Genomic DNA, 288,358 nt, shown 5'->3' on the forward strand with positions numbered 1-288,358 from the left:
AGTGATCAGAAAAGAGCTCCTGAAACAAAGGACAGAGACATGCTTTCAAGGAAGCACAGAGCTCTTGCCCTGACCTGGAAGCCCTGAGGCAGAGGGCTGGTCAACCAATTAGTGAGACTTGTAAAGGGGCTTGTTGTACAGAGAGACTGATCCTGCTGATCCTAATAGGCCCTGCACAGCAGGCAAGCAGCTTATAGTGCCCAGGGCATACGGAGAACTGATTTCTACAAATTGCACATGACATCAGGGGGTGATATGCACACACACAAGGGCCCAGATGATCCAAAGCCCTGTGCTGTTCCGAACAGCGCTCTAAAAATAATGCTGGGACAGCGCAGGGCTTTTCTGCATCGATGATCAAAGATAATGCATGCAAATCTAAGCAGCGCTATTATCTTTGATTATCATGTAGAAGTGCGGGAGAATTGTGCCTGAGCATGTGCTCAGGCACAATTCTCCCGCACTTGTTTGACAGGTCTGGGCTGTCAAAGGCCCAAACCTGTCTGCCAAGGCCCAAACAACGAGGGCTGGAGCTCCGGTGTGTCTCCAGCCCCCCCCCCAAACCCCCAGAAAACATGATTCCCTTACATGGTCTTTAGCCCCGCCCAGCGCATCCCAGGATGCAATGGGCAGGGCTGGGCACCGCCATTTTTCAGCGGCATCGACTGGAAGAGGAGGGAGGCAGGCAGGCTGCGTCCCTCCTCCAATGAAAGGGAGGGGGGTTGTCACCACGGACCACCAGGTATTCAAAGGAGAACGCTGGGGGGGAGGAGTTGGTGTGGGCCCCCCCCCCATCGATGGATGGGAGGGATTTCTGGGAGTTTGGGGGGCTGGAGACCCACCGGATCTCCAGCCCTCCCTGAACATGGGGGGGGAGTGGGATTGTCGGGGGGACCGGAGGGCCACCGGACCTCCAGCCCCCTGTTCGTGTTTGCTTTGGGGGGGAACGGGGGCCTGCCAGCATGCAACTGCATGCTGGACAGGGCTCACCATTCCTCCCCAATGATCCGCAAAGTCTAACGCCAGCTTGGAGCTGGCGTTGATTTTGCCGCAGCCAGCAACCCAATCTTTGGCGCGCTGGACGCTGATCATTGGGGATGAATGCGTTAAGCGCTGATTAGCATGCATTTGCAAGCTAATTGAGCTAGAAGCCCTGTTTAGCATGCATTTGCATGCTACTTGCGCTAAGAGCCCTCGAGTGCGTTGTTTCAGGCGCTCGAGGGCTCTGATCATGGGTCGGCAGCAAACTCCGGCGCTAGTATGGCGTTAACGGCCTCTAGCGCCGGAGTTTGCTTTTGATCATGAGGGCCTAGAATGACACAGAACTTCTGTTGGTCAGGAGTATCTCGAGCCGTAGCTGACTACTGTCGAACCTGTAATGCGTTCCAAAGAGTGGGTAAGACCCAAGGTCACCCCCAAGCCCCCCTGAAACCTTTATCCATTATCAGTGAGCCCTTTGAGAGAATAGCTGTGAATATAGTGGGGCCTCTAGCTGTCCCTAGTCGGACTGTATTGACAGTGGTGGACTTTGCTACCAGATATGCTGAAGTGGTAGCCTAATCCTCCATAGAATTACAGAAAATTGCCACTGCCCTGCTAGAAATATTTTCCCGGGTAGGATATCCATGAGAAATGCTCTCAGACCAAGGGACACAATTTATGTCTGAGCTGATCCAGAATCTGGAGGCACACTGTGGAGTGATATCTGTACATACCACCCCATATCACCATGAAACTAATGGGTTGGTGGAGAGATTTAATGGAACATTAAAGCACATGTTAAAGACTTTCATAGAAACAGGAGACCATGATTAAAAGAAATACTTGCCCTACTTTCTGTCTGCATACAGAGAAGTACCTCAGGAGACTACAGGGTTCTCCCCATTTGAATTGCTTTATGGCCGGAGGGTGAGAGGACCCCTTGACCTACTACAAGAGCATTGGAAGGGGAAAGTTGATACCTCTGACTCCCCTGCAATTGAATATGTAGTTAATATGCGGCAGAGATTAGAAGAACTTGTGGGCTTTTGTCAGAGATAACTTGCAGGCAGCCCAGACTAAGCAAAAGACCTGGTATGATCAGAAGGCCCGATTTTATGAGGTCCAGCAGGTACTGGTTTTAGTCTCAGTTCATCAAAATAAACTTCAGGGTCATAAGGTGCCTGAATGATACAAACTATATCTATGGACTCTCAAGACAGAAGGCAGCGTACTTTTCATGTAAATGTGTTAAAGGCCTATGCAAGTCACACAGCTATGGTGCTAGCTGTGTGCAGCCTACCAGAAGAGTGTCAGGATAGTGAGCCTATACCCGACCTCCTAGCAGAGACATTATCAGAGGGATTGGACACTGAAGAGAGACTATTTAAATGTACAGACTGTGAAAAATCACTTAAAATGAGGAAATAGAACAACAGGAAACATGTATAAAAGAGACACATGTTACATGCTCTAAGTATGAGAAAGATTTCAGTATGAAAAAGGAGTTAATGCAGCACCTGAAAATAATAAACTCAAATATGTACACCTATAGAATATGGGAAAAGTTGTATCAGTAAAGCAAACATTACAGAACATCAGAAAAACACTGATAATAGAATATCTTTATGTCCTGGTTATGACAGTAGCTTCAACCAGGAAGAGAGCTCCATAAGAAATGCAAATTTTCACCCAGAAGAGAGACCAGTTTCATGTACTGAGTGTAAAAAAGTTTCAGTTGCTGGAAATTACTGTCAAAGCAGCATAGAATCCCATTTAGGGAAGAAACTGTTTACATGCACTAAATGTAGAAAAGAACTTTTCATAAATCCCAGCCAACAAGGAACCAGAGAATACACATAGGAGTAAAACCATTCACATGTGCTGAGTGTGGTATCATTTCTGTCAGAAGATACTCCTCACTATTCAGAAATTGAAGCATACAGGATTAAAACTGTTATCATGTACTGAGTGTGGTAAAAGCTTCTGTTATAAGCACCGGAAGGGCAATGAACATGGCAAAGCTGATGGCTTCTCCAGAAAGGATGAGCCAGAATCACCCTGACACTGGACTATTGAGACCTGATCAGTGGACTGTGGAGGCTGCAGTGCGGGGTCTCTCTCATGGGGAGAGGTGTGAAGAAACAGTGTGTTTTAAGCCTGTAAAATGTATTGGATATTTTCCTGTCTTAAATATATCTGAAGTGTATTTCTTCTGTTTGGCCAGCAGGTGGTGCATGTTTATGCTTAAAGCTGTTACAGAGGACTGACTTCTTCTTTCTTTTACCTGGCACACAGATAATAGGAAGTGCCTTGCAGTGACATAATCAGTTTTTATTTGACACTTGACTGTTCTGGGTTCTGATTGGCCTGGAGTTTGAAATTACCAGGCAGATGTTGGCTGTTGCTTCAGTTTCAGCCCGGGAGAAGGAGAGATCTCTTTGCTGAAGCTCTGTGAACAGATATATGTCCTGATCTCCCCAGGTACATTCTTGGAAATATGCAAGTGTTTAGTTCATGTTATAATTGATCCATATTTCAGTTACCTGTTATTGTTTGCCAGTTGCATTATTTTGTTCAATATTTTTTAAGAGAGTAAACATAATTGTTTGTTTGCCCTGTTTGGACTGATAAAGAATCTTGGTGGTTTGTGTGTTAGGTGTGTGAGTGCTTTCTGGGAACTTTGGGACTACTGGGAGTGTGGCTTCAGTAACCTAGATATTACTGGCAGTGGGAGGAGGGTGGTAGTGTGGAGCACAAGCGGGGTAACCCCAGGCGAGTGGCTAGGTGTTTCGTGACACTAACGTATTTGATTTCCTGTGTATTCTTACTTCAAAGCTAATATCAAATTTGATCATATTATGATCACTGTTATCAAGCGGCCCCAGCACCATTACCTCCTACCCCAGATCTTGTGCTCCACTTAAGACTAGGTCTACAATTTTTCCTTCTCTCGTCGGCTCCTGTACCAGCTGCTCCATAAAGCAGTCCTTGATTTCGTCAAGGAATTTTACCCAGTCAATATCGGGGTAATTGAAATGTGCTACTGCTGCCTCTCCCTCTCTCCCCTTTCCCCCCCCAAAGATTATGTCGCTGGCCTTTGGCAACAGTGCCTGGGGTCCAGTGACAGAGAATCCAATTCTTGGGTGCTTCATCTCCCTGTTGCCCTGATCTGTGGGCCACCTCCCAAAAGCATCTGGCCCTTTCTTGGGTAGTGATTATCTGTTTTATTTCTCCAAGAAGATTGTATTCTTTCCCCCCCCCCTCTTTACCTCTATTCCTGTTATCCACCTTCATGACACTTTAACTTCCACCACCCTTTATTTTCTTTACTCTCATCCCTTGCCCTGGTCCTTGCTCTCTGTATCCTGCATTGGGAAGGAAACGGGGGTCAGACAGAAGGGAACGCAGGGTAAAGGGGTGGAAGATAGAGAGCAGGACAGGAAAATGGGTAAAAGCAAGATCCAGCAGATCTTTTAAGATAGAATATATCGGCTCCAACTTTTATCCAATCTTAACAAGATCTGCAGGATCCGGCTTTTACTATCCTCGTAGAGCTGGAAATTGCTACTGGATCTGCAGTTTGCAGGTGAACTGGAGGATCTGGCTTTTACCCATCTTAGTGGATGTGGGTCCCCTGGATCCAATTTATTCCACATTAAAGGAGCTGCCTTAAGAGGGGTAAAAACCATATCCTCCTTGTTTCTGCAGTACATTTGACAAGGGTAAAAACACCTAATCATCCTACACTGCCCTCTTTCTGCCCACCACCCCATCACTTGGAATCTCCAACCTCTAGAAACACATGGGAACAGGGTAAGGCAGAGGTGAGAAGGTAGGGACATGAGATGAAAGTCCAGGGTGGAAGGCAGAGAACAGGGTACAGGGCAGGGGCACAAGAGAACAGGGAAGCTACTGGGCAAAATTGTTATGGTCCTTATCATCCACCATTTTCTAATAACCTTAATTGCTTGGCTTCTGTTGGTTTTTTGTTTTCTATCACTCCCAACTTCCTTGTTAGAAGTTCTGAGGATGAGCTTCTCCCCCCAAACTCCTGTTCTTGAGTCAGGGGGGGCGGGATGCCGGGGGGTGTTATCCCCTCGCCTCAGGCAGCAGCAGGTTAATTCCCTAACTATTCTACTGTTAATTCTCTAATACTGTGTTAACCTTTAATTCAGTTTCATCGGTTCCCCTCTTGTTCAGTATGAGCTGCCTATTAAAGGGAAAGTGTTAGGCTTGTTTAGATCTTTTTTGACTGATAAAATGTTTTGTGCAGAGGGGAACAGGGATATATCCCACAGGGGTCATCGCTCTCTCTGGTATTTTTATTTACATGCTTTCTCTATGCAAGCTTTTATCTAAGTACATAAGTAATGCCACACTGGGAAAAGACCAAGGGTCCATCGAGCCCAGCATCCTGTCCACGACAGCGGCCGATCCAGGCCAAGGGCACCTGGCAAGCTTCCCAAACGTATACACATTCTATATATGTTATTCCCGGAATTGTGGATTTTTCCCAAGTCCATTTAGTAGCAGTTTATGGACTTGTCCTTTAGGAAACCGTCCAACCCCTTTTTAAACTCTGCCAAGCTAACTGCCTTCACCACTTTCTCCGCCAACGAATTCCAGAGTTTAATTATGCGTTGGGTGAAGAAAAACTTTCTCTGATTTGTTTTAAATTTACTACACTGGAGGGGGCGGAGCAAGATGGCGGCTCTGACAAAGCTCCACGAGTAGCTCCGGAGAAATGAGCGGTTCAACCCTTCTCTTCGAGGGTTTTCTTTTCCTCCAAACATTTGTTTTTTGAAATTAATATGCCGCATACGAAGAGGAAGGGTTTGGTTAGAGCCAAGACCCAACCGGCACTAACTTCGACACCGAACCAGCCCACTCTGGAGACCTACCTCGTGCACTCCTCACTTACAGCGGCAGGAGGTCCCGTTGAGTTTTTGGAACAGGAAGAGTCCGAACTCTTGGGACAGGACGTTTCATTGTCCCCTCCACCGCATTACCCTCCGCCGCAGCCAGCAGAACCAGACAGCGGGGGTGCTTCTAATCCTCGCGAGAGCGAAGGAAGAAACGCACGTGTGGGGCCTGCAGTCGGGACTTCAGCTGAGGTCCCTTTTTCATCTGGGACTCTTTATTCAACAATGCAGAATCCATGCAAGGGTTCCACTGCGTCGGTTACCCTTGAGGCAATTTGGGAGACGCTACAGTCTGTCCAGGCATCGACGGGCAAGATTGAAGGTTTGGTGAGCAATGTTCAGGACTTAACTGTTTCATTTGTATCGATGAAAGGCGAATTAACTGATAAGATTAACCATTTAACAGCAGAAAATGCAAAATTGAAAGAAATTTCTACTAAGCTGATAAAAGATACAAATGCTATAAATAATAAATTGGAGAACTTTGAAAATTATAATAGGAGGTTAAACCTTCGTTTACTGAATTTTCCCTATACACCAGTGTACTCTCCATTGGAGATATTTAAGAAATACTTGGTGGAAAACTTGAAATTTTCTTCTGATAATATACCTCCTGTGAAGAAAATCTATTACCTACCTACAAAAAAAGAATACTGATATTCAACCACAAGGAGATCTGAATGTAACAAGATTTGGACTTGGTGAGAAAGATGGCCTTAAGAAACTTACAGACTCCCTTTTATGGAGGGAAAATCTGGGTATTCCCAGACGTAACAAAACAAACACAGGCCAGAAGAAAGGACTTTCTTGCAATGAGAGCTGATGTTTTGGCATTAGGCACTGTCTTTAATTTAAACTACCCATGCAAATGTAATATAAAATATTTGGGTGTAAAATATGTTTTCTTTTTTCCTGAGCATCTAAAACAATTTATAGATCAAAAAAAGATATTGTAATGCCGGTTTATGTCAAACAGACTGAGCACTTCTGAATGGGTAATTTATAGAATAGGCAAGTATGGAGTATAATTAGCTAAGTCTTTCTTTAAATAATGTGTAAGAATCTTATCTTCCAAGTTAATAACGGCTCATGTCCCCCTAATTTGGTGGTCTAATTTAAGTCATTTATTTTACCTTTAAACTATTCTACTTTAAGAATTTCTGACTGTTTTTTAACTTATTCAAGTAGTAATTGCTTGTAAATTTTTGAAAATTGATAAAGTATTAAAAAAAAAAAAAATTTACTACACTGTAGTTTCATTGCATGCCCCCTAGTCCTAGTATTTTTGGAAAGCGTGAACAGACGCTTCACATCCACCTGTTCTACTCCACTCATTATTTTATATACCTCTATCATGTCTCCCCTCAGCCGTCTCTTCTCCAAGCTGAAAACCCCTAGCCTCCTTAGTCTTTCTTCATAGGGATGTCGTCCCATCCCCACTATCATTTTAGTCGTCATTCGCTGCACCTTTTCCAATTCCACTATATCTTTCTTGAGATGCGGCGACCAGAATTGAACACAATACTCAAGGTGCGGTTGCACCATGGAGCGATATAACGGCATTATAACATCATCACACCTGTTTTCAATACCTTTCCTAATAATACCCAACATTCTATTTGCTTTCCGAGCCGCAGCAGCACACTGAGCAGAAGGTTTGAGTGTATTATCGACGACACCCAGGTCCCTTTCTTGGTCCGTAGCTCCTATCGTGGAACCTTGCATGACATAGCTATAATTTGGGTTCTTTTTCCCCACGTGCATCACCTTGCACTTGGCTCACATTAAATGTCATCTGCCATTTAGCCGCCCAGTCTCCCAGCTAAATGGCTTAGGTCTTACAAGTTTATTTATTTATTTACTTACTTCTTGCATTTGTATCCCACATTTTCCCACCTATTTGCAGGCTCAATGTGGCTTACATGGTACCGTAGAGGCGTTCGCCAACTCTGGTGGAGAGACAAATACAAAGTGATGATATGGTCGAATAAGGTTCATGTGTTACAGACACATTGGGGAATCAGAGAAGAAGGGTTATGTAAGGTTCAAGTATGGGCTATGGTTTCGTTGTGTTGCAGGGTTCAGGCACTTAAGTTAGGTTGGTAGGGTATGCCTTTTCGAACAGGTAGGTCTTTAGTGATTTCCGGAAGTTGAGGTGGTTGTACGTTGTTTTTATACATTTCTTCTTCCCAATTAGAGGATCAATTGACAGTGGAGGAGTAGCCTAGTGGTTAGAGCACCAGTCGACATCCAGTTCAAATCCCACTGCTGCTCCTTGTGACCTTGGGCAAGCCACTTAGGGGCCCTTTCATAAAGGTACGCAAGGTCCTACTCCAAATTGGCATTACCACCCAGCTACTGGATGCCCCAGGCGGTAATTCTGAATTTGGCGTGCACTGCAAACATGCAGAATAAATATTTTCTACAGCGGGGCGTTCCTTGCAGTGATTGGCTAGACGCTTACCATGGGCGGGTAACGCACGAGCCCTTACTGCTAAGTCAGTGGGTGGTGTAAAGGGCTCAGGCCATAAATAGACTCGTACTGGTTTTCATTTACCACACGTCTATTTCCCGGTCCCCCTCCCCCAAAAAACCTTTTTTCCCAGATGCAGTGGAAAATGGTCCAGCATGTGTCCAATACATTCACCCACGCTACTGCTGGCCACTTTTTGATGCACCTTTGTAACAGGGCCTCCTTACCTTCCATTGCCTCAGGCACAAAGACTGTGAGCCCTCCGGGGACAGAGACATACCCAGTGTACCTGAATGTAACTCACCTTGAGCTACTACTGAAAATTTGTAAGCAAAATCCAAGTAAAAAATAACCGTTTAGATTTTTTTTTGAAGCTCTGGTTATCAACCATAAATTGCTGGATGTTATCAAATAGACTAAAACTCAATGTATCGAAAACCCAGTTTTTAATTCTCTGACCATCTGAATGTGAGGAATGTTCTTGGAATTTCAGATGGGAAATGATTATTCCTATCTTACGAGTGATCAAACATCTTGGAATAAGATTCTTCTTTGTCTTTTGGGTCTCATATTAGATCTTTAGGGGTTGTTTACTAAGGTGCGCTGAAAATTGGCCTGCGGTAGCGTAGGTGTGGGTTTTGGGCGCGTGCACTGCAGATCCGTTTTCAGCACCCCTGTAAAAAAGGCTTTTTAAAATATTTTTGCTGAAAATGGATGTGCGGCAAAATTTAAATTGGTGCACGTCCATTTTGGGTCTGAGACCTTACCGCCAGCCATTGAATTAGTGGTCAGGTTTCACGTGGTAACTGGGTAGTAATGACCTATGCGCGTCAGAAAAAAAATAGAATTTTTCAGACATGCGTAGCGGATGAGCACCAAAAATGAAATTACCGCAAGGGCCACGCGGTAGCTGGGCGGTAACTCCAAATTGGCGTGCGTTGGGCACACATAGGTGCCTACGCGGCTTAATTACTACTACTACTATTTAACATTTCTAGAGCGCTACAAAGTGTACGCAGCGCTGTACAAACACAGAAGAAAGACAGTCCCTGCTCAAAGAGCTTACAATCTAATAGACAAAAAGTAAAGCTTAATCTAAGAAAAGCAGATTTTCTTTACACTGAAAACATTACGTAGGCTGAGAGGCCTTTTATCTGAAGAACATTTTAGCCTTTGAATCTGTTGTACCCTTTGCAAATGGCACAAAATGTCACAGCCCATAGTGTTACGGGTGCTTTAAAGTTCAATCATATTGCTCCCGAGCTTCAAAAACCACACTGGCAACCTATTAAATGGCAAGTTTTTGGATATTCAAAATTTTAACAGAGGATGCACTCCCCTCTCTAGCCACTACGTTATGACTGTATTGCTCACCACGCGCACTGAGGTCTGCAGACAAATTCATATCGAATGTACCATAATTCTGGAAAATTAGATTGGACAATTGTAGATCAAGAATTTTTAAGTAGAAGGTGCACGTTTGTGGGAAGCCCTCCAGTAGGACTAAGTTCTGTCAAAAATGACTCAGGCTTCTTTTTCCCTTAAATTCAACAAGGTCTTTTATTAATAAAAAGCAGAGTGATACAAAACGAAACCGAAGTTCTACATGTTAATAACAAACTATCCCCCCTGTTTACTCAGCCATGCTAGCAGCTGCCATGTGCTAATGCCGACGCAGCTTATTCACTTTGAATGGGCTGTGTCGGCGTTGCCACGAGGCTTAGTAAACAGGGGTAGGAATCAACAAACACAGCTATAGGAATAATTCCCAAGACAACAAGGTGAATAAATACACTCTGCCAAGGCAAATTATAGGACAAAGCACAACCTTACTTTTTTTGAACTTTTCAAACAGGTAACCGACCTCCCTTCCCCCCCCTCCAACCTCCCCCCCCCTTTCTGTACCCAAAGAAGGAAGGTTAAAAACAATAGAATATGAAGAGTATGAACATATCAAAAAGCCCAAGGAAGCAAGAGGGACAACTTTTCCCACCAACCAAGAGCTTTTGAATGCACAACCCGCAATTTACCCATAACAAAAATATAACAAAGCCGAGTTGTCCAGGCCTGCTGTGAAGGAGGATCAGGCTTCTGCCACAACTGGGCTGAGGTTAACCAAGCAGCAATAAGGCATTGTTGAACTCGAAAGATTTTCACAATGGTAAATCCTGGGATCGGTCTGCTTAGCAAAAAAAATAATACCAGGATCCCAGGGAACATGATATCCCAAAAGCAACAAGAGAAAATAATAGTGTTTTTAGTATGTTTTAATTTTATTGGGTTGTCTTTTAAGTGCTGTTTTATTATGTACTAGTGGAACCATGTCCATTTCCTCAACAATGAAACGGACCCGAGGAAGGCTGTCATGTAAGCTTTTTTTTCTCTCTCCCCTGCCCTCCCCTCCATGTCCAGCGATTCTTCCCTCCCCTCCCCGTCCAGCGATTCTCCTCTTCCCTGCCCTCCCATCCATGTCCAGCAATTCTCTCCTCTACTGTCCTCTCATCCCATCCATCAATTCTCCTCTGCCCTGCCCTTCCTCCCTCCCTCCCTCCCCTCGATGTCCCGCGATTCTCTCCTCCCCTCGATTTGTACCTGAACGTTCTCTGGCTGGCTGGCGCTGGCTTCCATTCTGTTCGTAACAACCCTCCTAACGTCAGCTCGCCTCCAGCGTTCCCTTCCCCCTCACTGTTCCATCTTCTGATGTCATTACGTCTTGACGTGAGGGCGGGACAGTGAGGGGGAACGGAATGCTGGAGGCTGGCTGACATACTACTACTACTACTACTACTTAACATTTCTAGAGCGCTACTAGGGTTACGCAGCGCTGTACAATTTAACAAAGAGAGACAGTCCCTGCTCAAAGAGCTTACAATCTAATAGACAAGTGAACGGTCGGTCCGATAGGGGCAGTCTGGATTCACTGAACGGTAAGGGTTAGGTGCCGAACGCAGCATTGAAGAGGTGGGCTTTAAGCAAAGACTTGAAGACATCAGGAGATATTACGAACCCAGACATCCAGACATGGAACGTTGGAGGTGCAAATTATTATATACGATGTGAACTTGTAAACCACTTAGCACCATAGATAGTGCGGTATATAAACTCTTCAATAAATAAATAAATAAACCAAATTAAATATAAGAGCTTGGAGTGCTGACAGACTCCTATCAACATCCCGATTAATCTTGCTCAATCTTACACAGCCCCCGTGCTTTGGAACACACTCCCTGACAGGCTGCGCTTAACACAAGATTATCTCTATTTCAGGAACAGGTGAAAGTTTGGCTCTTCAACCAGGCCTTTAATGGAAGAAGTAACTAACGTGTTAGTCACATACGGGCGTAACACCGGCTACATAATCCACTCTTACCCTAGCTGATATTATAGTCATGCACTTTTCTGACTTCATGTGCAACTTTCTTTAAATGAGTCCCCTTATTTTCTAACTCTTTTTACTCTATCTTATTTAGCTATATGGGACCCGTTGAATGAAAAGGTACCAAAAGTGGGGTCCAGAAGTGGGGTATGCAAAATTCCTTGATGAAATCAAGGACTGCTTTATGGAGCAGCTGGTACAGGAGCCGACAAGAGAAGGAAAAATTCTAGACCTAGTCCTTAGTGGAGCGCATGTTCCTTGTCATCAAGCAGATGAAGCCATTACGTATGGGTTGTGTCCATCAACCAGCAGGGGGAGATAGAGAGCACTCAACTTTTCACAGTACCTCATGGCCAGCCAGCTCCACTGCCTCTTCAGTATTCTCTATCTCCCCAAGCAGGGTGGCTGCAGCTTCTTCGAGCTCCATCAAAAATCTGCCTGGGGGTGGCTCCTGCCTTGCCAGTTGTTAGCCAGGGTGTTAGAGGCTATAGCAGCTTCACTTTGAAGGCACATACAGTGGGGGAAATAAGTATTTGATCCCTTGCTGATTTTGTAAGTTTGCCCACTGACAAAGACATGAGCAGCCCATAATTGAAGGGTAGGTTATTGGTAACAGTGAGAGATAGCACATCACAAATTAAATCCAGAAAATCACATTGTGGAAAGTATATGAATTTATTTGCATTCTGCAGAGGGAAATAAGTATTTAATCCCTCTGGCAAACAAGACCTAATACTTGGTGGCAAAACCCTTGTTGGCAAGCACAGCGGTCAGACGTCTTCTGTAGTTGATGATGAGGTTTGCACACATGTCAGGAGGAATTTTGGTCCACTCCTCTTTGCAGATCATCTCTAAATCATTAAGAGTTCTGGGCTGTCGCTTGGCAACTCGCAGCTTCAGCTCCCTCCATAAGTTTTCAATGGGATTAAGGTCTGGTGACTGGCTAGGCCACTCCATGACCCTAATGTGCTTCTTCCTGAGCCACTCCTTTGTTGCCTTGGCTGTATGTTTTGGGTCATTGTCGTGCTGGAAGACCCAGCCACGACCCATTTTAAGGCCCTGGCGGAGGGAAGGAGGTTGTCACTCAGAATTGTACGGTACATGGCCCCATCCATTCTCCCATTGATGCGGTGAATTAGTCCTGTGCCCTTAGCAGAGAAACACCCCCAAAACATAACATTTCCACCTCCATGCTTGACAGTGGGGACGGTGTTCTTTGGGTCATAGGCAGCATTTCTCTTCCTCCAAACACGGCGAGTTGAGTTCATGCCAAAGAGCTCAATTTTTGTCTCATCTGACCACAGCACCTTCTCCCAATCACTCTCGGCATCATCCAGGTGTTCACTGGCAAACTTCAGACGGGCCGTCACATGTGCCTTCCGGAGCAGGGGGACCTTGTGGGCACTGCAGGATTGCAATCCGTTATGTCGTAATGTGTTACCAATGGTTTTCGTGGTGACAGTGGTCCCAGCTGCCTTGAGATCATTGACAAGTTCCCCCCTTGTAGTTGTAGGCTGATTTCTAACCTTCCTCATGATCAAGGATACCCCACGAGGTGAGATTTTGCGTGGAGCCCCAGATCTTTGTCGATTGACAGTCATTTTGTACTTCTTCCATTTTCTTACTATGGCACCAACAGTTGTCTCCTTCTCGCCCAGCGTCTTACTGATGGTTTTGTAGCCCATTCCAGCCTTGTGCAGGTGTATGATCTTGTCCCTGACATCCTTAGACAGCTCCTTGCTCTTGGCCATTTTGTAGAGGTTAGAGTCTGACTGATTCACTGAGTCTGTGGACAGGTGTCTTTCATACAGGTGACCATTGCCGACAGCTGTCTGTCATGCAGGTAACGAGTTGATTTGGAGCATCTACCTGGTCTGTAGGGGCCAGATCTCTTACTGGTTGGTGGGGGATCAAATACTTATTTCCCTCTGCAGAATGCAAATAAATTCATATACTTTCCACAATGTGATTTTCCGGATTTAATTTGTGATGTGCTATCTCTCACTGTTACCAATAACCTACCCTTCAATTATGGGCTGCTCATGTCTTTGTCAGTGGGCAAACTTACAAAATCAGCAAGGGATCAAATACTTATTTCCCCCACTGTAGGTTAGCCCTTTCCCTGCCTTACCCATGCCCCCGTGGATGTGGACATATTAGCTTGCTTTTCCCTGTTCTTTCCCACTCAGTGGATGCAGGCACATTGGTTCGCCTTTCCCTGCCTTTCCCACTCATCTGAGCCTCCAGAGTTCTTATTACCTCTGCTTTCCTCACAGCGTTAAAAAAAAATGGATCAGAGGTTTTCCTTTGATTCTTCTATGGGACCGGAGCTCTGATACTCGGTCCGGTGAGGTAAGAGTGTTTTCTAATTCCTCCGGGGTGGGCCCGCGATCAGGGCGTTTTTGTTGAATTTTTCCGATGTTTTCGGCGATGGCTGCAGAGAATGTAAAGCGCTGTTCCCGGTGTGGCAAGCGCAAATCAGCAGTGGGGCTCTGTAAATCGTGCTGTACAGGTGTAAGAGCCGACCTGAGCATGGCGAGCGATGATTCTTCCCGCTCAGAGCTGGCAGCGGATGCCATTTTGAATTCTACGCATGGCGCGGAGCCCGGGGGGGGAGGGGGACCTCGAATTGAGGCTATTCAGGGAGCGGCTAGCCCCGGACGGGATCTGGGTGCCCAGGGCGAGTTTTTCTCCCCTGATTTTGTGTTATTATTGCATAAAGCATACATGCTGAAAAGAGCTCTCCCTCAAGGGTCATCTGAGGCCCCTTCTATTGTCTCCCCCGGTGGATTCTGGCCTGGGACTGCCCACTGAGGCTATTTTCCCTGATAATTGGCATAAAGAAAAGCGTAGAAGGGCTAATTCCCCTTCAGATTGTGGTGCACCTCCTCCCCCCCCCCCCCCCCCCCCCCGTGGTCGGGCTGGTAATGGTGATGGGGGCCGCTTCATAACAGTAATCATAATATGATCGGATTTGATATTAGCTTTGAAGTAAGTATACATAGGAAATCAAATACGTTAGCATTTAACTTTAAAAAAGGAGACTATGATAAAATGAGAAGAACGGTGAAAAATAAACTTAGAGGAGTGGCTGCGAGGGTCAAAAGTTTACATCAGGCGTGGATGCTGTTCAAAAACACCATCCTGGAAGCCCAGACCAAATATATTCCATGTATTAAAAAAGGAGGATGGAAGACCAAACGACAGCCGGCATGGTTAAAAAGTGAGGTGAAGGATTCTATTAGAGCTGAAAGAAAATCCTTCAGAAAATGGAAGAAGGAACCGACTGAAAATAATAAGAAACAGCATAAGGAATGTCAAGTCAAATGCAAAACGCTGATAAGGAAGGCTAAGAGGGACTTTGAAAATAAGATTGTGTTGGACGAAAAATACATAGTAAAAATTTTTTTTAGGTATATTAAAAGCAGGAAGCCGGCAAAAGAATCGGTTGGACCTCTAGATGACTGAGGGGTAAAAGGGGTGATCAGGGAAAACAATATGTTAACAATACTATGTAAGCCACATTGAGCCTGCAAATAGGTGGGAAAATGTGGGATACAAATGCAATAAATAAATAAAACAAAGCCGTAGCGAAGAGATTAAATGAATTCTTTGCTTCAGTCTTCATCGAGGAAGATTTGGGAGAGATACCGGTGCCAGAAATGGTATTCGAAGCTGACGAGTCGGAGAAACTGAATGAAATCTCTATAGACCTAGAAGATGTAATGGGGCAATTTGAGAAGTTGAGGAGTAGCAAATCTCCTGGACCGGATGGTATTCATCCCAGAGTACTGATAAAACTGAAAAATGAACTTGCAGAACTATTGTTAGTAATATGTAATTTATCCTTAAAATCGAGTGTGGTACCGGAAGATTGGAGGGTGGCAAATATAACGCCGATTTTTTAAAAAGGTTCCACGGGAGATCCGGGAAATTATAGACCAGTGAGTCTTATGGTGGTGCCAGCCAAAATGGTAGAGACTATTATTAAGAACAAAATTACAGAACATATTCAAAAGCATGGATTAATGAGACAAAGCCAACATGGATTTAGTGAAGGGAAATCTTGCCTCACCAATCTATTACATTTCTTTGAAGGGGTGAACAAACATGTGGATAAAGGTGAGCCGGTTGATATTGTGTATCTGGATTTTCAGAAGGCGTTTGACAAAGTACCTCATGAAAGACTCCAGAGGAAATTGGAGAGTCATGGGATAGGAGGTAGTGTCCTATTGTGGATTAAAAACTGGTTAAAAGATAGAAAACAGAGAGTAGGGTAGTTAGTGGGGTTCCCCAGGGGTCTGTGCTGGGACCGCTGCTTTTTAACATATTTATAAATGACCTAGAGATGGGGGTAACTAGTGAGATAATTAAATTTGCTGACAACACAAAGTTATTCAAAGTAGTTAAATCGCGGGAAGACTGTGAAAAATTACAAGAGGACCTTACAAGACTGGGAGACTGGGCATCTAAATGGCAGATGACGTTTAATGTGAGCAAGTGCAAAGTGATGCATGTGGGAAAGAGGAACCTGAACTATAGCTACGCTATGCAAGGTTCCACGTTAGGAGTCACCGACCAAGAAAGGGATCTAGGTGTTGTCGTTGATGATACGTTGAAACCTTCTGCTCAATATGCAGCGGTGGCTAAGAAAGCAAATAGAATGTTAGGTATTATTAGGAAAGGAATGGAAAACAAAAATGAGGACGTTATAATGCCTTTGTATTGCTCCATGGTACGACCGCACTTCGAATATTGTGTTCAATTCTGGTCGCCGCATCTCAAAAAAGATATAGTGGAATTAGAAAAGGTGCAGAGAAAGGCAACAAAAATGATAAAGGATGGGACGACTTCCCTATGAGGAAAGGCTAAAGCAGCTGGGGCTCTTCAGCTTGGAGAAAAGACTGCTGAGGGGAGATACGATAGAGGTCTATAAAATAATGAGTGCAGTGGAACGGGTAGACGTGAAGCATCTGTTTATGCTTTCCAAAAATACTAGGACTAGGGGGCATGAAGCTACAAAGTAGTAAATTTAAAACGAATCGGAGAAAATGTTTCTTCACTCAACGTGTAATTCAACTCTGGAATTTGTTGCCAGAAAATGTGGTAAAGGCGGTTAGCTTAGCAGAGTTTTTAAAAGGTTTGGACGGCTTCTTAAAGGAAAAGTCCATAGACCATTATTAAATTGGACTTGAGGAAAATCCACTATTTCTGGGATAAGCAGCATGAAATGTTTTGTACTTTTTTTGGGATCTTGCTAGGTATTTGTGACCTGGATTGGCCACTGTTGGAAACAGGATGCTGGGCTTGATGGACCTTTGGACTGTGCAAAATTTCAGCTTCAGATATGGACTACTGACGTCTTTAAAAAATGAAACGTTTATCAATAAAAAATTAATTAACCCCAGAAATGGCTAAGGGGTACTTTTACCAAACGATAGTAAAAGTGGCCTTGCGGTCGGCACGTGGGTTTGCCGCACGCTGAGGCCCCTGCCAGCAAAGGTACCCGATGGTGGGCGGGAGGGGGGGGGTCAAAATTGTTGTTGTTGGTGGTGGTGGCAGCAGCCAAAAATGGCGGGGGGGGGGGGGGGGTCGGTGGCGCCGAGGGGGGCTAAAATGTACCCCCTCACCACGGGCTCTGGACCTCCCTCCCACCGAAGTCTGGCTACGCCTCTGGTTAAACAGATCAATACCTAAGTGCTTTAGTTTAGCAGGAGTCCCTACTAAATCATATGGTCAAATAGACTTGGATGTAGCGTGTACATTTAAGGAAAGAGCGTCCGTTTTGGTCTGATTTATTTTATAGCCTGAGAATAGGGAAAAAAGTGTTAATCGGAGTAAACAGCTAAAGGAGAGAGACTGAGGGCTTGGAAGTGCATAATAGAATATTTATTTATTTACTGCATTCGTATCCCACATTTTCCCACCTATTTGCAGGCTCAATGTGGCTTACATTGTTCCGTCATGGCGATCGCCATTCCGGAGTGAGAAATATAAGAGCTATTACATAAAGATCATGAATAACAAAGTAGATTAAGCAATCAGGTAGAAAGAGTTCATGTTCGGAATAAGAGGTAGAGTGGTATTCCAATAAGAGTTCATAGGATGGATCGTTGGAGCATGCCTTGATGAGGACATAGTAGATTCAAATTCGGAATGGGAGATAAAGCGGTATTGCGTTATCGTTCGTAGAATATCATCAGCACTATCCCTCTTTAAGATGAAGCTTCCATATATGACGCTGCAATTAGTGCCATCCGTATTCTATAACTGGCGCCTAGATTTACACCAATGAAAACCTGGCATAAATCCCAGTGCGTAGATTTAGGCGCACTGGGCCATTATTATTATTAACGTTTGTATAGCGCTACCAGCCGCATGCAGCGCTGAACACCTGACACAGAGAGACAGTCCCTGCTCAAGAGAGCTTATAATCTAAAAATACAGGGGTTTAGGGGCCATATTCTATAACTATGCTCGGAAATTTTGGAACGCCCACAAAATGACCATTTCCCCTGCCCGTAACTGCGCCCCGTTTAGCCCGCGTTAGAAGTTCGGCACACTTTGTTACGGAACGCGCTTAGTGAGTTGTGCACGTAAATTCTAATCAGTGCCAATTAGTGCTCATAATTGCTCGTTAAGTGCAGTTATCAGTGCTCATTAGCTTGTTAAGTTACGTGCATTGTTATAGAATCCGCGCCAATTTTGGTGCACACCTCTAGGTGTGCTATATAGAATCTGGGTGTTAATGTGTAACTGGTCTACGGCCTCTCAATTTTTTTTAGCCTCTATGGCATCCACCACAGGGGGCCTGTCTGAAATATAAGTGCAACACTCATTTCCAATTAAAGCACAAATTCCTCCCTTGGCTGCAAGCACATAATCGAAAGCTGCTCTATTCTGCAGAGCAACTAGCCACAGCTGCCTTGTCCCTTCAGACAATTGCTGAAGGCTTTTTCCAAAACGATAGACAACCTTCTCACCATCTGAATAGTTTTAGCTACCCCATGCACAGGAAATAAGATCATCTCTACCCTCTTCTTTTTTTATTTATTTATTTTTTTTAATTTGTACCCTGCGCTTTCCCACTCATGGCAGGCTCAATGCGGCTTAGGTACTTATTTGTACCTGGGGCAATGGAGGGTTAAGTGACTTGCCCAGAGTCAAAAGGAGATGCAGTGGGAATCAAACCCAGTTCCCCAGGACCAAAGTCCACCACACTAACCACTAGGCCACTCCTCCACTCCTTCTATCACATCCCAATAACCAGCTTCCTCTGTCTTTCCTGAAGCGACAGTCCTTTTCCAAATTCTAACGTGTCCTTGGGGTATAGTGTGGGTGATTCGGACTTGCAATACCAGGGTGCAAAGGGTAACCACTTATATGCATACTCTCCTAGTAAAGAAGGAAATACTTCCCCATTTTCCCCCCAAATAATATGGCTATAATTCCTCTCAGCTGTATTTTGACAAGCACTTGTACCATAGTCTGGGCCACTCGTGTGCACCCGTTTCTGGGTTAAGTTAAAACATGCAGACTGCAGTTGGGCAGACTGGATGGACCGTACAGGTCTTTATCTGCCATCACGTACTATGTTACTATGCACAGATGAGCAAATCTGCCTGTCCATTCCATTCAACCTGAATCCACTGTTTGCGACTATAATTCACTAGCTAGAAAAATGTAGGGTCCCATCTCAATACAGCTGGCCAAGGAGATTCAGTGAAACCAACCTCTGAAAATAAGAAGGGCAGGGCATATAAAGGTACCCCTTCTCCAACATTATGGGGAATTTTACCACTCTCCCAACAAGAAGTTGTGTTATACATTTCAGCAGTGGCCCTCAGTATCCCATAGATGAAATCATTATTCATCTATGGTGGTGGAGATGAAAAAGTTAGTGGAATTCAAACATGCGTGGGATAAACACAAAGGAATCCTGTTTAGAAGGAATGGTTCCGTGGAATCTTAGTGGAGATTGGGTGGTGACGCCGGTAATTGGAAACAAAACAGGAGCTGGGCAGACTTCTACAGTCTACGCCCTGATCGTGACTTAATAGATACGGGTGGGCTGGAGTGTAAATTGTAAGGGGCTTTGATGTGAGCTTCAGAACTTAGTACAAGAACAGTGGCTGGGCTGACTTCTACGGTCTGTGCCTTGAGAATGGCAAGGACAAATCAAACTCGGGTAACACAGTAGATGACGGCAGAAAAAGACCTGCATGGTCCATCCAGTCTGCCCAAGACAAACTCATATGTGTATACCTTACCTTGAATTTGTACCTGTCCTTTTCAGGGCACAGACCATATAAGTCTGCCCAGCAGTATTTCCCGCCTCCCAACCACCAGTCCCGCCTCCCATCACCGGCTCTGGTACAGACCGTATAAGTCTGCCCTCCCCTATCCTCGCCTCCCAACCACCACCCCCTCTTTCCCCCACCTGCTCCGCCACCCAATTTCAGCTAAGCTTCTGAGGATCCATTCCTTCTGCACAGGATTCCTCTATGCATATCCCACACATGTTTGAACTCCGTTATATACATATAAAGTAACACATACCATGTAAAATGAGTTTATCTTGTTGGGCAGACTGGACGGACCATTCAGGTCTTTATCTGCCATCATTTACTATGTTACCTCCTAGACTAGCAACAACTAATAAGGATAGAAAGCAAAATCAAGTAAAGGGTATGATACATACCTGTAGCAGTTGTTCTCCGAGGACAGCAGGCTGATTGTTCTCACGACTGGGTTGACGTCCGCGGCAGCCCCCACCAACCGGAAGAAGCTTCGCGGGACGGTCGGCACGCAGGCCACGCCCACCGCGCATGCGCGGCCGCCTTCCCGCCCGTGCGCGACCGCTCCCGCCAGTTGAATGACAAGCAATAAAATATGAAACACACAACTCCAAAGGGGAGGAGGGAGGGTAGGTGAGAACAATCAGCCTGCTGTCCTCGGAGAACAACTGCTACAGGTATGTATCATACCCTTTCTCCGAGGACAAGCAGGCTGCTTGTTCTCACGACTGGGGTATCCCTAGCTCTCAGGCTCACTCAAAACAATAACCCAGGTCAATTGAACCTCGCAACGGCGAGGGTACAACAGAAATTGACCTACGAAGAACAACTAACTGAGAGTGCAGCCTGACCAGAATAAATTCGGGTCCTGGAGGGTGGAGTTGGATTTACACCCCAAACAGATTCTGCAACACCGACTGCCCGAACCGACTGTCGCGTCGGGTATCCTGCTGGAGGCAGTAATGAGATGTGAATGTGTGGACAGATGACCACGTCGCAGCCTTGCAGATCTCTTCAATAGTGGCTGACTTCAAGTGGGCCACCGACGCTGCCATGGCTCTGACACTATGAGCCGTGACATGACCCTCAAGAGCCAGCCCAGCCTGGGCGTAAGTGAAGGAAATGCAATCTGCTAGCCAATTGGAGATGGTGCGTTTCCCGACAGCGACCCCTAGCCTGTTAGGGTCGAAAGAAATAAACAATTGGGCGGACTGTCTGTTGGGCTGTGTCCGCTCCAAGTAGAAGGCCAATGCTCTCTTGCAGTCCAATGTGTGCAACTGACGTTCAGCAGAGCGGGTATGCGGCCTGGGGAAGAATGTTGGCAAGACAATTGACTGGTTAAGATGGAACTCCGACACCACCTTCGGCAGGAACTTTGGGTGAGTGCGGAGCACTACTCTGTTGTGATGAAATTTAGTATATGGAGCATGAGCTACTAGGGCTTGAAGCTCACTGACCCTACGAGCTGAAGTAACTGCCACCAAGAAAATGACCTTCCAGGTCAAGTACTTCAGATGGCAGGTATTCAGTGGCTCAAAAGGAGGTTTCATCAGCTGGGTGAGGACGACGTTGAGATCCCATGACACAGTAGGAGGCTTGATAGGGGGCTTTGACAAAAGCAAGCCTCTCATGAATCGAACGACTAAAGGCTCTCCAGAGATGGCTTTACCTTCCACACGATAATGGTAAGCACTAATCGCACTAAGGTGATTCCTTACTGAGTTGGTCTTGAGGCCAGACTCTGATAAGTGCAGAAGGTATTCAAGCAGGTTCTGTGCAGGGCAAGAACGAGGTTCTAGGGCCTTGCTCTCACACCAAACGACAAACCTCCTCCACTTGAAAAAGTAACTCTTTTTAGTGGAATCCTTCCTAGAGGCAAGCAAGACCCGGGAGACACCCTCAGACAGACCCAACGCAGCGAAGTCTACGCCCTCAACATCCAGGCCGTGAGAGCCAGGGATTGAAGGTTGGGGTGCAGCAACGCTCCGTCGTTCTGCGAAATGAGAGTCGGAAAACACTCCAATCTCCACGGTTCTTCGGAGGACAACTCCAGAAGAAGAGGGAACCAGATCTGACAGGGCCAAAAGGGCGCTATCAGAATCATGGTGCCGCGGTCTTGCTTGAGCTTCAGTAAGGTCTTCCCCACCAAAGGTATGGGAGGATAAGCATACAGGAGGCCGGTCCCCCAATGAAGGAGAAAGGCATCTGACGCTAGCCTGCCGTGTGTCTGAAGTCTGGAACAGAACAGAGGCAGCTTGTGGTTGGTCTGAGAGGCGAAAAGATCCATCGAGGGGGTGCCCCACTCTCGGAAGATCTTGCGTACCACTCTGGAATGGAGCGACCACTCGTGCGGTTGCATGACTCTGCTCAGTCTGTCGGCCAGACTGTTGTTTACGCCTGCCAGGTACGTGGCTTGGAGAAGCATGCCGAACCGACACGCCCAACGCCACATACCGACGGCTTCCTGACACAGGGGGCGAGATCCGGTGCCCCCCTGCTTGTTGACGTAATACATTGCAACCTGATTGTCTGTCCGAATTTGGATAATTTGGCAGGACAGCCGATCTCTGAAAGCCTTCAGTGCGTTCCAGATCGCTCGGAGCTCCAGGAGGTTGATCTGCAGATCCTTTTCCTGGAGGGACCACAGACCCTGGGTGTGAAGCCCATCGACATGGGCTCCCCACCCCAGGCGAGATGCATCCGTCGTCAGCACTTTCGTGGGCTGCGGAATTTGGAATGGACATCCCAGGGTCAAATTGGTCCGTATGGTCCACCAGAGCAGTGAAGTGCGGCAACTGGTGGAGAGGCGGATGACATCCTCTAGATTCCCGGTGGCTTGGAACCACTGGGAAGCTAGGGTCCATTGAGCAGATCTCATGTGAAGACGAGCCATGGGAGTCACATGAACTGTGGAGGCCATATGACCCAGAAGTCTCAACATCTGCCGAGCTGTGATCTGCTGAGACGCTCTGGTCTGCGAAGCCAGGGCCAAGAGATTGGTGGCCCTCGCTTCGGGAAGGTAGGCCTGAGCCGTCTGGGAATTCAGCAGCGCTCCTATGAATTCCAGAGACTGAGTTGGCTGGAGATGGGACTTTGGGTAATTTATCACAAACCCCAGCAGCTCCAGAAGTTGAATAGTGCACTGCATGGACCGGAGGGCTCCGGCCTCCGAGGTGTTCTTGACCAGCCAATCGTCGAGATATGGGAACACGTGCACTCCCAGCTTGCGTAGGTAGGCCGCTACCACCACGAGGCACTTTGTAAACACTCGTGGGGCAGAGGCGAGCCCAAAGGGCAGCACACAATACTGAAAGTGCCGTGCGCCCAGGCGGAATCTGAGATACTGTCTGTGAGCTGGCAGTATCGGGATGTGAGTGTATGCGTCCTTTAAATCCAGGGAACATAGCCAATCGTTTTTCTGAATCATTGGCAGAAGGGTGCCCAAGGAAAGCATCCTGAACTTTTCTTTGACCAGGAATTTGTTCAGGCCTCTCAGGTCTAGGATGGGACGCATCCCCCCTGTTTTCTTTTCCACAAGGAAGTACCTGGAATAGAATCCCTGCCCTTCCTGCCCGGGTGGTACGGGCTCGACCGCATTGGCGCTGAGAAGGGCGGAGAGTTCCTCTGCAAGTACCTGCTTGTGATGGGAGCTGAAAGACTGAGCTCCCGGAGGACAATTTGGAGGCAGGGAGGCCAAATTCAGGGCGTATCCGTACCGCACTATTTGGAGAACCCACTGGTCGGAGGTTATGAGAGGCCACCTTTGGTGAAAGAATTTTAACCTCCCTCCGACCGGCAGGTCGTCCGGTACGGACACTTGTAGGGCGGCTATGTTCCCATGGATCCAGTCAAAAGCCCGTCCCCGGCTTTTGCTGTGGAGGCGCAGGGGGCTGCTTAGGCGCACGCTGTTGACGGGAACGAGCGCGCTGGGGCTGTCCCTGTGCCTGACGAGGCCTTCGGGCCGGCTGGTTGTACCTACGCTTCGCAAAAGAATAGGGTGCAGCCTGCCGAGCCCGGGAAAAACGCCCGCCCGCGGGGGCGGGTGCTGAAGGCGCCCGGTGGGAGAGCTTGTCGAGAGCGGTTTCCCGCTGATGCAGTTGGTCAACCATCTGCTCGACCTTCTCGCCAAAAATATTATCCCCCCGGCAAGGGACGTCAGCCAGTCTCTGCTGGGTGCGGTTGTCCAGGTCAGAGGCACGCAGCCATGAGAGCCTGCGCATCACTATACCTTGGGCCGCAGCACGAGATGCCACGTCACAGGTGTCAAAAATCCCCCTGGACAGGAACTTTCTGCACGCCTTCAGCTGCCTGACCACCTCCTGATAAGGCCTGGACTGCTCCGGCGGGAGCTTATCGACCAGGTCCGCCAGCTGTTGCACATTGGTCCGCATGTGGATGCTCATATAGAGCAGGTAAGATTGGATGCGGGTCACGAGCATGGAGGATTGGTAGGCCTTCCTCCCAAATGAGTCCAGAGTGCGAGACTCCCGCCCCGGGGGCGCCGAGGCGGTATCCCTTGAACTCCGTGCCCTCTTGAGAGCAGAATCCACGACCGCTGAGTCATGGGGCAACTGGGGCCGCATGAGCTCTGGGTCAGAGTGGATCCTGTACTGGGACTCTGCTTTCTTGGGAATGGTGGGGTTAGTTAGTGGTCGCACCCAGTTCCGAAGCAGCGTCTCCTTCAGGACATTGTGCAGCGGTACCGTGGAGGACTCTCTAGGTGGTGATGGATAGTCGAGGACCTCGAGCATCTCGGCCCTCGGCTCTTCCACAGAGACCACGGGAAAGGGAATGCTTATAGACATATCCCGCACAAAGGAGGCAAAGGAGAGACTCTCAGGAGGTGAGAGCTTCCTCTCCGGTGACGGCGTGGGGTCCGAGGGAAGGCCCGTAGACTCCTCTGAGGAGAAATATCTCGGGTCCTCCTCTTCCCCCCACGAGTCCTCATCCTCGGTATCGGACATTAGCTCATGTAGCTGAGTCCGGTACCGGGCCCGGCTCGACGTCGAGGCACCAAGGTCTCGGTGTCGTCGAGCGGTGGACTCCCGCGCCGGCGGGGACGGAGCTCCCTCCATCGACGTCGACGGGGACTCCACCTGCGTGGCGGTCGAGACCGGCACCGCAAGCGGCGGCGGTGTCGACAGCCCCGGCGCCGGGCTAGAGCTCGCCGGCGCCACAGTCATCGGCGCCGGGGCGGCACAGCCTGGCGCATCAGCCCTTCCAGGATCCCCGGAAGGATGGCTCTGAGGCACTCGTCCAGGCCCGCTGCCGGGAAAGGCGGTGGGGCCGGTAAGGGTGTCGGTGCCAGAAGCTGCTGGGGGCCAGGAGACGGCACCGAGGTGCCGGAACCCCGACGCGTCGGTACCACCACCACCGACGGAGATCTCTCCTCTCTGCGATGACGCTTCGGCGTCGACTCCTCTTCAGGGTGCACCGAGGGCTCCCGGTGACGGCGCTTCTTATCTTTTTTCCGGTGCACGTCACCGGCGCCGGAGGGCATGGAGGAGGAGGAGGTCGATCCCCCTCGGTCTCGAGGTATCGGGTCCGACAGGGTTCGGTCCCGTGGCTCACGAGTTGAGGGAGTGACCGGGGCCGACTGCCCACGCGGCCTCTCAACCCCACTCTCACCGGCGGACCGGCGGGCCAACGGGACCTGTTCTCCTGGGGTCGCTGCCATCGGTGCCGATGTCTCGGGCATCGATACCGGTACAGAAGAACCGGCCTTCGATACCGATGCCGTCGAGGTCGACGTCGAGGGGCCGGCGCAAGTTCCAAAAAGACGGTCCCGCAGAACTTGCCTCGCAACCTGAGTCCGTTTCTGGAGACCGAGACACAAAGCGCACGACTTGAGATTGTGCTCCGGCCCGAGGCACTGGAGGCACCAAGCGTGGGTGTCGGTCTGCGAGATCGGCCGGCCGCAGCGACCACACTTCTTAAATCCACTCGGGACCTTCGAGGACATCGACGGAAAAATCGCGTCGGCGAAGTCAAAGTCGGCAATGGTGGCTAAAATCACACCACGAAAAAATCAACCGACCGAGCGGCCACTAGGCCGCAACGTGGCGTCCCCGCTAGAAAGCGAGGGAAAAAGGGGAGCGCGTGCTCCACACGCGCAAAAAATTTCTTTTTTTTTTTTTTTTTCTTTAAAACAATACAAACAAAAACAGAGGGAACCGAACGGTCCAAGCGACGATCCGCGTAAACGCGGTCGAAAATCCGGCGGCTGAACAGAGAGAGAGGCAAACGCACCACTCTCTCAGTCGCGGAAAAAAAGTAACTGGCGGGAGCGGTCGCGCACGGGCGGGAAGGCGGCCGCGCATGCGCGGTGGGCGTGGCCTGCGTGCCGACCGTCCCGCGAAGCTTCTTCCGGTTGGTGGGGGCTGCCGCGGACGTCAACCCAGTCGTGAGAACAAGCAGCCTGCTTGTCCTCGGAGAACATAAGATATTTTTGAGTAATATGATAGTGGTTCTGTGCAGTTCTGTAAATACTAGACCTTCAATTCTCCGAATGAATGCCCAGTGACAGCTGACACAGTTCAGTCACTTATTAGTAAACTGGAGATGCAAATCTCCGGTGGGGGTCACTGTCCAATAGAGCCTGACTGAAACCAAGATCTTCATTTTCTGCCATAACTGAATCTGCGACCATAACTGACCGCTTGGTTTTGGCAGAAAACAAACCTAGCCCCACTCCCTAATACACCCTCAGTGGCAACCCTCTTCTGGTACTTAGTAAGGACTACCTTGTGACTGATGCTTTTCTACACTCAGTACTTGTAAATGGTTTCACTCCCATGTGTATTCTCTGGTGCATCGTGCTTGCCTTCAGACTGAAGCTTCTATCATACACAGTACATACACATAGTTTCACTCTCAGGGGCCATTTCTCCAAATGTGTTAGTTCTGCACATACCATGATAGGAATGAACATCACTCCTAAGCTAGGGTATGTGGAGTATGACCTCAAGTCTCTCAAATTTACTGCTAGCGCTCATTGTAGGACTTGCATCGTTCCGAAGAGAATGTCCTTCTGGAGTTCTTTCCTCTTTCCTCCGTTTTCAGCTCCCTTTGTTTACCCTCCAATTATAGCATATTAATATCAGCTCCTTATCACCTTTTAATCTTCAAAGGTCCACCCAACAGACTTTCGTCCTTTTAACTTTTTCATTAGTTTCTGTGGTTTATCTCCTGGTGCATTGGATCTACTATGGCTGCATCAGGATGTTTTTCGTCTCCTGAAGGTTTTGTGCTACCGTTACCACCATCATTAGGTCTAGTGCAAAATCCTTTTTATCCTGGGCAATATGAGGCCTGTTCTTTTTCCTTCCCACCATATTTATCCAGCAGTATTGCCTTACTGTGATTTGGTATAGACATTATACAACAGGGTTACCATTTGAAATTATCAGCAAGACTTGGAGGAAAAACATATTCCATCCCCATCAGACACACACAGCAATTTACCAGTTTATCTGCTGGATTGTTTTTATTGTGATCTCCTTTGACCTTTGATCACTTTTGACTTCTGTGTGGATTCTCTGATGCACTCTGAGGCTTGCCTCCTGACTGAAGTTTTTACCACACTCAGAACATATAAATGGTTTCACTTTTGTATGGATGCTCTTGTGCCTGTTGAGAGATGATTTTTGACTAAAATTTTTGCCACACTCAACACATGTAAACGGTTTCACTCCAGTGTGAATTCTCTGGTGCATTGTGAGGCCTGCCTTCAGACTAAAGCTTCTACCACACTCAGTACACGTATATGGTTTCAGCCCCGTGTGGATGCTCTGGTGTGCGCTGAGATATGTCTTTCCATTGAAGCTCTTACCACACTCACTACATGTAAATCGTCTCACTCCTGTGTGGATGCTCTGGTGTGCGTGGAGATGTGTCTTCTGAACAAAGCTTTTACCACAGTCACTACATGTAAATGGTTTCATGCCTGTGTGGATGCTCTGGTGCTTTATAAGTACATCCTTACGGCTGAAGCTTTTGCCACACTCAAGACATGTAAACAGTTTTATACCTGTGTGAGTGCTCTGGTGCATAGTTAAGCTTGCCTTCCGACTGAAGCTTCTACCACACTCAGAACACGCAAATGGTTTCACTCCTGTGTGGATACTCTGATGCTTCATAAGGCCTTCCTTATGGCTGAAGTTTTGGCCACAATCAGAACATGTAAATGGCTTCATGCCTGTGTGGATGCTATAATGTGTTCTGAGGCATGTCTTTCGACTGAAGCTTTTACCACACTCACTACATCTAAATGGTTTCACTCCTGTGTGTACATATTGGTGCATTGTAAGACTTGTCTTCAGCCTGAAACTTTTACCACACTCACTACATGTATATGGTTTCAGTCCTGTATGGATTCTCTGATGTACTGTGTGCCTTGCCTTCAGACTGAAACTTCTACCACAGTCAGCACATGTATACGGTTTCACTCCAGTGTGGCTTCTCTGGTGCATGGTGTGGCTTGCCTTCCAAATGAAGCTTTTACCACACTCACTACATGTAAATGGTTTCACTCCTGTGTGGGTGCTCTGGTGTATGTGGAGGTATGTCTTCCGACTGAAGCTTTTACCACACTCACTACATATAAATGGTTTTAGTCTGGTGTCGATTCTCTGGTGTATTAAGTTGTTTTTGTTACATGTAAATGATTTCACTCCTAGGTGGCTTCCATTGTGAACGCCGAGGCTGTCATCAGTGAGGTTTTTCCCATACTCGTTGGCTGTAGATGGTTTCATTCCTGATTGAATGCTAGTGTCCACTGTGAGTTTTCCTTTCTGCATTTTCCGGAATTTTGAGGAGTTTGCCTTCCCGCAAAAGATTTTTTCACAGTTATTCGAAGTGACTGAACCCACACCAGTGTGAGTTTTTTTACGTTTTGTCAGTGCTTTCCTGTGACCAAAGCTTTTCTTACATTGTGTACCTGAAACTGACCTCTCTTCTTGGTGGAATTTTGTATTTCTTGTAAAGCTTTCTTCCTGATTGCAGCTTTTGTCACAACCAGGATATGAAGATATTCTGTCATCTGTATTTTTCTTCTGGTATTTTGTAAAGTTTGCATTACTAATAAAGCTTTTCCCATATTCGGTACTTGAACACATTCTAGTGTCTGTCTTATTTTTCTGATGTTGCAATAGCTCTTTCTTCTTACTGAAACTTTGCCTACACTGAGAACATGTAAAACATCTCTTTTTTGGCCACGTTTTCTGTCTGTCTTGTAGTTCTCCCTTTTGATTGAAGATTTTTCCAGAGTCAGTTCTTGTGGATGGTCTCTCTTCAGTGTCAGATCGCTGCTGTGATTTCGAAGTTACAAGATCACTGAGGATTATTTCGCAAACATCACATAAACATCTTTGATCTCTCATCTGGCTTTTCTGCTCTTCTGCGTGTACGACATTACTAGGACTGTTCTTACACAAAGCTAAGCCTCCCGTTGAATTTTGTAGTTTATTTTCTGAGATCCATTGATGTTTTCCCATTTCTTCCCAGTCAGAACAGGAAGAGATTTCTTCTTTTTCTCTTTCTGATAACATCATTTGCCCTTCAGGCTTCTTACTGAGCTTCCAGTGATGTGTCTCTGTATTCTTGTTTCCGGGATTATCTTTTTCTAGTTAAAAAAAAGAACGTTGAGCATTATTGTAGAACAGTAGTTTAACCCATTCAGTAATAACACACCCCTTTGTAAATTCCTCTGATGGGAATACATTACCAAGCTGATCACTACAAGAAATACTGATAGAATATATGATCACAATCAAGTTGATATTTAAAACCACCTTTTCAGTCTTTTTCTTCGTCTACCTAAAATGTATTGTATTTTCAAAAATACGAACAAGCATAAAACGGCAAGCACACATTGGTTCTTCAATTCACCCACCAAAAGCACAGTTCAAATTCTACTTACTAACTTACAAGTGCATTTATTCTGGAGCTTCTCGGTATCTTTCTTCTTTTATCTTTCCCTACACTCTTTCCTGGGAACTCTGTACCTTTTTTCCTCCACCGTCCACTCAAGAGTTTTTCTTCTATCGTGCTACACCACATGCCTTGGAATAGATTTCCTGAGTTGGTGTGTCATGCTGTGTTTCTGGCCCTATCCAAATCCAAGGTAAAAGCCCATATTTATCAGGCTGCTTTTAATTCTTAATCACTTATCCACCTGTTTAATACACGCTTTAATAATTCCCATAATAAATCCCTTATTTGCCCTGTTTGTCTGTCTTGAATAGACAGCAAATTTTGTTGAGCAGGCCACCGAGGGTCTGGATTCTTATGACCAGCTCAGGCATTCACCTGGGACAAAATTAGCTATAACAAACCTGTCCCCCCCCCCCCCCATGCTTCAATAAGGATAGGGCTGCAGTACAGGTCCAGTGCATGTCAATTCTACGTGCCCAGACTAGCACAGCTTAGTAAAAGGGCCCCTTAAAGTGTCATGGGAGAGATAAGAACAGAGGCTCAAAATCCAAGTGAAGACGGCATATCAGAGTATGTGGCAATCAACAGCATCAAAAGCAGCAGATAAACTGAGAAGGAAAAGGATCAAGTAGAGGCCCTTGGATCTGGCCAGGAACAGGTCAATGGAGGCTTAAGCAAGGGCTGTTTCTGTTGAACGTAGCGGGCAAAAGCCAGATTGTAGAGGATCAAGAACAGCTTGAGATGAAAGTCAAGACAACGGCGGTAAACAGCACGTTCAAGTAGCTTGGGTAAGAAAGGGAGGAGGGAGATGGGGTGATAGTTGGAAGGGGAGGTAGGGTCCAGCGAAGGCTTTTTGAGGAATGGTGAAGCTACAGCATGCTTGAAGGCATCAGGAACAGTTGCAGCGGAAAGTGAAAGCTTGAGGATATGACAGGTAGAAGGGATGACAATAGAGAGTAGATGGGTGGGAATGGGATCAGAGAAACAGGCAGTGAGTTTGGAGGAGGAGGAGGAGAAATGATGTGTAGTTTTCTTTTCAGTGATTTTAGAAAAGGAAGAAAAAGTGGCAGGGGTTGAAAGAAGTTTAAGAGAACAAAGTAGATGATTTGGTGGGGAGGGATGGGAACTCAAGGCTAATCTTGTGAACCTTGTCATGGAAGACTCAGCCATAACAACAACATAAGTATTGCCATACTGGGACAGACTGAATGACCATCAAGCCCAGTATCCTGTTTCCAACAATGGCCAATCCAGGTTACAAGTACCTGGCAAGATCCCAAAAGTGTACAATACACTTTACGCTGCTTATCCTAGAAATAAGCAGTGGATTTTCCCCAAGTCCATCTTAATAATGGTTTATGGACTTTTTTTTTTAGAAAGGTAGCCAAACTTTTTAAAAACCCTGCTAAGCTAACTGCTTTTACCACATTCCCTGGCAACGAATTCCAGAGTTTAATTACATCCGATTTGTTTTAAATTTACTACTTACTAGCTCCATGTATGTTTTTGTTCTCATTTTTCTTTTCCTCCAGTATTCCGTTTTCAATAAAATTTATTTACAAAAAAAAAAAATTTGGAAAGATTAAATAAGCAATTCACGTTCACCCATTCCATTGCACTCAGTATTTTATATCTTATCAGATCTCCCCTCAGTCATCTTTTCTCCAAGCTAAAGAGCCCTAGCCGCTTTAACCTTTCCTCATAAAAAAGTCATCACATTCCCTTCATCATTTCTGTCACCCTTCTCTGTACCATTTCTAATACCACTATATCTTTTTTGAGATGTGGTGACCAGAATTGCACACAGTATTCGAGGTGCAGTCGCACCATAGAGCGATACAAAGGCATTATAACGTCCTCGTTTTTGTTTGCCATTCCTTTCCTAATAATACCCAACATTCTATTTGCTTTCTTAGCCACCACTGCACATGAGAAGAGGGTTTCAAACTTTCAATGTATCATCAACGATGACACCTGGATCTTTTTCCTGGAACCTTGTATCAAATAGCTATAATTCGGGTTCCTCTTTCCCACATGCATCACTTGGCACTTGCTCACATTAAACATCATCTGCCATTTAGACGCCCAGTCTCCCAGTCTTGTAAGTTCCTCTTGCAATTTTTCCACAATCCTCTTGCGATTTAACAACTTTGAATAACTATGGGGCTCATTTTCAAAGCACTTAGATTTACATAGTTCCACAGTAAGCTATAGATCTTTGTAAGACTGCGTGCTTTGAAAATACGCCTCTTTGGGCCAGATGCACTAAACCTAACGAGCACAAGGGAGAGTCCAAAGTCTCCCGCAAAAAGACAAATAAAAACAAAAAAGGGCGGAAGCTGTCCAGAAAGACCAGACTGAATCCACAAGTGTAAAAGCCAAAATGGTTTATTGTGACCCACAATGGTTTATTGTGACCCAACACGGTCCATGTTTCGGCCAAAAGGCCTTCCTCAGGGGTCTAAAACAAAGATACAACATGTATAGTAATAACATAGTGATATAATAAAACAAATGAAAATTTATTACATACCATAAAATTAACTTAGGACAACATTTATATTTAAAAAAGGGGTTATGATATATATATATATATATATATATAATCGCAGGTGAGTTTGGTTAGATAGAATTAAATAAAATCTATTGCATGTTTAAGTAAGATGCATAGTCAAAATATATGGTGTATATGATAAATATGTAAAAGAATTGAAGAAATTGTAATAATGTATGATAGAACCTGTAAAAATTAAAACAAAGTATATGTAATGTATATAATTAAATGCATGTAGAGATACAGACACAATTATAAATGTATATAATAAATTTATATAATAACTGCTGTGTAACTATACGGACATCAATTTTTTTAAAAAATTTAAATATAATTAGATATGAATTAAAAGCAGACACAATTATGAATGTATATAGTAAATTTATATAATAACTGCTGTGTAGCTATACAGACATCAATTTTTTACAAAATAAATTTAAATATAATTAGATATGAATTAAAAGCAGATAAATGGTCATACCTTCAAGCTGGCTTATGCTGGTATTCATATAAAAAAGGCTCACAAAAAAGAGTGAAGTAATCTAGGCAAAGAAATGTGGATAAAATTAAATAATAAAGTTCAAAATGTAATTTTTTAACGCTTATACAAGGTGTTTTTGAATACACCAATCTAATACGAATTTTAAAATATATGTAGTAATGTTCTTGAGAATAATGGTCGCAATAAAGCGCTAATAATACTGACTTAGTGCTCTTCAGATGACGGTTAATAGGATCATGTGTAAAGGGTTCCTTTGTCTCTAGCGATGTAAGCAATGGTCTTAACTTAAAGGTTGGATAATAATTTAAACAGTAAAATCCAGACAACATTTTTTAATTAAATGCAAAGAAATGTATCTGGAGAACGAGCCTGTAGGGGTGATACTTATGTAAGAGGTTGTCAGAAGTGGAGATGTAAATTTAAATTTTATCTACATAGGCTGACTTATACATTAAGGTCCAGCCGTGGTCAACGTTAAACTTTATCTACATAGGCTTATTTGTCCATTAAAATCCAGCAGTGGCAAACGTTAAAGGCAAGATAGAATCTTATTAAAGGAGTGTCTTAAAAAAAGAAGAAAAATCTTCCGAAACATTGAGACCTTACCGCTGAACACAATCACAGTGAGTTGGTTAGTCCTGTCTATATAGGCATTAGAAAGTCAGCAGTGGTGAGTCGGCTATTATTTATATTGAATGGGCAGACGTCACTGGTGATGTAAGCTACACATGGGAACCTATGATTGCCTAGATGCCCAATATTCGAAAGAAAACACAATGACGTTTCAAACCGTCTCACTCAATTAATGATTCATTGTCTTAAAACGTACATGTATTGACGAAAATGTGACCAAACTTTTCAAAAGGAAGGGTCCAATACAAATGAACGAGTCTATAGAAAATAGCGAAGTGTCTGAGAAATGTATGTCCAAACTGAAACTAAAAACGAAAGTGATAGACATAACCCTGAAGGCGAACGATCATCGATTCTGTCTATTTATATATCCCGTAATTACCTTGCAAAATCAGACAAGTTAAAAGTTTTAACAAATGCTGGATATAAATTATATAGTAACGTTTTAAATGCCAAATCGAGACTAGCCAGAACTATTAGGTTGTGTATGGATTAAAGAAATCCGACAGTAAGCAGTGTCAAGTATTAAATGGGTTTGAAGGGTAATATGGAAAAAAATTTTTCTTTTATATGAATATGAAAATGTGTATTGACATTTTGAAAATATGATTGATGGGAAAAAGTTAATCGTATCAGAAATGGGTTATGTAGTGTTTTACTATAAATTGGCCATAAATAATTTTGTTTGAAAGAATTCAGTATATAGAAAGATTTGTAAGAATGACCGAAACGAAATCTAACCGTTCTATTATATATATATATGCATATTATTGTTTTATATGTATGAATTTATATTTAACGAAAATTTTAGACCAATTAAAGAAAAATAGTAGATTGAGAGAAGTAAGGATTTAAAAGAAAGAAAGTGATAAATTAAAAGAATTTAAGCAATACTATTAGGAGTGAAACAGAATTATTATATGGATGTATATTATGAAATTATATACCAATAAGGATATTGCCCAGATGAAAAAAGAAATTTAGAAAAAGGTGATCAATTGTATTGAAAATAAGTTGAATTTAAGCCAGGTTCAAGGTATGCATATATATTCAGTCAAAAAAATAAATAAAAATGATACTATTATATGAATGTATATTACAAAAAATGTATGAGTTCTAATTCTTTGTTTAAACCTTTCGGAATTACTGAATCTAATTCATAAATGGCACGTTGTTCTGCTTTGAGAAGTATGTTATCTAAATTCCCGCCTCTCCAGCCACTTTTGAAGGTCTTGAAGATGAAAAATTTTATATCTTCATATTTATGTTCGGCCTGTATCCAATGGTCAACCAGAGGCGCTGTCTTCACTGATCTCTTGATGCAGCTGCGGTGTTCTATAATTCTAGCCTTAATCATCCTACTTGTCTTACCAACATATATCAAGTTACATGGACATAGAATGATATATACTACATTTGATGTTTGACAGTTGCTATTGAAATTGCGAGGAGAAGGGAATCGGGGACATGCGAGTCGATCCGGAGTTCGGGACGTCCCTTTCCATTATGCTCCTCTTCCAGGTCTCTTCAGCCAATCAGAGTGCGTTTAGCTGACACCAGCAAGCTAGACGCGCTTGATTGGCTGAAGAGACCTGGAAGAGGAGCATAACCGAATGGGACATCCCGAATGTCCGACTGGCTACCGAGGTAATGGTGAATGCAACGGAGCTACAACGAGTAGCTCATTTGAATTCCCTTTCCTTAGTGAATTCTCGTTCCCTACCAATTCACTATGGAATCGGTAGGGAACGGGAATTACCGACGACTTTAATGCATCTGGGCCTTTGTGTCATCAGCAAATTTAATCACCTCACTAATTATTCCCATCACTAAATCATTTTTATGTTAAAAAGCAGAAGTCCCAGATACCCTACTAACTACCCTTCTCCATTGAGAATACTAACCAATTAACCCTACTCTCTGTTTTCTATCTTTTAACCAGTTTTTAATCCACAATAGGACACTACCTCCTATCCCATGACTCTCCAATTTCCTCTGGAGCAGAGGCAAAGCCAGTCTTCGGCGGGAGGGGGGTCCAGAGCCTGAGGTGAGGAGGCACATTTCCGTGCAGGATGTCAGACTCACAGAAACAGAACGAAGTCTTGCGTCGGAAGAAGAGGACCTTGGCTGGGGGGGGGGGGGGGGGGGTTGGGGTCCTACGCCAGCAAACGTAGGCAACAGTGGCAGCGGGGGAGGGTTGGCGGTGGGAGGGGGGCCAGAGGTTTGTCGGCAGGGGGTCCAGGGCCAAATCTACGGGGGCCCAGGCCCCCGTGGCTCCACGTAGCTACGCCACTGCTCTGGAGTCTTTCATTAGACAGACATGGGGAAGCAACTGCTTGCCTTGGGATTGGTAGCATGGAATGATGCTGATTGGGTTTCTGCCAGGTACTTGTGACCTGGCTTGGCCACTGTCTGGAAAACAGGATACTGGGCTAGATGGACCATTGGTCTGACCCAGTATGGCTACTCTTATGTTCCTATGTTCTTATGAGGTACTTTGTCAAATGCCTTTTGAAAATCCAGATACACAATATCAACCGGCTCACCTTTATCCACATGTTTGTTCACCCCTTCAAAGAAATGTAATAGATTGGTGAGGCAAGATTTCCCTTCACTAAATCCATGTTAGCTTTGTCTAATTAATCCATGCTTATGTATTTGTTCTGTAATTTTGTTCTTCATAATAGTCTCTACCATTTTGCCCGCAGCGACATCAGTCTCACAGGTCTATACTTTCCCAGATCACCTCTGGAGCCCTATTTATGGTTCAACAATTTTTATTGATATTATACGGATAACAGTACCCAGAAAAACATAATGTAGACTCTGATAATGAACACATTCACAGCTCAAGAAAAAACCTCACATAGAGCATTATCATCAATGTTTTGGTATAGAACCCCCCTCCCCCCCTGCCAGCACTCTAAAACAGTCTACTTTGAACTCATATGTTCCCCCAACCCATATCAAACTTCCACCACTCTCGAAATTTAGTAAGGCACAAAAATGTTATCAAAAATTAGAACAGTAAAACAAACAGTAAAATCCTTCCCTCCCCCCCCCCCCCCCACCTTGCTGAGAGATATCCAGACTTCCAACTTCTTACCACAAAGGATGGCCCCACCTCAATATGTATCTAAAGCGAGTTCACCACTAAACTCCGCTGGAGCCCTTTTTAAAAATTGGCATTACATTGGCCAACCTCCAATTTTCTGGTACCATACTTGATTTTAAAGATAAATTGTATATTACTAACAATAGCTCTGCAAGTTCATTTTTCAATTCTATCAGTACTCTAAGATGTATACCATCTGGTCCAGGCGATTTGCTACTCTTCAATTTGTCAAATTGCCCTATTACATCTTCCAGGTTTATAGAGATTTGATTCAGTTTCTCTGACTAGTCAGCACTGAATACCATTTCTGGCATTGGTATCTCTCCCACATCTTCCTCGGTGAAGACTGAAGCAAAGAATTCATTTAATCTCTCCACTATGGCCTTGTCTTCTCCAGTCCAACTGAATCTTTTGCCAGCTTCTTGCTTCTAATATACCTAAAAAAGTTTTACTATGTTTTTTGCCTGCAACGCAATCTTTTTTCGAAGTCTCTCTTTGCCATCCTTATCAGATCTTTGCATTTAACTTGCTATTCCTTATGCTGTTTCTTTATTATTTTCAGTTGGATCCTTCTTCCATTTTCTGAAGGATTTTCTTTTAGCTCTATTAACTTCCTTCACCTCACTTTTTTTTTAACCATGCCGGCTGTAGTTTGGCCTTCCTTCCTCCTTCTTTAAAACATGGAATATATTTGGCCTGGGATTCCAGGATGGTATTTTTGAACAGCATCCACGCTTGATGTAAATTTATGACCTTCGCAACTGCTCCTCTAAGGTTTTTTTTTCACCATTCTTCTCATTTTATCATAATCTCTTTTTTGAAAGTTAAATGCTAACATATTGGATTTCCTGTGTGTACTTACTCCAGAGCCAATATTAAATCTTATTATATTATTTATTTTTTTGTTACATTTGTACCCCACGCTTTCCCACTCATGGCAGGCTCAATGCGGCTTACATGGGGCAAATGGAGGGTTAAGTGACTTGCCCAGAGTCACAAGGAGCTGCCTGTGCCTGAAGTGGGAATTGAACTCAGTTCCTCATGACCAAAGTCCACCACCCTAACCTCTAGGCCACTCCTCCACTGTTGCTACTATTTGCGATTCTACATGGAATGTTGCTATTCCACTAGCAACATTCCATGTAGAAGTTGGCCCTTGCAGATCACCAATGTGGCCGCGCAGGCTTCTGCTTCTGTGAGTCTGACGTCCTGCACATACGTGCAGGACGTCAGACTCACAGAAACAGAAGCCTGCGCAGCCTTCTACATGGAATGTTGCTAGTGGAATAGCAACATTCCATGTAGAATCTCCAATAGTAGCAACATTCCATGTAGAATTTCCAATAGTAGCAACATTCCATGTAGAATCTCCAATAGTATCAATGCGGCTTACATGGGGCAATGGAGGGTTAAGTGACTTACCCAGAGTCACAAGGAGCTGCCTGTGCCTGAAGTGGGAATCGAACTCAGTTCCTCAGTTCCCCAGGACCAAAGTCCAGCACCCTAACCACTAGGCCGCTCCTCCACTCCCATTATGGTCACTGTTATCAAGCGACCCCAGCACCATTATCTCCTGCACCACATCATGCGCTCCACTAAGGAGAATTATTCCCCCTCTCATTCATCAGCCTCCTGTGGGGTTTGCTTGGAGACACCAGGTTTTTTTTTCTATACAAGACATTATAGTGGCATAATGTAACAGTCATGGCAGAGCAGAATTGGCTGATCGCAAGATGTTAACTTTGAAGGTAGACGGCATATACTTCCCTTTTAAACGCACTAAACTGCTTACCCACTTGAAAAGGAAGGGCACAGATGGGGCTTTTACAAGAAACTCACCTAAATGCAGTGAACCACAGGGGAGCTTGCCTTTTCATCTTTCAGTGGTAGGCAACGTGGTGTAGTGATTCTGATTCACAAGAGGGTGCTCTTTGAAACACACAAGGTACTCCAAGATCACCAGGAGAGGTGTGATCTTAATGGGGACATTACAGGGGAGAAAAGTGGCCCTATGTAACGTGTACACACCCAATGTATATAATTACTCCTTTTTTTCTGATCCATTAGCTAAGGGGCCCTTTTACTAAGGCACGTAGAATGTGCGTCAAATTGGAACTAGCGCCCGGCAACTGCGTGCCCTGGGCGGTAATTCTATTTTTGACGCGCGTTCAAAACACACAGTAGAAATGTTCTACCGCATGGCACTTACCCGGCAGCAATCAGCAGTGTACGTGCACTGACGATTACCGTCCAGTTAACGCGAGACCTTACCACTAAGTCAATGGGTAACGGTAAGGTCTCACGCCGAAAATGGACGCATGCTGGTTTTAATTTTACTGCACGTCCATTTTCGCCCCTTCCCAAAAAAGGCCTTATTTGCAGGCACGCTGAAAAATGGACCTGAGCGCATCCAAAAGCTGGAGGGTTTCAATATCGCAAGCGATTCCCAGATGGACTGCAAACTGCCAAAACCTAGATGGAGGGGGATCAAAGGAGACTTGTAGACGGGTGGTCCATTTTACATCCTGGGGCCCCTGACTTTACTTTTTACTCCTGACCCTATAACTCCTATTCTCGTATAGATTACTACTACTACTACTACTTAACATTTCTAGAGCGCTACTAGGGTTACGCAGCGCTGTACAAAATAAACAAAGAAGGACGGTCCCTGCTCAAAGGAGCTTACAATCTAAAGAACGAAATGTCAAGTTGGGGCAGTCTAGATTTCCTGGGTAGAGGTGTAGAGGTTAGGTGCCGAAGGCGACATTGAAGAGGTGGGCTTTAAGCAGAGATTTGAAGATGGGCAGGGAGGGGGCCTGACGTATGGGCTCAGGGAGTTTGTTCCACGCGTGGGGTGAGGCGAGGCAGAACGGGCGGAGCCTGGAGTTGGCGGTGGTGGAGAAGGGTACTGAAAGGAGGGATCTGTCTTGAGAGCGGAGGTTACGGGTAGGAACGTAAGGGGAGATGAGGGTTGAGAGGTAAGGAGGGGCTGCAGATCGAGTACATTTGTAGGTTAGTAGCAGAAGCTTGAATTGAATGCGGTACCTGATCACTTCCTAGTACCGAAGTCAGTCTTCTCAATCACTAATGATGCACAGATAGCTGATGCTGTGTTTTCAGTAACATGGGTCTAAGCGGGTTGGCACTTGGGGCAGCGAGATAATATTTGGAAAATGAACCCAATATTTTATCTAGATAAAGGCTTTCAAAGAGTATCTGTAAAACACAGGGCAGTAAGTCACAGATGATGTCACAGTGGAGTGTGAAATACTACTTACTCGAAGGCCATAAAAGTGGTCCTGAGGGACAAAATTATTGCTTATGTGACAGGGAAGAGGAAACGACAGGACAAGGTACTATTGTGGCTTACGAAAGAATTACAGCAGAGTAGGTAAACCCATATAGGACAGGCAGAGTTAGGGAAAATAATATATTGCAGTCTATACAATTAAAGTCATGATCAACTAAATCAAAAGCAGCTGATAAGTCTAGCTCCATCATTATAGAAGGAAAATCTTATCTAGTAATGACCTTAATTCTAATCTAATGCTTCACCTCAGAGGCTCTAAGCGGGTAACAAAGAAATGTTTCTGATCTATTTTGGCAAGTTGTTCCATAGCTCTGGGCCTCTTCCAATTAAAGATCTATGCCTTGCAGTCGCCTTTCGGCATGCCACAACAGAAGGAAACCTTCAGCCTTATCTTACAATTAGTCCTGGCATGAAAGCCTATCCTCCAATACCGGGCGGGGAAAGACCCTCCGACCTTAAATAAATAAATAAGTGGAAGTAAAGGAAGAGAAGCCATACTGGGTCAGACCAATAGTCCATCTAGCCCAGTATCCTGTTTTCCAAACAGTGGCCAAGCCAGGTCACAAGTACCTGGCAGAAACCCAAATTGTGGCAACATTCCATGTAGAACCCTGAAGAACAGCAAGATTCTGGAATCCTAAAGAGTGACAAGATTCCAAGCAGAATCTCAAAAGAGAGCAACATTCCATGAAGAACCCTAAAGAATAGCAAGATTCTGGGATCCTAGAGTGACAAGATTCCATGCAGAATCTAAGAGTAGCAACATTCCATGCTACAAATCCCAGGGCAAGCAGTTGCTTCCCATGTCTGTCTCGATAGCAGACTATGGACTTTTCCTCCAGGAACTTGTCCAAAACCCAGATACGCTAACCACTGTTACTACATCCTCTGGCAAAAAGATCCAGAGCTTAACTAACACGGCCCTGTGTCGGGTCTCTTCTGGTGCCTAATAAAGACCGCTCTTGACCACTCTCCCCATTTGGAAGTTCTTGTGTTATCCTCTACTTCTTGGATTTGGCTTTGGATTTTCAAGGAGGATACCTTCCTGTTTCTTTTTGGACTTTTGAGTACTGATAATTACTCACCTGTACTGTGCTTTGTAGACATCTCTGGGAGCAATTTCTCCAAATGGGTTAGTTTTGCGCATAACAGGACAGGAATGAATCTCGCTCCTAAGCCAGGGAATGTGGGATATGCTGTGTAACATCAACTATTACTCTGCACAGCATTTGCTATTATTACTCACCTGGGTATGAGTGATTAACTTCTCTATCTTCTGACTTCCGCATATCCCACACCTGTGGCTCTTTCTCTTGTTTAATCCTTGATAATACTTTAGGATTGATGCTTTCATGGTCTGTACCTAGGAAGTACAAAGGAAATTGAGGGTTATTAGCTTTATATTCACAGAAAAATACACAGCGCAGGATGCAGCATATGGTGGGGGAGGGGAAGGCTTTACTACCGTTATCCATCTTAAAGTTGAGGAATCGGGGGGGGGGGGGGGGGGGGGGGGGGGAAATCGTTGCAACAATGATCCTGAAGTGATCAAACATTATTACGAAAAACAGAGCACAAAGAAAGAGATGAAAATCTCTCTACAAATCAGACCTCATTAGCAGTAATCCCACAATACTGATTATGAGGCCAGTCCGGTGATTTACTGGGAGGCTGTGAAAGTAGTTCTTAGGGGAGAGATTATTAGTTACTAGTAAAAAAGGCCCGTTTCAGTATGAAATGAAACGGGCGCTAGCAAGGTTCCCCCCCTCCGCCAGTCTGTCCCTGTGTCCGCTGCGAGTTGGATGTGGTCCTCCCTTCCCTCTGTTTCTAGAGTGTAGTGGACGTAAGGCAATGTAGAGCATTGTAAGCAAGGAAGGCAACCTGGGGAATCTGTGTTTCCCCTGCCCCGTGCAGCCTGCGGTCCCCCTATGGTGGCCTCTTGTTCCCCCTGCTGTCAGCGGCCCCTTCATCCTGCAAGTTGCAGGCCACCCTCCCCCCCCTCAGAGTGATTGTATGTGTTTGAAAGTGTGTGTGTCTGTTTGTGTGTATGTGTGAGTGTTTCAAGGAGGGGTTGCATTCCCCTTTCAGTTCTGTGCGCCTCCTCGTCCCCCTCCCCTCACCACCCCACTCAGCAGCCCACCCTCCCCCTTGCCCCCCTCCTTCCTCTGTGTTCTGTGCTGGCAGTGCATGCAGCAGCATTCAGGCATTGATTGTCTGCTGTGCTGCTGCAGCTGCTGTCTCCTGTTTCTGTCCCCGTAGCAGCAAGAGGAAGTTGTGAACTGACAAGCAAGGGCTGAAGGCAGCGTGTGGGTTTTTTTTTCTTTGTTTTGCTGATAAGCGGTGATCCTCGAGGGAGGAGGGTAGAGATGGGAAGCGGCGACCTCAGGGGTGGGTTTGAGAGGGGAAGTGGGGAACGTGGGGGGGGGTGGAATTTGAAAGAGGCGACCTTGGGGGGGGTGCAGAGGGGAAGCTGCGACCTCGCAGGCGGAGGGAGGGGGGAAGCATGGAAGTGGGGAGGGGCGTGGAGAATGGAAAAGGTGACCTGGGGGGGGGTGGAGAGGAGAAGCGTCGATCTCGTGGGTGGCTGTAGAGGGGAAGCGGCGACGGTGGCGGCGGGTGGAGAGGGGACGGTGCGTCCTTGGGTGGGGGTGGAGAGAGGAGGTGGCGTGTCACCTTACTGCTCCGTTGCCGTCCCGTTCTTTCATTGTTGTAGTGTAGCTCCACCGTCGACGTAATCGTTGCTCCGTGGACGTAATGACGTTGGACGCGAGGGCGTGACTGACAGAGATGGACAGATGCTCAGGCGAGAGGCTTCACCACCACGAACCCTTCACGGAAGTCGATGGAGCTGGAGTGGCTTCATTAGAACGTTGGGGTCGCGAATTATGTCCGTAAGGGGCGTGGCTGAGGGCGGGTGTATGAGTGAGAGTGAGAGTGAGTGGTGCTGACAGGCTACAACACTACAGGGCTTCACTGTTTCCCTGCCACACTGTGAGCTTCAGTGAGCTTCAGAATTGGAGGTGAGTTTTATTATAATAGATTTTAGCCACACTAAAAAAGCTAAAAACATAAGAATAACCATACTGGATCAGACCAGTGGTCCATGTAGCCCAGTATCCTGTTTCCAACAGTGGCCAAGCCAGGTCACAAGTACCTGGCAGAAACCCAAATCTTGGCAACATTCCATGCAACCAGTTCCCAAGTCTGTCTCAACAGCAGACTATGGACTTTTCCTCCAGGAACTTGTCCAACCTTTTTCCTTAAACCCAGATATGCTAACCACTGTCACTAAATCCTCTGGCAAAGAGATCCAGAGATTATTTATTTAGTTACCGCCTTTTTGAACTATTCGTTGAGTGAAAAAAATATCTCCTCCTATTTGTTTTACTACTAGACATACGCAGCATCCGTGTGAAGCAACTCTTCCCGAGGGAAACATTTCGCAACCTGGTACAATCAATGGTACTAAGCCACGCAGGCTACTGCAATGGGATCTATGCGGGATGTAAAGAACAAACCTTAAAGAAACTTCAGACCGCTCAAAACACAGCAGCTAGGCTTATCTTCGGAAAAACGCGATTTGAAAGCGCAAAACCCCTCCGCGAAAACCTACACTGGCTCCCAATCAAAGAACACACTGCTTTCAAAATCTGCACTCTGGTTCACAAAATTATCCACGGTGAAGCCCTGGGATACATGACAGACTCGATTGACCTACCAACTAGAAACACATCCGAATCAACACAAACATACCTAAATCTGCACTACCCAAACTGCAAAGGACTCAAATATAAATCAACCTACGCATCCAGTTTTTCCTACATTAGCACACAACTGTGGAACGCATTACCAAAAGCCTTGAAAACTATGCACGATCACCTAAACTTCTGGAAAACACTAAAAACTAACCTGTTTAAAAAGGCATACCCGGCCGATCCAACATAAATGCCTGATCTCTGCAACACAACAAAACTAAAGTACTTAATGGACATACCACAACTGTTCCGTTATACGATGCCCTAATGTGGCTGGGCCACATGAACTTTATCTTACCACAACATCACTTTGTATTTGTTCACACCGGAGTCTCCAAACGCCTCTCCGGTACTATGTAAGCCACATTAAGCCTACAAATAGGTGGGAAAATGTGGGATGCAAATGTGCCAGAGCCGGTGGTGGGAGGCGGGGCTGGTGGTTGGGAGGCGGGGATAGTGCTGGGCAGACTTATACGGTCTGTGCCAGAGCCGGTGGTGGGAGGCGGGGCTGGTGGTTGGGAGGCAGGGATAGTGCTGGGCAGACTTATACGGTCTGTGCCAGAGCCGGTGGTTGGGAAGCGGGGCTGGTGGTTGGGAGGCAGGGATAGTGCTGGGCAGACTTATACGGTCTGTGCCCTGAAGAGCACAGGTACAAATCAAAGTAGGGTATACACAAAAAGTAGCACATATGAGTTATCTTGTTGGGCAGACTGGATGGACCGTGCAGGTCTTTTTCTGCCGTCATCTACTATATATGTTACTATAAATAAGTATTAGGTGTGATGCACTGTTAAATGGTGAGTGGATGCTCCAGCTTGGAATAAGTCACCCAGAACTGAGGTTTCTTCCTGTTAACAACCTGGATCCTTAGTCTGTAGGTTAACTTGGCACATCTTAAGCTTTCTAAGGCACACCCAGGGCAAAATTTAATGAAAATACTGGATTGTACTGAAATTCTGGATTTTGATTTCTTTTTTGGCACAGGATTCCAGAGGGAGTAGGTCGATCTCGCAACATAGATTAGTTATTCCCTCTATTTCTCAGGCAATTTGGACATTTCTTTTGCCTGGCACCCACATTATGGAATCAGTTGAGAAATAGAGTCCTTGTCTAACAATTTAATTTTCCAGAAAGGACAGGAGTTTAGGTGATAGAGAGGGGCATAATCGAACGGGGGCGCCCATCTCTAAGGGCACCCATCTCTAAGGACAGCCCAGTAAAGGGGCGTCCCCGACCGTATTATTGAAACGAAAGATGGACGCCCATCTTGTTTCGATAATACAGTCGGGGATGCCCATCTTGTTTCGATAATACGGTCGGAAACGCCCAAATCTCGACATTTGGGTCGACCTTAGAGATGGCCGACCTTGGTTTTCGCCGATAATGGAAACTAAGGATGCCCATCTCAAAAATGGCCAAATCCAAGCCATTTGGTCATGGAAGGAGCCAGCATTCGTAGTGCACTGGTCCCCCTCACATGCCAGGACACCAACCGGGCACCCTAGGGGGCACTGCAGTGGACTTCAGAAATTGCTCCCAGGTGCATAGCTCCCTTACCTAGCTTTTAAAAAAAGGTCTTCGAGTGCAAAACTCACTCTACTGCACATGAGCAAGTGCCTTCCTGCCCGCCGTGAGAGCGCAGGACTAGCAGTACAATATCAAGCATAATAAAAAGGAGACAAGGGGAGGTGAGAGAGAATGTGAGAATAAAAGGCCTGCTGCCCTCAGAGAATACCTGCTACAGGTAAGTATCTTCATTTTCTCCAAGGACAGGCAGGCCTATAATTTCACAGATGGGAACCCCTAGCTACCAGATTCACCAAAACAACAATGAATTTGCATACCAGGGAGGTAGGGTATGCAGATCTAGCTCACGCATAGTCATTTTGGGTATCCTGAAAACCTGACTGGCTAGGTGTGTCCTGATGACTGGATTGAGAATCCATGCTTTAGAAGCAGTGCACAACACCACCGACACGAAGCTTGTCAAGAGGAGTGGTTTCCTACCATTGCTAGGCCTCATATGAAGTACTCTACAACCCACTGCACAAGCCAAAGGAGCTCAGATTGCAACAGGAAGTTGGAAAAGTCTGAACGATACCAACAGATGAGACCATGACAGGATGAAGAGGAAGCCTGATGCCCATTATCAGAAGAGAGCCAACAAGAAACAGAAGGAGCCTGAGTGATCCTGCCAGAAGAATGAGGGGGGAAAGCCCTGGCACAGCAACGGTGTGAATGTTGAGGGTGAGAGGTTTACAGATTTATTTCTTTATAGGTAATTTGGGGCTTGAGTAGCTGTTAGGGAAAGACGATGGTTAATAATGGTTAACAATGGTTAGATAATTCTAAATTATTGTCCATGAATAAATACATTATCCCAGGGGAAAAAACAGTGTCTGTGTGGTATACACATATAGAAAAGAACCCCAAAAATATAAAGAAAGCTTTCATCCTTCACAATCTCTTGTTGCCAAGTCCTGATTATCCGTGCCCTGGTTCATGAAATGGATCTAATGGTTTCTCAGTTCTTGCTCTCACAGTGCCCTCTTAAGACAAGAGCAGGATCGACATAGATCCTCTTCACAGACTGGAAAAATGTCTGAAATTACTTGTATCAAATCAGCCCGTGTCTGCTAAAAATACAGATAGCACAATCCTTACCCAGTGAGATCAGGGTCTCACAATTCTCCTTCATCACCTCCCTGTAAAGCTCCTTCTGACCTTCATCCAAATAGTCCCACTGCTCCTGAGAGAAGTGGACAGTGATATCCTCAAACGTCACTGGCACCTGAAACACAAACCAAAAACAAACTCAGTGAGTGAGTATATTTCATATGTATCAGTTTGTCTTGTTATAGTATAATGCATTTTATTTTTTTTTTATTAGTTAGCTTGTTCGCCACCAAGCACTTTTGGATTGTTCGGGCTAGAAATAGTTTAAATAAATAATTGTATTGATTGATTAAAAAAATAACTAAAAGAAAGACAAACATCCAGGGGAACAAAAGACCATTTTTTTTTATCTAGACCTTTTTCAATCATGCCCAGAGTAGAGTACAATAAGGTGCTCTGAGCAGCTGACCACTGGAGAGATTAAGGCATAACCTCTCTTTAATCTCCCAGTGGTCACTGACCCCCTCCCCTGAGAGTGAAACTGGAAAGGGATTAACTAGGCTCTATGACAACATCAGGTATTATGAGCATACTTAACAGAGAACGTAACATAAAAATAGTCATACTGGGTCAGACCAATGGTCCATCTAACCCAGTATCCGGTTTCCAATAGTGGCCAATCCAGGTCACAAGTACCTGGCAGAAACCAAAGTAGTAGCAAGATTCATAGTACCAATCCCAGGGCAAGCAGTGGCTTCCCTCATGTCTATCTCAATAGCAGACTATGCACTTTTCCTCCAGGAACTTGTCCAAACCTAGAAACACTAACCGCTGTTACCACACCCTCCAGCAATGAGTTCCAGAACTTAACTATTCTTTGAGTGAAAACAAATATTTTTTTCCTATTTGTTTTAAAAGTATATCCATGTAATTTCATTGAGTGTCCCCTGGTCTTTGTACTTTTTGAAAGAGTGAAACATCGATTCACTTTTACCCATTTTACACCACTCAGGATTTGATAGACCTCAACTATGTCTGCCCTCATCTGTCTCTTTTCCAAGCTGAAGAGCCCTAACCTCTTTAGCCTTTCGTCTTATCAGAGGCGTTCCATCTCCTTTATCATTTTGGTGCTTCTTCTGATCTCTTCAGATTCACTTTTCTTCCTCCTCCCTTTCTCTTACTTCCCTTCTCCCTGCTCTATGTCCAGCCTCATATTTGGATTTCAGATCACAACATATATTTATTTATTTATTTATTTTTAGTACACTTATACCCCGACATTTTCCCACAATGCGGCTTACAAAAATTACATATCAATAAAGGTAATAGTGGAGGAGTGGCCTAGTGGTTAGGGTGGTGGACTTTAGTTTGATTCCCACTTCAGACACAGGAGGCTCCTTGTGACTCTGGGCAAGTCACTTAACCCTCCATTGCCCCATGTAAGCCGCATTGGTACTATTGGAGATTCTACATGGATTGTTGCTATTCCACTAGCAACATTCCATGTAGAAGGCTGCGCAGGCTTCTGTTTCTATGAGTCTGACGTCAGACTTACAGAAGCAGAAGCCTGCGCGGCCACATTGGTGATCTGCAAGGGCCGACTTCTACATGGAATGTTGCTAGTAGAATAGCAACATTCCATGTAGAATCTCAAATAGTAGCAACAGTGGAGGAGTGGCCTAGTGGTTAGAGTGGTGGACTTTGGTCCTGGGGAACTGAGGTCGATTCCCACTTGAGGCACAGGCAGCTCCTTGTGACTCTGGGCAAGTCACTTAACCCTCCATTGCCCCATGTAAGCCACATTGAGCCTGCCATGAGTGGGAAAGCATGGGGTACAAATGTAACAAAAAAAAATGTTTGAAACAGGTACAGTCAAGAGGAAGAAGGTGTGGGCTGAGAGATATAGTTGGGATATGCCTTCTCAAACAGAAATATTTTTAAGGATCCCTTGAAAATTTGATGGTCGTCAATCTCCTTTAAGGACCTAGGTAGACTGTTCCAAGTCTTTGGGCTGACATGGGTGAAGGATGAGGAAAGGAGCATTTTATATCGAACAGATTTATAGCTAGGAAAGCGAAGGTTGAGGTAAGCTTGAGCGGTCGAGGAAGCATCTATCAAATCTTCCATGTAGTCAGGGGCCTCCCCATAGATAATCTTGTGAGTTAACGTGCTGATTTTGAAGGTGAGACGAGCAAAAATGGGGAGCCAATGCAGGCTGAAACGAAGAGGTTCAGCATGTTCAAAGCGTGATTTGCCAAAAACAAGTCTAGCAGCTGTGTTTTGGGCAGTCTGTAGTTTTGTCAGGAGAAATTTTCGGCTACCAGCATAAATACCATAAACATATGTCTTGAGAGGTTTTTTTCTCTCCATAATTGGAAAAGGTAGTTGTTGTTTTTTCTGTTTCTAACCAGCCACCATCCAACAGAAAAAGTGCAAGGTGATGAGAAAGAGTTGCTATTAACTATCCAATTGATATTGTGACAAGGCTACAGCCCAGAGGTACAAAATGAAACAACAAAATCCTGAACTACGTCTCCCAGAATGCATTGCCCGTCCCAGCACGGGGAGCCCCAGGGATAGACAAGATGGATCTATACCAACTCTGACCACAAGAGGGAGGGAGAAGGAAGAAGCCCAGTTCCCCTGGCTCCGTAATCAATACATCATGCCTCCCACCAGTGTTGCCAGGTGGGCGGTTTTACCGCCCAATTGAGCGGTTTTCCGCGACCCGCCGCGGGAAATTTTTGCCCGCGGCGGGTTGCGGTTTTTTGGGCTGTTTTTGGGCTTCAGGGCGGTTTTTTCGGCCGCGGGGGGGCGGGGTTAGTGACGTTTTTTGGGCGGGGTTAGTGACGTTTTGGGCGGGGTTAGTGACGTGGGAGGCGGGGCCGATGACGGGGAGGCGGGGCCGGTGACGTGGGAGGCGGGGCCGATGACGGGGAGGCGGGGCCGGTGACGGCGGGGGCGGGGTTGATGACGGCGGGGGCGGGGTGATGACGCGGGGGTGGGGGTGTTAGGGGCGGGGTTTGTGTTTGGGCGGGTTTTGGGCTGGTTTTGGGGCTGGATTGGGCTGGCAAAAAATTTTCCACCTGGCAACCCTGCCTCCCACCTGTAGAGGGAAGGGTGGGGTGAGAAGCAGGAGGAGGAGGGGGGGGCTAAGGAGGCTGAGCAAGAAGCAGAAGGGAGGATGGAATGGGAGCTGGAGAGCCCTGAGGAAGGTAGCACCTGAAGGTGGAAAGCTAGGTGTTTAAAAGCTTTTTTTTAAATTTAAAACCTGTTGTAAGGAAGAAGCCTGTTTTGATTAGAACTGTTTGGGGGGGCAGAGGGCTGGAAGAGTTATAAGCCTGGTTCCCCAGCTGCTCCTGATTGTTGTGTAAGGACTGTGGGAGCTGGAAACCCTGGTTGGACAGGAGGGAACAATCCTGCTGAAAGGCCAGCACTGCTTGTGATACGTACTTTGAAAAGGAAGTATTTCCAAAGGGGACTATTGCAGCCCTCAAGAAAGGGCAGAGACTTTGGATTGCTGGGTGAGGGGCAGCACTACCCTGCCTGGGGCAGCCCTAACCCAGGGGCTGGACTGAAGCTTTTGTTGGTAACTTGGAAACAAAAAATAAAAAGACAAGAATATTTGAAAGTATCTGCTGGTGGCAATTTGTGGGGCTTGGATTAATCCTGGGGAGGAGACTTCCTTCCTCCCCCTACTGGCGCAGCGGTCCTGTTTACAATATTCAACCCATGGCAGTCAACATAAATTAAAGTTCTACTGGCAATTGGAGCTTAAGCAGGTCCTGGATGATATTCAGCCGGGACCCACAGCTTGCGAAAGAGACGGCTGAGGGGGGGATCTGATTGAGGTCTACAAAATCCTGAGTGGTGTAGAATGGGTAAATGTGAATCAATTTTTCAATCTTTCAAAAAGAACAAAGACCTGGGGGACAATCAATGAAATTACATGGAAATACTTTTGAAATATTTTTTCAAAGAATAGTTAAGCTCTGGCACTTGTTGCTGGAGGATGTCGTAACAGCAGTTTGAATATATCTGGGTTTGAACAAGTTCCTGGAGGAAAAGTTCACAGGCTGTTATTGAGATGGGCATGGGGGAAGCCACTGCTTGTCCTGGGATTTTGGTAGCATGGAACGTTGCTACTAATTGTGTTTCTGCCAGGTACTTGTGCCCTGGACTGGCCACTGCTGGAAGCAGGATACTGAGCTAGATGGACTATTGGTGTGACCCAGTATGGCTATTCTTTTGTAGGAAGCTGAGGGGCTGCAGGGAATAAAGAGAAGAACTTTGTTTCCTGGAGCCCCAGGAAGGGATTGAGCAGTGTGAGGCTTTCTTCTTCTGCTTGTGTATCAGAGGTTGCATGGCATTGCCTGGCACTGCATCCCCTGCTGCCCACCTCCTGCCAGTCTCCTACCTGCTCAGCACAAAGCCCTGCAGCCATTCTCCTGCCCTGGCTCCCTCTTTGCTGGCTGAGGAGCAGCAGCCCTGTGAAGGGAGGGGAACCAGGAAGAAGAACTTTCTTTTGTGTATCAGAGGTTGCATGACATTGCCTGGCACTGCATCCCCTGCTGCCCACCTCCTGCCAGTCTCCTACCTGCTGAGCACAAAGCCCTGCAGCCATTCTCCTGCCCTCCTCCACAGCACCATTTCCAGCCCCTGTGAAGGGAGGGGAACCAGGAAGAAGAACTTTCCATGCACCATGTGTGTATCAGAGGTTGCATGACATTGCCTGGCACTGCATCCCCTGCTGCCCACCTCCTGCCAGTCTCCTACCTGCTGAGCACAAAGCCCTGCAGCCATTCTCCTGCCCTTCTCCGCAGCACCATTTCCAGCCCCTGTGAAGGGAGGGGAACCAGGAAGAAGAACTTTCTTTTTCGTCTGCTTGCTCCATGCACCATGTGTGTATCAGAGGTTGCATGACATTGCCTGGCACTGCATCCCCTGCTGCCCACCTCCTGCCAGTCTCCTACCTGCTGAGCACAAAGCCCTGCAGCCATTCTCCTGCCCTTCTCCACAGCACCATTTCCAGCCCCTGTGAAGGGAGGGGAACCAGGAAGAAGAACTTTCTTTTTCGTCTGCTTGCTCCATGCACCATGTGTGTATCAGAGGTTGCATGACATTGCCTGGCACTGCATCCCCTGCTGCCCACCTCCTGCCAGTCTCCTACCTGCTGAGCACAAAGCCCTGCAGCCATTCTCCTGTCCTTCTCCGCAGCACCATTTCCAGCCCCTGTGAAGGGAGGGGAACCAGGAAGAAGAACTTTCTTTTTCGTCTGCTTGCTCCATGCACCATGTGTGTATCAGAGGTTGCATGACATTGCCTGGCACTGCATCCCCTGCTGCCCACCTCCTGCCAGTCTCCTACCTGCTCAGCACAAAGCCCTGCAGCCATTCTCCTGCCCTTCTCCACAGCACCATTTCCAGCCCCGGCTCAGGAGCAGCAGCCCTGTGAAGGGAGGGGAACCAGGAAGAAGAACTTTCTTTTTGCATCTGCTTGCTCCATGCACCATGTGTGTATCAGAGGTTGCATGACATTGCCTGGCACTGCATCCCCTGCTGCCCACCTCCTGCCAGTCTCCTACCTGCTGAGCACAAAGCCCGGCTGCCATTCTCCTGCCCTTCTCCACAGCACCATTTCCAGCCCCGGCTCAGGAGCAGCAGCCCTATGAAGGGAGGGGAACCAGGAAGAAGAACTTTCTTTTTCCTCTGCTTGCTCCATGCACCATGTGTGTATCAGAGGTTGCATGACATTGCCTGGCACTGCATCCCCTGCTGCCCACCTCCTGCCAGTCTCCTACCTGCTCAGCACAAAGCCCTGCAGCCATTCTCCTGCCCTTCTCCACAGCACCATTTCCAGCCCCGGCTCAGGAGCAGCAGCCCTGTGAAGGGAGGGGAACCAGGAAGAAGAACTTTCTTTTTGCATCTGCTTGCTCCATGCACCATGTGTGTATCAGAGGTTGCATGACATTGCCTGGCACTGCATCCCCTGCTGCCCACCTCCTGCCAGTCTCCTACCTGCTGAGCACAAAGCCCAAGAGCCATTCTCCTGCCCTTCTCCACAGCACCATTTCCAGCCATGACTCCCTCTTTGCTGATCAGGAGCTCAGCTTCTCTACTAGTTTTAAGGCTTCAGACGAGACAGAGAGACAGGGAGGGACTCAAGGGGAGGTGAAGGCAGGGGGGGAAAGTCTGTGTACAGATCAATCAGAGAGAAGGGAAGCAGGAGAGAGGGAGGAGGGAGGGAGGTCAGACAGAGCCGCCTCTGAGTGCTGCCATCTGCTGCACCCTCCCAGTACTGACGCCAGAGGAGCTGATCATGTACAAGTGGAATTTGAAGCCTATCTGGGTAAGAAATCAAAGATGCACAAATTTAAGGACAAATCGTCAGCTATGCCTTCTTTTGTACATGGTACTACCTAATAATTATACGTATTACATTATCAAGGCTTTCTGTTGTTGTTCTATATGGACCTTTGTTGTTTTTGTAACCTGTGGTTTGTTTGGGAACATGATGGAGTGAGTCCCGGGGTAGCAGGTCACTAGGGGAGTGACTGGAGGACCCGGGACTCCCACTCAATATACTCCTGCTGAGTGTGTTGCAAGTCCAAAGAGAAATCCTCCAATTCTAAAACATAGTAACATAGTAGATGATGGCAGATAAAGACCTGCACGGTCCATCCAGTCTGCCCAACAAGATAAAATCATATGTGTTACTTTTTGTGTATACCTTACCTTGATTTATATCTACCATTGTCAGGGCACAGACCGTATAAGTCTGCCCAGCACTAGCCCCACCTCCCCCCACCAGCTCTGCCACCCAATCTCGGCTAAGCTCCTGAGGATCCATTCTTTCTGAACAGGATTCCTTTATGTTTATCCCACACATTTTTAAATTCCATTACCGTTTTCATCTCCACCACCTCCCGTGGGAGGGCATTCCAATTATCCACCACTCTCTCCGTGAAAAAATACTTCCTGACATTTTTCCTGAGTCTGCCCCCCTTCAATCTCATTTCATGTCCTCTCGTTCTACCGCCTTCCCCTCTCCGGAAAAGGTTCGTTTGCGGATTAATACTTTTCAAATATTTGAACATCTGTATCATATCATCCCTGTTTCTCCTTTCCTCCAGGGTATACATGTTCAGGTCAGCAAGTCTCTCCTCATATGTCTTGTAACGCAAATCCCATACCATTCTCGTAGCTTTTCTTTGCACCGCTTCTATTCTTTTTACATCCTTAGCAAGATACGGCCTCCAAAACTGAACACAATACTCCAGGTGGGGCCTCACCAACGACTTAAACCCCGGAGATCACTCTGCGTAGCCTCCAAAGCTGAGAGATAATCTGAGATGAACCGTTTCCAACAGCCCAATCTCCTCCTGCAGTCCCATGCCCTATAGGACCCCTTATCTATGCATCTACCTTAGGGATGAGCAGACAACGCTCTTGCCCACCACTCCCCACAAATCTCCCAATTCCTGGGGAACACAGCCCCAAACCCACCACTCCCTCTGAATCCTTTGTCATCTATATTATTGCCAGAACCTCTCCCTAACAACCTCCTCTCATTTTTTATCACCACCTGTCACTCTAGGTTGACCAAGCTGATAGTAAGGAAGTTGTCATGATCTCCAATGATGAAGAGGACCAGAGCATCAGCTGCTGCCATCAACTTACATAGTAAAATAGTAAGTGACGGCAGATAAAGACCTGTACAGTCCATCCAGTCTGCCCAACAAGATAAACTCATTTTACATGGTATGTGATACTTTATATGTATACCCGAGTTTGATTTGTCCTTGCCTTTCTCAGGGCACAGACCATAGAAGTCTGCCCAGTACTGTTCTTGTACTAAGTTCCGAAGCTAACGTCGAAGCCCCTTAAAATTTACACTCCAGCCCATATCTATCTATTCAGGCGCAAACAGGGCGTAGACCGTAGAAGTCTGCCCAGCACCGGTTTTGCTTCCCAATTACCGGCGTCGCCACCCAATCTCCGCTAAGATTCCGCAGAACCATTCCTTCTAAACCGGATTCCTTTGCGTTTATCCCACGCATGTTTGAATTCCATTACCATTTATCATCTCCAGCAACTCCACGTCAGCTAGATGGTGTACCTCCTGATAAGTGTCAGGAGGTGCCTAAGCTAAGCGGCATCATGACATAGCAGCTGAAGGATGCCAGCTCATTCAAGGGTGGTTGTCAGCATCTGATGTGTCTGTAACATTGGCTTTTGAATAACTTCAGTACTCACAGTGCATCCATTGATGCTACGAAGCCTATGATCCAGGGCATTCAGAAGCAGATGGATCCACCTTCTCCCCCCCCCCCCTTCTCAGCAGCTCAGGTTCCATCACCTGCGGCACATACACTAGCAGAGGAGAGGTAGAAGGGGAGAGATCAGGGCAGATGCAATATATGGGTGAGGTACAAAAAAAAAGAACAACACACTGTGACCAATATGATAAGAAAGATGAGATCAGCAGACAAAAAAAAAGATAGAAAACAAAATTAGCAGCTTGAGGAATTCAGCACAAAGGAGTGTTATCTGAATCTTCAGTGCTTCTGCTAGAATTCACATTAGCTCTACTGTAGCCAACCAAATGCATAAATCTTTTTGACATACCTCAGAAGCAGCAGGCTTGCTATAACTCCCTAGGTACTTATAGCAAGCCAATCTGAAATCCAAAGTCCTGCTTCAGGGAAAGATCCTTTGAATTGGATGTTCATTGTTACTGATGGTGGGTATAGAGCTTGCAGGAGCTGAATCTTGACTCTATAAGCTGTGCATTATGGTTATGGCCTTGTTCATCTTAGTAATCATACTCTACTCTACTTAAATTCAACTTGGGTAACCTTTTCTTCTCCCTGAACCCTACATATTTATCTATTTACAAAATAAGCCAGCTGCTCAGTTGCTAATTTCTCCTCCTCTGGGTCATTCTCCTGTATTTCTTTTTCCTCAGTTCACATCTGTTCCTGTCCTTATCATGCTTTCATGTGTTTCTGGAACGCCTGTCTCCATCTCCACCTGATCTAGCACAGATGCCTTCCTTGTGACTCTGGGCAAGTCACTTAACCCTCTATTGCCCCTGGTACAAAATAAGTACCTGAATATATGTAAACCGCTTTGAATGTGGTTGCAAAAACCTCAGAAAGGCAGTATATCAAGTCCCATTTCCCTATTTGAGATTCTACATGGATTGTTGCTATTCCACTAGCAACATTCCATGTAGGAGCCTGCCCTTGCAGATCAGCAACGCGGCCGCATAGGCTTCTGTTTCTGTGAGTCTGACGTCCTGCACATACACTCACAGAAACAGAAGCCTGTGCGGCCGCATTGCTGATCTGCAAGGGCAGACTCCTACATGGAATGTTGCTAGTGGAGGAGCAGCCTAGTGGTTAATGCAGTGGACTTTGATCCTGGGGAACTGAGTTCAATTCCCACTGCAGCTCCTTGTGACTCTGGGCAAGTCACTTAACCCTCCATTGCCCCTGGTACAAAATAAGTACCTGAATATATGTAAACCGCTTTGAATGTAGTTGCAAAAACCTCAGAAAGGTGGTAGATCATTTCCCTTTCCCCTTCCCTGTTTGTTGCCGCCAAATTTGTGGCGGCCGTAGCACCTCTCCTTCTGCAGTCCTTGTTGAATCCCTTTTCTCTCTTTCTATTTCCCCTTTGACAGCATCACTCAGTTGTATAAAAACATCCTTGCATTCTTTAATGTGTCCAAACAGGGATCTTATATTGGCATCAGATGCCTTTGGCAGCTTTTTCTTGCATATATTTTCTCATTTCTCCATTTTCTGGTGAGCTCTCTTGTGTAAACCCCTGTTTTGCAAATAGGATTTATAGTATAATAATAGCAGTCCATTATATCTTCAGGAGTCCACATAACTGTTTTTACTCCTCTCAACGTTTTTATTAGTGTCAGGGCCGCCAAGAGGGAGGGCAGGGGAGGCAAAGTTCCCCAGACCTCCAAGGGGGGCCCGGCGCCGGTGTCTCTCTCTCTCTCCTGCTCCTGACAGGACCCGAGTGATTGCATCCCGACAGGAGCAGGAGAGAGAAAACTCCGGCGCCGGGCCCCCCTTGGAGGCTAGGGAGGACCCGGAGGAGCAGATGCTGCAGGTCTTCTTCCAGCGCTGCTCTTCTGCCCATTTTGAAACTGAAGAGTTATGCTAGCCCTTGCTCTCAGTAAAATACAGGCCAATGGCTCATAATAAGAGCTAGGCTTCTTAAAATCAGAATCATCTCTGATACAAAAGAGAGCTAGCTTGTAAAAATCAGAGATCACCTTTGACACAGTTACAGTGGCAAGTGCTGAACTGGCAAGGGTGGGGGCAATCTACTCTATCAACAATCCTGAGATTGGCACCTGCAAGACGTCATAAGCAAGAGTTGTTATGGTTACGTAGAGATAGTGCTGGGTCAGCTGCACCCCGGGTGAGAACATCCAAAGGGGGGGCTACAGGAAGGTTTGGGAACATATGAAGTCATTCTGATCAACTGATAAGGACTAGGAGCCCAGTTGAGACAGCTGGAGTCCATTGAAATGAATAGGGCCAAAATTGTATATAAACAGCAGTTTGAGGAGTATTAGTTCAGACGAGACGAGACGAGATGAGAAGAAGGAGATGAGAGGAGAAGACGAACAGAGAAGGGAGACTCCAGAAGGCTAGAGAGAGAGGACGTGCCGTGATATGCGGTTCCATTATGTGAATGCTTAACCTACCTGTATTACCATTGGTAAGATTGTAATAAACTATCTTATTATATCTACTACATACTGGGTTCCTTTCTAATTACAAGAGTCCATACTGCCTGACGGTGTAAGCCTGTCATGAGCAGATTCAAGGTTGGGAAAGCTAGATATTTGGAGGGCATATGTAACTTTGCCAAGAGAGATGAGACGGGCCACTGCTTCCACTGCTGGATTAGCAAAGGCAGATTCAGAGAAAATAAACAAAACCGAGCATGCCCTGAGAGAAAAAGCAGCTGCAGGGACAGGCAATCGGCAGAGTGAAGAGTCAGCACTAGAGGAAGACATCGCTCCATGGTTGTATCGCTCCATGGTGCGACCGCACCTGGAGTATTGTGTTCAGTACTGGTCTCCGTATCTCAAAAAAGATATAGTAGAATTGGAAAAGGTACAGCGAAGGGCGACGAAAATGATAGTGGGGATGGGACGACTTTCCTATGAAGAGAGGCTGAGAAGGCTAGGGCTTTTTAGCTTGGAGAAGAGATGGCTGAGGGGAGATATGATAGAAGTGTATAAAATAATGAGTGGAATGGATCGGGTGGATGTGAAGCGACTGTTCACGCTATCCAAAAATACTAGGACTAGAGGGCATGAGTTGAAGCTACAGTGTGGTAAATTTAAAACGAATCGGAGAAAATTTTTCTTCACCCAACGTGTAATTAGACTCTGGAATTCGTTGCCGGAGAACGTGGTACGGGCGGTTAGCTTGCCTGGTTTAAAAAGGGGTTAGATAGATTCCTAAAGGACAAGTCCATAGACCGCTATTAAATGGACTTGGAAAAATTCCGCATTTTTAGGTATAACTTGTCTGGAATGTTTTTACGTTTGGGGAGCGTGCCAGGTGCCCTTGACCTGGATTGGCCACTGTCGGTGACAGGATGCTGGGCTAGATGGACCTTTGGTCTTTCCCAGTATGGCACTACTTATGTACTTATGTACTTATGCTGGCGGGGCCTCAGGATCCCCACTAGCCAAGCTATGTGAAATTTTTAATTGTGGTAGTGATCTGAGGGGGGGGGGCAGCGGCAACGATCGTGGTGGAGGGTGGCAGCAGATGATGATTGTGGGGGGAGGCAGCAGTGACAAGTGTGGGGGGTGGCGGCCCCAGGCCGGGTTCAGACTCTCGGCGGCCCTAATTAGTTTAAGTGGCTTATCTCCTGTTGAAGTGGGTCCACGAACAAGTTCAACATGGCCTTTGGCCACATCATAGTAACATAGTAGATGACGGCAGAAAAAGACCTGCACGGTCCATCCAGTCTGCCCAACAAGATGAACTCATGTGTACACCTTACCTTGATTTGTACCTGTCTTTTTCAGGGCACAGACCGTATAAGTCTGCCCAGCACTATTCCCCTCCTCCCAACCAGTGGCGTAGCCAGAGCTGATATTTTGGCTGTGCCCAGAGCTAATATGGGTGGGCAATATATATATATATATATATATTGCCCACCCATATTACCTAGGGCAATGAGGAGCCCATCCCCACCCAGAAATTCCCCAACAATAAATTTTAATAGTGACCACCAGCCCCAGGCAGGCAGCAGGCCCCAGCTAGCTGAATTAAAAAAAAAATTACGATAAAAAAAAAAGTATTTAAATTTTGTTACCGGCTCCTATTGCTGCTGGGCTCGCCTCGAAATAATGTCGACCATGAAGAAGAACCTTCCAGGGCCAGGCTTGTGCTCCTCACCTCCGCTCCGCAACCCTCCTGTAAAACGTGCACTGCATGGCGTGCACGTGGTGGGCTGGACTGGAATCCTGGACTGGCAGCTGAGCGGGTGCCGCCATTCATTCCAGGCAGCTCCGTGCTCCAGAACTTTCATCCGATCTGTGCGCATTCAGAGCTGCCAAGGGGTCCCAATTTTTGAGAGGGAGATTTTTAGTACACACCCCCAGCCCTGCCCTACTCTGTATTGGCTCCACCCCCTGACACAACTTAATCCCACTGCCATTTCAGAAAATATTTTATTTAATAGTCTAATACCCTTTTCAATTAACTTTCAGAGGCCAAATCCTCCTGCCTCAGGTCAGGACATCCTCTCCTGACCTGAGGAAGGAAGTGCTGGTCTCTGAAGACTAATCAAAAGTGTTTTAAAAATCAGTGAAGGTATCACTTTATTTTCTATTTTATTTGCATTTATTAGCCTTCATTAACACAGCTACCACATTGCTTTATCCTAAATTAAAAATAAAATTATTCTCTGTACCTTTGTTGTCTAGCCATTTACTTTTTCTAATTGTGTTGGTCCCAGTCAAGATTCTGCATTCTTTTGTCTTCTCTTAAATCTCTTGCCAGGGTTTCCTGTTCATTTGTAATTTTTCTCTCCTTTTTCTTTATTTTCTTCAATTTATTTTTCTGTCTCACTCTCTGTCCAGATTTAATTAATTCTTACTATCCATTCTTTAATTTCCCTCTTTTTACTTCATCTACCTATCCCTTTTCATCTTTTCCTCACTTTTGTTCTCCCCATGCCCCTTCCTCTTATTCTCCAGTCTTTCATTAACTCTATCCTCTCCCCCTTTCTCAACCTATCCTTTCAGTGTCTCTCCCTCTCTCTGAATCCAGCGTCTCCTCTTTCTCTCCCTAACCTTCCATCCAGCACCTTCCCTCTTTCTCTCCTACCCTTCCATCCAGTGTCACCCTCTTTCTCTCTCCATCCTTCCACCTTACCCTCTCCCAATCCATCCATCCATTGTCTCCCTCTATCTCCCCTTCCTTCTAGACAGTTATCTCTCTACCCTTTTCCATTCAGCATGTCCTCTCTCATCCTACCAGTGGCTTTCCTCTTTCTCTTCCTACCCTTCCATCCAGCGTCTTCCCTCTTTCTGCTCCCAGCATTTTCCCTTTCTCCCTCCTTTCATCCAGCATTTCTCCATTTGACCAGCTAAGGTCTCCCCCAGTTTCTCTCCAGCAGCTTCTCTCTTTTTCTCCTGCCATTTTCCATGTCCCCTCCTTCTCTCCCCCATCTTTCTACTCATCTCTCTCTCTGTACCCCTCTTCCATCTAGCATCTTCCCTCTTTCTGCCCCTCCTTCTAGCATTTTTCCTCTTTCACCCTCCTTTCATCCAGCATTTCTCCTCTTTGTCTCTCCATCTGACCAGTCAGGGTATCCCCCTTGTTCCCCTTCCTTCTCCCCAGCAGCCTGTCTCTCCCCTGCTCTTTTCCATGTCCCCTCTTTCTCTCCCCATCTCTCTCTGGTTCTCCCCTGCTCTTTTCCATGTCCCTTCTCTCCCCATCTCCCACATGGCTCTCTCCTCTTTCTCTCCCCTGCTCTTTTCCATGTTCTCTCCCAATTTCTCTCTCTCTCTCTCTCTCTGGCTCTCCCCTGCTCTTTTCCATGTCCCCTCTTTCCAAATCTCTCGCTCTCTCTCTCTCTCTGTACTCTCCAGCGTCTTCTTTTTTTCTCTCCCCTCTGCTCTCTCAGACACCCTTCCCCTACCAGCCACGTTTCCTCTCTCACTCTGGCCCTCTGAAACAAGAACAGCTGCAGCGTCGTCGTCAACACAAGAAGAAAAACAAGCGCGGGGCCGCCCGCAGCAGCCTTCAGTCATGCGCTTTCGGCTCTCCCATCCTCTGCCCCCGCTCACGTCAATTTCCCGTTCCGGGAGCAGAGGACAGGCAGAGCCGACAGCGCATGACTGAAGGCTGCTGTGGGCGGCCCCGCGCTTGTTTATCTTCTTATGCCGGCTGAACTGAAGTGGTGGCTCGGCGAAGTGCCTGTTTTTGTTCCTGCTGCTGCTGCTGCTCAGGAGAGAAGCGGTGGCGGCAGCTGCAGCAGTGGAGTTCAGCGGGAGACCGGAACAAAGGTGGAGATGTCGATGGGCAGGCCTGGAGGGAAAGTGGGTGGGCCTGGGCCCACCCAGGCCCACCCGTGGCTACGCCCCTGTCACAGAGGCTGGTATGTACTGTTTATTTCATATCTTTGGGGGGTGGGAGGGGGTTAGTGACTACTGTGATGTTTTATATTACTAGTCTTTTTACCACCTCCCCAAATTAGTACTCACCAACCACCCGCAATTTAGAGAGATAAAAGACTAGGAAGGCCACGTTTTATGAGGAAAGCAATTCTTTAATTTCTTACCAAGAGAAAGTTACAAATGCTAGTTTCTCATGTGGATAGCAGGGGACACAAACATGTGGTCTGTCACTGCCTCTCCAACGTAACGCTCTGATTCAATTGTTTATATACCTTTTGTGTCAAGCAAGGCTTCACATTACTTCAGCACTTATCTTCCTGAGAGATCATTCTGTTCTCTGTTCTCACAATATATTTTCCCTTGTTGCTAAATCACATTCTTCTGTCCCTCCATAATTGCACCTTTCCCACACCAGCTAGCTTGCCTGTATCATAATAGATCATAAATTTCTGAGTTTACACAGGCTCATGTTCTTTAATAAATTACAGGCTTCACAGTCTCTGATAGATTCCAGAGTCGCACCAGCTTGTCAGCCTCTGCCCTTTTTGACCTGTGCTGGGGTGCTGACCTGTGCTCATGATTCTACAGTGAGAGTAAGGGGAGGAGGAAATCAAGCCTTAATCCCTCCTGTGGTCATCTAGTCATTTAGGGCGTTTTATGGCTTACCCCGTTTACTAAGCTGCGCTAGCAGCTGCTTCACAGCAATGCCGACACAGCCCATTCAAAGTGAATGGGCTGTGTGTCGGGCACTACCACACCACCAGCCACTAGCATGACTTAGTAAACGGGGGGGGGGGGGGGGGGGGGGGGGTTAGTCGTGATTGAAACAGACCTAAACCAAAATGTCTACCTTTTAGCCCTGGACCTTTTGGCTTTGTACCATTATGGAAGAAAAATGTCTTAAGTTTTGGAAATGCCCAAATCCCACCCCCAATGACAAAGAGAGTCCAAATCTCCCGTAAAAAACACCAAAAAACAACAAGAACGGAAGATGTACAGAAAGACCAAACTAAAATTTGGCTTTTTTACACCTGTGATTTTAGTTTGGTCTTTCTGTACATCTTCCAAATCCCACCCCCAACATGCTGACATGCCCCCTTGTGATTTGGGCACATTGCAGGCAAACTGCATAGAAAAATGTCTTTTAAATGGGTTTCAAAAATAGCAGTTTGGATGTTTTGGCAAAATAAAATGTCCATCTGCCACTCTGTACATCTTTTTGGATGTTTTTCTGTTTCAAAAAATGAGCCTCATAATCTATTTCTATAAGACCCATTTCTCCTACAGCTCAGGTAATGAACAGTTTTGGCATTCACTCATTCTTATAGTTGACCTAGTGGGTATGGAAGAGATATCTTGATTAAAGATCCAGTTTTAAGGGTTTTTAAGAAGCCAGTCAACAATTCCAAAACCATAAGTGTGTGCAGAAATTGCCAGCTGATTCATGACCTGTATCCTACTCTATAAAGTTAATGCACTTTTCCATATCAATGTTAGCCTCCTATAATATTCTTTATTGATCTTTTCTCTCACTGACTTCTTATCATTCCTTCCTCTACATTTTGGCATTTATGTACACTTTTCTTTTAAAGTTCCTTTATCACACAGTCATCAGTTAGAAAGATGTTTCAGTTTTGCTAACCTTCCCTGTGTAGGTTATATGGTTCTTTCTGAGGTTTATCTTTTGACTGAAACTTTCACCGTACTCAGTACATGTAAATGGTTTCATTCAAGGGCAATGTCTCAAAATGGGTTACTTTTGCACATACCATAACAGTAATGAACCTCACTTCTAAGCTAGGGTATGAGGAGTATGACCTCAGTCTCTCACATTTACTGCTAATGCTCACCACAGTACTTGTATCCTCCTCCTCGATCTATCTGCCGCTTTTGACACTGTCAATCATGACTTACTTCTTGCCACACTGTCCTCATTTGGGTTCCAGGGCTCTGTCCTCTCCTGGTTCTCCTCCTATCTCTCCCACCGCATCTTCAAAGTTCACTCTCATGGATCTTCCTCCACCCCCATCCCCTTATCTGTTGATGTTCCCCAGGGATCTGTCCTTGGACCCCTTCTCTTCTCAATCTACACCTCTTCCCTGGGCTCCCTGATCTCATCTCATGGTTTCCAGTATCATCTCTATGCTGATGACACCCAACTGTATCTCTCCACACCAGACATCACCGCGGAGACCCAGGCAAAGGTATCGGACTGCTTATCCGACATTGCTGCCTGGATGTCCAACCGCCACCTGAAACTGAACATGTCCAAGACCAAGCTCATCGTCTTTCCACCAAAACCCACTTCTCCTCTTCCTCCACTTTCTATCTCAGTTGATAACACCCTCATCCTCCCCGTCTCATCTGCCCGCAACCTCGGAGTCATCTTTGACTCCTCTCTCTCCTTCTCTGCGCATATCCAGCAGATAGCCAAGACCTGTCGCTTCTTCCTCTTTAACATCAGCAAAATTCGCCCTTTCCTCTCTGAACACACCACCCGAACTCTCATCCACGCTCTCATTACCTCTCGCCTGGACTACTGCAACTTACTCCTCACCGGCCTCCCACTTAGCCATCTATCCCCCCCTTCAATCTGTTCAGAACTCTGCTGCACGTCTCATATTCCGCCAGAACCGATATACTCATATCACCCCTCTCCTCAAGTCACTTCACTGGCTTCTGATCAGATACCGCATTCAATTCAAGCTTCTCCTTCTTACCTACAAATGCACTCAGTCTGCTGCCCCTCACTATCTTTCTACCCTCATCTCCCCTTACGTTCCCGCCCGTAACCTCCGTTCACAGGATAAATCCCTCCTCTCAGTACCCTTCTCCACCACCGCCAACTCCAGGCTCCGCTCATTCTGCCTCGCCTCACCCTATGCTTGGAACAACCTTCCTGAGCCCTTACGCCAAGCCCCCTCCCTGCCCGTCTTCAAGTCTTTGCTTAAAGCCCACCTCTTCAATGCTGCGTTCGGCACCTAACCCTTACCGTTCAGTGAATCCAGACTGCCCCAATTTGACTGCCCCTATCGGACCGACCGTTCACTTGTCTATTAGATTGTAAGCTCTTTGAGCAGGGACTGTCTCTCTTTGTTAAATTGTACAGCGCTGCGTAACCCTAGTAGCGCTCTAGAAATGTTAAGTAGTAGTAGTAGTAGTAGTAGTATCATGCCAAAGAGAGCTTCCCTCTGGAACTAATAAGATGTCACATATTCCAAACCTTTTCTCTCACCAAATCAATGTAACTCCTGCTGTTCCCTTCTGAAGCACCCACCAAGGTCTCCTGTTTTTTTCCTTTCTCAATTTCTTTCTTAGAGAAGCTCTAAATTGTGTTAAAATGTAATCATTCACATACTTCTTTTGTTTGCTCTTTAGAATTTGAGATCTTAAATTTGCATCAGTCACTTATTCCTCTTCCTTCCAATTTTATGGAAACTTTTCTTGGTATAAATATAGGATGTGTAGCATAAAGGCAGAAGTACATTAACTCCTCCTTATCTGCAAGAGTCAATTCTAGTTATCCCTTAACTTTTTCATTAGCTCCCGTGACTTATCTCCTATTGCAGGGGCTCCATGAACAAGTCCACCATGGCCTTTATCTACAGCGGGGATGTTTTTTTCATCTGCAGTATCTACACTATTGCTAAGACTATCATTGGCCCTAGTGCATAAGCTATGGATGGTCACCTTTTTATGCAGGCCAACATGTGGCCAATATGTATTCTTCCTTTTCTTTCAACCCATACTCATATTTGTAGATTTGCTTTACTGAGATTTCATAAAGCAGTTATACTACAGTGTCACCAGATAAAAGAACTCAACAACATTTGAGAAGAAAAATTATTTTCTAATCCTCAGACATGCAGAGTAATCTTCTTCATGAAGCATTAACTTACACACTCTAAAGGAAATGGTTTCACTCCTGTGTGGATTCTCTCATGTATTGTGAGTTTTCCCTTCTCACGGAAACTTTTACCACATTCACTGCATGTAAATGGTTTTACTCCTGTGTGGATTCTCTCATGTATTCTGAGATTTCCTATTCTATGGAAATTTTTACCACACGCTATACACTTAAATGGTTTCACTCCTGTGTGGATAATCTGGTGTTGAGTGAGAGATCCTTTCTCACTGAAACTTTTACCACACTCAGTACAAGTAAAAGGTTTCACACCTGTGTGGATCCTTAGATGTCTAGTGAGATATGCTTTGTGAAGGAAGCTTTTACTACACTCAGTACATGTAAATGGTTTCAATCCTGTGTGGATTCTCTGGTGTTTGGCAAGGTGTGGCTTCCGAATGAAGCATTTGCCACACTCAGTACACATAAATGGTTTCACTCCGGTGTGCATCCTCTGATGTGCAGTGAGATCTGCCTTCTGAAGGAAGCTTTTACTACACTCAGCACAGCTGAATGGTTTCACTCCTGTGTGGATTCTCTGGTGTTTGGTGAGGTTTGACTTTGGATTAAAACATTTGCCACACTCAGTACACATATATGGTTTCACTCCTGTGTGGATTCTTTGGTGTATGGTGAGTGTTCCCTTCTCACTAAAGCTTTTACCACACTCAGTACATGTAAATGGTTTCACTCCTGTGTGGATTCTCTGGTGTTTGGTGAGGGTTGTCTTCTGATTGAAGCATTTGCCACACTCAGTACACATAAATGGTTTGACACCCGTGTGAATTCTCTGATGTACAGTGAGGTGCATCTTCCGATTGAAGTATTTACCACACTCACTACACATAAACTGTTTCACTCCTGTGTGAATTCTTTGGTGTACAGCGAGTGTTCTCTTATATCTGAAACTTTTATCACATTCAGTACATGTAAATAGTTTCACTCCTCCATGGCTTTCCTGCTGGTTGAGGTCTACTTTCTGACAAGACATTTTTCCACATTTACTACTTGTGCGGGGTTTCACTCCTCTATGTATTTTCTGGTGCACACTGAGTATTATTCCCTTCTCACTAACTCTTTTACTACACGTAGAACGTTGAGTTTGTTTCACTCCTCTGTGGATTTTCTGATGACAGATACTTTTACCACAGTTATATAGGTTTTTCTCTTTTTGAAGTCTCTGGTATTTTGGGAGGTTTGCCTTCCTACAAAAGATTTTTTCAGATTCAGTAGAAATAACAGATTGTAAACCAATTTGAATGTTTTTATGTTCTGTGAATACTTTTCTGTGACAGAAGCTCGTCTTATGCTCTGTAGCTGAATCTGGTCTTTCTCCTGCCTGAAAGTTTTCATTTCTTGTGATGTTTTCTTCCAAGCTTTCATCACTATCAGAACATGAAAATATTCTATCAATGGTGATTTTTTTCTGGAATTTTGTAATGTTATTGACAACACATTTCCCATGTTTTGTTCTTGTACACATTTTGGTTTCTTTATTATTTTTTTGGTGTTGTAGTAGATCTTTCTTCCTGTCAAAACCTTTCCCAAACTCAGAATATGTACAGTTTGTCACTTTTATGCATGTTTTCTGTTGTACATGTAGTTCCACTTGACTGAAGGTTTTCCCACAGTTTCTATATTTAGATGGTCTTTCTTCAGTGTCAGATCTCTGCCATGACTTCAGAGTTACACAATCACTGTGGAATATCTTGCAAATATCACATAAACATCTTTGAGCTGTCATCTGGGTTCTCTGCTCTTCCCCTGTATGAGAGAGACTCCTGGTCTTGTGCCCACAGAGTGCTAAACCTTCAATTGAATTATTTTGCTTCATTTCCGAGATACACTGACTTTTTCCTTTTTCTCCCAAGTCAGAAGTTGTTCCTTCTTTGTCACTTTCTGACAACATCTTTTCCTCTTCAGTCTCCACACTGAGCTTCCACTGATGTCTCTCTGTATTACTGTTTCTGCGATCATCTTCTAGATAAAAAAAAATAAACAAACATTGGGAACTATTGTACAACAGTTTACCCAGTTCAGTAACACAATACCCCTTTGTAAATTTGCCACCCCATTTCCAAGCTGATCACTGCAAGAGATACTGATAGGATATACAATCACATACAAGGTGAAATTATGTCTTAACTGATCATTTCCTGACCTTTAGTCAGCTGCACTGCTCTCCACAAGTGGGTGTTATCCCCTCCTACCAGCAGATGGAGGTAGAGAAAAAGCTAGGCTGTTCCTGTGAACTCACTGGTATAAGCTGCTGGTGCTCTGGGAAAGTTGCAGTAGGCATCTACTAAAGCGGAAGGTCCCTTTCTAACCCCCCCACCCCATGCCCCATCAATCACCACAGCTATAAGAAAGTGCAAGCAAGCATAACACTGCACAATGGCACTCGCTACTCTGCACCTCTAAGGATTGCCTCACTGTGGTTCACATTGTTATTTCGCTTTCTTTCTTTTTTTTTTTTACTGAAAAGGAAAGAGCAGAGCATCCTGAAAGCCTTTGGCTTCAGAACAGTGCAGCCTACTAAAGGAAAAGAAATTATCATGTAAAACATAATTTCACTTTCCATGATGTCTAGGCTGCATCGTTCTGAACAAGTGAGATGTACCCAAGCAGAACTACAGGGTGGAGAAACACAAAGGACTCTTGAGGACAGCTTCAGCAAAGCATGAGCGAGTCCATCCAACCCATAATGCTTCACCAAGGAATGCAGGGATGACCACGTTGGTGCCCTACAGATCTCCTTCAGGGCAACCTTCTGGGTCTTTGCCTAGAAAGTCACCTGAGCCCCCGTTGCTTCAGCCTTCAATCCCGGAGGCACTGGCTAGTTAATACAAACATAAAAGTACTCTTTGGCCACCGTTATCCACTGCACAATCGTGACCTTAGAGGCTGCTCTGCCTTACGAGGGCCATGGAAAAGAATGAAGAGATGACCGGACAGACGGAATTCACTGGTTTCCTGGTGATAGCCACAAGGAAGACCACTTTGAGAGTAAGGTCCTTAATTGAAGCCTGCCTCAAGGGCTTGAAAGGGAGCCGTGGAGAGCACCCAAAGAACCAAATTTAGGTCCCAGGAAGGAATGGAAGGACACACTGGAGGCCACAAATGAATGACCCTCTTTAAAAATTGGGCAACCTCACCATGCACTGCCAGGGAGAGACCCTGCACCTTGCCCTAAAAACTGGAGAAGGCAACCACCTATAATCTGATGGAATTCAAGGCCAGGCCCTGATCCAGTTTCCAACATCACTGCCTGGCTCTAGGTGTTGCCTTGTTTGTTTATGTGGCATTGCCAGTCATCATCTGGACTGTCTTTCCCAGAAGCAGGGGAAGGAACTCCCTGACGGCCTAGCGTACTGCCTTCATCTCAATGTGATTGATGGACCACAACGACTCATTCCCTGGGTCACTCGGCCCAGGCACTGAGCTCCCCAGCTGGGAGACTCGCATTGGTGATAATCACCACCCACTGAGGTGCCTCCAGCGAGACCCCCCCCAAAGGAGGTGACTCAGACATTCCCACCAGAGAGGTATCGGGCGTTCAAACTCCTGGGATACAGGAGTCACAGTAACATAGTAAGTGACGGCAGAAAAAGACCTGTATGGTCCATCCAGTCTGCCCAACAAGATAAATTTGTATGCGCTACTTTATGGTCATGTATTGCTCATAGACTGCATGAGGGCAATAAAAATTGAGGAGTAATAAAACTTTCCTCCTAAGCAAGTCTAAGAATTAAGAATGCCAGATTTCAAATTCAGTAAATGACTCAAATCACTAAGGGGGGCAGTTATCAAGGTGCAGTAAAAGTTGGGCTTTTACTGTACCTTAATCTACCACAGTTGTCCCCAACCAGCAGTAGCTCAGTAGAGCAGGTTACTGACTCCCTTGGTAAATGAATAAAAGCAGTTTGTGCACCACCTTATACAGAAACTTGACCCCTAATAGTAATACTGCAATACTACTGCTAGGGATCACCAGTGCCATTTTGAACCTAGCACCAGCAAGGGCGGGGCAACAGGGATTCACTCCTACCCAGACCTCACTTAACTACCAAAGATGTTAAGGTAAACAGGCAAGGGAGAGGGGCCTTCCAGGCAGAGGAGATTAGAGTGCTATATGAATATGGGGATTCCACTGGGAATGGAAACAGGAGTGCTATTCGAAATTTCTGGCAATACCAGAATGAGGCTTGGAATGCACTGAGCAAGGCAACTGGAGCACCATAATAAGGCTTGGAATGCCCAAAGAGGCAGCCAGAACATCATCAGACTGAGGCTTGGAACACTTACTGTTTGAAAAGTGAATACAGCCCAAAATACCAGAGGAGGCTGTTGGGGTTGGGAGGAAATAGAGGGCTGCAGGCAAGTATGCTATAGTGTCGACTCCTGTCGGTACAGGAGGGGGTAGGAAAAAAAATTAATTGTAGGGAAGGGTGGGGATGGAATGGATCTTGGCAGGTACAGGTGGGTATAGGTTAAATTTCAGTGGGGGGGGGGGGGACAAGTGGGGATGGGTGAAATTTCTGTATCTATGCAACTCTCTAGAGGAGATGGGTCATCTGCTTGAGGTAGGGAACTGAACTGGGGTGGGGAGTTGTCATGAAAACGTATGACATATGAGGGGGCAGGCTTTGGGGCTCCTTACTGTCTATATGGCTAGCCCCTTTAAGTTGTGTCTGGGATCACTGGGCTGCACCATGGGAGCCCAATGCTCCAAGGACAGAAAAACCACCCTAGCTTTTTGCTGTTGATATTGTAGCTTAGTAATGTAGCTTGTAGCATTCATTTTAAGCCGTTATGATTTTTACATACTGAGATATTTTACATGCATTTGTCTGATTTGTATCTCATTAATACGTAACAATTCTGGTCGCCGCACCTCAAAAAAGACATAGTGGAATTGGAAAAGGTGCAGAGAAGGGCGACAAAGATGATACAGGAGATGGGACGGCTTCCCTATCAGGATAGGCTGAAGAGGCTGGGGCTCTTCAGCTTGGAGAAAAGGCGGCTGAGGGGAGCTATGATAGAGGTCTATAAGATAATGAGTGGAATGGAACGGGTCGATGCGGAGCATCTGTTTACGATTTCCAAAATACTAGGACAAGGGGGCATGCAATGAAGCTGCAGTGTGGTAAATTTAAAACGAATCGGAGGAAATGTTTCTTCACTCAACGCGTAGTTAAATTCTGGAATTTGCTGCCGGAAAAGGTGGTTAAGGCGGTTAACTCCACCTGGAAAACAGTGCCAACTGAAGAGGCCGCATGTGTGCCCTTGCCCAAGGCACCTCCTCTAAGGTCATTGCTGTAGTGTCCGTGAGCTGCAGGTAGTTTCAAACCTTGGGAGTTGGAAGCTTGCAGAGTCCATATTTCTGAGCCTGTAATTTCCCTGAGCTGTGTCAAAGTACTCCAGGACCTGGGTAGGGGGGCAGGTGACTTCAGACGATTCACCATCCAAATAAAAATAAAATGCAAAAATGTAAAATTATGCGATACCTTTTTATTGTACTAACCCCTATCGCCCAAGCTGTTTAATTTTTTATGAGCTCTCTGGGAACAATTTCGCTGGCCATAAGAACATAAGCGTTGCCATACTGGGACAGACTGAAGGTCCATCAAGCCTAGACAGGCTGTGACCATACTTGGAAGTTTATGAACTAAAAGAAGTGCAGGAAAACGCATCAAATTACTTTTATTAAATAAGCCCCTGTATGTGCTAAAAATGGAGATAACACAGTCCTTACCTAGTGAGATCAGGGTCTCATAATTCTCCTTCATCACCTCCCTGTAAAGCTCCTTCTGGCCTTCATTCAAATACTCCCACTGCTCCTGAGAAAAATCAACACTGATGTCCTCAAACGTCACTGGCACCTGAAACACAAACCAGAAACAAACTCAGTGACATGTGGAGGAGCTCAGAATGCATTAGAGTTCAGATGACTTTATTCTGCTAACAGGAAAGGGGACTCCAGAACCCCTCTTCCCCAGAAAGTGGATTTACTTCTCCACGTGTAGCCTAAGACTCAGTTTCCTCAGTCAGTGATTCCCAAACTTGGAACCCCAGCCAGCCAAGTTTTCAGGATATCCACAATAAATATTCATGCGATCAGTATACATACACTGCCTCTTTGGTATGCAAATCCATGTCATGCATATACATTGTGGATATCCTGAAAACCTGGCTAGCTGGGGTTCCCCTTGGGCAAGTCTGGGAATCCCTGCTCTATATACTCCAGTGTTTGTAAATCTAACTATGAACTTAGATGCTGACATTTATACCAACTAGTATTATATAAAGCAGGGGCTTAGCTACGTGGGGCCACGGGGGCATGGGCCCCCATAGATTTGGCCCTGACCCCCCCTGCCGATGACCCTCTCAACCCCCCTCCCGCCGCCAACCCACTGTCAGGGACCTTTGCTGGTGGGGGCCCGAAACCCCCGCCAGCCAAGGTTCTCTTCTCCGGCGCGGCCACGTTGCTGATCTGCAAGGCTTCATTTTGTTTCTGTGAGTCTGACGTCAAGACTCACAGAAACAGAACGAAGCTTTGCAGACCAGCCAGCAATGCGGCTGCGCCGGAGAAGAGAACCGGCTTGCGGGGTTGGGGTCCCCCGCCAGCAAAGGTACCTGGCAGCGGGTTGGTGGTGGCGGGAAGGGGGGGGTCAAAGTTGGTGGTGGCAGCAGTGGCAGGGGGCTAAAATGTGCCCCCTCACCTTGGGCTCTGGACCCCCCCTCCCACCGAAGTCTGGCTACGCCCCTGATATAAAGGGACGTAGGTATCTATGTTCCTCCATAGAACATGCTCCTACCAGGCACCTCTTAGGAGTTGATACAGTGGAACGGAAAATATTATGCGTAAACACTGGTGCTACAAAAACAGAAAATATTTCTGTAGCACCAGAAATGGCACGCGCTGGGGGTGGGAACTACCTGTTGGTAGTGCCTGTTTGGCGAGCGGTAAGCCACGGTGAGCTTATCGCCACTTCGTAACAGGGCCCCTTAAGTCACCTGCACTTATGTCTGCTGAAACCAGGTGTATATGCCAGTTGACTAAATTAGGCGTAGGATCAGGCATATTCCACAAAATTGAGCATAACTCATAGGAACACCCCCCCCCCCCCCCCCCCCCAAAAAAATGTCCCTTTGAAATTACGCACAATAGGAATTATGCACTCATTATAGAATACGATTTGCGTGTAACTCTCAATCAACACCAATTAACATCTATAATTGGTTGTTAGCAGTCAATTATTGGCGCTAATTGGCCCAGTCCTCAGGGCACAACCAAGCCAGTCAGGTTTTCAAGATATTAATGTGTTAGATATGTGAAATTCCACTTTCTCTTGATTTGTGGCAGGTTAAGAATTTACTCTCCCCTCCCTCCATCAAATTGTGACATGAAATCTTGCGTAACTTTAATCAGAGCTGCCAAGTTACCCAGTTCCAAGAGGAAGGCTGTAGACCAGCCCTGGATTTTAGGCAACCCTGTCATGGTACAAAATGGAACTCGAACTACAGATACCACACCGCTTTTGGGATATGTTCAAATCCAGGAGTGACCAAAAGGCTCCCTCCCAGAGAAGCAACTAGCCTGTGCCCCTGAATATGTGTTCAGAGGGCTTTGTAGATACAACCCTAGCATAGCAAGCTGCACAGCGGAAATGACGTGCTTGACACATCTATGTGGTGCTGGGAGATGTCTCTACTGGAATAGCAGGGGGTTCTGCTGGTCAGGAATGAGGTACAATTAAAGAACTGTGTTTTGGAGGAGGAGGCCCCAACTGGAATGCCAGGGAGGTGTTCATTGGCTGCAGCGAAGTGCACGGAATGAATGAGATAGGAGTGGAATAGGAGGGAGTAGTGCATCAGGCAGGATTAAGGTGCAGTGGCAGAACAACGTGTGTGAGGGTCTCAGTACTAAAATATCAGAAATAGCAGGGACTGTTGCAAAGGAGGAGGACAGGCAAAAATATCTGGAAAAGCTACGAGAAGCTGGAAAAACGGTCGGGAATGCAAAGAGGCAAATGGAAGAAAGGATAGCCAATACGGTAAAATTGGGGGACAAGACATTTTTCAGATATATAAATGACAAGAGGAAGTGCCATAATAGCATTGTGAGACTCAAAGCTGAGGGGGGGGGGGGGGGGGGGAATATGTAGAAGCTGATAAGGATAAAGCTGAACTGCTTAACAATTATTTCTGTTTTGTGTTCACGGATGAAAGGCCGGGGGTAGGACCGAAGAAAACAAATGCTAATGGGGATGGACCGATTCTCAGAAGACTGTGTTCGTGTGGAGCTAGCTAAACTAAAAGTAGACAAAGCCATGGGGCCTGATGGGATACATCTGAGGGTACTGAAGAAATTCGGAGATGATCTGGCAGCACCGCTGTCTGACTACTACTACTACTATTTAGCATTTCTATAGCGCTACAAGGCGTACGCAGCGCTGCACAAACACAGAAGAAAGACAGTCCCTGCTCAAAGAGCTTACAATCTAATAGACAAAAAATAAAGTAAGCAAATCAAATCAATTAATGTGTACAGGAAGGAGGGTAGGTGCAGGCAAGTGGTTACGAGTCAAAAGCAATGTTAAAGAGGTGGGCTTTCAGTCTATATTTAAAGGTGGCCAAGGATGGGGCAAGACGTAGGGGCTCAGGAAGTTTATTCCAGGCGTAGGGTGCAGCGAGACAGAAGGCGCGAAGTCTGGAGTTGGCAGTAGTGGAGAAGGGAACAGATAAGAAGGATTTATCCATGGAGCGGAGTGCACGGGAAGGGGTGTAGGGAAGGACGAGTGTGAAGAGATACTGGGGAGCAGCAGAGTGAGTACATTTATAGGTTAGTAGAAGAAGATTGACCTCTTCAATGCTTCCTTAGAGTCTGCAGTGGTCCTGGAGGACTGCAGAAGGGTGGGTGTAGTCCCCCTGCACAAGAGTGGAAGTAAGGAGGAGAGGTTGGGAATTACAGACCTGTCAGTCTGACTTCAGTGGTGAGTAAACTAATGGAAATGCTTCTAAAGAGGAGGATTGCAAGGTTTTTCAAATCGAATGGACTACAAGACCCGAGGCAGCATGGCTTCACTACAGGCAGGTCATTTCAGACAAATCTGAATGATTCCTTTGACTGGGTGACCAAACAGCTGGATGTGGAAGGGGCGCTAGATGTGGCATACTTGAATTTTAGCAAGGCCTTTGACATGGTTCCACATACTACACGACTGATAAATAAACTGAATGTCCTTGGTATGGGACCTAAAGTGACTGACTAGGTTAAAAACTGGTTAAGTGGAAAGAGACAGAGGGTAGTGGTAAATGGAGCTTGCTCTGAGGAAAGGGATGTTATCAGTGGTGTACCGCAGGGATTGGTCCTTGGGCTAGCTCTTGTTAACATCTTTGTAAGTGATATTGCGGAGGGACTGTCTGGTAAGATTTGTCTCTTTGCGGATGATACCAAACTCTGTAATGGGGTGGACACCCCGGAGGATATGGATGGTATAAAGAAGGATCTAGCGAAGCTTGAAGAACGGTCCGATCATTGGTAACTAAGATTTAATGCTAACAAATGCAGGGTTATGCACTTGGGTCACAAAAACCCAAGGGAACAGTACAGTATAGGGGGTGAAGAGCTTCTGTGTAAGAAAGAAGACCGGGACTTGGGGGTGATTGTGTCTGATGAACTTAAGGTGGTCAAACAGATGGAAAAGGTGACGGTCAAAGCCAGAAGGATGCTTGGGTGCATAAGGAGAGGGAAGACCAGCATGAAAAAAAAGAGGTGATAGTGCCCTTGTGTAGGTCTCTGGTGAGGCCCCATTTAGAGTACTGCATGCAGTTCTGGAGACTACACCTATGGAAAGGCATAAACACGATGGAGTCGGTCCAGAGGGCAGCTACAAAATTGGTAAGCGGTCTCTGTCATAAATCATATAGGCACAGGCTTAGGAACCTCAACAAGTATACACTGGAAGTGAGGTGGGAGAGAGGGGATATGATAGAGAAATGTAAATACCTCAGTGGCATCAATATACAGGAGGTGAGCCTTTTTCAAATGAAGGAAAACTCTGGAATGAGAGGGCATAGGATGACGTTAAGAAGAAACAGGCTTAGGAGGAATCTAAGAAAATACTCTTTCACCGAAAGGGTGGTGGATATGTGGAATGGCCTCCCGATGAAGGTTGTGGAGACGAGGACTGTGTCAGAATTTAAGAAAGCGTGGGACAGGCATGTGGGATCCCTTAGGAAAGGAACAGTTAGTGGTTATTGAGGATGGGCAGACTGGATGGGCCGTTTGGCCCTTATCAGCCGTCATGTTTCTAGGAATGAGGGGCAATAGCAGAGCTGTGTGTGTGTAAAAGTCTTGATGCTAGAACTACAGGTGGTGTTACATAACAGAAATGAGATGCAGTAGTAGAGCTACATGTGTGTGTGTGTGGGGTCTCCATATTGGAATAGTAGGGGGGGTAAGGGGCAGAAGTGAAGTACACCATCAGTGCTAACGAAAGGGAGGAAGCAGCCTTGTATTTGGAGGAATGGGCTGAGAACCAGTGAAGCCGGGATTCAAATCCAGCTTCTGCCACTGAGTTTTCTTGTGATCTTGGGTAGAATCACTTCATCTCCTGTGGCCTCAACCATTGAATTCATAGCTGGGAGTTTCATTTTTTTATTTTATTTGCAATTTAATAGTAAAACTAAATATTACAAACAGCAAAAACGGAAAAGCAGCATATTACAACATTCCCACAATACAAAATAAAACCCCCCAAATCTGACAAACCTCCCCCAATTTCCCCCCCCTCACTAATAAGTGGCTGTGTAGAAAACAGAGACCCACCCTTCAGAATAGGAAGAAGATGGTACAGGAAAACAAAGCTCAATTAGTCAAGAAATGTAAACGTCCCAAACTTTGTGAAAACTCAATAAGCGACTAGAGTGAGTAGGTGTCTCGCTGCACCTTACGCCTGGAATAAACTTCCTGAGCCCCTACGTCTTGCCCCATCCTTGGCCACCTTTAAATCTACACTGAAAGCCCACCTATTTAACATTGCTTTTGACTCGTAACCACTTGTAACCACTCGCCTCCACCTACCCTCCTCTTTCCTGTACACATTAATTGATTTGATTACTTTATTTTTTTGTCTATTAGATTGTAAGCTCTTTGAGCAGGGACTGTCTTTCTTCTATGTTTGTGCAGCGCTGCGTACGCCTTGTAGCGCTATAGAAATGCTAAATAGTAGTAGTAGTAGAGTGAAGTGCAGTCAGCTTGGTCACCTGGTATATATAATCCAGTTTGTGAAGGACTCTTGGCAGGGATGGCATCATCGGTTGTTTCCATGCCACTACAATCACTAGCTTGCTTGCCACAAAGACTGGTGGCCAGTTTGTCAGAGTCTTTTACGACTCCCCGTGGTTTGAAATGTAATAAGCAATACACTGCTTTATGGGGATAGCTGAGCTGAAGCATTATATAGGACAAGGTCCACCATACGTGATACACATCTCCCACTGCTCCACAATTTCGCCAACATTGACCTGTCCCAGAGCTGAACATTCACAGTAGGCACTGGGGTGTATAATACCAGTGATAAAATATCTTGTACCCATTTTCAATTAGATTAGCTGAAACTGAAACCTTAACATAGCTGGGAGTTTCAGCTCCTTCATGCATACTCACTCTGGATACTATTAATTCAAGCCTTACTCTTTGAACCAAATGCAATATTCCAGCCAGACACACCTAATCAGGATGGACACTAGGTGCACACTTACCATCCCAGCACATCAATCATGCAATTTATATTTTTAAAAAAATAATTTTAGAAGGGAGGGAGGCGGGGAATTTTGTGCAAGAAAATGAGTCCTGGACAGATCAGTTTCCGTAGGGGTTTTTCCCCGATATCTCACCTTTGATGGTCTAAGGCCTGGTTAGGCCTGAACCATCTTTTCCTGAACCAATATGGATTCTGCAGCCTGAGGCCTCAATATAACATTTACCAGCTTTCTACAAAGGAAAACTAAGTCTTGGCACAGCTATGCTGGTGACTTCATCAAGGACATGTTTACATGTACTAGCCTTCCAGTTATCTCCTGGGAAAGTGTGGAGGAGCATAAGAACATAAGAGTAGCCATACTGGGTCAGACCAATGGTCCATCTAGCCAGTATCCTGTTTCCAACATCTGTGAATCATGGAGGGGAGTTTGGTACTGACCGATAAGATGTTCTTGCTGGAAGCCCACAAGGCCCCTCATTGTTATGACTGTGGGTAATGAGCTGGACAGTGGTACACAGTTAGTGATTGGTCTATGTTTGTCATCTGCTGGACCAGGAGGGCAGTGCCAACGTTGGGCATGAGAAGGAGAAAGAAGAGAAGAAGATTTCATGGTGTACAGATCTCTCTCAGAGGAGATAGAGACTGATTTGCCCAAACACCTGTGAACTGTATTTCTATGCTGAGCACTGCACAAGGTCAAGTTCAGAAGCAGCTCTGTGACTTCCCCCCAAAGACTATAAATAGCTGCTAAACGTGTAAGGACATCAGACTAATACCCGACTGATGAAGCTCACAGGATGAATTCTGCTGGAGCCTGGGGAGGAGCCAATTCATCACCCTATCTGGACTCTAAACTAGAGAATGAAACAAGGACGGGGAACCGCAGTAATCGCAGGGACGGGGACAAACTTTGTCCCCGTGTCATTTTCTACTTTGAAGTCTTTTAATGAACTGGACTGTTACTTATGTTTAAGTGATGCCTACAAAGATACTTTGATTTTTTGGAAAAACAAGCAAACATGCTGGCCACAGCTAGCAAAATTTGCATGGGGGATCCAGTACATCCTGCTACCAGCACATCTTCTAAGAAGACATCTTCTATTGCAGGAAGGACTGAATCCTGAGATTGTTGATGACTTCTTATTTAATCTACAGATTAAAAAACCATAACAGTGCTTTATAGGGCATATTTCTCCCCTCTAGGGCATACAGAACGGATTGTATTTTGTACCCCTGGACATTTTAACAGGGTGGATTAGGATTCCTTGGAGTAGTAGAAATCACCTATTGTTAGGGTTGGAAAGGTAGAGGGTGGTGGTGGGAAGGAGGGTTATTATAGCTGCTCATTGTTTATTATTGTTCTCGATTTGTAATTTATACACAACAGTTGCACAGCGTATTGTTCCTTTTTATACTTTAATAAAAAGATTTAAATATAAAATTATAAGTGTTCAAGGCTTCTGCAGAAGAGGACAGAGCCCATGGGGACGGGGACAGAACCTGCGGGGATGGGGTGGGGATGGAGACAGGGCCTGCGGGGACGGGCAGGGACAAACTTTGTCCTTGTGTCATTCTCTACTCCAAATCTACGAACTGCAAGAGTGAGATATAGGACTTTTCTCTCTTATGGAACAGGTTTTAGTTAGTTTTGGTTTTGCCTGTGAAGGACTGGTTGTCCCAGGTCCTGTGGTCAGTAGCCTAACTTTGCTGCTAAATTGGTAATCTCTTCTCAGGGTATATTATAGTTGTATAGTTATATTTCTGGTTTTGTCATTGGTCCTTTCATTGGGGTGGGGGTGGGGCAGCCTTACAAGAATCTAAGGGCCACATTAGGTACTGGTCATATCTCCAAACGAGTCCTGAGAAATTGCTACATGATTTGCTGTTACCTACAGTACCTTCCAGTTCAGATTAATAATTTGCAATGTTGATTCTATATAAATATATTTACATAAGCAAATTATACATGTAAATTAAAGGCAAGCTTTGTCTTCCACGGCACTCATGCCCATTTGTAGAGGAGCGTGTTCTCCTTTTGGGGTACACTGAGTCGGCCACTCTTAAAAGTGAGCTAATGTGGTGACTTCAGAAAAAGGATTTCTGTGGATGCAGTGATTCTGGAGAAATCACCTGCCTATACACAACCATATATAATACTCCATGATATGGGTATTACTAAGACAGGAGTGTTAAGTTTCCAGATGCCCTTGGGGGGGAGGGAGGACCCTGCCAGTGGGAAAGAGAGTGAGATTACAAGGACTTCCCAGGGGAGGGGCTGGCAGAGAAGTTATGGAGATAAAATGGTTTCCCTGTGAGGAGTGACCGCAGGGGTGGAGTTTAGGAAATAATAAGAGTCTGGAGTGAGGTACATAAGGTCTCTGGTTGCCTGTACTTCCGCCAGAACCCTTGGGAGTATGGGGGGAGGGGGTGGCGAGGGTCCTGGAGTGAGAAGAAGTGAATTCAAGCTGAGTGCAGGAGTAGTTGCTGCCTCTACAAGTGGCAACTGGAAAGGAATCAGAGCTTCAGGTGGATAAGGGGAATCCAGCCTGGAAGAGGGACCAGGACAGGGTAAGCCTGTCCAAGGCCGGAGGTACACTGCTGGAAAAAGGACAGCCTAAAGGGACTGTGCATGAAGGAGTTGAATTGGTATCGGGAGAAACAGGAACAGCTGTGAATTTATTCCTGACACTACAGGATGGGTAAAGGACAGGAGTCTGTGTACATATTTAGTCTTGGAAACATGCAAAGAGGAAAGTGGAGTGGCTGAGGTTATTACCAACAGTCTTGGACAGATATCTACTATAATAAAACTCACCCTCAACGTTCTGAGGACACTGACGTCTGTGAAGCCAAGCCCTGACTTCCTTCAAAAAGGTTCGAAGGTTCGTGGTGGTGAAGCCACCAAAATCGCTCTGGGCCCCACCCTCAAGGGCGGAGCTATGGCAGAACAACAAAGGGGTTGGCAGGGAGGGAGGCAGGGGGGGGAAATCACTCCGGGCCCCGCCCTCGCATCAAACGTCATGACGTTGGGGGCGGAGCAATGGCAGAACAACAAAGAGGTTGGCCAGGGAGGGGGGGTGTTGGCGACGAAAACCTTGCTAGCACCCGTTTCATTTGCTCAGAAACGGGCCTCTTTTACTAGTTGTATATAAAAGCGTTCTGAAGAGTTTGCCTGCTGGTTGCAGAAGTTCCAGTAAAGTGTTTGTATTCTACCAGTTCCTGGAGTACAGAGTGATCTTTCTGGAGAGAGAAAGTGCTGGACTACTCCAGGCCAGAAAGTTTAACTGAATCTGTCCTAGCTTCCCAATACCCAGATCTCTATTCCAGACCATTGACCCATTCTCAAGCTCGATGGATGGGAACTGTGATGGTATGAGTGATGAGCTGAGTGGAGACAGAATAGAGATCTATGAGAGAAATAAGTTTCCCCTGTGACCCAGGTCCAAGTTGTTGCCAACCCGAGCTAGTAAAGACTGAGACCTGGGTTACACACATAATACATCTGACACAAACAAGGATAAGTATAACCTTTCAATCAGCAAATACATATGCAACAGAGGCAAAATACAAGCAGACGTAGCTGTTTGGAAACAAGAATATTGAAAGGTCAGGGTAAAAGCTGGATTTCCTGGATCCTCAAAGCACTACCTTAAAAACAGATTGCTTTTAAGTTTTGACTGCTGCTGCTTTTGGTATGCAGCGAGCCCCAGCACTGACCTGCTTAGGCCTTTCTGGTGGTCCCGTCCCATCTGACATGTTGTTCTCTTCCTATGAGGGCTGGACCCGACAGAAAGTGACAGGTCTGGGGTGGGACTTACCACATGTACTGTTATATTTGGTCATTTTACTATTGTTATGCTGTCAACAAAATTGCAAGTTTTATGTTAAACTGTTCCTGTTGTACACTGCCATGGGTGAATCTCTTCATAAAGGTGGTTAATAAATCCCAATAAATAAATAAATATAGGAAGCATCAGCTGTAGTGAAAACAGCAGAGAGTGCTTACTTATCTATTTGCAATTGATTTGGTGCTGCTGGGAGAGGGGAAATCTAATGGCCAGTGGGGAGGGGGAGAGGTAAGCAGTTGCACGGTAGGGGGGAGGGGGTGAAGAAAACGAGCATTACTGGGGAAGAAAAGAGATGCTTTAGACGATGGTGGGAAGAGGAGACACATTCTGGAGATGAAGGGGGGCAGGACAGGAAGAAGCGATCCACCATGTAATCAAGGCAGAAGGGCCGCATCCATCTGGATGCAGCATTCATTCCCAGTGGAAGGGCTGGAGCCGCACAAATTCCCATTTGAAGGGTTGGAGACACCTGGATGCAGCACTAATTCACATCATAAGGAATGGATCTACCTGAATGAAGCATCTACTTGTATCCAGCACCCAATCCCACCAAAAGGGGGAAATGGGACTTGATATACCGCCTTTCAGTGGTATTTTGCAACTACATTCAAAGCGGTTTACATATATTCAGGTACTTATTTTGTACCAGGGGCAATGGAGGGTTAAGTGACTTGCCCAGAGTCACAAGGAGCTGCAGTGGGAATTGAACTCAGTTCCCCAGGATCAAAGTCCACTGCACTAACCACTAGGCTACTCCTCCACTAGCAACATTCCGTGTAGAAGGTTGTGCAGGCTTCTGTTTCTGTGAGTCTGACGTCCTGCACGTATGTGCAGGACGTCAGACTCACAGAAGCAGAAGCCTGCGCGGCCGCATTGCTGATCTGCAAGGGCAGGCTTCTACATAGAATGTTGCTAGTGGAATAGCAACATTCCATGTAGAATCTCAAATAGTAGCAACATTCCAGAATCTCAAATAGTAGCAACAGCAACATTCCATGTTGAATGTCAAATAGGGAAAGGGATATTGGACTTGATATACTGCCTTTCTGAGGTTTTTGCAACTACATTCAAAGCGGTTTACATATATTCAGGTACTTATTTTGTACCAGGGGCAATGGAGGGTTAAGTGATTTGCCCAGAGTCACAAGGAGCTACAGTGGGAATCAAACCCAGTTCCCCAGGATCAGAGTCCACTGCACTAACCACTAGGCTACTCCTCCACTCACAAAAGGGCTTGATCTACCTAGATCCAGCACCACATCCCAGAAAAATTCTCCTACCTGCTGAGCAGAAAGTCCTACAGCCATTCTCCTGCTCTTCTCCATAGCACGACATACCTAGCTCGCCTCCGGCTCCCTCCTGCAGGCACAGATAAGTGCAGCAGGCGCCCAATCAGCCAAGCTTGTTCTCTCCTATGGCTTCAAAGTTTAGCCCAAAGAGGTTGTTGGGTTGACGTAATGACATCAAAACGTTGAAGCTACGTAGGATAATCTTTTTTCCCCTCCTCTGCGCCGCCGTCATTCATGTACACATAAAACAAAGCAAACAAGACGTATGGGCTGTTGCGTCCAAGTTGTTGTTCTTTATTGCTACTGGCATTTTTATTTGATCCCACAGTATTTTCAAACATGTCTGCTTGTGCAACATACGGATGTACAAGGAGGAACTATAATAACGGAATACATTTTCAAAGGTAGCGTAATAAATTGTTATAAATCGTAATCAAAGTATGTCGTTTGACATTAGGTGGAAGCATTTAGAATCTTTGTTTTGAGTGTACGCAAAACAGAATAACCTAAGTGGCTTCAACGTTTTGAAGTCATGCCGTCTCCTGCGCTCAGATCAAGGAAATTGGCTGAAACAGGAGATGAAGTGAGTCTATCTAGTCCATAGAATGCAAGGAGGTTGAAGAAAATAAGAGACGGGATGCTCCTATCTAGTCCATTATACGGGCTGAAGCCAGTAGGCGGAGCTTGCTGCCGTTTTACTTCACCCAAAACAATAGCAAAAGATTATTAGAAAGAACGGACTGATAATGCTTAAGAGTGGTCCGCCTGTAAAAAGTCCTTAAAATGTGGAGAACAAAATATTTTTCTGTTTTTTACTTATTTCACAGCTTTTTAATTTATTTCAAACCTTCCCATATGTAGATATAAATATTGTAAAATAAAAATTGAATATCACTAAAGCCAGGGCTGTCAAGTTACCCATTCCAGGATGGAGACATTTTGGCCAGTCCTAGATTTCTGCCAACCTCATCCTGGTTGCATTATGGGACCTGTGCACTGATTTTTCAATGAGTAGAATCATGGACTACAAATACCACACTGCTTTGGGATATAAGTAAAACCAGGACCAGCCAAAATGTCTCCCTCCTGGAATGGGTAACTTGGCAGCTCTGCTAAAACAGCTTAACAATTTATTGTAGCTGGTAGAAAAACAGCAGTTATAAACTATGTATTTTGTACTCATTTTTCTACACTGTTCTACACAAATACAGATGTTTTGTTTCATGCAGACCTCTTTTGTTTAAACATAACTAAAGGGATTATAAGCCCCTAACGCAGTCCATTGGTTTTCTTATATTTTGTTCTTCAGATGACTTATACTAGTCTGTGCCAAAACTGAAAACGTTTCTCTCTTCTAGTGATCAATAATAAAAGGAGCTCATTGTGAACACTATCCACCCTATAAGGTTGTTTTATTGCCGTACGTGAGGAATTGTGATATTGAATAAATAAGTGTATGATTGTGTGACATAAAAATACAAATAAGAGGGATCAAAACATGATAAATAGAATACAAACTTTAAAATTAAATAATAGCACAGTAAAAAACATAGTTAATGAAATAAAAAAAAACTTGAATAGGTAAAAATACTTGCAAAGGAAGGACATCTGTGGCAGTTTGTTAAATGGTGTTACAAAAATCTATATTTGTCTAAAAAAAAGGCATATATTACATTCACAGCTTGATGAATTTATACAAAGTGCATCTTTTGGATTTATACACAACTGTATACTGGACCTAAATGTATATATATATATATATATATATATATATATATATGCTACTATCACCAAGGGCTTACTTAGTATAGAAAATATAAGTAATTGCATTGTTACCTTTTGCAATCAGATAAATCAATTCTTGTATCTAATCAAAAAACATTTGTGCTTGTATTAGTTCATATAAAAATTTTAAAAAATAAAATAAAAAAATAATAAAAATAACTTGACATCTAGGCAACTGAGTGTTACTGAACCATTTAATACCACATAATATGGTGTAGTGACAAAAATGTATGAAAGAAAGACGGTGTGTAAGTCCACGTTTAACCTGCTGACTAATCTCTAGTTGTGTAGTGTTAAGAACTAAATAATACACAACATCCGGACAAGAAGATATAAATAATCGGTTACCTTGTGGCCTGTGAGATAAGGGACAAATCTCTCTTGTCGTCCCCCTTCTCCTCCACTGCTAACTCCAGGCATCGTTCCTTTTCTCTCGCGGCACCTTATGCCCGGAATAAACTTCCTGAGCCTGTACGTCTAGCTCCATCTCTACCTGTTTTCAAATCTATGCTGAAAACCCACCTTTTCACTGCTGCTTTTGGCTCCTACTACTACTACTACTACTACTACTACTACTTATCATTTCTATAGCGCTGCTAGACGTACGCAGTGCTGTACACTTGAACATGAAGAGTCAGTCCCTGCTTGAAAGAGCTTACAATCTAATCAGGACAAACAGGGCAAATAAGGGATAAGAGAATTAATAAGGTGGGAAAGATAAAACATGCAAAGGTACTGTACAAGTGAATAGGGGTTAGCAGTTAAAAGCAGAATCAAAAAGGTGGGCTTAGAGCCTAGATTTGAAGATGGCCAGAGATGGAACTTGACGTACTGGCTCAGGAAGTCTAGTCCAGGCATATGGTGCAGCAAGATAAAAGGAACAGAGTCTGGAGTTGGCAGTGGAAGGGCTCTTAAGATCAGCCATAGAGTTTTAAATTTAGCCCTGTATTACTACTACTATTTAGCATTTCTATAGCGCTACAAGGCGTACGCAGCGCTGCACAAACATAGAAGAAAGACAGTCCCTGCTCAAAGAGCTTACAATCTAATAGACAAACAATAAAGTAAGCAAATCAAATCAATTAATGTGTACAGGAAGGAGGAGAGGAGGGTAAGTGGAGGCGAGTGGTTACGAGTCAAAAGCAATGTTAAAGAGGTGGGCTTTCAGTCTATATTTAAAGGTGGCCAAGGATGGGGCAAGACGTAGGGGCTCAGGAAATTTATTCCAGGCGTAGGGTGCAGCGAGACAGAAGGTGCAAAGTCTGGAGTTGGCAGTAGTGGAGAAGGGAACAGATAAGAAGGATTTATCCATGGAGCGGAGTGCACGGGAAGGGGTGTAGGGAAGGCTCCTAGCCACTACTCATTTGCCTCCCCCCTTGTTCCTTCTCACCCAGTACTTCCCTCGCCCTTAATTGTCTTGTCTGTCTGTATTATTTTAGATTGTAAGCTCTATTGAGCAGGGACTGTCTCTCTGTGTCAGGTGTTCAGCGCTGTGTGCGTCTGGTAGCGCTATACAAATGCTAATAATAATAATAAAGGAGTGGAAATTCACTTACTCGTCAAACAGTTGTGGATCTTGTTGTGGACTCCTGATGCAGGCCCTGTAGGCCGAAATACAGCTGTGTCGAGTCTTGCTCACCGATCAGTAAACTTTGGATTTTTATCTGGAGCGTCTTCTGTTTACTTTTAGTCATCTTCGCTGTTTTGTTTTTTTTTATATTTCTGCGAACTTGTTTCTTCTGTTTTTACATCACATCATCTGTTTGTGTCCCTAGTCATGCATCCTAGGTTTATATAATCCTTTCAAGAAATCCAGTTAATCGTTTAACTTATTAGTGGAACATAACCACTAAAGCATGGTATGGTCGCATTTTCAATATAAAACCATGTACAGTATGCTTCCACCTTTTCCTACGTCAGCACTCACCTGTGGAATGCACTGCCTAAATCAGTGAAAACGAACCGGGATTATCTGCCTTTCAGGAAGTCACTTAAGACCTGCTTATTTGAGCACGCATACCCCAACGAACCTGTCCAACCACACTGACCTCAGGACATGGCCCTTCTGGACTGACCCGTTTCTTTATCCTTACCCTCCACCCTGACTATCCCTTTCCGTTCATTGTACTCAACTATTTGTAATAAATGTTGTAAGCCACATTGAGCCTGCCAGTGGCGGGAAAATTGTGGGATATAAAAGCTGAAAAATAAATAATAATAAATAATATGGTAATACTAGGGCCCAGCTAAGGAACAGGTTATTTTGAGTTAGTCTTCACTGGACCAAACTTGCTTTCATTGTGCCATCACCATCCAGCTGGATAGGCAGGGTCTTAAAAGGTGGAAGATAAAGGATTTTTTTTTAAACATTTTGTCACGTTATCCCAAGCAAACTCGGTTTCAATGTGGCTTACATTTGAAAATACAGAGAGACATAATAATAGAATTCAGTTATATCATGGGAGCAAGTACATGTATATGTCTGAAACGTTTTACAAAGATGAGATTACCATATATACCCAGCTGAGAATTTAAACGTCTGTCCTTTAATGATGCCACATGTTCCGAAATCATAGCCATAAGTATAGACAGTTATTCAAATATTATCACATGCATATACCAGAACAGGTATCCATACACACATTGCAAAAGTAAACAACAACTTCTACAGAGTACATCCAAAACTTAATTTTTATTTTCTCATTTCATTCTTCCAAAATTCCATCTAGAAGATTCCAAAGAAGTCCAAAACAAGTAAAGTAAAAAACAAAACAAAAACAAACAACAACGCCTGTAGAGAAAATATTTTGTTAATATAGGGTTAATCATTCTTACAATTTCTAAATAAATGTAGATTCTAAGAAGAGGAACAGTTCAGCTCTGACCTTGTGCATTACAAGTAGAACTGAATGTTCTTAGATATGCATTTTGGCCAGCTAGCTAACTAAGTCCAGAACTGTAACATGTTTGAAATGTATTTGTGATGACACACACCCTGTCTCCCTTGTGAAACTGCACGTAGTCATTGTAGGGAAAAGGTTTATAAGAGCGGGGGGGGGGGGGGGGGGGGGGGGGGGGGGGGAAGGGGGGGGGAGGTTGAGTCACACAACCTTCTGACTGATGTTGTATTTTTGTCTCCTTACAAGAAAATAAACCTGTTTGTGTTTAAGCCTGTTTGATCTCTTGGGATTCATGAGTATATTAGTTAATTCTTTTAACAGCTTGGTCCTTCGAGCCGGAAACCAATACGTTTTTCCTTGTGTAAGGATCGGAGCTGTTGTGCACATGGATTTTGAATAAATCCCTACTTAAAGTCCCCCGGGGCGATCCCGTAAAAAGGGGCCGGTTCTTCTGACACTTGGAAGGGTGACGGTTTTCTTTTCTGTGCATAACGAATCTCATGGGACCAATTTAGGTAATGTTGTGTCTTGTTTGTCTTTTAAATTAGTAACTGAGATTTGGAGCAAGGACTCTTTTTCTCAATCTGGGATTGCTATAGTATAAGAAAAGAAGTTCAAGGTTTGGAACCCACTCGCAGAGGAGTGCGGACTCTTTTTTGTGTTGTCTGAGACTGCTATAGGTGAAAAGAAGTCTGTGATCTGGGATCTGCTCAGAGACCATAGCCTGTGTGAGAAGGCTACTGTAATAAAGAACTCCGTGTGCATGTTAAAGACAAGAGAGAGTTGGTAGGAATTTGGAATTCCTGAAACCGACAGTTTAATAGCTATGAGAAATTTATGTTGTAAGCTTGTTATGTGTGCATGTCTGTGTTGTGTTTTATGAGAACTCCAAAGCAAGAGATCCTTTGTGGGGACCCTAAGTTTATGCATAAACGTAATCCAGATACTGTGTTGTTTTTCAATAAATGGAAAAAGAGATTTGGATTTGATGGTAAATTAACTGTTGCATCATGTTAGAAGTTACTACAAGATATAGGAAATTATGAGATCACTAACCCTAAGAAGCCCAAGACTGTTTCCCAGAATCTTGTAAAAGGGGAAAAAAATTAATTGAAATGTTTCATTTTTGTTTTTTCAACATAAGAAGAACTATATATTCTATAGCAAACAATGCATTGTACTTGAGAGTTTTTGATCATTTTAAATTTTGTTTTTTACTGGGAATACTAGAGGATTTTTTCTCCTGGTAAAGGGCTACTAAAACAGACGTCATGTTATGAGAATCAGGTGCTCAACATTCAGAGTTTCTATCTATCTACTTATTTAATAACTTATTTATGACATTTATATCACACATAAACATGCCTACATCAAAAGAAAAAGACAGCATGTGAGAACTTGCTCCTTTTGTTTTGTGGATTATAAAAATGCACTTAATATTGTTTATTACTATCATTTAAAAGACAGATATTGAATAATGAGGGCAGAGCTACCTTCATTCAGACGTCCAGAGTCAGTCTAAATGTGCCAGCTCTCCCTCTCCACACCCATACTTGCCCCCCCAGGACCTGCCCGCAGCTCTGGTTCTCCCACCCCACTCTGCACCTCCCCAATGTACCTTTCTAAACAAGTTTTCAGACTTGCAGACCAGCAGCAGCAATGCTCAAAGACTGCCTGGGGCCTGCACAGGCCTTTCCCTTTGACATTGCCAGCCCCTTCTGAAAACTGAAAGTTGCAGCAGAAGGAGCAGGCTAGGTCAGAGGGAAAGCATGCAGGCCTGAAGTCTTCTGTTTTGAAAGGTACATCGGGGGGGGGGGGGGGGGGTGACAGGGAGAGCCGCAGGCAGCTCCGGAAGGGGAAGGCACAATATTGGACCATGTACAGTGGGGAGAGATATGAAAGGAAGGGAACATGTGAAGAGTGGCCTAGTGGTTAGAGCACCGGTCTTGCAATCCAGAGGTGGCCGGTTCAAATCCCACTGCTGCTCCTTGTGATATCTTGGGCAAGTCACTTAACCCTCCATTGTCTCAGGTACAAACTTAGATTGTGAGCCCCCCTGGGACAGAGAAATATCCAGTGTACTTGAATATAACTCACCTTGAGCTACTACTGAAAAAGGTGTGAGCAAAATCTAAATAAATAAATTTTTTAATTGCAATTAATGTGTTAATTATGGTGTTAACTGCAATTAACTTTCAGCCCTAGTATATACTGAATTTTCCCATATTCCTGGAACATTAACTACACAGTATAAAACAATTGGTTTTACTCCAGTGTGGATTCTATGGTGTATGTTGAAATTATCTTTATCACTGAAGCTTTTACCACACTCAGTATGTGTAAACTGTTTCAGTCCTGTGTGATTTCTCTGGTAGATTATGATGTTTTACTTCTGACTAAAGCTTTAACTACACTCAGTACCTGAAAATGACTTCATCCTTGGGTGGACTTTTATTGGGCTTTGGGAGGCCCAACTTCCTACTAAAACATTTACTACAAGCAGGACAGGTACATAGTTTCACTGCAGAGTGGATTCTGTGCTGTATAATAGGGCTTATATCATCCTGGAAACTTTTACCACACTCAATGCATGTAAATGGTCTCATTCCTGTACAGATTCTCTCATGTAGAATGAGTGTTCCCTTGTCATTGAAACTTTCAACACACTCCATACACTTAAATGGTTTCATACCTGTGTGGATTCCTGGTGTTTGGTGGGGTTTGTTTTCTGATTGAATCAGTTCCCACACTCCATACACATAGTTTCACTCCTGTATGGATTCTCTGGTGTATAGTGAGACTTATCCCGGATGCTTTCACCATACTCAGTACATATTAATCATTTCACTCCTGTGTGGATTCTCTCATATATTGTGAGTTACCTCAGAAAGGCGGCATATCAAGTCCTATTTCCCTTTCTCGCTGAAGCTTTATCACACTCAGTACATATAAATGGTTTCACTCATGTGTGGATTGTCTGGTGCCTTGTGTGACTTCCCTTATCACTGAATCTTTTACCACACTCAGTACACAGAAATGGTTTCACTCCTGTGTGGATTCTCTGATGTACAGTGAGGATTTCCTTTTGGCGGAAGCTTTTACCACACTCAGTACATGTAAATGGTTTCACTCCTGTGTGTATTCTCTGATGTTTGATGAGGTGTCCCTTCTGAGTGAAACATTTATCACATTCAGCACACGTAAATGGTTTCATTCCTGTGTGGATTCTCAGGTGATTGATGAGGTGTCCCTTCTGAGTGAAGCTTTTATTACATTCAGCACAAGTAAATTGTTTCACTCCTGTGTGGATTGTGTGGTGCCTTGTGAGACTTCCCTTCTCACTGAAAGTTTTACCACATTCAGTACACATAAATGGTTTCAGTCCTGTGTGGATTCTCTGATGTACAGTGAGGATTTCCTTTTGGCGGAAGCTTTTACCACACTCAGCACATGTAAATGGTTTCACTCCTGTGTGGATTCTCTCATGTATTGTGAGTTTTCTCTTCTTACTGAAGCTTTTACCACACTCAGTACATATAAATGATTTCATTCTTGTGGTGATTCTCTGGTGTTTTGTGAGATTTTCCCTCTCACTGAAGCTTTTACCATACTCAGTACACATAAATGGTTTCAGTCCTGTGTGGCTTCTCTGGTGTTTTGTGAGACTTCCCTTCTCGCTGAAGCTTTTACCACACTCAGTACACATAAATGACTTCACTCCTGTGTGGATTCTCTGGTGTACAGTCAGGCTCTCCTTTTGGCAGAAGCTTTTACCACACTCAGTACATGTAAATGATTTCACTCCTGTGTGGCTTCTCAGGTGTTTGATGAGGTATCCCTTCTGAGTGGAGCTTTTATCACAAATAAATGGTTCTACTCCTGTGTGGATTCTTTCCAAGTTTAAGTTTTCATCACAAACACAACATGAAAATATCCTATCAATGGCGGTTTTTTGCTGGAATTTTGTAATGTTATTGACGTTTTCCCCATTTTTTGTTCTTGTACACATTTCGGTTTCTTTATTATTTTTTTGGTGTTGGTCCAGCTCTTTCTTCCTGTCAAAACCTTTCTCACACTCAGAATATGTAAAATTTGTCATGTTCATGCATGTTTTCTGTTGTGCATGTAATTCTATTTGACTGAAAATTTTCTCCCAGTCTGTAAACAGTGTCTCTTCAGTACCAGGATTTATAGTAGTAGTAGTATCAGATCTCTGCCATGACTTCAGAGTTATACAATCATTGAGGAATATCTTGCAAACATCACATAAACATCTTTGAGCTGTCATCTGGGTTCTCTGCTCTTCCCCTGTATTTGAGAGACTCCTGGTATTGTGCTCACAAAGTGCTACGCTTTCAGTTGAATTATTTTGCTTCATTTCAGAGATACACTGACTTTTTCCTTTTTCTCCCCAATCAGAACAGGAAGTTGTTCCTTCTTTGTCTCTTTCTGACATCTTTTCCTCTTCAATCTCTTCACTGAGCTTCCAGTGATGTATCTCTGTATCACTATTTTTGCGTTCATCTTTCACATAAAAAAGTAAACATCGGGGAATTATTGCACAACAGTTCAGCCAATTCAGTAATACAATTTTTTTGTAAATTTGCCACCCCTTCTCTACTGGGAATACAGATTTTCCAAGCTGATCAGTGCAGGAGATACTGATAAGATATACAATCACATACAAGATGAAATTATATCTTAACTAATCATTTCCCTTCCTTTAGTCAGCTGAACTGTTCTCAATAAATGGGTCTTACCCTCTCATACCAGCAGATGGAGGTAGAGAAAAAGCTAGGCTTTTCCAGTGAACTCAATGGTATAAGCTGCTGGTGCTCTGGGAAAGTTCCAGTAGATATCTGCTAAAGCAGTTTACAGGGGAGGGGAGCAAGTGGATAGGAAGGGTGGGTTTGGGGTTGAACAGGCAGGTCTTGCAGGGACATCTTGGGTTGTAGGGGGTAGGGGTTTTGGGGGGAGGGGGAAGAGCAGCAGTGAGAGACCGGTGGTACTAGGGTCCTGGAATGGGAATGGTCTCAACAATCATGGGAAGTGGTGTTTAAGGGATTATCTAGAATGCAGTGGGAGGTGGTGGAGATGAAAACGGTAATGGAATTCAAACATGCGTGGGATAAACACAAAGGAATCCTGTTTAGAAGGAATAGATCTACAGAATCTTAGCAGAGATTGGGTGGCGACGCCAGTAATTGGGAAGCAAAACCAGCGCTGGGCAGACTTCCCTGATCGTGGCTGAATAGATAGGGATAGGTTGGATTGTAAATTTTAAGGGGCTTTGATGTTAGCTCCAGAACTTAGTATAAGAACAGTGCTGGGCAGACTTCTACGGTCTGTGCCCTGAGAATGGCAAGGACAAATCAAACTTGGGTATAATGAGTTTATTTTGTTGGGTAGACTGGATGGACCGTACAGGTTTTTATCTGCTGTCATTTACATTTTTGCAAGAAATGCATTTAAATCGTAGAGATTCGCATGTTTGAAATTGCCACCCCTTTGTGGAGGTGTTGGTTCATCAGGGACAGGGGGATAAATGTACGGAAGGCGTGGCTATACTACTTCAGCAAAGGCTTTTGATTTCACCCTTCAACAGGTGTTTAAAGATTCGGATGGGCAATGTTTAGCTTTGAGGGGGTTGTACCAGGGTAAGGAGCTGACCTTTGTCAATTTGTATGCGCCGGATATGGGTCAATCTTTTTCCAGACACTCCTGGGGGATTCAAGCATTTGTTCAGAGGGAGGTAACAGTGGATGGGGATTTTAACGTGACCCAGGATGCTCATTTAGATCACTCTACTGGGGGAGGTCACTATAGTAAACCACATAGAAAAGCCTTGTTGGATTTTATGAGGGGCTTGGAGGTGGTGGATTATTGGTGTTTGCTGCATGGGATCCAACATAGTTACACTTTTCACTCACATGCTACTCATACGTATACCAGAATTGATGGGTTATGGGCTCATTGTAACTTGTGGGGTCAGTTAGGGGAGGCAGATATACAGCATATTCAGATTTCAGTTCATGCTGGGGGGGACATAGGGGCAGGGGCTTTTGGAGACTTAATGAATCTCTCTTGGGGATGAATGTGTTTGTAAGGAGGTGGATCTTGCAGAGTTCCAGAGCTTGACTATTCATTGAGTGAAAAAATATGTCCTCCTATTTGTTTTAAAAGTATTTCCACGTAACTTCCTCGAGTGTCCCCTAGTCTTTGTACTTTAGGAACGAGTAAAAAAAATCGATTGACTTCTACTTGTCCTACACCACTCAGGATTTTGTAGACCTCAATGATATCCCCCCTCATCCGTCAACTTTTCCAAGCTGAAGAGCCCTTACCTCTTTAGCCTTTCCTCATACGAGATGAGTTCCATCCCCTTTATCATTTTGAGGTCACTCTTCTTTGAACCATTTCTAATTCCGCTATATCTTTTTGAGATACGGCGACTAGAACTTTAACCTGCAGACTGTGGGCACTGGACGCAACTGCTTTATTACTTATGAGGTCCGCATGCGGACAAACCTTCTTATTTTCAAGCTGAAAGACTCTTGTGTACAGAGGCAATATAGTAATTTTGAGTGGCTGAAGAATGAACTTGAGCGAGATAATAAGATTGTAGTGCCACTGCTGCCTGAAAAGGTTCTGAAACGACCGCTCCCATTCCAGGATGAGGGAGTATTTGAGGGCACATTCATAGAAGAACGACCGCAAGGCCTAGAGCAATTTATTAACCAACCTCTGACGCAGGTGGCTTGGCCGACACACGGACTGCGTCAGGTCTGTCCAATAAATTTTCAGTTGATGTTCCTATTTCTGAAGGCTCCTTGTGCTTTTAGTCTTTGCTACCTGGGTTTTGCAAGGGACTTGTGATCTGGATTGACCACTGTTGGAAGCAGGACACTGGGCTAGATGGACCATTGCTCTGACCCAGTAGGGCTAATCTTATGTTCTTTTGTGCTCCTCAGCTCCTGGCTTTTAGCCCTGATACAGGAAGTAGAAGAGGATTTGTCTCAATTTAAGGGGAAGAAAACGGGAAAGACACTTAACATAAGATAGTCTAAAGGTTCCTCAATCCTGGGTCTAACACTGCCATCCTCAGAAAACAAGCCTGAAATAGGCTGCAATCACATTTGGAATTTTCTGAAGTAGACGAGATGTAGGAAAATGTCTCAAATTACTTTTATTGAATAAGCCCCTGTATCTGCTAAGAATGGAGATAACACAATCCTTACCTAGTGAGATCAGGGTCTCATAATTCTCCTTCATCACCTCCCTGTAAAGCTCCTTCTGGCCTTCATCCAAATACTCCCAATGCTCCTGGGAGAAGTGAACAGTGATATCCTCAAACGTCACTCGCTCCTGAAACACAAACCAGAAACAAATTCAGTGATGTGTGGAGGAGCTCAGAATGCATTAGATTTCAGATGACTTTATTCTGCCAACATTATACCATAGGGAAGGGGACTCCAGGACACCTCTTCCCCCGAAAATTGACAGATTTACTTCCCCATGAATAGCCCTAGACTCTGTTTTCTCTGTCAGTGATTCCCAAACCTGGAACCCCAGCCAGCCAAGTTCACAGGATATCCATAATGAATATTCATAGAATCGATCTGCATACACTGACTCTTTGGAATGCAAATCTATCTTATACATATTCATTGTGGATATCCTGTAAACCTGGCTGGCTGAGGTTCCCCCAGGACAGGTTTGGAAACCCTGCTCTATGTACTCCATTGTTTGCAAATCTAACTATGAACTTAGGTGCAGACACTTATAACAGCTAGTATTATATAAAGGGAAGTAGGTACCTATATCCCTTCATAGAACAGGCTCCTATCAGACACCTATGTACAGTTAAAGAATTACACTCTCAAAAGGCCTTAACCCTTTTATATATTTATATATATATATAATATATTTATAAATGATTTAGAGATGGGAGAAACTAGCGAGGTAATTAAATTTGCTGATGACACAAAGTTATTCAAAGTCGTTAACTCGCGACAGGATTGTGAAAAATTACAAGAGGACTTTACGAGACTGGGAGACTGGGCGGCTAAATGGCAGATGACGTTTAATGTGAGCAAGTGCAAGGTAATGCATGTGGGAAAAAAGAACCCGAATTATAGCTACGTCATGCAAGGTTCCACGTTAGGAGTTACGGACCAAGAAAGGGATCTGGGTGTCGTCGTCGATAACACACTGAAACCTTCTGCTCAGTGTGCTGCTGCGGCTAGGAAAGCGAATAGAATGTTGGGTATTATTAGGAAAGGTATGGAAAACAGGTGTGAGGATGTTATAATGCTGTTGTATCGCTCCATGGTGCGACCGCACCTTGAGTATTGTGTTCAATTCTGGTCGCCGCATCTCAAGAAAGATATAGTAGAATTGGAAAAGGTGCAGCGAAGGGCGACTAAAATGATAGAGGGGATGGGACGACTTCCCTATGGAGAAAGACTAAGGAGGCTAGGGCTATTCAGCTTGGAGAAGAGACGGCTGAGGGGAGACATGATAGAGGTATATAAAATAATGAGTGGAGTGGAACAGGTGGATGTGAAGCGTCTGTTCACGCTTTCCAAAAATACTAGGACTAGGGGGCATGCGATTAAACTACAGTGTAGTAAATTTAAAACAAATCGGAGAAAATTTTTCTTCACCCAACGTGTAATTAAACTCTGGAATTCATTGCCGGAAAATGTGGTGAAGGCGGTTAGCTTAGCAGAGTTTAAAAAGGGGTTGGATGGTTTCCTAAAGGACAAGTCCATAAACCGCTACTAAACGGACTTGGAAAAATCCAAAATCCCAGGAATAACATGTGTAGAATGTTTGTACGTTTGGGAAGCTTGCCAGGTGCCCTTGGCCTGGATTGGCCGCTGTCGTGGACAAGATGCTGGGCTCGATGGACCCTTGGTCTTTTCCCAGTATGGCATTACTTATGTACTTATATACGCAGACGATGTCACAATCTACACCCCTTACAAACATGATCTATCAGAAATCACCAAAGAAATCAAACTCAGCCTGAACACCATGACCTCATGGGCGAATGCATTTCAACTAAAACTTAACACAGAAAAAACACACAGAGGCTTATTTTCAAAGCACGTAGACTTACAAAGTTGGATATGTTACTATGGAACTTTGTAAGTCTATGTGCATTGAAAATAGGGCTCACAGTCTCATTCTCTCATCCCAATACAACACGAACAAACCCACCAACATAACCACTCCAGATTACACCCTCCCTATCTCAGACAGCCTAAAAATTCTCGGAGTTACAATGGACCGAAACCTCACACTACAGAGCCAAGTAAAAGCTACAACAAAGAAAATGTTCCACTCAATGTGGAAGCTCAAATGAGTGAAACCTTTTTTCCCCAAGGGACATATTTCGTAACTTGGTACAATTCATGGTACTAAGCCATTTGGCCGAGATTTGAGGGCCACAAGCATTAGAATCACAGCCATCCCCTGACCCCCTGTATCTTTAAGTCTAATCTCAATGGGAAGCATCATTGCCCTTAGGTTAGTTCAGTGGGTCTCAACTCAGTCCTCAGGGCACAACCAAGCCAGCCAGGTTTTCAGGATATCCTCAATGTGTTAGGTATGTGAAATTCTGAGGCCAGCAACCTTTTTCTCTTGAGTTGTGGCAGGTTAAGAATGTACTCTCCCCTCCTTCCAGCAATCTGTGAGATGAAATCTTGCTTAACTTTAGTCAGAGCTGCCAAGTTACCCAGTTCCAAGAGGAAGGCTGTAGACCAGCCCTGGATTTTAGGCAACCCTGACATGATGCAAAATGGAACCTGAAGCATTGATTTCTACGGGTAGAATTAAGAACTACAGATACCACGCTACTTTTGGAATGCAGGTTCAAATCCAGGAGTGACCAAAAAGGCTCCCTCCTGGAGTAGATTATCTTGGAAACTTTGCCTTAATTTCATAAGGGTATCACATGGAAGCCTTGAAATAGAAACTAGCCTTTCCCCCTAAATATATGTTCAGAGGGCTTTGTAGATGCAACCCTAGCAGAGCAAGCTGCACAGAAGGAATGAAAGACATAGCTATGTGGTGGTGGGAGATATCTCTACTGGAATAGAAGGGGGTGCTGCTTGTCAGGAATGAGGTGCAATTAAAGAACTGTACCTTGGGGGGAGGGAGGTCTCTACTGGAATCCCAGGAGGTGTTACATGGCCGGAGTGAGGTGCACGGAAGGAATAAGATACACTGTCAGAGCAGAGAAGGAAGTCAAGGACTGGAATAGGAGGGAGTAGAGCACCGGGGCAGGAATAAGGTGCAGTGGCAGAGGAACGTGTGTGAGGGTCTCAGTACTAGAATAGCAGGAACTGTTGCATAGCAGGAATGAGGGGTAACAACAGTGCTCTGTGTCTAAAAGTCTTGATACTGGAAATATAGGTAGTGTTAAATAGCAGAAATGAGGTGCAATAGCAGAGCTATGTGTGTGTGTGGGGGGGGGGAGCTCCTTCATGGATGGTCACGCTGGACACTATTAATTCAAGCCTTATTCTTGGAACCAAATGCAATATTGCAGCCAGACCCCCTGATCTGGATGGACACAGGTGCACCTTTACCATTCCCCAGCACATCAATCTTGCAACTGATACCAAAAAATCATTTTGGCAGGGAGGCAGGTCGGGAATTTTGTGCAACACAAGGAGTCCTAGTCTGATCAGGTTCAGAGTACCTGAGTCTGATTAATAATTTGCAGTGTTGCAGTTATATAAATATACAGTGCAATTCGCTTAAGTGCAAGGGTCTGGCTGTGAACACAGTACAGGGTGCCTTACTTATCTATTTGTAATTGAGCTGATGCTGTTGGGAGAGGGGAAATCTAATGGCCACTGGGAACGGGGAGGGGGAGGCAAAGTAATAGAGAGTAAGAGAGGGTTAGACGCAGCACCCAATCCTGCAAGAAGGGCTGGATCCACCCAAATCTATTACCCAATTCCACCACAAGTGCTGACTCCATCTGGGTTCAGCACTCATTCCCACTGGAAAGCTGCCATCTACCCAGATCCAGCACTCATTCCCACAAGAAGGGCTGCAGCCACCCGGATCCAGCACTAATTCACATCATAAGGCCTGGATCCACCTATATCCAGCACCCAATCCCACCAAAAGTGTTGGATCCATCCAAAAACAGCCCTCCTTAATCTCTCTTTCTATGCTTTCCAAATTCTCTCTCCTACCTCCCCAAGATCTCCAGGATGTCTCTCCTATCTTCTCGCCCCTACAACCTGCAGCATGTCTCTCCTTCCTTTCCTGCCCCTTTGATGTCCAACATGCCTCTCCTTGTCCTACGTCCTTGATCTTCAGAATCTCTCTCTTCCCTTCCATTATCCACAGCATCTCTCTTCTTCCTCTGCCCCAGTGGCGTAGATACGTGGGGCCTGGGAGCCCCCAAATTTCCTCCGGGCCCCTGGTTTTGTTGGCGGGGGTCCCCAACCAAAGACTGACGCTGGAGAAGGCTTCAGCTGGTGGGGGTTGGGGACCCCCACCAGCCTAGGTATTTGCTGCAGCTTGCAGTTAGCAATTGGGGGAGCGACAGGGCGGCAAGGCGGCAGTGGGCGGCAGTGGGGCGGCAGACCAAAATGTGCCCCCCAGTTCGGGATCTGACCCCCTCCCACCGCGAAGTCTGGCTACGCCCCTGCTCTGCCCCCTACCCCGTGTTATCCAACACGTCTCTCTTCCTCCTTTCAGGAAAATGCCATTATCCAGCTTCCTCCCTCCCTCTCTCTCTTCGCTTACCCACTCCCCTGTGCAACAGCTTCCCCTCTTCTTCTCTTCCATTGACATCTCCCATTATCTTCGTCTCTTCCATTGACATCCTTGCGAAGGATGTAAAAAGAATTGAAGCGGTGCAAAGAAAAGCTACGAGAATGGTAAGGGATTTGCGTTACAAGACGTATGAGGAGAGACTTGATGACCTGAACATGCATACTCTGGAGGAAAGGAGAAACAGGGGTGATATGATACAGACGTTCAAATATCTGAAAGGTATTAATCCGCAAACGAACCTTTTCCGGAGATGCGAAGGAGGTAGAACGAGAGGACATGAAATGAGATTGAAGGGGGGCAGACTCAAGAAAAATGTCAGGAAGTATTTTTTCACGGAGAGAGTAGTGGATGCTTGGAATGCCCTCCCGCGGGAGGTGGTGGAAATGAAAATGGTAACAGAATTCAAACACGCGGGGGGTAATCATAAAGGAATCCTGTTCAGAAGGAATGGATCCTAAGAAGCTTAGCCGAGATTGGGCGGCAGAGCCGGTGGCGGGAGGCGGGGATAGTGCTGGGCAGACTTACAGGTACAAATCAAGGTAAGGTATACACAAAAAGTAGCACATATGAGTTTAGCTTGTTGGGCAGACTGGATGGACCATGCAGGTCTTTTTCTGCCGTCATCTACTATGTTACTATGTTACTTCTCATTTTCCAGCCACAGCAAACTCAAGTCTAAATAGATAAGGGAGGTGCACTGTGAATTCCAGCACTGAGGTTCCTGTCATTGTCTGTCAGGGCCTGCCCCTCTCAAGGGCAGTTCACTTCCTGTAATGGCGGGACCCAGCAGAGAAGGTCAGCACATATCAGAACGGGGGCTCGCCGCATACCGAAAGTAGCAGTGGCAGTCAAAATAGAACAGCGCTCCGTTTTTACGGTAGTACTTAGAGGATCCGGGAGATCCATCTTTTACTTCCTCCCGTTTAAATTTTCTTTCATTTATTTGTTTATTGGGATTTATTAACCGCCGTTATGAAGAGATTCATCCAAGGCGGTGTACAGCACCTACAGATTAACATAAAATTTACAATTTTGTTAACAGCATAATAATAGTAAAAATGACCAAATATAAACATAAATACAATATGTAAACTTAAGAATAGCAATGAAAGAAAGAGTATCAAAAATATACACACTTAACAGCACTGCAATTCAAATAGCAGAGATATAATATGACGTCAGCATAATACTAATGAAACATCTAATAAGCACACATTAGAACACTCAGATAACATAGATTATCTCTCAGACCTTAATGCAGCTTCTGAAATCCAAATATGAAGCTAAGGAAAGAGTAAGAGGGGGAAGGTGGATTTCGATCCTGGGAAACTGAGGAACTGAGTTCAATTCCCGGCACAGGCAGCTCCTTGTGACTCTGGGCAAGTCACTTAACCCTCCATTGCCTGCCGCATAGAGCCTGCCATGAGTGGGAAAGTGTGGGGTACAAATGTAACTAAAAAAAAAACAAAAACAAAAAAAAAGGAGGGCTGGGGAAGAAGGAACACGAACTCTCCTACCTGCTGAGCACAAAGCCCTGCAGCCATTCTCCTGCCCTTCTCCATAGCACCATTTCCAGCCCTGGCTCCCTCTTTGCTGTGTCAGTGCAAACTGCTCAGCTAAGCTTCTCTCTCTTAAAGGTTTCAGAGAGAGAAAGAGAGAAGAAAGGGGAGGGAACTAATTGGGAAGTCAGAGAGAAGCAGGAGAGAGGGAGGAGGGAGAGGACTTGGGGGAAGAGCCGCTTCTGACTGCTGCCATCTCCTGCAGCCGCCCAGCTCTACCAGCTGTTCCTGTACACACCATCCCAGACTCAGTCCAAGAATCTGTATTACTGGATAATTTGTACTTTTAAAGGGGACATGGAAGGGTTCCCAAAGCACAGGGCCTAGAAGAACTAGAAAGCTGGGAATCAAAGAGTTAGGGTCCAGCAGGGGCTAAGCGAGAAAAGGAAAATTCTGTATCAGAAATAAAATAATTAAGTTTCTCTGTTGCTGAAACTAATAACCTTGAAGGGGTATATGATGTTAATGTTTGGCAGAGGAAATTAATTCATCGAGCCAAAAGGTTCCAGCGAAGGCCTTTAATCCTAGACATAGTAACATGGAGGGGCATAATCGAATGGGGCCAGTCATCTATATGGGCGGCCATCTCTAAAGCTGGCCCACGGAAAGCAGCATACCCGACCGTATTATCGAAACAAGATGGCCGGCCATCTTTCGTTTCAATAATACGGTCGGGGCCGGCCAAATCTCAACATTTGAGATCACTGCCATTGGTTTCCCGCCGATAACCCCCATCCTCCCACCCTGTCAGACTGTCATAGTAATGCTTGAATATTTTCACTTATATACACTGTCAGCTAGCACATTTGCTTATTTCTGATCTGAGGAAGAAGGGCAACCTTCGAAAGATAATCAAGAAATGTATTAAGTTATGTCCAATAAAAAAGGTATCATCTTATTTTCTTTTCCATGTTTTATTTTGTTTGATTTCTATTGATAACCACCGATAATGGAAACTAATGGCGGCCATCTCAAACTCGGCCAAATCCAAGCCATTTGGTTGTGGGAGGAGCCAGCATTTATAGTGCAGTGGTCCCCCTCACATGCCAGGACACCAACCGGGCACCCTAGGGGGCACTGCAGTGGACTTCACAAATTGATCCCAGGTGCATAGCTCCCTTACCTTGGGTGCTGAGTCCCCCCAAACCCACTACCCACAACTGTACACCACTACCATATCCCTTAAAGGGTAAAGGGGGGCACCTACATGTGGGTACAGTGGGTTTGTGATGGGTTTTGGAGGGCTCACATTTATCACCACAAGTGTAACAGGTATGGGGGGTATGGGCCTGGGTCCGGCTGCCTGAAGTGCACTGCACCACTAAAAATTGCTCCAGGGACCTGCATACTGCTGTCATGGATCTGGGTATGACATTTGAGTCTGGCATAGAGGCTGGCAAAAAATGTTTAAACAAATTTTTTTTGGGGTGGGAGGGGGTTGGTGACCACTGGGGGAGTAAGGGGAGGTAATCCCCTATTCCCTCCGGTGGTCATCTGGTCAGTTGGGGCACTTTTTTGAGACTTGGTCCTAAAAATAAATGGACCAAGTGAAGCCGGCGAAGTGCTCGTCAGAGCCGGCCTTCTTTTTTCCATTATCTGCCAGAGCCAGCCATTTCGAAACCATGCCCCCGTCCCGCCTTCCGTACCCCGCCGAAACGCCCCCTTTAACTTTGGCCAGCCCTGCGACAGAAAGCAACTGAAGCCGGCCAAAATCGGCTTTCGATTATACTGATTTGGCCAGGTTTAGGAGATGGCCGGCCATCTCCCAATTTGTGTCGGAAGATGGCCAGCCTTCTCGTTTGAAAATAAGCAGGATAGTAACACAGTAAATGACGGCAGATAAAGACCTGAACGGTCCATCCAGTCTGCCCAACAAGATAAACTCATTTATATGGTATGTGTTACTTTATATTTATTTATTTATTTATTTATTTATTGCATTTGTATCCCACATTTTCCCACCTATTTGCGGGCTCAGTGTGGCTTACAATAAGACATGAATAATAGAAATACATTTGATTCGACTAAGTTATGGATTACATTGTATATGTATACCCGAGTTTGATTTGTCCTTGCCTTTCTCATGGCACAGACCGTAGAAGTCTGCCCAGTACTGTTCTTGTACTAAGTTCTGGAGCTAACGTCGAAGCCCCTTAAAATTTACACTCCAGCCCATCCCTATCTATTCAGTCACAATCAGGGCGTAGACCGTAGAAGTCTGCCCAGCTCCCATTTTGTTTCCAATTACCGGCATCACCACCCAAACTCCGCTAAAATTCCATGGATCCATTCCTTCTAAACAGGATTCCTTTGTCTTTATCCCATGCATGTTTGAATTCCATTACCGTTCAGAACATTGTTCTGCCCCCGGCAGCCTTATACTGGTCTTCATAGCGTAGCTGTAAAATGTGTTTCTGTTGCAAACATTTTATCGGTGACCATGAAAGTACAAGAAACAAAGGCAAACGTGACAAAAGTCATCTGCTTTTTCCAACAGTATTAAATCTCCAACTCTACCCCTTCCTCCCCATCCATGGCAGGAAAGCAACCAGTAGGGAGAATTTGATTCCTTAATTCCTCACTATTAATGTTATAAAAACAAAACTAATAACCCCAATTACAATGACCTGCCCCTCCCCCTATTTATGGTGAGAGAACAGTAGAGAAAATTTTCAAAGAATATCATAAGAAGAAATCAGAGCCTTGCAACCACTTTGAAACTGCATGATTAGATTACTGTAACGTGTAACCTGGGTCTCGCCCGTGGACTTCCAGCTCAGCGTGGTCCTCACCGCACCGGACCCTGGGTACAGGGACAATTCCATTAGTTCACCCACACTCCACCACTCGGTATTCTTTCACCTCCACTCTCGCTTTGAGTTTGGGAGTGGTTTCAACGGTCCGGAATTGCGAGCCGGGGTTTGGGAGACACTGTCACTCTAGCTGGGCTGAGCTTTACCCCCAGCCTCCTTCTCAGAATAACCATTCGGAGCTCCCAAGTCTTTGCAAGAAAGTAACTTTTTATGGCAATTTCTGCAACAAGGCAGCAACTGTGAATCCAACTTATTAACTTCATTCACGGATAATCCAGTTCAGTTTTTTTTCTCTTCTGTTACTCCTATAAGGAGCACCTCTACCACTCTCCCCTTCAGGGCTCAGCTGTATACGTATATTTACAGGGCTCCTGTCCATACCCATCCAGTTGGGAGATGATAGATTCAAAGGCTGCACTCCTCCTCTCAATGCCAATTCAAACCTTCGGGCTCAGACCCCCTCAGTCTGACCCTCCTGCAGTGGTGACCACTCTCTCGATTCACTCTAGTCTGGGACAGGCTCTCCGTAGCGCCGGTCTCCCTCCTCCCGGGCTGGGCCTTTCTTCTACCCACCCATAGCCAGGAGCGTAGCCAGACCTCATGGTGGGAGGGGCCAGGGGGCACATTTTGGTCTGCTGCCCCAACATTGCCCCCCTGCTGCGCCTCACCACCCCCTCACTGCCCTGTCACTCCCCACCCACTGCTGCAGCAAATACCTTGGCTGGTGGAGGTCCCCAACCCTTGCCAGCTGAAGCATTGTCCAGCTCCAGTCTCTGGCGCCACCGCATTGCCTTCCCTGCTCTGTCTTCCTCTCATGTCCTGCATGCTCCTTTTAGTGAAATTGAGCATACTGCCAGACGTGAGGGGAAGACAGAAGGGCAGGCAAAGTGGCAGCGCTGGAGATTGGCACTGGACAATGCTTCAGCTGGCAGGGGTTGTGGACCCCTGCCAACAAAACCAGGGGTCCACAAGAAATTTTGGGGGGCCCAGGCCCCCATAGCCCCATGCAGCTACGCCACTGCCCGTAAGCACACTTGTATCCTGGTTGCTGCTTTATGGAGCCACAACCTGACTCTTACAGCCAGTGATTCAGGATTCCCCATTTCTCCTCCTGATCTGTGGCTGGGGATATTCAGGCCACTGAGAACCTGAAGACAAACCAATGATACCCTCAAAGGGCAATCTCTATCTCCTTCTAATCTCCTCCCACAAGCCTCTGCAAAACGCAAGGCCATGGCCCCTCTCTGCACAGAACTTTTCAAAAGGAAAATGAAGTTTTCTCTGCTATACCCGCTAAGGCACAGTTACAGCATGATAATAAGATCCTATACCTGGACATAGTACGCAAATTGGAACAATTCATCCATTTCTTGCCTTTTCCAATGGCATCACCTTGGGCAGGACATTGATTTGCACCAGAGGAGACCACTGGCCAACCATGGGGCAACACCATCCCGACGGAGGACTACAACATATTGATTTAGCTATGCAACTGACCTGCTTGCTCGTTTCTTCAAACCTTGACATATGAGAGAACATTATTTATTACTAGTAAAAAAGGTCCGTTTCTGTCAGAAATGAAATGGGCGCTAGCAAGGTTTTCCTCAGAGTGTATGTTTCAGAAAGATTGTGTGTGAGAGATGGAGTGTGTGTGTCAGAGAGAGAGAATGAGAGAGAGACACACACACACACACACACACACACACACACAGAGTGTGATTGTGTTTTTGTGTGAGATAGTGTGTGAGAGACAGAGTGTCTGTGTGTGTGTGTGAGACTGTGTGTGAGAGAGAGGGACAAAGAGATAGAGACTGTGTGTGTGTGACAGAGACAGTGTGATAGACAGAGAGTGTGTCAGAGAGAGTGTATGTGAGAGACAGAGAGTGAGTGAGTGACTGGTCTGAGGACCCCCATCACCTCCTCCCTCTCCCCTGCCCCCACCAATGTGCAGCAACCCTCCTCTCCCCCTGCAGCATCCCTCCTGTCTCCCCTGCCCCCACCCATCTGGTCTCAGGACCCCCTCCCCACCAACCCTCCACTCCCCCTGCAGCCACGCATGTGCAGCAGCCCTCCTCTCTCCCCTGCCCCCCTGCAGCCACCCATGTCCAACTACCCTCCTCTTCTTTCCCCTTGCCCCCCTGTAGCCACCCATGTCCAGTGACCCACTTCTTTCCCCTGCCCCCCTGCAGCCACCCATGTCTATCGACCCTCCTCTCCCCCTGCCCCCCTGCAGCATCCCTTCTGTCTCCCCTGCCCCCCCTGCAGCCACCCATCTGGTCTCAGGACCCCCTCCCCACCTCCCTCTTCCCTGCCCCCCCCCTGCAGCCATCTATGTCCAGCGACCCTCCTCTCCCCCTGCAGCCACCCATGTCCAGCGACCCTCCCCTCCCCCTGCCCCCCTCCAGCCACTCATGTCCAGCAACCCTCCCCTCCTGCCCCCCTCGGTGCATCACCCAAGCCCCTCCCCCAGCACATCACCCAAGCCCCTACCCCCCCCCTCGGGCACATCAACCCCCTTGCCACCCGCAGCCGCCAATACTAACACTGTCCGGCCGCTGCTGCTTCTCCTGTTGAGCAGCAGCGGCTGGTACAAAAAGAAAAAAGAAAAAAAAAAGATTTTAAACCTGAAACACAGCTCCGTAGACAGCCATCTGGCATTGGCTGTCGTCTCTGCAGCCACTCCTCCTCTCCCCTCTGATGTCGCTGCGCTCCTCCGGGGTCTTCATCCAGGGGCTGTGACGTGCAGGGGAGAGGAGGAGCGGCTGCAGAGACGACAGCCAATGCCAGATGGCTGTCTACGGAGCCGCGTTTCAGGTTTAAAATATTTTTTTTGCTTTTTTCTTTTTGTACCGGCCGCTGTTGCTCAACAGGAAAAGCAGCAGCGGCCGGACAGCGTTAGTATTGGCGGCTGTGGGTGGCGAGGGGGTTGATGTCCCCGAGGGGGGGTAGGGGCGGTGATGCGCGGGGGCGGAGGGGCTTGGGCAATCCAATTCAGTCAGTGCTCCGCCCTGACGTCATCATGTTGTGACGCGAGGGCGGGGCAGACACTCATGGGGAAAAGGCGATCTACACAACTACATCTTCTGGTTTCAGGCTGCCTTCCAGCTTCATTAGAACGTTGGAGGTGCGTTTTATAGAGAGAGATATCTCAGATATGATTGTAAAATTGGGACATCTATGCCAAAAATGGATGCATCTCCCTTTATCCCTTCTAGGTCGTATAGCATTAATTAAGACGGTACTTATTCCAAAATTACTATATCCTTTACAGACCCTTTCTTTATGGGAGTCTCAGAAAGACGAAAAGTTCTTTCGTTCTGTAATTCAGTCCTTTATTTGGACCAATAAGTCAGCTCGGATAGGCTGTCCCAAATTGACACTACCAAAAGTGCAAAGGGGTTTAGGGCTTCTTGATTTTACAACGTTGTAGCCAGGGCCGGTCTTAGTAAGTGCGGGGCCCTGTGCAGACCAATTTGGTGGGGCCCCATCCTAGCCCTGCCCTGCCCTAGCCCCGCCCCCACCCCAGCTCTACCCCATTGATTATTAAATTTTTTAGAACATTTTTTATTTATGAAATTTCAAATAAAGACAAATGAAGCTAAACTTGTACAGAAAAACTGATTGAAATAATAAGCACAATGCTATCATTAACCCCCCCTCCCCAGAAATTATTCAGTTCAAGTCCACTACAATTAGTAGTTCCAATTCTCATAACCCCGGGGGGTCAGAGGTGCGGACACACAATCTCTCCACTGCAAAACACTATACACAAACTTGTGCAAAAACACACTCATAACCTTACCAAACCATAACTGCACTAATTCCAAGGACAGGGCGAGCTACAACCTTATGTGTGGAAAGGCAGAACTGTAATTACACCAGGCTCTAAAACACCATTACACTACCTCGTGAAAAAAAAACAAAACAAAAGGGCTGCAAATACTACACGCTAGCAGGATACTGCACCTTGATCACACATGAAAAACACATGACACAACAGATATGAAGGCAAAATACTGAACTGGAAAGTTACCTCAAGAAGTCAGACTCAGCATGCAGCAATACTAGAAAAATGTAAACTTACATGCAAAATATCACAGATGCACATTTCCAAAAGCTGGCATATTCCAATTAATAAATTCTGAATAAAATACTTTTTTCTACCTTTGTTGTCTGATCTATTCGCTTTGGTCCCAGTGTCTTCTGTTTTATGCAGTGTCTTCTTTCCATTTGATATTTTTTCTCTCACCATGTCCACCATCCTCCTGTGTCCTGTCTACCATCTGTAGCCCTGTCCCTATCCTTTCTCCAGTTTCAGCATCTGCCTTCAAAGTGTTTCAATCCAGCCTTTAAATTCAGCAATTTCCCCTCCATCCATTTGCATCTACTTTCCTCACCTCCCCTACATCCATGTCCAGCATTTCTCCTCTCTCCCTTCCCCTCCATCCATGTGCATCTCCTTCCTTTGTCTTTTCTTCCCTCCATTCCATATCCAGCAATTCTCCTCTCTCCCCTGCCCTCCCCTCCTCTCCCTGGGCCCTGCCCTCCCATCCATGTCCAGCAATTTTCCTCTCTCCCTGGGCCCTGCCATCCCATCCCATCCATGTCCATCAATGCTCCTCTCTCCCCTTCCCTCCTCCATCTATCCAGACCCAGCAATTCTCCTCCCTCCCCTCCATGTCCAGCAATTTTCCTCTCTCCCTGGGCCCTGCCCTCCCATCCATGTCCATCGATGCTCCTCTCTCCCCTTCCCTCCTCCATCTATCAACAAATCCAGCTATTTTCCTCCCTCCCCTGCATGTCCAGCAATTAATCCTCTCTCCCTGGGCCCTGCCCTCCCATCCATGTCCATCGATGCTCCTCTCTCCCCTTCTCTCCTCCATCTATCCAGACCCAGCAATTCTCCTCCCTCCCCTCCATGTCCAGCAATTTTCCTCTCTCCCTGGGCCCTGCCCTCCCATCCATGTCCATCGATGCTCCTCTCTCCCCTTCCCTCCTCCATCTATCAACAAATCCAGCTATTTTCCTCCCTCCCCTGCATGTCCAGCAATTAATCCTCTCTCCCTGGGCCCTGCCCTCCCATCCATGTCCATCGATGCTCCTCTCTCCCCTTCTCTCCTCCATCTATCCAAATCCAGCAATTTTCCTCCCTCCCCTCCATGTCCAGCAATTAATCCTCTCTCCCTGGGCCCTGCCCTCCCATCCATGTCCATCGATGCTCCTCTCTCCCCTTCTCTCCTCCATCTATCCAAATCCAGCAATTTTCCTCCCTCCCCTCCATGTCCAGCAATTAATCCTCTCTCCCTGGGCCCTGACCTCCCATCCATGTCCATCGATCAATGCTCTCCTCTCTCCCCATCCCTCCCGCTCCCATGTCCACCTGCCCGCCCTCTTCTCTTCAAATCTTCAAGTATTTAAATTACCTCCGTTGCAGGCAGCTTGGCCGCGTCAGTGAAAACGCTGTCTGATGTCCCACCAGCCTTCCCTTCGCTTGTTCGTTCCCTCAGTGTCCCGCCTTCTTCTGACATCATTTCCTTGGGGGTGGGACACTGAGAGGGAACGAGCGAGCGAAGGGAAGGCTGGTGGGACGTCAGATAGCGTTTTCACTGATGCTGCCAAGCTGCCTGCAATGGAGGTAAATTTAAATACCGCTGGAGCGCCGGGAATCGGAAGCAAAGGAGGCTGACTGAGGTGCACTGCGCGGGGCTCTCTTAAGCGCGAGACCCTATGTGGCCACCTCGGTCGCCTCGGCCTAAGACCGGCCCTGGTTGTAGTAGCCTTGTTTCGATGGATACATGAAGTTATTACAGCTCATAGAAAGTACTCCCCAGAGGGCCTCCTTGACAGCTGCACTGAACCAGCCTCATTTTTGGCAGACCTCCATGGCCTGGCAATACCCCCCCCCCCCCCCCCCCACACACACACATCCTGCAGCCATTTTGGCATGCATGGCAGTGGTGGCACCTAGGAGTCCAGACAGATGGGGATATCAGCATTTCTTCCCATCCAAAGTAACCCAAAGTTTCTGCCAGGAATGGGCCCCTCAGTGTTCCAGACTTGGGCTAGGGGCTCCACTCTCACAATTAATGACATCTTAAATGTGTGTGTGGGGGGGGGGGGAGATCACATGCCCACCTTTTGCAGCTTCAATAAGTTTGGTCTCTGCCATCCACCCCTTACTTCCCATATCTCCAACTATGCCACTATATCCTCAATTCAGGGGTTCTGCGGGAGGGGGGGGAGGGGGTAACCTTAGCAAAACACTGCCTACCACGTCAACCACTCTCAATAAACCCTCATACGGATACAAAGTGGTGAGGGCGCAGAGGTCGGACACCCTCTTGCAAGGGCTTAATTTGCAGATAAAAAGGAACTGTGGAGCCAGGAAAGGCTTGGGTGGGCCAGGAGCAACAGGAGAAGAGGGGATGGATTAGGGATTACCGTAACTGTTCTCTCCATAACCTACAGGGTGCTTGGAAGGGAGGGACTAGAGAAGAATGCTCTTGCTTCTCTGGAGTCTGAAAATAAGCGGCGGAACTGCATTCCAGGTCGTTCCCCCACAAATTAAGCACTGCTCTTGCAACAGCTGGCAGATTCTCAGTCCCAGGAATTGCAGGCCATGGTGACCGTCCAAGACTTATTACACGCCCAATCTAAGGGGCTATTTGAGAAGGTCAAGAATGTGGCATCGTAAGAAACACAATTTAGAATATTACATAGATCCTATTTAACGAGAGCGCAGGGAACTCATATGAATCTATTGCCTGAGGGCATCTGCATGAGGTGTCTCGTTGCCACAGTCACCCTCTCACATGCACTCTTGGAGTGCACTGGTGTGAAAATATGGAATACAGTATTTGAGGTACTAAGACAGGTCCTGTAAATAAGCTTGCATGAGACAATCAGGTGTTCATAGACCAGGGCTTGTCAAAGGGGCAGATCAAGGTTTTGCCCACTGCGGTGTTGCTGGACAAGGACATCCTTCAGTTTTGGTCCTCCCTAGAGGATCCTCCTTACTATAGTTGGATTCTCTGGATGAAGGAGATGTCTTCCTATGAACTTGAATTATATTCCAAAAGCCACTTATTGGAATGGTTAGGCTATGTTTCTCTGTGGAATTGTGTTCTGTCCACATACTTTCACAGCTCAACCACGGATGACAAAGTACCTGCATAATTGTTTTTTACTTATTTATTATGACATTTGTATCCCGAATTATCCCAAGCAGAGTTCAGGTTCAATGTGGCTTACAATCCAATTATAAGCAAGTGCTATCTCTGTGGTAACAGCGGTTAGCATATCTGGGTTTAAAAAAGGTTTGGACAAATTCCTGGAGGAAAGGTCCATAGTCTGCTATTGAGACAGACATAGGAAGCAATTGCTTGCCCTGGGATTTGTAGTATGGAATGTTGCTACTATTAGAGATTTTGAATGGAATCTTTTTACTCTTTAGGATTCCGGAATCTTCGTTCTTTGGGGTTCTACATGGAATGTTGCTACTCTGAGATTCTGCATGGAATCTTGTCACTCTGTAGGATTCCAGAATCTTGTTATTCTTTGGGATTCTACATGGAATGCTGCCATGATTTGAGTTTCTGCCAGGTACTTGTGACCTGGCTTGGCCACTGTTTGGAAAACAGGATACTGGGCTAGATGGACCATTGGTCTGACCCAGTATGGCTACTCTTACATTCTGTCTCACAATCTTGGTTTTTGTACATGAGGCAACAGAGGGTTAAGTGACTTGCCCAGGGTCACAGGGCGCTGCAGTGGGACTCGAACCCAGGATGCTGGTATCAAAGTCCACTGCACTAACCATTAGGCGACTCCTCCACCTGATTCTACATGTCTCCTTTTATTTTATTCTGCTTCCTTCTCTGTTCTCATTTTTCTTTTCTCTGCATTTCCTTTACTGGACCAGAAAGATTTCATGTATACTTCTCTGTCTTACACTCTCACTGTGATGATTTGTTTGTAGAATGGGTAGTAGATTGAGGGGGTTATGGTGGTGGGGGGGGGGGGGGAAGGTTTCCTATATGAAAAAATGTTATGTTTCATGCATATATGCTCTTAATGTACGGATACTTTGATCACTGTTTTCAATGTTGGTATGGTATAATGCATAATCAATAAACATGATGTTACCAAAAACCCCACCTCTGAAACAAACAAACGTAATATATGCTGATTTACCACAATCTGCTTTAAAGAGGCTTCAGTGCTTTCTCTGCTGAGCCAAGCGTAGAGATTACGTTACACCTCTTTTCCTATATTTACAATGGCTGCCTATTTGGTTCAGAATTTGTTTTAAAGTTTTGCTATTGACTTTTTGAGCATTACAGATGGGTTCGCCAGATTATTTGTCAAACCTTGTCATACCCTATACCACCACTACGTGGATTTTCGAGGTCATTGAATGACTATCGTTTGGTTCTTCCTTCTCCTTTGCAGGCACATTGAGAATCGACAAGGTTGGGTGTTGTTTTTCTTTTTTTAGCACCTTCGCTCTGGAATTCTTTGCCTCTGGGACTTCATGCAGAATTGTCTTATAAACGATTTAAAACACAATTTAAAACACATCTTTTTACTGAAGCTTTTCAGTCTTATTAAGGAGAGCTGATGGGGACAATCACTGTGTGTATATATTGTTTTTGATTGTTGTATTGTTCTGGTTTTTTTTTTGTTTCATTTTGTGTTGGTTCTATTCTTTAGGGTAGTTTCTTTTATCTGTCCTATTTGAATTGGAGTTCTTTTCCTTCCTTCCTTTGATGATTTTATGTTGTACATCGCCTGGACTTGGCTTGTTCAAAATTTGGCAAACAATCAAGTGTTTATAATACACATTAACATAAACTAGAAACCAGTGGTGAGCAAAGCACGGTGCCAAAACGGTTCTAGGTCATTTAAAGACTCGAAGAATAGAACAAGGAGCGAGTGAGTACTGAAAAGGCGTACAAGGGTAGGGGGGAATTGACACATGGGAGGGGGGAATTATCCAGGGGGTAATTGACCTAGATGGCAATTGTCCAAAGGGTAATTGGTGGGTGAGAATTGACCAGGGGGAATTGTCCAGGTGGGAACTCGCTGGATACTACCAAAATATATGCATACAAGAGCCTTACCACAACAGGAATCAAAAACAAAAGTAAAACTACTAATCATCCTAATCAAATCATTTAATCCCACCCTCCTCTCTCTTCCCATGAAAAGCCTGCTTCTCCCACTGTAGGGGGGGCAGCTTGACTGTTTTGCTGAAACTGGAGTCAGTTTATACTAGAGTTAGATTTTGCTGTAAAGGACAATCTATTGTGCTTAGCTAAAAGAAGCTGTAACTTGTAACATGGCAGCCATTAACTTTGCTTTTTCTGTGAAATACATTTTCTCTCCGTCTGTGCCTTTTCTGAAATGTAAGGCTTGCAAGCTGACAGTAGCTCAGAGGAAGCAGCTGTAACCAGATAGCAGAAACCAGCTGGAACTTGTGCTGCTTATCAGTATATTGCCTTATATGGTATATGCAATGCCACATAACTGTGAATAGACTAGAGACCAGTGTTGGAAATAGAGGGTTGTGTGCAAAGCCAAAGATAAGTTTCGTTTCCTGGGTTTTGTGTAAGATCCTCTGTCTGTAACTGCGCATGACTACTGATAAGAGTGTATAAGAACGAGTGTCAGGTGACGCTCGGGACACACAGTATCCTGAGTCTGAACTTAGTACTGTGTCAGCTAGCTAATAACAGCTGTCATGCCTCTGGAACCATTTGCCTCTTGTCTCCTGTTACACCACCACTACCCGAAATCCAATAAAGGTCCGTGGCGTGAGTGAAAGAAAGTAAAAACTCCTGCTCAAAAAGAAAACTCAAATAATATGATATCAAGAATCACCCAGTGGAACTCGATAAGGCATCCAGTTGATTCAGTACATGACTATGAGCCCAGGGAGCCAAAGATTGAAAATACAGCCCCCAGACAGAATAAAAACAATGCTGAGATTTGAAAGTAAACTGCAGGTCTCTAAGCTCCATCAAAAGCAGATTATGCCATTTGTTCCTCCAAAACCCTACAATGGGGCTTCTGGTTTAGTCAAGTGCTTTGAAATGCAGTTCCTCCCCAATATACATTCTTTCTGTACCCAAGATTTCTGATGTTTATCTCTAATCCCTAAAGTAGATACCTGACCCAATATTGCACACCGGAGAGGAATGAAATTGTGTGCTGAAGGAACCGTTCCATATATCTCACCAAGGACCCCCAAAAGGACTTAATAACCGGGCATTAAGAAATACTACAAAGTATTAGGAAACATTCCACATGTTGGACAAAGAGGTGTAGCAGAACATCCCATCACATGCCGCCTTGATTCTGAAATACAGGCCCTAAGAATTACACAAACCTGACACTCCCTAAGTTCCTCACTCCGCACCCAGTGGGGTATACTACGGATACAGCGCAATAGATCCTGAGAATCTATTTGGGATTGCAGGTCTCCAGACCAACGGTTTGCTATTAAATTGAGGTCTCTCAACCTTTTGATTAACAAGATTGAGATACGGTCCCCCGACGACACATCGAAAAGATCTTGGAATTTGGAAGCCAAGTCAATTCTGAGGGAAGATGAACTCAGAGAAGCAATGTGCACTAGTGTCGGCACGGCCCATTCACTTTGGGCTGTGTCGGCACTAGCGCATGGACAGCCACTAGTGCTGTTTCGTAAACAGACCCCTTAGTTTTCAGTATCACAGTTAAAATCTGGACATCCAAAGTTTGATTCACCCAAATTCAGGTGTAGTGAATAAAGTGACCTGCAATTATGGGGGGGGGGGGGGGGGGGGGAACAGCTTGGGCTTAGATATAGCCATGTGAAGGGACATGGCTTTGATTCCTGGCTCAGGTCTTCCAAAGCTGGAGGTGTTACAGAGATAGAAAGTCAGTCACGACACAGTGGTGACACCCGGAATGAAATGTAGAGCCCATGATCTTACGATTCCCAAATGTGTCTGTAACAATGAACCTTATCCTACCATACATCACACTGTATTTGTTCCTTACCGGACTGGGCAAACACTTTTACGGTACATTGTAAGCCACATTGAGCCTGCAAAGAGGTGGGAAAATGTGGGATACAAATGCAACAATAATAAATAAATAAACATAATGAGAAAGCTGCTGAAAAGCTTACTGATCAGCGAAATCCAGCATCGCGGAAAAAAGAATATTTGGATCCCGCAAAGTACCATCAGGCAAGAGAAACTGATGTAAAGTAGTAAACCCCCTCTCCACCCGTCTCAACAGCCAAAGATTGTCTGTGCCTGGAGAAAAGGCCAAATTCCCATGAATGGGTAAAAGACCACTACAATGAGGATCAAAGGCCCACAACCTGCATTGCTCCATGGTGCGACCTCATCTTGATTATTGTGTTCAGTTCTGGTTAATGTATCTTTAAAAAAGATATAGCGGAATTAGAAAAGGTTCAAAGAAGAGTACTCCAGCTGCTGGGGTTCAGAATTTCAGCAACAGGACTTCCCCTCTAGGGGGCTGTCTCCCAGCTTAACCAGAAGCTAAGACCATCCATCAAAAGTGAACACAGGACCAAACCCCACAGTGGAATTCCAACCATGCCACCAATCTTCCCCTTCTCTAAACTCGTGGGGAGAAGATTTTCCAATTCCCTTATTCTGATCCAACTTTCTCCATTCAGTGTGTGTGCATCATGGATCCCACAAGCTTTAATCCCTTCATTGAATTAATCCGCTCATAATTTATTTATTTATTTATTTGTTGCTTATATCCCACATTTTCCCACTCGTGCAGGCTCAATGTGGCTTACAGTAAGTTAAATAATGTGTAAAAGAGTTCCCAGCATGCTGTCTGTCGGTCCCCATTGACATGCAGGAGGAGCTGTTGCACCCATCCCCCTCCGGTAAATGTTACAATGTTCAAAGCAAGGAGGTTTAATGACAGGACAGCATGACATCAAAAAGTTGAATCTGGCCCCACCACGCAGCTGCCATATTGGTGACACCCAAACAAACTATCCTCTGTCAAATGCTTATTGGCAGCATTTTTCTTTCATCTCAGTCACAAGTAGAGGAGTGTGGTAGCCGTGTTAGTCCACTGTTAAGGTTATCAATAGAAATCAAACAAAATAAAACATGGAAAAGAAAATAAGATGATACCTTTTTTATTGGACATAACTTAATACAAGAAATGTATTAAGTTATGTCCAATAAAAAAGGTATCATCTTATTTTCTTTTCCATGTTTTATTTTGTTTGATTTCTATTGATAATCTCAGTCACAGAAACATGCTGGCTTGTGCAGCATATGGATGTGCACAGAGAAACGATCAGAACTGAATAACCTTTCATCGGTTAGAGTAGTAATTACCTCTAAATCGTAAGCAGTGTGTCATTTCGAGGGGCTGGTTATAGGGACACCCTAGCAGGCATTGTATTCATGCAGAGATGTTGTCACCTAGTAAAGAGCCACCAAAACAGAGATTGTGTTATGAGAATCAGGTGAACATTCAGAGTTTTATTTTAAACTACAAAGATTTTTTAAAAACTTATGTTGAAACCTGAGCATTTGAAATATTTTTTTTCCTGTGCTTAGATCAAAAGACAAAGATGGTATGTGAGAACATGCTCCTTTTGTTGTGTGGAATGCAGTGGTATATTATAAAAACGCACTTGATATTTTTTATTACTACTATTTAAAAGAGAGGTATTGAATAATGAAGGAAGAGTTACCTTCATGCAGAAGTTCAGCATCAGTCTAAGTGTGCCAGTTCTGTTATTTATATTTATATCTACTTAAAGTCTGTTTGGATGTAATTGTAAGCAGCACACTATTAGCTGCCAAGTTCATACCAAGTTAATTATTTTCAGTGGAAAATAAATCTGTTTGGTGCCTGCTATGTGAAAATTCCATCAGTTTCATTATTGCTACCAAGTATTACAAATGATCTCAAAGATCACGTGTGCAATAATGCTGCTTTACAAACTACCCAAAATTCCCAATGAACCAATAGATCATATATAACATCTAATAAAGATCCCCCAAAATTAGAACAATGCTGAACTTGGTTTAATAATGAAATTAATGCAATTTGTCTATGTGTTCAGTGATTTTATTCTTTATAATAATTTCCACTATTTTGTCCAGCACTAACATTAGGCTTACTGACCTGTAATTTCATGGATCAACCCTGGAACCATTTTTAAAAATTAGCATTACATTGGCCACTTTCTAATCTTCAGGTAGTATGGATGATTTTAAGAACGGGTTACAGATCACTAACAGCAGATCAGCAATTTAATGTTTGAATTCTTTGAGTAGCCTGGGGTACATACCATCCAGTACAGGTGATTTACTATTCTTTAATTTGTCAATTTGGCTCAATGCATATTAGCGTACAAAGACTCAGTATCAAAAACAACAAGTAAGATCTCAGGACCAGTAATGTATCTTCCAAAGTCTGAATCATATGTGATGAATCCCTATTCTCTGGTGCATATTATGAAACGTAGTACAAGTAAATGATTTCATTCCCAAATGTATTCTCTGGTGAACTTTGAGATTTTGCCTTCTGCCCTTTTATCACACTCAGTAAAAGTATATGGTTTCACTCAAGTGGATTCTTCAGTGCATTGTGAGATGCCTTGAGCTGAAATATTTACTACACTCAAAGATAAATGGCTTCACTCTCATGTGGATTTTCTGGTAGTTTGTAAAATGTGTTTCATGAATAAGGCTTTTTCTACACTGAGTACGTATAAATGTTTTCAATCCTGTGTGGATTATCTGGTGCATTGTGAGGTATGCCTTCCAACTGAAGTTTTTACCACGCTCAGTACATGGATATGGTTTCAGTCATTTGTGGATTCTTTTCTGTTGGATTCTTTTCTGTTTTGTGAGAAATGTACTCAGAGTGAAGCTATTATCACACTCAGAACAAGTAACTAGTTTCACACGAGGACAATTTCTCTAAGTTGATTAGTTTTGCACACACCATGACAAGAATGACCTTCACTCCTAAGCCAGGGCATGTGGCTTATGACCTCAGTTTCTCAAATTTACTGCTAACACAAGCCATAGTACTTGCATTGTGCCAAAAAGAGCTTCTTTCTGGAGTTCATAAGATGTATCATCTAGAGTCAACTTATTAGGGTGTGCTTGGAAGTTCTTTTTAATCAAGCCTGTGACACTCAAAATGATAGGAAATATTTTTGTATCTTTCTGCCACATCTTCCTAGTCTTGGACTGTATTTCTTGGTACTTGAGGATCTTCCCTCTCCCTAGTGTGTATTCTCTGATGTCATGTGAGTTATTTCTTTTGATTTAAGTTATTACCACACCCAGTACATATAAATGGTTTCACTCAAGTGTGTATACTCTGCTGTATAATGAGAGTTCCCTGCTGACGGAATTGTATACCACACTCAGTTCACATAAATTGTTTAACTCCTGTGTGGATTTTCTGATGCTTTGTCAGGCCTCGCTTCCAAAAAAAGCTCTTACCACATTCAGTACATGTAAACGGTTTCATGCCTGTATGGATTCTCTCATGTTGTGTCAGGTTTGCCTTCCTTCTGAAGCTTTTACCACACTCTGCACATGGAAATGGTTTCAGTCCTGTGTGTATTCTCTGGTGTGTAATGAGCGCTTGATGCTGATGGAACTGTATACCACACTCACTACATGGAAATGGTTTCTCTCCAGTATGAATTCTCTGGTGTCTTGTGAGGTAAGCTTTACAACTGAAGTTCTTACCACACTCAGTACACGTACATTGTTTAACTCCTGTGTGGATTTTCTGATGCTTTGTCAGATCTGCCTTCCACCTGAAACTTTTACCACACTCGGTACATGGAAATGGCTTCAGGTCTGTGTGTATTCTCTGGTGTATAATAAGTGTTCCCTGCTGACGGAATTGTATACCACACTCAGGACATTTATATGGTTTTTCTCCAGTGTGAATTCTCTGGTGCATTGTGAGGTAAGCTTTGTGACTGAAACTCTTATCACACTCAGTACATGTAAATTGTTTAACTCCTGTGTGGCTTTTCTGATGCTTTGTCAGGTCTTGCTTCCAAAAGAAACTCTTACCACACTCAGTACATGTAAATGGTTTCACCCCTGTGTGGATTCTCTGGTGCTTTCTCAGGTCTGTCTTCCACCTGAAACTTTTACTACATTTAGTACAGGTAAAGGGTTTTACTCCCATGTGCGTTCTCCAGTGATTTGTGAGGTCCCCTTTCTGAATGAAACCTTTATCACACTCAGTACATGTAAATGGTTTCCTTGCAGCATGGATTTTCTGGTGCACTTTGAGGTTGGCCTTGTGACCAAAGCTTTTACCACATTCAGTACATGTAAATGATTTCACGCCTTTGTGTCTTATTTTCTGGTGCTTTGTGAGAGAATCCTTTTGACTTAAGTTAGTGGTTTCAATATATTCTGTACTTGAATACATTATAGATTCTTTATTATTTTTCTGGTGTTGCATTAGCTCCTTTTTCCTATTGAAACCTTTCCCACACTCACAACGTGTGAGACGTGTCTCTTTTAAGCATGTTTTCTGTTGTTGCTCTAGTTCTCCTTTTTGACCGAAGGTTTCTCCGCAGTCTCTACATTTAGATAATATCTCCTCAGAGTCGGATCCTTGCCATGATTTCAGAGTTACACATTCACTGAAGAATAGCTCACAAACATCACATAAGCATCTTTCATCTCTTGTTTGGTGTCTCTGCTCTTTCCCGGTAGGTACAATATTACCGGTAGTGTGCTCACGCACAGCTGAGTCTCCTGTTGAATTTTTTCTCTGTTTATTTTCTGAGATCCACTGATTTTTTCCTTTTTCTCCCCAGTCACAACAGGAATACGTCACTTCTTTTTGTGATAACCTCTTTTCCTCTTCAGGCTTCTCACTGAGCTTCCAGTGATGTATCTCTGTATTACTGTTTCTGGGATTATCTTTTTCTAGATTAAAAAAAAGAAAATTAACACTGGGTATTATCACAGGAGAAGAACTGCTTTATGACTTCAATAATTCCCTAGTGTGGCTGTGCCACATGAACTTTATCTTACCACAACATCACTTTGTATTTGTTTACACCGGAGTCTGTAACGCCTCTCCAGTACTATGTAAGCCACATTGAGCCTACAAATAGGTGGGAAAATGTGGGATATAAATGTAACAAATAATAATTTATTTATTTGTAATATTTGTATCCTGCATTTTCCCACATATTAGCAGGCTCAATGTGGCTTACAAAATACCGTCAGAGAACCCTTTTGTAATTTTGCTGTGCCAAACTCAACTGAGTTCAGCATCTTATCTCCCAGAGTGGCCAATCTGGGTCAAAAGTGCTCAGCAGATCCTGAACAGAAGATCTATTTCTCATTGGGCATTTACAGAAATGAGCAAATGGCTCTCTCCAGTCTATCTTATTAACAGTGGTGTTCCTAGCCTGGTTGACACCCGAGGCGGATCGCCAATATGCCCCCCCCCCGGGTGCAGCGCGATCCCCCCCCAGGTGCATTTTTACCTGCTGGGGGGGGGGCCACGCGCCTGTTGGCTCCGAGTCCACTCGTTCCCTCCCTGCTGCTCCCTCTGCCCCGGAACAGGAAGTAACCTGTTCCGCACAGAGGGAACAGCAGGGAGGGAACGAGCGGACTCTGAGCCAACAGGCGCGCGGCACCCCCCCCCCAGCGGTGTGCACCCGGGGTGGACCGCCCCCACCCCCTTGGTACGACACTGCTTATTAATACACTAGTAAAACATGCCCGTTTCTGGAGCAAATGAAACAGGCGCTAGCAAGGTTTTCCTCCCGAACCCCCCCTCCCTACCCACCCCTTCGGCGTTGTGAAGCCACTGACTGGCATTGCTCCGCACCTCGTCAACGCACGCCACCTTCATCCACTGACGCCATTGCTCCGCCCTCGATCTTTGATGCCATTGCTCCGCCCTCGACGTCATCACGTTTGACGCGAGGGCGGGGCCCAGACACAGTGATTTTGGTGGCTTCACCACCACATACCCTTCGAACCCGAAGGAAGTGCCCGCAGGAAGTGACACTGACGTCAGTGTCCTCAGAACGTTGAGGGTGAGTTTTATTATATAGGATTTTTATGGACTTTCTCTGGCAACAGATCCCACAGCTAAATTATGTGCTGCACAGACAACAACCTATCAACGATTTGTTTTGGTTTCAGTCTGCTGGCCGCTTGCTTCATGGAGGGGCTCGTTTTCAAAGAACTTAAGGGCCCTTTTACTAAGGCGGGTAGGTGCCTACGTGCGTCAAATTAAAACTACCCCAGCTACCTGTGCCCTGGGCTGTGATTCTGTTTTTGACACGTGTACTAAATGCGCGGCAGAAAATATTTCCTATTTTCTACTGCGTGGTGCTAACTGGGTGGTAATCGGCAGTGTACGCTGCCGATTACCGCCCAGTTAACGCGTGAGACCTTACCGCTAAGTCAATGGGTGGCAGTAAGGTGTTAGGCCCAAAATGGACGCACGTCCATTTTCTGTCACAAAAAAAGGCCTTTTTTACAGGCACGCTGAAAAATGGACTTGGCATGTGTATTGGAGACGCACAACACCTGCACAGGCCATTTTTCAGTTCACCTTAGTAAAAGGGCCCCTGAATCTTACAAAGTTCCATAGACAAGTAACATAGTAACATAGTAACATAGTAGATGACGGCAGAAAAAGACCTGCACGGTCCATCTAGTCTGCCCACGATAAACTCATATGTGTATACCTTACCTTGATTTGTACCTGTCTTTTTCAGGGCACAGACCGTATAAGTCTGTACAGCAGTATTTCCCGCCTCCCAACCACCAGTCCCGCCTCCCATCACCGGCTCTGGCACAGACCCCGTATAAGTCTGCCCTCCCCCATCCTAGCCTCTCAACCACCAACCCCTCTTCCCCCCGCTATACTGGGAAAGACCAAAGGTCCATCAAGCCCAGCATCCTGTTTCCAACAGTGGCAAATCCAGGTCACAAATACCCGGCAAGATCCGAAAAATGTACAAAACATTTTATACTGCTTATTCCAGAAATAGTGGATTTTCCCCAAGTCCATTTAATAACGGTCTATGGACTGTTCCTTTAGAAAGCCGTCCAAACCTTTTTTAAACTCCGCTAAGTTAACTGCCTTTACCACATTCTCTGGCAACGAATTCCAGAGTTTAATTACACGTTGAGTGAAGAAAAAATTTCTCTGATTCGTTTTAAATTTACATTGTAGCTTCATCGCATGCCCCCTAGTCCTAATATTTTTGGAAAGCGTAAACAGACTTTTCACATCTACCCGTTTAACTCCACTCATTATTTTATAGACCTCTATCATATCTCCCCTCAGCCGCTTTAGCCTTTCCTCACAGGGAAGTCCTCCCATCCCCTTTATCATTTTCGTCGCCCTTCTCTGCACCTTTTCTAATTCCACTATATCTTGTTTGAGATGTGGCGACCAGAATTGAACACAATATTCCAGGTGCAATTACAAGGGGGCTCATTTTCAAAGCACTTACACTTATAAAGTTACAAAGGGGTCCTTTCACTAAGCCACAGTAAAAAGTGGCCTGCGGTAGTGAGAGCTCATCTTTTGCCTATTTTTTACCACATCTAGGAAAAAGGGCCTTTTTTAAAGGGGCCGGGAAATGGACGTGTACTAAAATTGAAACCAGTGTGTGTCCATTTTTGGCCTAGACCTTACTGCCACCCACTGACTTAACGATAAGGTCTCACACACTACCAGCATGGTAAGCATGCAGGGCGTGCCAACTGCTGTTTATCGCAAGGTAAATGGCCCGCGGTACAAAATAGAAAATTATTTTCTACCGTGGGATTCGGCACGCACCAAATTCGGAATTACCATCCAGCTCACTGGCTAGCCAGGCAGTAGTGCCGACTTGTCACGTGCTGTACGCATATACGCCCTTCCACACCTTTGTAATAGGGCCCCTCAGTAACCTGTGGAATTTTGTAAGTCCAAGTGCTTTGAAAACACGCCTCCGAGTATCCTGTTCTTTTTGACTTGTTTGAAAAGTTAAACAATCCTTCCAGATTTAACCAGTCTACCCCACCCATGCTTTTATAAAATTCTATCATCCCCTCACAGTCATCCTTTCACAACCCCCCCCCTTACAGTTCTAATTAACTGTGTAGTGAATAGTAAGGGGACACGTTATAACTCACCCCAGCCTGCTATTTCAGATATTACCTTCAACCAACACAGCATGGATTTCTTTTAATTTATAAAGGGTCCTTTTTAAGTCACAATAGGTGCGAGCACAAAAAGCACTGCCGGAGGACGCACTGAGGTGTCCTACGGTACTGTGCCATTCAGTGTGCGCTAATCCCGCGCTGAAAAGAGTTTTTATTTATCAGCGCAGGAGGGTGTGATCATATCTGGAAGTTTCTGGACTAAAGGAGGTACAGGAAATGTCTCAAATTACTTGTATTAAAACGCAGTTTAAACTTTAATAAATGAAGATAATATTAATCCATCACTTAACTTCTTATATAATAATTTTTATTTATTTATACTTTCCAAACTTTACAATATAAGACAAACTTGCTAAGTAAATCAGACTGAATATTATAAAATTATCACATTCATCTTACGAAGATACATTAATGCCTTTTTTATATCACAAAGTAAGAACAAAGCCAAGGCGTTACTAAGAATAAATGGGGAAAAATATAAGTAAATACAACTAAAGAACAGACTTCGCACGTATCATTCTTCCTTAATTTCTTACAACTTACACATTAGTTAGAATGTAGAAAAATCATAACTTCCTAGAGTCAATGAATACTCTTAACTGCTCTGGCTGGAAAAATATATATTTTAAACCTTGACGTTTCACCACACATTTGCTTGGGTAATTCAAGAAGAAAGAGGCTCCCAATTCCTGGGTCTCTTTCCTCATGCTCAAAAAAGATTTCCTAATATCCTGCGTTTGTTTCGTTACATCCTGGAATATACGTACTGTTCTACCGTAAAACAAGTCATTTATTCGGCGAAAGTACAGTCTTTTTATAGCTTCAACATCTTGCAAGAAAACGAATTGAACCATTAAAGTCATTCTTTCTGATTGATCCGAAATAGTAGCTTCCAACAGTTCAGATACATTTAAGTTTGTTTGTTCCATTAGACTTGCAGGTTTATCAGTTAAGGATCCTGCTTCCAAGGAGATCTTATTCATTATATAGTAAATTTTATTGACTGGAGGTAATGTTTCTGGGGTATATTTCAAAATTTCAATTACATATTTTTTAAAGGCATCCAACGGTGTTACTCCTTTCTCTCTTGGAAAATTCAGAATCCTCAAATTAAGTCTTTGATTATAGTTTTCAATTTGATCAATCTTTCTTGTTATTATAATTTTATCTTTTATCATTTCTGAAGATAAATCTTGTAATTTTTTTACATCTTGATTGAGCTTTATAGTTTGAGCTGTAAACTCCTTTTTTATGCCAGTCAGAGATTCAGAAAAGGCATTCATTGTACTTACTAACTTCTTATATAATAATTTGAAAATAATTATAGTGCTTAGAATCTTTGTGCCTATCCTGCACAGGATAGGTAAAGAAATTCCATCATAGCACCATTGTTCTTTATCATAAAGCCTAGGCAGCTATGCATGCCCAACGCACGCCATTCTGGAATTGCTTTTTATTTTCTGGCACGCGGCACTACCAGGCGGTAAAAGGCATTCTACGTGCATAGACCTTTACCGCCCGGTTAATGCATGAGACCTTACCGCTAAGTCAATGGGTGGTGGTAAGGTCTCAGACCCAAAATGGATGCGTGCTGTATATGCCTTCCTATGTTAGGCCTATTACTAAGGGCTAAGGCCTGTACTAAGGCCTCAGTTTGGTTCTCACAAGTTGGCCTAACAAGTTAGCATCTTTGCAACATACAGTGCTTTTCTCAGGAGCTGAGATCATGCCTTTCATATAAGGTAACCTTGGCAGTTGCTGACAGGCTGAGGACACAGTGTGAGCCTAACATGTCCAGAATGTTTCATTTGGGGAGATAGACAGAGGGAGGACACAAGGTTATTGTTCTATGTATTCAATTCAATTCAATTCAATTCTATTTTTTGCTTTGTGACTAACTGCACACTATACAGATAAGTAATTAGCCAATGGCCAACGACTGTTCACATGCAAACACATCAGGAGAGAGTGATATAATACAGGAATACCCATATATGGCATAGGCTACTTTCTGATTCTAGTTTGGGAAAAATCACATGATTTCTGGGAAAGCAAAACTTGTTAACAGTATATATGTAATGTCTGGAACACTGTGAGCTGAGCAGTCTTTGTAATTCAGTAATCACGTCTGGCGTTACTGGCTGACAACCTGCTCCAGAGAATGAGAACCACTGTTTGTATTTGGCTTAGTGATACACCAATAAACCTTCTTTACTGGTGCGCCTATCTAAGTCTGGTTCACTCTCTTATTTTCCAGTCCACGAGGCTGGGAGTGTTTTCCCCCTCCCAAGGGACAAGGGAGGGAGGGAGGGAATACACAGTGCCAATTTTTATTTTGCCGCATGTCCATTTTCGGTCAAAATTTTTAAAAAGGCATTTTTACAGGTGCGCTGAAAAATGGATCTGCGCGTGTCGAAAACACACGCCTACACTAGCCCAGGCCATTTGTCAGCGCACCTTAGTAAAAGGACCCCTAAATTAAAAAAAAAAATGAAATACTTATCTTAAATTAAAGCAGAAGATTTCAAAATAGTTCTTGCATGATCTTGATCCCACTTCAAATGGAAGAATTGGTATTGGAATGGTCCTACAAACGCAGATAATGCAATCCTTACCTAGTGAGATCAGGGTCTCATAATTCTCCTTCATCACCTCCCTGTAAAGCTCCTTCTGCCCTTCATCCAAATACTCCCACTGATCCTGGGAGAAATGGACAGTGATATCCTCAAACGTCACAGGCATCTGAAACACAAACCAGAAACAAACTCAGGGTTTCTTTTACTAAGCCACGCTAGCGATTCCTGCATGGCAAATGAGAGGAAGCCCACGGGAATTGAATGGGCTTCCTCTCATTTGCCACGCCAAGAATCGCTAGCGTGGCTTAGTAAAAGAGGTCCTCAGTGACATGTGGAAGAGCTCAAAATGCATTAGAGTTCCGCTGACTTTATTCTCCTCTAACATTATGGTACTTATTATAGAAGCTCGATTCACATTTTGGATGTCTGAAAATTAGCATTTAGACATCCAAATACCGATTTTACAAAACCAGAATATAAGTATCTAAAACTGGTGTACATCCTTTTGGCAAGGGGGCATGGTCTGGGCGTGCTTTGGGCAAGACTAGGGAGGGGCCAAAAGATGGACATCCAACTCCGATTACAGAAGGGAGGGGGGCGGGTGATCATGTTAAAAAAACATGGACATCTCAGTGGCGTAGCTGGGGGGGTTCCAGGGGAGCAGCCACTCCCCAAACGGAGTTGCGCTAGCGTCTATGTTTTTTCAACATGTTGCATAGAAAACGCACGCTGGCGCCGGCGGAAGTCCGCTCTCATGCTGCTTTCGCTCCCTCCGCACCTTCAACCTGGTTCCGCTTTTGGGACATCTGTATTTCGACCTAGTACTTGGTACATCCAGGTAAGAAAGGTGCTCCAATTCAGCAGTTCTCCGCTTAATGGAGTAAGGGAAGTTACAGTAGGTCTCTTCCTGTCCCTGGAGGGCTCACAATTGAAAAACAAAACGAAACAAAAAGAGAAGATGATCTGAAACTGCAGCAGCACTTGAAAGGTGACCCCTGGGTCATTGCCCTGGTGCTTAGCAGGCTGTTCTAATCACTAGGCAGAATAGGCACAAAGAAACAGGGGTGACCTGATACAGACGTTCAAATATTTGAAAGATATTAATCTGCAAAGAAACCTTTTCCGGAGACGGGAAGGCAGTAGAACTAGAGAACGTGAATTGAGGTTGAAGGGGGGCAGACTCAGGAGTAAGGTCAGGAAGTATTTTTTAATGGAGCGGGTGGTGGATACGTGGAATGCCCTCCCGTGGGAGGTGGTGGAGATGAAAACGGTAATGGAATTCAAACGTGCGTGGAATAAACACAAAGGAATCCTGTTTAGACGGAACAGATCCATGGAATCTTAGTAGAGATTGGGTGGCAACACCGGTTCTGGGCAGACTTCTACGGTCTATGCCCTGATCGTGACTGAATAGATATGGATGGGATGGATTGTACATTTTAAGGGGCTTCGACGTTAGCTTCAGAACTTTTAGTACAAGAATAGTGCTGGGCAGACTTTTATGGTCTGTGCCCTGAGAAAGGCAAGGACAAGTTTATCTTGTTGGGCAGACTGGATGGACCGTACAGGTTTTTATCTGCCATCATTTACTATGTTACTATCAGGCTTATTTTCGAAAGTGATCGCCGGGCATCTTCCAACATAAATTGGGAGATGGTCGGCGATCTCTCAAAATGGGCGAAATCCGTATAATCGAAAGCTGTTTTTTTGACATCATCGCCGCTTTCCCGTCGCCAAGCCGACAAAAGTTCAAGGGGCCGTGTCGGCAGCATAGCGAAGGCGGGACATGGGTGGGCATGGGTGTGGCTACCAGATGGCCAGCTTTCACGGATAATGGAAAAAAAAGCAGCGTTAATCAGTATTTCGCTGGGTTTACTTGGTCCTTTTATTTTCACTACCAAGCCTCAAAAAGGTGCCCCAACTCACCAGATGACAACCGGAGCAAATGGGGAATGACCTCCCCAAACATTAGAATTAGAGCCAGCCCTTGATCCTGTACCTTTTTAGGGGTTAATCTGAATGAGAAGTACCTTTGCTCTTAGAAGAGACAGATTAAATTCTGAGTCCAGAAAAGCTTTTCTCTTGACTTGTGGCAGGAAAGCATTTACTTTCCCCTCCCACTAGAACTTTGTGAGATGAACTCTTGCCTATGTTTGAACAGAGCTGCCAAGTTACCCAGTTCCAAGAAGGAAATGTTCAGCCGTAAAGGAGACAACAAGTCAAGCGGAAGATATCCAGAAGGACCAGACTGAAGTCACAGATGTTAATAGCCAAAAATAATTTATTGGGACCCTACACGGTGTTTCGGCCGAAAGGCCTTCTTCAGGGGTCTTCAAATTGGCAAATACAGATAATCCAATCGAAAGTGCTTATGGGATATCTTTCCAAGAAGTCAATACCCCAGCTAGCTGATTGGTTGAGGGATGTCAGATGTTCCTCTAGGGGGGTGGGGGGGATCAGTTCGATAACCTGGAGAAACACACCCAGTGGAGTATTGACTTCTTGGAAAGATATGCCAAACTTGTAAAAGAGAGAATAGAGATTGAGCAGAACTATGCAAAGCAGCTAAGCTTCTTACTCTGAGTCCTGTCCAGATCGGTTTATCCCATAAGCACTTGACTTGATGTTTCCTTGTGTGTTTTTGCGAGAGATTTGGACTCTCTCTGTTGTTTTTCAGCCGTAATGGAGGCCTTAAACGGTTGACCCCTTTCAAGAAAAGTACAACATCTGGATGCACCGCCAGGGAAGTGTTTTGCAATCTGCCGCGAAAACACGCTAATGCAGCCACCTGAACCCGCAGCAAATTTAACGTGTCTGATTGCTTAACTTTCCCTGTCACTCATGAACTCTATAGCAATACCACTCTATTTCTCATGCCAGAAATGAACTCACTACACCTGATTGCTTAACCTACTCTGTTACTTAACACCATTTTGTATTTCTCAATCCAGAAATGGCAATCGCCATTACGGCATTATGTAAGCCACATTGAGCCTGCAAATAGGAGGGAAAATGGGGGATACAAATGCAACAAATAAATAAATAATGTGAGAAAGTGCAAAGTGATGCATGTCTTAAAGAGAAACCCAAATTATTGCTACGTAATGCAATGTTCCACGTTAGGAGTCATGGACCAAGAAAGGGATCTAGGTGTCGTTGTTGATGATACGTTGAAACCTTCTGCTCAGTGTGCTGCAGCGGCTAAGAAAGCAAATAGAATGTTAGGTATTAACAGGAAAGGAATGGAAACCTACTACCACTACTACTACAAATCATTTCTGTAGCGCTACCAGTCGTACGCAGCGCTTCACAATTGAACACGAAGAAAAGACATTCCCTGCTCAAAAGAGCTTACAATCTTACATCAACAAAAATGAGGACGTTATTATGCCTTTGTATCGCTCCATGGTACGACCGCACCTCGAATATTGTGTTCAATTCTGGTCGCCGCATCTCAAAAAAGATATAGTGGAATTAGAAAGGTGAAGAAGGGCGACGAAAATGATAAAGGAGATGGGACGACTTCCCTATGAGGAAAGGCTAAAGCGGCTACGGCACTTCAGCTTGGAGAAAAGACGGCTGAGGGGAGATATGATAGAGGTCTATAAAATAAGGAGTGGAGTGGAACGGGTAGACGTGAAGCGTCTGTTTACTCTTTCCATAAATACTAGGACTAGGGGGAATTCAATGAAGCTACAAAGTAGTAAATTTTAAGAATCAGAGAAAATTGTTCTTCCCTCAAAGTGTAATTAAACTCTGGAATTTGTTGTGGTAAAGGCGGTTAGCTTAGCGGGGTTTTAAAAAGGTCTGGATAGCTTCCTAAAGGAAAAGTCCATCTACTATTACTAAAATGGACTTGGGGAAACTCCACTGCTTATTTTTGGGATAAGCAGCATAAAATGTTTTGTACTTTTTTGGGATCTTGCCAGGTATTTGTGACCTGGATTGCCCACTGTTGTTGACAGGATGCTGGGCTCGATGGACCTTTGGTCTGTCCCAGTATGACAATTCTTATGTACTTATGTCTTTGGAAAAGCCATCTTGAAAAAAAGACAAGCCCTCTGCAAGCACCAAGCCTCAAACGCACTCCAAAGCCTGGCATAATCCATCGAAGTAGAATGCTTTCTGGCCTGCAACAGTGTAGCAAGAACAGATTCCAAATGACCCTTCTTCCTCAGTTTCGACCTCTCAAGAGCAGGCCGTAAGACCAAAGCGAGAGACATTGTCCATGTGGATCAGACTCTGTGAAAGCAGGTCTGGATCGGACAGAATATGAAGTGGCTTGTCCGCCATCTGACGCACCAGGTCCACGTACCAAGGCCTCCAGGGCCAATCTAGCACAATCAAAACCACCAGGCCTTTGTGCCACCCGGCTTGGTGAATCACTTGCTCTTTCAAAGGCCATGGAGGGAAGATGTAAACAAGCTCCGCGAGGGGCCAAGGCTCCTTCTCTGCTGGTTCCAAATCGTAGCAGCTGAAGAAGTCCGCCTGGACATTCACGGCCCCCACATTGTGTGTTGCAGGGATGAGTTGAAAATTCCTTTCCGCCCAGAGAAGAAGACAACGAGCCTCCTCTGCCAGTGGAGCACTGTGGACACCGCCTTGTCTATTGATGTAAGTCACTGCTGAGACGTTGTCTAACAGAAAGCGCTCTGGCTTACCCCTCAGATGGGCCCAAAATGCCCAGGAAGCCTTGGGGGGGGGGGGGGGGGGGGTTGATTTGCAGCCCAGTGGGCCACCAGGGCTTTTTGGGAGGGATGCAAGAGGGCTTAGGGGGTCTCCAGCCCCCATGAACTTGTGTTGGGGGGGGGGTGTCAGAGGGACTGGAAGTCCATGTCGTGGCTTGGAGTGGGGAGTTGGCGGGGGCACTAGGCCACCAGGACCTTGCTGTTTGGGGTCTGGTGGTCCCATGGACCTCCAGCCCATGTGTTTGACAGGTCTGGGCTTTTCACAATCCGGACCTGTCAAACAAGTGCAGGAGGACGCTCAGGCACAATCCTCCCGCACTTTAGCCTATGTTCAGAGATAATAGCACACGTAAATTTACATGCTATTATCTCTGATCATAAGGGATGGTAAAGCCCCGCGCTGTTCCATCGCTATTTTTAGAGCGTTGTTTGGAACAGCACAGGGTTTTCGATCATCTGGGCATGAATCATTGACTCTGAATACCTGAGCCCAAGGGTATAATTGAAATAGTATGTGGTTTAAAAAGTTAAGTGTCAATACATTTGATTTGATTTGTTGGTGCTTGCTCAAAGCAGTTAAGAGTAAAGACTGTTTGTGTTTAAAAACTGAATATAAGTATATATGCATAGATTTGTGTAAATAGTTAAACAAAGCTTGTTTAATTTATTAGCCAGCCCTGTTCACAGCATTGTGTTATTATTGTTCCTGGGGGGAGAGAAGAGGGTAATCCCACCCCATCAGCACTTTTCTTCCCCAGGTAAAGTCACTGAACGCTAAGTAAGGGACAGACGGAGACTGTCTTCAGGAGGGTCCAACCAGGTCAGACCCCGAATCTAGGAGCACTCAGTAAGGAGGCGTTAAAGACATAACCCACAGATTTCTGGATTCGTCTGTTGCTGATGAGAAGTACAAAAAGATTTACGGATCAATATTCAGCCAGAGGTGGTGAGCATTGTTTTAAATGCTCATTTAGGCCAGCTAGATTAGACCCACCTGTTTGGAATTTTGAACCTTTAAACTTTATTTTACAATTATGAAAATGCAAACCTCTCAAACCTTTCTTTGTTCTGATCTGAGATCCAAATATGAGGCTGAGGATAGATCTGGGAAAGAGGGAAGCAGAAGATCAGAAGAAGGGCTGGAGACAGAGCAGGAAGAGGAGAGGCAGGAGAAATTGAGAAGGGCTGCAGAGTGGAGATCAAAAAGGGAGGGGGGAAGCAGGAGGAAGGAAAGTGAATTGAAAGAGATCACAGGAAGCTGAAGCTGTCATTGTCATAAAGCCCTGAGGGGCTGCAGGGAATATAAAGAGCAGAACTTTCTGTTCTGGAGCCCCAGGAACTGACTGAGCAGTGCCAGGCTCATTTTTTATTCTGCTTGTGTATCAGAGGCTGCCTGACATTACCTGGCACTGCATCCCCTGCTGCCCACCTCCTGCCAGTCTCCTACCTGCTGAGCACAAAGCCCTGCAGCCATTCTCCTGCCCTTCTCCACAGCACCATTTCCAGCCCCTGTGAAGGGAGGGGAACCAGGAAGAAGAACTTTCTTTTTCGTCTGCTTGCTCCATGCACGATGTGTGTATCAGAGGTTGCATGACATTGCCTGGCACTGCATCCCCTGCTGCCCACCTCCTGCCAGTCTCCTACCTGCTGAGCACAAAGCCCTGCAGCCATTCTCCTGCCCTTCTCCACAGCACCATTTCCAGCCCCTGTGAAGGGAGGGGAACCAGGAAGAAGAACTTTCTTTTTCGTCTGCTTGCTCCATGCACCATGTGTGTATCAGAGGTTGCATGACATTGCCTGGCACTGCATCCCCTGCTGCCCACCTCCTGCCAGTCTCCTACCTGCTGAGCACAAAGCCCTGCAGCCATTCTCCTGCCCTTCTCCACAGCACCATTTCCAGCCCCTGTGAAGGGAGGGGAACCAGGAAGAAGAACTTTCTTTTTCGTCTGCTTGCTCCATGCACCATGTGTGTATCAGAGGTTGCATGACATTGCCTGGCACTGCATCCCCTGCTGCCCACCTCTTGCCAGTCTCCTACCTGCTGAGCACAAAGCCCTGCAGCCACAGCCCCAGCTCAGAAGCAGCAGCCCTGTGAAGGGAGGGGAACCAGGAAGAAGAACTTTCTTTTTTGTCTGCTTGCTCCATGCACCATGTGTGAATCAGAGGTTGCATGACATTGCCTGGCACTGCATCCCCTGCTGCACACCTCCTGCCAGTCTCCTACCTGCTGAGCACAAAGCCCTGCAGCCATTCTCCTGCCCTTCTCCACAGCACGATTCCCAGCCCTGGCTCCCTCTTTGCTGGCTCAGGAGCAGCAGCCCTGTGAAGGGAGGGGAACCAGGAAGAAGAACTTTCTTTTTCGTCTGCTTGCTCCATGCACCATGAGTGTATCAGAGGTTGCATGACATTGCCTGGCACTGCATCCCCTGCTGCCCACCTCCTGCCAGTCTCCTACCTGCTGAGCACAAAGCCCTGCAGCCATTCTCCTGCCCTGGCTCCCTCTTTCCTGGCTCAAGAGCAGCAGCCCTGTGAAGGGAGGGGAACCAGGAAGAAGAACTCCATGCACCATGTGTGTATCAGAGGTTGCATGACATTGCCTGGCACTGCATCCCCTGCTGCCCACCTCCTGCCAGTCTCCTACCTGCTGAGCACAAAGCCCTGCAGCCATTCTCCTGCCCTGGCTCCCTCTTTGCTGGCTCAGGAGCAGCAGCCCTGTGAAGGGAGGGGAACCAGGAAGAAGAACTTTCTTTTTGGTCTGCTTGCTCCATGCACCATGTGTGTATCAGAGGTTGCATGACATTGCCTGGCACTGCATCCCCTGCTGCCCACCTCCTGCCAGTCTCCTACCTGCTGAGCACAAAGCCCTGCAGCCATTCTCCTGCCCTTCTCCACAGCACCATTTCCAGCCCCTGTGAAGGGAGGGGAACCAGGAAGAAGAACTTTCTTTTTCGTCTGCTTGCTCCATGCACAATGTGTGTATCAGAGGTTGCATGACATTGCCTGGCACTGCATCCCCTGCTGCCCACCTCCTGCCAGTCTCCTACCTGCTGAGCACAAAGCCCTGCAGCCATTCTCCTGCCCTTCTCCACAGCACCATTTCCAGCTCAGGAGCAGCAGCCCTGTGAAGGGAGGGGAACCAGGAAGAAGAACTTTCTTTTTCGTCTGCTTGCTCCATGCACCATGTGTGTATCAGAGGTTGCATGACATTGCCTGGCACTGCACCCCCTGCTGCCCACCTCCTGCCAGTCTCCTACCTGCTGAGCACAAAGCCCTGCAGCCATTCTCCTGCCCTTCTCCACTGCACCATTTCCGGCTCAGGAGCAGCAGCCCTGTGAAGGGAGGGGAACCAGGAAGAAGAACTTTCTTTCTCGTCTGCTTGCTCCATGCACCATGTGTGTATCAGAGGTTGCATGACATTGCCTAGCACTGCATCCCCTGCTGCCCACCTCCTGCCAGTCTCCTACCTGCTCAGCACAAAGCCCTGCAGCCATTCTCCTGCCCTTCTCCACAGCACCATTTCCAGCCCCTGTGAAGGGAGGGGAACCAGGAAGAAGAACTTTCCATGCACCATGTGTGTATCAGAGGTTGCATGACATTGCCTGGCACTGCATCCCCTGCTGCCCACCTCCTGCCAGTCTCCTACCTGCTGAGCACAAAGCCCTGCAGCCATTCTCCTGCCCTCCTCCACAGCTGCTCAGCTTCTCCCTAATAGCTTCAGACAGACAGAGCTAGAAGGGGGAAGTCTGGGGACAGATCAGAGAGAAGAGAAGCAGGAGACAAGGAAGGAGAAGGGGAGGGAGGTTAGGGAAAGCAGCTTCCGAGTGCTGCCATCTACTGGACCCTCCCAATACTGACACCAGAGGAGCTGATCTAGTACAGACTATCCCAGACTCACTCCAAGAATTGTATTGCAGGATAATTTGTACATGTGTCGGGTCTAAAGATGAGCGGGAGTCGACATAGCGCATCATAAATCTGTCAGAAATAATCTAGTCTTCAATACAACTCGGTCAACTTCTAGTTGCCACATCCTTTATGACAACATACTTGTGGCATTAATGAGAAGCACCGGCACAACCAATACAAAAGTGGAGGAGTGGCCTAGTAGTTACAGCACTGGTCTTGCAATCCAGAGGTGGCCAGTTCAACTCCCACTGCTGGTTCTCATGATCTTGGTGTAGCTCCCCTATGGGTGAGGTTCATAAAAGAGGGTGGTACAATAATAAAATCACGCTGGCTAAACACACACCACTTAGGGAAGGTACAAAGAAAGATGGGGAAATTCTGTATATTATACAATGTGCAATTCAAGATGTTAAACAAATTTCCCTACAGATGTTACAAAATTTTAATGATGACAATTTTGCACACTAAATGTTGGATTTAAATAATTTATTGCACAAGAGGGTTTTAAAGTGCAATGAATGTTTGATAATAACAAATAAGTTCAGCTCACAGTAACTTTCAACTCTTGTATAATTTCAGGAAAACATACGCTGTGAAGCGATCAATTTCTATTCAAACCACAACTTAACACATCAGATAGGTACATTAATCAATTTTTCCTCTCTTTACCCAAACCTTCACCAGTTTTCATACACTTAACCAGGGGAATTGATTCTTTGTGTTCAATTCTTTGTTTCAGAACCCAAATTTTTACTTGAAGTGACTCAGCTGGTTTATGGACTACTCTCAGCAATCAGGTAAGTACCCATATTTATACATAGTCCCTTAAATTACTGAAAGAGATGGTGGCTGGAACACTTAGCTGCTCTGTAGACCTTTCTTGTATGATGGTAACTTTGGTCTTTTGTGGTAGTTGGTGCACGTGTCGCTCCTGCGATGGTCCTCCTGCGTTGCCCAACAGCCTCTATACCTGTACTCTGGTTAACCAAAAGAAATTGAAACCCTGTCTCCCTATCTTGTGGGAATTTTTATAAGGATTTTTGTTACTTTCAAAACTGTGGCCAACCTACCTAGATTAAATCAACAGATAATTAATATTCCCTATTGCAGAACCTGCCTTGTTACTTTTCCCTGCCTAATGAGGAACGCTGTTCTGCTTATATTGACACACCTTAGGGTCAATCATTCCTTTCATACTTCTGACAAAAATCATTTAGTAAGAAACTTCAATCTTACCAAAATTTGTTTTTTTATTTCTTACACCTCACTGATGTCAGGCTCATTTTCCACACATTTTACACCAATGCTCTATTAAGCAGTGGTTCCACCAAGGACAACAGTCTCATCCAATCTCTTAATCAGCACAGATTCTCACTACAGTCAGGTGCACTGTAGTCACAACCCTGCTCCGCAGCAGGTCAGTGGAAACACACCAGAGTTCATGCACACTCACTGCCACTAGCCACCTTTGCTTGTTACCAGCAGCTTATAGCCTATTTCAAACTCAGGCAAGCCTTTCTGTATAACCACTTAGCAAATTAACACATATGCACTCCCTCAGTGCCAGTCAGGTGTGCTGTGGTTATCAGCTTGTCTCTTATACATACACAGGCAGAGCATCTTTCATGCAGGTATATCTCCCCTGTACCTTCAGTCTCTCAGCTTTACTGAATTCCACTCTCGCTGTATCACTAGGTGTTCTGATAGTCAAATTATACTCTCTTGAGGGTTTCCTTCTCATCCACACTCAATTTTCCAAGCACACAGACAGAGCACCTCTCATACCGGTCCTGTCTCTCCTGTGTCTTCAGTTCCTCTCACCTTGTATCAGACAACTCTTTATTTAAGCTCTCTCTCCTGTATAAATCAATTCTCACTCACACCCAGGCACAGCACCTTTCACACACAGGTCTGTCCTTCTTTGTGTCTTCAGTTCCTCTGACCTTGTCACCAGCAGTGTTGCTAGATTACCCAATCAAAAACCCGCCAAAAAGTTCACACCCCGCCCCCGCTGTCATCAACCCCGCCCCTGCCGTCATCAGCTCCACCCCGCCGTCATCAGCTCCACCCCTGCTGTCATCAACCCCGCCCCTGCCATCATTAGCCACACCCCCAACATCATTAACCCCCACCCCTGACGGCATTAACCCCACCCCCAACGGCATTAACCACGCCCCCGTGGGGATAAAAACCCGCAGCCGGCCTTGAAAAAACCCCCGCCAAACCAAAACAAAACCCGCCCAAAAAAACCGTAACCCGCAGCGGTGAAAAATTTCCCACAGCGGGTTGCAAAAAGCCGCCCAATTGGGCAGGAAAACCGCCCATCTGGCAACCGCGGTCACCAGCTCTGTCTCCCCTAGTAACAGGACTGCAGCTTGGCCATCTGACCTAGCAGCACCAATAAGACGCTAGCTTGTGGCAGGTGAAACAACTTTTATAGTTTGTAAACTTTTCACAAACTCCATTTTGAAATCAAATTTTCCCATTAAAGTGTATGGAGAAAATGGATTTCCATACAAAAGACACGATAAATTACATTACACTTTTTAATAAAAATTGGGCCACCATCCAGGTCACATTTTCCTGAATCCAATCCTTGTTCTATTTTTTTTAAACCATAAACAGGCACCATTTCACATCATTTGCATGTAAAATCCCCCAAAGTGCCAGCAGACCCCGGGGCAGCCCTAGCAGACCCAGGATGGCTCCTTTATAGGGGACACCCAGCATTTTATTTATTTTTTTTTTTTAATACCCCATCTACATTGGACAAGTCACTTAACCCTCCATTGCCTCAGGTACAAGCTTAGATTGTGAGCCCTCCTAGGACAGAGAAATATCCAGTTTACCTGAATGTAACTCACCTTGAGCTACTACTGAAAAAGGTGTGAGCAAAATCTAAATAAAATAAATATTGAAGATTCTACATGGAATGTTGCCAGTGGAGGAGTGGCCTACTGGTTAGAGCACTGGTCTTGACATCCAGAGGTAGCCAATTTAAATCCCACCACTGCTCCTTGTGATCTTGGGCAAGTCACTTAACCCTCCATTGCCTCAGGTACAAACTTAGGTTGTGAGCCCTCCTGGGACAGAGATATATCCAGTGTACCTAAATGTAACTCACCTTGAGCTACTACTGAAAAAGGTGTGAGCAAAATCCAAATAAATTATTCTTAGAAAGAATGACACTGTGGAATGTGGCCAAATATTATCAGGGAAAAATCCTCATCTCTCTACCAACCCTACAAAGGCTTATAAAGTGTCATCAGTACTTGAGGAGTAGAAGCAGAAAAACAGCCTGAAAAAGTGAGTGGTTTTACAAGATCTGGGTTTTGGCTTGAGGGCTCAGCAAAACACCTGTGTTGTCTGGAGAAAGTTTTTGATTTTCTCACAAAAACCGGTGGATACCCGGTGACAGTCATTGATTAACCCTTCGCAGCATGCTGAAAGCTACCAATCCAAAGTCTGAACGAGCAAATATGCTTCATTTCTCATCCTTTGCATCTTTTAAAAATTCAGATAAAAATTTTCTAAATTGTGTTTCATATTTTAAATAATACTGTCTATATTTTGATTATGCTTTTTGAGATCTACTAAAGTAAACAAATGCATTCAACAGCTGTAAGAACATCTATTCCAGTAAAATAATAGTTTCAAAAATGTATTTATGTCAGTCAGAAAATTTCTATTATAGTTCAGTTTTTACTTTATTTCTAAATTCTGACTAGCATTTTAACTGATAAAGATGGCACTTTTTATATGTTTTTTTTTTCAGGATCCATTAAAATAAAACAAAATGTTTGAATCAGCATCAAAACATGTTAGAGAAAGTGAAATGCATGCTGAGGAAATCCATCAACTCATTAAGATAAGTCCTTAGTTTAAAGGCTTTTTATGAAAAATACAAAGAATGCTTTAAAAATTTATAAAAGTTCTCAACATGAAGCTAAGTTAGAGTACTAAAATATTAAAAGACTAAATTACTAAGTGTTAGAGGCCTATAGGGACCAGTGAGGAGGCAAGGCAAGCCAAGAGCAGTTTGCCCTTGAGAAAATTAAGCTCTGGAATTTGTTGCCAGAGAATGTAGTAAAAGCAGTTAGCTTATCAGGGTTTAAAAAAGGTTTGGATGGCTTCCTAAAGGAAAAGTCCATAGACCATTATTAAAATGGACTTGGGAAAAATCCACTGCTTATTTCTAGGATAAGCAGCATAAAATGTATTGTACGTTTTTGGGATCTTGCCAGGTACTTGTGACCTGGATTGGCTACTGTTGGAAACAGGATGCTGGGCTTGATGGACCTTCAATCTGTCCCACTATGACAATACTTTGTACTTATGTAAACGAGTTGCCACTGAGGTCTGTGACTTATTTATTACAAAGGGAATTATTATTAACAGAGTAATGCTGGTCATATCCGATAATGGATCCAATATGGTTCGAGCAATCAAAAGATTAAGACAATTAAACAGATGAAAGCCTAGCTGTGCAAAGTGGAAATGAAACTTTGCTTAATTTTCCTCAAAACACAGCATGTCGAAAGTTTCTAGGCTTGGCTCATTCGTTAAAGTTAGTTGCTAAGGATGTCGTTAGAAGCAACCAGTATTCAGAAATCATTGAAAAAGTTTGTCATCTGGTGGGCCAATTAAGGAAATCATCAAAGCTGAGCCAGAAACTTAAAGAAAAACGTGAGAAGATTTTAACTGTAGACTGTCAGATCAGATGGAACAGCATCTTCTGCACGATTCAGTAATTATTATTTTTATTTTCTTTATTTAATAACATTTATTTTCCGCTCTATCTTGCGGATTCTAGGTGGATTACAAAAAACAAACATAATCCATTACACACATATTAAAAGTCAGCTACAACAGTAAACAAAACAATTACTTAAAATAGTAACAACAAACAGCTCACATCTATTGCAACAAAAAACATCATACAGGGGCAACCCAGAGCTATCACTGGTCCAACGCAGGTGACGGCATTAGTTTCACCCCCAGTGTGCACTATTTCCACAACTAGGGAGTTACCTGGTGGTAATTGGGCAACATCGCGCACTGCACTGTCCGGTTACCGCTGGAGCCCTTACCGCCACCTCAATGGGTGGCAGTAAGCGGTCCCCCTCCCCCTGAAATGGTCGCGTGGCAAGTGTGAACTTACCGCATGGCCATTTCATTTTAGACTATTTTTAACCGCTGCGGTAAAAGGGGCCCTGTCGTGCGGCAAAAATGGCCACTGCCGCTAGCAGCTTAGGTCCCCCTTTAACGCAGCTTAGTAAAAGGGCCCATTAATGCAGTCCAATCTGTGCTCTGACAGCGTTCAGTTAACAGCCACCCTTAAATCTCAACTGTCTCAATTCCTCACTCCAGGAATAGAAATGTTTTCAATGCAACCTTAAAAGCTGAAAAACGATGTAAATGAAGTCTTAAATGAAACCGGAACTGATACACTTCTTGCCAGTGAGTGCTCAAAGCCACCAATGTCAATGTCAATCAATGTTATCTCGAGTCCACGGCCATTTGAATGCGGAGTTCCCCAGAGTTCTCCTATTTCCCCAATTTTGTTCAATGTCATGATGGCCCCCATTGGAAATGAAACTAGCAATGATGAGATTCAATCCTTTCAATTATGCACACAAAGTCCACACTTACTGTTCACTAATGCATCGTACATTCACCTCTGGACTCTCATTCCCGTATTATCACATCACTCATACCTTTACTCACAGAAAGATATATACCATACGCCTTCATGCCTTTTTATCGCCCTCTAAGCTCCCATTGTTTCCTTCCAAAGTTTCAATGTTTGTGTTCCATTGTTACATTCCTTAACGACACCTCGATTGTTTTGCATAACTCTGCACAATGTAATCCATAACTATCTGTAACAAATTGTATTTCCAACATTCAACTCATATTGTAAGCCACACTGAACCCGCAAAAAGGTGGGAAAATGTGGGATACAAATGCAATAAATAAATAAATGTTACTATTTATACTCCTTTTAAAATGACTTATCGGAAATATTGGACACAATTAAATTGGAAGATAAAACAATGAGGCAGACTGTGTGAAAAACAAGGTCTTTATTAGTAGATAAAATGCTCCCAGATATTTAACATAAAATGGCCGACATGGCCATGTTTTGCCAGTATAAAAATGGCTGCATCAGGGGCAGCGGGTCACCAGCTGATTTACAACTCCAAAAATAGCCAGACTGGTCTGGCTGTTAAAACATAGAAAGCTAGATTCTGGGAACAGTCTCTCGAAAGAATGCTGTGATTGTAGCGAAACATGTTAAATATCTGGGAGCTTTTAATCTACTAATAAAGACTGTGTTTTTTTACAAGGTCTGCCTCGTTGTTTTATCTTCTGTATTGGATTTGGTGGACCAACTGCCTTGTTGTTTTTGGACTCCTGTAAAATTAAACTGGGCCTAGATGTGATGGAAACACAGGCCACAACATTTAAACTTAAATTGAATACAGATAAGACAAAATTTCCACATTTCCTATCCTAATTTCATAATTAACCAAGGCCTCCTTGCAACTGCTGGTGCGGTAATGCTGACAAAGCTCATTCATTTGTATGGGCTCCGTCGGCCTTGCCCTGTGGCCGCCGCTAGTGTGGCTTGATAAAAGGAGGTTCAAATTAACTACCCGATCGAAACCCAGCAGCACTTATCCTTTGAAACTCAAGTGTCTGCTGTCATAGTCAAAAGTTTTAAGATCCTTTGGAAATTAGAAAGGTAGAGACTATTTCACAAATCAATCTTTCCAAATGTTAGTACAAACAATGTTACTATTACAAATTTACTACTGCAATGCAATATTTATGGGTAGTAGGGTGATTAAAATGCTAAAGATAGTTCAAACCACAGCAGCCTGCTTGATTTTCAGGGTATCAAAGTATGATAGAGTAACTCCGTTATTCCTCAGATTACACTGGCTCCCAAATAAAGTACGATTGATGGTCAAAACCACTACCCTCATCTTCAAAATTTTGTTTGGAATGGCACTAGGTTATAGTAAAATTAGTCCTTACCTGATAATTTTCTTTCCATTAGTCCCAACAGATCAATCCAGAGATGAGTGGGTTATGTCCCTCTACCAGCAGGTGGTGATAGTGAGAACTTCAGAGCTTTACTATATGTGGACAAGTGAAGCCACCTTAACCTCAGTATTATTGATACCAAAGCAGTGAAAGAAGAAAGAGGAAATCAAACATGTAAGCCCTCTCCTGCTGCTAGGAAGCCCATATAGGCTCCTCCTCCACCACTTCTGCAGGAGGAAAACATCTGAAATGGTAATTGTAGCATGTTTGGTATTCTTTTCTATTTGCAACAAAAACCAAACAAAGGAACCTAAGGGAACTCCCTTGCCACAGCTAGGCCCACAACAGAGAGACAGACAGGGCCAGGACCAACAAACAGGAAAGGTGCAAGGCAAGGGAACATCTCTAGCCGCAGCCACAGAGCAGCAGAAAAGGGCCGCCAAGGCATCTGAGAACAAACAGAGAGAGGAAAAAATTCCAAGCTGGCAGCTGGGTATGGTGAGCACCCTCCTGAACTACCAGAGAGTATGCTCAAAAAGGAGACCACAGAAGGAGTAGCGCATCCCAGGTGAAACCAGCACTCAACCAAGCTACACCCCGGACCTGGAGAAAGGAAAGGGTTTTAAGACAGAGAAGACCCCATGGTCCACAGGGACAGAGTCCGGTGCGACGGACGTGTCCCCTGGACAGAGCCAGAGCCAGACTCACCGGCGAACTGCTGCAAAGTCTGCAAACACGGCAGACCACACTGTAGCCAAGAACAACAGGCAGACCATCGGAGCAAAGCTTAAAGAGACCAAAAATCAGAGCCAGCCCCCAGGGGCATGACCGGAACCAGGGAAGCAAGCCCGAAAAGCCAGGCACACAGTCAGGGAAGGAAACGCTAGCTAAAGCCGGAAGCAGGGGGGGCTGGCCATGGCCCACCAGCCGAAGACAGAACTAGGCCATGCGTGATAGCCACAGCCAAGTCGGGCTCGGCTGCGGCCAAAACTTAATCTCTGGAGACGCAAGTAGGCCAGAAACAACGGCCATATCCCGAATTAGGCAAGGCTCGGGGTCCGAAGATGAAACTAGGTCACGCTGAACAGCCCAAGCCGGAGCAAGGGAAGGTTCTATGGCCAGAACTGGAACTGGGCAAGGCCCTATGGATGTAACTGGAGCTAGGCAGGGCTCTATGGATGGGGCCGAAGGTGGGAAGGCTCCTTGGTCATATCCAGGACTTGACCAGGCTCTCCTGCCAAATCTGTAGTTAGGCAAAGTTCGATAGAAGAAGTTGGAGCTAGGCAAGGCTCGACAGCAGGAGCCAGAGCCAGGAAAGGCTCGAGCTAGACAAGGCTCTCTGGCTGGAGCCGAAGCTAGGCAAAGGCCCAATGGCTGGAGCCATAGTTGAGCAAGGTTCGATGGCTGGAGCTGGCCGAAGAACTAAGGCCGGCACTAAGCAAGGTTCGATGGCCGAAGCAGGAGCTAGGCAAGAAGCGATAGCCAGGGCCGGATCACAGCAAATCCCCAACAGCCTGATGCAGAAGAAAGTGAAAACCAGGATCATGGCCGCACCACCCTTAGGTCAGGCGCGTCAGTAAGAGAAGCTCGATGGTCAGAGCTAGTGCCAGGCCGCCAGGTCAACAGCTCAAATCATAACCAGGCACAATGAACAACTGAATGAAGGTTAGGCCTGCTGAACAGCGCCGGAGGGAGGTCACTCTGGACAACCAGAGCCAGAGACAGACCAGCGTGATGGCCAGAGTCGGAACTAGATTCAGCCTGACGGGCAAAGCCGTAGTCAGCACTGGAAGCCAGCCAGCAGACCAATATGGAAAGCAAACCAGGTGACAAGCACAGAAGTGGCATGCAGGCCAGAGCGATGGCCAGGCCACCAAAACGTCCCACTTGCTGGAGACAAGGTTGGCAGCCGAGGATGGCCACCGTGAGACTGAAAGCCCTGACAGTGCAAGGCTGTAGGAAAGCAGAGTGTAAGAGAATCCAGGGGAGAACCCCTGCTGTTGCTCAAGCTAAGGCCAGCTGTGAGTCAACCAAGGCACGGAAACAGTAAAAAGAGGAAGACAGGAAGCCATTTAGGACTAAAAAGAACTGACCAAGAAGCAGAGCATACTGCCAAACACTGTACTTGTCTAGCCAGGCACAGCCAAAGAAGGAAGGTTACTGCCGAGAAGGGCCCTAGAGGACCAAGGGAGCAAAGATGCTCCATAGACAGGAGAGGGGAAACTGAGTCTTTACCAGAGACATGTGCCTGGAACTAATCCCTTCCAGGGGACGCAGAGCGCCCTAAGGCACCTCCATTGCCAGAGTCAAAAGGGACGGCCGAGAGGGATCCCGGGGAGACCTGTGCCGCTGCAGAGTTTCAGAAACAGGAACTTTGTTAGCACTGAGAAGCCATTTGCTTCCAGGCTGGTCTAGCTCCTCTCACTGGAAGAAAGAGACTCTTTTTGCATATACTACTTATGTACCTTAATTGTAATTGGCAAAACAGCAATCAGATGTTTATTTTCCTATTTGTAATAAATTTGTTTCTGTGATAAATTTATGATTGGCTAATGGTGTAACCCTTCCTGTGATCTTCAGATCAAATTAGTTTATCCGGGGAATAAACACCCGAAGGTTCAGCCTTGCATCTTGCAGCTGTCTGATAAGGAGTACAGGTATAGGGCTAAACAGTCCTTCCTCTACTCCTTCCTGTTCAAGTTCCTTGATGGCACAATCATCAGTCAGAGAGATGTGTTAAGTTTTACTCCATTTTCCTCCTAGCACATTTTTCCAGGCCAAAAGTCATCCTGATGTCATCAGAAAAGATTTTTACTAAACAGAATTGTTCCACCAAATTTTGATCCCCGGAACTACAGAGCTTCAAGTCATTCAAAGTAGCAGGTGTAATGTTACCTACAGGGCTTTCAAAAAACCCACTGTGAAGAATATCAAAATCTTTCCGGTGTTCCAACTCCTTCATGGATGGAAGAGAAAGACTTGCCGAGTAATTAATAGAGTTCCCTGACACAGTGGCGGGAGAGGCGCGAAACACTAGCCATGGAGTTGTTTAACAAGACTGCAATGTGGAGGTAAAGTCTGGCTGTTATTTGAATGAATCAAGATAAGTGGTACCCTATAAAGGATTTGTTATGTGTATCTAAATAAGTTACATGAACTACAGTGTCCCGTTTGGGAAGAATAAAGCAGAGAAGGTTTTTAAATCAATGACTGAAAAGAGGAGAGCTGAAAACGCTATAGATACTCCACTTTCTGAGGCTTTTCTGTCTCCTTAAAACGTAGTAAAAAAGATTATAAAATCTAGAAAGATAAAAAATTAGGAACTAAGAATTGTAATTAATGGAGTTTGAAATTTCATTTAGAATTATTGTTTTGTTAGGAACACCAGAAAGATTTTGATACACGTCACAGTAGGTTTTATCAGTCTGAAATGTGGATTTTACCACTGTCCTCATTTTTATGACCTCAAGGGCTTTGTCAGTTCAAGGATTAAGGCCACATCCATAACTCAAAGAGTAAAGAAGTGTACTGAAAGAGTTAAGTGCTATACAAAATATGAGTGGTGACAAGGAGTATCGCTGGAGTATTACTCGCCGAAAACAGATATTAGGAATGACATACTGTCCATTTTCAAACTAGAGATGAAGTATGGTTTTTGCCACACTTTCACAGTGAAGTTGATGTACTTAGTCAATTTAAATTTATTTCATATATGTAAGGCAATTTATTATCTAGGAGCATGTGACACTATCAAATCAATCTATAACGGATGTCTTGTGACTGAAACTTTTATCACACTGAGAAAATGTATACAGTTTTACTCCTGTGTGGATTCTCTGGTGTCTTGTGAGGTCTGGCTTATAGCTGAAGCTTCTATCGCACTCAGAACATTTAAATGGTTTTACTCCTGTGTGGATTGCCTGGTGCCTTGTGAGGTCTTGCTTATGGCTGAAACTTTTACCACACTCAGAACATGTAAATGGTTTCAGTCCTGTGTGGACACTCTGGTGCTTTGTAAGAACTGTCTTGTAAGCAAAATGTTTACCACACTCGATACACTTAAATGGTTTCACACCCGTGTGACTTCTCTGGTGTATTATAAGGTGTCCTTTCTGACTGAAGCTTTTACCACACTCAGAACATGTAAATGGTTTCACGCCTGTGTGGATTCTCTGGTGTACAATGAGCTTTCCATTCTTTCTGAAAGTTTTACCACACTCTGTACATAGATATGGTTTCACTCCAGTGTGGATTCTATAGTGAATGGTAAGTGTTCCCTTATCACTGAAACTTTTATCACACTCGGTGCATGTAAACGGTTTGACTCCTGTGTGAATTCTCTGGTGCATTTTGAGTTTCCCTTTATCGATGAAACATTTATCACATTCAGTACATATAAAAGGTTTTTCTCCTGTGTGGATTCTCTGGTGTATGGTGAGTGCTGCCTTGGCCTTGAAACTTTTACAGCACTCAATACACGAAAATGGTTTCACTCCTGTGTGGATTCTTCTGTGCTGTATAAGAGAAGTCTTGTGGCTGAAGCTTTTGCCACACTCAGTACATGTAAATGGTTTCACTCCAGTATGAATTCTCTGGTGCACAGCAAGCGATGGTTTGTTAATGAAACGTTTATCACATTCAGTACATGCAAAAGGTTTGATGCCTGAATGGATTCTCTGGTGTAGGACAAGTTTTGCCTTCTGACTGAATGTTTTACTACACTCAGTACATGTAAATGCTTTCACTCCTTTGTGGTTGTTTTGGTGTACTGTGAGCTGTGTCTTCTGAGTGAAGCTTTTACCGCACAGGGGACAAGTGTATGGTTTCAATCCTATGTGGATTCTCTGGTGTACTGTGAGGCTTACCTTCCGCCTAAAGTTTTTACCACATTCAGTACATATAAATGGCTTCACTCCTGTGTGGATACTTTGGTGCACTGTCAGGCTTACCTTCCGACTGAAGCTTTTCCCACAGTCAGAACACGTAAATGGTTTCTCTCCTGTGTGGATTTTCTGGTGCACTGTGAGTGATGTCTTGCAAGTGAAGCTTTTTTTACACTCAGAACACATATATGGTTTCACTCCAGTGTGGCTTCTCTGGTGCACTGTGAGGTTTGCCTTATTCCTAAAGTTTTTGCCACATTCAGAACACATAAATAGTTTCAATCCTTTGTGGATTCTCTGGTGCACTGTCAGGCTTACTTTTCGACTGAAGCTGCTACCACACTCAGGACACATAAATGGTTTTGCTCCTGTGTGGATTATTTGGTGCACTGTGAGGCTCTCATCAGTGACAATTTTACCACACTTTTTAGATTTAAGGATTCCATGCTGCATTGTGAGATTTCCTTTCTCATGGATACTCCCACCATAGTCAGAAGTATATAGTCTATCATCTTTCTGAATGTTCTGACATTTTGAAAGGTTAACCTTCCTACGAAAGAATTTTTCAGATGTTGTAGAACTGACTAACTGAGTGTTTTTATCTTTTATGAACCCTTTCGTGTGACCGAAGTTTTTCTTACATTCTGTACCTAAAACTGGTTTCTCCCTTGGTTGGAATTTTGCATTTCTTGTAAATTTTTTTTTGTGGTTAACGTTTTTATCACTACCAAAACATGAAGATTTTTTATCCCCAGGACCTGTTTTCTGGTATTTTGCAATGTTTACTTCATTGATAATGCTTTTCACGTATTCTGTACTTGTACACATTCTAATTTCTTTTTTATTTTTCTGGTGTTGCATTAGCTCATCCTTCCTAGTGAAACCTTCCTCGCTCTCTGAACGTGTAAAACATGTTTCCCTTATGCTTGTTTTCTGTTGTCCTTGTAGTCTCTTTTGACGAGAGGTTTTTTCACTATCTGTACATTTAGATGATCTCAGTTCAGTGCCAGATGGCTGCTGTGATTTCTGGGCTACATGATCACTGAGAAACATCTCACAAACATCACATGAACATCTTTCATCCCTTGTCTGGTTTCTCTGCTCTTCCCCTGTATGTGTGATATTACTAGGACTGTGCTCAAGCACAGCGGAGGCCCCTGGAGAATTCTTTTTCTGTTTACTCTCTGAGATCCACTTAGTTTTTCCTTTTTCTCGCCAGTTAGAACAAGAAGAAGTTTCTTCTTTATCCCTTTCTGATAACAACTTTTCCTCTTCAAGCTTTTCACAGAGCTTCCAGTGATGTATTTCTGTATTACTGGTACTAGGATCTTCTTTTTCTACAATAAGAAAAATGAACATTGGCATTATTATGGAAGAACAGTTTAACCAGTACAATAATAAAAATCCCCTCTGTAAATGTGCGAACCTCCTCTCTGCTGGGAATACAACATTTCCAAGCTGATTACTACAAGCGATACAGATATAACATAAGATCAAATTCAAGTCGATATTTAAAAGCATCTTTTCGATCTTTCCACATATGGATAAGAAAAGCCAAGCTGAGCCGGGCCAAGCTCCATTGAGCTTGACATCACTGAGGCAGGGATAGGCTTGTTTGTTTATTAAAAACTTTCAATATGATTAGAGAAGTGGCTTGTGCTTCTTTGTTCTCTCATTCCCAAGGTGGCTCCAACATGGCACCTCGGCGCCGAAACACAGCTGTGTAGAGTCATTTTTTGATGTTATCCAAATAAACTGTTTTACCATTCATACGTCTCCCTCACTGATTGGAAAGAGCCTACCTTCCCTACTCCCTCTTTGCTCCACATTGGACTGTTTCTTCGTGGGGATTAAGTGCACCTCCACCTTTGTGTGGTCTCTCTACAATTTCTCCAACATGTCCAGGCCCAGAGACACATTTGCTGCTGAAACCGAATGGCATGAATCAGTGGCGTAGCCACGGGTGGGCTTGGGTGGGCCAGGGCCCACCCGTTAATGGCTCAGGCCCACCCTACAGTAGCACATGTTTAGTGGTAACTGGAGGGAATCCCAAGCTCCGCCAGCTGAAGATTTTCCCCTGATGGTAACGAAAGCGCTACTCTCCATGACACCGGCACCTGCGCATGTTCAGTTCTCAGTGCATGCCTTTTGCCAAGGTGGAAAGAAGCGTTTTCCCACCAGCTGAGATAATTTTCTTTTTTTTTTTCGGGGGGGGGGGGGGGGGGGGGGATAGAACACTTGGTGCCCACCCAATTCTTGCCTAGGCCCACCCAGAATCTGTTGTCTGGCTACGCCCCTGGCATGAATGAAGATTTGAGCTTCTTCCTGCCCTACTGTCTTTCTGTCCATTTAAAGGGACATAAATGGAAATTACCCTCATCTGTCACATTTTGCCATTAGCTTTAAATGAAATTCACCTCCTTAGTGCCAGTGATATCAGCTAATGAGAGACTGATGAACACAACCCTACACTTTTGATCGGATTGGCTGCTTCAGTGGGATCTGTTGCTTCCAGGTCCTGCTTTTTCTGTTTCTCCGTCCCTGACTTTCAGCCCCGGCTCAAGAACTGGAAGAGGATTTGTCTCTGATTTAAAGTTTCTGGACACAGGAGGTACAGGTAAAGGTCTCAAATTACTTCTATTAAATAAGCCCTTGTGTCTGCTAGAAATAATGGTAATACAAAAAAAACAGGGATGAAACATTCAAACAACTGGGAGAAATATGGAACAAATTGTTCATAAAAATCAACCCACAATTTACATATTAATTTATATGCAATTAGTAAGAAACGTTATAATATAATAAATGATTTTAGAAGCACTCATAACTTGAGAGATTGTTATTGATCAACAAGATCACTTCTACTACTACTACTTATCATTTCTAAACCGCTACTAGACGTACGTAGCGCTGTACACTTGAACATGAAGAGACAGTCCCTGCTCGACAGAGCTTACAATCTAATTAGGACAAAAAAGAAATAAGGGAATATTAAAGTGAGGATGATAAAATAAGAGTTCTAAACAAGTGAATAAGGGTTAGGAGTTAAAAGCAGCATCAAAAAGGTGGGCTTTTAGCTTAGATTTGAAGACGGCCAGAGATGGAGCTTGACGTACCGGCTCAGGAAGTCTATTCCAGGCATATGGTGCAGCAAGATAAAAGGACCAGAGTCTGGAGTTAGCAGTGTAGGAGAAGGGTGCAGATAAAAGAGATTTACCCAGTGAACGGAGTTCCCGGGGAGGAACGTAGGGAGAGATGAGAGTGGAGAGATACTGAGGAGCTGCAGAGTGAATGCACTTATAGGTCAATAAGAGGAGTTTGAACTGTATGCGGAAACGGATAGGAAGCCAGTGAAATGACTTGAGGAGAGGGCTAATATGAGCATAACGACACTGGCAGAATATTAATCGTGCAGCTCTCTCTGCATAATCTAATTATTGCACATCAATGTACCAACTAATCTGTGTAAACTTTATGTTGTTCAATAATTCCAATGTGAATAACAAAATAAGGGGGCCTTTTACTAAAGTGCACTGAAAAATGTCCTGTGCTAATGTAGCCGCGTGTTTTGGACGTGCACAGATCCATTTTTTAGTGCACCTGTAAAAAATGCCTTTTTTGGGGGGCTGAAAATGGATGTGCGGCAAAATGAAAATTGGCGCGCGTCCATTTTGGGTCTGAGACTTTACCGCCACCCATTCACTTAGCAGTAAGCTCTCACCCGTTAACTGGGCAGCAATTGTCAACGCATGTACAATGCGCAGGAAATATATTTTCCTGCGCGCGTAAAAAATGAAATTACCACCCGGGCCATGCAGTAGCCGGGCAGTAGTATAAAATCAACGCACGATGGACGCATGTAGGCACCTACGAGGCTTAGTAAAGGGCCCCTACGTGTGCACTTATCGGAAAAAAGGTTTTCTAACTGTCCTCCATTTGTATGCATTCTCCGAGGACAAGCAGGCTGCTTGTTCTCACTGATAGGGTGACGTCCACGGCAGCCCCTCCAATCGGAATCTTCACTAGCAAAGTCCTTTGCTAGCCCTCGCGCGCCGATGCGCACCGCGCATGCACGGCCGTCTTCCCGCCCGAAACCGGCTTGAGCCAGCCAGTCTTCTTTCGTCCGCACTCGGTACGGTCGTGTTTTTGCCGTGTCGAGCCCCGGAAAGTCGACCTCGCGCGTCCTTTTTTCGACGTGTTTTTTCTTCGGAAAATCCTTTAAAACTGTTTGGGAAGTGCTCCGGAAGCCCTCTCGGGTTTCGTTTTGCCCCTTCCCGTATTTTCAGATTTTGCCCCGGTAAGTTTTCTTTCGTCGTCGGGGTAGGCCTCTTTTCGGCCTCGGTCGAGATATTTCTCCCTCAAAGTTTTGGTGCTCATTTTCGCCATTTCGGCTTTTGATTTCGCCGGCGTGATTTTTCCGCCCATGACATCGAAGCCTTCCAGCAGCTTCAAGAAGTGCACCCAGTGCGCCCGGGTAATCTCGCTCACTGACAGGCACGCGTCGTGTCTTCAGTGTCTGGGGGCCGAGCACCGCCCTCAGGCCTGTAGTCTGTGTTCTCTCTTGCAAAGGCGGACTCAGGTAGCGAGATTGGCCCAGTGGAACGTTTTGTTCTCGGGCTCTTCGTCGGCATCGGCACCGGGGGTATCGAGTGCATCGACGTCTTCAGCGTCCAGAGCTTCATCCTCGGCCGCCAGTGCATCGAGTGCATCGAGGCATCGGCCCTCTGCATCGGCGCCGAGACATCGGATAGCTGCATCGACGTCGGTGGTACCGGGACCTCGTCTGCTGATGTCGTCGGACGGTGGTGCATCGTCTGGAGTGCAGGTGAGGGCTGTCCATTCCCCTGCTGGTGGCGGTGAGCCTTCAGGTGGGTCTCCCCCTACCCTGAGGGCTCCTGCGGTACAGCCCCCCCGAGACCGACCTCCTTCGGCCTCGGCCCCGAGGAAGCGACGGCTGGATTCTACGTCCTCCTCGTCGGTACCGGGAAGCTCCGGTGACATGCTTCGTTCCAAGAAGTCGAAGAAGCATCGTCACCGGTCCCCTTCCCGTGTCGGTACCGAGAGCTCTGGGTCGCCGAGGGAGTCGGCACCCAGCAGACATCGGCACTGAGAGGACCGCTCACCCTCTGTTCAGGAGGTGTCGATGCGCTCCACTCTGGACAGCCCGGAACAGCCTCCACGCCCGGAACAGGTTCTGACGTCGACGCCTGCATCGACTTCCATGCCTTTCTCTGCAGCCGCTCTGAACGAGAGCCTCCGGGCCGTTCTCCCAGAGATCCTGGGGGAGCTGTTGCGCCCTACCCCTCCGGTACCGTCGAGCGTGGCGCCGGCTGGCCCATCGCCCGAGGTGAGGTCTCCGGCGTCGGTGCCGCGTGCGGTGCCGGCTGCCGTCGCCTCCCAGGAAGGCTCCCCGACTACGTCGGCGGAGGGAGCTTCGCCGATGCGGGCGAGGGAGTCTACCTCTCGACGCCCCCGTCGTGGACGTGGCTCCACGGAGTCGAGTCGGGCACGGTTGCAGACACAGGTCCGTGAACTTGTGTCTGACACCGAGGGTGAGGCCTCGTGGGAAGAGGAAGAAGACCCCAGATATTTCTCTGACGAGGAGTCTGAGGGTCTTCCTTCCGATCCCACTCCCTCTCCTGAAAGACAGCTTTCTCCTCCTGAGAGTCTGTCTTTCGCTTCCTTTGTCCGGGAGATGTCTACGGCCATCCCCTTCCCGGTGGTTGTGGAGGACGAGCCCAGGGCTGAAATGTTTGAGCTCCTGGACTATCCTTCTCCACCTAAGGAAGCGTCCACTGTTCCCTTGCACCATGTCCTAAAAAAGACATTGCTTGCGAACTGGACAAAACCTTTAACTAATCCCCACATCCCCAAGAAGATCGAATCCCAGTACCGGATCCATGGGGACCCAGATCTGATGCGCACCCAGTTGCCTCATGATTCTGGAGTTGTGGATCTGGCCCTAAAGAAGGCTAAGAGTTCTAGGGAGCATGCTTCGGCGCCCCCGGGCAAGGACTCTAGAACCTTAGACTCCTTTGGGAGGAAGGCCTACCATTCTTCTATGCTCGTGGCCAAAATCCAGTCTTACCAGCTCTACACGAGCATACACATGCGGAACAATGTGCGGCAGTTGGCGGGCTTGGTTGATGCTCTCCCCCCTGAGCAAGCCAAGCCTTTTCAGGAGGTGGTCAGGCAGCTGAAGGCGTGCAGAAAATTCCTGGCCAGAGGGGTGTATGACACCTTTGATGTTGCGTCCAGGGCCGCTGCTCAAGGTGTGGTGATGCGCAGGCTCTCATGGCTGCGTGCCTCCGACCTGGAGAATAGAATCCAGCAGCGGATTGCGGACTCGCCTTGCCGTGCGGATAACATTTTTGGAGAGAAAGTCGAACAGGTGGTAGAGCAGCTCCACCAGCGGGACACCGCATTCGACAAGTTCTCCCGCCGGCAGCCTTCAGCTTCTACCTCTACAGGTAGACGATTTTTCGGGGGAAGGAAGACTGTTCCCTACTCTTCTGGCAAGCATAGGTACAACCCTCCTTCTCGACAGCCTGCGGCCCAGGCTAAGCCCCAGCGCGCTCGCTCTCGTCAGCAGCGTGCGACTCAGCAAGGCCCCTCGGCTCCCCAGCAAAAGCAAGGGGCGAGCTTTTGACTGGCTCCAGCAGAGCATAGCCGACATCCAAGTGTCCGTGCCGGGCGATCTGCCAGTCGGAGGGAGGTTGAAAGCTTTTCACCAAAGGTGGCCTCTCATAACCTCCGATCAGTGGGTTCTCCAAATAGTCCGGCAAGGATACACCCTCAATTTGGCCTCAAAACCTCCAAATTGTCCACCGGGAGCTCAGTCTTACAGCTTCCAGCACAAGCAGGTACTTACAGAGGAACTCTCCGCCCTTCTCAGCGCCAATGCGGTCGAGCCCGTGCCATCCGGGCAAGAAGGGCTGGGATTCTATTCCAGGTACTTCCTTGTGGAAAAGAAAACAGGGGGGATGCGTCCCATCCTAGACCTAAGGGCCCTGAACAAATATCTGGTCAAAGAAAAGTTCAGGATGCTTTCCCTGGGCACCCTACTTCCCATGATTCAGGAAAACGATTGGCTATGCTCTCTGGACTTGAAGGATGCCTACACACACATCCCGATACTGCCAGCTCACAGACAGTATCTGCGATTTCAGCTGGGCACACGTCACTTCCAGTACTGTGTGCTACCCTTTGGGCTCGCCTCTGCGCCCAGGGTGTTCACAAAGTGCTTGGCTGTAGTAGCAGCAGCACTTCGCAGGCTGGGGGTGCACGTGTTCCCATATCTCGACGATTGGCTGGTGAAGAACACATCCGAGGCAGGAGCCCTGCAGTCCATGCAGATGACTATTCGCCTCCTGGAGCTACTGGGGTTTGTGATAAATTACCCAAAGTCCCATCTTCTCCCAGCGCAGAGACTCGAATTCATAGGAGCTCTGCTGGATTCGCGGACAGCTCGTGCCTATCTCCCAGAGGCGAGAGCCAACAACTTGTTGTCCCTCGTCTCGCGGGTGCGAGCGTCCCAGCAGATCACAGCTCGGCAGATGTTGAGATTGCTGGGCCACATGGCCTCCACAGTTCATGTGACTCCCATGGCCCGCCTTCACATGAGATCTGCTCAATGGACCCTAGCTTCCCAGTGGTTTCAGGCTGCTGTGGATCTAGAAGACGTGATCCACCTGTCCACGAGTTTTCTCGAATCCCTGTATTGGTGGACGATTTGGTCCAATTTGACTCTGGGACGTCCTTTCCAAATTCCTCAGCCACAAAAAGTGCTGACCACGGATGCGTCTCTCCTGGGATGGGGAGCTCATGTCGATGGGCTTCACACCCAAGGAAGCTGGTCCCTCCAGGAACGCGATCTACAGATCAATCTTCTGGAGTTGCGAGCGATCTGGAACGCTCTGAAGGCTTTCAGAGATTGGCTGTCCCATCAAATTATCCAAATTCAGACAGACAACCAGGTTGCCATGTACTACGTCAACAAGCAGGGGGGCACCGGATCTCGCCCCCTGTGTCAGGAAGCCGTCAGCATGTGGCTCTGGGCTCGCCGTCACGGCATGGTGCTCCAAGCCACATATCTGGCAGGCGTAAACAACAGTCTGGCCGACAGACTGAGCAGGATTATGCAACCTCACGAGTGGTCGCTCAACTCCCGAGTGGTGCGCCAGATCTTCCAAGTGTGGGGCACCCCCTTGGTGGATCTCTTCGCATCTCGAGCCAACCACAAAGTCCCTCACTTCTGTTCCAGGCTTCAGGCCCACGGCAGACTGGCATCGGATGCCTTCCTCCTGGACTGGGGGGAGGGTCTGCTGTATGCTTATCCTCCCATACCTCTGGTGGGGAAGACTTTGTTGAAACTCAAGCAAGACCGAGGCACCATGATTCTGATTGCTCCTTTTTGGCCGCGTCAGATCTGGTTCCCTCTTCTTCTGGAGTTGTCCTCCGAAGAACCGTGGAGATTGGAGTGTTTTCCGACTCTCATCTCGCAGGACGAAGGGGCTCTTCTGCATCCCAACCTCCGGTCCCTGGCTCTCACGGCCTGGATGTTGAGAGCGTAGACTTTGCCTCTTTGGGTCTGTCAGAGGGTGTCTCCCGTATCTTGCTTGCTTCCAGGAAAGATTCCACTAAGAGGAGTTACTTCTTTCTATGGAGGAGGTTTGCCATCTGGTGTGACAGCAAGGCCCTAGATCCTCGTTCTTGTCCTACACAGACCCTGCTTGAATACCTTCTGCACTTGTCTGAGTCTGGTCTCAAGACCAACTCTGTAAGAGTTCACCTTAGTGCAATCAGTGCATACCATTACCATGTGGAAGGTAAGCCGATCTCAGGACAGCCTTTAGTTGTTCGCTTCATGAGAGGTTTGCTTTTGTCAAAGCCCCCCGTCAAACCTCCTACAGTGTCATGGGATCTCAATGTCGTTCTCACCCAGCTGATGAAACCTCCTTTTGAGCCACTGAATTCCTGCCATCTGAAGTACTTGACCTGGAAGGTCATTTTCTTGGTGGCAGTTACTTCAGCTCGTAGAGTCAGTGAGCTTCAGGCCCTGGTAGCCCAGGCCCCTTACACCAAATTTCATCACAACAGAGTAGTCCTCCGCACTCACCCTAAGTTCCTGCCAAAGGTTGTGTCGGAGTTCCATCTGAACCAGTCAATTGTCTTGCCAACATTCTTTCCCCGTCCTCATTCCTGCCCTGCTGAACGTCAGCTGCACACATTGGACTGCAAGAGAGCATTGGCCTTCTATCTGGAGCGGACACAGCCCAACAGACAGTCCGCCCAATTGTTTGTTTCTTTTGATCCCAATAGGAGGGGAGTGGCTGTGGGGAAACGCACCATATCCAATTGGCTAGCAGATTGCATTTCCTTCACTTACGCCCAGGCGGGGCTGGCTCTTGAGGGTCATGTCACGGCTCATAATGTTAGAGCCATGGCTGCGTCGGTAGCCCACTTGAAGTCAGCCTCCATTGAAGAAATTTGCAAAGCTGCGACGTGGTCATCTGTCCACACATTCACATCTCATTACTGCCTGCAGCAGGATACCCAACGCGACAGTCGGTTCGGGCAGTCAGTTCTTCAGAACCTGTTTGGGCTTTAGGATCCAACTCCACCCCCCGAGGGCCCTGTTTGTTCTGTTCCAGGCTGCACTCTCAGTTAGTTGGTAAATTTTTTTAGGTCAATCTCAGTTATGTCCTCGCCGTTGCGAGGCCCAATTGACCATGGTTGTTGTTTTGAGTGAGCCTGGGGGCTAGGGATACCCCATCAGTGAGAACAAGCAGCCTGCTTGTCCTCGGAGAAAGCGAATGCTACATACCTGTAGAAGGTATTCTCCGAGGACAGCAGGCTGATTGTTCTCACAAACCCGCCCGCCTCCCCTTTGGAGTTGTGTCTTCCCTTGTATTTGTCTTGCTACACATGAGACTGGCCGGCTCAAGCCGGTTTCGGGCGGGAAGACGGCCGCGCATGCGCGGTGCGCATCGGCACGCGAGGGCTAGCAAAGGACTTTGCTAGTGAAGATTCCGATTGGAGGGGCTGCCGTGGACGTCACCCTATCAGTGAGAACAATCAGCCTGCTGTCCTCGGAGAATACCTTCTACAGGTATGTAGCATTCGCTTTGTTGTAAGACGAAAATAATATCTACTTTGCAGGGTCCCATGTTTCGCTCAACGCTTCTTCAGGGAACCTCCACTGTCCAAAGAACTTTTTTCTTAGATTCCATAAATAATATGGCAGTCTCTCATGCTACTGACATCATTCTGAAACAGTAAACACAATTTTCTTATTAAATGCATAGAAATTAATATTAATATTTAAACTGTGGGTTGTTTATTTAATGAAAAATGGAGATAACATAGTCCTTACCTAATGAGATCAGGGTCTCATAATTCTCCTTCATCACCTTCCTGTAAAGCTCCTTCTGCCCTTCATCCAAATACTCCCACTGCTCCTGGGAGAAATGGACAGTGATATCCTCAAACGTCACTGGCTCCTGAAACAAACCAGAAACAAACTCGGTGACCTGTGGAGGAGCTCAATGACTTTATTCTCCTAACATTATATCATGGAAACAGGGACTCCAGGATGCCTCTTCTCTAGAAATTGCCAGCTGTTTCCCCAGGTGTGGCCCTAGACTCAGTTTCCTCCATGTACTCCAGGGCTTCCTGAGTTAGATCTGGACTCTGTGCACAGTAAAATCCTGCACTACAGAGTGGTATGTCCAGATCGTAGCACACTGTAGTAAAAAGACCCCTTTATCTCCTGTTGTCTCAATCACCGAATTCATAGTTGGGAGTTTCAGTTCCTTCATGGATGGTCACACTGAACACTATTAATTCAACTCAGAACAGACCAGCAAATGTAGACAAGAACAATTTATTGAAACAAAGCATCCGACGTGGCCACGTTTCACCTCAACCGGCTACATCAGGAGTAGGGATGTTAATCTGAACGTATATAATTAAAAACCATACAACAGTATCCTACTATATAAATGAAGAGTGAGACGTGCCGCGCATGCGTAGGACAGCGCAGTTGTTCTGCGCATGCGTGGCACGTCACAAATCTCTTCCAACGTTGTTAGAGGAAGCAGGAACAGAGCTACGGGTGACCGGCGAGCACCGGGCAGGGATCGTCCGACAGCAGCTCCGAGGCGCACTCTGACAGGTCTGATGAGCTGCTGCCGCTGTGACCCGGGCGCTTTCCTCTGCCACCATCCCCCTGGGGCGGCTTTCCTGGGCGGTGGCTCGGCTGGACTCGGCGGGGCTCCGACCGCTTTCTTGCCCGTTTTAATGGGCTCAACGGCTTGTCAATAATAAATGATGAGTGCGGAATTTTTGGGTAAAAAGTTTTTTTATTCATTTTGTATCACTTTTTTATTGAACTGGAAAAGAATAGGTTTTCACTTTTATTTATTTATTTTAATTTTTTCAGATTTGAGGATTGAATTTGGCTTTTGGGGAAGGTTGTGACATAAATCCCCTCTAGGTATGTGTTTGAGGGGCCCTTTTACAAAGGTGTGTAAGGCCCTACGCGCGTCCAGTGTGCACCAAATCAGAAATTCCGAATTTGGCGTGCCTCAAAAGCACACGGTAGAAAATATTTCTATTTTCTACCTCAAGGTGCTTACCGGCGGAAAGCAGCAGTGTGCGTGCGCTGCACGCTTACCACCCGAATACTGCGTGAGACCTTACTGCTAAGTCAATGGGGTGGTGGTAAGGTTTCAGGCTGAAAATGGACGCATGCTGCTTTTTATTTTGCTGCACGTCCATTTTCCAGCCCCTTAAAAAAGGCCCTTTTGCTGCTTAGAGCTGTTGTAACAGCGTTCCAACTTACCTGGGCAAAGCGATTTTCCTCTTTCAAAATGCCCCACACAAAGAGAAAAGGGGTGGTGAAGAAGGTTCCCTCGCCCTCCGCTACCTCAACACCAACCCAACTAAGTTTGGATCGATTTTTGACATCAATCTCCCAATTTTCAAGGGAAGGTAGTACCGTAGTGGAACGCACCGGAGAAGCGGAGTCTCCACCGGTTGATGAAACCTCCCTGTCTCCTCCATCGCAGTTGTTTCCTCCGTGTCCGGCAGCGTCAGCGTCACCGGAAGTGTGGTTGGAGAGGCGCCAGTTGAGGGACCTGAGCTGCAATACTCGCTGCCGAGCCCTGAGAAGATTATCTCGGGGGAAAAAACGGAGGTAAATTTAAATTTGATTTGGACTATGTTAAATGGAATGAATGAAACGTTGCTAAAAACGTCTGGGGAAGTTCATGTCATGAATGAAAAATTTGAGGAATTGAAAGTAACGATAGAGCAAGTTAAAACAGAAACCTCAACAAAGATCACGAATATCCAGAAAGAAGTAGATTTGCTCCATGAATTTAAGAATGCAGCAATAAGAGATAGTGGCGATGTTCGGCGCAGAATCGAACAGATTGAGAACTATAATAGAAGATTGAACTTACGATTGCTTAACTTCCCAAAACTCCTAGGAAATTCTCCTTCTGATCTCTTTAGAAGATATCTAAATGAGATTCTAAAGTTTCCCCTTGAAAGTATGTCGCCAGTAAATAAAATCTATTATATTGGAAATCCTATGGAGAAGATTGGGGAAAAACAGAATCTGCAGCAAACAAATGGCAATTTGGACATATCTGCTCTATTAGAACAAACTTTGGATAAATATACTGACAGGGCGACCCTCATAGTTTCTCTGGTATTTGAGCAGGACTTGAATGCCATTATGAGAAACTACTTCAAAAATTCCACTACCCCTTTCGGAGGAGAAAGGATATGGATATACCCGGACGTTACAAAGCAAACCCAGCAAAAAAGAAAACTTTTCCTGGCAATGAGAAAGAGGACATTGGAGATAGGGGGTTCTTTTTTTCTTGCGTATCCATGCAAATGTAATGTTAAGTTGGGTTTAAATAAGTATGTTTTCTATTCACCAGACCAGTTAAAATCTTTTTTAGATTTAAAGCAACTTAAATAACATCTAATAAGTAATTTTGATTGGGAGTATGCAGCAAATATTTCCTTAACATTTATTTCTACCTTGTAATCTTCTCTATTCTTTTGTTTCTCCATTTTTTTGTGGTCTGAGGAAGCTAACAAATTTTTTTCATTTGTTTAATTAATTAGATGATATAATTTATTTGGCTGTATTTCATAAACAAGTTAAGCTTGTTAATTATATTGAAATTAATAAATAGAAAAAAAAAAGGCCCTTTTTCCAGGACGTGGCATAAACTAGCCCAGCATGTACCCAAAAGACACGCCCGCACTACCACAGGCCACTTTTTACAATGGTTTAGTAAAAGGACCCCTATTAATTCAAACACCATATGTGGTCAAAAAGGCTCAAAAGGACCCCAAAATATTCCAAATGTAACAAACTCAGAAAGGATCCTTATACACCTCTTTTTTACATATAGTTATTTATTAGGACCATCGGAAGGTGGGCATTTCAAATTTCTATCACGTATGTATCTCATACATATATGTAGCACCACACCATTTGTCCTCATCCATCCTTTTTTCTTTTTCAGAAATCTTCATAATCTTCAATAAAATAAGTACTTATCTCAAGGCAACTGAGTTCTTCAGCTTAGGGTAGGTGCACTTCACAGAAACTAATCCATTGTTCCTGATTAATTAATTAATTTATTTATTTATTCATGACATTTATACCCCACATTAGCCAGAAATAGACTCAACAAACAATAACGTGAATAAAACATAATAATGTACAGAATATAATACAATAAGTTTAAGAAGCAAATTAATACATGTGCAGTAAGTAACCAGGGATTTAGACTATCTCAAGGGGAAACAAATAGTTAAGTGTGGACAAGTGAGAACATAATTAGGCAGGACTAGATGGGAAACGAGATTAAGAAAAAGGTGTGGGTAAAATTCAAATAGAGTGTGTTCAGAAAGGCCAGACTGAAGAAATGTGATTCCTAAACTTTATTTTCCAGGGGTCTGTGCTAGGACAGCTGCTTTTTAATATATTTAATATATTTATAAATGATTTAGAGATGGGAGTAACTAGCGAGGTAATTAAATTTGCTGATGACACAAAGTTATTCAAAGTCGTTAACTCGTGACAGGATTGTGAAAAATTACAGAAGGACCTTACGAGACTGGGAGACTGGGCGACTAAATGGCAGATGACATTTAATGTGAGCAAGTGCAAGGTGATGCATGTGGGAAAAAAGAACCCGAATTATAGCTACGTCATGCAAGGTTCCACGTTAGGAGTTACGGAGCAAGAAAGGGATCTGGGTGTCGTCGTCGTCGATACACTGAAACCTTCTGCTCAGTGTGCTGCTGCGGCTCAGAAAGCGAATAGAATGTTGGGTATTATTAGGAAAGGTATGGAAAACAGGTGTGAGAATGTTATAATGCCATTGTATCGCTCCATGGTGCGACTGCACCTTGAGTATTGTGTTCAATTCTGGTCGCCGCATCTCAAGAAAGATATAGTAGAATTGGAAAAGGTGCAGCGAAGGGCGACTAAAATGATAGCGGGGATGGGACGACTTCCCTATGAAGAAAGACTAAGGGAGGCTAGGGCTTTTCAGCTTGGAGAACAGACGACTGAGGGGAAACATGATAGAGGTATATAAAATAATGAGTGGAGTGAAACAGGTGGATGTGAAGCGTCTGTTCACGCTTTCCAAAAATACTAGGACTAGGGGCCATGCGATGAAACTACAGTGTAGTACATTTAAAACAAATCGGAGAAAATTTTTCTTCACCCAACGCATAATTAAACTCTGGAATTCGTTGCCGGAGAACGTGGTGAAGGCGGTTAGCTTAGCAGAGTTTAAAAAGGGGTTGGACGGTTTCCTAAAGGACAAGTCCATAAACCGCTACTAAATTGACTTGGGGAAAAAACACAATTCCAGGAATAACATGTATAGAATGTTTGTACATTTGGGAAGTTTGCCAGGTGCCCTTGGCCTGGATTGGTCGCTGTCGTGGACAGGATGCTGGGCTCGATGGAGCCTTGGTCTTTTCCCAGTGTGGCATTACTTATGTACTTATGAAAGCCTCTCAGATATTGTGATCTGGGAACAGAGCAGTGAGAGGGGAGGCAGGGAAGGGGAGAAAAGTGAATCTAAAGAGATTAGAGGAAGAAGAAACTGAGAAAATCATAAAGACAGAGAAGAGTAGGAGGGGCTGCAGGGAATAATTGAGCAGTGCCAGGCTCATTTCTTCTTCTGCTTGTGTATCAGAGGCTACCTGGCACTGCATCCCCTGCTGCCCACCTCCTGCCAGTCTCCTACCTGCTGAGCACAAAGCCCTGCAGCCATTCTCTTGCCCTTTTCCATAGCAGAATTTCCAACCCTGGCTCCCTCTTTGCTGGGTCAGTGCAAGGGCTCACTCAGCTTCTCTCCTTATATGGCTTCAGACAAAGAGAGAGAAAGGGGAGGGAACAGGGAAGGGAAAGCTAAGGAAGCAGGATCAGAGGGAAGAGAAGAAGAGAGGGAGGGAAGGAAGGAAAGAGACGCTTCTGATTGCTGCCATCTCCTGGACCCTCCCAGCACTGACAGAAGAGGAGTTTATTCTGTACATACACTATCCCAGACTCAATCCAAGAATCTATATTGCAGAATAATAAAATGCTGCATTACCTGATAAAGGAAAAAAAGAGAAATAAGAAAACCTGTTCCTGAGTTATAGATCAGTTTGTGTCTACTCACAGTTACAGGAATAAGAGCAGCTGAACTTTGGGGGGGGGGAGCTAAAAAAAAAAAACAACAAGAAAAGCTTACAGAAAGTGGAGTTGCTTAGGGGTTTCCCATAAACAGCAGGACAACGCACACACACTAACTGGTGATGTCCTTATATACCTCTGTGGTAGCTGTCCTCTAGTTCAGATAAGATTTTTGGCTTCCCTGAGTATGAGCCGGTAGTGGGAGGCGGGGATAGTGCTGGGCAGACTTATACGGTCTGTGCCCTGAAAAAGACAGGTACAAATCAAGGTAAGGTATACACAAAATGTGGCACATATGAGTTATCTTGTTGGGCAGACTGGATGGACCGTGCAGGTCTTTTTCTGCCGTCATCTACTATGTTACTATGAGCAGGCTTTCTTCCTCCAGTTCAGTCATATGTCACAGCTGCTTATTTCCCTTTTTCATTTTTAATACAGGAGATGGGGCGGACAGGTTTGGCTGCATTCCTCAGCTGTCTGTGGAGAACCTCCATTACAGGTAAGCAACTCTGCTTTCTCCTCAGACAAGCAGGGAAGATGCAGGCACATTAACTGGTAATGGCAAAGTTGAGTGTCACCTCATATCTGTGAAAGCAGAGCTGCCAAGGGAGCCCAATGTCTCCAGCACCACCACCACATCCTGGTCCCACCCCCCCCCCCCCCCCCCCCCCCCCCCCCCCCCGCTTCCACACACTTCAATTCCAGGACCTTCCTTCCTTCCTTCAGTTCTTCACAGCACCAACAAGCCATCTCCCCCTCTGTCAGCAGCAGGAGACACTTTAATAAAATGTCATCTCCTACTGCCATGAGACCAGTCTCGTTATAAGAGCTGTGAGATTTTGCAGCTCTTATTACAAGATTCGTCCTAGGAGATGACGTCTTATTAATGTGTCTCCTGCTACCGATTGAGGTGCTGATGCACAAAGCTAGCAATGTCTGATTTAGACTGGTTCTAGCCAGTTTAGCATTTACGTTATTCAGCGAGTAATGCACAAAGGGATTTTGCGTGGCTCAGTGGCGTAGGAAGGGGGGCGATCCGCCCCGGGTGCACGCCGCTAGGGGGGTGTCGGCTCCGCTGGTTCCCTGCTCTCTCTGCCCCAGAACAGGTCCTGTTCTGGGGCAGAGAGAGCAGGGAACCAGCGGAGCCGACGCAGCTCCCAGCGACGTGCACTCGGGGCGGACTGGCCCTCCCACCCGCCTCCTTTCCTACGCCAATGGTAAGAATGCACTCCAGGGGGGTGCGCGTGCCGAGGGGAGGGGTGCGCAGTGGCGAACTGGCCCGGGTGTCAGCCGCCCTCGCTAAGGCACTGGCGTGGCCTTTTCTGTTCGTTGTAGCAGTCAACAATAATCATATGCAAATTTATCACAGCAAACTGATTCAGGGGCAGACTAACAGTGGTCAGGGCCCTCAGGCAGTAAGGGTCATTGGGCCCGCTCTCAGCCACTGCCTGCCTCTCCATCGCTGCTGCTGCACCACCGCCTCTCCTGCACATCACAACCCCCCCTCACTGCCGCAGTTGCCGTCCCCTTCCCACACACTACAGACCCCTGCAAGTGGGTCCTACCTTGAAGGGCCCTGGTGGTCTAGCGACTTCTTCAGGGGGCAGGAAAGAATCCCACTCCTTCCTGCCCACTGCCGCTACTCTGCCTCTGCCTGGCATTGTGGCCACCGTATTTTCAAAATGGCTGCTGAGACTTCCTGCGGTAGTCTTGTGGGTCTCTGCAGTCTCGCAAGACTGCTGCAGGAAGTCTCAGCAGCCATTTTATTTATTTATTTATTTGTTTCATTTGTATCCCACATTTTCCCACCTATTTGCAGGCTCAATGTGGCTTATATGCCAGTTGCGGTATGAACAAATACAGGTGTTATTGTGGTAAAAGAAGGTTCGTGTTTGGTAGATACATTGGGCAAGTTAGGGAGGGGGGATGAGGGTTAAGGTATGTCCATTACAGTCTTTGGTTTTGCAGTGTCGCAGGAACTTAGGTTTTTATGTTGGGTCGGTGGAGTATGCCTTTTTGAAAGGCACAGGCAGAGTAGCAGCAGCAGACAGGAAAGAGTGGGATTCTTTCCTGCACCCACAGATGCCACTAGACCACCAGGGCCTTTCAAAGTAGGACCACCGGAGAGAGCTGTAGTGTGTGGCAGCAGCAGGCAACTGGGCAGAGCCTCTGGGCCGCCTAGAGCCTCTGGGACCTCAGGCACTGGATGCCCAAATAGTCAGTCTGCCCCTTTCCTGATTAGTATTAAAATGAGCATTCCAAGTGATGCACACAAGGAAGCGCCTATCTTTAACATGAAAAATTTTATGGGAGGTCAGGAGCAGTCGTAGCAGGACGGTGACTTCTTGGCAGAGCAGTCATATTTTCTTGTGTGTGTTAAATATGCCATGTGTGTGTGTCCCACACAAAACAGCACTGTGAAAATGTTGTCATGGAACAAAAAAAACCCCGCTGTATGCGCATTGTTAAAGCGAGCCCATGGCACCCACAGCTGGGATAAAAAGCTCCACATGGCTTTCATATGTGCACATAGAAACAATAAACCCCCCAGGGCATGAAAGTTGTCATGGAACCGTATAAAAAGAAACTGTAAAACAGTTGTCATGGAACTAACAACCAGGCTGAAAAGCACGTTGTGGACGCACGCCTATGAAGTGGCTTTAGCCTTTTTTTTCTTAGGCATACATACAGCATTGATAGTGAGTGACTGTTCTAAGCATGCGTTTTGCGCTTTCCCTGAGAAGGAGCAGAGATGCCAAGGGTGGCCCATCCTAAAGCTGGAGACTTACCACTGCTATGCTGGAGATTTAAAGCCAAAGAATGAGGTTTTTTCACAGGCCCCAGCCATTTCTAATATCTGCCATCAGCTCTAGAAGATATACATTCCAAAAACTGACATATTCTAATCAATAAATAGAAAATAAAATTTGTTTTTCTACCTTTGTTGTCTGGTAATTTTATTTTTTTAATAGTGTTGGTTTCACTCTTTGGTTTCTGTTTTCCTCTGTCTTTTCTTAACTCTCTCGCCGTGGAGGGGCATAATCGAATGAAAACGTCTACCTCCATGGGCGTTTATCTCCAAGAACGGGTCCGTGAAGGGGCGGACCGAACCGTATTTTGGGAAAAAATAGACGTCCATGTTTTATTCGACAATTTGTGAGCTGGGCGTTTTTGTTTTTCAGCGATAATGGAAAATGAAAGCGCCCAGCTCAAAAATGAATAAATCCAAGGCATTTGTTCGTGGGAGGGGCCAGGAGTCGTAGTGCACTGGCCCCCCTCACATGCCAGGACACCAACCGGGCACCCTAGGGGGCACTGTTACAAAAAAAAAAAGGTAAAAGAGCTCCCAGGTGCAAAGCACCCTTCCCTTGTGTGTTGAGCCCCCCAAATCCCCCTCAAAACCCACCACCCACAAGTCTACACCATTACTATAGCCCTAAGGGGTGAAGGTGGGTACAGTGGGTTTGGGGGGGCGGTGTGGAGGGCTCCCATTTACCAGCACAAGTGTAACAGGTGGGGGGGATGGGCCTGGGTCTACCTTCCTGACGTCCACTGCACCCCCTAATAACTGCTCTAGTGATCTGCATACTGCTGCCAGGGAGGTGGGTATGACATTTGAGGGTGAACATAAAAAGTTGTGAAACGGCATATTTTTATGGTGGGAGGGGGTTTGTGACCACTGGGGGAGTCAGGGGAGGTCATCCCCGACTCCCTCCAGTGGTCATCTGGTCGTTTAGGGCACTTTTTGGGGCCCTATTCGTGGAAAAACAGGGTCCAGGAAAAGTGCCCTAAATTCTCGCTAAAAACGCATATTTTTTTTCCATTATCGGCGAAAGGTGCCTATCTCTGATCGGCCGATAACCACGCCCCAGTTCCGCCTTCACCACGCCTTTGACATGCCCCCATCAACTTTGTCCGCATCCGCGATGGAGTGCAGTTGAAAACGTCCAAATTCGGCTTTCGATTATACCGCTTTATTCGTTTTTGTGAGATAAACGTCTATCTCCCGATTTAGGTCGCAATATAGGCGTTTTTTTTTTTCCAATTATAAGCTGGATAGTCTCCTTGTCCATTTTGCCATTTCTTCTCTCTCCATGTTCACCATTCATCTTCCCTCTGTGTATTTATCTGCCCTGTCCAGCACCTCCCCTGTGTCCCTATCTTCCCACCATGTTCAGCATCTCCACTGTCTGTCCCTACCTCTATTCTTGCCCTGTCCAGCATTACCCTTCTGTCCTTATCCCCCTCACATCATTGACATCGCTCCTGTGTCCTTTTGTCCCCCCCCCCCCCCCTCCATATGTCCAGTATCACTCCTTGGTATCCCTGTACTCCTCATGTTGAGCATTACCCCTCTGTATCCCTGTTCTCCTCCCCTTGCCCAGTTTATCCCCTCAATTTCCCCAAATTCTGCACCACTGTCTTACCCTACCAGCGTATCTCCTTCTGTTTTCCTTTTCTCCTGGGGCCCTAAATTAGTTAACCATTTAATCAAACCAAATGATATGATAATCCGAGATAATGACGTTCCATCAGAGAATGATTTAGCTATATTTCTGGGGAGTAACATTGAGAACATTACATTAGATTTCTCAAGTAAGAACTCCAAGTCAGTAGAAAGTGGCCTCCCACTTAGCCATCTATCCCCCCTTCAATTTCAATCCGTTCAGAACTCTGCTGCACGTCTTATCTTCTGTCTGGACCGATATGCCCATATCACCCCTCTCCTCAAGTCACTTCACTGGCTTCCGATCAGGTACCACATACTGTTCAAGCTTCTCCTCCTTACTTACAAATGCACTCAATCTGCAGCCCCTCACTACCTCTCTATCCTCATCTCCCCTTACGCTCCTACCCGTAACCTCCGCTCACAGGACAAATCCCTCCTCTCAGTACCCTTCTCCACCATCGCCAACTCCAGACTCCGCCCTTTCTGCCTTGCCTCACCCTATGCTTGGAATAAACTCCCTGAGCCCATACGCCAAGCCCCCTCCCTACCCATCTTCAAATCCTTGCTCAAAGCCCACCTCTTCAATGTCGCCTTTGGCACATAACCACTTACCTCTATTCAGTAAATCTAGACTGCCCCAACTTGACATTTCGTCCTTTAGATTGTAAGCTCCTTTGAGCAGGGACCGTTCTTCTTTGTTAATCTGTACAGCGCTGCGTAACCCTTGTAGCTTTAGAAATGTTAAGTAGTAGTAGTAGTAGAAATGGTGACAAATGTAGGGATGCTTTTACCAAACTGTGGGGGTCTTTTACTAAGCGGTGGGAAGTACCAGCCCAGAGGTAGTTCCCACCTCCAGTGTGCGCCATTTCTGGTGCTACAAAAATATGTTTATTTTTGGAGCGACGGTGTGAACCTGGCGGTAATCGGGCAGTGCTGTGCTCTGTTCCGGTTACCGCCAGGTTAGCGCGGGAGCCCTTACTGCCAGTTCAATGGGTGGTGATAAGTGCTCCCCTCCCTCTCCCCGAAATGGCTTCACTTGCCACATGGTCATTTCTTTAAAAAAAAACCCAGCCTTTTACCTGCTGAGGTAAAAGGGGGCCTCAGCGCGCGTCAAAAACACGCACCAAAGCCAGCACAGGCCCCCTTTTGCCGCAGCTTCGTAAAAGGACCCCTGAGAGCACTATTAAGTTGGATGGAAGAGAATTTTAGACTGGGAGTTTTTCCTGAACAGATGGGAAATATTATACTTACTCCAATCCTAAAAGATCTTAAAGATAATCTTTCAGAAGTATCAAATTATAGACCCATAGACTCAATCCCTTTACTTGTAAAGGTGATGGAGAGTATTGTAGCTTTGCAGCTCCATATATACTGATTTAAAATATACAAACATATATAACAGATCGCAAAAACCAATCCTGAAACCTGCAATAGTACAGAGGCAGCCATGGGTACTCTTTTTTTTTTTATTATTATTATTTTATTTATGAATTTAACATTTACATCAACAAACATCAATGTAATGAAATATCAGAAATATAATCACTTGTACAATATTAAACATTATACTATTAGTATAATAAAGGAAAATTATTATTTTTTCTTTTGTCCACAATAATTGGTCAACATACTAAGAAATTATACAAAAGGAAAAACTGAATTAATTACATAACGGAGGGGAGTAACGAATGTACACAGCTAATACTCAGCATAATTTTCTAAGGGAGGACCCCCATGGTAGGAGTAGCCTTTTCCTTTGATTCAATAAAGACTAACAACTTCTTAGGAGTGAAGAAAATATAGGTCACCAAATCAAGAGAAATAAAACACTTACAAGGAAATTTCAATATAAATGTACCGCCTAGTTTCAAGACCCCAGGTTTGTACAAAAGAAACTCTTTTCTCTTTTTTTTGCGTGATCCGAGCTAAATCTGGAAACACTTGAATCTTTTGTCCCAAGAAGGAGTCATTAATATGTCGGAAATATAACCGAAGAATATTATTTCGGTCAAACTCAAGGGCGAAAGTTACCAACAATGTGGCTCTTTCAGAAATCAATTCGAGAGAGTTCTCCAAGAATTCAGTTAAATTCAATGCAGGGGCTGAAACTGTATGAGGTTGTTCTTTTAATTGAGTGGATATACCAGTTACAGTGGGGGAAATAAGTATTTGATCCCTTGCTGATTTTGTAAGTTTGCCCACTGACAAAGACATGAGCAGCCCATAATTGAAGGGTAGGTTATTGGTAACAGTGAGAGATAGCACATCACAAATTAAATCCGGAAAATCACATTGTGGAAAGTATATGAATTTATTTGCATTCTGCAGAGGGAAATAAGTATTTAATCCCTCTGGCAAACAAGACCTAATACTTGGTGGCAAAACCCTTGTTGGCAAGCACAGCGGTCAGACGTCTTCTGTAGTTGATGATGAGGTTTGCACACATGTCAGGAGGAATTTTGGTCCACTCCTCTTTGCAGATCATCTCTAAATCATTAAGAGTTCTGGGCTGTCGCTTGGCAACTCGCAGCTTCAGCTCCCTCCATAAGTTTTCAATGGGATTAAGGTCTGGTGACTGGCTAGGCCACTCCATGACCCTAATGTGCTTCTTCCTGAGCCACTCCTTTGTTGCCTTGGCTGTATGTTTTGGGTCATTGTCGTGATGGAAGACCCAGCCACGACCCATTTTTAAGGCCCTGGCGGAGGGAAGGAGGTTGTCACTCAGAATTGTACGGTACATGGCCCCATCCATTCTCCCATTGATGCGGTGAAGTAGTCCTGTGCCCTTAGCAGAGAAACACCCCCAAAACATAACATTTCCACCTCCATGCTTGACAGTGGGGACGGTGTTCTTTGGGTCATAGGCAGCATTTCTCTTCCTCCAAACACGGCGAGTTGAGTTCATGCCAAAGAGCTCAATTTTTGTCTCATCTGACCACAGCACCTTCTCCCAATCACTCTCGGCATCATCCAGGTGTTCACTGGCAAACTTCAGACGGGCCGTCACATGTGCCTTCCGGAGCAGGGGGACCTTGCGGGCACTGCAGGATTGCAATCCGTTATGTCGTAATGTGTTACCAATGGTTTTCGTGGTGACAGTGGTCCCAGCTGCCTTGAGATCATTGACAAGTTCCCCCCTTGTAGTTGTAGGCTGATTTCTAACCTTCCTCATGATCAAGGATACCCCACGAGGTGAGATTTTGCGTGGAGCCCCAGATCTTTGTCGATTGACAGTCATTTTGTACTTCTTCCATTTTCTTACTATGGCACCAACAGTTGTCTCCTTCTCGCCCAGCGTCTTACTGATGGTTTTGTAGCCCATTCCAGCCTTGTGCAGGTGTATGATCTTGTCCCTGACATCCTTAGACAGCTCCTTGCTCTTGGCCATTTTGTAGAGGTTAGAGTCTGACTGATTCACTGAGTCTGTGGACAGGTGTCTTTCATACAGGTGACCATTGCCGACAGCTGTCTGTCATGCAGGTAACGAGTTGATTTGGAGCATCTACCTGGTCTGTAGGGGCCAGATCTCTTACTGGTTGGTGGGGGATCAAATACTTATTTCCCTCTGCAGAATGCAAATAAATTCATATACTTTCCACAATGTGATTTTCCGGATTTAATTTGTGATGTGCTATCTCTCACTGTTACCAATAACCTACCCTTCAATTATGGGCTGCTCATGTCTTTGTCAGTGGGCAAACTTACAAAATCAGCAAGGGATCAAATACTTATTTCCCCCACTGTATGCATTGGGATCTCGTGATGGGAGGAAACCCATCCACTGGGATCTCCAATACCTCAGTAAAATATTTCTTAAGCATGTCTCTTGCATTTATAATAGGCGACTTCGGAAAATTCAAAAATCTCAAATTGTTTCTACGCCCATGGGTACTCTTTTTACCTGAAATAAGAACCCACATTAGTGAGGGAAAGCAGGTCTTGCTGCTACAATTTGACCTTTCTAGTGCTTTCGATTTAATCGATCACAACATTTTGATAGCTATCTTGGATAGCTTTGGAATAGTGGGCAGGGCGGGTGAGCGGTTTAGGGCTGGTTTTGTTGGTTTTTTTTAAATCTTTGCAATCATATAGAGTTAAAATGGACAATGCTCTTCAACACACTTGGAGGGTGGAATGTGGTGATCCACAAAGCTCACTGTTGTCCCCAATGACCTTGGGCTCTGTTTACTAAGCCGCACTAGCATTTCTAGCGTGCACTAAAAACGCTAGCGTGCCTTAGTAAACAGGGCCCCTAATGTTCTCCTGAGGTTGCATATTAGAAGCTTTATTAGAAGCTTGTTATTTATCTATACAGATAATATAATTTATATCCCATTTTAAAAAATTTTATGACAATAGCTGTAACACACTGGTAGGACAAATATTTAATGAGGGGCCCTTTTACTAAGCCACGTAAACATCTACGCACGCCCAACGCACGCCAAAATGGAGTTATCGCCCAACTACCGTGTGGCTATAGCGTCTGAAAAATATTTTTTATTTTTGGGTGCGCTTAACAGACACACGCCAAGTAGCATTTGGCACACGTAGGTCATTACCGCCCGGTTACCATGTGAATCTTTACCACTAGGTCAATGGCAATTTTCATTTTGCCGCACGTCCATTTTCGGCAAAAAAAGGGCCTTTTTTTATAGGAGCTCTAAAAAAATGGATCGGCGAGCGCACAAAACCCGTAAAAAGACCCGTGTGACTAAAAGGCTAATTTTTGAAAGAGGACGCCCACCTTTCGACTCAAAGATGGGCGTCCTCACAGGGTCGCCCAAATTGGCATAATCGAAAGGCGATTTTGGGCGTCCCCAACTGCTTTCCGTTGCAGGGATGACCAAAGTTCACAGGGCATGTCGGAGGCGTAGCGAAGGCGGACTTGGGCGTGCCTAACACATGGGTATCCTCGACCCATAATGGAAAAAAATGGCGTCCCTGACGAGCACTTGGACGACTTTACCTGGTCCTGTTTTTCTTATGACCAAGCCACAAAAAGGTGCCTGAACTGACCAGATGACCACTGGAGAGAATCGGGGATGACCTCCCCTTACTCCCCCAGTGGTCACTAACCCCCTTCCACCCTCAAAAAACATCTTTCAAAATATGTAGTGCCAGCCTCAAATGTCATACCCAGCTCCGTGACAGCAGTATGCAGGTCCCTGGAGCAGTTTTAGTGGGTGCAGTGCACTTCAGGCAGGCGGACCCAGGCCCAACCCCCCTACCTGTTACACTTGTGGTGGTAAACGTGAGCCCTCCAAAACCCACCACAAACCCACTGTACCCATATCTAGGTGCCCCTTTCACCCGTAAGGGCTATGGTAGTGGTGTACAGTTGTGGGTAGTGGGTTTTGGGGGGATCAGCACACAAGGTAAGGGAGCTATGTACCTGGGAGCAATTTCTGAAGTCCACTGCAGTGCCCCCTAGGGTGCCCAGTTGGTGTCCTGGCATGTCAGGGGGACCAGTGCACTACAAATGCTGGCTCCTCCCACGACCAAAGGGCTTGCATTTGGTCGTTTTCTGAGATGGACCTCCTTGGTTTCCATTATCGCCGAAAATCAGAAACGACCAAGTCTAGGGACAACCATCTCTAAGGACGACCTAAATTTCAAGATTTGGGCGTCCCCGACCGTATTATCAAAACGAAAGATGGACGTCCATCTTGTTTCGATAATACTGGTTTCCCTGCCCCTCCACCGGGACGTTTTGCGAGGATGTCCGCAGCAAAACTTGGGCGTCCCTTTCAATTATGCCCCTCTAATTGGACATGTACCAACCATTTGTAGCTAAATAAGGACAACGTAAAGGGACCAATAAAACTGTTGATCCTGAGTATACCTAACTCTTAGTATTGCAAACCACATTGAGTTAAGAGAAGGGTTTTTGCGGGTTATAAGGCACAAATTATGTTTCAACGATTTTTATTGATGACTTGACAAAGCAAAGAAATTAGACAACCATCTGGTAATGCAAAAAATATAGACCAATAACAACACATTGAGTGCTCCTGCATATTGCAAAACGCCATCAAATTTTAACTAATTGAACTTCCCCCTCCCATACCCCTTCCCCTCCCCCCATTTTCATTTAGTAAATGACAATGTTTATTGATGATATAAACACAATAATAACTAAATCATTAGAAAATAAAGAGGGGGGGGGGGAGTTTTCCACCAAGATGTATCGGCATGTGTGGCAGGACGATTTTCTGTCCGAAAAAATGCAGAAAAAGGAACTTCCGTCAAAATAAATCTGCATAAAAGCTATGGGAGAAGGAGAAGCCAACCCTCAAGTAAGGATCCTCTCCTCCCCCCTCCCCCCATCTCCTCCACGCATCCTCTCAACATGACTTTAAAGTGTGTTCAAAATCAAACTTCGAGCCCTATGCAGGAGAGATTGAATATAGGTGTCCCAAGTTGCCAGAAACATTTTTTTTCCATTTAGGGGAGCATCTAGCTATCTTCTGTTTATACGGCACAAATTAAAGTAAAGAGTAATTGCTTGGGACCAACACTTCTATAATCAGTGCTGTTCTGATGTCTCTCTCTTTAACCACTATATCTGGTTTTCTTTCATAAAGCTTTTTAGCAGTTCCCTGGTGCCCTGCGAGTTTCCCCTCGTAATTAAAATATTTGCCACACTCAGAATATATGAATCGTTTCATTTCTGTGTGGATTCTCTGGTGTTTGGTGAATGTTGCCTTGGTCTTGAAACCTTACAACACTTAACCCTAGAACGCATGACGTTAAAAATATACATATTAACGTCATGGGGGCCTTTTAGGCCCCCATGCACATAATGTAGAAAAACACACTTAAATAACTTTCACAAGTTTATTTCAAAATTGCTCAATAAAATATGAATAGTGGACAACATTTTAATTATAATTTTTCACAGAAAACACCAAAAAATCTTTTTTTTCCCAAATTTCACGCAAAGACATGAAAACACACAAAAATGCATAGAAATCTATAGCAAACTAGCTGCAGCTACATTTTTATTCTAACTTTCTTTTCTATTATATTAGTCTTCCAAACAATTCTGACATGTTATTTTTTCAGAAGAGTGTTCTTTGCAAACAGTTTCCTTACAAGTGGAACAATATCGCTCAGTTTTCCTCTCTATGTTTCTTGGACACATGAAACAACGCTTTCGTTTTCTTTCTCCTGGCTCTGGAGTAATCTGAAACTGTACGCCACACCGTTTCATTGCTTCTTTAGTTTTCTTTGGCAAGCATTTCAAGTCGCTTCGCTCTATCATGTGAGGTATTACAAGTTCATGACCAAGGTCCTTCAAGAATAAGCGTCTCCTGTCCTTCCTCTGTGCATGAAATTCAGGATGAGTTTCTGTATAAATAATGAATGAATTTAGGGCTGCTACATCAAGCATATTTGAAAATAGTACTACAGGCCATCGTTTTGTTTGCCTCTTACACGAATATTCTCCCACCATCTCATCCATTTTATCTACACCTCCTTTTGTTGCATTGTAATGCAGGATGATTTCTGGTTTCAATTTTTGGTTATTGCTGTCAACACTGCAATCGTGATGCATGGTACTGAGTAAAATTACAGATTTCTCCTTCTTTGCCTTGTAAGATACCAAAGTCGCTTTGTTATTGAATCCAAAGACACTCTCATAAAGTGCTCGCTGACGATTGTGTTTGAGTGCTGCTGGAATTTCTCGTCTGTTTTGCTTTATAGTACCAACAAGTGTAATAGCTTTTGCAAGCAGAAAAATGCCTAGTTCAACATTGGTGAAATAATTGTCCATGGTGATGTTTCTACCTGAATTGAATATTGGAACAGTAAGAGTTTTGACTATTTCAGACCCCAGATCCTTCTGTACTGGTGCACCAACCTCTTTGCCACAGTAGATTACGCCATTTATGCCATAATAATTTGCAGAATCACACATCCAGAAGATTTTTATACCGTACTTGGCTGGCTTGCTAGGCATGTATTGTATGAATTTGCAGCGTCCTCTGAATGGTACAAGTTGCTCATCTACAGTAACATTAGTACTAGGATTGTAAAGTTTTGTGCAATTTTTGATAAATATGTTCCAGATATAACTGATAGGGGCTAATTTGTCTGTTTCAAACCTCGCTGCACGAGTTCGCTTATCATCAAAGCGAATGATCCTTCTAATTTCCTCATATCTGCCCACTGACATTGTCGCCTTATAGTGTGGATCAGAAAGTGGGTCCAGAAATAATTCTCGTATTGGGACATCATACGATTTTTGACTCCCTGCCAGCAGGAAAAGTCCAATATATGCATAAAGTTCCTCTTTTGAGATATTTTTCCAGGACTTATTTTTTGCTGAAGCGATACGTCTTCCTTCTAGGTTTGAACATAATAGGACCTCTTCTGCAATATTATCAGAAAAATAAGTACAGAATACATCTTTAGGGGTAAAGTAACTGGGACTTCCCACAGCTCCTTGAGCCTGTCTCACAATATTGTGTATTGGAGTACGTCCGACTAATGTAGGATTACTGTCCCAAAAAACATTCGTTTTGGATGTTCTACTTATCACTTCTTGAGGATCCACTAGATTCACTTCATCATCAGAAGAATCACTGGATGAGGATGTTTGATTAGCTGGTGGCAGATATTCTTCATCAGACAAAGATAGTTCACTTTCATCATCGCTTTGAAACATAATCGCTTCAATCTCTTGGTCAGTCAGACACTTGGAGGAAGACTGTGCCATTGCTGACTAGATGTTAGAAAATGAAACAGATTTCCTCTCAACAGCTTATCTTATCACAGGTCCTTCAGCAATTAGCTCACAGTGTATACTGTCCTCAGTGTTCAGAGGACCTGAGGTGATGTCATGGCCTTATCACTCCCTACAAAAATCACATGACATCCTCACATGTTATTATCCACACCCTGGCCCCTCCACCAGCATTACTGAGTACAAATAAAGTAACTTGAGACACAAACACTTCTGAGAACATGATAAAAACAGCGGGGGCCTAAAAGGCCCCCAATTCGTACAGATGTAGTTTTCACCAAACAAGCATTGTTACACCATAATGCCTATGAAAAAAAATTATATGAACAACTGGATATTATCAACAATGACATACTTGAGTAATACCTTGAGTTTCAAAATTCTAACTAAAGTAATTTTGCAGATAATAGCAAAAATGTAAGCATGGGGGCCTAAAAGGCCCCCAATATGCGTTCTAGGGTTAATACATGTAAATGGTTGCACTCCTCTGCGGATTCTCCTGTGCTGTAAAAGGAATATGTAATGAAGCATTTACCTGCGTCTGGGTTCTCTTGTTACACGAAAGGATGTCTATTTAGTGAAACCTTTACCACACTCAGTATGCTTTATGGTCACATATAAACGCTTTCACTCCGGTGTGGAGTTTTGGTGTATTGTGAGGTGCGGATTCTGACAAAAACATTTACCACACATATATAAATGGTTTTAGTCCTGTATGGGTTCTCTGGTGCACTCTGAAGCTTATCTTCCATCCAAAGATTTTATTACACTCACTACATGTAAATGGCTTCACTCCTGTGAATTTACATATTTATGAAACAAATAATATGTAAATGGTTTCATTCTTGTGTGCATTCTCTGGTGCACTGTGAGGTTTATCTTCCAACCAAAGATTCTACCTCACTCATTACAGGTAAATAATGTCACTCCTGTGTGGCTTCTCTGGTGCACTGTGAAGGATGTCTTGTCTGTGAAACTTTTACTACACTCAGAACATGTAAATAGTTTCACTCCTCTGTGGCTTCTCTGGTGCACTACAAGGCTTTCTTTCCAACTGAAGCTTTTACCACACTCAGTGCATGTAAATGGTTTCACTCTGGTGTGGACTCTCTGATGCAAAGTAAGGCTATCCTTCCAACGGAAGCTTTTACCACAATCTCCACATGTAAATGGTTTCACTCCTGTGTGAATTCTCTGGTGCGCTATGAGAGTTGAATTCCGACCAAAGCTTTTACCACAGTCCTTACAGGGAAATAATTTCAGTCCTGTGTGGATTCTCTGATGCACTGTGAGGGATGTTTTGTCTCTAAAGCTTTTAGCACATTCAGAACATGTAAAAGGTTTCTCTCCTGTGTGGATTCTCTCATGCACTTTAAGATGTGATTTCCACCCAAAGCTTTTCCCACACTCAGCACATGTAAATGGTTTTATTCCTGTGTGGATTCTCTGATGCATTGTGAAAGATGTCTTGTCACAGAAGCTTTTACCACATTCAGAACATGCATATGGTTTCTCACCTGTATGTATTCTCTGGTGCACTGTGAGGTGTGATTTTGACGTGAAGCCTTTCCCACACTCAGTACATATAAATGGTTTTACTCCTGTGTGGATTCTCTGGTGTATTGTGAGGGATGCTTTGGCACTGAAGCTTTTACCACATTCAAAACATGTAAATGGTTGCTCTCCCTTGTGGATTTTCTGGTGCACCAAGAGAGATCTCTTGTCTCTAAAACATTTACTACACTCAGAACATGTAAATGGTTTTTCTTCAGTGTGGATTCTCTGGTGCAGTATGAGTGATCTCTTTTCTCGGAAGCTTTTACTACACTCACAACATGTAAATGGTTTCTCTCCTGAGTGGATTCTGTAGTGCACTGTAAGGGATGTCTTGTCCCTGAAGCTTTTAGGACACTCGGAACATGTAAATGGATTCACTCCTGCATGGCTTCGCTGATGCACTCTGAAGCTTTCCTTCCAACTGAAGCTTTTACCACACTCTAAGCATGAAAATGGTTTCACCCCTGTATGGACTATCTGATGCACAGTGAGAAATGCCTTCCGCCCAAAGCTTTTTCCACACTCAGTACACGTATATGGTTTCACGCCTGTGTGGATTCTCTGGTGTACTCTGATGGCTGTCTTGTCACGGAAGCTTTTCCCACATTCAAAACATTTAAATGGTTTTTCTCCTGTATGGATTCTCTGGTGTAGTGTGAGGAGTGATTTCTTCCCAAAGCTTTTACTACACTCAGTACATGTATATGGTTTCACCCCTGTGTGGATTCTCTGATGCACTGTGAGGGATGTCTTATCACTTAAGCTTTTACCACATTCAAAACATGTAAATGGTTTCTCTCCCATGTGGATTCTCTGGTGCAGAGTGAGGGATCTCTTATCTCTAAAGCTTTTATTACACTCAGAACATATAAATGGTTTCATTTTTATATGGCTTCGCTGGTGCACTACAAGGCTTTCCTTCCAACCAAACCTTTTACCGCACTCTGCACATATAAATGGTTTCACTCCTGTGTGGATTCTCTGGTGCACCGTGAGAATCGATTTACGGCCAAAGCTTTTACCACACTCCGTACAAGGAAATAATTTCACACCTGTGTGGATTATCTGATGCACAGTGAGGCCGTCCTTCCATGCATAGCTTTTACCACACTCTATACATGTAAATGGCTTCATTCCTGTGTGGAGTCTCTGGTGCACTGTAAGGGAAGCCTTGCTGCTGAAGCTTCTGACACACTCAGAACATGCAAATGGTTTAATTCCTGTGTGGATTCGCTGGTGCACTGTTAGGTTTACCTTCTGACTAAAGCTTTTACCACACTCTGCACATGTAAATGGTTTCACTCCTGTGTGGATTCTCTGGTGTATAGTGAGGTCTGCCTTCCGCCTAAAACTTTTACCGCACTCGGGGCATGTATGCCGTTTCACTGCCACATGCATTCTGTAGTGAACTGTGAGGCTGTCCTCCGTTATGCTTTTACCAGATTTTTTATCTGTTGGTTTAACTGCTGAATGTTTTCTGAGGTGCATTGTGAGAGTTCCTTTCTGATGGACACTACCACCACAGTATATAGGATATTGTCCTTCACTTGTCTGGTCATTTGAAAGATTAATCTTAGCAAAGATTTTTTCAGAGTTAGCAGAAGAGACTGATTCTACAGCAATATCAGCTTCGTTATATTCTGTGATTGATTTCCTGTGATTGAAGATTTCCTTATATTCTGTACCTAACACTGGTTTCTCTTCTAATTGAAATTCTCCATTTCTTGTGACGTTTTCTTTGTGGTTATAGTTTTTGTCACAACTGTGACATGAAGATATTCTCTCATCAGGTTTCTGGTATTTTGCCTTGTTTGTTTCATTGCTAAAGCTTTTCTCATATTCTGTACTTGTACACATTCTAATTTCCTTATTATTTTTCTGGTGTTGCATTAGCTCTTCCTTCCTAGTGAAGCCTTCCTCACCTTCTGAACACGTAAAACAGGTCTCTACTATGCATAGTTTCTGTTGTCCTTGTCGGTCTCCCTTTTGGCTAGAGGTTTTTTCACTGTTTGTACATTTAAATGGTCTCACTTCAGCGCCAAATCTCTGCTGTGATTTCAGAGCTACAAGATCACTGAGAAACATCTCACAAACATCACAGACACATCTTTCATCTCTTGTCTTGTTTCTGTGCTCTTCCCCTATATGTGTGATATTAATAGTACTGTGCTCAAGCACAGCTGAGGCCCCTGGTGAATTTTTTTTCTGTTTATTTTCTGAGATCCGTTGATTTTTTCCCTTTCCTTCCTTGTCAGAACAGGAAGACGTTTCATTTTTTTCTCTTTCTGATAACCTCTTTTCCTCTTCAGTCTTCTCACTGAACCTCCAGTGATGTACCTCTGTATTACTGTTTCTGGAATCATCTTTCTCTGGATGAAAAAAAAGTGAACATTGGGCATTATTGTAGTAGAACAGTTTAACCAGTTCAGTAATAATACATTTTTTTTTTCATTTGTATGAAGTCTTTATTGAGTGTTAAAGAATCCCTGTACAAAGGATACTACATGGGCAAAAAACAGGTTACAATCTTGTAGGATAAATCTAACAAAGTAACCCCTGCACAATCCCCATGAAAATACTTAAACACACATCGGTAGCAACATGAATTCCAATGCTACGTACAGCTCAAAGACTGACCCCAAGTTTTTAAGGTTTTTTAGAACCCAACCCAACCCCGCCCTCCCAACCCCCACCTCTCCCAGTCAAGTACACAAAACTCACACTCCTCCCTACCCAACCTACCCCCCCCCCCCCTAACATGTACAATGTTGCAGGACGGGCTCCCATATTGCCTCCCATTTCGTCTCCGTGCAACATCTCACAGCCCTAAGTCTCTGCATTTCACATATGAACCAGAGTTTATTTAACCATCTCGTCAAAGGTGGGGCCTCCCTGGATTTCCATTGCCCTGCAACCACAACTCGCGCCGCCACCATCGCTTGCCTGACCAGCAACGCCTGAGACTTAGTAAGACCTGGTGGTTTTTTGGCAAATATAAAAAACTCGGGGGACCACTTAATAGGCCTTTGAATCCAGTGCTGCAATCTATACTGTATTGCTTTCCAATAGGCCCGAATTTTAAAGCAGGGCCACCAAAGATGTTCCATCGTACCCCTCTGACCACAGCCATGCCAGCACATTGGTGAAACTCCAGGAAACATATGATGAAGCCTAGCCGGGGTCAAATACCACCGGTAGAGCATTTTAACTACATTCTCCTGAAGAGGAACTAAAATAGAGATCTTAGACCAATCACCCTCATCAATAATCACCCCCAGCTCCTGATGCCACCTCTCTCTATGAACATGATTAGGGCCCAACTGTCCACGTAAAAAGGAGTACAGACATGTAATAAGACCCTTGGTAGTTTTGGAGTCTTCACAAAGGTCCTCAATAAACGTATCCTCACGCACTATGATGGTCTGAATCTCCTTTGAGCTAAGAAAATGTCTCAACTGACAATAAGCAAACAACTCATTAGGTAGTATAGGGAACTGTTCCTTCAGTGAATCAAAAGAAAGCAGGCGGCCTTCATCAAATAACTGATCCCAGGAGACCAGACCTAGAGATCCCCACCAGTAGAAAGGCCCTGGAGAAACACCAGGTGGAAAGAGTGGATTGTTTGCTATCGGTGACAGCTTAGATAGCACCACCTCCAGCCTAGCAAACAGCCCATCCCAGTAAAAAGAATGTAGAATAGATCGATGGACACAGGTCCTTACCCAAAGACCTATGCTTACGAGGAAGCCACATCATGGCATGAAGCGGACAAGAGCCTACCTCATGGATGGTCTTGATACCTCTCAAACGCCGCTCGCGCTTGAGCCGCCCTATAATACCACAAAACATCTGGGACACCTAGACCCCCCCTTCCTTCTATCCTTGTACAATAAAGCTCTAGGCAACCGAGGACGCTTATTAGCCCAGATAAAGCGAACCAATTTGTCCTGCACACCCGTAAGGAAGCCCCTGGAAACCCCAATACAAAGAACTTGGAAAAGGTACATCAAACGCAGTAGTACATTCATATTCGATACCGAAATTCTACCCAACCAAGACAGGTCCAGTTACATCCCACCTCTCTAAGTCTCTATAGAGAGCCTTCAAGAGGGGCGGATAATTGGCCGAGAACAGCTCTGAGATATTATGAGTAACAGTGACCCCCAGGTACACTATACCTCTCGTTACCCATTTAAAAGAAAAAGAATGCTGAAGTGACTCCAAAACCAGATGGGAGATACCAATCGCAAAAGCCTCTGACTTACTCACATTTAATTTGAAGCCTGAAACTGCTGAGTATAACGACAAGGCTTTCATCAGGTTAGGTAATGAGATTAATGGTTTTGTCAAAGAAAGATGAACATCGTCAGCAAAAAGCACCAGCTTAATTCCCTAGTACCAACCTGAATACCAGTTATATTAGGGTACGACCTAATGTACATCGCAAGAGGCTCCATAACCAATGCGAACAACAGTGGCGATAGAGGACATCCCTGTCTAGTCCTACGGGACAAAGAAAACATAGCTGAGTTACCTCCATTAACCCGAACACATGCCCTAGGTGCTGTATACAGAGCCCTAATCCATTTACAAAAACCCGACCCAATTCCAAAACGATCCAACACTTGAAACATAAAAAGCCAGTGGACTCTATCGAAAGCCTTTTCAGCGTCTAACCCATAGGCGGTCGGTGGCCCAACTGTTTGGGGAGGCTAAAGGGGGCGGGGTTAGGGGGTGGGGCCAGGGGTGGAGCTTAAATCAATAATTGTCTGATAACACGCAGAAAAAATAAATAAATAAAAATAAGTCACAATTAATACCTTTTATTAAATTTAGATATTAGATATGTATCATATGTCAAAGAATAAAGTGGGTTGCTCAAAGCATATTCTAACCACAATCGTTCAACTGCAAAACACTGTGCACAACTTTGTCCAAAAACACACTCAGAACCTTACTGTACCATAAATATTACACTGGGCAGACCTAATACACCAATATACCACCCATATGGAAAATGCAGACTGTCAACAATATGAAACAAGGGATCATATCATCACAATTCTCATGTAGACCCACAAAACACCCTAATTCATGTTTAATGTGGGATAAAATGCCATAAATAAGTAAATAAATATAAACTTTTAATGTTGAGCACTTGATTCTCAAAGTGGACATATTCCAAACACTATAATGAAAATAAAATGATCTTTTCTACCTTTGTTGTCTGTTGACTTTTTCTGATCATGCTGGCCCAGTATCCGTTCTGCTGCTATCTGTCCCCAGTGCAGGTCAGGAAGTCATCCTCCTTAAATAACTCCCTGGCAACCCAGGACACCTCCAGCCAACCCCCCCTGCTTTCCCAGCAGTAAGGTAAACAAACTATAAACCAATTTCTACAACTGCTAGAGGGCTTTCACTGCAGCTCCTGCTGTGAGGATGGAGGTAAATCAACAATTTAATCCCCTCAGAGCTGCTGGACTCCACAGCTGATCCATTCTGCTGCAGCAGGGGGGAGGCTTAGCCTCTCCAAGCCTCTTATACCGGGCGCCTATGGTCTAACCCCAATAAACAAACAGGAAGGTTCCGTTTCTTAGAAGTGTGAACCAAATTAACCATTCCGCGAATATTATCCATCGCCTGCCTATAGGGAATAAAACCCGTCTGGTCTGGATGTATCAACTGAGGTATAACTTTTGCGAGACGGTTAGCCAGAACCTTTGCCAAAATTTTTACATCAGAATTTAATATAGAGATGGGACGATAAGAGGCAGAATCAGTTGTGTCCTTGCCTGGCTTGGGAATAACCGCTATCCAGGCTTCCATCATGGAAGAAGAAAAATCACCTCCCACTAAGATCTCATTAATAATCTCTGCCAAGATGGGAGCCAGTTAGTAATAATAATTTTTTTTAAAAGGCGGTTAGCTTTGCAGAGTTCAAAAAAAGGTTTGGACGGCTTCCTAAAGGAAAAGTCCATAGACCATTATTAAATTGGACTTGGGGAAAATCCACTATTTCTGGGATAAGCAGTATAAAATGTTTTGTACTTATTTATTTATAAACATAGTAACATAGTAGATGACGGCAGAAAAAGACCTGCATGGTCCATCCAGTCTGCCCAACAAGATAAACTCATATGTGTATACCTTACCTTGATTTGTGCCTGCCTTTTTCAGGGCACAGACCGTACAAGTCTGCCCAGCAGTATTTCCCGCCTCCCAACCACCAGTCCCGCCTCCCATCACCGGCTCTGGCACGGACCGTATAAGTCTGCCCTCCACTATCCTCGCCTCCCAACCACCAATCTCTCTTCCCCCACCTGCTCCGCCACCAAATTTTGGCTAAGCTTCTGAGGATCCATTCCTACTGCACAGGATTCCTTTATGCATATCCCACGCATGTTTGAATTCCGTTACCGTTTTCATCTCCACCACCTCCAGCAGGAGGGCATTCCAAGCATCCACCACCCTCTCCGTGAAAAAATACTTCCTGACATCTTTTTTGAGTCTGCCCCCCTTCAATCTCATTTCATGTCCTCTCGTTCTACCGCCTTCCCATCTCCGGAAAAGATTTTTTTGCGGATTAATACCTTTCAAGTATTTGAACGTCTGTATCATATCACCCCTGTTCCTCCTTTCCTCCAGGGTATACATGTTCAGGTCAGCAAGTCTTTGCTCATACGTCTTGGAACGCAAATCCCATACCATTCTCGTAGCTTTTCTTTGCACCGCTTCCATTTTTTTAACATCCTTTGCAAGGTACGGCCTCCAAAACTGAACACAATACTCCAGGTGGTGCCTCACCAACGACTTGTACAGGGGCATCAACACTTCCTTTCTTCTGCTGATCACACCTCTCTCTATACAGCCTAGCAACCTTCTCGCTACGGCCACTGCCTTGTCACACTGTTTCGTCGCCTTCAGATCCTCGGATACTATCACCCCAAGATCCCTCTCCCCCTCAGTACCTCTTACACCCATTCAAATATGCTTGGATAAAGTAGCAGACTGGTTGACAACACATCAGCTGGTACTGAACCCGGATAAGACTACTACATCTTGGATAGTAGGGCAAGGCACATATCCCTCTGTGGTACCTGTGCTATTTGGTCAGAATATTCCAACAGTTAAGTCTTTTAGATATCTCGGGGTCATTATTGATTCCGCATTGACCTTTGAGGAACAAGTATCCGATGTAGTGAAAAAATCTTTCTTTCATCTGAGACGGCTTCGGTCAGTCAGAAATTCAATAAGTAAGGACTCTCTCAAAACGCTGACATCGGCATATATTACTTCACGTTTAGACTACTGTAACATTGTATATGCTGGGATTACTCAAGCAAACTTAAAGCGATTACAAAGAATTCAAAATACAGCAGCACGTATGATCTGTAGGGCCCGGAGGGATGATCGAGCAACACCTTTATTGCATCATCTGCACTGGCTCCCGGTCGAAGCAAGAATAAAGTTTAAGGCTCTTGTCCTGACACACAAAGCCTTTCACACATTAAACCCTAGCTACTTGTCGAATTTAACAATCCCCTACACCGCTATGCGAACTCTCAGATCCCTAACAGATAACAGGTTAGTCATTCCCCCTCTTACTAAGGCTAGATGGGAATCTACACGGAGATCGGCTTTTTTCTACCTGTCACCCTCCCTTTGGAATAGCCTTCCAAAGGAGATCAGATTAGAGAAATCTTATCTCCATTACCGAAAACTTCTGAAAACCTTTCTCTTTATAAGCTACGTAGAACAGAACTTAGCATAATGAGATAAGGTCAAAAAGACAAAGAAAAATGGGATAGCTTAACTGGATATTAGATTTTTAACTTGTATTGATTTATTATGTAGTTTATCTTGATTGCTGTGCTTTCCTGTCATGAATGGAATTCCTATGTCTGTTTATTTGTATATACCAATTTTTTTATATATATGTAAACCGTTCTGTTTTGCAGATGCAATAAGATACGGTATATAAATTAACATAAATAAAAATCAGACTCTCCCCGCCTAACACATAAGTCTCTCGTGGGTTTCTACTCCCTAAATGCATCACTTTGCATTTCTTCGCATTGAATTTTAATTGCCAAACCTTAGACCATTCTTCTAGCTTCCTCAGATCCCTTTTCATGCTTTCCACTCCCTCCCGGGTGTCCACTCTGTTGCAAATCTTAGTATCATCTTTGTTGCATTTGTACCCCACATTTTCCCACCTATTTGCAGGCTCAATGTGGCTTTCCCAGTACCGTAAAGGCGTTTGCCAAATCCAGTAGAGAGAACAGATACAAGGTTATGTTGTGTTCAAATAAGGTAGATGTATTCCAAGCTCCATTATTTATTTATTTTATTGCATTTGTATCCCACGTTTTCCCACCTCTTTGCAGGCTCAATGTGGCTTACAATATATCATGGATACTGGAAATAGAAAAGGATATACATTTGGTTTCATTAGGGTCGAAAGGAGGGAGGTTGTATGTTGTCCAGTACGGTCTTTGGTTTAGTTGTGTGGCCGGATGTGGGGATTTACGTTGGATCTTACCAGGTATTTGTGACCTGGATTGGCCACTGTTGGAAATGGGATGCTGGGCTTGATGGACCTTTGGTCTGTCCCAGTATGGCAATACTTATGTACTTACATACTTTTGTACTTCAAGAGATACAGATATAACATAAGATCACCTTTTGGCTCTTTCCACATATGTAGAAGAAAAGCTGAGCCGGGCCAAACTCCATTGTGTCCAGCATCCTCTCTCTTTCTGGTCTGAGTTACCAGTGACCAACAAATCCCCACAAGAAAGATCTATTTCTCATGGATCAATTCCAGGGGTGAACAATGACTCTCCCAAGTCTACCTGGCTACAAACCTTTATGGACTTTTCCTCCAACAATTTGTCCAAACCTCTTCTGAATCCCTCTATCTTAGTTGCCTTGACCACATCTTCTAGTAAATTCCACAGCTTAATTACACGCTGCATTTGAAACAAAATTTCTATGATTTGATTTCAGTCTGGTGGTCATCAGTGTTACGGTGCCCTCTTGTTTTTGCATTGTTTGTAAATGTACACAACTGTTCCGGATTTAACTGTTCCACCCCAATCATGATTTTATAAATTTCTATCACATCCATAAGTACATAAGTATTGCCATACTGGGACAGACTGAAGGTCCATCAAGCCCAGTGTCCTGTTTCCAACAGTGGCCAATCCAGGACACCAGTACATGGCAAGATCCCAAAACAGTACAATACATTTTATGCTGCTTATCCCAGAAATACGCAGTGGATTCTCCCCAAGTCCATTTTAATAATCCTCCATTCACAATCATCCTTTTGCTCACCCTCATTAAAGTTCTAATTTGTGTAGAGAACAGTAAGGGACACATCATAACTCAGCCCAGTAGGCTATTTCAGATATTACTTTCAAACAGGGCACTGTGGATTTCTTTTCATTTCTAAAGTTAGATAATGTTATTTTCCATTTTACCCCAAAAGTCACAGATCACACGTTCATCAGACCACATAACATGATCTCTTGAACGCTGTATCATAAGTGTATATACTCAGCACAGGAAAAAATAAAATTCTGATACCATCTCAGGATGCACTGGGCAGGGCTGGGCGCCGCCATTTTTGAGGCGGCGCCGATGGAAGAGGAGGGAGGCCACCTTCCTCCTCCAACTGAAGGTGGGGAAGGGTCGCTAGACCACCAGGTGGAGGGGGTTGACCCGCGGCCCACTGGGCCACCAGGAACATCTGAGGGATGATGGGGAGGGGGGTTAGGGAGGCTGGAGACCCCCCGGATCTCCAGCCCCCCTGAACTTATGTCGGGGGGGGGGGGGGTCAGGGTTCGTGGGGGAGGCTGCTGCATTGGGGGGAATGGGGGCCTGCTAGCATGCAAATGCATGCTGGACAGGGCTCACCATTCCTCCCCAATAGTCTGCAAACCCTAACGCCAGCTACGAGCTGGCGCAGGGTTTGCCGCAGCCAGCGAGCCAATCATTGGCGCGTTGGTCGCTGATCATTGGGGATGAATAGGTTTAGCATGCATTTGCATGCTACTTGCGCTAACAGCCCTGTTTTGCATGCTAGTTACGTTCAGAGCCCGCGAGCGTGTTGTTTCACGCACTCTGGGGCTCTGATCATGGGGCGGTAGCAAACGCAGGCACTAGTATGGCGCTAACAGCCCCTAGCGCCTGCGTTTGCTTCTGATCATCGGCCTACTAGTGAGTAAGTGGATTTCCTGGAGAAAACTGATATCCACTTTAATGCGAGTTGCTTCCTTGAAGTAAAACTGTCTTTTGTAGGGAGAGTTTAAACCTTTAACATTATATGACAGAAAAGGTCAAACTACCCATTAAATATGATGGCCCCAAGAGTTATATCAACTCTTAAACTTTGTGATCCCCACACCCTTCCTCCCTATACATCTACCCTCTTCCTGCCCAGTTAACACCTCACATACATACCAGCTAATCTCTACTTGAAAGAAAAATATTTGTCCCCTGTATCCGTTAACCCCCTCCCTTCCCACTGATTTTTTTTTTTTAGAGTTTAACAATTTTTATTCAGCATCAAACAAATCCTCGAGCAAACAACTAAACAACAAGTCTAGATAAAAACATCTAGTGATTACATAACAGTAATCAAGCATAACAGAATAACACACAAAAACATCACACAGCACAAAGCTAGATAACACATGATCCCATTTTCGTTTTGTGAGAAAACTCCCGCACCCTCCCCCCCTCATTACCCTACTTTCCCTGCAAATTTAACAGTTGTATGGGAGCCCCCCCCCCCAACCCTATCTTTAGCCCATAACTTAAACACTCATCAAGATGCCCCGGCGTCCGGATTCTTATGACCCCTGGTCATCTTCGAGAGGATAACATCCAATATTCCCCACCCTCCCTCCCCTACCCACGCAGAGAAACAATACCAACTTAGGAAACACTCTGAAACTTGTTTAATACTGCACTTCTTGCTTTATGGGAGATCGTTTGCAAATAACAATTCCAGACAGACATAAAAGCCCTCCTTCCCTTTGGGGAATTCCTAACAGCCCTCGCCTCCCATAACATAAAGGCGTGCAATCCATTTCTCCAGTACCAAAAACAGGGAGGCTCTTCCTGCACCCAATGCCCTTCCCACTGATTTATAGGATTCCCACTTTACTAAAATCAGGCAGTATAAAGAGCAAGCGACTGTCAAAATGTCCTTTCTGGCTTTCCCCCCCCCCCCCCCCCCCCCCCATCACCAGTCAATTGACCTCTATCTGTAGAATATTCCAGAAAAAGAATAAGGTGAATATCTGGTCTTCATCTAATCACACAACAAGAAACTGGAGCTAGGATTAGCCCAGCACATGGAAAAAGCAACACTATGGAATTCAAACACGCGTGGGATAAACATCTGTTTAGAAGGAATGGATCCACGGAATCTTAGTGGAGATCAGGTGGCGACGCCGATAATTGGGAAACAAAACGGGAGCTGGGCAGACTTCTATGGTCTACGCCCTGAGAAAGGCAAGGACAAATCAAACTCGGGTATACATATAAAGTATCACATACTGTGTAAAATGAGTTTATCTTGTTGGGCAGACTGGATGGACCGTACAGGTCTTTATTTGCCGTCATTTACTATGTTACCATGCTGTCCAATAATGAAGTTCCACAATGCTCGGCTCATCTTCCCTACATAATCGGGCTTCCTGCACATGCACCGTAACATAGTAACATAGTAACATAGTAAATGACGGCAGAAAAAGACCTGCATGGTCCATCCAGTCTGCCCAACAAGATAAACTCATATGTGCTACTTTTTGTGTATACCCTACCTTGATTTGTACCTGTCCTTTTCAGGGCACAGACCGTATAAGTCTGCCCAGCACTATCCCCACCTCCCAACCACCAGCCCCGCCTCCCACCACCGGCTCTGGCACAGCCAACACTTTGTCAGAGAGCACTGTTAGAAGGCAGCACAGACCGTGCAGTGGAGACATTGCTTGTTCTACAAGGTCTACGCTCACAGACGTTCCAGCCGTGGCCAAACACTGTTGTATCTCTGACACCCTGTGTCCATTATAAGTGTAAGCTAGTCCGATTGGATAGAGCCAGTGATAAGGGACTCCTTTAGTCCACAAAAACTCTGTGAGCCCCCGGTTATCTCTTCTTTGTCGCAGCGTAAATGGGCACAAAAAGGAAGACGAATCTTCAGAGCGATGCACTAAGCACAGCCAAAACAGTGGAGAACAACCACAACAGCAAACAATAATGGTGTGTAGTCAGGATGGTATCTTTCATTTTTAAAAACTCATCATCCTGACTACACACCACTATTGTTGGTTGTTGTGGTTGTTCTCCACTGTTGGACTGTGCTTGGTGCAGTGTAGATGTACATAAGTATTGCCATACTGGGACAGACTGAAGGTCCATCAAGTCCAGCATCCTGTTTCCAACAGTGGCCAATCCAGGTTACAAGTACCTGACAAGATCCCAAAACAGTACAACACATTTTATGCTGCTTATCCTAGAACTATGCAGTGGATTTTCCCCAAGTCCATTTTAAAATGGTCTATGAACGTTTCCTTTAGGAAGCCATCCAAACCTTTTTTAAACCCTGCTAAGCTAACTGCTTTTACTACATTCTCTGGCAACGAATTCCAGAGTTTAATTACACATTGAGTGAAGAAATATTTTCTCCGATTTGTTTTAAATTTACTACTTTGTAGCTTCATCGCATGCCCCCTAGTCCTAGTATTTTTGGAAAGGGTAAACAGACGCTTCACATCTACCCATTCCACTCCACTCATTATTTTATAGACCTCTATCATATCTCCCCTCAGCTGTCTTTCTCCAAGCTGAAGAGACCTAGCCGCTTCAGCCTTTCCTCATAGGGAAGTCGTCTCATCCCCTTTATCATTTTTGTTGCCCTTCTCTGTACCTTTTCTAATTCCACTATATCTAACACAAGCTTTAGTCGTATCACAACTAGACTACTGTAATGTTGTTTATTTGAATTCTTCAAACCATTTAATGAAAAGGGGGCAAACAATTCAAAACACTGCTATTTGCTTAATCTTCTCTCCTAAGAAATACCAAAGGATCTCTTCCTTGTATGTATTTCTACACTGGCTTCCAACTGAAGTCAGAATGCAATTTAAAATTTTCTGTATTCTTTATAAAAAATTTGTCTGGTGCAGCTCTGTTATATATGTACGAACATTTTATATTTACTAAGTCTCACAGATCACGCAGAGAAAGTATGTGTAATCCGTTCTGTTTTCCTTCTATTAAAGGCAAAAAGAGAACAAAAATTTTTGAATCTCTGTTTGCCTTTCAAGCGCAAAATTGGGAGAAGACTTAGGTAAGGCTCTGTGGGCCTCTTGTAATTATTTACGCCTATGTTTACTAAGTGGCGCTATGGGCGCTTTAGCATTTTTAACACATGTTAAATGCTAACGCGCCAATAGAAATGTATAGGCGCGTTAGTGTTTAACGTGCCTTAAATTTACAGGCGCGTTAAAAACGCTAACGCACCTTAGTAAACATACTCCTTAGATTTTAGGAGAAAAGTTAAAACTATACTGTTTTGCAAATAGATTCTAAATTAATCTGTTGGTACAAGTGTAAAGCAGTGCTGATAAATACTCTCTTTCTCATTATGTAAATCCCAGTTACATTTTCTGGTTCTCTTATGTAATCCGCTTAGAACTGTGTAGGTAATTTCAATGTTATGTTATGCACTGACGGGCAGGGAGACAATAATAAAACAGCAAGCTGCCAGCATGGCTTTCTCCATTGGCCCCTTAGAAAATCCCTGGTGTCTAGCAGCATCCACCACCCCCAGACCTGATCCAACCGACCCTTCAACTTAAAATACAATCCTGCTGTCTACTAGCACCCCTCTTTCCCCTGACCCAAGCCCCTTATCCCAGCTTAAAAGAAAACATTCCCTGATGTCCAGCAGCACCCCTCCCTCCCCCTGACCCAACCCCCCTTCCCCCAATTTGAAAAAAAACAATCCATGGTGACTAGCTGCTCCAGCCACCCCAACCACTGCTCCAGCTCCTCCTCCCAAAGTATACCATGAAAGAGGTAAGGTACAATACCGAGTCGCTCCTGCCCTCATCACTTCCATTTTGATAAGTGATGGCACCTGACCAAGCAAAAAGCAACCTTGGATGCACTGAGCATGGCCTGGTCTGTTATATAAGAGAATTTTTCCCATTTGGTACTGTAGGAAGAAATGCATCGGTTTTCAAGATGACGGCAACAGATGCAGGAACGAGTGGGCTTTGCTCCTGCCTCTTTCAAGGTATGATTTTCGTGGGGGGGGGGGGGGCTAGGGGAGGGGTTGTGTGGGGGTGGGTCGCTAGACAGCAGTGGTTTAGTTTTTCTTTAAGGTGGGGGGGGGGTGTTAGACTACCAAGGATTACTATTGGAAGTCGGGTGGGGGGGGCCACTACACTACCAGGAGATTTTAGTTTTGATCAGGATGTGGGTGGGGGTAGGAAGGGTTAGATCAGTTTGAGGGCTGGAGGGAGGGGGCTGCTGCTAAACTACTAGTTATGCAAAAACTATCAGGAGCAGAAGGTTCAGGTTCGGGGGGAGGGGGGGAGGGAGGGCTCTCCCTAAGCCTTCTATGCTGGTGGTAGATTTCTCTTCCTGCAGACCAGTGTTTCCCAAGTCGGTCCTGGAGCATCCTCTTGCCAGTCAGGTTTCAGGATATCCACAATGAATATGCATGAGATTGATTTGCATACACTGCCTCCAGGACCAACTTGGGAAACACTGCTGTAAACATAGCACGCAGATCTGAAGCTTCTCTGCATGGCTGGAGAACTGCTAATAGACCCTTTACCATGCATCTCAATATGCTGTGCACTGATGTCTACCATGCAAGTTAATTTGAGCACTGAACCCCTTTCTGCATCGTACAGACCATAATAAGCATGTAGACCGCTCATTAACCATGCACTTCTGCCCCTGGTAGATTTCTACATTGGCCCCACAGTGCTTTGTTAATCTCCGACAATGCAACATCTCTTGATTATAGTCACTAACCCTGAGAGATTTTTAAAACATAAAGGAATCCTGTGCCAAAGGAATGGATCCTCAGGAGCTTAGTCAAGATTGGGAGGCGGGGCTGGTGGTTGGGAGGCGGGGATAGTGCTGGGTAGAATTATACGGTCTGTGCCAGAGCCAGTGGTTGGGAGGTGGGGATAGTGCTGGGCAGACTTATACGGTCTGTGCCAGAGCCGGTGGTGGGAGGCGGGGCTGGTGGTTGGGAGGCTGGGATAGTGCTGGGCAGACTTATACGGTCTGTGCCCTGAAGAGCACAGGTACAAATCAAAGTAGGGTATACACAAAAAGCAGCAAATATGAGTTATCTTGTTGGGCAGACTGGATGGACCATGCAGGTCTTTTTCTGCCGTCATCTACTATGTTACTATCCTGCTTATAATCGAATGAGAAAAACGCCCAAGTTCCGACCTAAATCGGGAGATGGACGTTTATCTCACAAAAACGAATAAAGCGGTATAATCGAAAGCCGATTTTTGGACGTTTTCAACTGCAATCCGTCGCGGATGCGGACAAAGTTGATGGGGGCGTGTCAGAGGTGTGGCGAAGGCGGAACTGGGGCGTGGTTATCTGCCGAACAGAGATGGACGCATTTCACCGATAATGGGAAAAAAGTATGCGTTTTTAGCTAGAATTTAGGACACTTTTCCTGGACCCTGTTTTTTCACGAATAAGGCCCCAAAAAGTGCCCTAAATGACCAGATGACCACTGGAGGGAATCGGGGATGACCTCCCCTGACTCCCCCAGTGGTCACTAACCCCCTCCCACCACAAAAAATGAAGTTTCTCAACTTTTATTTTCACCCTCAAATGTCATACCCAGCTCCCTGACAGCAGTATGCAGGTCACTGGAGGAGTTGTTAGGGGGTGCAGTGGACTTCAGGCAGGTGGACCCAGGCCCATCCCCCCTACCTGTTACAATTGTGCTGCTTAATGCTTATTAGTCGTCCAACCCCCCCAAACCCACTGTACCCACATGTAGGTGCCCCCCTTCACCCCTTAGGGCTATAGTAATGGTGTAGACTTGTGGGCAGTGGGTTTTGAGGGGGATTTGGGGGGCTCAACATACAAGGGAAGGGTGCTATGTACCTGGGAGCTCTTTTACCTTTTTGTTTGTTTTTGTAAAAGTGCCCCCTAGGGTGCCCGGTTGGTGTCCTGGCATGTGAGGGGGACCAGTGCACTACGAATCCTGGCCCCTCCCACGAACAAATGCCTTGGATTTATTCGTTTTTGAGCTGGGCGCTTTCATTTTCCGTTATTGCTGAAAAACAAAAACGCCCAGCTCACACATTGTTGAATAAAACATGGGCGTCTATTTTTTCCCAAAATACGGTTCGGTCCGCCCCTTCACGGACCCGTTCTTGGAGATAAACGCCCATGGAGATAGGCGTTTTCGTTCAATTATGCCCCTCTATGTATATTTCATTGTGACAGCGAAGACAACACAGTGCTGTCTCTCCTTTATATCCCCATAATCTCTTTGTAACTTTCTCAAGCCAGCACTTTCCTAGCAACCTTTTTCTTTGCAGCCCAGGGATAAAATAGCGCTGGATTGCTCATGCGTTGTTTTCCTGCTGACATCAAGTGAGGCAGGGATAGGCTTTTTGGCTGTTTATTACAAACTTTCACTACGATTAGAGAAGTGGCTTGTGTTCCCTTTTCTCTTCTTCCCAAACTGGGTCCACCATGTCTTGTCCCATAGACACTGTTGCAGCCGAAATTGAACGGCACGAATGAAGATTGAGGCCCATTCCAGCCCTGCTGTCTTTTTATTCATTTAAAGGGACAAAATTGGAGACAGCCCTTATTTGCCATATTTTTGCCATTAGTTTTAAGTCCAAGGTACATCTCTACTGCCAGTGATATCAGCTAATAAGAGACTGATGAAAATAACCACACTTTTGATCAGATTTAAAGGCTGCCTAAATGTGATCTGTTGCTTTCAGGTCCTGATTATTTGTTATCTCTGTCCCTGGCTTTCAGCCTTGCTTCAAGAACTGGAAGAGGATTTGTCTCCAATTTAAAGGGGTGAGTTTGTAGACTACAGGAAGTACAGGAAACTTTTTCAAATTACTTCTATTACTTCTATTATTGGATCACCAAGACCTGTCGTTTCTTTCTTTACAACATCCGTAAAATCCGCCCCTTGCTTTCCGAGCACTCTACCAAAACCCTCATCCACACCCTTGTCACCTCTCGTTTAGACTACTGCAATCTGCTTCTTGCTGGCCTCCCACTTAGTCACCTCTCCCCTCTCCAGTCGGTTCAAAACTCTGCTGCCCGTCTCGTCTTCCGCCAGGGTCGCTTTACTCATACTACCCCTCTCCTCAAGTCCCTTCACTGGCTCCCTATCCGTTTTCGCATCCTGTTCAAACTTCTTCTACTAACCTATAAATGTACTCACTCTGCTGCTCCCCAGTATCTGTCCACACTCGTCCTTCCCTACTCCCCTTCCAGTGCGCTCCGATCCATGGATAAATCCTTCTTATCTGTTCCCTTTTCCACTACTGCCAACTCCAGACTTCACTCCTTCTGTCTCGTTGCACCCTACGCCTGGAATAAACTTCCTGAGCCCCTACTTCTTGCCCTTTTGCCCCATCCGTGACCATCTTTAAATCTAGACTGAAAGCCCACCTCTTCAACATTGCTTTTGACTTGTAACCACTTGTACCTCTCGCTTCTACCTACCCTCCTCTCCTCTTTCCTCTACACATTAATCGATTTGCTTGCTTTATTATTTTTATTAGATTGTAAGCTCTTTGAGCAGGGACTGTCTTTCTTCTATGTTTGTACAGCACTGCATACGCTTTGTAGCGCTATATAAATGCTAAATAGTAGTAGTAGTAAATAAGCCCTTGTGTCTACTAAACATACAGATAATGCAATCCTTACCTAGTGAGATCAGGGTCTCATAATTCTCCTTCATCACCTCCCTGTAAAGCTCCTTCTGACCTTCATCCAAATAGTCCCACTGCTCCTGAGAGAAGTGGACAGTGATATCCTCAAACGTCACTGGCTCCTGAAACACAAACCAGAAATAAGCTACTCAGTAACATGTGGAGGAGCTCAGAATGCATTAGAGTTTAGCTGACTTTATTCAACTGCTACACTGAGTTTCGAAAAGCCTTAAAATCTGTTTTATTCAAGAAATACGTCTTACCAAACTCCTCGTAAATCTGGTTCTCCAACACAACTTTTTCAGTACGTCTAACGTTAAACTGAAGTCCTTTTCACTGTGTCTATGTATTAGACTGGCTTATCTACCTGCTAACCCGCTCTGTAATCTGCTATGATGCTTGTCTCCCCAATGCAATCATGTTGAATTCTCTTTACTCTGTAATCCACTCTGAACCTCTCGAAGTGTGAGCGGAACACAAGCACCTAGAAAAGTAAAGTAAATATTAGGGAAACTAGCAGGCTTATTTTCGAAAGAGAAGGGCGCCCATCTTTCGATTATGCCGATTTGGGCGTCCTCAACTGCTTTCCGTGGCGGGGACAACCAAAGTTCCAGGGGGCATGTTGGAAGCATAGTGAAGGCGGGACTGGGGTGTGCTTAACACATGGGCGTCCTCGGCCGATAATGGAAAAAAGAAGGGCGTCCCTGACGAGCACTTGGACAACTTTACTTGGTCCATTTTTTCTTGCGACCAAGCCTCAAAAAGGTGCCCGAACTGACCAGATGACCACCAGAGGGAATCGGGGATGACATCCCCTTACTCCCCCAGTGCTCACTAACCCCCTCCAACCCTAAAAAAAAAACTTTAAAAATATTTTTTGCTAGCCTTAAATGTCATACCCAGCTCCCTGACAGCAGTATGCAGGTCCCTGGAGCAGTTTTATTGGGTGCAGTGCACTTCAGGCAGGCAGACCCAGGCCCATCCCTCCCCTACCTGTTACGTTTGTGGAGGAAACAGCGAGCCCTCCAAAACCCACCACAAACCCACTGTACCCACATGTAGGTGCCCAGGGCCGGTCTTAGCAAGTGCGGGGCCCTATGCAGACCAATTTGATGGGGCCCCACCCTAGCCCTGCCCCCATCCTAACTCCGCCCCACCTAGCTCCACCCCCACCCTAGCTCCAGGGCCGGTCACCCCTCCCTCCGAGCTCCCGGGCAGCTCCCTCCGAGCTCCAAGGCCCCCAGCTCCAGGGCTTCCCCCCCTAGGGCTCCCAGCTCCAAGGCCCCCCTCCTTCCCTCCCAGTCATTTTTTAACACCCCCCTCCAAAATCCAGTACTAGGTATGCCGAGAATACAAAACACTCAGGACCTATAGAGCAATTCTACCATACCATAAGCAGTCATTTCTATGAATCACACAAAGAAAAGGAAAACATCTTAAAACACTACAGTGAGCACTAGAACATCAATTCACCTATTGTAAAATGAAACCAGACAGAATAGTACAGATCGTCGATCCTGCACAGTCAATGCCAACTGAAAGCCATGTCTTTTTCACAAACACAGATGCATCCTAATCCACTACAGAATAAGTAGTAATATTTAAACTTTCTATCTAGACAAAAATTAAACTGAACCCCCAAGATGCCAGACTCTGCATACAATGCAACACCACAGAAACAGAAAATGTCCCCTAGTACTGTGCAAAATATAAAGACAGCAGATGTAAATTTGAAAAAATTAACAAATACCAATCACCACTTTACAAATTAACAAATAGAAATAAAACAAATATAGAACATAAAATAATACCATTTTATTGGACTAATAGATTTAGCTTTCAGAGGCCAAAACATCCTTCCTCAGGTCAATACAGTATAGTACTGTTACAGTATCCTGTCCTGACCTGAGGAAGGGGGTTTTGTTCTCCGAAAGTTAGCCAAAATGTATTAAAATTAGTCCAATAAAAAGATTACCTTGTTTACATGTTCTATTATAAACATTTATTAACACAGCTACAATACTACTTTATCCTAGAGCAAAAAAATAAAAATATATATTTTATTTACAGTTTGTCTCTGGTTTCTGCTTTCCTCATCTTCTTTTCACTGTCTTCATTCCATCCAGCATCTGTCTTTGGTTCTCTGCCATCCAGTGTCTGCCCTCTCTGCTGTTCCCTCCATCCAATGTCTGCCCTCTCTCCCTGCCCCTTCCATCCACATCTGCACTCTATCTCTGCCCCTTCCATGATCCATCCACCATCTGCCCCTGTCTGCCCTCTCTCTCTCCCCCATCCATTCACTGTCTGCCCTTTCTATCCCTTCCATCCACTGTCTGCCCTTTCTCTCTGCCCCTTCAATCCACAATTTGTCCTCCCTCTCGCTCCCCCATCCAGGATCTTCCCCTCTCTCCGCCCTCTTTTTCAGCCCCCAGTTCCAGCCCCACTATCCCACCAGTTCCCCATTTCAGCCCCAGCCCTTTTCTCCCACCAGTCCTGAGCTTCAGCCCCCCAGCCACTTCTCCCTGTCCCCTTTTCAGCCCTCAGTCCCCAGTTTAAGCCCCTGCCCCTTTTCAGCCTCCAGTCCCAGTACTAGCCCCCTTATCCCACCTACCCTCCTTTTCAGCCCCCAGTACCAGCCCCCTTCATCCACATGCCTTGTATTAGGGCCCCCCTTTTCAGAACCATTCTCCCACCTGACCCACGCATGCCCGATTTTCCCACCAGCCCCAGGCATGGCCCCCATTTTCCCATATGGCCCCTTCTCAGACCCCAGTGCCAGTCCCCTTCTCCCATCCAAGAACCCCCTCCCCACCCCCTTCTCCCATCCGTGAACTCCCTCCCCACCTCAGTCCGCTTCTCCCATCCAAGAACCCCAGTCCCCTCCCCACCCGTCCCCTTCAACCATCCAAGAACCCCCTCCCCACCCCCTTCTCCCATCCGTGAACCCCCTCCCCACCTCAGCTTTAGAAATGTTAAATAGTAGTAGTCTCCTTCCCATTTGAGAACCCCCTCCCCACCCTTCCCCCACCTGAGAACCCCCACCCCACACACCCTTCTTCCATCTGAGTCCCCCCCCCGACCCACCTACCAGCTCCGTTCTCCTCCTGCTGCCCACCACCCTCACTGCCTTTAAAAAAAGAATTTGGAAGCGCCGGAGGGCCAGGCAGCGCCTCGTGTCTGCCCTGCTACTAAAAATCTCTTTGTTGACGTTGTTGGGCCTTCTCACATTGAGTCCCACCCACCCTTGCGGTAATTGGAAGTTACCTCAGAGGAGGGTGGGACTCAATGTGAGAAGGCCCAACTACGTCGAAGAAGAGATTTTTAGTAGCAGGGCAGACATGAGGAGCTGCATGGCCCTCCGGCGCTTCCAAATTCTTTTTTTAAAGGTAGGATAAGTTGGGAGCAGCGGGAGCGGGGCACCCCCCACCCGCTGACATCTGGGGCGGACCGCCCCCACCACGCCGCCGTCGCGCGCCGTCCGAGGGAGGGAGGACTGAGGCTCGGGTGGTCGGGGCGACCTCAGGTGCGCCGCACGGGGCCCCCCTGAGCGCGAGGCCCTATGCGGCCGCCTCGCCTTAAGACCGGCCCTGTAGGTGCCCCCCTTCACCCCTTAGGACTATGGTAGTGTTGTACAGTTGTGGAGAGTGGGTTTTGGGGGGGTTTGGGGGGCTCAGCACCCAAAGTAAGGGAGTTATGCACCTGGGAGCAATTTCTGAAGTCCACTGTAGTGCCCCCTACGGTGCCCGGTTGGTGTCCTGGCATGTCAGGGGGACCAGTGCACTACGAATGCTAGCTCCTCCCACAACCAAAGCGCTTGCATTTGGTCGTTTCTGAGATGGGCATCCTCGGTTTCCATTATCACCAAAAACCGGGAATGACCATCTCTAAGGACGACCATCTCTAAGGTTGACCTAAATGTTGAGATTTGGGCGTCCCCGACCGTATTATCGAAACGAAAGATGGCCGCCCATCTTGTTTCAATAATAAGGGTTTCCCCGCCCCTTTGCCGGGACGTCCTGCGAGGACGTCCTCAGGAAAACTTGGGCGCCCCGTTCGATTATGCCCCTCTAGGTCTCCAGGACTCCTCTTCCCCAGAAATTGCCATGAGTGGGCCTGGACTCAGTTTCCTTTCATGCACTCCAGGGCTTGCAAATCTATCTTTGAGCTTAGGTCTACACACTTATACCAGCAAACAATAAGAGACAATGATCCCCAACTAAGCGTAGCAGTAGAAAAACAAGAAGACCAGCAGTCTGAAGAGATATGCAGTTTATCAAAACAGTCACTGCAGGATTAAATGTCAAAAGTATATCTTTGGGAAGTAACTGGGAAGCAAAGCTAGCAAGGGGTAAACTTTTACAGTCTGTGCTCTGATCATAGCTGGACAGATTTAGCTTCAGAAGTTGGAGAACAAGGACAGTGCTGGGCAGACTTCTACTGTCTGTGCCCTGATCATGGCTGAATAGCTTTGGATGGGCAGGAGTGAAGCTTTTCAGGGGCTTTGATGTTAACTTCAGAAATTTTAGAACAAGGACAGTGCTGTTCAGATTTCTAAGCTGTATGCCCTGAAAATGACAACGACCATCAAGACCAGGTATACATATGAAGTATCATATACTATATGTAATGAGTTTATCTTGTTGGGCAGACTGGATGGACTGTACAGGTCTTTATCTGCTGTCATCTACTATGTTACTATCTATATACCTTCACCACAATGTTATTCTACCTTGGAAAACACAATCAGTCAGGAATACCATTTCAAATAAGTTGCCATATAGAGGTTGGCCAGTGAGGGTGCCATAGTGGTTCCCACGGCAGTACCCTTTATTTGCTTGTAAAAGGTACCCTCAAAATAAAAATTATTCTCTTTCAATACCAATGCAGCCAGTCCCACCATCAATTCTGTTGGAATGCTTAGATTGGCTGTCCTTTTACTTAATGCTTCTCTAATAACATTCAATGCTTCATTTTGAAGGACATTCGTATACCGTATAAGGATTCCAAATCCAAAGTTACTAAGCGGATGTTCTGGTCTTTCAATTTGAGATCACAAAGGATGTTAATCAAATGCATAGTATCACACATGTAAGATGGAATTAGGTGTACCATGGTTCTGAGGAATGTGTCCACAAATACTGATAGTGGCTCTAATACAGATCCTATTCCTGATACAATTGGTCTTCTAGGCTGTTTCATAAGTGATTCGTGTATTTTAGGCCATACATATATAACTGGAATCCTTGGAAACTATACCAGCATAAAATTGTATTCTTTCAACGTAAGGAATCCTGCCTGTTTACCTATCTCCACAAAGGAATCAGTTTTCTTCTTCAAGGAATCAGTAGGATCAATTGTCAACTCTTTATAAAAAAAGATTTTATCAGGAACCTGTCTTTTTATTTCACTAATAGACTCATGTTTATTTATAACCATGATTTCTCCCCATTTATCTGCCTGTTTTATAACAATAGTGTTGTCATTTTTCAATGAATCAATTGCCTTCTTTTCAACTTTGGTTAAATTCTGAAAAGGTTGTTTTTACTCTCTTATTTCTCAATATCTTTTAATACTATATTCTCAAAAGCCTGAATTATCGGGTTGCTAGAGCCCAGGGGGTTCCATGTACTGTCCTTTTTCACTACCAAAATATCAATGCTTGGAACTCTCTGATGAGAAAAATAATCTATAATCATCAGTTTACATGTCAATTTGAATAAATCAACTCAAGTGTTTGTAGCATTATAGTTCGGTGTGGGTACGAATGACATAACCTTCTATACAGCTATCTGACAAACTGAATACTCTTTGGAGGGCTGTACCACTTTGCGTTACTGATCCAATATTTTTCTTGGTCTCTGTTCTGTAAATTCATTAATTGATGATGATATATAGGGCTCCTCTCCATGGACAGCTTTGGGTTTAAATATCCTGCATCTGTTTTATGACAGTAGTGTGTGTTCATACACACAGCTGTGCATGTATTGGCTCCATTCAGGAACCCCGATGAAGGCCATTGTGCCGAAACACAGCACGTGTTGGGTTTTGCCTGTATGTACAATTGACTAATAATTTGGAACATATATCCTTGGAATTTGGTATCTTTGAACTTGTGGTTATGGTGACTTCCACTCCTTGTTTGGTTTGTGTTAGAGAAGGGTATTTCATTCGTACCCACACCCAAGTATAGTGCTATGAGCACTCGAGATGATTTATTCAAATTGACATATAAACTGAAGATTATATACTACTGTGTTCCAAGCACTGATATTTCGGTATTGAAAAAGAACAGTACATGGAACCTCCTGGGCTCTAGCAACCTGAAGAATCAGACTTTTGAGAATATGGTATTACAAGATATGGAGAAATTAGAGAATATGTTCTTACTAGTAAAAAAGGCCCGTTTCTGACACAAATGAAACTGGCGCTAGCAAGGTTTTCCTCGGAGTGTATATGTTTGACAGAGTGTGTGTGAGAGTGACTGTGTGAGAGAGAGAGTGAATGTGCGAGTGTGTGAGTGTGACAGAGAGTGAGACTGGGTGCAAGTGTGTGTGTGAGAATGTGTGTGGCTGTGGCTGGGGCCCTCCCTCCCAGTTCCAGGGGTCCTCCTCCCAATTCCATGGTCGTCCCCCCTCCCTTCCTCACAATTCCATGGTGTTTCCCCCCCTCCCTCCCTATTCCATGGTCATTCCCCCCCTCCCTCCCTCTCTCCGAGTTCCAGGGTCGCTGTCCCCTCCCTTCCTCCCTCCATCCCTCCGAGTTCCAGGGTCGTCCCCTCCCCTCCCTCCCAGTTCCAGGGGCCGTCCTGCCAGTTCCAGTGCCCCTCCTCCCTCCTTCCGAATTCCATGGTTGTCGTCCCCGTCCCCTCCCTTCCCTCCGAGTTTCAGGGTCGTCCCCTCCCCTTCCCCCTCCGAGTTCCAAGGTCGTTCTGTGCCTCCCTCCCTCCGATTTTCAGGGTCCCCTCCCCCCTCCCTCCGCATGCCAAGGTCATTCCGTCCCTCCCTCCCTCCGATTTTCAGGGTCCCCCCTCCCTCCGAGTTTCAGGGCCCCCCTCCCCAGGGAGTTTCAGGGTCGTCCCTCCTTCCCAGTTCCAGGGCCCCCCGTCCGTCCTTCCCTTCCTCCCTTCCACTTCCAGGCCCCCGCCTCCGAATTTAAAAAGTCATGTTGGACTCACCAAGTCGAGGTTACGTCGTCTGCCAGTAGCGCTAAAAGCCGTGCAGCCTCGGCCCTTCTCTCGCTGTCTGTCTCTCAGCTCTGGTCCCACCCTCATTTCCTATTTCCGCAAGGGCGGGACCAGAGCTGAGAGACAGACAGTGAGAGAAGGGCCGAGGCTGCACGGCTTTTAGCGCTACTGGCGGACGACGTAACCCCTACTTGGTGAGTCCAACATGACTTTTTAAATTCGGAGGCGGGGGCCTGGAAGTGGAAGGGAGGAACGGACGGGGGAACCCTGGAACTGGGAGGAAAGTTAGGAAATGGTTTTTCCAACGTTCCAATGTCTCTGGTGACGTCAGCTGGTGGTTACGAACGCAGCCAGAGACATTGGAACGTTGGAAGTGCAAATTATATTAGATGTTGATCTTTCTCTTTTAGCTCTTTCTTCCCTTTCTTTTTCTGGCTCTGTCAACTCAGATTTCCAACACTTTCGCACCCCACAGTGCTCTATTTACTTCTTTTAACTTTTCAACTATCTACCAACTTCCATCGCCTTCGCTCACCCCCTAGCTCGGCCAGTTCTTGTCTCATTCCTTCCCCTGCCTCCAAATCTGTTCTATTTTTCCTCTACTCACCCTTACTGCATTTTTACCCTCTGTACATATTACTCTCCTCTCACTTATCTCCTTGGCAATCCCCCATAACCTTTCCTTTATGGTTTCTCCATTCCCACTTTCTCTCCTCCCTCCACTCCCCCCCCCCCCCCCCCATTTGTTGGCCAGAATCCTTTCCTCTTTCTTCCCTCCCTCCCTTCCTGCCCCTGTGGTCAGATATCTCTTCCCTCCCTCCCTGTCCCTGTGGTCCAGTATCTCTTCCTCTCTCTTCCCTCCCTCCCTGTCCCTGCACATTTACCATTCCCCAGCACTCAATCAATCAATGTAACTCATTCAATCAATGTATTTTAAAGAATTTCTTCAGTGGAGGGGAGGATTTTATGCAAAAAAAAAAGAAGGTGTGGGGGGGGGACCTGGAATGATCAGGTGCATCTTAGCCCAGTGGATTATAATGGGCACCTGTGTCTGATTAATAATTTGCAATCTATGTAAATATATTTGTATATGCAGGTTCAAGGTAACTTTTGTTTCCCATGGCTCTCTTTCTCATTTTTAGATTTCAGTGTCCTCTTTTGGGATACACTGAGTTGCCCATCCTAACAGTGAGCCAATGTGGTGACTTGAAAAGAGGGTTTGTTTGGAGATTCTGTGACTCCGGGGAAGCCACCTGCATATAAACAGCCACATAATACATCTGATGTAAATAAAGGCCACTGTTTACAAAGCCATGCTAGCGGCAGGCGGTGCGCTACTGCAGACACGGGACATTCACTTTGAAAGGGCTGTGTCAGTGTAACCCTTTGTATACTGGAGCTCAGAGTGGGAGGAGCCCAGTATGGAAAAGTCATCAGTCCATCTAGCACTTGAGAGTGACCCGATTTGTGGAATCTCAGTGTAGAGTGGAGCTGGTAATTAGTATATAAGGGAAGACAATATTATAGAATTTGTCCTTGGGAGCCTGTGTTTAAGAACTTCTGTACCCCCACAATGTGACCCGGTGAAACAGAGAGAAGGGTTACCTGCACGGCGAACATTACGTTCTGCTGATTCTGCCTTATTGAATCTTCCTAGCACACAGTAACCACCCCGCTCTATTACGTGAGGTAGTGCTTATTTCTGGCGTGCTCCTTATTTGTGGAACCAGTTACCAATTTCATTGTGGATGGAGACCTCCTTGAGTCAATTTAAAATGAAGTTGAAATAGTAACATAGTAACATAGTAGATGACGGCAGAAAAAGACCTGCACGGTCCATCCAGTCTGCCCAACAAGACAGCTCATGTGTGCTACTTTTTGTGTATACCCTACTTTGATTTGTACCTGTGCTCTTCAGGGCACAGACCGTATAAGTCTGCCCAGCACTATCCCCGCCTCCCACCACCGGCTCTGGCACAGACCGTATAAGTCTGCCCAGCACTATCCCCGCCTCCCAACCTCCAGCCCCGCCTCCCAACCTCCAGCCCCGCCTCCCACTACCGGCTCTGCTATCCAATCTCGGTTAAGCTCCTGAGGATCCATTCCTTCTGAACAGGTTGAAATTCTATTTTTTTCACAAGTCTTTGGTTCTCCAGAAGACCTGGAGACTGTTGGTAGTTTGCTTAAGTGGACAGGGGTTTGGAGATGTTAGTTCTGTGTGTAAGGTGCGAGTGTGACTGTTATTTACCAACTGGTGCTCTTTTCTGATTAATTTTAAATTGTAAGCCACTCTGGCCTTTTTGGTATATCAAACACTGTAAACTATTAACCTATTCAAAGTCAATTTTCTGTTATGCAGAAAATTTCAAAGCATGACCAAAGTATATAGTCTTTGACAGATGACTTTTATAATCTAGGCTGCATAGAGAGGGGTATAACCAGCAGAAGAAAGGAGGTGTTGATGCCCTTGTACAAGTCGTTAGTGAGGCCCCACTTGGAGTATTGTGTTCAATTTTGGAGGCAGTATCTTGCTAAGGATGTAAAAAGACTTGAAGCGGTGCAAAGAAAAGCTACAAAAATGGTATGGGATTTGTGTTACAAGACGTATGAGGAGAGACTTACTGATCTGAACATGTATACCCTGGAGGAAAGAAGAAACGGGGGTGATATGATACAGATGTTCAAATATTTGAAAGGCATTAATCCACAAAGAAACCTTTTTCAGAGACGGGAAGGTGGTAGACCTACAGGACAGGCAAAAGGGGTTTTGCACATGTGCATAACCCAAGAAGGAAAGGTTATCTGCTCTTGTGACTCTGTAAGATACTACTACTACTACTATTTAGCATTTCTATAGTGCTACAAGGTGTACGCAGCGCTGCACAAACATAGAAGAAAGACAGTCCCTGCTCAAAGAGCTTACAATCTAATAGACAAGAAATAAAGTAAGCAAATCAAATCAATTAATGTGTGCAAGAAGGAGGAGAGGAGGGTAGGTGGAGGTGAGTGGTTACAAGTGGTTACGAGTCAAAAGCAATGTTAAAGAGGTGGGCTTTCAGTCTAGATTTAAAGGTGGCCAAGGATGGGGCAAGACGTAGGGGCCTGAGACGCCATCAAAATTGTAGGCTGAGGCCTATCATGTCAACCATTACTTAGTTCTGTTAAAATAAAGTTCAGTTCAATTTCTTGACTCTCCTGACTACCGTGTGGTTCCTGGGTTTGATTCAGAGAGAGCCTGAAGTGAGTAATGCACATCCAGTCTCCCGAACCCCAAGGTCCACTCTCGAAGAAGACTAGAGAGCTTAGCCCGGCTACAAGTGAGAGAAGCTGGCTACATCAGAATTGCCGCATGGCTTTATAAACAGGAGGGATAGTTAATAAGAGACTCCTCATCACCTTTACATCACCAGTAGATGCGGCTGTTTAGAAGCAGAACGAATTACAGTCAGCAGCGGTGAGCACTCCTCACTGCCACCGGCTGGATAAGCCCAAGACATTCAATACTAGTTGATATTGAGATCAGTGTGAGGAGAACTAGGCAGTAAAGTGGATATCCCATGGCTTTTCCTACCATCTCTATGCTGATGACTCCCAAATCTACCTTTCTACCCCTGATATCTCACCTTGCATCCAAACCAAAGTTTCAGCGTGCTTGTCTGACATTGCTGTGTGGATGTCTCAACGCCACCTGAAATTAAATATGACCAAAACCGAGCTTCTCATTTTCCCCCCCAAACCCACCTCCCCGCTCCCCCCGTTTTCTATTTCTGTTGATGGCTCTCTCATTCTCCCTGTCTCCTCAGCTCGAAACCTTGGGGTCATCTTTGACTCTTCTCTCTCCTTCTCTGCTCATATCCAGCAGATTGCCAAGACCTGTCGTTTCTTTCTTTACAACATCCGTAAAATCCGCCCCTTTCTTTCCAAACACTCTACCAAAACCCTCATCCACACCCTTGTCACCTCTTGTTTAGACTACTGCAATCTGCTTCTTGCTGGCCTCCCACTTAGTCACCTCTCCCCTCTCCAGTCGGTTCAAAACTCTGCTGCCCGTCTCGTCTTCCGCCAGGGTCGCTTTACTCATACTACCCCTCTCCTCAAGACCCTTCACTGGCTCCCTATCCGTTTTCGCATCCTGTTCAAACTTCTTCTACTAACCTATAATGTACTCACTCTGCTGCTCCCCAGTATCTCTCCACACTCGTCCTTCCCTACACCCCTTCCCGTGCACTCCGCTCCATGGATAAATCCTTCTTATCTGTTCCCTTCTCCACTACTGCCAACTCCAGACTTCGCGCCTTCTGTCTCGCTGCACCCTACGCCTGGAATAAACTTCCTGAGCCCCTACGTCTTGCCCCATCCTTGGCCACCTTTAAATCTAGATTGAAAGCCCACCTCTTTAACATTGCTTTTGACTCGTAACCACTTGTAACCACTCGCCTCCACCTATACATATTAATTGATTTGATTTGCTTACTTTATTTTTGTCTATTAGATTGTAAGCTCTTTGAGCAGGGACTGTCTTTCTTCTATGTTTGTGCTGCGCTGAGTATGCCTTGTAGTGCTATAGAAATGCTAAATAGTAGTAGTAGTAGTAGTAATATTCAGCAACACTGTACTGTTATGTACCACTGCATATCCAGGGATGATCCTTAAATTTTATTTTCCAATTATGGAAAGAGAAAACCTCTCAGACGTTGTGATATGAAATCCAAACATGAGTCTGGGAACAGAGCAGATCTCTTCATAAAGGTAGTTAGTAAACCCCAATAACTCAGTTATTTATGTAAATAAAATAATAGAAGTGTGAGATAGGAAAGAAGTGTTTTTCACCAGAACCCTTTAATTTTTATTTCTCTACTGTACTGTATAATTCTTTTTACCACTTTTGTCTATCCTAATTAGATTGCAAGCTCTGTAGAGCAGGGACTGTCTCTTCATGTTCAAGTGTACAGCACTGTGTATGTCTCCTAGCGCTATAGATATGATAAGTAGTAGAGAGAGGGGAGGCAGGAAAGAGGGAGGAGGGAGGACTGTGAATCTAAAGAGATCAGAGTTAGCAGAAACTGAGAAAATCATAAAGACAGAAAAAAGCCCGAGGGGTTGCAGGGAATAAAGAGCAGAACTGTCTTTTGTGGAGCCCCTGGAACTGATTGCGCAGTGCCAGGCTCATTTCTTCTTCTGCTTGTGTATCAGAGGTTGCATGACATTGCCTGGCACTGCATCCCCTGCTGCCCACCTCCTGCCAGTCTCCTACCTGCTGAGCACAAAGCCCTGCAGCCATTCTCCTGCCCTTCTCCACAGCACCATTTCCAGCCCTGTGAAGGGAGGGGAACCAGGAAGAAGAACTTTCCATGCACCATGTGTGTATCAGAGGTTGCATGACATTGCCTGGCACTGCATCCCCTGCTGCCCACCTCCTGCCAGTCTCCTACCTGCTCAGCACAAAGCCCTGCAGCCATTCTCCTGCCCTTCTCCACAGCACCATTTCCAGCCCCTGTGAAGGGAGGGGAACCAGGAAGAACTTTCTTTTTCATCTGCTTGCTCCATGCACCATGTGTGTATCAGAGGTTGCATGACATTGCCTGGCACTGCATCCCCTGCTGCCCACCTCCTGCCAGTCTCCTACCTGCTGAGCACAAAGCCCTGCAGCCATTCTCTTGCCCTGGCTCCCTCTTTGCTGGGTCAGGAGCAGCAGCCCTGTGAAGGGAGGGGAACCAGGAAGAAGAATTTTCTTTTTCATCTGCTTGCTCCATGCACCATGTGTGTATCAGAGGTTGCATGACATTGCCTGGTACTGCATCCCCTGCTGCCCACCTCCTGCCAGTCTCCTACCTGCTCAGCACAAAGCCCTGTAGCCATTCTCCTGCCCTTCTCCACAGCACCATTTCCAGCCCTGTGAAGGGAGGGGAACCAGGAAGAAGAACTTTCCATGCACCATGTGTGTATCAGAGGTTGCATGACATTGCCTGGCACTGCATCCCCTGCTGCCCACCTCCTGCCAGTCTCCTACCTGCTCAGCACAAAGCCCTGCAGCCATTCTCCTGCCCTTCTCCACAGCACCATTTCCTGCCCCGGCTCAGTCTGTGAAGGGAGGGGAACCAGGAAGAAGAACGTTCTTTTTCGTCTGCTTGCTCCATGCACCATGTGTGTATCAGAGGTTGCATGACATTGCCTGGTACTGCATCCCCTGCTGCCCACCTCCTGCCAGTCTCCTACCTGCTGAGCACAAAGCCCTGCAGCCATTCTCCTGCCCTTCTCCACAGCACCATTTCCAGCCCTGACTCAGGAGCAGCAGCCCTGTGAAGGGAGGGGAACCAGGAAGAAGAACTTTCTTTTTCGTCTGCTTGCTCCATGCACCATGTGTGTATCAGAGGTTGCATGACATTGCCTGGCACTGCATCCCCTGCTGCCCACCTCCTGCCAGTCTCCTACCTGCTCAGCACAAAGCCCTGTAGCCATTCTCCTGCCCTTCTCCACAGCGCGATTTCCAGCCCTGGCTCCCTCTTTGCTGGCTCAGGAGCAGCAGCCCTGTGAAGGGAGGGGAACCAGCAAGAAGAACTTTCCATGCACCATGTGTGTATCAGAGGTTGCATGACATTGCCTGGCACTGCTTCCCCTGCTGCCCACCTCCTGCCAGTCTCCTACCTGCTGAGCACAAAGCCCTGCAGCCATTCTCCTGCCCTTCTCCACAGCACCATTTCCTGCCCCGGCTCAGTCTGTGAAGGGAGGGGAACCAGGAAGAAGAACGTTCTTTTTCGTCTGCTTGCTCCATGCACCATGTGTGTATCAGAGGTTGCATGACATTGCCTGGCACTGCATCCCCTGCTGCCCACCTCCTGCCAGTCTCCTACCTGCTGAGCACAAAGCCCTGCAGCCATTCTCCTGCCCTTCTCCACAGCACCATTTCCAGCCATTGCACTCTGCTAGTCTGCTTCTCTCCAATAGCTCTTCAGACAGTCAGAAAAGGGGGAGGGAAGGGAGGAGGGGGAGGTCTGGTGACAGATCAGAGAGAAGAGAAGCGAGAGACAAGGAGGAAGGGAGGTCGAGGATACCCGCCTCTGACTGCTGCCATCTCCTGGCCCCTCCCAGCACTGATGGAAGGGGAGTTGACCCTGAACATACACTGTCCCAGACTCAACCCAAGAATCTGTATTACAGGATCATTTGTACAAATGTTTTTAAAATGCTGCATTACCTGATAAAAGAGAGAAGACAAATAAGCAAACCTGTTCCTGAGTTATGGGGGTGGATCAGTTTGTCTCTACTCAAAGTAACATAGTAGATGACGGCAGAAAAAGACCTGCAAGGTCCATCCAGTCTGCCCAACAAGATAAACTCATCTGTGTTACTTTTTTGTTTATACCTTACCTTGATTAGACCTTATAAGCCTGCCCAGCACTAGCCCTACCTCCCAACCACCAGCTCCGCCTCCCCCACCGGCTCTAGAGCAGATAACTGGATCCTATACTTTAAGGAACATGGGGGAGGAGGAAGGGGTGGGGGAAACAAGAAAAAATTTCAGACAGTGGCGTTGTTTACCTGTAATGGGGATTTGCGATCAACAGAAGGGCAATGCATTAACTGGTGACGTCTTCTTTATGAACCTGTGTGCAAGCTACCTCAGATATGCCCTTTTGGGACTTCTATTGCTGTTTATTTTCAGTTATATGACTTGTTGTATCAGATCTATTCTTGGTTTCAGTATTGTCTTTCCTAGTGGTTAGGGTGGTGGACTTTGGTCCTGAGGAACTGAGTTCGATTCCCACTTCAGGCACTGGCAGCTCCTTGTGACTCTGGGCAAGTCACTTAACCCTCCATTGCCCCATGTAAGCCGCATTGAGCCTGCCATGAGTGGGAAAGCGTGGGGTACAAATGTAACAAAAAAAAAACTTTAAGAAAAAAAAAGTTTAAAACTGTACACCCTTAGAAGAAGGAAGAGGTAGTAATAAGTAATTACAACTCCTAGAAGTCATCCTAAACTTTAACAGATTCACCAACTGGGAACCATCTTCGGGGCAAATACCCTCCAGAAACTTAAACACTAAACAGGGTTGCCAGGTGGAAAATGTTTTTCCCACCCAAACCAGCCTAAATCCAGCCCAAAACCCACCCAAACTCAAACCCCGCCCCTGACACCCCGCCCCTGCCGTCATCACCCCCGCCCCTGCCGTCATCGGCCCCGCCTCCCCCGGCATCGACCCCGCCCAGAACGTCACTAACCCCGCCCCCGCAGCCGAAAAAACGCCTAAAAAACCGCCCAAAAGACAAAAAAGAAGCCCAAAAAACCGCAACCCGCCGCGGGCAAAAATTTCCCGCGGCGGGTCGCGGAAAACCGCCCACCTGGCAACACTGCAAAGACCACCAGTGCCTGTGCAGGCAACTGACTTTCCTTAACTGCTGATAGCAGGGTTTAACTCTTTCATGCCTATAATATTTCCATGCTCAGAAATGCTTAACATCTCAGTTGCCAGTGCCACATGGCAGCAAGAGGCATGAAGGGGTTAAAGAGAGGTTTGAGTCTGAGATAAGGGGAAGGAAACTGCATTCTTGGGTCCAGGAAAGGGGAGTTCACACAGCTTCATATAAATCTCCAGAATCCACCCCAGTGCTCAGTTGTCCAAGGGGTTTGAGATAGGATACCTAAGAAGCACTGCAAAGTAGTCTGCTGCCCCTCACTACCTCTCTACCCTCATCTCCCCTTACGTTCCCGCCCGTAACCTCCGTTCACAGGACAAATCCCTCCTCTCAGTACCCTTCTCCACCACCGCCAACTCCAGGCTCCGCTCATTCTGCCTCGCCTCACCCTATGCTTGGAACAACCTTCCTGAGCCCTTACGCCAAGCCCCTCCCTGCCCATCTTCAAGTCTTTGCTTAAAGCCCACCTCTTCAATGCTGCGTTCGGCACCTAACTCTTACCGTTCAGGAAATCCAGACTGCCCCAATTTGACTGCCCCTATCGGACTGACTGTTCACTTGTCTTTTAGATTGTAAGCTCTTTGAGCAGGGACTGTCCCTCTATGTTAAATTGTACAGCGCTGTGTAACCCTAGTAGCGCTTTAGAAATGTTAAATAGTAGTAGTAGTAGGAGAAGGGCACAAAAAGGTACTACAGCCAGGGGTCTCAGGCAGAGAAAGGTGGGTGTGGGAAAGGTGCCACATTGGCAGGGTGCAGGGAGAGAGTAGTTGTCCTCTGGAAACTAAGCCTGGATGTATCAAACATTTCTACAGCCACTACAGCACAGGAGCGTAGCTACGGGGGGACATGGGGCCTGGACCCCCGCAAATTTCATCCAGGCCCCTGGTTTGGCTGGCGGAGGTCCCCAACCTCCACCAGCTGAAGTCTTCTTCAGCGCAGGTCTCCGGCGCAGCCGTGTTCGCTGCCCTGCCCTTCTTTCTTCTTGCTTCTCCTGTGCACGCTGACGCTCCTTTACATGAAACTGAGGAGCGTCAGCGTGCACAGGAGGAGCAAGAAGAAAGAAGATCAGGGCAGCGAATGCAGCTGCGCCAGAGACTGGCGCTGAAGAAGGCTTCAGCTGCCGGGGGTTGGGGACCCCGCCAGCAAAGGTATTTGTTTTTGCGGAGGGAGCGACGAGGCGGTGAGGGGAAGCGGCAAGGAGATGAGGCAGTGGGGGAGTGAGGAGGCGAGGCGTGACGGTGGGCGGGAGGGCAGGGCGGCACTCAAAATGTGCCTCCAATCTCAAGCTCAGGCCCCCTCCCATCATGAGGTCTGGCTACACCCCTGCTACAGCATGCAGGAGAGCTCAGGTAGAGGGCAGGAAAAGGTAATGTATGTGCTCAGTTTCTTCAAGAGGAGGTGAGTCTCACCTTAACCATTTAAGAGATTGTTTCTCTGGAAAGAAGGAGAAGGCCAAGGCTAATAAGGTAACATAGTAGATGACGGCAGAAAAAAAAAGACGTGCATGGTCTATCCAGTCTGCCCAACAAGGTAAACTCATATGTGCTACTTTTGTGTATACCCTACCCTGATTTGTACCTGTCCTCTTCAGGGCACAGATCGTATAAGTCTGCCCAGCACTATCCCCGCCTCCCAACCACCAGCCCCGCCTCCCACCACCGGTTCTGCCACCCAATCTCGGCTAAGCTCCTGAGGATCCATTCCTTCTGAACAGCATTCCTTTATGTTTATCCCACACATGTTTGAATTCCGTTACCGTTTTCATTTCCACCACCTCCCGCCAGAGAGCATTCCAAGCATCCACTACTCTCTTCGTGAAAAAAATACTTCGTGACATTTTTCTTGAGTCTGCCCCCCTTCAATCTCATTTCATGTCCTCTCGTTCTATCGCCTTCGCATCTCCGGAAAAGGTTCGTTTGCGGATTAATACCTTTCAAATATTTGAACGTCTATATCATATCACCCCTGTTTCTCCTTTCCTCCAGAGTATACATGTTTAGTTCAGCAAGTCTCTCCTTATACGTCTTGTAACACAAATCCCATACCATTCTCGTAGCTTTTCTTTGCACCGCTTCAATTCTATTTACATCCTTCACAAGATACGGCCTCCAAAACTGAACACAGTACTCCAGGTGGGGCCTCACCAACGACTTATACAGGGGCATCAACTCCCCCTTTCTTCTGCTGGTCACACCTCTCTCTATACAGCCTAACAACCTTCTAGCTACGGCCACCGCCTTGTTACACTGTTTCATCGCCTTCAAATCCTCAGATACTATCACCCCAAGATCCCTCTCCCTGTCCATACCTATCAGACTCTCACCGCCTAACACATACGTCTCCCATGGATTTCTATTCCCTAAGTGCATCACTTTGCAAGGTGTGAATGCTAGGGTCCCCTAAGGAATGCCTTCAGTGACTGGATAAGGATTCTGAGTTTTTGAGGAGTGGGGTTTGAGGAGTGGGGTTTCAGGACGAAGCTAAGTAGCTGGCCATATAAAGGTAATGTTCCAATGCAGCTTACATGGGGCAATGGAGGGTTAAGTGACTTGCCCAGAGTCACAAGGAGCTGCCTGTGCCTGAAGTGGGAATCGAACTCAGTTCCTCAGGACCAAAGTCCACCACCCTAACCACTAGGCCACTCCTCCACTGTTGCTACTATTTCAGATTCTACATGGAATGTTGCTATTCCACTAGAAGTCGGCCTTTCAGATCACCAATGTGGCCGCGCAGGCTTCTGCTTCTGTGAGTCTGACTGTGCAGGACGTCAGACTCACAGAAACAGAATCCTGCGCAGCCTTCTACATGGAATGTTGCTAGTGGAATAGCAACATTCCATGTAGAATCTCCAATAGTAGCAACATTCCATGTAGAAGTTGGCCCTTGCAGATCACCAATGTGGCCGCGCAGGCTTCTGCTTCTGTGAGTCTGACTGTGCAGGACGTCAGACTCACAGAAACAGAAGCCTGTGCAGCCTTCTACATGGAATGTTGCTAGTGGAATAGCAACATTCCATGTAGAATCTCCAATAGTAGCAACATTCCATGTAGAATCGCCAATAATATTTATTTTATTTTTTTACATTTGTACCCCGCGCTTTCCCACTCATGGCAGGCTCAATGCGGCTTACATGGGGCAATGGAGGGTTAAGTGACTTGCCCAGAGTCACAAGGAGCTGCCTGTGCCTGAAGTGGGAATCGAACTCAGTTCCTCAGGACCAAAGTCCACCACCCTAACCACTAGGCCACTCCTCCACTGTTGCTACTATTGGAGATTCTACATGGAATGTTGCTATTCCACTAGCAACATTCCATGTAGAAGTCGGTCCTTGCAGATCACCAATGTGGCCGCGCAGGCTTCTACATGGAATGTTGCTAGTGGAATAGCAACATTCCATGTAGAATCTCCAATAGTATCTATTTTATTACCCCGCGCTTTCCCACTCATGGCAGGCTCAATGTGGCTTACATGGGGCAATGGAGGGTTAAGTGACTTGCCCAGAGTCACAAGGAGCTGCCTGTGCCTGAAGTGGGAATCGAACTCAGTTCCTCAGTTCCCCAGGACCAAAATCCACCACCCTAACCACTAGGCCACTCCTCCACTCCCACATATTATAATCTCTGTGCAAGTGATAGTTTTAAAAGGAATTACAAATTACAGAGAAGCTAGCACTATAAGAGGGAGAAGGGAAAGCTCTGTGGGTCCTGTATTGGCAACGGCTCGGAGTCTGTGCTCAGTTGTATGTAAAAGGATGCTGTAACTCGGATAGCGGCAAAGTTTCTTTGAGAATATGGCAAGAAGTAGGCACTCTGGCTGTGATACATGACAAATGGCAACAAGGGTGGGATTTGGAGTGCAACATGCTGTGTTGTGAGATGCCCAGACAATCCAAAGAGCCACATGCTGTGCCCAGAGTTGACTTAGAGATTCTGGTAGCCAGGTTTACATGAAATGATGGATGCAGAAAGACACAACTGGAACAAGGTAGCCAGCTGAGAGGCATATTTTCAAAGCACTTAGCCTTCCAAAGTTCCATAGGTTTCTATGGAACTTTGGAAGGCTAAGTGCTTTGAAAATATGCCTCTGAGTGGTCCAAGTGCTGTGAAGAGCTCTGTTTAAACACCCACAGTTAAGGGTACTCTGTGAATCCTAAGCATGACCTAAACCCAAAGAAATGTGGTGGTAGCCAGTGAGGCATTAAAGGTCACCTAATATTAAGCCTTAATGAAAAAGCATCTAGAGGATAGAAAATGAGAGCAGGTATGGAGAATCAAACCGTCTGTGCTTGAATATTCTATCTTCTTTTTTTTTTTTTTTTAGTTTTCAACATTTTTATTGATGACAATCAAAATTTTGATACATTCCACATCTGACCCAAATAACATAGCGACATCATAACATGTATAACAAAAAGCCAGTGATTGAGTCCGTCATCAATTTTTTTGCTTTCACCTTTTCACCCCTCCCCACCCCTCTCCTTGCCCCTTTCCCCTCCTGTTACCCTCTCCCCTCATATTCTATCTTCTTTTCCAGGCGGCATTGCAAAGTTAGAAGATGTTGGCGGACCTCACGTGTCACCTAGATAAGGTTTTAGATAGTCCTGGTGAGGCAGCCATGGGCAAAGAAAGTGTTAACTCTGAGAAATTATATACATAAGAAATGATATTAAAAGCTTGAAGTTTGAATTCTCTTCAGTTCTGCAAGTAGTGAAGGAATGCAGGCTGGAGTTAATTAGAGTCTAGCTTGGCCGAGCTAAGGTTAGGAAAGGTCAGTGAGAAATGAAACTCTGTCCCTTGTGAATTGCCAATGCTAGCTGGCACAGCTGTAAACTATTATGAATGAGCAAAGCCAGACATGCTGAAGTTTAAAAGGCTGAAATACTATTTCAGAAGTTCTTGATATGTAGATTTTGTTATAAGGAAATAGTTAGATTCTAAATAATTCTAGATATTCCTGATGTTTAGACATGTCTTATAAGAATGCTTACTTTAGAAAATGTTGTATTCTGTGTAAATTAATAATTCTGTGTAGAATGTCTTTCTAAATTCTGTATTACTCTTTGTCTGCTGTGAAGAGCCCAACATGTGTTTTGAGTTTTCTGTGGTCTTAGCTAGTTCTGTGTATGGAGCTGAGAGGTGAAAAAGGTCAGAACTAGTCAGCTCTCTTCTCCTTGATTAATTATAGGTAAAATGCAGGAATGGTCTTGGAAGTAATAACCTGATATGTATGCTATTAATTAAGATTGGCTTTTGACCTCTTTAATGAATGCCAGAGTTTAGTTAGCAGTTAGTACTAGGAATATGAGAAATCAATCATAATAACATGTAAGAGACTGGAGACCAAATGTCTGGCTTAAGGGGCCCCAGGTCAGAGGTCAGTTTAGGATGTCTGGAACCTATGTAACTGATATTTCAAAAGTAATGATTGGTTGAGGCAAGGTAGCCAATCAGTTTCTTAACCAATTGGGAGTAAAGGGGGCTAGGCTAGGAGGAGGGCTTAGGACCCTATTTAAGTGGGAGCAGAAGCAGTTTACGTCAGAAGGAGCTCAGAAGAAAGAGAAGGACAGAAGGAACAGACAGAAGAAGGAGAAGACAGCATAAGAAGAGAAGCAGCTGAGAGAAAGACACAGAGAGCTGAGAGAAAGACACAAAGAGCTGAGAGAAAGAGAAGAGAGCTAGAACTGATGTCTTGCTTTGTTTGCTGGCAAATAAAGAAGATTTCTCTCTCATACTGGTGTGTGCTGTCTGACTCCTGAAGTATCACAAATTCCTATCTCAATTCCTGCAACAATTCTTGGTGGCAGCGGTGGGATCCTGAATCCTGCATTAATCCCAGCACCCAACTGACTGGAGAACATTCGCCGGGTATGTATTTTGTATTCTGTATTTTGTATTGTAATCCTAGCTAGGAAATTGTAAACCAGCCCCTCAAGAAAATTGAGGAAGGAGAATCTGATCAATTCTCAGCAAAGGCCCTAGTACCTTCTAGTCGCGGGGACTAGAAGCGAAAACGCTTGAGCTTATCTGTATTTGAGAAATCTGAAATTGTTGGGTGGGATTTTCTGTATGGAATGTGTGATGAGTGAATGCTAAATGAGTGCGGACTTCTTATAGCTGCATTTCCAATTAACGCGAGTTCAATTGGTCAGCAACGGAAGGAAGCGATTGTTGTCTGTCTACCTAGTGTCTCGAGAGTGCAGACCCCTTACTGCATTCTCAAAAATTCCCTCCCTTTTTGTGTGTTGTAACTGTAAGCATTATGGGTGGGACATCATCTAGACAAATTGTTACCCCCCTAGATTGTATGCTTAGAAATTTTAAAAAAGGTTTTTTAATTAATGACTATGGACAGACTTTAAGCTCAGGTACTTTAAGAACCTTGTGTGAAGTTGAGTGGCCATCTATGGGAGTGGGGTGGCCCCCTAGTGGCAGCTTAGATATTGAAGTAATCCGGAAGGTATACAGCATAGTTGTAGGAGAACCAGAATATTCTGAACAACTCCCTTATATAGATTCCTGGGACAGCCTTGTGACTGACCCTCCCTCGTGGTTGAAAACTTATATGGGATCCCCAGTAAAATTCATGTTAGGTCGTGTTCAAAGAAAGATTAGAAAATCTAAACTAGAAGAGGGAAAGAGCCCCAGGAAGCTTACCACCCAATCGGTGGCTTCCGCCCCTACCCTGTCCGAGAAACCCATACTCTCTGATGACCCCTCAGACCTTGAGCCACCACCTTATGGCCCATTGTTGGGGTTCCGTGCCACCCCCAGAGATCCACGCCGCCCAGCCCAAGCCTCTCCAGCACAGGCTTCTCCGGATAGTTCTTCCCCTCCTGTGCCAAACCTGCCACACCCTAGGTTGGACTTTTCACCTGGCCTCTACCCTTCTGTGCCACATCCTCCCCTGTTAACCTCTGTAGACCCACTTTGGGCTCCACTCCCTGACTCCTCAACTCCTGACAGCCCAGCCTCTCCCTCTAGTACCCCTACCCACTCATTAGGGGCCCGGCATCCCTTTCAATGGACTGAATCACCTGTGACCACCTCTCAGTCTATGAGTACCCCTCCCCATCCCTCAGGGGTTCAACACACCTCCACTGAATGGGTTAGACCCGCTGCAATTACCTTTGAGCATGATAGGAGGGTAGCTCCTAGCTCTACCTCAGGTTCCATTCCCACCTCCTCGAGGGTTCTGCCACTCCGACAGGTAACTACCACTCGACCGGATCCTAATAATCAGGGTCAGGTTATACAGGCACAGGCCTATCAGTATGTACCCTTCACAACCACTGATCTCCTGAATTGGAAGACGCATTACCCCTCTTATACTGAAAAGCCTCAGGCAGTGGTGGACCTAGTGACTAGCATTATGGCCACCCATAACCCAACCTGGACTGATTGTCAACAACTTCTCCTGACCCTCTTCACAACTGAGGAGAGGCGGAAGATTTTGCAAAATGCTGAGGCCATCACGCGAGAGCGTGTTCCCGACGGGACACAGGATCCAGAGGGATGGGTTAGAGCTCGGTTTCCTCGCGCAGCTCCAGCTTGGGATCCAAATGATGGGCAGCACTATGAACTGTTGTCTGGCTATTGCCGGGACTTACTGGAAGGTATGAGGAAAGGCATAAAGAGGCCCATTAATCTGGCAAAGGTCTCTGAAATTCTCCAAGGGGCAACTGAATCCCCTGGGGCCTTTCTAGAGCGACTAATTGAAGCCTACAGAACATACACCCCATTTGACCCTGAAGCCCAAGAAAACCAGAGAATGGTGAATAGCGCATTGGTGGCCCAGAGTATGCCAGATATCCGGAAGAAGTTGCAGCGTCAGGAGGGATTCGCAGGGATGAATACCACCCAGCTAATTGAGATCGCAACCAAGGTTTTCATTAATAGAGATCAGGAGGTGCGCCGAGAGGCTGACCGGAAGATGCAGAAGAAGGCCGACCTTTTAGCGGCAGCCATTACTAATTCCACCCTTAACCGAGGTCGACTTCTAGCTAATGGGAAGCCAAAGTGGGACCCCGGACCACCAGCCAGGCCCCGAGATTCCTTCAATCAATCCCGGCCAAGGGGGAGAATCCCAGACCAAGATTGGAGAGGGATCAGTGTGCCTATTGTAAGGAAAGAGGGCACTGGAAAGATGAATGCCCCCAGAGGCGCCAGGGACTGAGAAGGGGACCAGGAGATCGAGGAAGCCGAGGCCGAGTTCGAGAGGGAAGATATGAGCCTCCTGAATCTGACATCATCGGGATAGCCGAGATGGCAGAATGGGACGAATAGGACAGACCGGGTTCCTACAAACTGGGCTCCCAGGAACCTATGGTCAAGTTAACTATAGGGAGCCGCTCAATTCCATTCATGATTGATACAGGAGCTGAACATTCTGTTGTGACGGAGCGATTAGCGCCTGTGTCTGGAAAAACTGTCCGAGTGGTGGGAGCCACGGGGGTGCAGAACCGGAGGCCCTTTCTGACAACCCGTAGATGCCAATTAGGCTCACACATAGTCACTCATGAATTCTTGTATATGCCAGACTGTCCAATCCCTTTGTTAGGTCGAGACCTGCTGTCCAAGCTTAGGGCCCAAATTTCCTTTGACTCTGATGGCCAGACTTCAGTCTCCTTTCGGCCCCCAACATCCAGCCCTAAGGGTATACTGAGTTTCTGCTGCCCTCTTGAAGAAGAATGGCGGCTGCATCAGTCGCAGGGCCAAGTTGACCTACCCCTGGCAGACAGCTTTCAGGTCAGTGGGGTATGGGCAGAAGATAATCCCCCAGGGTTGGCCCGAAATATTCCTCCTGTACATGTAGATTTACTTCCAAGTGCCCGGCCAATCCATCTTCGCCAATACCCAATTCCCAGAAAGGCTCTGGAAGGGATTCAAGCACATTTGAATCGTCTGTTATCCCATGGAATTATTCGACCTTGCCAGTCTCCATGGAATACGCCACTATTGCCAGTTCAAAAGCCAGGGACTGAGGACTACCGGCCAGTCCAAGACTTACGAGTGGTCAACAAATCCACTATCTCATTACATCCTGTAGTGCCTAATCCATATGTCCTGTTAGGATTGATACCTTCTGGGGCTACCCATTTCACGACACTAGACCTAAAAGATGCCTTCTTTTGTATTCGGGTGGCCCCCGCCAGTCAACTGCTTTTTGCCTTTCAATGGGAAAACCCAGTAACAGGAAGGAAGCTTCAGTATACATGGACTCGCCTGCCACAGGGGTTCAAGAATTCCCCCACCATTTTTGGGACTGCCCTAGGACAAGACCTTAAGACTTTTAAATCTGAGCCTTCCAGGCGAGTTTTACTCCAGTATGTAGATGACCTCCTGATTGCAGCAGTGACCCAGGAAGAGTGTTTTGAGGCTACCAGAGAATTGCTGGAGCTACTCTTGGATGCAGGCTATAAGGTCTCACGCTCAAAGGCCCAACTCTGTCAGTCAGAAGTGAAGTATCTGGGTTTTGCATTTCCCAGGGAAGTCGGAGACTGGATGCTAGTAGGAAGCAAGCGGTAGCTGCAATTCCCCAACCCAAGTCCAGAAGAGAAGTTAGGGAATTTCTGGGAGCAGCCGGATTCTGCAGAATTTGGATTCCAAATTTTGCATTGATGGCGAAACCCCTTTACCAAGCCACAAAGGGGGGTGAAAAGGAACCATTTGAATGGGGACCTACTGCTCAACAATCCTTCATTGCCATAAAGAAAGCCCTACTCCAAGCCCCTGCGTTAGGCCTTCCTGATGTGGAGAAACCTTTCTCACTGTATGTCCATGAGCGACAGGGGGTTGCTCTGGGTGTGCTGACCCAGATGATGGGATCCTGGCAGAGGCCTGTTGCATACCTGTCTAAACAGCTGGATGGAGTGGCTAAAGGATGGCCAGCCTGTATGAGGGCCATTGCAGCAACAGCCTTACTGGTCCAGGAAGCTGATAAGTTGACTTTGGGGCAAGAACTGGTTGTTAAAGTCCCCCACGCAGTTCTTACCCTCATGGAGTATAAGGGCAATCACTGGTTTACAAATAACCGCATGGTTAAGTACCAAGCTAGCTTGTGTGAGAATCCACGGATACACCTGGAAACAGTGGCTACATTCAATCCCGCCACTCTTTTGCCAGCATCTGAGGGACCACCGGATCATGACTGTATCCAAACCATGGATGAAGTGTACTCTAGTCGACCAGATCTTAAAGATGTTCCATGGAGGGACCCAGATGTAATTTATTTCACAGATGGAAGCAGTTATGTGGAGAACTCCAAGCGACTGGCAGGCTATGCTGTGGTGACAGAGGACAAGGTGATAGAAGCAAGAGCCCTGCCCCAAGGAACTTCAGCCCAGAAAGCAGAACTTGTGGCCCTCATACGAGCTCTGGAGCTAGCAGCAGGACTGGTGACCAACATTTATACTGATTCCAAGTATGCCTTCACAACTCTACATGCTCATGGAGCTTTGTATAAGGAAAAGGGACTCATAAATGCTGCAGGCCAACCTGTTAAGTATGGACCCGAAATACTTCAGCTGCTAGAGGCTGTGTGGGCCCCTAAGAAGGTAGCTGTCATTCATTGCAGGGGACACCAAAGAATAGATACTCCAGTGGCCCGAGGGAATCGCCATGCTGATCGGGTGGCCAAGGAAGCTGCTCGAGGACCCCCAGCAAGTACTGTGACCCCCCTGTTCCAAATCCGATTGCAAGAATGGACACCTATGTATACCCAAATGGAAGAGAAATGGGCTCAAGAAGAAGGTGCAGTAAGGAGACCTGATGGCTGGTTACATCTCCCTGATACCAGAGTTCTGGTGCCACGCCACCTAGCTTGGCCTGTAGTGTCTCAAGCTCATGACCTATCACACTTAGGGAAAACAGCACTAGCCCGTCTACTCAGTCGAGTAGTGGTGCTGGAAGGATTGGATAGTCTGGTTGCCACTGCCTCTGCCCGATGCACTCTCTGTGCCCAGAATAATGCTCGTCAGGGACCCCGTATTCCACCAGGAGTTCAGTCTAGAGGTCTAACACCCTTTGAGTCCCTAGTTATAGACTTCACAGAAATGCCCAAGAGCGGTAGGTTCCGATACCTCTTAGTCATGGTCTGTACCTTTTCTGGGTGGGTGGAAGCATATCCTACAGTCACTGAGAAAGCCACAGAAGTAGCTCGAGCTCTCCTTAGGGATGTCATCCCCAGGTATGGACTGCCCCTTGCCATAGGTTCAGATAATGGTCCCGCCTTTGTTGAAGCTACACTTCAGGCCCTGTCCCGCGCATTGCGCATTACCTGGAAATTGCATTGTGCCTATCGTCCCCAGAGTTCAGGGCAGGTTGAGCGAGCAAATAGAACCTTGAAAAATAGCCTAGCAAAGATTTGTCAGGAAACCCAACTGAAATGGCCACAGGCACTGCCACTAGCCCTCTTCCGCCTCCGATGCACCCCAACTAAAGGAACAGCCCTCTCTCCCTTTGAAATTGTGTATGGGAAGCCCCCAGCCATTTTACAGGGAATTAAGGGAGACATAGGGATTTTAGGGTCTGCCCAGGTGCAGGAACAGGTAGCCCTCTTGGGTAAGATAATTTCTGAGCTTCAGTCTTATGTGAGAGAAATAAACCCTGTCCCCTTCCAGGCTCAGGTACATTCCTTCCTGCCAGGGGATAGAGTTTGGGTGAAAGACTGGAAGCTCCAGCCTTTGGGGCCCCGATGGAAAGGACCTTTTACTGTTTTGCTTTCTACCCCTGCAGCTGTGAAGGTCGCAGGGATAACTCCATGGGTCCATTGGTCTCGAATTAAGTCTGCTGACCAGACTGAGCCCAGCACGGATCAGACTGAGCCTAAACAGTGGAGAGCAGAAAGTGATCCAGCGGAGCCATTGAAGTTGCGCTTGACCCGAACCAAAGAATCTACTAGCTGAAAAGAAGGGTCAACTGCATACTGCAGGAGCGGCTGAACTTCGGCTTCATACTGAGACTCTTTCTGTCCAGATTCTGGCTTTCTTGGAATTTGAAAGCTTGATCCTTATCAGTTGAGGGTCTATCCCAACTGGTATAAGAACTCAAAGACTGAGAACATTATATGAGAGTAATCTGTGATTAGCACAGACTGTTGAAATATTATTGCTTAATTAGTTTGCTGTATTTGTTTTAGATTAGGAAGAAGAAAATGTTAGTAGTTTGGATGCTTTTGTTGTTTTCTACTCCTTGCCTCCTTGTTCCTAATACCCCAACTCGCTCCAACCTTTGGTTACACTCAGTCCAGGAACTAATTAGCCAGGCAAAGATTACTTCCCCTTGTATTGTGTGTTCCCGATTTTCTCCTTATACCACAGATGTCCCAGCTGTTCCTGTCCCTGTGCAACTCCCAGCTCTTATACCTCCCTACTTTTCGAGTTCAGGCCCTTGGAGCCAGGATTATACTTGGTGGTCCTTTTATAATGCTACTTCCCCCTCTGACTCTTCTCTAAGGCCAGTTTTTACGTCCCCCTATCCAGCTTCTGGAGTGTTTTGTTTAACAAGAAGCATCTCAACTGTTCTTCCCATTCCCTGTAATTATACTAATGTTCTCCCAGAAAAAGGAGAATCTGTGTGGGTAGTTTCTCCAGGTACTCCTATGTGCCCTGCTACCATACCTGTAGATTATGACCCAGGTGATTATCTGGCTCCTAAGCGTACCACTGAGAAGACTATAGTGTCCAAGCTTATTTTCTACTTTCATAAGTCCCCGGGGTATGAAGAGTTACTAACAAATGAGCAGCCTGTCACAATTGGGGATTGGCGCCTATGGTGTGCAAAGTCTCCATTTCGTCTTCGTTCCCCCTGGGATAGGGGCTCGCATTATGGGCACCCTAAGTACCCTGTCCAGCCTGAGCCAACATTTATTGGGAACTTTCCTCACCCTCTCCTTGGTCATTACTGGCTCTGTGATAATGTCCTCCACATGATTCTTCCCTCCACATATGATTTTTGTGTATTGGTAACCTTGAATTATTTTCCTAAAGTTATTCCTCTTAAGCCACTATCCCCGCACCGCTCTAAGCGAGAGGCTTTGTCCTTACCTTCCTCCGTTGCCACAGAGGATGAGGCGATTGAATTAGCCCTCCAGTATATTAATTCTACTTATCCTCTGACTAAAAAGAGACTTGTAGCCCTTTCTGCCACAGCCTGGATTCCAATTGGGGGCTCGGTAGCGGGTATTACTGAACTAGGTATGGCTACCCGGAGACTTCAATCCCTACTCCATGTTTTAGTTCATGAGCTGAACGTGGTAGTCAATGCATTGCAGGATCAAATTAATGAATTAAGTATAGTTTCTCGGTATAACCGTATGGGTCTTGATTATCTCTTTGCAGCCCAGGGTGGTCTCTGCACAGTGTTAAATTCTTCAGAGTGCTGTACTATTGTCATAAATAGGACGCATGTAGTTAGGCATGCTATGGATAAAGTCCTACAGTTGGCTAGCCTTAATGTGGAGGATTACCGAGGAGGATTAGATCTTACCTCCTGGTGGTGGTCATTGACCTCCTGGATACGTCCCTTGTTTATTTCCCTAATAGTCTTAGTTTTAGCAGGGTTGTTGTTTTGTTTCTTGGCCTCATGTGCTTCGGCAGTATGCCGTCGGACCTTAACAAGTAGGGTAATGGTGATTCATAAGTCTATTCCTAGTTAGGATCACTATAATCTCCAGAGTTTGAGTTGTGAGACTTATCTCTGCATAAGCTGATTTTAGTCTCAAAGGGGGGAATGAGGCAGCCATGGGCAAAGAAAGTGTTAACTCTGAGAAATTATATACATAAGAAATGATATTAAAAGCTTGAAGTTTGAATTCTCTTCAGTTCTGCAAGTAGTGAAGGAATGCAGGCTGGAGTTAATTAGAGTCTAGCTTGGCCGAGCTAAGGTTAGGAAAGGTCAGTGAGAAATGAAACTCTGTCCCTTGTGAATTGCCAATGCTAGCTGGCACAGCTGTAAACTATTATGAATGAACAAAGCCAGACATGCTGAAGTTTAAAAGGCTGAAATACTATTTCAGAAGTTCTTGATATGTAGATTTTGTTATAAGGAAATAGTTAGATTCTAAATAATTCTAGATATTCCTGATGTTTAGACATGTCTTATAAGAATGCTTACTTTAGAAAATGTTGTATTCTGTGTAAATTAATAATTCTGTGTAGAATGTCTTTCTAAATTCTGTATTACTCTTTGTCTGCTGTGAAGAGCCCAACATGTGTTTTGAGTTTTCTGTGGTCTTAGCTAGTTCTGTGTATGGAGCTGAGAGGTGAAAAAGGTCAGAACTAGTCAGCTCTCTTCTCCTTGATTAATTATAGGTAAAATGCAGGAATGGTCTTGGAAGTAATAACCTGATATGTATGCTATTAATTAAGATTGGCTTTTGACCTCTTTAATGAATGCCAGAGTTTAGTTAGCAGTTAGTACTAGGAATATGAGAAATCAATCATAATAACATGTAAGAGACTGGAGACCAAATGTCTGGCTTAAGGGGCCCCAGGTCAGAGGTCAGTTTAGGATGTCTGGAACCTATGTAACTGATATTTCAAAAGTAATGATTGGTTGAGGCAAGGTAGCCAATCAGTTTCTTAACCAATTGGGAGTAAAGGGGGCTAGGCTAGGAGGAGGGCTTAGGACCCTATTTAAGTGGGAGCAGAAGCAGTTTACGTCAGAAGGAGCTCAGAAGAAAGAGAAGGACAGAAGGAACAGACAGAAGAAGGAGAAGACAGCATAAGAAGAGAAGCAGCTGAGAGAAAGACACAGAGAGCTGAGAGAAAGACACAAAGAGCTGAGAGAAAGAGAAGAGAGCTAGAACTGATGTCTTGCTTTGTTTGCTGGCAAATAAAGAAGATTTCTCTCTCATACTGGTGTGTGCTGTCTGACTCCTGAAGTATCACAAATTCCTATCTCAATTCCTGCAACACTGGGAGGAGCCAGCTGTCTTGGTACATGTGGGTACCAATGACATAGGTTCTGGAAGCCAAATGTAGGCTCTTAGGTAATCAATAGAAATCAAACAAAATAAAACATGGAAAAGAAAATAAGATGATACCTTTTTTATTGGACATAACTTAATACATTTCTTGATTAGCTTTCGAAGGTTGCCCTTCTTCATCAGATTGGAAATAAGCAAATGTGGTAGCAGATAGTATATATAAGTGAAACATCCAAGCATTACTTTGACAGTCTTAACAGGGTGGGGATGGGTAGGAGGTATGCATGGGAACATCAAAGCATTTCAGAGATAGTCTAATAGGATGGGGGTGGATAGGTGAGAGGAGGGTGATAAACATAGCTCTTAGGTAGAAAGCTAAGTCTAGATCCTCCAGGGTAGCATTTTCAGAAATGCTCCCTGTTCTACACGCAGGATCCAAGAGGCAGGCAGAGCTCTGAAGTCTCAATGCGTGGTTGAGACGACGGTGCAGGGATGAGGGATTTAGATTTGTTAGGAACTAGGCAGCATTCTGGGAAAGGGGGAGCCTGTTCCAAAAGGATGGACTCCACCTTAACCAGGATGGAAGCAGACTGCTGGTGCTAACTTTTAAAAAGGAGATAGAGTAGCTTTTAAACTAGAATGGTGGGAAAGCAGACAGTCACCCAGGAGTACATGGTTCGGTGTGGAGTATCCTTGAAGGATGCTATTGAAACAGAAAACAACAAGGCAGGCAGTCTGCCAAATCCAACGTGGAAGATAAAACCAAAAGGCAGACCTTATAAGAAACACAGTCTTTATTGATAAATTACAAGCTCCCAGAAGTTCATCATAAAATGCCCAACATGGCCATGTTTCACCAAAGTTACAGGTTGCATCAGGGGCAGTAGTAACCAGCAGATGTAAAACTTCAGAATTTATCCTGGCTGGTGTAGTTGTTAAAATGTAGCAAGCAATGCTCTGGGACCAGTCTCTTCTAAAACTATTGTGTATGTTAACTAGCACCAGTGCCAGTACAGATCCCTGCGGCACAGAACCCTCCTCCATTGAGAAAAATGGCCATTTAACCTACCCTCTGTTTTCTGTACAATAACCAATTCCGTAATCCACAGGATGATATTACTTCTTATCCCATGACCTTTTCATTTTCTCAGGCATCTCTCGTGAGGAACTTTGTCGAAAGCTTTCTGAGAAATCTAGCCACACTACATCAACTGGCTCACCTTTATCCATGTGTTTATTCACACCAAAGAAATGAAGCAAATTGGTGAGGCAAGGTTTCCCTTGTCTGAACCCATGCTGACTCTGTCCCATTAAACCATATTCATCTATGTGTTCTGTCATTTTAATCTTTATAATAGTTTCCACTATTTTGTCTGGCACCAACGTCAGGCTTTCTGGTTTGTAATTTCCCGGATCATCCCTGGAACCCTTTTTAAAAATCAGTGTTACATTGGCCACCCTCCAATCTTCAGGTACTACAGACAATTTTAATGACAGGTTACAAATCACTAATGGGCTGATAATCAGAAGCAAATGCAGGCACTAGAGGCTGTTAGCGCCTGCATTTGCTACCGCCCCATGATCAGAGCCCTCAAGTGCGTGAAACAACGTACTTGTGGGCTCAGAATACAACTAGCATGCAAATGCATGCAAAACAGGGCTGTTAGTGCAAGTAGCATGCAAATGCATGCTAAACCTATTCATCCCCAATGATCAGCGACCAGCGCACCAAAGATTGGCTCGCTGGCTGCGGCAAACCCTACGCCAGCTCGGAGCTGGCATTAGGATTTGCAGACCATTGGGGAGGAATGGTGAGCCCTGTCCAGCATGCATTTGCATGCTAGCAGGCCCCCATTCCCCCCAATGCAGCATCCCCCCCACAAGAACCCCAACCCGACCTCCCCAGTGACAGGGGGCTGGAGGTCCAGTGGACCTCCGGTCCCCCTGACCCCTGTGACACAGTGGGCCACAGGTAAATCCCCCCCCCCCCCCCATTTAGTGGTCTAGCTGCAGCCCTTCCCCTCATCCCTACCTTCAGTTGGAGGAGGGAGGTGGCCTCCCTCCTCTTTCATCAGTGCCGCCTCGAAGATGGCAGTGCCCAGCCCTGCCCAGCGCATCCTGGGATGCGCTGGGCAGGGCTTCACACCCCTTATATGGTGTGAAGCCCCGCCCAGCGCATCTCAAGATGCACTGGGCAGGGTTGGGTGCCACCATTTTCGAGGCGACGCCAATGGAAGAGGAGGGAGGCCACCTCCAACTGAAGGCAGGGGTGGGGAAGGTCCGCTAGATCACCAGGTTGGGGGGGATTGATCTGCGGCCCACCAGGGACATCTGAGAAGATGCTGGGGGGGGGGGGGTTGGGGGGCTGTTTATGGAAAACACCTAAGCAACTCCATTTTCTGTAAGTCTTGTTCTTTACCTCCCCCCCCCCCCCCAAAGTCCAGGATTCATCAGCCGCTCTTATTCCTGCCTGTCACTGTGAGTAGAGACAAACTGATCCACACCATAGCACAGGAACAGGTTTGCTTATTTCACTTCTCTACTTTAACAGGTAATGCAGCACTTTAAAGGCGTGTACAAATTATCCTGTAATACAGATTCTTGGATTGAGTTCTGGGACTGTGTATGCACAGGATCAACTCCACTGCCGTCAGTACTGGGAGGGTCCAGTAGATGGCAGCAGTCAGAAAGGGGCTCTCCTTGACCTCCCTTGTCTCTTGCTTCTCTTCTCTCTGATCTGTCTCCAGACCTCCCCCTTCCCTTCCCTTCTCTCCCTCCTCTCCCGCTGGTGTCAGTACTGGGAGGGTTCAGTAGATGGCAGCAGTCAGAGAGCAGCTCTCTCTGACCTCCTTCCCTCATCCCTCTCTCCTGCTTCTCCTCGCTCTGAACTGTTCCAACTTCCAAGTCTTACTATTCCCCCTTCTGGCTGTGTCTGAACTGAAGCCATTAGGACTGGAGAGAAGCTGAGCAGCGCCTGCACTGAGCCAGCAAACAGGGAGCAAGGGCTGGAAATTGTACTGTGGAGAAGGGCAGGAGAATGGCTGCAGGGCTTTGTGCTCAGCAGGTAGGAGACTGGCAGGAGGTGGGCAGCAGGGGATGCAGTGCCAGGCAATGTCATGCAACCTCTGATACACACATGGTGCATGGAAAGTTCTTCTTCCTGGTTCCCCTCCCTTCACAGGGCTGCTGCTCCTGAGCCAGAGAGGGAGCCAGGGCAGGAGAATGGCTGCAGGGCTTTGTGCTGAGCAGGTAGGAGACTGGCAGGAGGTGGGCAGCAGGGGATGCAGCGCCAGGCAATGTCATGCAACCTCTGATACACACATGGTGCATGGAGCAAGCAGACGAAAAAGAAAGTTCTTCTTCCTGGTTCCCCTCCCTTCACAGGGCTGCTGCTCCTGAGCCGGGGCTGGAAATGGTGCTGTGGAGAAGGGCAGGAGAATGGCTGCAGGGCTTTGTGCTCAGCAGGTAGGAGACTGGCAGGAGGTGGGCAGCAGGGGATGCAGTGCCAGGCAATGTCATGCAACCTCTGATACACATAAAAGAAAGTTCTTCTTCCTGGTTTCCCTCCCTTCACAGGGGCTGGAAATGGTGCTGTGGAGAAGGGCAGGAGAATGGCTGCAGGGCTTTGTGCTCAGCAGGTAGGAGACTGGCAGGAGGTGGGCAGCAGGGGATGCAGTGCCAGGCAATGTCATGCAACCTCTGATACACACATGGTGCATGGAGCAAGCAGATGAAAAAGAAAGTTCTTCTTCCTGGTTCCCCTCCCTTCACAGGGCTGGAAATGGTGCTGTGGAGAAGGGCAGGAGAATGGCTGCAGGGCTTTGTGCTCAGCAGGTAGGAGACTGGCAGGAGGTGGGCAGCAGGGGATGCAGTGCCAGGCAATGTCATGCAACCTCTGATACACACATGGTGCATGGAAAGTTCTTCTTCCTGGTTCCCCTCCCTTCACAGGGCTGGAAATGGTGCTGTGGAGAAGGGCAGGAGAATGGCTGCAGGGCTTTGTGCTCAGCAGGTAGGAGACTGGCAGGAGGTGGGCAGCAGGGGATGCAGTGCCAGGCAATGTCATGCAACCTCTGATACACACATGGTGCATGGAGCAAGCAGACGAAAAATAAATGAGGTGGGCAGCAGGGGATGCAGTGCCAGGCAATGTCAGGCAGCCTCTGATACACAAGCAGAAGAAGAAACGAGCCTGGCACTGCCTAGTCCATTCCTGGCTTGATGATACTCTCAGTTTCTGCTTCCTGTGATCTCTTAGATTTACATTCCTTTCTTCTTCCTGTCTCCTGCTTCCCATTTCCCTGCTCAAAACCCGGTCTGCAGCCCTCCTCCCTCTCTCCCTGCAGCTTCCAGCCCTTCTCCTTTCTCGTACTTCCCTTCTTCCTGCACTATCCCCAGACTCAAATTTGGACTTCAGATCACAGCCAGTGGCATAGTCACAGGTGGGCACAGACCCACCCGGCAGTGGCACAACTGGTTTTTGACTGGTGGGGATCCCCAAGCCTCGCCAGCTGAAGATTCCCAATGACCCAGCATCTGAACTTCCTCCTCCACCCCACCCCCCCCCCCCCCCCCCAGTACCTTTTTAAATGCTTCAGTACTGGGCCAGCAGCGAGTAGCAACTTATGGCGGCTGTTCGCACCAGCCCTGAGCCTTCTCTAAGATGCAAAAGGCTTAGGGCTGGCGTGAGCAGCCGGCATGAGTCGCTGCTCATTGCCAGCCCAGTACTGAAGGATTTTAAAGGTAGTGGGGGGGGGGGGGGCAGGGTTTGGGGAATGAATTTAAGAGATGGCAAATTGCCTTGTACGAGATGCAGGGTATGAGGGGGGCAGGGTTCCCATGCCCACCTACTTGGGGCTCAAGCCTGCCCAAAACTGGGTGTCTGGCTAAGCCCCTGAAAAATTGAGAGGTTTTCTCTTTCCAGAATTGGAAAATAAAATTTAAATCTTGCAGTTTTCAAACAGCTGCTTCTACTCAACACCTGCAAGGTATGTAAAAGTGACAAGGAAAAGTCCCTTATTAACTGTAGGCCCAATATTCAGCCAGTGGTGATTAGCATTTCACTGACCGTCGCCAGCATATACCTGGAAATTCAATGCCGGGTCATGTCCGGGCTCCAACATTGAATTTCTGGGTATATGGAGCCAGCAAAAATATATATCCAGTTAAGTGCTGAAAATCAAGACTTTAACTTGTTATGTTTTCACCGACTCCATATACCCGGATATGGGGGAAGTGGAAGGGGCTATGGGGTAAACATGGGGGTGTAAGTGTCCAAGGGTCCATACACACCTGTTCCCTTCCCCTATGCTCTCTGTCTCTCTCTATCTACTAATAATGACTGAACCCTCAGAGATATAAATTTGAGAGTCTCGCTTAGCCAACATAAATGGGACTGAGAGGTGATTAGATGATCAAAAATGGCAGTTAATTTGGACTCAATTTCAAAATGGCTGCCATGACCCATGACCTCTATCAGCAGCTATTTTGAAGCTAGAAGCGACATGGACAGGAGCAACTGGGGGTAGCTCCTTCTCTGACTACACCATTAGACCATAAGGGCTTGTAACATAGGTCCAGGGAAGCCTATGGGTGGGTGGGGGTCTGGTGGTTTTTTTTTGCTGCTGTTTGAGTAGAAAGGAGGGAGGAGGTCCAAGAGGAATTCTAATCCTGGGGGGAGGGAGGGGCAGAGCCTGGATTATCAGACCATCAGATAATTTGGAATGTCAAATTACTGAAGGTTGGATAATAGGGACTGTACTGTAGCTTATTCTCTTATGGCACTATAAATAATAAAGGCAAGAAGCAAATTTCTAGAAAGAGTTTCATTTCAAATCCTGACCAACCCCAAATTCTGAATTTTCTATAATAAAATATAACCAGTACCAAATTAGTCTGACCCATATTTCACAGAGCAAATAGCTGTATCTGTCTATCCCTGTTCTGTGGCAGGTTACATATAACCTTTAGTGGCAGCTCTGAGTCCACGAATGTCTCTAGTCGCACAACGATGGCTGAAATGTGCCTCCTTCACTGGTCCAGCTGACCTGGTATTAGCCAGCAGAGGTGCAGATAATCAGAGAAATATAAGGTCTTGTGAAGTCTGTAAGTCTCAGAAAAGAATGGTAGCTTAGAGTCAATATGGCCTTTAATGTCCTGGGCAAATGCCTGTAAAAAAAAAAAAAAAAGCAGTGGCCTCAGAATTTAACATTTTAGCCTAAGGGCAGTGCTGCTTCCCATTCAGATTAACCCTTTAAAAGGTTCAGGGGATCAAGGGCCAGCTGTGATTCTAATGTACGTGACCTTCATACCCCTAATTCTGTATGTAGATGGTCTTATGGATAAGTGGGCTAACCCTCAATTTTGCCGATGGGCAGCTTTTTGGATCTAGTGCATCAAGGCATCAATATTTACAAAGACCATCTAACTGTGCACCTTGCAAAGTGGCTCCACCATGTCTAGCCCCATAGTGCCAAAATTGAAAGGCATCAATGAAGTTTTGGCCTGAGGGTCATTCTTTGCATTTAAAGGGACATAAAAAAGCCCTTATTTGTCACATTTTGCCATTATTTTAAATCAATTGCGTATCCCTTATGCCAGCTACATACTTCAGATTAAATCTGAAGGTTACCTCAATGTGATCTGTTGATCTCCTCAGCTTAACAGGGTAGATATGTGCGTATGCATTTAGGCAGGAGAACGTATGCAACCCTGGAGTACATAGAGGAAACTTCAGTCTAGGGCCACACATGGGGAAACAAATCTGGGGAAGAGGAGTCCTTGAGTGCCAGTTTCCCTGATATCATGTTAGGAGAATAAAGTCAGGTAAACTCTAATGCATTCTGAGCTCCTCCATGTGTCACCGAGTTTGTTTCTGGTTTCTGTTTCAGGTGCCAGTGACGTTTGAAGATATCACTGTCCACTTTTCCCGGGAGCAGTGGAAGTATTTGAATGAAGGTCAGAAGGAGCTTTACAAGGAGGTGATGAAGGAGAATTATGAGACCCTGATCTCACTAGGTAAGGATTGTGTTACCTCCATTTTTAGAGGACACAGGGGCTGATTTAATAAGTCATTGTAGACATTGTCTTACATAAGTAGATAAGTATTGCCACGTAGGAAAGCTCCTTGGGTCCCTATAAAGGAGTAGGCTGATGATGTCACAAGTAGGAAATTAAGCAGAAGCAGGGAGACCAAAGCGAGGCTTGGCTAACAGGAAGAACAACAGGAAATGAAGCAGAAGCAGGGAGACCAAAGTGAGGCTTGGCTTACAGGAAGAACAACAATAGGGGAAAAGGCAGACTGGAGAGGTCACAGAGCTAGATACAGAGAAACAGTAGGTCTGAACATAAGGGCACTGCCACAACCTTGACAGTACCTCCCCCTCAAGACTCCTGTGGTCCCCACAGGAGATCTGGACTTCCACAGGCAACTATGGTGGTAAACCAAGGACTGGAGCACTGACTGCTGGACTGGAGTGTGAAGGCAAGATTGAACCTGGAGAAAAAAAAAAAATGAACTGGAACCAGGACTGGAAGCATGAGCTGTGCTGGAGGCTGAAGCTAGGATAAAAACTGAAGCTTGAGCTGGAAATTGGTGCTAAGCTCCAACCAGAACAGGAGCTGATAGACTGGAGTGAATCAAAACAGTAGGCAGCAAACTTCCATGGGCTGTTCCTGTAACCGTAGGCCCAACTGGACTCAAAAAGGGGTCCTAGACCACATCCCAATGGTCTGGTTCTTCAGGCAAGGTACAGGACTTCACAATTCTCTGATACTGGAACTAGCACCAGGTCTGGAAGCAAGGGAGGTACTAGAAGCTGAAGCTATGCTTGAAACTGAAGTTGTATTGAGAACTGGAGCTGTGTTGAAACTGGAACCAGGACTGGAACTTCTGAACTGAACTGGATCAAAAATAGTAGCCAGTACATACCATGGGCTATCCCTGTAACCGTAGACCCATTTAGAAAAATGGGGTCCTAGACCACCGGCCAATGGTCCAGTTCTTCAGGCGCGGTACAGGACTTCACAATTCCTTGATACTGGAACTGGCACCAGGACTGAAAGCAAGAGATGAGTTAAAGGCTCAAGCTAGGCTTGAAACTGAAGTTGTGCTGGGAACTGGAGCTGCTGAAATTGGAACTAGGATTGGACTTGTGAACCGAACTCTCTCAGGACAGTAGCCAGCGGACTATCAATATAGCCGAAGACCCATCTGAAAAAACTGGGGTTCTAGACCACCGCCCAATGGTCCGGTTCTTCAGCAACAGAACAGAAAACACCAGGTTGAAGATATCAGTTCATAGGGATTCTAGCCACAAAATTAGCCGTGGCTGAATGTAAGTGAGCTTTCTCTAAGGAAGCCTCCTTCCTAACAGGAGATCTGTAGTCTCCTATTCTCTGAATGAGAATAACACTTCTCTACTTGCTGGAACTGGTATAAGGGAATGGTTAGGTCCTAGGCAAAACTAGACAAAAGCAGAAGGAACACTGAAGACATGGCACTATAAAGCAGGAAAAGACAGAAGACAAAATCAAGATCAAGGCAGAAACACCAACACCAGATGACTCATCGGGCTCATGGCCTTTGCAATCTGCACAACTGTCAGGAATGGTGAGTCCTTGGACCAAAACCGGAGCTTTGGCAGACAAATCACCTGGGCTGGCACAGGCAGGAATCAGAACAGACTGGACTATGATAAACTAACAGACTCAACAAGGCAGGATAAAGGTAACTAAACACAATGGACAACACAAGAACTGGATCCAGACGAGGCAAGGAAAAGAAGGCAAAGGGCCAGAACTGGAACCCAGACAGGACAAGCAAGACTCGGAACTGGATTGAAACTGGGACCCAGAAATGCAAGACAAGGCAAAACATGGAAGTAGATTGGGTCCAGAAAAGGGCAAGGACTGGATCCGGACAGGACTAGACTGAAAGAGAAAAGACAAAGCACACATAGACAGGCAAGACAGGGTAGGAGCTAGGCAACAAGAATAACAGAAGCAAGACAATAAACAAGGCAGGAACAGGATTCAGGATTCTCGAACAGGCTTGGTTGGAACAGGATATTCAGGATTCTCAAACAGGATTCAGGATTCTCAAAACAGGCTTGGCTGGAACAGAATTCTGGAACGGGCTTGGCTTGGCTTGACTGGAACAGGATGCTGGAATGGACTTGGCTTGGCTTGACTGGAACGGGCTTGACTTGGCTTGATGGAACCGGATTCTGGAATGGGCTTGGCTTGACTGGAACCGGATTCTGGAACGGGCTTGGCTCGGCTGGAACAAGAGTCTGAAAGGGACTTGGCTTCACTGGAACAGGAGTCTGAAAGGGACATGGCTTGACAAAGAGCAGGGACAGAAACTAGCTCAAACTCATAGCAGGGGCAGAACCTGGCTCAAACACACAACAGGAACAGAACTTAGCAGAAACAGAGCCAGGAAGCAAACATAGCAGGCAAAGGATTAAGCAGACTAAGGAAAGACAAACAAACAAAGAAGCAATGTACTTATCAGCATCCACAGCTGGAAGGGAAAGGCCAGGCAGATAGAGAGGCAGCAGACACACCTGCATAGCAGTGAGTTAATTAGGGACAATGCTGGCTTCTACAGACTCTCAGAATTAACAGACAAGAACTACACACACAGGAAACAGAACAGGGAAAACAGGAACAGAACTTGGCTAAACACGGAGATTGCCTTAAACACGGAGTTTAACTATAACAAGAGTCAAAAGCAGGGCTAGACTAAAAGCAGAAGCCAAGGGAAGTCAAACAGATACAGACACCAAGGGCAGGGTGTGGCTCTAGAGCCAGGCCTTCAGGATCAAGGTTCAAAAGCAAACTCACAGAAACAAAACAATGCATTGAAACACAAGACTCAGGGAAACACAGAACAGATCTTCATGAGCAAGACTCAGGAACAAAGCCAAGCAGGGATATGACCTATACAGGTAACATAGAGGCAAATTAAGAGACCCCTTGCAAAGGCCACGTAGGAAAGCTCCCTGGGTCCTTATAAAGGAGTAGGCTGATGATGTCACAAGAACAGGGTTGCCAGATTAAGCAGTTGCAAACCCGCCCAAAATCTCACAGCCCACCCCCGCCGTCATCAACCCCGCTCCCGCCGTCATCAGCTCCACCCCCTGCCATCATCAACCCCGCCCCGCCGCCATCAGCTCCACCCCGCCATCATCAACCCCGCCTCTGCCGTCATCAACTCCGCCCCTGATGTCATAAACCACGCCCCCCCGCAGGGCGAGGCAGCCGACCAATTAAAAAAACCCGCCCGGCCAAAAATAAAAGCCATCCAAAAAACCGCAACCTGTAGCAGTCAAAACTTTCCCGCAGCAGGTCGCGGAAAGCCGCCCAATTGTGCGGGAAACCCGCAGACCTGGCAACTCTGCACAAGAAGGAAATGATGCAGAAGCAGGGAAACCAAAGCGAGGCTTGGCTAACAGGAAGAACAACAACAGGAAATGAAGCAGAAGCAGGAAGACCAAAGCGAGGCTTGGCTTACAGGAAGAACAACAGTAGGGAAAAAGGCAGACTGGAGAGGTCTAGATACAGAGAAACAGTAGGTCTGAACATAAGGGCACGGCCACAACTGTGACAATTTCGCAATTTCTTCCCACCCTTTTCTTTAGCCCTATACCTGTGCTTCTTATCAGACAGGCTGCAAGATGCAAGGCTAAACCTTTGGGTGCTTGGTCTCTGGATAAACAAATTTGGTTCTTACCTAATCCTAAAGATCCCAGGAAGAGATATACCATTAGCCAATCATAAATTTGTCATAGAAGAAAATTTATTGTACATATAGGAATAGACATCTAATTGCTGTTTTGCCAATTACAATTACAGTACATAAGTAGTGCATGCAAAAAGAGTCTCTTTCTTCCTGTGAGAGGAGCTAGACCAGTCCTGAAGCAAATCACTTCTCAGTGCTAGCAAAGTTCCTGCTTTTGAGGTAACAAAACATTCCTTGTATACTTCTATCTAACTGTGTGTATGTGACAGTTCTTACGTTTGCTGTCTCTGCCGGTGCCCCAATATCTAAAAACAATGTCTGGCTATACTTGTTCCTGCAAAACCAATCTCACGACCCCCACAAAGGTGCACATGATAGGGCTTGTTCATCTGGTCTTCACCCGTCCCTGTTGCTGAGTTTGCAATTGGAATGTTAGATAAGAACTTCTGCTAGAATTCTGGCTATGAACTCCCGATTTATTTATTTATTTGTAGCATTTGTATCCCACATTTTCCCACCAATTTGAAGGCTCAATGTGGCTTACATTTGCCGTAATTGCGGTTGCCATTTCCGGGTAGCGTTACAAATGGTATTGCATTAAGGTGTATGCATATTTGGTAACATACATGGAACATGGCATATATGGAACAGATCATGGTATATATATATATATATATATATCATGTGCATATATACATATATATATATATCATGTGCATATATACATGGTAAAGAAAATAAATTATGGTCTTGCATGAAGTTTCTGAGAATAAGTTGGATTGTAACATACATTAGGTCATCGATTATAGAGAGTTCCTGTTCAGCATGACCTTTCCTTGCTGTTTTACAGAGTTGACCAAACTCTGCTTTACAGAGAGAAAGGCAGGCATTTTAGGAGTTACACAGTAATCCACCATCTTATGGACCGCAGATTTATACACTTTCTCAGGTACTCACAGTTCTGATGATATCTCTCAGGTCGGTTTGCACGGGGTTTTGTGGACGGGAGAATTCAAGTTTTACCGGTTCTGCTCCCAACAGTCCCTCCGGTATCTTTGCCAGGCACAGCACAGTCCAATTTGTAATCCACAAGGCAAACAAATTTGTAATCCATAATTCACTTGTTACGTTCCTCACCTGGCTCCAGGCCTGCGTGGCCGATTCGCCAGCGAGTCGTGGTCCGGCGGAGATAGCTGGCCATCTTTGATGTGGTTTCTCCAGGATAGGTCAGCCATCTTGGGATGGGCATCTCTGCTTGTGGCAGCCATCTTGGAGTTGGGTAGCTTCATGAAGGAAGCCCATATTTGGGCGTAGGGCATCTCCGCTGATGGGGAAAGCCATCTTGGATCAGCTGCACATGCTTGAGCCTAATTCCTTCACTACTTAAGGCCCTGCCTCCAGCCCTTCGTTGCTTCGGCTTCTGCTGCATAGAGGTCGTGGTCCTCATCTGTGTTCCATATCGGCTATCCGGATTCCTGAGTTTCCTGTGTTCCAGACCTTGGCTTGTTTCCTGACCACGCGTTTTGTTGCTGCCTGCCTTTGACCTTGGACTGTGTTTTGACTATTCTCAGCTCTACTATTTTCCTGGCTCTGGGACTGTGTCTGTTGGCCGCCTGTCTGGTCAGTGGTCGTGCAACCCCGCCAGTTCCGGAAGTCCTGCTGGCCGCCTGAACCCAGGGGCTCAACTCCTGTGGGACAGTGGCTAAGTGCAGGTGAAGCTAGGGGTTGTCTGGCTGCCTGACCGAGTGCGGTGGCACTTCCGCTTCGCCGTGCTCAGTCGAGGCACAATGGCTCACACTTACCAGGTCATAACATCACTCTCCTTTTTTCTTTTTCTACCCCCACCAGCTTCTGTTGGACTTTGTAATCCACCAAGTTCTCTCACCTTACTCCCAACAGCCCCATGTTGGGCGCCACTTTTGTGTAATTCAGGTTCTAACCTGGGTCCACAAAGCACAAATATCTTTCTGGTACTTATTTTTTTCCTCTTCTGGTTTGACCCTCTTATACTCCCCAGTTCAGTTTTCCTTAACCAATGCCCCTCATTGGGTGTCAGTTTGTGTAACCCAGGTCTGGGCCAAGGTGACATTACTACTACTACTACTACTACTACTTAACATTTCTAGAGCGCTACTAGGGTTACGCAGCGCTGTACAATTTAACAAAGAGAGACAGTCCCTGCTCAAAGAGCTTACAATCTAATAGACAAGTGAACGGTCGGTCCGATCGGGGCAGTCAAATTGGGGCAGTCTGGATTCACTGAACGGTAAGGGTTAGGTGCCGAACGCAGCATTGAAGAGGTGGGCTTTAAGCAAAGACTTGATGAGGTTTATTATATTTCTCCACTCAGCTCCTCATACAGCCAATCACAGCTTCCATCCAACGAGCTTGGGAGTGGGTAAACCGGTCCAGAATAGAGAACCGGGGTTTTGGGAGCATAACAGAATGTCAGGGTGTCGGGTCTCTCAGTTCGGAGACACCCGCTCCCACTCTCTTTTCAATGACTACGCTGAACTCCAATTGTTTTATGAAATGCAAACCAGCTTTACTTGAACTTATGTAACTAGCATGTGAACACATCAAACTTCAGTTATTTACAGTTCCATTCACCCATAGGCGGGATGAATTTATCCACTTTGCTTCACTCTCCAATTAGTTCCACTCTGTACATATTTACATAAACTCCTGTCCTTTACCTATCATTTCGTGACAGGAACAAGTTTAAGACTGTTCCCAATACTCCTAGTTTCCTCTCTGATTTCTTGCAGGTACAGTCCCTTTAGACTGCCCTCCTTCCAGCAGTGCACCTCACAGGGCTATACTTCAGCCTTGGACAGGCTCCCTCTGTTCTGATTCCACTTCCAGGCTGGATTCCCTTTGTCCATCTGAAGCTCAACTCATAGTAACATAGTAGATGACGGCAGAAAAAGACCTGCATGGTCCATCCAGTCTGCCCAAGACAAACTCATATGTGTATACCTTACCTTGAATTTGTACCTGTCCTTTTCAGGGCACAGACCGTATAAGTCTGCCCAGCAGTATTTCCCGCCTCCCAACCACCAGTCCCGCCTCCCATCATCGGCTCTGGTACAGACCGTATAAGTCTGCCCTCCCCTATCCTAGCCTCCCAACCACCAACCCCTCTTCCCCCACCTGCTCCGCCACCCAATTTCAGCTAAGCTTCTGAGGATCCATTCCTTCTGCACAGGATTCCTTTATGCATATCCCACGCATGTTTGAACTCCGTTACCGTTTTCATCTCAACCACCTCCCGCGGGAGGGCATTCCAAGCGTCCACCACCAGGGGCAGCAACTACTCCTATAGCCAGCCTGTATTTGATTCCTTCACTCCAGGACCATCAGGTACTCCCAAGGGTCCCGGTGGGGGCACAGGCAACCAAAGACTTTGTGTACCTCTCCACAACTTCTTTGATTAAACTCAAACGCCACCCCTGCTGTCACTCTCTACAGGGATACACTTTCTCAATGCAACTTATCACAATTCCACTTCCTTTTGGGCTGGGCTTCCTCCCACCCAGGGACACTCCAACACTAGTCCACTGGCAGGGATCTCACTTCCACCCAGAGATTCTGTAACAGTCTAAACTACTTGTCTTAATTCCTTGGTGGTTTCTAAGGACACTAGGGCCACAATCCCAAGGGTCCCATAGTTCCTAGAAAACACTCGCAGATGGAGAACACAAACCACCAGGATTCTTAGTCAGTCCAGGACAATAGAACTAACAGACTATTAGGTTTATTATCATAAAAAAGGTAGAACAGTGAACGGTAAAAAGGTATAAACAGCAAACAATAACAGATTAAAAAAAACAAGAACTCAATATTAAAGTTAACTAAACACTTCTTACTACCTAAGTAGTACCTGGTGAGTTCAGGAAAAATAACTGCTCGTAGGATTTTAACTGGGTCTCAGTGTAGAGGTCTTTACTCTCCATACTCTTGTTGTGAGACTGGATTAATCCAGCATGTTCTAGCTAGATCTTGGGCTTCAGGGCCAATCAAGGTCCAGAGCATAGGAGCCAACTTTTCAAAATGATTGGGGGTGCTGAAATTGTTTTCTTTTTTTACAGGCAGTGCGTCTCTCCCCCCCCCCCCCCCCCCCCCCCCCATCTTAAAATTCTGTCTACTGCAGTCTTCACCTGGGCAGTTGCAGCGCCACTTATAGGCTGCCTGCAACCTGCACAAGGACTTTCTTCCCTGGACAGTCTCACCCCTCAGTCCCCCTGTACTGTGCAAATATAAAGAGATGCAAATTTCAAAAACTGACATATTTCAATCACTATATGATAGGTTAACAAATACAAAGAAAACAAAAAATGGAAAATATGATATCATTTTAGTGGACTAAATACATTTTTTCAATTAGCTTTCAAAGGCCAAAACCTCTTTCCTCAGGTCAGGACAATATACTGCTGTTATGGTATTCTGTTCTGACATAAGAAAGGAGGGTTTGGTCTCCAAACATTAGTCAAAAATGTATTAAAATTAGTCCAGTAAAGGTATCACCTTCCATTTTCTGTATTTATTAACACAGCTACCACACTACTTTATCCTAAACTAAAAATAAAATTCATTTTTTCCTACCTTTGTGGTCTGGCCGTTTACTGTTTCTAATTGTTTTGGTTCCAGTCTCTTGTTTCTTCTTTCCTCGATCTTTAACTTTCCCCCCTTTCCATCCAGCGTCTACCCCCTCTCTTCCCCCTTTCCATCCAGCATCTGCCCCCTCTCTCTTTCCTTTCCATCCAGCGTCTGCCCCCTCTCTTCCCTCTTTCCATCCAGCGTCTATATTCTCCATCCATGTGTAGTTTTTCTCCTCTCTCCCCTGCCTTCTCCCCCCATCCATATCCAGTAATTCTCCTCTCTCCCCTGCCCTCCTATCCATACTACTACTTATCATTTCTATAGCGCTACAAGGCATACGCAGCGCTGTACACCATACACAAAAAGACAGTCCCTGCTCAAAGTGCTTACAATCTAGAACCAGATGCATCCATCATTCTGTGTTCACTGCAGTGTGGCACAGGTGAAGAGTAACCATACCACAAATTTATACAGAACCCTGTCTGATTTTGCAGGGCACTTTCTCCACATACCATGTTCCAAGACATAAAGCAGCACTGAGGCTCTTTGAGGAGCAATAAATTCAGTGCTTTTTATTCTACATTTCATCCTATTCTCATTTGAGATTGTATTTCAAAGGAAACACTGTGCATATTTTACTATTTATGGATAGTTCCCTGGTGCAACCACCATTCTTCAAATTATGCTAGAATACAATGTATAGTCTACTACACAAAGCTCAGGAGCAGCTGGTTCCAATAGTAAACGAATAAGGCTTGACATACCACTCCTATTAAAAGTGCAGCACAAAGACACTAACCCTGCCCAAACTTCTGAACGGGCTACTTCTTTTCAAAATGCAAAGTGATTTTTCTACATTCTCTGGCTACAAGAACCATAAACTCTTCTTTTTCATTTCAATTAACATTTTAAAACAGAGAACAAAAAATGTTTTTCTTGCCATTGCACAATCTCCTTTTGGTTTCTCATCAGTTGTGTGTCACAGCAGTTTAAGGTTCAAATGACATTTGACCTTTTTAAACATTTGTAACAGCAGCCAGAGATAAAACAGAGCACCATTTAATCGGGAAAGATTCAGTGCTTGCAGTCTGTTTGAGGGGTGTAGGCAGGAGAAATTTATTATAAATATTAAGACAAATCATGGCCATTAACTGAAAAGAAAAAAAATAACCCTAAACATGTTCCCTTAGGACACTTTAGTCTCACTTTCAAAGACACATTTTTTCATGAAATAAGAGGACGACACAAATTAAACTTTTTCTACCTCCTGTTAGTTTAAAATCTATTGCTTTGATGTACCTGACTGAAGGGCATTGCACAGCAGGCTACCTCTTGTCTTCTCTCCTTATCTCTCTCAGCCTCCCCGCCCTTGTGTAAACAGGAAATGAGGGCGGGACGCTCAGAGAGGCAGCCTGCTGAGCTCCAGCCTGTTTTGCTTTTACTACTGTTCAGGTAAAATCAGTTTTAAGTGCTGGCTGAGCTGCAGGAAAGCAAGGAGGGCAGGTTTCAAAATATTGGGGGGTGCTCGAGCACCCACGGAGTCGGCGCCTATGGTCCAGAGCACTAACTCTAAGGGGTTTCTGGCCAGTGGCACTGCAGGTTACTCTCCCCAGAGGTTTTCCTCTTTCTTTGGAAAGATAAGCTGAAAGGAAAACAGACCTCTACAGCTGTAAAGCAGATGCCATCTGCTGTCCAAACAAGGAAAATGCATTGAAAAACTACAAATCACAAGCATGAAAGTCCCTTGTCTCGCCACAGGGTATTCAGAATTTTTGCGGGGGGGGGGGGGGGGGGGGTGAAGGTGTGTCATTCCTAGCCAGAATTTTTATGCAGGTCCCAGCCAATATTCAGCCAGAACCCACATAAGTGTCTTATGCAGATTCCAGCTGAACATCAGGCATAAGACCCAGCGGCTAGCATCTAAGGAATTAGCCCCAAATATTTAGTGCCTGACATTAAACATCTGGGGCTAAAACTGATGATCACCGTAGACTAAATATCGACTGGACTGTATTCCCAGCAGAGAAGAAGCTGGCAAATTTACAAAGGGGTATTATATTTTATATTACTGAACTGGATACACTGTTTTTCTCCTATGATGATACCTGGTGTTCCTTTTTTTTGTTAATAGAAAAAGTTGATCCCACAAACCACAATACAGAGCCACATCACTGGAAGCCTGAAGGGGAAGAAACATTATCAGAAAGAGACAAAGAAGGAACTTCTTCCTGTTGTAACTGGGAAGAAATGGGAAAAAATCAAAATCAAGAAAAAAATTCAACAGGAAGCTCAGCTCTGTGTGACCACAATACCAGTAATCTCACACATACAAGAGAAGTGCAGAACAACCAGACAAGAGATCAAAGATGTTTATGTGATGTCTGTGAGATATTCCTCGGTGATCATCTAATGCTGAAATCAAGGCAGAGATCTGACACTGAAGAGAGACTATCTAAATATACAGACTGTGGGAAAACTTGCAGTCAAAAGGGAGAACTACAGGGACAACAGAAAACGTGCATAAGAGAGACATGTTTTACATGTTCTAAGTGTGAGAAAAAATTCAGAAAGTTGAAAGAGCTAATGCAACATCAGAAAAATAATAAAGAAACTAAAATGTGTGCAGTTATAGAATATGAGAAAATCTTAACCAATAAAGCAAACATTACAGACTACCAGAAAACCTATACTGATGAAAGACTACCTTCATGTGCTGGTTGTGACACTAGCTTCAACCAGGAAGAAAACTCCACAGGAAATACAAAATTCCGCTCTGGAGAGACACCCATTTCTAGTACAGAATGTAAGAAAAGTGTCAGTGACAGGAAATCGTTCACAGAATATAAAAAAACTTGTATTAGTGTGGAATCGATCTCTTCTACTAAATCTGAAAAAATCTTTTGTAGGAAGGCAAGCTTCTCAAAACACCAACAAATTCAGAAAGCTGAGATAACCTATCCCTGTTCTGTCTTTGGTAACGGCATTTATGAGAAAGCAAAACTCACAGAGCAGCATAAAATCCTTTCAGAGGAGAAACGATTTGGCTGTACGGAATGTAGTAAATGTTTTGGTCAGAGAGCAGGCCTTAGAAAGCACCAGAGAGTCCATGCAGGATTGAAAGAGTTTAAATGTACTGAGTGTGATAAAAGCTTCAGTCACAAGCAAGACCTCACAAAACACAGCAGAATCCACAAAGGGTTGAAACCATGTATATGTGCTGAGTGTGGTAAAAGTTTCAGTCGGAAACCAGACCTCTCAAAGCACCAGAGAATCCACACAGGTGTGAAACCATTTACATGTACCGAGTGTGGTAAAAGCTTCCGCCGGAAGCGAGACCTCAAAGAGCACCAGACAATCCACACAGGTGTGAAAGCATTTGTATGTACTGAGTGTGGTAAAAGGTTCAGTCGTAAAAAAGGCCTAAATGTGCACCAGAAGTTCCATTCTGGAGTGAGACCATTTACTTGTACTGGATGTGATAAAAGCTTTATTCAGAAGGCAGACCTCAAAAATCATGAACGAGTCCACAGTGGGGAGAAACCATTTCCTTGTACTGAGTGTGGTAAATGCTTTAGTCGGAAGGAATCACTCACCATGCACAGGAGAATTCACACAGGCGTAAAACCATTTACATGTACTGAGTGTGATAAAAGCTTCTGTCTGAAGTCGGACCTCACAAAGCATGAGAGAATCCACACAAAACCATTTACATGTTCAGAGTGTGGTAAAAACTTCAGTCAGATGCCCTCCCTCAAAAACCACCAAAGAATCCACAGAGAAGGGAATCAAGCATCCCTCACAAAACCCAAGAGAAACCACACAGGACTAAAACCATATATATGTACTGAATGTAGTAAAAGCTTTGGTCGGAAGGCACATCTTGCAGTGCACCAGAAAATTCATCTAGGAATAAAATCATTTACATGTACTGAATGTGGGAAAGGCTTTATTAAAAAAACAAACCTCACAATGCACCAGAAAATTCATCTAGGAATAAAATCATTTACATGTATTGAATGTGGGAAAGGCTTTATTCGCAAAACAAACCTCACAATGCACCAGAAAATACATTCAGGAGTAAAATCATTTACATGCAGTGAATGTGGAAAAAGCTTTGTTCACAAATCACACCTCATAAAACATCAGAGAACGCACACTGGAGAAAAACCATTTCAGTGTTCTGAGTGTGATAAATGCTTCCGTCAAGAAGGATCACTCACCACACACTGGAGAATCCACACAGGAATTAAACCGTTTACCTGTTGTGAGTGTGGTAAAAGCTTCCATCAGAAGTCAAACCTCACAGTCCACCAGAGAATTCACACAGGATTGAAACCATTTATATGCAATTAGTGTGGTAAATGCTTCATTGACAAGTTAAACATCAGAAGTCACCAGAACATACATTCAGGAAAGTAATGATTTATATGTATTGGGTGTGGTAAAAGCTTCAGTCACAAAAGAAACAACATGCGCCAAAGAGTTATTTCTAGACTAGAACAATTTGCATGTAGTGGGTGTCATAAAAGCTTTATTTGGACAGCATTCCTCACCATGCACCAGAGGATCCACACAGGAATGAATCTGTTTACTTGTGAGTGTGGTGTCAGATTCAGTTGGAAGAGGAGCCTCACAATGTACCAGAGAATCCACAGAACAGTGATCCATTAACATTAGTCAGTGTGGTACAAGTTTCAGTGTTAAATACTACCTCACAGTCCACCAAAGACTTAGAAAGTATGGCTTTCAATGTAGCAGAGAATCCTCAAAGGTCTAAAATAATTTATATTTGCTGAGTGTGGTAAAAATCTTTGGTACAAAGAGAAATCTTAGCATGTACAGAAGAATTCACATAGGAGCCAAACAATTTACATGCACTGAGTGGAGTAAAACTTTAGCCTGAAGTCACACTTCAAAAACCCTAGACAATTCACATAAGAGTAAGACCATTTACATGTACAGAGTGTAGTAAAAGCTTTGATCGCAAGACAAGCCTAAGTAAACACCAGGGAATAGACACAGGAGTACAACAAAGAATTTATCAAGATGTTGAATTGTTGTATATCTCTATGGAGGAGAAAATAAACTTTCCTTCCTTAGTCTTGCTGAGTTCCTGTACATAGAATTCCCATTATGTAATCTCTACTACTACTACTACTTATCGTTTCTAAAGCGCTACTAGACGTACGCAGCGCTGTATACTTGAACATGAAGAGACAGTCCCTGCTCGACAGAGCTTACAATCTAATTAGGACAAACAAGACAATCTCTATATCAGATCTCCGCAAGGTGACGTGACGCTACAAAAGAAGTATAATAGTAAGAAAAAAAATACACAAATGCAGGAGAAGGCCAGTTTAAAGGCATATTACATGACCTTAAAACCATAGCCATGTTTCTCTGTAAGCTGCTTCAGGGATAAACGTAGGGCTATTGGGCAATTAAAAATTTTAATTGCTCTGAAGGAGTGTAATTTAAAGATAACCTTGCTTAATATCTCTTCTCGATGCTATTATTTCCTATAACTTTTATATTGAAATCCTCTAGTTTAAAGGAATTCTCTCTAGCTATAATAAAGCCCATCTCTTCTCCCTTGCTTTTGGCGCATAACCGCCTTCCCCACTCATGATACCTACACTGACTACATAGTTTGTAACCTTTAGATTGTAAGCTCTTTTGAGCAGGGACGGTCCTTCCCCATGTTTAAACTTGTACAGCGCTGCGTAACCCTGGCAGCGCTATAGAAATGCTAAGTAGTAGTAGTAGGACTGCTTTATTTTCTTATGTTATATTGCTTTAAGTAACACTTTCCATTCAAGTGTAAAATCCTTGAAATAATTGTATATATTTAAAAATTAAATAAAAATAATAATAATTTTAATTGCAATTAATCTGTTGATTAAAAATTTTGATCTTGCGTTAATTTTAGTACTTCAAGACACCGGTAACCTCAAGATGTATTGAAAATGCTCTAGAAAACCAGAATGACACATCATTGTAATAATGAATGAGCATTAATTAAAATAATACGTTGCTTTCCTGTGAAAGGGAAATGGGACTTGATATACTGCCTTTCTGTGGTTTTTGCAACTACATTCAAAGCGGTTTACATATTATGTACAGGTACTTATTTGTACCTGGGGCAATGGAGGGTTAAGTGAAACAATGGTAAAAATTAAAAATTGCCGAACAGAAATTAAATTGTAATTGCTGTTGCTAACTCTGTAGCATAGGCACGTAAACGTATTTTGTTGACTTAGTCAGTTGTTGAGGCAAGTAATTTTGTTCACGTTGCTAAGCCACTTTTTGTCCAGCAAGCGAAAATAGCCTCTCGCATGTTTGATGACAAATACGTCGGTGCAAGCTGTGCAGCAAGCGGACGAGATGCCTGGTGTGCTCGCCACCATTGCGGTGGACATGCAATCTGTTTAATTTCCGACTCAGATTTATAGCTTTCTCTCACAACATGCCCATCAGATGGTCAAATGTCAGACTCATCCTTGGTGTCGGTTGAAAAAAATCAAACTCTAACTGGGCTTTCTTTGCCAGAATTTCATTCATATACCCCTCGAGCAGCTTGAAGATCATTACGTTTACTTTCAGTAATCAACCACACACCGTCTGTATCTTCCTTCTGGATGCACTTTAGGTTTTTTAAACCTCAGAGTCAAGGCAATAGTGATCTGGTAGGCGTTGGGTGTGAGAAAAGGTCCCAGCGCTGCACACTGCTATGGCAGTTCAGTGACCGCTTATCATTTTCTTTGTTGTATTTTCTATTTCCTTCCTAATAATTCCTAACATTCTATTTGCTTTTTTGACCACTGCTGCACACTGAGCATAAGATTTCAATGTGTTGTCCATTATGCAGGGCTTTTTTTGAGGGGGTACTTGGGGGTACTGAGTACTGGCACCTTTTCCATTGTCTGCTAAAACTGACCCACGGTCCCCAAGTTTTAATGAAAGATCTCAGGCTCTACACACACATTCTGCCTTGTCATAGATTCTGTGACTGGTTGCAGGGGGCTCTGGCTATTGTGGGGTGGGTCCCTCAGTGATCACCCCACCCCTGAAGGGTGGTCTGGCATTTGAGTACCGGCACATTTTTCGCTAGAGAAAATGTACTGCTATTATGACACCTAAATAATATGTGCTGTTATTTGAATATTTTTTCTCCTGAAATTGTTTCTTCAGAAAAGGTGTTAAATAAATCCTAGTAAATAAATAAATCCTTTTCCTTGGTGACTCCTAATGTGGAAATTAGCATCATGCAACTAACATTTGGGTTATTCTTCCCAATGTGCATCACTTTGCACTTGTCCACATTAAATTTCATCTGCCATTTGGCTGCCCTGTCTTCCAGCCTTCCAAGGGCCTCCTGCAATTTCTTGCAGTGCTGATGTGATTTAACTATATTGAAGTTTTGTGTCATCTGCAAATTTGATTACATTTTTATTAAGCCGCCTTGAGCCTGCCATGAGTGGGAAAGCGCGGGGTACAAAATGTAACCAAAAAAAATTTATTACATTTATACCCCGCATTTCCCCACCTATTTGCAGGCTCAATGTGGCTTACAAAGTATCATAGTGGCGATTGCCATTACGGTTGATAACAAATACAAGGTTGTGTTATGGTCACAGGTAGAAGTGTTTCAGGTGTCATGGGGTTGAGGATAGTAAATTGTCCAGTACGATCATAGATTATCTTGTGTTGCTGAGTGTGGGGGTTTAGGTTGGATCGGTGGGATAAGCTTTTTTGAAGAGGTAGGTTTTCAATGATTTCCTGAAGTTTAAGTGGTCATGTATTGTTTTTCACTGCATGTGGGAGTCCATTCCATAGTTGTGCGCTTATGTAGGAGAAGTTAGATGCGTGTTGTTTTGTATTTTAGCCCTTTACAGTTTGGGTAATGTAGGTTTAGGTATGATCGTGCTGATCCGAGTCTGTTTCTAGTTGGTAGATCAGTGAGGTCTGTCATGAATCCTGGGACTATGCCGTAGATGATTTTGTGGACTAAGGTGCAGATTTTGAAGATGATCCATTCTTTGATTGGGAGCCAGTGCAGCTTTTCTCAAAGTGGTTTAGCGCTGTCGAATTGTGTTTTACCATATACAGTATCAGTCTGGCTGCTGTGTTTTGGGTGGTCTGGAGATTTTTTAATGAGTTGTTCTTTGCATCCCGCATATATTCCGTTGCAGTAGTTTGCATGGCTTAGGACCATTGTACTAGTTTGTGAAAGGTGTCCCTCAGGAAGAAACGTTTTATTCGTTTGAGTTTCCACATTGAGTAGAACATTTTCTGTATTACCGTTTTTACTTGGCTCTCGAGAGTGAGGTTGCGGTCGATAGTTACGCTGAGTATTTTTAGGCTATCTAAGATAAGGAGTGTGTGTCCTGGGGTGTTTAAGGTTGTGGGTTTGAAGTTGTTATATTGAGAAGAGAGGATAAGGCAGTGTGTTTTTTCAGTGTTCAGTTTCAGTTGGAATGAGTTTGCACAGGAGTTCATAATGTTCAGGCCGTATTAGGTTTCGAAAGATTTCTCTAGGGAAGAAAGGTTTTAATTGTTTTAAGTTTCCACATTGAATAGAACATTTTCTTTATTACGGAGTTTACTTGGCTCTCAAGGGTAAGGTTGCAGTCGATTGTGACTCTAAGTATTTTTAGGCTGTCTGAGAGGGTGTGTCCTGGGGTTTGTGGGTTTGTACTTGTTATGTTGAGATGAGAGGGTGAGGCAGTGTGTTTTTTCAGTGTTCAGTTGGAATGAATTTGCCCAAGAGTCCATGATGTTCAGGCCGTCATTGATTTTGTTGGTTATTTCTGTTAAGTCATGTCTGAAGGGAATGTAGATTGTAACGTCATCTGCATAGATGAACGAGTTGAGGCCTCGATTGGATAGGGACTTTGCCAGTGGGATCATCATTATATTGAAGAGTATTTGTGATAATGGTGATCCTTGGGGTACTCCACAGGCTGCTTTCCACAGTGGTGATATGTTTGAATTTGATTTTACTTGGTATGTTCTAGTGGTTAGAAAGCCCTTGATCCAATTGTGTACGTTTCCAACAATCCCGAAGTGGTCGAGGAGTCTTAGTAGTATATTATGGTTTACCATGTCGAATGCGCTCGACATATCGAATTGAAGGAGTAGTATACTTTTACCTATGGCTATTTCCTGTTTGAATTTGGCCAGGAGAGTGACTAGGACAGTTTCGGTACTATGGTGGGAGCGGAATCCTGATTGTGAGTCATGTAGTATTGAGTACTTGTCCAAGTATTCCGTAAGCTGTTTGGTTACCAAACTCTTCAACAGTTTTGCTACTAGAGGGATGGACGCAATTACATCACTCGTCGTTCTCATTTCCAAATCATTTATAAATACAATACAGATCCTTGTGGCACAACACTATTCACCTTCATCCATTTAGAGAACTGATCATTTAACCCTACTCTCTGTTTTCTATCTTTTAACTAGTTCCCAATCCACAACAGAGTATTGCCTCTTATCCATGGCTTTTTCCATTTTTTCATGAGTGTCTATTAAAAGTTTGCTGAAATCTAGATACAGTACAGCAACTGGCTCACTTTTATCCATGTGTGTATTCACTCCCAAAAGTACAGCTGAGACAACTGCCACTGTGTCGCAGAACCGTGTGTTGAGCAGTGGCGTAGCCAGAGGGCTGATTTGTGGTGAACCTGAGACCAACGAGAGAGGGCCTGAAAATTTATATCTTCCTTATCCCGCCCGCCACCCTCCACCGCCAAAACCCAAAAGAAAAAAAAAACCTGAGCTGGTGGGGCTCTGCAAGCCCTGCCAGCCGAAGACCTCCTCCTGGCAGAAAGAGCACTTCCACCCTGTGCCGCTGCCAACAGTGTCCCAGTGTCACTGACACAGCCAGCCTCCACATATGGGCACGAACTGAACATGCGCTAGGTGTGGAGCAGTAGCAGCTCAGGAACACTGCAGCTGACTGCACCAGGTGTAAGAGCTCTTTCTGCTAAGAGGAGGTCTTCAGCTGGTGGGGCGGGGCTTGCAGATCCCCGCCAGCTACACCAACGGCGCACTGATTTTGGGTGAGCCAGTCCAAAATGGGTGGACCCGGGCCCACCCGTGGCTATGCTGCTGAAATTATTAATTAAATCTGCTTTATAAACAAGGTAAGCAGCCCTCATCTGTGTTATTGTTATTGATCTGCATTGAGAACTGATCATAGCATTACAATATTTTTAAGCACTTTTCTCTCTAGTCATTGCAACTTAATTAAGACTGCTTAAGTTGGGATTGTATAAATTGTTATTATCAATTATATGCATGGGATTGAGTGATGTAACATGTTATAAAGGGTTTATAGGGAACAGAAATGTTTAAAACTATAAATATGTACACAGTTCTAGATGGGAGATTTCAAGCAGAGAGATTTTACCTTGCTGATAGGGTAAAAGAGTAATTAAATCCATTTTATAAACAAGGGACTTGTACTATGGAAGGGAGTCCAGCTGATACACTGCAGATTTCAGAGGGGTCCAGTCTCTGGAGGAAGAATTCAGCCTTCTATAGCTGTGCAGACCTCTTACAGCTTCCCCCTTCTCCCATCCAGGAAATTCAAATCAGCAAACAGCAGGAAAGTGAACTGCACCTTAGTTGCTGTTCAAGGACTTACAACTTCTATAGCTAAATATTGACCTCAGCCTGGACTGATCTATTAAAACTCATGCTATCAATATTTAGAACTGCTTTGTATTATTACAAACAGATAACTGAGCTGTTTTCCTTCAGTAAACATATATGGTAATGGATACAAGTGACTCGTGTGAATTCATTGCTGATGCTGGGTTCATTACAAAATCTGAAGTCTGTCCCAACTTCCCACTTCACTTGTAAGAAGTAAATAAAAGGTTATACTTGGATATAATTTCAAAAGGTGCAACACAGTTTAAAACATAAGCATCTATGTTATTGCTTTTAGGCCTTAAAGTATAAAATACATGTCACAAAATCAAATAACCGGCAAACTCACAAAATCAAACAATGCATCAGACAAAAGATGCTATTTATTTTATGTTATTTATTGCATTTGTATCCCACTTTTTCCCACCTATTTGTAGGCTCAAAGTGGCTTACAGAGTGTGGTTATGACATAATCATTTCGTAATAACAGGTACAATTCTTAAAGTTTGAATGTTGGTAAGAGAAGATAAGAAGGTAAGCCATAGGCAAAAAGCAAAAGTGAACCATGGTTTGTTTCTTTGCTATAGCACATCAACAGAAGCTTAGCTGAAATTGGGTGGCGGGGGGAAGAGGGGTGGGTGGTTGAGAGGCTAGGATAGGGGAGGGCAGACTTATACGGGGTCTGTGCCGGAGCCGGTGATGGGAGGCGGGACTGGTGGTTGGGAGGCGGGAAATACTGCTGGACAGACTTATACGGTCTGTGCCCTGAAAAAGACAGGTACAAATCAAGGTAAGGTATACACATATGAGTTTATCGTGGGCAGACTAGATGGACCGTGCAGGTCTTTTTCTGCCGTCATCTACTATGTTACTATGTTACTATGTAACATTGAATTGAGTTTTTCAAAAATAAAACCTACTGCAGGCAAGAATGTACAAAACCCTTGCGCTCAGGAATGAAGGCTGCATGGCAAAGGCAGATAACGATGCCTTCTAGTAAGGAAAAGGTGAAACAAAAAAAATTTATTTTTTTGCAGTATTTTCTTCTGCTTTGGTTTCACTCTATTAAAAAAAAAAAAACTCAGAAAGAAAACGCTACCCGCAAGAGATCCACATGTCCACATGTAGACAGACATGTAAGACATTTCCTGTTAACTAAGGCCCCGCTTCATAAAATTTAGTGAATCGCTAACAGCCAGTGATGCACAAAGGGGATCGCATGCAAATGAGCTGCACGGATCCCTGTTTGTGCATCCTTGCTGTTTGCGAGTTCGACCTGTCAAATCCATTTGACAGCTCTGATGCGCTGAACTTCCCCGACCCCACACTTTAAAAAACAAAATTTACCATTGTGCTCCAATGGACTGCAACCTCTCCCCACGACCCCTGAACCTTTTAGAAACATTTTCCCTGGTAGTCCTGTGGACCGCGACCCCTCCCACGACCCCTCAGACGACCCCTGAACCTTTTAAAAACATTTTCCCTGGTAGTCCTGTGTAGGGTTACCATTCGTCCGGATTTCCCCGGACATGTCCTCTTTTTGAGGGTGCCATGGGGAATCCGGGCGGATTTCCGCATTTCCACGATTTGTCCGGGTTTCGTGACGTCGGGACTCGCGGGATCATCATCATCAGTCACTGACTCCTCTGATGCGCCGGCCGACGCAGGCAAGCTACACAGGCAGCGTCTGCGTGTGTGCGTGACAACCAGCGCCTGCCTGCCTGAAGATCAGCTGATGATGACGCTGCACGGCACGCAGGCGCAGTTCCTGCTGTACTGCAGCTTGCCGCTTCTGAGCCTGCCATAAAGTCGACGACGACGAGGGAAGCTGCAGCGTGAGCATCTCTGCTGGAGTCTGGACAGCTCACGGCTGGAGTCCAATGTCCGGAGCGAGTGGAGTCGGTGACGCGGGGCCGAGCCAGCCCCGGCCCGCCCGCTGGCACCGAGATCCCGGCTCGCCGCTCGCGTATGTTCTGGTCCAAACGCTCCAAGTCTAGCCTGTTGCGGCGCCTGTGGAGAAGCCGAGGAGCGAGCGCGGGGGCGGCGGTCTGGAGCCGCGATCCCGGTCCGGCGGCTGCTGCTGCGGGGGCGAGTCAGTGTGGCACAGTGCATGCATGTGGCAGGACTTGGGAGCTGCAGGACCTGCGGTCTTTGGTGTCTGTCTCTGACTCTGTGCCCCGCCTGGCCCTGGGCCTCGCCTTGCTGCCCTTCTAGACGCATAACCTGGCTGAGCTGCTGGACCTGAGGTAAATAATACTGTTGTAGGAAGATTCGCGATCTTTAAAATTCGGAGGTGGGGAGGGACTGGACCCTAGAACTTGAAGAAGGAAGGAAGGGACAGAGCAGGCAGGGCAGGGGGGCCTGGAACTTGATGGGAGAGAGAGAGGGGGGGGCCCTGGAATTTAGAGGGAGGGGGGAACTGGGAAGGATGGGGACTGGAACTGTCTAAGGGGAGGGGAATGCTGCATCACCTGTAAAAAAAAAAAAACATTTCAGCACCCCCCCAATGCTGCATTATGCTAGAAATAAGAAGTGGATTTTCCAAGACAGTCCATGTGGCTTTCACCTGCAGTACTGATTCAGCACTCATCCCCTTCCTCACCCTAGTTCTGTCTATTAGCTTTTTCTTTTAGGAAATTATTGAAACCTTTTTAAAACCCTGCGCTAACTGTTTTACCACACATTCTCTGGGAACAAATTCTCATTTTTGTTTTTCATTCCTAATAGCTTAACAGACAAGGGGGGGGGGGGGGGGGGGGAAGAAACTGGGAGACATTTTGGAACTGGGAATGAGGTTGAGCATGGGGGAGATATGCTGGATAAGAAGACAGGATGAAAGTGGAAGAGTGAACAGGGAGACATTGGGAATCCTGGACATACAAGGAATAGATATTACAGTTTTCTTGAAGTCTTGCATAGGGGGCGGGGCGGGGGCGGGGAAGGGGTGTGTCAGGGGGGCGGGGCGGGGGCGCGGGGAAGGGGTGTGTCAGGGGGCGGGGTATGTGTCCTCTTTTTTCTTAGGGCAAATATGGTAACCCTAGTTCTGTGGACCGTGACCCCTCCCACGACCCCTGAACCTTTAAAAAACATTTTCCCTGGTGGTCCTGTGGACCGCGACCCCTCCCACGACCCCTCAGACGACCCCTGAACCTTTTAAAAACATTTTCCCTGGTAGTCCTGTGGACCGTGACCCCTCCCACGACCCCTGAACCTTTTAAAAACATTTTCCCTGGTGGTCCTGTGGACCGCGACCCCTCCCACGACCCCTGAACCTTTTAAAATCATTTTCCATGGTAGTCCTGTGGCTTTTTCCTTATATGGTGTTTAACCCCACCCAGTGTTTCCCAGAATGCCTCCACCTTGTTGTAAAGGTACAGGGAGGGGCAGGGTGGGAGTCGGGTACAGGAGGGGGGTTGTGCACGCGCAAAGGAAGGAGTTCGATCCACTGGAAAATGTTTAAAATGTTTGGAGGTTGTGTGTGTGTGTGGGGGGGGTCACGGTCCATTGGACCACCAGGGAAATAAAAAAATATATTCAGGGGGGGGGGGGCACCAGGAGGTGAGAGGTAGGAAGCACAAGCAGGCAGCCTTTGCAGCTGCCTGCTTGTGCTTCTCACCTCTTCAACAGCTCTAGAGCAGCTGTAAAATTTGCTCATTAAAGTAGGGCTGCTCTGGAGCTGTGCATCCCATGGAATACACATTAGACTACGAATGAGCAGTGGCGTAGCTAGGGTAGTTGACACCCCGGGCCGGTCATTTTTTTAACCCCCCCCCCCCCCCCCCAAATCCAGTACTAGGCATACCGAGAATACAAAACACTCAGGACCTATAGAGCAATTCTACCATACCATAAGCAGTAATTTGTACGAGTCACACAAGGAAAAGGAAAGCATCTTAAACACTACAGTGAGCACTAGAACATCAATTCACCTATTGTAAAACGAAACCAGACAGAATAGTACAGATCGTCGATCCTGCACAGTCAATGCCAACCGAAAGCCATATCTTTTTCACAAACACAGATACACCCTAATCCACTATAGAATAAGTAATCATAAACTTTCTATTTAGACAAAAATTAAACTGAACCCCCAATGCCAGACTCTGCATACAATGCAACACCACAGAAACAGAAAATGTCCCCTAGTACTGTGCAAAATATAAAGACAGCAGATGTAAATTTGAAAAAAAGTAACAAATACCAATCACCACTTTACAAGTTAACAAACAGAAATAAAACAAATACAGAAAATAAAATAATACCATTTTATTGGACTAATACATTTAGCTTCCAGAGGCCAAAATCTCCTTCCTCAGGTCAATACAGTATAGTGCTGTTTCAGTATCCTATCCTGACCTGAGGAAGGGGGTTTTGTTCTCTGAAAGTTAAGTCAAAATGTATTAAAATTAGTCCAATAAAAAGATTACCTTGTTTACATGTTCTATTATAAACATTTATTAACACAGCTGCAATACTATATCCTAAAGCAAAATAATAAAAATATATATTTACAGTTTGTTGTCTCTGGTTTCTGCTTTCCTCATCTTCTTTTCACTGTCTTCCTTCCATCCACATCTGCCCTCTATTTCTGCCCCTTCCATCCACCATCTGCCCCAGTCTGCCATTTCTCTCCCCCTTCCATCAACATCTGCCCTCTCTCTCTCTCTCTCCCTTACTTCCATCCATATCTGCCCTCTATCTCTGCCCCTTCCATCCACCATTTGCCCCAGTCTGCCCTCTTTCTCTCTCCCCCTTCCACCTACCATCTGCCCTTTCTCTCTGCCCTTTCAATCCATCTGCTCTCCCTCTCCCATCCATCTAGGGTCTGCCCTCCCTCACGCTCCCCCCTTCCATCCAGGGTCTGTCCCCACCTTCCCCAATCCCCTTCTCCCCTCTGGGCACCCATCTGGGCTCCCCCACCCTCCCCAATCCCCTTCTCCTCTCTGGGCACCCATCTGGGCTCCCCCACCCTCCCCAATCCCCTTCTCCCCTCTGGGCACCCATCTGGGCTCCCCCACCCTCCCCAATCCCCTTCTCCCCTCTGGGCACCCATCTGGGCTCCCCCACCCTCCCCAATCCCCTTCTCCCCTCTGGGCACCCATCTGGGCTCCCCCACCCTCCCCAATCCCCTTCTTCCCTCTGGGCACCCATCTGGGCTCCCTCCCCCACCCTCCCCAATCCCCTTCCCTTTGAGCACCCCTCTGAGCTCCCCCACCCCACCCCTCCCCAATCCTCTTATCCCATCTGAGTCCCCCCTCCCACCCGACCCGACCCAACACACCTACCAGCTCCGTTCTCCTGCTCCCACCCTGTCCTGCCTTTGAAAAATTTTTTCGAAGCGCTGGAGTAGCAGGCAGCGCTTCGCGTCTGCCCTGCTAGTAAAAATATCCTTGACATCATCGTTGGGCCTTCCCACATTGAGTCTCGCCCGCCCTCGCGGTAATAGGAAATTACCTCAGAGGAGGGTGGGACTCAATGTGGGAAGACCCGACGACGACGTTGAGGAGATTTTTACTAGCAGGGCAGACGCGAAGCGCTGCCTGCCACTCTGGTGCTTCGAAAAAAAATTTTTAAGGCAGGACAGGGTGGGAGCAGCGGGAGCGGCGCACCCCCCCACCCGCTGACACCCGGGGTGGACCACCCCCACCGCCTAGCCCTTGCTACGCCACTGCGAATGAGCTCAGCTCTTTAGAATACTAATGAGCTCATTGTAATACATTTGAGGTTCTCGGTGGCTGCCCCTTTGTACATTACTAAGTACCTAAACGTTTGTTTTAGACTGGCTAGAACCTCTCTAAAGCAAACGTTAATAGCACTGTATGCTTTCTGCATCTGGGCCTGTGTGTATATGATCAACTCCTCTGTCAGTGCTGGGAGGGTCCAATAGATGGCAGCAATCAGATTTGGCTCTCCCCAACCTCCCTCTCTCCTGCTTCTCTTCCCTCTGATCTGTTCCCACCCCCCCCCCCCCCCCCCCAGCCCGATTTCCCTCTCCCCTCCCCTTTCTCTCTCTTTGTCTGAAGCCATTAGGATAGAAGCTGAGCCTGCACTGTATGTGCCATCAAAGAGGGAGCCAGGGCTGGAAATCGTGCTGTGCAGAAGGGCAGGAGAATGGCTGCAGGGCTTTGTGCTCAGCAGGTAGGAGACTGGCAGGAGGTGGGCAGCAGGGGATGCAGTGCCAGGCAATGTCATGCAACCTCTGATACACACATGGTGCATGGAGCAAGCAGACGAAAAAGAAAGTTCTTCTTCCTGGTTCCCCTCCCTTCAAAGGGCTGCTGCTCCTGAGCCAGCAAAGAGGAAGGGCAGGAGAATGGCTGCAGGGCTTTGTGCTCAGCAGGTAGGAGACTGGCAGGAGGTGGGCAGCAGGGGATGCAGTGCCAGGCAATGTCATGCAACCTCTGATACACACATGGTGCATGGAGCAAGCAGACGAAAAAGAAAGTTCTTCTTCCTGGTTCCCCTCCCTTCACAGGGCTGCTGCTCCTGAGCCAGCAAAGAGGGAGCCAGGGCAGGAGAATGGCTGCAGGGCTTTGTGCTCAGCAGGTAGGAGACTGGCAGGAGGTGGGCAGCAGGGGATGCAGTGCCAGGCAATGTCATGCAACCTCTGATACACAAGCAGAAGAAGAAATGAGCCTGGCACTCCTCAATCCGTTCCTGGGGCTCCAGAAAAGAAAGTTAAGTTCTTTATTCCCTGCAGCCTCTCAGGCTCTTCTTCCTGGTTCTCCTCTTGTTTTCATAAAACTCTCAGAGGCTGATGCAGAGCATAAGGTTACTATTATACGTCCAGGGGTCTGGACGTTCTTTTTCCAGCCAGCCTGGGCTGGTGGGTTGGTGGGCGGGTGAACAGGCTTGCCTTCTTCCTCCTCCCCAGCTTTCCACAGTGCACCCTGGTGGTCTAGTGGCCTGTTCGGGCAGGAAAGAACCCCCCTCTTTCCTGCCCGCTGACCTTCCCACTACTGCCGCTTCTTGAAAATGGCTGCCGAGACTTCAAGTGGAGAGCTCGTGAGACTTTACGGAAGTCTTGCGAGGCCACCGCTTGAGGTCTAGGCAGCCGTTTTCAAGAAGCGGCAGCAAAAGGTAAGAGTGGGGTTCCTTCCTGCTCCGAAGAGGCCATTAGACCACCAAGGCTGCAAGGTAGGCCCCGGAGGGGCTGGAGGGGAGGGAGAGATGGTTGCAGCTACTCGTGGATGGGAGAGAAGGGAAAGGAGAGGAGAGTGGGACATGCTGTACATGGTGGAGAGGGAAGGGAAGAGAAAAGGGGGAAATGCAACACATGGATAGAAGGGGATGGAGAGGAGAGGGGGATGTGCTGCACAAGGATGGGAGGGAAAGGATAGGGGGACGTACTGCTCATAGATGTTTGCTTTTTTGGAAATGTACCGTATTTTTCAGACTATAAGACGCACTTTTTTCCCCCCAAATTTGGGAGGAAAATGGGGGGTTCGTCTTATAGTCCGAAGGTAGAGATTTGGCTGGCTGGCTGGCCGGCTGGCAGGCCGCCCGCCCTCCCTCCCTCCGAGTTCGGGATCGCCCTCCCCCCGGCCCTGTCACCACTTCTCCCTACTCACGCGATCTTCCCTGGTGGTCTAGTGATGTCGGGGCAGGAAAGAGCCCCCTCTTTCCTGCCCAGCGTGCTGCTCTCCATCCTCCTGTATGCAGCTTGACGGTCTTGGCGAGATTCAAAATGGCCACCGAGACTTCAATTCTCGGCGGCCATTTTGAATCTCGCCAAGACCGTCAGGCAGCAATGCATACAGGAGGATGGAGAGCAGCGCGCTGGGCAGGAAAGAGGGGGCTCTTTCCTGCCCCGACGTCACTAGACCACCAGGGAAGATCGCGTGAGTAAGGGGAGAGGTGGTGACAGGGCCGGGGAGGGGGGAGGAGGTAACCCTGAGGGCGATCCCGAGCTTGGAGGGAGGGATTCGGACAAGACGCACCGGAGCACCTAGGTTTTAGAGGAGGGAAAAAGGAAAAAAATTTTTCCCCTATTTCCCTCCTCTAAAACCTAGGTGCGTCTTATAGTCCGAAAAATACGGTATATCTTTTCTAATTTTGTATTTAGACTATGGAAGAGAATGCATTTCTGTTACTTTTACCAGTATTTTCATTTCTTATAGAATCTGGCTTTCTTGGGGGATCAAGGTGACTGAGGAGTGGCCTAGTGGTTAGGGTGGTGGACTTTGGTCCTGGGGAATTGAGTCGATTCCTGGCACAGGCAGCTCCTTGTGACTCTGGGCAAGTCACTTAACCCTCCATTGCCCGCCGCATAGAGCCTGCCATGAGTGGGAAAGCACGGGGTACAAATGTAACAACAACTGTGTGGCTGTGGCGGGGCGGCATTATTTTTTTCTGTTTCCTCCTTTTCATCTTCACAAATATGGTAATCCTAGCACAGCGGTACCTGTCAAATAGAGGTGCCATGGGAAAAAATATCGAGTTGCAAACAGCAACCAATGCACAAAGGGGTCCTCTTTTGTGCATCGGTTGCTCTTTGCAACTTGAAGCTGTCAAATGAATTTGACAACTTGCACAAAATCCCTGGTGGTCCAGTGGACCGCCTCCCGATCCCACCCCCCTTGAATAAAAACTCCCTAGTGGTCTAGTGTACCGCCCCCCCCCCTTAAACCTCCCAACTCACAGAACAAAAAATGCCTGGTGGAAGCAAGAAACCCCTGGTGGTTTGGTGACCTGGCCCGACCCCCCTCCCTGTCCCTTAAAAGTTGGAGGCAGGAGGGCGCCCAGCCCCTGCCCGGTGCATTCTGCAAGCATCCTTATACTTGTTTGCATTGAAAGTATTATTAAAAGGAAGGCTAAGAAGGACTTCGAAAAAAAGATTGCGTTGGAGGGAAAAACACATAGTAAAATTGTTTTTAGGTATATTAAAAGCAGGAAGCCAGCAAAAGAATCAGTTGGACTGCTAGATGACCGAGGGGTAAAAGGGACAATCAGGGAAGACAAAGCCGTAGTGGAGAGATCAAATGAATTCTTTGGTTCAGTCTTCACCAAGGAAGATTTGGGTGGGATACCGATGCCAGAAATGGTATTCGAAGCTGACGAGTTGGAGAAACGTAATGAATTATCTGTAAACCTGGAGGATGTAATGGGGCAGTTCTACAAACTGAAGAGTAGCAAATCTCCTGGACCGGATGGTATTCATCCCAGAGTACTGACAGAACTGAAAAATGAGCTTGCGGAGCTATTAGTAATATGTAATTTATCCCTAAAATCGAGGGTGGTACCGGAAGATTGGAGGGTGGCCAATGTAACGCCGATTTTTAAAAAAGGTTCCAGAAGAGATCCGGGAGATTATAGACTGGTGAGTCTGACGTCGGTGCCAGGCAAAATGGTAGAGACTATTATTAAGAACAAAATTACAGAGCATATTCAAAAGCATGGATTAATGAGACACACGTCAACATAGATTTAGTGAAGGGAAATCTTGCCTCATCAATCTACTACATTTCTTTGAAGGGGTGAACAAACATGTGGATAAAGGGGAGCTGGTGGATATTGTGTATCTGGATTTTCAGAAGGCATTTGACAAAGTACCTCATGAAAGACTCCAGAGGAAATTGGAGAGTCATGGGATAGGAGGAAGTGTCCTATTGTGGATTTAAAAACTGGTTAAAAGATAGAAAACAGAGTAGGGTTAAATGGTCAGTATTCTCAATGGATAAGGGTAGTTAGTGGGGTTCCCCAGGGGTCTGTGCTGGGACCGCTGCTTTTTAACATATTTATAAATGACCTAGAGATGGGAGTAACTAGTTAGGTAATTAAATTTGCTGACCATACAAAGTTATTCAAAGTTGTTAAATCGCAAGAGGATTGTGAAAAATTACAAGAGGACCTTACGAGACTAGGCGTCTAAATGACAGATGACGTTTAATGTAAGCAAGTGCAAAGTGATGCATGTGAGAAAGAGGAACCCGAATTATAGCTACGTCATGCAAGGTTCCACATTAGGAGTCGCCGACCAAGAGATGGATCTCAGCGTCGTTGATGATACGTTGAAACCTTCTGCTCAGTGTGCTGCTGCGGCTAAGAAAGCAAATAGAATGTTAGGTATTATTAGGAAAGGAATGGAAAACAAAAATGAGGATGTTATAATGCCTTTGTATCACTCCATGGTGCAACCGCATCTCGAATATTGTGTTCAATTCTGGTTGCCGCATCTCAAAAAAGATGTGGAGGGGCATAATCGAACGCGAACGCCCATCTCCATGGACGTATATGTCCGAGAATGGGTACGTGAAGGGGTGGGACAGACTGCATTTTTGAAAAAAATGGGCATCCATCTTCCGCTTTGAAAATACGGTTTGTACGGACCAAAATGCCATGAATTTAGTCGTTTCCGAGCTGGGCATTTGTTTTTTTTAGCGATAATGGAAACTAAAAATGCCCAGCTCAAAAACGTCCCAATCCAAGCCATTTGACATGCCAGGACACCAACTGGACACCCTAGAGGTCAGTGCGGTGGATTTCAGACAACGCTCCCACATGCATAGGTCCCTTACCACGGGTGCTGAGCCCCCAACCCCCTCCCCCAAAACCCACTACCCACAAATGTACAACACTACCATAGCTCTTAGGGGTGAAGGGGGCACCTACATGTGGGTACAGTGGGTTTTGGAGGCCTCCTATTTACCAGCACAAGTGTTACAGGTAGGGGGGATGAGCCTGAGTCCGCCTGCCTGAAGTGCACTGCGGTACCCACTAAAAGTGCTCCAGGGACCTGCATACACGCAGGCCTCTAGGACTTGTTGCTGCTGTATAATCTTGGCACACCAGTTGACACCTGAAGACTAATGTCTCCGAAAACGTCCTTTATTGGAATAAGCACGTTTACTCACAGTTAACTGCAGATCAGAGGTTGTGCCCCACTGGCAAAGAGTCTCCCTGATACTGAGATTAGCAGTAGGTCAGAGCTGGCAGAATGCTGTACAATGCCCTCTTTCAGCAACATTCAAGGTAAGAACTCAGTTCTGTAACGTGGGTAACACATGAATGGGATCTAAAACTGGCTTACAAAAATGGCCACTACCTCTTGGACTACCGGAAACAAAACAGGGCACACTCTGACCCAGTAAGCAGAGGGAAAAGCACCATGGGAGTAGAGCCTACCAACTACCAACATTGTGAGCATTTAACACAAGCTAGTGGAATCACAGAGCCCAATACCCTACACCCACCACAATGCATTGCTGATGTGACTCTGCAGTGCCCTTAATAGAAAAGGTGTCACACTCACCCGAGACCCACATCAGAACCAGGGAAAGGCTGTCAGAGGATAGAACACATTCTGCTGTCATGGAGGTGAGTACGGCATTTGAGGCTGGCATACAGGCTGGGAAAAAATGTTTTTAAAGTGGGGTTTTTTTTTGTGGGAGGGGGTTAATGACCACTGGGGGAGCCAGGAGAGGTGATCCCTGATTCCCTCCGGTGGTCATCTGGTCAGTTGGGGCACTTTTTTGGGACTTGGGCCTGAAAAAAAGGGTCCAAATAAAGCGGACCAAATTTTCATTAAAAACGCCCTTCTTGTTTCGATTATCAGCTGAAGATGCCCATCTCTCCTCCACCGATAACCACGCCCAGTCCTGCCTTCGCCACGCCTCCAACACGCCCCCATCAACTTTGTTCGTTCCTGCAAAAGAGTGCAGTTGAAGATGACCAAAATCGGCTTTCGATTATACCGATTTGTTCGCCCATGGGAGAAAGACGCCCATCTCCCGATTTGGGTCGAAATATGGGCGTCTTTCTCTTTTGAAAATAAGCTGGATAATGGAATTAGAAAGGGTGCAGAGTAGGGCGACAATAATGATAAAGGGGATGGGATGACTTCCCTATGAGGAAAGGCTAAAGCGGCTAGGGCTCTTCAGCTTGGAGAAAAGGCGGCTGAAGGGAGATAAGATAGAGGTCTATAAAATAATGAGTGGAGTTGAACGGGTAGATGTGAAGCGTCTATTTACGCTTTCCAAAAATACTAGGACTAGGGGGCATGCGATGAAGCTACAATGTAGTAAATTTAAAATGAATCAGAGAAAATGTTTCTTCACTCAACATGTAATTAAACTCTGGAATTCATTGCCAGAGAATGTGGTAAAGGCGATTAGCTTAGCGGGGTTTTAAAAAGTTTTGGACGGCTTCCTAAAGGAAAAGTCCATAGACCATTATTAAATGGGGAAAATCCACTAAGCAGTATAAAATGTTTTGTACTTTTTTGGGGATCTTGCCAGGTATTTGTGACCTGGATTGGCCACTGTTGGAAACAGGATGTTGGGCTTGATGGACCTTTGATCTTTCCCAGTATGGCAATACTTATGTAAAATGGACTTGGGGAAAATCCACTGCTTACTTCTGGGATAAGCAGCTTAAAATGTTTTGTACTTAGTGCTGGGCAGACTTATACGGTCTGTGCCAGAGCCGATGGTGAGAGGGAGGCGGGGATAGTGCTGGGCAGACTTATATGGTCTGTGCCAGAACCGGTGGTGGGAGGCGGGGCTGGTGGTTGGGAGGCGGGGATAGTGCTGGGCAGACTTATACGGTCTGTGCCCGGAAAAGGACAGGTACAAATCAAGGTAAGGTATACACAAAAAGTAGCACATATGAGTTTATCTTGTTGGGCAGACTGGATGGACCGTGCAGGTCTTTTTCTGCCGTCATCTACTGTGTTACTATGTTACTTTTCTGGGATCTTGCCAGATGTTTGTGACCTGGATTGGCCACTGTTGGAAACAGGATGCTGGGCTTGATGGACCTTTGATCTGTCCCAGTATGACAATACTTATATATATGCTTATGTACTTATATACAGGCGGCTTCCCCAGAGTCACAGAATTCAAACCAACCCTCTTGTAGGCTCACTATTAGGATGGCGAACTGAAATCTAAAAATGAGAGTGTCATGGAAGACAAAAGATGCATTGAATTTGCATATGCATATATTTAATATAATAATTTGCTATATGAACGTTCTAAAGTGTCTCACTGGGATCGTAACCACCTGCTGACGTCACTGGTCAGCAGTAGAACCCTGCTTGCCTGATGTCAGCATGGGGTTACAATCCCAGTGAGAGACGTGCGTTGAAGAACAGCGGGAACGGGCAGAGATGTCCCAACGTGCATGTCACCCCCCCTCGAAAATTGCCAACCCCCCCTCTGCTACCCTCCCCTCCCCCCTCTTACCGGGGTCCCGGCAGCAGCAGTGAAGAGCCTCGCGAGTCTGCTGCCTTCTCTTCTCTTTGCTCTCAGCTCTGACTCTGGTCCCGCCCTTGCGGAAACAGGAAATGAAGGCGGGACCAGAGTCAGAGCTGAGAGCGAAGAGAAGGGAAGGCAGCAGACTCGCGAGGCTCTTCACTGCTGCCACCGGGACCCCGGTAAGAGGGGGGGAGGGGAGGGTAGCAGAGGGGGGTTGGCGATTTTGGAGGGGGAGCTACGTGCACGTAGGGGGATGGGTGGGGCCAGCGGAGGGGAGGGCCATGGGTGGAGGCATCGCAAGGATGTGTCTGTGAGACAGAGAGGAGGGGGGACTGGAACTCGGGGGAGGGACAGAGGGAAGGAGAGAGAGGGAGGGAGGGCCTGGAAATCGGAAGGGAAGAAAGGGGGCCATGGGACTTGGAGGGGACAGAGGGAGTGAGTGAGGGAGGGAGGGAGAGAGGGATAACCGAAACGGGCCTTTTTTACTAGTATTTACATAGCTTGCAACAATGCAAGTTATTATTCAGACACAGGTACTCTGTATAAGCCACTGGGCCAGGCTGCCCCTGATCACTCCAAGTCCGTTTTAGTGATTGACTGCTGGGGAATGGTAAATGTGCACCTGAGTGTCCATCCTGATCAGGGTCTCTGGCTGGATTATTGCATTTGGTACAGACGGTAAAGTTTGAATTAATAATGTTTAGAGCTAGTGACCATCAGTGAAGGAGCTTAATTGCTCACAGTTGCACGGCTATGAATTCAGTGGTTGAGAACAGGAGCTAAAGGGGCTCTTTTACTAAAGTGTGCTAAGATCTGGGCGAAACGTGCTGTAATGCAGGATTTTACCGTGCCCGGACCTAGTTGGGATGTTCCCAGCTATTATCTATTCTGGCTGTGTGTTAATGTTGACCAGAACAGGTGCTACTAATGTACCTAAACCTGCATTACCCAAGCTGCAAAGGACTCAAATACAAAATCGACTTACGCGTCCAGTTTTTCCTACATAAGCACACAACTGTGGAACGCATTACCAAAAGCCTTGAAAACTACAAAAGACCACCTAAACTTCCGGAAAACACTAAAAACTAACCTGTTTAAAAAGGCACACCCTACCGATCCAACATAAATGCCTGATCTCTGCAACACAACAAGACTAAAGAACGTAATGGACATAACACAAGTCTTCCGCTGTATGATTCCCTAGTGTGGCTGGGCCACATGAACTTTATCTTACCACAACATCACTTTGTATTTGTTTACACCGGAGTCTGCAAAAGCCTCTCCGGTACTATGTAAGCCACATTGAGCCTACAAATAGGTGGGAAAATGTGGGATACAAATGTAACAAATAAAATGAATGTGTTGTTAATGTAGAGGCACTTAGCAACTCTGAATTAACAGCGCATTAGTCAGCGTGATAAGGTCCAGTGTTTTAACTGTGGAAACACTCCACACGCATCCTGCACCCATGCTCCACTCAGTAACGCCTCCTAACCAAAAGCTCCATTAACATACGACCTACTGTACATTAATGGCATTCTACCGTAAAGGACTGGCTCAAATGGGTCATTTTATAACTGTGCACCCATTCTACCATGGAATTTAGGCACCTAATTTCCTTTATCGAATAACACCTTTAACAGAGTAGATACATGCACATGTGTTTAAGTGTGAGCACTTAAGACAGTAGTAGATCTGTTATAAGTGTTTGCCCCTGAGTTCCTAGACATTGATGCCCTGAAGTACATAAAGGAAATTGAGGGGGAGATGCCTCAAACTTACTGAGCCAGCAACGTGCTTTCTTGACCGGTTCCAGCCGGTTTAGTGAGCGCATTGTTCAGCGGGAGATTCACAAAGGGGTTTTGCGGGGTCTTTCCAGTCCGTGGTGGCAACCAACGAGAGTTGCATGCAAAACAGTGCAAATTGTGAGGGGTGCACAGCAAGGACCGCCCACCTTTGGTAAGCCAAATGTAATGGGAGGTCTGGAGCAGCCGTAAGTCTATGGTATAGCTTGAAAGTGACTGCTGCAGCACGACAGCCAACACGGCACAGGCAGAAGCCTTCGACACCAACCTCCCCAAACTGAGTGCTCCAGTTTCACCCTCCCCCACCTCCCTTTACTAGACAGATCTCTGGCAGCAAGGTTTGAAATCAGCTTCTCTCCTCTCCCCATGACTTTCATACAGACAGTGTGTATAAAAGCCAAGGGTCGCATACCTTTGCATGCCTGTCAGGACCCTTTTGATTTGACTACAGCTGTGCATTGCTGCCCCTTCTACCCCCCCAAAAGAAAGCCGTGAGTAGCACATGCACAGAGCAGCCACGCTTAGCTGCCGTACATATGCACAGCCTAGCCTCCTACCGAGCTGCTCGCTGTTTTTTTGCGAGCAGCTCACTTACATGCGATTTGCTTTGTGAATCGTCAGGTATTTCCACCTCGGTAATTTTTACCGAGGTGGAAATACTGGGCTGTTCTTTCCAGGGAGTTTGATGCATTTCCCCCTGAGTCTAGGGGATACATGGGAAAGAAATCTGACAATTTCTGTTGAAAAAGGGTCCTGGAGTCCTCTTTTCCATTATATAATGCTAGGAGAATAAAGTCAGCTGAAATCTAATATGTTCTGAATTCCTCCACATGTCACTGAGTTGTTTTTTTTCACTGAGAGGGTGGTAGATACCTGGAATGCCCTCCCACAGGAAGTGGAGACAAACAAAGCAGATCAATCAATGATATGGTTCAAAACTTTATTTTCAGAGATTCACCCGACACAGACTGTGTTTCGCCCAGCTGAGAGATGCGACCAGACTTACCCTGTGTATTGAGCTGATGTCCTCACCTTGATTGAGGAAAGCACCCTGCTGGTTTTTTACGTTTCAATCTCATGTCCTGCTTGGACTATTAGCCCCTGACGCAGCCCTTGTGGGCGAAACACAGTCTGTGTCGGGCGAATCTCTGAAAATAAAGTTTTGAACCATATCACTGATTGATCTGCTTTGTTTGTCTCCACGTTGGATTTTGCGGATCGCTTGCCATCTTGTTTCTTAGGACCATCTTTTTACTCCCACAGGAAGTGGCAGAGATGAAAACTGTAACAGAATTCAAAAACGCATGGGACAAACATAAAGAAGGGTTGGATGCAAAGGAGCTTAGGGGAGATTAGGTAGGAAAGCCAGTGCTGGGCAGATTTCTATGGTCTGTGCCCTGATCTAAACTGAATAGACTTGAATGGGCTGGAGTGGAACTTCTCAGGGGCTTCGATGACAACTTCAGAAGTTTTAGAACAAGGCCAGTGCCGGGCAGACTTATACGGTCTATGCCCTAAAAAAGGCAAGGATAAATAAGATCAGGGATACATATGATGTAACACTTCATACCTTATGTAATGAGTTTATCTTGTTGGGCAGACAGGATGGACCATGCTGGTCTTTAAATGCCACCATCTACTATGTTGCTATGTTTCTGGTTTATGTTTCAGGTGCCAGTGACGTTTGAGGATATCACTGTTCACTTCTCCCAGGAGCAGTGGGAGTATTTGGATGAAGGTCAGAAGGAGCTTTACAGGGAGGTCATGAAGGAGAATTATGAGACTCTGATCTCATTAGGTAAGGATTGCATTATCTGCATTTTTAGCAGATACAGAGGCTGATTTAATAAAGGCAGTTAGCTTAGCAGGGTTTTAAAAAGGTCTGGATGGGTTTCTAAAGGAAAAGTCCATAGACCATTATTAAATTGACTTGAGGAAAATCCACTACTTATTTCTGGGATAAACAGCATAAAATGTTTTGTACTTTTTTGGGATAGCTTGCCAGGTATTTGTGACCTGGATTGGCCACTGTTGGAAACAGGATGCTGGGGTTGATGGACCTTTGGTCTGTCCCAGTGTGGCAATACTTATGTACTTATTAGACACTAGCTTAACTACTTTTCCAGACAAAATCAAAGCGGTGTACAATCTAAACTAGAAAACAGAAAGGAACTCCACTGTAGAAGATAGGAAAAAGAGACCCTTCATTAGAGCAAATCAAATCAGACTAGCTGTCTAGCTGCTGGACCTGCAGCCCCTAGAAAGCTGGAAAGGTCAAGGTGAATAAATGAGTCTTCAAAGCTGCTCTAAATCTAAGGAAGAAGCACGCCAAGTGGAGATAGGATTGGAGGGAATATCAAAGGGAGGGAGCATTGCAGAAAAAGACAGACAGAGTAGCAGAAACAGTGAAGCGGGGGAAGGGAAAGACGATTCTCAGGCTGAATGGAGGACTCGCGAGAGCTGGTGAGGGGAAATCAAAGAAGGAGGATAGGTCAGAGTTTTAGTATGAAGCACCCTGTGAGTGAGAACCAAGATTTTGTACTGCAAGAGGAAAGGGATAGGGAGCCAGTGGAAACGAGCCAACAGCAGGAAAACGTGATCAAAATGGGAGGAGCATGTGATGAGATGAATAGCTGTGTACTGAACATTTTTTAACCTTTCAATGCAGACCGAGGAAGAACGACATAAGCAATATTACAGTAGTCCAGCTTTGAAAAGACCAAAGCATGGATGAGCGGAGCACAAGCTGTGTCATCCAAGAAGTATGTAATCCAAGAGGGAATGTAATGAAGAGAAGTAAGAACTGACAACAGAGGAAATATGGGGATGGAAGGAAAGAGTCCAAGGTCACCCCAAGATATTTTAAGATAGTGACCTGGCTCAGTGTAAAGACCAAAGGCAAATGAGAACCATGGGCACTGGAGCTCGACCTGTGATCCACAGAGTGACTGATTTAGAGGGGCTTAGAAGTAAGTGATGCTCAAGAAGCCAAGAGTCAGTTGCATCAAGGACAAGTTGGAGGGAGGAGAGGTCAGGAGAGAGAGTGTCATGGGTGGAAGCCAGAAGAATATCATCTGCGTAAAAATAGAATTTGGTTGCGAAAGACTGGATCAAGGTGGCTAGGGGACTCAGAAAGATGTTAAAAAGGAGCAGGGAGAGGATTGAACTTAGGGGAACACCATAGGAAAGAGGATAGTGGACAGAAAAAAAGAAAACCACGTCAGCATGGTATTGGAGACACAACTGGAGACATGAGTGACTGACTAAGTCAAAGGCAGCAACAGTGCCTATGAGGTTAGACATGGTGGAGCCACTTTGGGAAGGAGAGAAAAAAAGAAGCACAAGCCAAATCTGTAATCATATTCAAAGTAAAAAAAAAAAACAGCCAAACAAGCCTATCCCTGCCTCACTTGTGGCAAATTCTGTGGCTGATGATACCAGCAATCCAAAGGTAAAAAATAAAAAGGAAAATCAGTCTTCCACAGAAAAGCAGCAAAAACCAGAGAGTGGAAGTCACCAAACTCACAAATGTTGGATGACAAATGTCAATAGTGTCCCAATAAAGTTTATTAAGATGCGTCCATCAATCAAACCTTCAAATCTGCATACAGGAAATACCCCCCATTTTTTAATCTTTGGGTTTCAAAGAGAAAAGCTGATAAAAAGGGAGAAAGGGGATGGGATTTGATATCCCGTCTTTCTGTGGTTACAATGAAAAGTACTGGCTTCAGAAAGTTACATTACTGAAGTCAAAAAGCGGTGAAAAAGTGAAAGCATTCAAAGAGAATATAGAAATATAAGGGAGAGACAGGCAGCACTGTGTTGTCTCAGTATCATAGAAAAAAAAAGAGCTTTAAAAATCTCGCAGGATTAATGGCTCTATAATCAAGAGACATTGCATAGACAGAGAGAAATACCAGAGCCAGGGCTCTGAAGAGAGAGACAAAGCACGGTGGGGCCAATGTAGAAAGCTACTGAAGGCAGAAGCACATAGTTAACGAGTGGTCTGTGTTCTCGTTATGGGCTGTTTGATGCAGAAAGGGGTTCAGTGCTCAAAATTAAGTTGCGTGATAGACATCAGTGCACAGCATATTGAAACAGAGGCTATTAGCTATCCTGCAGCAATGCGGAGAAGCTTCAAATCTGTGTGCTGATGTCTACAATGAGAGAAATCTGGCACCAGGTCTGAGGCAGAGTAGAAGGGTTAGTGAGAGCCCTCTCCACCCCCCCCCCCCACACCCAACAACCTGCACCTTCTACACCCAGTAGTTTCTGCATAAACCAAACGTCTTCCTGGTAGTCTAGCAGCGCAGCCCCCTTCCTCCACCCCACAAACTAATCCAACCCCTCCCCACCCCCGTCAAACCAAAATCTCCTAGTAGTCTAGTGGGCCCCCCCCCTTCTAATCCTGATCCAACACCCCCCTGCCTCGACTGCCAATAATAATTCCTGGTAGTCTAGCGGTCCCCGCTTCCCTGTCCCAACCCCCCCCACCCTATCACCCCGACTTAAAAAAAAAAAAAGAAAACCACTGCATCTAGCGGCCCACCCCTCCCCCAGGTCCCCCCCCCCCCCAAGGTGTTCCTTGAAAGACATAGGAGCAATGCCTACTTGTTCCTGCATCTGTTGCTGCCGTCTTGAAAAATGGTACCGTCTGACCCCCACAGGGTGCATCCTGGGATGCACTGAGCTGAATGAGTTTACTATATAAGGGAATTTTTCCCTTATTTGGTAGTCTTTGTCCACTCTACCAAATGGGTAAAATTCCCTTATATAGCAGACTGACCTTGCTCAATGCATCTCACGATGCATTGGTCAGGCGCCACCATTTTTTCAAGATGGCAATGCCGAAGGCTCGGTATCGTCTCTGCCGCTTTCAAGACATGCTTCGGGGGCTGGAGGAGGGGTCGGGGTGGTGCGTGCTGCAAGGCACCAGAGATTGTTTTTTTTTTTAAAGTTGGGGAAGGGGGGATCAGGTCAGGGGGAGGAAGGAATGCTGCGACATACCAGGGATTGTTTTATTAAGCTGGGGGAAGGGGCTTGGGTCAGAGGGAAGGAGGGGTGCTAATAGACACCAGAGATTGTATTTTTAAATTGGGGGGAGGTGGGGATGGTTGGGTCAGGCTTGAGAGTGCTGGCTGCTACTGGACACCAGGGATTTTCTAAAGGGCCAAAGGACAGCCATGCCAGGAGCTTGTTTTTCTGGCGGTAATCGGCAGTTGGTGCGCGCCGACAGGTCACCGTGCGTGTAGCACGTGAGCCCTTACCGCTAGATCAGTGGGTAGCGTTAAGGGCTCAAGCCGGTTTTAGACGCGCACTGGTTTCAGTTTTACTGCAGGCCCTTTTCCCATCATGCAAAAAAAAAAAAATCCTTTTTTTGCAGACGCTGTAAAAACTGGCCCGGCACACCTAATACACGAGCCTACGCTGCCGCAGGCCACTTTTACTATAGCTTAGTAAACGGGCCCCTTAGCGATTTATTGTCCCTGCAAGATATTATACATTAAATCTAAATCTGAGTGGAGGAGTGGCCTAGTGGTTAAGGTGGTGGACTTTGATCCTGGGGAACTGAGGAACTCTCATTACCTCTCGCCTGGACTACTGCAACTTACTCATCACCGGCCTCCCACTTAGCCATCTATCCCCCCTTCAATCTGTTCAGAACTCTGCTGCACGTCTCATATTCCGCCAGAACCGATATACTCATATCACCCCTCTCCTCTAGTCACTTCACTGGCTTCTGATCAGATACCGCATTCAATTCAAGCTTCTCCTTCTTAACTACAAATGCACTCAGTCTGCTGCCCCTCACTATCTTTCTACCCTCATCTCCCCTTACGTTCCCGCCCGTAACCTCCGTTCACAGGATAAATCCCTCCTCTCAGTACCCTTCTCCACCACCGCCAACTCCAGGCTCCGCTCATTCTGCCTCGCCTCACCCTATGCTTGGAACAACCTTCCTGAGCCCTTACGCCAAGCCCCCTCCCTGCCCATGTTCAAGTCTTTGCTTAAAGCCCACCTCTTCAATGCTGCGTTCGGCACCTAACCCTTACCGTTCAGTGAATCCAGACTGCCCCAATTTGACTGTCCCTATCGGACCGACCGTTCACTTGTCTATTAGATTGTAAGCTCTTTGAGCAGGGACTGTCTCTCTTTGTTAAATTGTACAGCGCTGCGTAACCCTAGTAGCGCTCTAGAAATGTTAAGTAGTAGTAGTAGGAACTGAGTTCGATTCCCGGCACAGGCAGCTCCTTGTGACTCTGGGCAAGTCACTTAACCCTCCATTGCCCCATGTAAAGCCGCATTGATCCTGCCATGAGTGGGAAAGCGCGGGGTACAAATGTAACAAAAATAAAATAGATACTATTAGAGATTCTACATGGAATGTTGCTATTCCACTAGCAACATTCCATGTAGAAGGCTGCGCAGGCTTCTGTTTCTGTGAGTCTGACGTCCTGCGTGGCCACATTGGTGATCTGCAAGGGCTGACTTCTACATGGAATGTTGCTAGTGGAATAGCAACATTCCATGTAGAATCTCAAATAGCAGCAACAGTGGAGGAGTGGCCTAGTGGTTAGGGTGGTGGAACTGAGGTACTGAGTTCGATTCCCACTTCAGGCACAGGCAGCTCCTTGTGACTCTGGGCAAGTCACTTAACCCTCCATTGCCCCATGTAAGCCGCATTGAGCCTGCCATGAGTGGGAAAGTGTGGGGTACAAATGTAACAGAAAAAAAACTGTTCTGAATGTAACCATTACATCCCACTCATGATTTTATAAAATCCTATCACATTCCCTTACAATCATCCTTTTCCACACTCCCCTTAAAGAGCTAATTATTTGAGTGCTGAACAGTAAGGGGACACATCATAACTCAGTCCAGCCTGCTATTGCAGATATTACTTTCAACCACTGAAGTGTGGATTTCTCTCATTTCTAAAGTTAGATATTTCTTAATGTTATTTTTGCATTCTGCCTAAAAACTCACAGGTCATACATTCATTAGACAACAGAACCTGATTTCTTGAATGTTGTATTATATGTGTAAAAACTCCCTCTGTCACCAAATACTTTGTGAAGCAACACAGAACTCTGCAAAAAGTAACTGAGAACCTGCCAAAAGCAAAACACCACCAATACCCTGAACACAAGTAGCAGCCATCCCTCCTACAGAATAGACACTCACCAAATACTGAATAAATGACCCTAAAGTTCTTTTTAAAAAAAAACTAAGGACTTCTTTTACAAACTGTGCTAGCGATTCCTGCACGTCAAATGAGAGGAAGCCAAGCAGATAATTACTAGTACATAGTAACATTGTAACATAGTAGATGACGGCAGAAAAAGACCTGCACAGTCCATCCAGTCTGCCCAACAAGATAAACTCATACGTATACCTTACCTTGGTTTGTATCTGTCATTTTCAGGGCACAGACCGTATAAGTCTGCCCAGCACTATCCCCGCCTCCCAACCACCAGCCCCGCCTCCCACCACCGGCTCTGCCACCCAATCTCAGCTAAGCTTCTGAGGATCCATTCCCTCGGAACAGGATTCCTGTATGTTTATCCCATGCATGTTTGAATTCCGTTACCATTTTCCTCTCCACCACTTCCCGTGGGAGAGCATTCCAAGCATCCACCACTCTCTCCGTGAAAAAATACTTCCTGACATTTTTCTTGAGTCTGCCCCCCTTCAATCTCATTTCATGTCCTCTCGTTCTACCACCTTCCCATCTCCGGAAAAGGTTTGTTTGTGGATTAATACCTTTCAGATATTTGAACGTCTGTATCATATCACCCCTGTTTCTCTTTTCCTCCAGGGTATACACGTTCAGGTCAGCAAGTCTCTCCTCATACGTCTTGTAACGCAAATCCCGTACCATTCTCGTAGCTTTTCTTTGCACCGCTTCAATTCTTTTTACATCCTTAGCAAGATACGGCCTCCAGAACTGAACACAATACTCCAGGTGGGGCCTCACTAACGACTTATCCAGGGGCATTAAAACCTCTTTTCTTCTGCTGGTCACTCCCCTCGCTATACAGCCTAGCAACCTTCTACTTATGGCTTTGTAAAAGAAGCCCTACGTTACTTACCTGTAGCAAGTGTTCCCCAAGTACAGAAGTGACCTCATCATGTTTTCCCAGCAATCTTAAGAAAAGCTTTTGAGAACAGTTGATTACACATGCATGCACCTTCCACTCTATTGCTGTCACACAGGACCATGCCAATCCAGTTAATAGCTTAAGAATCCATGAAGAAGTGAGAGGATATCCTTGGAAAACACCATTTGCATCTACAGATGACAAACAAGACCATGAATTCTCACAAACGGAACTCCCTACCTACAGGCTGCCTTCAACAGGAAAGGGGAAGCATAACAGTGCTCTCACACCAGGATGTGTTTCCGAGTCCACTTATATCCTGAACATTTTCATTTTTTATTTGGAAGGCAGCCTGGAACAGAAATAAGTGAGCTTAGGAGATGGAGTTTGATTGTAGTCCCAAAATAAATTCTGCAGGACAGTCTCTCCAAATCTATGGTCGTGTCGGGAGTCCAATCAATAGTGAAATGTGAATGTATGAACTGAAGTCCAAAGTTGCAGCTCTGCAGATCTCTTCTATGGAGGTTGATCTGAAATGGGCAGTCAATGCTGCCATAACTCTTGACGTTTTGAGCTGTAACACAATCCTCTAGAGATAGGTATAAGTCAAGGAAATGCAGTCGGCAGCTAATTGGAAATGACCTTGGCATGACCTGTTTGGGTCAAAAGAAACAAAAAGTTTGGAGGACTTTCTATGGGCTTTAGACCACACCAAATAAAAGGGCAGAGGTTCTCTTACAACCCAAAGTGTGCAGTGCACTTTCACATATGTGAGCATGAGGGTTAGAACAAAATGTTGGAAGAATTACTGACTGGTTAAAATGGAACTTTTTTTTTGTTTTGTTACATTTGTACCCCACACTTTCCCACTCATGGCAGGCTCAATGTGACTTACATGGGGCAATGGAGGGTTAAGTGACTTGCCCAGAGTCACAAGGAGCTGCCTGTGCCTGAAGTGGGAATCAAACTCAGTTCCTCAGGACCAAAGTCCACTACCCTAACCACTATGCCACTCCTCCACTCAACATGATCGTAGGAAGGAATGACTCTATTGTTGAAAAGCGTGATACAAAGTGGATCATAAGTACATAAGTATTGCCATACTGGGACAGGCTGAAGTTCCATCAACCCAGTATCCTGTTACATACAGTGGCCAATCCACAGCACAAGTACCTGGCAAGATCCCAAGAATAAAACAGATTTTATGCTGCTTATCCTAGAAATAAGCAGTGGATTTTCCCGAGTCCATCTTAATAATGGCTTGTAGAGTTATCTTTTAGGAAATCATCCAAACCTTTTTAAACCCTGCTAAGCTAACTGCTTTTACCACACTCGCTGGCAATGTATTTCAGAGTTTTGTTACAGGTTGAGTGATGAAATGATTTCTCTGATGTTTTAAGTGCATGTCTCCTTGTATTTTTAGAAAGAGTAAACAAGTGATTCACATCTACCTGTTCCACTCCACCTCTCTCATATCTCTCTTCAGCCACTCTTCTCCAAGCTGAAGAGCCCTAGCTTCTTTAGCCTTTCCTCATAGGGAAGTCATCCCATCCTCTTTATCATTTTTTTTTTTTGCTGTTGTCTGTACCTTTTCTAATTCTGCTATATCTTTTTTGAGATGCAATGACCAGAATTGCACACAGTACTCGAGGAGCAACATGGATCGATACAAAGGCATTATTACATTCTCAGTTTTATTTTCCATTCCTATCCTAATAATACCTAACATTCTATTTGCTTTCTTAGCTGCCACTGCACACTGAGCAGAGGGTTTCAACATATCATCAACGATGACACCTAGCTCCTTTTCCTGGGCAGTGACTCCTAATGTGGAACGTTACATCACGTAGCTATAGTTTGGGTTCCTCTTTCCTTCATGCATCACTTTGCACTTGCTGACGTTAATTCCCCTCTTTACTAAGCCATGCTAGTAGCTGCCGTGCAGCAATGCCGACACAGCCCATCCAATGGGGGGGGGGGGGGGGGGAATGTCATCTGCCATTTAAATTCCCAATCTCCAAGTCTCATAAGGTCCTCTTGTAATTTTTCACAATTCTCCCGTGATTTAACAACTTTGAATAACTTTGTGTCATCAGCAAATTTCATTACCTCACTAGTTATTCCCATCTCTAGATCATTGATTAATATGTTAAAAAGCAGCAGTCCAGACACAGTCCCTTGGGGAGTCCCACTATCTACCCTTCTCTATTTGGACAAATTGCTGGAGGAAAAGTCCATAAAAATATCTCATGAGAAGTAGATCTACTTTTGGGGATTTGCTTCTCACTGGTGACTCAGACCAGCCACTGTCAGAGAAAGAATAATGGTCTTAACAGAACTTGGCCTGACTCAATATGGCTTATATATATATATATATATATATAAGTATGTGGAAGAAAGACTGAAAAGGCAGTTTTAAATATTGACTTCAATGTGATCTTATGTTCTATCTGTATCTCTTTCAGTGATCAGCTTGGAAATGTGAGGGGCTGACACATTTACAGAGGGGTATTGTATTACTGAACTGGTTAAACAGTTCTTCCACCATAATGTTCAGTTTTCACTTTTTTTTTCATGTAGAGAAAGATGATTCCAAAAACAATAATACAGAGGTACATCATTGGAATCTCAGTGAGAAGCCTGAAGAGGAAAAGAAGTTGTCAGAAAGTTTAAAAGAAGAAACTTCTTCCTGTTCTGACTGGGGGAGAAAGGGAACAAATCAATGGATCTCAGAAATTAAACAGAAAAGAAATTCAACAGGAGGTTCAGTTCTGTGTAAGCACAGTACCAGTAAAATCACACATACAGGGGAAGAGCAGAGAAACCAAACAAGAGATGAAAGATGTGTCTGTGATATTTGTGAGATGTTTCTCGGTGATCGTATAGCTCTGAAATCACGGCAGAGATCTGGCACTGAAGTGATACCATTTAAGTGTACAGGCAGTGAAAAAACCTCTATTCAAAAGGAGCTGCAACAGAAAATATACGTAAGAGAGACAAGTTCTGAGGGCAAGAAAGGTTTCACTAGGAAGGATGAACACCAGAAAAATAATAAAGAAATTAGAATGTGTAACAGTATTGCAAAATACCAGAAAACCAGTACTGATGAGAAAATATATTCATGTCTTGGCAGTGACAAAAATTATAACTACAAAGAAAACTTCACAAGAAACACAAAATTCCAACCAGCAGAGAAACCAGTTTTAGTTATAGACCATAAGAAAAGTTTCAGTCACAGGAAAGCATTCATAGAAGATAACAAAGCTCAAACTGCTGTTGAATCAGTCGTTCCTATTACATCTGAAAAATTATTTTGTAGGAAGTCTAATACTTCAAATCAAAACAGTCAGAAAAATGAGAGACTATGTGCTTGTTCTGACTGTGGTGCTAGTGTCCATCAGAAGGGAAATCTAGCACTGAACCATAGAATCCATTCAGAAGTTCAAACAGTTGCATCTAGAAAGAGTGGTAAAAATGTCATTGAGGACACTCTCACAGTCCATCAGAGAATTCATGTTGCAGTGAAACAATATACATGTCCTGAGTGCGGTAAAGGCTTTAGGCAGAAGGCAGACCTCACAATACACAAGAAAATCCACAGTAGAGTGAAACCATTCACGTGTTCTAAGTGTGGTAAAAGCTTTGGTTGTAATGTAAATCTCAAAGTGCATCAGAGAATCCACACAGGAGAGAAACCATTTGCATGTACAGAGTGTGGTAAAAGCTTTGGTCAGAAGGTAAACCTCACAGTGCACCAGAGAATCCACACAGGAGTAAAATTATTTACATGTTCTCAGTGTGGTAAAAGATTCACTGGCAAGACATCCCTCATAGTTCACCAGAGAATCCATGCAGGCGTAAAACCATTTACATGTTCTGAGTGTGGTAAAAGCTTCAGAAAGAAGGCATTGCTTGCAGAGCACCAGAGAATCCACACAGGAGTAAAACCATATATATGTGTAGAGTGTGGTAGACGCTTCCGCTGGAAGGGAAACCTCACAATGCACCAGAGAATGCACACAGGCGTGAAACCATTTACATGCATAGAGTGTGATAAAAGCTTTTGTCGGAAGGTAAACCTCACAAAGCACCAGAGAATACACACAGGAGTAAAACCATTTACATGTTCCGAGTGTGGTAAAAGCTTTGGTTGGAAGGAAAGCCTCAGACGGCATAACAGAATCCACACCGGAGAGAAAGCATTTATATGTACTGAATGTGGTAAAAGCTTCAGTTGGAAGGAAAGCCTCACACGGCATCAGATAATCCATACAGATGAGAAAGCATTTACATGTACTGAGTGTGGTAAAAGCTTCAGTTGGAAGAAAAGCCTCACACGGCATCAGAGAATCCACACAGGGATGAAACCATTTACATGCACTGAGGAGGTAAAAGCTTCAGTTGCATTGGGACAGGTAATTAGGGAATGTACACTTTTGTTATGAAGTGTGGAAAAAATAGCACTCTGGTATTTATATATATATATATATATATATGTAATGAGACTTCCCTTTTATCTGTAGATCTGAATTCAAAGCACATATCTACTGTTAAGCAATAGACGCAAGGCTCAGATGTTATAACAAAATAGAAAGCTTGTTTATTTATTGGCATCAGGTAGAATAATGGAAAAGTGTATAATAGTGCACAGATGCTAGACTATATGAACTGATGGTAAGAGCAATGAGTAATTTCTACCTATCAGACTCTGGGCAAGTCACTTAACCCTCCATTGCCTGCCGCATTGAGCCTGCCATGAGTGGGAAAAGCGCGGGGTACAAATATTAAAAAAAAAAAGTTAAAGAGAATGCACACTTAATACCCTAGGTCTTAAAGTGATAAAGACCACTAGACTTCCCCAGCAATATAGTAAAAGACAGTTAGAACCTGACCAGTGAAGAAGGACCTTCTCTCTCACAGACACTGGAGCTGTGCAGTGCTGTCTCTCAGGACCTGGAACAGATGCTGAGATCAGCAGCTGCAGGCAGGGCCGTGTTTTAACAAGCTTAGATGTCTCCATGGAACGGCAGCTTGGATCTGGATATAATCTTCTCCAGATAACCTCTTATCTTTTTAGAGGCTTTTTATATAGTTCTGGGGTGACAGTGACCCTCAAAGCTTAGTGTAACATGGGGTTAGGGCAGTGATGGGCAACCTTTTGAGCTTGGTGTGTCAAAATTCGCCAAAAAACCGAGCATAACTCGGGTGGTGTGTCACTTCGAGAAAAATCACTGCTACTAGGACTGCCCCCGGGCTCCCCCTCTACCCGAGATCGCTGCCCACCCGAGGTCGCTGGGCCCCCCCTCCACCCGCTACCGGGCCCAGAACTAACCTTAAAGCCTCCTTTCACGTCGCAGCAAGCAGCAGCAGCAGGGCAGACCTCTCCTCCTTCCTTCTGTGCTCTGCCCTCGTGGACGTTAACGTCAGGCGAGGGCGGGACATGGAAGGAAGGCGTGGCCTGCCCTGCTGCTGCTTGCTGCGACGTGAAAGGAGGCTTTAAGGTTAGTTTCCGGGAGCGAGGAGGGAGGGCGGACCACACTGTGGCGGCGCCGCGTGTCATCGAAAATGGCTACGCGTGTCAGTGCTGACACGCGTGTCATAGGTTCGCCATCAGGGGGTTAGGGAAAGAAGAAAAAACAAAGTTGTAAAATGGGGATTTACTTGTGCTGGCGAACATTCCACCGGTCAGCAATGTAGCTTGGAATTTTGAGAAGGGTTTGGAATGGGAAGCTAAGGAGGGGTTTCCTAGGAAACGGGGGTTTGTGGCAGTTGTGTTGAGCCTGCTGCTTTGTAGGAGAAGGATGATGTGTGAGTGAGCTCTGAGTGGTTTTGGTCTTCAGTGAGTGTGGAAGTGCTGCAGTGTCTGTGAGTGAGAGGGAGTGATTTTGAGAGAAAAAGGAGAGAAAAAAAAAGAATGAATATTTTTAGGGAAATTTGATTATTAAGGGTAATTAAGAAACATCTTGGTGGGAGTTAAAGCTTAGAGTGGAGAGTGCTTCCTTGAGAATTTTTGAGTTTGTATGTCTTCAGAGTGTAAGAGGTGAGTGAGTTTGGAAGTAAGGTTAATTAAGGTGGGAGGGAGGCTAGGTGACAGTGTTGAGTGTGATTAAAGTCGGGTTTTGGGAATCATAGGTAGGGAAAGAGGAAAGAATTTTGAAAGGCTGTATGTGTGCAGGGAGAAAAAGGTGTGGAATGTTGGGGAGTAAGCCTGTCAGCGGAATGTGGAGAGCTATGCTGCACTGCTGAAAGTGATCAAACACTCTGATTTAGTGTAGGGAATAAAAATACATAGCTCAGGGCTGAATAAGAAAGGGTATTTAAATTAATTTTATTTTACTTAAGATAGTGGCCCCCAGTTATTGGTTAATGTCACTTATTCATAGAATTTCCTTAAGTTGAAAAGTAGGAAGGCAGGGTTTTGCTTCCGCTTATTTTGTTACGTGTGAGGTGTAGCCAGAAAACTGCACGGAGAAAAGAGCAACCATTTCGGAAGAAAAGTTGGGCCCCACCGCAAGAAAGACTCCATGGACAATTTCTGCTACAGCTAAGTACTTTTGGGAAAAAAAGGGGAGAAAAAGAATGCAATAAACATAAATAGTCAGTGAACATACTTACCTTAAGTCTCCCGGGAGTGAACATCTAGAGATACCTGGAAAAGAAAAGAGCGACAAAGAATCAGATTCTTATTAGGGGTGGGTTGCAGATACAAAGGGTTTATCCTAAGACTATACATCTACATTCTCAGTAGGGGGGGGGGGGGAAGAATTTGAGAAATAATACTTATCTGATCGCTACTGGACTGTGATGGTAATGATGTGGAATCTGTAAAAGGGGAGGAAAGGTTAAAGGGTTATTATTCTGTTAAGGTGTTGGTTCAGTAAAAGAAGCAGGAAATAGAAATTAAAGTTTAGTTTTTAATGTTATTTTAGGCTAGTTTCATTCACTTTAATATTTGCCGTAATTCAATAAATACAAAATTATTTAACCATACTAGCAGGACTGGTTTTTCCCAAGATCAGGATTAAGCCTGTTTTTAGTTTTTTTTCCCCCCCTTCACTTCACGGGAGTGAAGGGTGAGGTTAGTGACCTGTACAGCTTCTGACGCTCAGTGGTGTGGAAACTGGGAGTTGGCCACGACTAGTTCCATCAAAATCCCAGCGAAGCACTGTTAACTGAGCGTGAGCAAAGCTGATTACATTAGCACAACATTCTTGTTTGTCTCAGCTGTTTTGACTGGGGGGGAACAGCAACACTGTCCCATTTGTGCCATGCTGGAGGGTCTAACTGACCATGAATCTTTGTTCCAATGAACAATATGTAGGAGGAGCCATTCTTGTCTAAATTCAAGTCTGAGGACAGTTCAAGCTTCTCCTACTTACCTACAAATGCACTCGATCTGCAGTCCCTCATTACCTCTCTACCCTCATCTCCCCTTACGTTCCTATCTGAAACCTCCACTCACAGGTCAAATCCCTCCTCTCAGTACCCTTCTCCACCACCGCCAACTCCAGGCTCCGCCCTTTCTTCCTCACCTCACCCTATGCTTGGAATAAACTCCCTGAGCCCACACGTCAAGCCCCCTCCCTGCCCATCTTCAAATCCTTACTTAAAGCCCACCTCTTCGATGTCGCCTTCAGCACATAACCATTATACCTCCATTGAGGAAATCTAGACTACCCCAACTTGATATTTCGTCCTTTAGATTGTAAGCTCCTTTGAGCAGGGACTGTCCTTCTTTGTTAACTGTACAGTGCTGCATAACCCTAGTAGCGCTCTAGAAATGTTAAGTATTAGTAGTTAAGTAGTATTAAGTCAACAGGCCTTTGCATGAAAGTTGTACTTAGCCAGAGTCCGCATTTAGTGCCAGATTTTAAAAACCTATATGGTAGTGCGCCATAGTGCATATGCATAGAAATATGAAAAGAAATTTGCTTCAGATACGTGTACTGCTTGCCGTTTGTCCCCACATTCCCTCCCCCCCAACCCTTATTTCAAGGGTGCCGGCTCTCAAAGAGGCCAAACAGCTTGAAATACTAACTAAAAATAAATGATAGTGTGTGGACTCACAACTCATTAAGACAATCTAGCAATTAAATGTACATAATAAAAACATTTACATCAATACTGATAATAACAGTTGGTAATATAGACATGCTTTTGACATAAACAATGATTATGTAAATATATGATGTAAATAATGTAATGACATGGTCACATAATTTGCAAGTGAATCAAATGGTATTAAACAATGTCCATGAGAGATGTAGGTAAGTGACATGATAGTAAACAAAATGTGACTGCAAGTCAAATACTTGCAGTATCAGTGACTTCTAAATTCATGGAAGAAAAGTCACTTTGTAGCAAAACTTGGTCGCAAATCAGTAATAAATAATGAGGCCCTTTTACAAAGTGGAGGTACCTGTACTGCTGCACTGCCTTGTGCCAAATCAGGCCTACCGCCGGGCTCTCGTAGAAGCCTGGCGGTAGTTCTGGCACATGGCAACTAGGGTGCTAGCAATCTACAGTAATGAGATTAAAAATAATGTATACTCAATTGATGTGTATTCAAAGCACATAATTAGTGTAAAGAGGAAAGGCCTCAAGAAACCCCTGGCTATGTGTCTCTATAGCTCTCGGGGGCTGGGCTGCTTCATCATCGGCCCAAAAACCTCTGAACTATAATCTTTAAACAACAGTTTTTCTTTTCTTTTTTTCTTCTTATATAAATGGTCTCACCAAAACTCTACAAGCATTTCCAACTTCAGCGGACCGACTGAAGTTGGAAATGCTTTGAACGGAGATCAACGCAGACCACACGACCCTGAAGCAGGTGACGAAACGTTGGCCACCGTTGGTCGTGGTTGCAATCAGCGTTGATAACGTTCCGTTATAAAGAGGACTTGATCCGAATAAGCTAAGTAGCTTTCAATTTCATGAGTCTTTAGAATTTTTTGTAGAGTTCCGCCCTCCCACCCATCCAATTCCAGGGTCGTTGCCCCCCCTCTCCCCCTCCCTCCCAGTTTCAGGGTCTCCCTCCCAGTTCCAGGGTCCGCCCGCCCCCCTCCAAGTTCCAGGGTCCGCCCTCCCAGTTCCAGGGTTGTTTCCCCCCCTCCCTCCCTCCCAGTTCCAGGGTCATTGCCCCCCCTCTTCCCCCCCCCCCCAGCCACCCTGCAATGTTTAAATGCAAAATTAGGGAGTTGTGTAGTGTAATAAAACGCACCTGCAATGTTGTGAAGCTGACTCCGTGGCTTCACTGAAGTGAAGGGTTCGTAAGGTTCGTCAGTCTGTCACCATCTCTCTTGGCCCCGCCCTCGCGCCTCTGATAGGTCCGCCGCCCTCGACGTCAAAACATGATGACGTTGAGGGCGGTGGACCTATCAGAGGCGCGAGGGCGGGGCCGAGACAGATGGTGACAGACTGACGAACCTTACGAACCCTTCAATTCAGTAAAGCCATGGAGTCAGCTTCAGAACGTTGGAGGTGCTTTTTATTACAGAAGAGATGACATTTAGGTTGAAACCTGAGAGCATTTAAAAATTTTTTTTCCTGTGCCTAGATCAAAAGAAAAAGCATGTGGGAACTTGCTCCTTTTGTTTTGTGGATCGCAGTGGTATATTATAAAAATGTACTTGATATTTATTTTATTTAAAAGACATATATTGAATAATGAGGGTAGAGCTTCCTTCATGCAGAAGCCCAGAGTCAGTCTAAATGTGCCAACATTGTCCAGTTCAGCACACTATTAGCCACAATGTTAATTATGTTCAAAGGAAAATAAATCTGTTGACTCGGGCTACTTGCTATGTGAATATTCCATCACTGCCATTATTGCTACCAAGTGCTACATATTAAGGGCATTTGCTTTAAATTTTGTTTTAATTTGTTTATCCAGTCCTTACATGCACATAGTTTTGCTTTTTAAACCCAAAGGTGAATCCTAAGGGTGGTGGAACAATTAGGTATAAACTGTGTTGTTTCTGACTTTACTGATCTGTACATCTGCTGACTGGACGTTTGGAAGATGTAAATGAGAAAATAAAAATTAAGTTTTGGATGTACTATGTAGAAGTTGTTGTTTACTTTTGCAATGGGTGCATGGATGCCTGTTCTGGTATATGTATGTGATAACATTTGAATATCTGTCTATACTTATGGCTATGATTTCTGAACATGCGGCATCATTAAAGGATAGACTTTTAAATGCCCAGTTGGATATATATGCTAATCTCAGCTTTGTTAAATGTTTCAGACATATCCATTTGCTCCCATGATTTAACTGAATTCTATAATTATTCCGCTCACTGTATTTTCAAATATAAGCCACATTGAACCTGACTTTGGTTGGGATAATATGTGATATAAATGTTAAAAAAAATCCTTTATCCTCTACCTTTTAAGACCCTGCCTATCCAGCTGGATGGTGATGGCACAAGGAAAGCAAGTTTGGTCCAGTGAAGACTAACTCAAAATAACCTGTTCCTTAGCTGGGCCCTAGTATTACCATATTGAAAATGCAACCATACCATGCTTCTGTGGTTATGCTCCACTAATAAGTTAAACGATTAACTGGCTTTTTATTATTGACCAGATAAGAGATAAAGAGTTTTCAGTTTTGGCACAGAATAAGTCATCACTATTACAAAATACAAGAAAACAAATGGACTGCATTAGGGGCTATAGCCATTTAGTTATGTTTAAACAAAAGAGATCTATGTGAAACAAAATATTTATTTTCATTTTGACTTATTATTATTATTTATTGCATTTGTATCCCACATTATCCCACCTATTTGCAGGCTCAATGTGGCTCACATATTTTGTTTTATAAAACCATTTGTCCCTAAAACATGTTCAAAAACAGAATAATCCATTTGTGTATCTAAAATGTAAACCTGCAAAACAGAAGAAGATGTGATGCCATGTGCCCCAATGAAAGAAGAGTTTAATTTTACTTCCAATCTTTATAACACCAGGCTTCTCAAGGCAGATTACAACAACAGTTAAGATGAGCCCTCAGTGAAATTTGGTCATCCATATTGTATAGAACAGTGTAGAAAAATGCAAATGAGCACAAAATACAGAGCTTATAAGTGCTGTTTCTAATCATTTTTAAGCTGTTTTAGTGACATTCAATTTTTATTTCATGATATTTATATCTAGATATGGGAATCTTTCAAAAATAAAAAGCTGTCAAATAAGTTTAAAAAAAATCTTTTGTCCTCCACCTTGTAATGCACTACCTATCCAAGTGGAACAGCTTTAGACTTTTTACAGATGGATCATGCATTGTTTCTAATAATCTTTTGTTATTGTTTTAATCTTCATCCATTCCGACCCTCCACTTATACCTCATACGATCACTATACAACTTTGTATTTGTTATCCATCGACTGGGCAAACGCCTTTGACGGTACTATGTAAGCCATATTGAGCCTGCAAATAGGTGGGAAAATGTGTGGTACAAATGCAACAAATAAATAAAATAAATAAATTGCTATTGTTTTGAGTGTACTAAAATGGCAGCAAGCTCTGCCTACTGCTGGCAAGCTCCACCTACTAGCTTTATCTCATATAATGGACTAGATAGCTCACCCCATCTCCTGTTTTCATTCAACTTCCTTGCTTCCAGCTAGCTAAAGCCAGACCAGCCTAAACCAGAAGAGGGTGGTGGCTGTCAGAGAGGTGTGGAACTTCTGGATTCCACAGAAGAAGACACTCCTAACAGACCTGCCAAGTCTCCCGCATGCAGCCAAGTCTCCCACGCTCCCGCCAAAGCGAGAAAGTCTCCCACTGAGATGCACTGTGCGCCAGGGGATCCACTACCACCGCTGCTGCTTCTGTCTTGATGAACAGTCACAGAAAAACAAGTGCAGGGCCGCAGCATCCTTCAGGCACACGTTGTTGGCTCTGCCAGTACTCTGCCCCCGGAACGGGAAATGCGGGGGCAGAGGATGGCAGAGCCAACAGCGCATGTCTGAAGGCTGCTGTGGCTCCACGCTTGTTTTGCCTGAGCCACTGCTGCTCATTGGGAGAAGCAGCAGCGGCCAGCAAACACTGGATACTGGGTGGAAAAGGTAGGGGAAGGGAAAAAGGATGTAGAGAGGGAGGCAGGAGGTGGTAAATGGAGAGAGCAGAGGGGAGAAAACTAAAAGAGTGTGGATGCTGGATGGAAGAGGGGTAGGTACAGAGAGAGAAAGAGAGAGAAAGATGAGTGGAAAGATGGAGGGAGAAAGGGGGGGACATGGAAAAGGACAGAAGAGAGAGAAGCTGCTGGAGAGAAACTTGGGGGAGACCCTAGCTGATAAGAGGGTGAAATGTTGGATGAAAGGAGGGAGAGAGCTAAAATGCTGGAAGGAGGGGGCAAAAAGAGGGAAGACGCTAGATGGCAGGGTAGGGAGAGAAACGAGAGACACTGGAATGATGGGGGAGAGAGAGAGGACATTCTGAATGGAAAAGAGTAGAGAGAGAACTGGTTAGAAGGAAGGGGAGATAGAGACAATGGATGGAAGGATTGGAAGAGGGTAGATGGGTAGAAGGATAGGGAGAGAAAGAGGGAAGACACTGAATGGAAGGGTAGAAGAGAAAGAGGGAAGATTCTGGATGGAAGGATAAGGAGAGAAAGACACTGGATGGAAAGATGCAGAGAGAAAGAGGGGGACACACTGGAAGCATAGGGAGAGAAAGGGGAGATGCTGGATGGAAAGGGGGAGAGGATAGAGTTAGTGAAAGACTGGAGAATAAGAGGAAAGGGCATGGGAAGAACAAAGGTGAGGAAAATATGAAAAGCCATAGGTAGATGAAGTAAAAAGAGGGAAATTAAAGAATGGATAATAAGAATGAATTAAATCTGGACAGAGAGGCAGAAAAATAAATTGAAGAAAACAGAAAAATGACAAATGGACAGGAAACCCTGGCAAGACAGTTAAGACGAAGGAAAGCAGAATCAAGAGACTTGGACCAACACAATTAGAAAAAGTAAATGACCAGACAACAAAGATAAAGAAAATAATTTTATTTTTAATTTAGGATAAAGTAATGTGGTAGCTGTGTTAATAAAGGTTAATAAATGCAAAATAGAAAATAAGGTGATACCTTTATATTGGACTGATTTTAATACATTTTTATTTAGCTTTCAGAGACCAACACTTCCTTCCTCAGGTCAGGAGAGGATACCATAACAGCATTATACTGTCCTGACCTGACCTGAGGCAGGAGGTTTTGGCCTCTGAAAGCTAATTGAAAAGGGTACTAGGCTAGTGAATAAAATATTTTCTGGAATGGCTATGGGATTGAGGTGTGCCAGGGGTGAAGCCATATAGAATGGGTGGAGCCAGTGGAGAGTGGGCGGGGCTCGGGCATGTACTAAAATCTCCCTCTCAAAAATTGGGACCCCTTGGCAGCTCTGACAACCAGATCTCTGTCAATATACTCTGTTTGTATTGGAGGTCTGTAGGTGATACCTGTGTGGATAGAGGTTCTATCTTCTCGTTTCAAGGTGATCCATATCTCTTCTTTCTTTCCCTAGGCCCCCTGCATTTCAATCTCACATACAGAGCTACTCCTCCACCTTTTTGACCATTTCTATCTTTCTGCACCTTGAGTATTGTGTTCAATTCTGGTCGCTGCATCTCAAGAAAGATATAGTAGAATTGGAAAAGGTGCAGCGAAGGGCAACTAAAATGATAGCGGGGATGGGACGACTTCCCTATGAAGAAAGACTAAGGAGGCTAGGGCTTTTCAGCTTGGAGAAAAGATGACTGAGGGGAAACATGATAGAGGTATATAAAATAATGAGTGGAGTGGAACAGGTGGATGTGAAGCATCTGTTCACGCTTTCCAAAAATACTAGGACTAGGGGGCATGCGATGAAACTACAGTGTAGTAAATTTACAACAAATCGGAGAAAATCTTTCTTCACCCAATGCATAATTAAACTCTGGAATTCGTTGCCGAAGAACGTGGTGAAGGCTGTTAGCTTGACAGAGTTTAAAAGGGGGTTAGACGGTTTCCTAAGGGACAAGTCCATAAACCGCTACTAAATGGACTTGGGAAAAATCCACAATTCCGGGAATAACATGTATAGAATGTTTGTACGTTTGGGAAGCTTGCCAGGTGCCCTTGGCCTGGATTGGCCACTGTCGTGGACAGGATGCTGGGCTCGATGGACCCTTGGTCTTTTCCCAGTGTGGCATTACTTATGTACTTATAGCCAAGTATGTTTGGAGGGGCTGGTTATAGAGACACCCTAGCACATTTTATACGCATGCAGATTTTTTTTTCTCCTGGTAAAGGGCCACTAGAACAGACATCATATTATGAGAATCAGGTGCTCAATATTTAGAGTTTCTATCTTCATTTATTTATTTACTTATTTAGAACATTTATAGTCTCTCGCAGGGGCGTAGCCACGGGCGGGCCCGGGTAGGCCTGGGCCCACCCAATTTCGGGTCAGGCCCGCCCAGCAGCAAAGTTCCTGATGGCGATTCCAGTCGCAGGCTCTGTTCGCAGTCGCAGCGATTCCCACACGCTGCCTGCAGGAGAGACTTCCGGGTTAGCGCTTAGTAGTGCAAGGAGATTGTTGAGCGGCAGCCGGCAGGCAGCGTGTGGGAATCGCTGCGACTGCGAGCGGAGCCTGCAAGTAGAATCGCCGTCTGGAACACTGCTGCTGGGTGGGCCTGCAAGGAGGGTGAGATGCTGCAGCTGCATGGGGGGGGGAGGGATGATGGGGGAAAGATGTCGCATGGGGGAGAGAAGACGGGGGACACAGCAGCTGCACAGGGGGAAGGGAAGATGGAAAGAAAGATGCTGCACAGGGGGAGGGAAGATGGAAAGATGAGGCTTGGTTGGTGGGTGAGGGAGATGCACGGGGAAAAAGGGAGAGATGCAGCAAAGGGGTGGAGGGGTGAGGAAGGGAGAAGTCTTGGCTGTGTATGAGGTGGAGGGGAGGGACACATGCTGCATACAGAGGGGATAGGTGGGGAGGGGGAGAAATGGTAGGCTTAGGGGTGGAGAGGAGGGAGAAATGGTGGGTATAGTGGTGAAGGGAGGACGGAGCAGAGAAAATTTTGTGCCCACCCACTTTGGGCTCAGGCCCAC

General features: G+C 45.5%; 8 protein-coding genes and 1 long non-coding RNA gene across 9 annotated transcripts; 3 read left to right on the top strand and 6 right to left on the bottom strand.

Annotated features, from left to right (window-relative positions):
• Positions 1–27,191: 27,191 nt before the first annotated feature.
• LOC115462863 (oocyte zinc finger protein XlCOF6-like) lies at positions 27,192–29,597 on the bottom strand. The gene has a single exon (XM_030192956.1). It carries the CDS (start codon positions 29,595–29,597, stop codon positions 27,510–27,512), a length of 2,088 nt encoding a protein of 695 aa, XP_030048816.1. The 3' UTR covers positions 27,192–27,509.
• A 2,811-nt stretch (positions 29,598–32,408) lies between these two features.
• Positions 32,409–52,610, bottom strand: LOC115464457 (protein ZNF783-like). Its single transcript, XM_030194838.1, has 4 exons — positions 52,485–52,610; positions 46,516–46,642; positions 41,343–41,459; positions 32,409–32,443 (listed from the first exon to the last, which is right to left on the bottom strand). Exons 1-4 carry the CDS (start codon positions 52,545–52,547, stop codon positions 32,436–32,438), a joined length of 315 nt encoding a protein of 104 aa, XP_030050698.1. The 5' UTR covers positions 52,548–52,610; the 3' UTR covers positions 32,409–32,435.
• LOC115464519 lies at positions 41,215–62,983 on the top strand. The gene is made up of 3 exons (XR_003941263.1): positions 41,215–41,282; positions 57,836–57,839; positions 62,956–62,983. It is a non-coding gene; the product is annotated as an uncharacterized LOC115464519 (long non-coding RNA).
• Positions 62,984–64,305: 1,322 nt separating this feature from the next.
• Positions 64,306–82,044, bottom strand: LOC115464233 (zinc finger protein 2-like). Its single transcript, XM_030194630.1, has 3 exons — positions 81,950–82,044; positions 70,806–70,932; positions 64,306–67,030 (listed from the first exon to the last, which is right to left on the bottom strand). Exons 1-3 carry the CDS (start codon positions 81,992–81,994, stop codon positions 65,037–65,039), a joined length of 2,166 nt encoding a protein of 721 aa, XP_030050490.1. The 5' UTR covers positions 81,995–82,044; the 3' UTR covers positions 64,306–65,036.
• A 7,561-nt stretch (positions 82,045–89,605) lies between these two features.
• Positions 89,606–206,857, bottom strand: LOC115462937 (zinc finger protein Xfin-like). Its single transcript, XM_030193074.1, has 13 exons — positions 206,822–206,857; positions 193,624–193,750; positions 174,995–178,016; positions 165,389–165,447; positions 145,228–146,498; positions 144,460–145,143; positions 144,100–144,366; positions 118,037–118,750; positions 103,900–103,968; positions 93,882–94,008; positions 91,404–91,480; positions 91,039–91,167; positions 89,606–90,397 (listed from the first exon to the last, which is right to left on the bottom strand). The coding sequence occupies exons 1-13, from the start codon at positions 206,846–206,848 to the stop codon at positions 89,606–89,608; spliced, it is 7,365 nt and encodes a 2,454-aa protein (XP_030048934.1). The 5' UTR covers positions 206,849–206,857.
• LOC115464319 (gastrula zinc finger protein XlCGF57.1-like) lies at positions 115,425–133,043 on the bottom strand. The gene is made up of 3 exons (XM_030194711.1): positions 132,963–133,043; positions 124,671–124,797; positions 115,425–118,797 (listed from the first exon to the last, which is right to left on the bottom strand). Exons 1-3 carry the CDS (start codon positions 132,987–132,989, stop codon positions 117,263–117,265), a joined length of 1,689 nt encoding a protein of 562 aa, XP_030050571.1. The 5' UTR covers positions 132,990–133,043; the 3' UTR covers positions 115,425–117,262.
• Positions 144,022–160,539, bottom strand: LOC115464195 (oocyte zinc finger protein XlCOF6-like). The gene is made up of 3 exons (XM_030194590.1): positions 160,461–160,539; positions 155,537–155,663; positions 144,022–146,498 (listed from the first exon to the last, which is right to left on the bottom strand). Exons 1-3 carry the CDS (start codon positions 160,503–160,505, stop codon positions 144,034–144,036), a joined length of 2,637 nt encoding a protein of 878 aa, XP_030050450.1. The 5' UTR covers positions 160,506–160,539; the 3' UTR covers positions 144,022–144,033.
• Positions 206,858–227,089: 20,232 nt separating the features above from the next.
• LOC115464225 (zinc finger protein 345-like) lies at positions 227,090–244,704 on the top strand. Its single transcript, XM_030194617.1, has 3 exons — positions 227,090–227,215; positions 231,042–231,168; positions 241,632–244,704. The coding sequence occupies exons 1-3, from the start codon at positions 227,189–227,191 to the stop codon at positions 243,851–243,853; spliced, it is 2,376 nt and encodes a 791-aa protein (XP_030050477.1). The 5' UTR covers positions 227,090–227,188; the 3' UTR covers positions 243,854–244,704.
• An 11,484-nt stretch (positions 244,705–256,188) lies between these two features.
• LOC115464273 (gastrula zinc finger protein XlCGF26.1-like) lies at positions 256,189–277,614 on the top strand (the record flags this gene model as incomplete). The annotated part of the gene is made up of 3 exons (XM_030194672.1): positions 256,189–256,297; positions 266,832–266,958; positions 275,843–277,614. Coding segments are annotated over exons 1-3 (1,926 nt in total), but the record flags the coding sequence as incomplete, so codon positions are not given.
• Positions 277,615–288,358: the final 10,744 nt, after the last annotated feature.

Source organism: Microcaecilia unicolor, chromosome 1 (genome assembly GCF_901765095.1).
Source record: "Microcaecilia unicolor chromosome 1, aMicUni1.1, whole genome shotgun sequence".
Lineage (NCBI taxonomy): Eukaryota > Metazoa > Chordata > Amphibia > Gymnophiona > Siphonopidae > Microcaecilia > Microcaecilia unicolor.

Excerpts from the sequence above, each read along its gene's own strand:
- LOC115464457 (XM_030194838.1), bottom strand. The coding sequence starts at position 52,547 with ATGGCTGGAAATGGTGCTGTGGAGAAGGGCAGGAGAATGGCTCTTGGG. Across the intron at positions 46,643-52,484 it reads TTGGGCTTTGTGCTCAGCAG|GTGCCAGTGACGTTTGAGGA; the intron begins GTAGGAGACTGG and ends TTTGTGTTTCAG. Across the intron at positions 41,460-46,515 it reads TGAGACCCTGATCTCACTGG|GTACAGACCATGAAAGCATC; the intron begins GTAAGGATTGTG and ends TGTACTTCCTAG.
- LOC115464233 (XM_030194630.1), bottom strand. The coding sequence starts at position 81,994 with ATGGAGAAGAGCAGGAGAATGGCTGTAGGACTTTCTGCTCAGCAG. Across the intron at positions 70,933-81,949 it reads TAGGACTTTCTGCTCAGCAG|GTGCCAGTGACGTTTGAGGA; the intron begins GTAGGAGAATTT and ends TTTGTGTTTCAG. Across the intron at positions 67,031-70,805 it reads TGAGACCCTGATCTCACTAG|AAGATGATCGCAGAAACAGT; the intron begins GTAAGGACTGTG and ends TTTTTTATCTAG.
- LOC115462863 (XM_030192956.1), bottom strand. The coding sequence starts at position 29,597 with ATGTTATCAGAAAGAGAAAAAGAAGAAATCTCTTCCTGTTCTGACTGG.
- LOC115462937 (XM_030193074.1), bottom strand. The coding sequence starts at position 206,848 with ATGGCTGCAGGGCTTTGTGCTGAGCAG. Across the intron at positions 178,017-193,623 it reads TGAGACCCTGATCTCACTAG|AGAAAGATGATTCCAGAAAC; the intron begins GTAAGGATTGCA and ends TTTTTCATCCAG. Across the intron at positions 90,398-91,038 it reads TTGGGGAGAAAAAGGAAAAA|GAGAGCCTGACTGTACACCA; the intron begins GTCAGTGTATCT and ends TTCTGCCAAAAG.
- LOC115464225 (XM_030194617.1), top strand. The coding sequence starts at position 227,189 with ATGGCTGCAGGGCTTTGTGCTCAGCAG. Across the intron at positions 227,216-231,041 it reads CAGGGCTTTGTGCTCAGCAG|GTGCCAGTGACGTTTGAAGA; the intron begins GTAGGAGACTGG and ends TTTCTGTTTCAG. Across the intron at positions 231,169-241,631 it reads TGAGACCCTGATCTCACTAG|AAAAAGTTGATCCCACAAAC; the intron begins GTAAGGATTGTG and ends TTTTGTTAATAG.
- LOC115464195 (XM_030194590.1), bottom strand. The coding sequence starts at position 160,505 with ATGGAAAAGGGCAAGAGAATGGCTGCAGGGCTTTGTGCTCAGCAG. Across the intron at positions 155,664-160,460 it reads CAGGGCTTTGTGCTCAGCAG|GAGCCAGTGACGTTTGAGGA; the intron begins GTAGGAGACTGG and ends GGTTTGTTTCAG. Across the intron at positions 146,499-155,536 it reads TGAGACCCTGATCTCATTAG|AAAAAGAAGATCCTAGTACC; the intron begins GTAAGGACTATG and ends TTCTTATTGTAG.
- LOC115464319 (XM_030194711.1), bottom strand. The coding sequence starts at position 132,989 with ATGGCTGCAGGGCTTTGTGCTCAGCAG. Across the intron at positions 124,798-132,962 it reads CAGGGCTTTGTGCTCAGCAG|ATGCCTGTGACGTTTGAGGA; the intron begins GTAGGAGACTGG and ends TTTGTGTTTCAG. Across the intron at positions 118,798-124,670 it reads TGAGACCCTGATCTCACTAG|AAAAAGATAATCCCAGAAAC; the intron begins GTAAGGATTGCA and ends TTTTTAATCTAG.